Source organism: Perognathus longimembris, chromosome 7 (genome assembly GCF_023159225.1).
Source record: "Perognathus longimembris pacificus isolate PPM17 chromosome 7, ASM2315922v1, whole genome shotgun sequence".
Classification (NCBI taxonomy): Eukaryota; Metazoa; Chordata; class Mammalia; order Rodentia; family Heteromyidae; genus Perognathus; species Perognathus longimembris.
In genome coordinates this window covers 72,309,508-72,513,675 of record NC_063167.1, presented here as the reverse complement: position 1 = coordinate 72,513,675, position 204,168 = coordinate 72,309,508, and the positions used below count along the sequence as shown (strand labels likewise).

Sequence of the window (204,168 nt, the reverse complement as noted above, 5' to 3'; positions counted from 1 at the left end):
GGTGATGAGTACTGAACAAAGAAGACCTGTAATACAAGGCTTTAGACATACTCATTGGGGGCTGGAGGAAGTCCAGCCAAAGCCAGCACCAGTGCTCACCCAGTAATCAGAGACAAAAGGCTCCTTCTCTCTGCCTGGCCCGTCCAGTTCACGCGGCTGAGGTTGAAGAGAAACTATGATTTATGCTAAATAGCTTCATCTAATTAGGGTTGGTGAGATTGATTGGTTGGATGGATTCCTTGGCAAAGGTTGACAAAGCTGAGCACTGTGGCTCAGCTAGGATTCCCTCTGATCCTAGCTCCTCAAGAGGCTAGTTTGAAGCCTTCCCAAGGCAGAAAAGTCCATGAGACTCTAATCTCTGATTAATAAACAAAAAGTCCTAAGTGGAGCTGTGGGTCAAGTAGTAGAGTGCCTAGCCATGAGTGAAAAAGCTGAGGTAGATTGTGAAGTCCTGAGTTCAAATCCCAGCACCAAGAAAAAGAAAATAAAAGAAAAAAAGAGAACTTGCTAGATAGTAATCTTAGGGAAAAAAAGAACTGAGAAGCTTTCACATTTATCTTATTCTTCACTTGTATGAGTCGGTGTTAGGTTAAGAAAATAGCTGATTAAGGAAGTAAAAGGAAAACATAACAAGGAAAGAGGAATAGGATGTATTCATTCTTTTCTTCTTTTTGTCTTTAAGGTGATATGGGGATGAGTGTGGCTCTGTAGTAGAACACTTGCCTAGGATGTGCATGGTGCACACACACATAAACACACACACACACACACACACACACACACACACAAATGATATGTCAAATAACAGCCCCAGAGCTCTTCTTCATTCTCCTGCCTCTACTTAGTCCAAAGTCTATTTATAGGGGAAACAAATAAATAAACTAGCATGGCCTACGAGGCTTTAGTGGGTTAACAAAGAAAAAATATGTAATGACTTACAATCACATTTTTTAAATTCCTCAAAATCAACATGAGAAGTCAAAGTGTGGCGTGTGGATAGTGCTGACATTGAGGATAGGCATTAAGAAATTGTGAGGGCAAACTGAGCACGCGGTAACATCCAAGCCTGTCATCATTGGTCCCATTTTGAGCCACATATGGACCAATGGGGAATCACATAATGGACACATTAATCCTCACATGACTTGTGACCTGGTCATGTGAGGAACACACTTATACTACAAATTTGGAAAAGAAGTTTAAAACCCAAATAAAGCAGGGTGCCAGTGACACTCAGGAGGCTGAGATCTGAAGACCACAGTTCAAAGCCAGCCTGGGCTGAAAAGTCCCCTTGAGACTCTTAGCTCCAATTAGCCACCAAAAAACCTGGAAGTAGCACTGGCTCAAAGTGGTAGAACACTAGCCTTGTGCAAAAGAACTCAGGGACAGTGCCCAAACCCTGAGTTCAAGTCCTTGTGACCAAAAAAAGAAAAAAGAAAAAAAAAAAAGAAATAAAGATTGTAAACTCCACAGATAGTTTGAAAATTGCCACTTTGGATTCCATTTGTAAACTAAGACTTTGTGTATATGTGTGTGTACACCAGTACTGGACCTTGAACTTAGGGCCTCTTGCTCTTGCTTAAAAAGTTCAATACTTGGCATCATCTTTTTGGTGTTAGTTCTCATTTGTAGGACATCACTTAAGTTTTAGTAACTATTGAGTGTGTGTTTCATCAGCAGTGACATTATTTTGCTTTGATTGCTGTTCTAAAATTGCATTTTGATTTTGTATCACCTTCCTTCCTTCCTTCCTTCCTCCTTCTTTTCTTTTCTTTGTTTTTGTCTTTCTTCCTTTTTCTTTCATGTGCCAGTCATGGGGCTTGATCAGGGCCTGGGTGCTGTTCCTAAACTTTTGTACTCAAGGCTGGCTCTCTACCACTTGAGCCACAGCTCTACTTCCAGCTACTGTGGCGATTAGTAGGAGAAAAGAGTCTCATGGACTTTCCTGACTGGGCTGGCATGAATGATCAGTGCCTATCTGTGTGTGTGTGTGTGTGTGTGTGTGTGTGTGTGTGTGTGTGTGTGTTTGTGTATGTGTGTGTCCCAGAACTTGAATTCTAGGTCACCTAGCCACTCACAAAACTTGCTCTCTACCACTTGAGCACACTTCCAGTGTGACATTTTGTTAATTAATTGGAGATGAATTCTTGTAGACTTTCTGCCCAGGCTGGTGTTGAATCACAACTCTCCATGTTTCAGCCTTCTAAGTAGCTAGGATTATAGGTAAGCCACAGGTGCCCAGGACCTGTCTATCCTTAATGAACATTCCATGCTTGTTCCTCAAAATTTACATTATTATGTAAATTATTTTGGTGGCTCATGCCTGTAATCCTAGCCACTCAGGAAGCTGAGATCTGAGGAATGGAGGCTCAGAATTAGCCTGGGCAGACAAATCCAAGAGAGTCTCTCATTAACTCATAAAAAACCAGAAGTGGAGATGTGGCATAGCCTTGAGCAAGAAAGCCAAGTGAGGGCTGGGGATATAGCCTAGTGGCAAGAGTGCCTGCCTCGGATATACGAGGCCCTAGGTTCGATTCCCCAGCACCACATATACAGAAAACGGCCAGAAGCGGCGCTGTGGCTCAAGTGGCAGAGTGCTAGCCTTGAGCAAAAAGAAGCCAGGTACAGTGCTCAGGCCCTGAGTCCAAGGCCCAGGACTGGCCAAAAAAAAAAAAAAAAAGAAAGCCAAGTGAGAGCATGAGCTCCTGAGTGCAAGCCCAGGGTGGTGGCCCATTCTTAGGTTCTGTAGACTTGAAGATTTAGTTGGTGAGGGAAGCGACTGTGAGGCTTCTTCTGTGCCCCTTCCTCCACTCTCACCTACTTCCCCTCCAGGCACCTGGATTTTCTAGCCCTTCTTATACACCCTGCCTCTCATCTTCACCTCTCAATCTTCAGTGCTCCTCCTCCAAGCTTCTCTATTCATGGGTCTTTATCCATTGAAAAGCCCAGATCAAAACTTTTTCCTCAAGATAGAATGAATCACTTCCTCACTTGATTTTCTAAGTGGTCGCATACATATCTATGTCACATAACTTACATGGAGTTTTGCTTGATGATAAGCTGTACCTGTTCTGCCATAAGCATGTATAAGGACCATAGCTTGTTTATACCAGTCCTAAGCATATGGGAGCCAGAAATGTTTATTAAATTACATTGAACATGTGAACAGATGAGAATAGAAGGCAGTAGAAATAACCACAAGATGAAAGGATATCCTGATGTTAAGTCAGGGGGAAGGAAGAGACAGAAAAGATACTTGCAGAGAACATTCAGAAGACCAGAGCCAGTCCAGGTGGCTCAGGCATGTAATCCTATCTATTCAGGAGGCTGAGATTTGAAGATCACAGTTTGAATCCACCGTGGGCAGGAAAGTCTGTGAGATTCGTGTGTGTGTGTGTGTGTGTGTGTGTGTGTGTGTACACACACACAAGGTCTTGGGGCTTGAACTCAGAGGTTGAGCCTTGTCTTTGAGTATTTTTATTCTAGGCTAGCACTCTACCCTTTGAGACACAGCCCCACTTTCAGCTTTTTAGTGGTTAATTGCATGTAAGAGTCTCATGGACTTTCCTGCCCCGGTTGACTTTGAGCTGCAATTCTCAGGATTAGAGGTGTGAGCTACCAGCACCTGGCCACTTTTCTTTTAGTGTCAATTTACCTGTTTTCCTGATGAAATATCAGCAATCTTTCTCATGGAGACAGTAGCTCACCTTTCTCCAGATGGCCATATTTTATGCTAATTCCCCACTGGAGGTAACGCCTCTTTCATATTTTGCAACATAATACAATGAGAAACGGCAGCTCAGACTGTAGAAGCTCCTTTCAAGAGAGCCTTTCAATAACAGGTTGGGCAATTTAAAAGATGCAGTTGCAATCATGACTAACTCATTACAATGCTTGAGGGAACCTGGACATCCTTAACCTACTTTTGAAAAGGAGAGGCAAGAAAATTACAGCAGCAGGACGAATCCAAAGAAAACAATCTCAAGACTTTGAACACCAGACAGACTCCAGAACCTCCTTAGTTGAGCTTGAGATAGGCTAGGACAAGAAAACAGAACGTTGCTTCAGAGAAGCTCAGCCATCTTTTGTGTCTACTTAATTCCCCACCACGTGATCGCTTGTATTGACTTTTTCAAAATTCTCGTTTGCACTCATTAAGTGAGCTGGTGGCTTACTTGTGTATTCCTAACTACTCAGGAGGCTGAGAACTGAGGATCATGGTTGAAAATATCCACAAAAGTCTTATTTCCAATTAACCAACAAAAAGCCAGAAGTGGAAGTATAGCTCAAGTGGTAGAATACCAGCCTTGAGTGTAAAAGCCAAGCAAGGGTGCATCAGATCCCGAGTTCTGGCACAAAACAAAATAATAATGAAAAAAATAGAAATAATTTACCAGAGTCTTTGCAATTCATCTTAAATAAAGCATGAGTGCTATTTTATTCACACCCTGTAGCTGACTTTTTTTCTTTCCTGTGCGTGCATGAGTGTGTGTGTGTGTGTGTGTGTGTGTGTGTGTATGTATGTATGCTGGTATGAGAGCTTGAACTCAGGACCAGCACTGTCCCTTAGTTTTTTTGTTCAAGGCTGATGCTCTATTGCTTGAGCCACACTTCCAGTTCTTAGCTTTTTGCCAGTTAATGGGCAAAAAGAGCTTTGTGGATGTTTTCAAACCCTGATCCTCAGATCTCAGCCCCTCTAGTAGCTAGGATAACAGGGGTGAGCCACCAGTACCTGGCCTGTACTTGTCTCGTCCTTTTTGTCTCTCCTTTTCTTGTGACAAAGCAAGGATGATGTTGTTGGATTGGCACAAAGCAATGATGATGTTGTTGGATTGGCAAGCTAAAGGGGGAAGATGAATGAGCCAGAGTGGCCACTTTAGAATCTCCAGCTAGCACTTGGCAGCCTAGCCAGGGTAAAACTTGCTTGCTTTCAGATTCTTGTTTACTTGGTCACTCACTCTGTGTGCTTAACTCCATAATGGATATTCTTACCAGCTGTTTGTTCAAGATGCCAAGAGTATAAGTGGAATGAAGAAGAAGTCAGGAAAATGTACTTTTTTAGAGGTCATGTTGGCTAGAAAAACAACAAACAACCCACACATTTCTGTGTCAGGGAATCTAGAATTATTTTAGAAACAAGTAATCATTTACATCATTATCAAAATTATTGTCCAGGTGGGTGTTGGTGACTCATGCCTGTTAATCCTACCTACTTAGGGGGCTGAGATCTGAAGATCACAGTTCAAAGGCAGCCTGGACAGACAAACCTGTGAGATTCTTATCTCCAATTAATCAGCAAAAGGCCTGAAGTGAAGGCATGGCTCAATTAGTAAAGTATCAGCCTTGAGCAAAAAAGCCAAGTGGGAGCACAAGGTTCTGAATTTAAGCCCTCTGTACTCACACACACACACACACACACACACACACACACACACACACACACAGAATTTGTTCTTTTTATAGGCATTCCTTCTGCTATAGAGCTGGACAGCAGGCCAGTGGCTTGGTAAGCCAAACTTTCAAAGGCTTTCCTGCTTGTGTGTTGTTCCCTAGTGTTGGGTAAATTCCCCCACCCCTCTAACAAGGATTTTACCAAAGCAAAGAAAGGCAGCTGCATAACTTAACTGACCAGTCCACAGAGCTGACAAACCACTGTGTCATCAAAGAAAGGGAGTCATGTGAAATAGGAGGCTATGGCTCAAGCTCTCTGTCAGGGAGTCTGCTTTCTGGGAGGTGGCACAATGGGGCCTTGCCCATTAACAAAGTTTCTCTTTATGTCCTTTTCATCCTATTTGCCTACCTGCCCACTGCTGGGTTCCTCTGGCTAGGTGGAGAATGCCCCCAAATCATTATGTGTTGGGGATAAACTATGTTGGCAATAGTCATTCAGTATGTGTTTCTTTATGCTGTTACTGGTGCTTGAACTCAGGCCCTTGCTCTCTTGCTTGACTTTTTTTTTCTTTTGTGCTCAAAGCTGGCATTCTACAATTTGGGCCACAGCACCATGTCTGGCTTTTTGCTGGTTAATTGAAAAGTCTCACAGACTTTTCTGCTGGGCCTGGCTTTGAACTTCGATCCTCAAATTCCATCCTCCAGGGTAGCTAGGATTACAAGTGTGAGCCACCAGTGTCTGGCGCATGAGACATAGGTGTATTACATTAGGTGTATTACATTGTGTTAATTGGGTTTGCTACTTTGATAGCAGTCTGGTAGTTCTCTCAGTTAACTAAAACTTCTCAGGAATAGGAGCTGCCTTGTGCACATCATGAGGTAAGTACTCAATAAGTGTGGGAAGAGGAAGCTGTAGTGGGTTAAGAAAATAAGAACAGCAAGGAAAACTAGTTTAAGAGGTTTGGGAATAAAAGGAAAGAGAAATGCATCCTATTCAACCAAGAACATGAGAGAGAGAGAGAGAGAGAGAGAGAGAGAGAGAGAGAGAGAGAGAGAGAGAGAGAGAGATGAGAGAGAATGAGAGAGAGAAAGCAGACTAGAAGAAAATTTGTTGGTACAAAGCCTGGGCAGACAAATCTGAGAGACTCATCTCCAGTTAACCAGCAAAAATGCCAGCCTTGAGTAGGAAAAGCCAAGTGAGAGCTCAAGAGTTCAAGCCCCAACATTGGCACAAGATTAAAAAAAAAAAAAGAATAAAATGGAAAAGGAAAAGAATGATGAGGTGTGGGAAATGTTTTGCATGGGAGGCAGTAATTGAGCAAGGAGATATCGCTACTGAAGTAGGAAGTGAAGCCCATGCTGGAAGGGAAACGAGGAACAGAAAGAGGGAAAGAGGAGCATGGTAAAGGCTTTTCAACACTATGTGTGGGGGCAAGAAGTAAGGTTGCAGCATCCCCAGTGGGGATTCCCTTTCCCTAGCTGTGGTAAAGAAAGCCGCATCTGCCCATCCAGTGTATTTGGTAATGAAGGCAGTGGGCATTATCTTCAAAAACTCTTCTCTCTCTCTCTCTCTCTCTCTCTCTCTCTCTCTCTCTCTCTCTCTCTCTCTCTCTCTCTCCCTTTTATTTTTGTGTTAATATTGGGGCTTGAACACAGTACCTTGCAACTCTCATTTGGCTTTTTTGCTTAAGGCTAGCACATTCCCACTTGAGCCATACCTCTTCTTCCAGCTTTTTGCTGGTTTATTGGAGATAAGAGTCTCATGGACTTTCCTGCTCCTGATGCCTTAAACCAAGATCCTCAGACCTCAATCTTCTGAGTATGTGGGATTACAAGCCTGAGCCATCAATGCCTGGCCCTTTTAATTTTTAAATTGTTACTTTTATATTTGTTATTAAAGTTATGGCCATAGGTAGAATTGGTCCTTTCTCTACTAGTTTTGTCTTTTTGTTAGGAAAAGAACATTAGAACAGAATTTTAAAAAAATGTTGTGAGCCAGTTGCTGGTGTCTCATGCCTGTAACCCTAGCTACTCAAGAGTCTGAAATCTGAGGATCATGGTTCAAAGCCAGCCTGGGCAAGAAAAGTCCATGAGATTCTTATCTCCATTAAACTACTCAGAAAAGGCTGGAAGTGGTACAGTGGTTCAAGTGGTAAAGTGCTAGCCTTGAGCAAAAGAAGCTCAAGGACAGAGCCTAGGCCCTGAGTTCAAGCTCCAGGACTGAGACACACACACACACACACACACACACACACACACACCCTGCTGTAGTGTGGATCCCATATACAAGATTGTCTAACCTTTCTTGTAACACGTTGAGTAGGGAGAAGTCTAGGATTCGCCCAGGCTGGGAGGCTAGGTAGCAGAAGGCTGGACACCATGTGAGTGAACACAAAGAGCATGTGATCAAGCCCTTGTCTCACTGTGAACTTGAGAGACCAAGCTGACAACAATTAAACGCAATGTACTCAGGGCTCCAGTGGGTCTTCCGAATAAGGGACAGGATTGGCCACTGAGGCAGAGACTTGTGGGCAAGTTGTACCACACAGAGGTCAACTGTGTGTCACTGGGGAAGGCAGAGGAAGCCCAGTTTCGATCTCTGTGCCATGTAGAAGTTCTTGGGCAACTTCCTCTGGTTTTAATTTCTCTAGGAAGTAAGAATGATGCCCACTCATAAATTGGTGTGAGCATTCCAAACAATCTAGCAGATAAAATGTTTAAAACAGCATTGTAGGGCTGGGAATATGGTTTAGTGGTAGAGTACTTGCCTTGTATATATGAAGCCCGGGTGGGATTCCTCAGCACCACATCTATAGAAAAAGCCAGAAGTGTCGCTGTGGCTCAAGTGGTAGAGTGCTAGTCTTGAGCAAAAAGAAGCCAGAGACAGTGCTCAGGCCCTAAGTTCAAACCCCAGGACTGGAAAAACCAAAACAAACAAAAATCCCCCAGCACTGTAGAAATGCTGGCTACCAGTGTCATTGTCAGTGTTATTATTGCACTGCGTATAGTTATTCATGATAGGAGCCACACTGCTGCCACTTCTGGCTTTTGGGTGGTTTATTAGAAAGGAGAATCTCATGGACTTTTCTACCCAGGCTGGCTTTGAACTTGGATCCTCAGATCTCAGCTTCCTGAGTAGCTAGGATTACAGGTGTTCTGTGTTTATGGAATTCGGGGAGTTGCTGGTAACAGCTTTAGGGCTTTCTGCGGGAGATGTGTAGGAGGAAGTCTCCAATGCTTCTCCTTTTGGTTCTGTTCACACTACTTCCTACTTTCTAAACAGGTGCCTTTACTCCACTGTCACCCTTGCACTTTCCCATTCTTCCTTCTGTTTTTCTTCTCCTTAACTCTTCCTACTTCCTTTTTCACCTCAAAACCCCAACTGATGGATGACTAAGGAACTTTCTCGTGCAGGTTCTAAGTTTGTTGTTTTTGAAAGTTAAAGTTTGGTTCCTAGTTGCAGTACTTGGAGGGTGCATAGTAGTTCACACCAACATTCCTTCTTTTCTTTTAAAAGTGTGTGTTCCCAGCCAGTGCCTCATGCCTGTAGTAATACCACTTAGGAGCTGAGATCTGAGGAGCAATGTTTGAAGTCAATCCAGGCAGGATTAACCAGCAAAAAGCTAGAAGGAGAGGTGTGGCTCAAGTGGTAGGGCATTAGCCTTAAGAGAAAAAGCTAATTGATAGCACCCTGGACCTGAGTTCAAGCCCCAGTACTAGCACACACACACACACACACACACACACACACACACACACACACACACGAGAATCCTCTTGGATATTGACAAACAATCCAGTACCTTCATAGTAGATACCTGGTTCTATGCCCAGCAATTACCACCTCCATCTTTGCACACATTAGTCGTCATACAGACCATGATTTGTACTCTCCTATAAAATTACTCTTTCCCTTTTTAATTAGAGTGTTTTCAGAAGCCAACCCTGTCGTTAAGGTCCTGTACTCTTCCATTATAAGTACCTGTTGCCATCCATTAATTATCTGCTGATGAATTACCTACCTAGAAGGAGATTTTTTTCTTAATGCTTCCTTTTATCAATGGGATTTCCCTTCCTTACTTGCAATGCCCCACTCTCATCTGTAACCAGTCTGGAGTTCCACATAATGAAAAGGATTTCTTTTTCTTCTGCTTTAGTGGATTTACAGGGGCGCTGCATCCATATGGTATGACAGCTTTCAACAGTTTTCAGGTAAAAATCCTTTGTATGCTCTGACCTCACTAGTCAAGAATTTCTTGGCTAACTATGAAGACAAAATACAAGAATGTTGGGTGGAAACAATGGAGTCATCTCTGAGGGGAAAAAAAGTCATAACATTTCATAAATATCCCAGGTTGCATAACCATTTTAGTAATTGAAGCACTGAGATTCATCCAGTAATACTGTGTTTTGGTAATTATACAGTTGTGGATTTATGATGGTCTTGAATTGATGAAATGTCTTGGTGCATACAGGTTAGCCATTTTTTACATTATTATATATGAAAAGTATATACCCACTTAGGAAATGGAGCATAATACCTACCAGTATAAAATATGTCAGTTTTGTTTTTGGTCAGGTAGTGCCAAAGCTTACATTCCTATTTGACTTTCTCTCTCTCTCTCTCTTTCTCTCTCTCCCTCTCTCTCCCCCCTCCTCTCTCTTTGTGCCAGGACTGGGGCTTGAACTCAGAGCCTTATGGTCTCAGTTGGCTTTTGCTCTCAAATCTAGCATTCAACTTGAGCCACACTTTCACTTATAGCTTTTTGCAGATTCATTGGAGATGCCAGGGCTGGCTGTGAACTAAGCTCCTTAAATCTCAGCCTCCTAAATAGCTAGGATCACAAGTCTGACTGGTGTCTGGTTCTAATTTTCTTTCTTATCTCCTAAATAACAGAAGAATGTGGGACTCCTCATTAAGGGTTATAGTTATTATTTGTCCTATGGTTCAAGTAAGTACATGAGGAAGAGTTCATTATACAAAGACAGCCTTAAAATTTTTCCTCTCCTAACATCAGTTAATTTGAAGTTCCTTGTGAAAGAATTAAAATATGTCGAGAAGCCAGAATTACAACTATTTATATCACTTATACGCCATCAGAGTTGAGATAATTGGGTCTCTGTCCAATGGAAGGGTCCTAGTTCTCAGAACTAATTTGGGTCTGTGGCCATACTGCACTGAAAGAGCTCAATCTCGTCTAATCTCAAAACTAAGCAGGGACCAGCCTGGTTAGTGCTTGGATGGAAGAACTGATTTGAATATCAAGGTTGCCTCCTGTCTTCAAGAACTTGTTCTCTGCTTGGCTGAACTAAGTGGAACTGGTTTTTTTTTTTTTTTTTCTTTTTGGAGAGAGTCTGGTTATGTAGCTCAAGCTGGCCTTGAACTCATGGTTCTTCTGATTTAGCCTCCTAAGTGCTGAGATTACTGAATGTGGGTCATTTGTTTTATTCAAGGTAAAATACCAACCACTGTGGGGTTTACAAATGTGGCTAAGGGAGGCTTTTGTTTTCACATTGTCCCTAATGGGCTATGTTGGCTACCTTAGTTCATATCTACTGTCTGGAGACTTGACACCCTGAATTGGCCTTGAAATTATTCACAGTGCTCTTTGCTTTCCCAGGGCCCTTTGTTTTCACCTCTGTTGTAGTTATGCTATTTTTATGGAGTCTTCTCTCAATGCCTTACAGTCTTTAGAGAGCAGAATAGGGTCTGATTTACATTTGCGTTGCTACAATATAGTACACACTCGGTAGAGAGTAGGCTCTCAAAGTCCACTTTAAAGTCAGCATAACCAAGCTGGGTGTTGGTGGCTCATGCCTGTACTCCTAGTATTTAGGAGGCTGAGCTCTGAGGATCCAGTTTGAACCCAGCTAGGAGAGACAAATTCCAGAGACTTTTCTCTCCACTTAACCATAAGTGGAAGTGGAGGTGTAGCTCAAGCAGTGGGGCACCAGCCTGGGGCAAAAATGCCAAGCAAGGATTCAAGGCCTTGAATTCAAACTCCAGTACTGGTACACACAGACACACACAGACACTGGTCTCAGCTTTGTCACTAATTATTATTTAACCTTGGACCAAGCACTTTATCTCCGGTTCTTCATCTGTGAAATGGGGATATTAATGACTAGCCTGCCTATTTCCCACGATTGCTTTGAGGCTCAAATGAGATAATTGACATAAAAGAAGTTTTAGAAAGTCTAAATGACTAATGAAATGCAAGGATACATACATATATAGAGAGAGAGAGAGAGAGAAAGAGAGAGAGAGAGCGCGCGAGCATATTTCTTCTGAATTTCCCCTTCCTTAAACATCCCACTTCACCATCTTGGATGACTGGGTCACAGGGTAGGGAGACAGGTGGGTCAATTCATGCTTCAGACCCTGCCCACCCAGTCTCCCCTTCACTTTCTACACTGTCAAATGGAAGCTCCTGGGACTCTCCAGACACTGAGTCATTCTTCCAGTCTTGCTTCTTTCCTCCACTCACATGGACATAGATACTCCTTACTTGAAGGATGTTCTTTTGTTCTGTGTATGTACTGGTACTGGGGCTTGAACTCAGGGCAATATACTTATTAATTTTTTTGCCAGTCCTGGGCTTGGACTCAGGGCCTGGGCACTGTCCCTGGCTTCCTTTTGCTCCAGACTAGCACTCTACCACTTGAGCCACAGCACCACTCTCAGCCTTTTCTGTTTATGTGGTGCTGAGGCATTGAACACAGGGCTTCATGCATTCTAGGCAAGCACTCGACCATTAAGCAACATTCTCAGCCTAAGGTCTACATAGTCTTGTTTGGGTTGTTCATGTGGGGCATCTGGTTTATTAGTGGTTAACTGGAGATGAGTCTCTTGGACTTGGCTGCCTGTGCTGGCTATGAATCTCAGTCCTCAGGTCTCAGCCTCCTGAATAGCTAGGATTATAGGAATGAGCCACTGATGCCTGGCTCAAGTTTTAGATATTACCATCGAGTATGGCTTCTGATAAGGATCTAGAAAGAGGATGCATACAGTGGAATTTAGGCTAAGTCTGTAACTATAGTCTGTGAATTCATCAGGCCTCACCTAGATTTCCTTAAGGCAGATAACGGCCAGCTCTGTTCCTCTTGCAGCCATATTGATAGCTTGCTTACTTATCTTCTCTGCCAAACCTCCTTTTCCTTCTACTTTAAACCCTATATCTGGAAATAGCATCATTATGCTTCGAGGTATTTAGGTCCTGGCTGCTGTTTTGTTCTAGGCAGGTAGGTACTAGCTCAGGAGCCTGCTTCGTGCTCAAGGTAAGCACTCTACCACTTGCCACAATGCCACAGTGCCACTTCTGGCTTTTTCTGTTTATGTGGTGTTGAATTGAACCCAGGGCTTCATGTATGCTAGGCAAGCACTCTACCCCTAAGCCACATTCCCCGTTCCTGTCATAGTTGAGTTAAAAAAAAATCAGTCACTTAGAGTAACTGCACATCTATTTTAATAATGTCATCAAAGCTGGTCATTTCTGGAGCTGATCTTTGGAAATAAGTATCTTACCTTCTGAATATACTCTGTGTGTGTGTGAATGCACATGCACGTGCATCTTTACTGGGGCTTGAAATGACAGGCTCACCATTATTGCTTGGCTTTTTTGCTCAAGGCTAGCATGCTACCACTTGAGCCATAGCTCCACTTCTGGATTTTTTTCTGTTTACATGGAGATGAGAGTCTCTTGAATTTGTCTGCCTAGGTTAGCATCAATCTTTAGATCTCAGACTCCTGAGTATCTAGGATTACAGATGTGAGCCACCAGAACTAAAGCTGAATATACTTTAATAGTGACAAATCTGATCTTTACAGGCAAATTAAAACATTTCTATATAGCCAACTCAGTCTGAGCTATCTTTTTTTTTTTTTTTTTTTGGTCAGTCCTGGGCCTTGGACTCAGGGCCTGAGCACTGTCCCTGGCTTCTTCCCGCTCAAGGCTAGCACTCTGCCACTTGAGCCACAGCGCTGCTTCTGGCTGTTTTCTGTATATGTGGTGCTGGGGAATCGAACCTAGGGCCTCGTGTATCCGAGGCAGGCACTCTTGCCACTAGGCTATATCCCCAGCCCCGTGAGCTATCTTTAATGAGAAAAGATCAGACTGCTAACAGTCCAGCAACGACTTGGTGTCATTACTATTCTTTAAACATTTGCCCAAGAGAAATTCCAAAGTGATCTTGACTACATTATTTTTCTTAAACTTTCTACAGCATTCAGGATAGCACTTTAAGCAAGTGCTTTTCTAGCGTCCTTCTTAGATCATTGCCTTGTACTCATAGTAACTTGCATTGGTTGATCTTTTGCATTCTCCTTTAATGTCTATTGTGTGCTAGACACTAGGTGAAGAAGGCTATGATCCTTGCTCATAAATACTTTAACTAGTTGGGGAAGATACAAATACAAACAGTCTTGTGTGAAAAGTAGCATTAGTGTGAGATAAAGAAGCAGTACAGTGGAGGGACTATCTGTAGGGCTGAGAATTGGCTACAGTGTTGGCAAAGCTCCTTTAGGACTGAAGGATGCATCATGACTAGTTCTTCAAGAGGAGGGAAGGAGGGGACCCTAAGGTCATTCTATGCCCAGAGAACAGAAGGTACAGAGTCTGAAATGGAAGACTTTGTCTTCCAGTTTCTTTTACTATCCTCTTGTTTTCAAGATTTATCCCTATTGACATATACTTTCAGTGACTGCATTAAATTTCATTTTATTTAATTTGGTATTTTGTGCTGGTACTGGGACTTGAACTCAGGGTCTAGGAACTCTAACTTGGCTTTTTTTTTTTCCCCCCACCCAAGGCTGGTTTTCTACCACCTCAGCTACACCTCCACTTCCAGTTTAAAAAAATTTTTTTTAAACTGGTTAATTGGAGATAAGAGTTTCATAGGACTTTTCGGCCCTGGCTGTCTTTCAACTGAGATCCTCAGATCTCAGCCTCCTGAGTAGGGCAGGGTTACAGGCACCAGGCTCCAGCGCCTGGCACAGTTCATTTCACAAATATTTCATACATTATTCGTTATTTATGCAGTTCACTGAGGGCGGGCCCTCAGCTTGGAGCTGTGACATTGAATGCAATGGTCTCTTCGTCAGACACAGTTGCTCTCCCTGAATCCAGTAGCCTGCAGTCTTAAGTTCTTTAAAGTAGTTCGGGTAGGATTCCTCCGTCTCTTTCTACTAAGGGAACTGAGGAATGAATGAATGAATGAATGAATGGTGTCGTCCAACCCCGGTGACAGGGGTTTCAATGCACTCTGGCGCCTTTGCCCCCATTTCCTTCTCTGACAGCACGGGGTCTCCTCTCTGCATTCCTCCAGTTAGCCGGGGAGCGAGGGCCGGGGTGGGTGCGTGGGGCAGAGTCTGTCCTCGGTGCCGTGTCACCGTCGCGGTCGACCCTGGGACTTGAAGCCCGGAGCCCCTCACCCACCCGCCTCCGGGGTCTCCTCGCAGCCAGCGCTAGACTCGGCCCCCGCGCGTCGGGGAGGACGGAGGACCGCGGGCGGACCTCACAGTAAATCCCTCCGCGCGGAGCCCGGCCGGCGCTTCTTCCTGCGGGAAACCCCTGGGTGCCCCAGGCGCGCGGCAGGGCTGGGGCGGCCGGGGGGCGTGGCCCCGCGGCGGGAGGATGGCCGCGACAGGGGGCGTGGCCTCGAGTGGGCGGAGGCGGCCGGGGCGGAAGGACACACGAGGCTGGGTTGCTGCACCGAGAAGAAAGTTTCAGCCTAACTTCGGGCGGCGGCTGAGGCGGTGCCGGGGAGCGGCCGACTCGCGAGTTGGGGCGCAGCCGAGGCATTCAAACTCGAGCTTCGGAACGTAGCGCGGGGCCGTGAGCCGAAGCACGCAGCGGAGGAGAGGAGAGAGCGGGGGCCCCCTGGTCGGGACCCCCTCCTCATGTGGATCTGCTCCGGCGGCGGCTGCGCTGGAGGAGGCGACCGGGAAGATGCCCGCCCTGCGCCCCGCGCCGCTGTGGGCGCTGCTGGCGCTGTGGCTGTGCCGCGCGGCCCCCGCTCGTGGTGAGTGTCGGGCCGAGGGGCGCCGTCCCCTCGCTTCGCCCAGGTCCGCTCGCTTCGCCGCGGCCACCTGAGGCGACCGTTCCGCCGCCCGCGGTCCTCCCTCCGCGCGGCGAGGGCAGCGCCCCGCCGCCCGCTCCAAGAGGGGCTGTTCGGTGCCCGGCTTCGGACCCCGGGTTCGGACTCCGGGGGCCCGGGTCGTGGCGGGCCTCTCCGAGTCCCCACCGCCCTGCGCGCTCCGCCCCGGCCCCCGAGCGAGGCCGCGCCGCGCGCCTCTGGAGGTCGCCGCCTTGGGGGACGCGGGCGGCGGGGCCCGTGGTGGCGGGGGTTGGCGGGGAGCTCGGAGGGCTGAGGGCCGGCTGGGTGGAGAAGTGCCCGGCGCTGGCGTGGAGAGAGCGGGGGCCCGGGCTCCCGGCCAGCCGCGCTCGGCTGTGCCTGGGGAAGCTGGCCGTCCGGCTGGATGGGTTTGGTCGGGTAGGGGGCCGGGCTCTGACACACCAGCACCGTGGGCCGGGGTCCCGCGGAGTCAGTGGGTGTGTGAGGCTAGTCGGGCGTGGGGCCCGAGGCTTGGGGAGGTGGAGGCAGGAGCGGCGGGGGAACTGGTGTGGCCGCTTGCTGAGCCAGCCCCATGATTTAAAAATCTCAACTGCTGTTATTCTTTCCGAGGCGCGGAGCTGGGCTGCTGTTCCAGGCTGTGTCCAGACCCAGGAATGTGGTGTGACGATCACCAACTCCTCCAACCTGGCAGCCGCTTTTTTTTTTTTTTTTTTTTTTTGGCTGCTCTTTTGGCATGGTTGGGGGTGGGGCCGTGCAGTGCGAGGAAAAGTAGATGTGTGGATTCTGAAGTGTTTGCCATAACTCTATGGTTAGATAGCTTCCAGGTCTTTGTAACACGTTTGGGCCAAGTTAAGGACATCGAATCACGAATCATGTTTTACCCATCCCACTCACGCTTGTAGATTCTAGATTTTTTCCCCCTCTCTGAATGTTGAGTGGAAAGAGCTTGGGAGCTCTGTTCTGTAATCCTGGATTCAAATCTTGCTATATGAGCCCACCAATAAAATGGAAATAGAATTACCCAGCTAATTGTAGAATGTATATTAAGTCCGTGGCACTTTTCAAAAGGTGTTCAGAAAGTTCTTTCAGAGAAGAGGCAGTGTTTTATTCTTTCGGAACTCTGAGCTTCCACTGGAATTGTGTCTCATGCATGTTTGTTATATTGAAAGGTGCCCCTTCTTTGCCAGAGCTTATTTTGAAGGAAGATTTTACTTTTACAAAAACAAAAAAGAGAAAAAAAGAAAAAAAAACTAGTACATGAATCTCAGCTCCTTTCAAAGAAGATGAGCGTCAGAAAAATATGGCCTTTGTTCACTGTTAATAGGCAGCTGGCTTGACAATCACAGATGTTTAAACGAGAACACAGTTATTTATCACCTGAAAACAGTACTAATTTGTTCAGTACCAGCCAGATACTTCTTGGAAAGTTCATCTTTCATATACCGCTAGGTTCCTAACAGTTTCAGAATTGGGTCAGGAGGCTGTGTCCTAATGAAGCAAAATTGCCTTTTCTGAACTATTTAATAAAAACTGACATCATGGTGTTTTTGCCTTTTTTTTTTTTTTTTTTTTTGCCAGTCCTGGGCTTTGGACTCAGGGCCTGAGTGCTGTCCCGGGCTTCTTTTTGCTCAAGGCTAGCACTCTGCCACTTGAGCCACAGCGCCACTTCTGGCCATTTTCTGTATATGTGGTGCTGGGGAATCCAACCCAGGGCTTCAAGTATACAAGGCAAGCGCTCTTGCCACTAGGCCATATCCCCAGCCCCCCCCCCCCTTTTTTTTTTAAGTTTAACAAGTTAAGCTTTTTATTTATCAAATTAGTCTTCATGACCTGAAGTTTTCTCACTTAAGAAGTAGGACTAGAATCATAAACTATTTTAGACAGTTGTAGGAAATAATAAAAATGCTTGTAAGGTTATTTGCAGAAAATGTTAAGCCCAATGTCAGAAACAGGATGACTAGCAAAGAGTACTTCTCTCATTGTAATGCCCAATGCATGGAACGCCTTCACACTTAGGCTCTGCTGAGGGACTGCTATTGCTAATTAGCTTTCAAGGGATCAGACTGATTGGCAAAGGATAGAGGATTTACATATGTCCATTCTTAAACAGGTACTCTAACCTACTGTAATAGAAGAGATTAAAAAGCCTGTTTCTTGGTACAGATCTTATGTTTTCCCAGAGTCCAGAAGTGAATCCTCTTAATTTATTATGATTGTGTTTTGCCTAGGTACCAATTATAACACACCCTACCAAACTTTTGAATGTTACTGTGCTTGGCTTGTGGCCAACTGTTAATTTAAACATCACTGTGTTCCTAAGGCAAAGAGCTGTCACCCATCTGTCTGGTTTTATAAACAGGTATCCAGGACCACCCCTTGTGCCTTGTTTTCTTTTGCTTTGCAATGGGAAATTTCTTCCTATTTTGCTGTGCTCCAGATCATTTCTCTGCTGAATTCTATTTCTCTAAACACACACACACACACACACACACACACACACACACACACACACACACACACAGTTGTTTTTTAGGTGGAGATTAAAATTTACCATAAAACTATGGTCCCTTTTTCTTCCTTTTTTTTTAATTTTATTTTTTGCCAGTCCTGGGGCTTGGACTCAGAGCCTGAGCACTGTCCCTGGCTTCTTTTTGCTCAAGGCTAGCCCTCTGCCACTTGAGCTACAGCACCACTTTTGGCCATTTTCTTTATATGTGGTGCTGAGGAATCGAACCCAGGGATTCATGTATAGCCCTCCTTTTTCTTTCTATATTATTGCTTCTTTTTGGAGAGAATGAAGAATAATTTATTTGTAGTCTCCTTTTTTCCTTATTTTAAAAAAATTTAGTCATTTCTTGCTGGCATCTCTCTACCCTATTCCCAGTCTATGGTTTCTGAAGGTTTCTTAGGACAAAGAGGAGCAAGTTTTGGTTTGCCCAAATTGTCTTTGCTGACTTTCAGCACCTTTAAAGAATGTCTAAATTCACTGGATATGCTCTAATGCTTCAGAGAAACCTTATAATACATTTTAAAAGTATAACACCCACAGAAATTCTATTTTGCCCACAAAATTTGCATTGCTCTAGTTCCTGCTCTCAGCTGCCATTCCTAGTGATTCTGTTCCCTGGCCCCTCAGTGGTAGAACTAATGTGTTCTGACTATGTCAGAGTTATTGGAGCCACCCTGGGTACTCAGCACCTAGGGATTCTGATAGAGTGGTCCTGGGAATCTGTATTCTTTTTTATAACAATTTTTTATTGTCAAAATAATGTACAGAGGGGTTACAGTTACATACGTAAGACAGTGAGTACATTTTTTTTTTTACCACCTCCATTTTTTCTCGCACCTTTCCCCCTCCTCAGTTCCCTCCCTCACCTCCCCTGAGATGTACGGTTGGTTTACAGCATACTGTCTTGTAAGTATTGCTGTTGCACTGGTTCGCCTTTTACCCTTTGTCTCTCCATTTTGGTGTTTCCCTTCCCTAGTTACAGTAAATGTACATATAATACCTAGTGTATCAAAGTCAGTTACAGTGACAACAGGGGGAAAAGCATGGGGAAGAAAGACAAAAGAAAAAGGCATAATTTCATAGGGTACATTGGAAATGACTTAAAAAACAAACCACTTATTTCCAAATCTTGTAGTTCATTTCACTTAGGATCATCTTATATGAGCATGTGTACATTGCTATTGAGCTATTGTGCTCCTCTGCTTGGACTATCCTTGACAAGTACTAATTGTTTTCACGGAATGAAACCATGGAGTTTATGTTTCTTTGGGCCTGGCTCACTTCACTTAGTATGATTTTTTTTCCAAGTCTTTCCATTTCCTCATGAATGAGGCCAAGTCCTTCTTTCTAATAGATGCATAGAATGGGAATCTGTATTCTTTTTTTTTTTTTTTTGCCAGTCCTGGGGCTTGGACTCAGGGCCTGAGCACTGTCCCTGGCTTCTTTTTGCTCAAGGCTAGCACTCTGCCACTTGAGCCACAGCGCCACTTCTGGCCATTTTCTGTATGTGTGGTGCTGGGGAATCGAACCCAGGGCCTCATGTATATGAGGCAGGCACTCTTGCCACTAGGCCATATCCCCAGCCCTGGAATCTGTATTCTTAAGAAAGGTTTAAAAGTGATTTTCACACAGGAATCTCTTTGGAATTCCTGATTAATTCCATTTTATCTGCCTTCAGGTAATATATGGGACCTTTCCTAATAGATTTTAATAATTTCCACAATGAACCAGCCATTCTCATCTTTACTCTTCTCTCAAGTAATTTAGAAATGGCTAAAATAAAAGCAATAGAATATAATGTCATTTTGTTCATCTGCTCACAGTATGTCTCCATCATCTCTTTAGAAGGATTTCAGAATATTTAAATGATATACATGCTTTTTTCTCTGGTACTTCTTTTTCCTCAGGCATTATTTATATATCACTTTGGATTCTTTATTTGCCCAAAATGGTTTTGGAGGAAAAAGTTATAAGGCATGATATAAGTGACAATGTAGGGAGATTTTTTGTGTCATTATATCATGTTGAATTTATAGCTCATATTTAAGTGCTTCCTTTCTTGAATATCTTTTGATATTATCTATTTTCTATTTTTCCATCCTTTTCAAACTCTTCTGGCTTAATTTTCTCTGCAAACTACTTGAAACCAAAACATTTTCTTTCTTACTCTGCTTTTTTTTTCTTTGTCATTCTGCCATATGGGTAGTATTTTCGAAGACCAGAATTTTTCTCTAAGTCTGTTATTAATTGGCATGATTCCCATGTAGGATAGGTCCAGTTTCCGTCCTCCATTTTCTTATGTACTTTGGCTGTAGTCACAGCCCATTAGAGAGTTGAGATGAGAGTTTCTGTCTGGGATCCTCAGGTTCAGGGCCTTTTCTGGTCTCTACAGTGCTTCCATACAAATGAGCTTATGTACAAAAACCAGAACATCCTCAAGTACTTATTGTTAATGTGTACTTGAGGAAAAGAATTGTGTCTTTTCATTTATGTATTTGTTTAATACCCCTCTACCTGGCATAGTGCTTTGGCATCTGATAAGCACTCAATAAATATTTGTTATATTGAACTATTACTTTCAGTCATTTTCTTATTCTGAATACTGTGGTACTCCTGGACAGTTTTTAAATGGTAATTGCAATTCATTTCTTACCTTTTGTTTGGGGGAAAAACCATTTTTTCCCCTTCCCCAGATGTTTTATTTAAGCTTATCATTTTGACTTGTTGAGTTTTCATTTTCTCTTTCTTTCTTCCCTCCCTCCCTCCCTCCCTCCCTCCCTCCCTCCCTCCCTCCCTCCCTCTCCTTCCTTCCTCCTCTCACTTACTTCCTTCTGCTATTTTTAAAGGTCACTTTGACTTTGGAATCTGACTTCAAAGCACTGGTATCCACCCCCTGCCTCTCACTTTGCTACTGCTTCCTGTACCATAGGCCAACAATTTTATTTTTTTCAGTTACCATAGTAAAATTTAGCCATTTTGGGAAGAGTAGTTTCTTTTACCTCAATGGCAACTAGGTTTATATTTGTTTTGATGATCTTTTTGAAATTTCTTCTCTTAAAGCTAGATATTACAAACTTGACCTAGGCTGAGAGGAGGCTATGCACTTGAGATAGCCAGATGGTGTATGAGCTTTCTCTGCAACAAGATATTGTTCTTTGAGGGCAGAGACTGCCACACACAGCCCTTCTCTGTCCTGTGAAACTTGTATGGAAATGCAGAATGTGCAGTCACCTAAGCAGCCAGTCTTACTCTCAAGAGGTCATCTGACTGTTGGGATATTTTCTTTTGTAGAAGAGGCAGGTAGTTGGGCTCATCTCCTTTGAGAAGACAGTGTTAGATGGAAGCTGACCTACCTATAGTCTTCTGTAGCTCCCCATCACTCCCTCTTTTTTTTTTTTTTTTTTTTGCTGGTCCTGGGGCTTGAACTTGGGACCTGGGCACTGTCCCTTAGCCTCTTTTTGCTCAAGGCTAGCACTCTGTTACTTGTGCCACAGCACCACTTCCAGCTTTTTTGAATAGTTTATTGGAGAAAAGAGTCTCATGGGGACTTTTCTGCCCAGGCTGACTTTGAATCGTGATCCTCAGATTTCAGCCTCCTGAGTAGCTATGATTACAGGTGTGAGCCATGGACCCTGGCAAGATCTCCCTTTGTAACTGAGGCTGGCCTCAAGCACAGGATCCTCCTGCCTTAGCTGGGGTTACAGGCATCTGCCACCATGCCTGGCTTTATGCTGGTCCTTTTTATTACTTAATCAATCACTGCAAAGTTTTGCTTTGTTGTCTCATGGAATGACAAAAGCTTTTAAAATTCAGCAGGTCATGAGTGGCTATTCCAAGCTACTCAGAAGGCTGAGATCTTAGGATCAGAGTTTGAAGCCAGTCAGGACAGGAAAGTCTGTGAGACTCTTATTTCCAGTTAACCACCAAAAAGCCAGAAGTGGAGCTGTGGCTCAAGTGGTAGAGTGCCAGCATTGAGTTGAAAAACTAAGTGCCCAGGCCCTGGGTTCAAGCCCTAGTATCTGTGTGCACGTGTACACACACAGGACTAATGTTTGTGTAATGTTGGACTTTGGCAGAAGTCTTCTTTCTCCATAAGAGTACCACCTGATACCTATACACAATGGAATACTACATAGCGATTAGGAATGGTGAAATATTGTTATTCGCAGGGAAATGGTCAGAACTTGAACAAATAATGTTGAGCGAGACAAGCCTAGAACACAGAAAACAAAGGGGCATGATCTCCCTGATATATGACTGTTAAGAAAGGATGACGGAGAGACAGTAGAGACTAGGTCTGTGAAACCAAAAACTGCTTGTCAAATGGTATTTCCCACAGGATTGAGGCAGCGACCCAACAGTATGTAACTAAAACCAAACAACTACTCAACATATAAAGGTAAAAAATTGACCTCTCAGTGGAATACAATAGCCCAAAAGCTATGTATGTACATTCATATAAGACTACTGTTGACATATTGTCTAATATCGACATTACATTTAAAGCCCTAGGCGAATTTTCTTGGGCTTGGCCACGTGGATACTGTATATGTTCTTGATACATTGTGTATTGTATATATGTCTACCTGACCTAGGGAAGGGAAAGAAAAACAGGGTGTAAGATATCACAAGAAATGTACACACTGCCCTATGATGTAACTGTACACTTTTTGCACAACACCTTGTCAAAAAATTTGTGTTCAATTAATAAATTAAATTAAAAAAAAAAGAGTACCACCTGAGGTGCAAGGATGGCTAGAAGTTCTACAATCTTTTTAGTGACCAGTAAGGAAGAGGTCATCTAATTGTTCACTCAAGAATGCATACCTGATGGCATAGATGATCCTAGGAAGAGATATAAAGTCACTTATTTTGTCCAATCCTGACTTTAGGGGTGAATGGGTGATTCCAAAGTAAAAATGAAGATGGACTCTAATGCCTCTTAGAACAGAACAGAATTGTCTATTAGAACCCAGGACAGCTTCTTTTATAAACACACTTGATGTCATTGTCTTTGATGGGAAAAAGAAGGTGGCTTCAGATGTGAAAGTTATGCTCCTAGGCTTAGTCTCAGATAAACTACTCAGTATTCCCTGGTAGGAGGATGCTTGCTGTTAATCGGTTCTTGGGGGGAATAGTAGCTGTGTGGTTGAAAATACTTTGTACCCTTAAAAGAAAGGAGAAAAAAAAGCTCCACATGGTGGTGGCTTATGCCTATAATCCTAGCTGCTTGGGAGACTGAGATCTGAGGATCTCAAAGCTTGTCTAGGCAGACAAATCTAAGAGACTATTATCTCCTATTAAATCAGCAAAAGCCAGAAGTGGAGGTGTGGCTCAAGTGGTAGAGTACTAGTCTTGAGTGAAGAAGCTAAGCTCTCTTAGCTTTAGAGAGAGCACCAGGACCATGAGTTCAAGCTTTCTGCCCAAACACATACATACACATAAAAAATACAGGGCTGGGAATATGGCCTAGTGGCAAGAGCGCTTGCCTTGCATACATGAAGCCCTAGGTTCGATTCTTCAGCACCATATATATAGTAAAAGCCAGAAGTGGCCCTTTGGATCAAGTGGTAGAGTGCTAACCTTGAGCAAAAAGAAGCCAAAGACAGTGCTCAGATCCTGAGGTCAAGGACCAGGACTGGCAAAAAAAAAAAAAAAAAAAGGCTGGGAGCTGGTGGCTCATGCCTGCAATTCTAGCTACTCAGGAGGCTGAGATCTTAGGATATAGGTTCAAAGCCAGCCTGGGCAGGAAAAGTCCATGAGACTCTACTCTTATCTCTAACCATCAGAAAACTGGAAAAGGTGCTGTGGCTCAAAGTGGTAGATCACTAACCTTGAGAAAAAGAGCTCAGGACAGCACCCAGACCCCAAGTTAAAAAAAAATCCTGGGGCTGGGGATATGGCCTAGTGGCAAGAGTGCCTGCCTCGGATACACGAGGCCCTAGGTTCGATTCCCCAGCACCACATATACAGAAAAACGGCCAGAAGCGGCGCTGTGGCTCAAGTGGCAGAGTGCTAGCCTTGAGCGGGAAGAAGCCAGGGACAGTGCTCAGGCCCTGAGTCCAAGGCCCAAGACTGGCCAAAAAAAAAAAAAAAAAAAAAAATCCCAGGCCGGGAATGTGACTAAGTGGTAGAGTGCTTGTCTAGTATGCATGAATCCCTGGGTTCAATTCTTCAGTACCACATAGACAGAAAAAGCCGGAAGTGGTGCTGTGGCTCAAGTGGTAGAAGCTCAGGGACAGTGCCTAGGCCCTCAGTTCACAGACTGGCAAAAATAACTAACTAAATAACAATAAATTAAAAAAAAAACCCAAACCCAAACAAAACATATAAAAACGAGTGAAACTAAGAAAGCAAGTCCAAATGTTAAGAGTCATATGAGCAAAAAGATAAGCAATTACTGTATTGGTTTATATTGATTATGTAAATAAGTATATTTTTACGTAATTCTCTGATGGGATTCCTAACTATTGATTGTCAAATCATCCATCTTTGTTGCTTTGCTGTCTTCCTGGTGGACTAGTGGACAGGGGTTGTCGTGTGTTGGCACATTCAATGTGTGCTTCTCCTGGTATGTTGTAGGAAGGCAGGATATTCTGGTCTTGAGGTGTATGAGAGTCATTGGGCAAATTGAAGGTATGATTCTGCCCTCAAGAGCTGATGTCATTTTGGTGACAAGACAGATGGGCAGCACACAGGAATAGGGAGAAGTCACTTGTCACTTACCTTTACTCTTCAGAGCAATTTCCCACAGTCTAGGTGACTAGGAGCTATAGAATCTAGAGGAACAATGAACGCAAGGTCCTAATACCACCAGAGAACAGCAGCCCTAGCTCACCCTGTTAGGCTTGTCTGCTCTTATGCACTTTCAGCCATTTTCCTCTTTCTCTGTTGTAATTTAGAAGTAGCAAAACTTGACTTGGGATGGGGGGACAACAAAGACCTCTTTGTCCAGTAGAGGTATAAATATAAATTTGGCAATTGTTATGGTGTTTATTACTGGGTTGTGGCCATACAGAGAGCTGTGTCCTCAGTCCTGAAAGGCAGGCGGATCTGGGGCAAGTTAAGATGGAACTGTGTTCTTTGGAAGGCCCAGTTCTCAGTGTCAGGGCTGAGGAAACTCCACTTGCAGGAGGCAGCAACTGAAGTATAGGATAGACACACCCAGAGCAGTTGCCTGGTGGCCTTGATTAATCATACTTTTGTACTTGCCTTGGCAAAACCCTGTCCTACCAGCTTCTCAAAAGCTTGTGCATTATTAGATATGATCAACAAGCTCTTGGGTGTCCTCATATCATCCCTTGCCCTTGTTGAATGTCTGGCCAGTTACCATGGCTGCCACTGGTGGTGCCTCTGGTCTTTTAGCCAGGAAATGAGGGGCCTGGGTCTCTCCTCCTATGCAGCATACATTGGCAAGCCCTGGAGGTTTGCCTAGGGCAGTTTCTGGCCTCCAGGTTGGTTCCTTCTGCTACTTATTGGCAGACATGCAGTAACTCTGGGTTCTTCAGTTGATCAGCCAGATACCATGCCATGACAGACTCATTGCCACACAAAGACGGGTTGGGTCTTTGGTGTTGCAGAACCTGTTTCTGGGTTAAGAGTAGCTCTCCCACCCATATATGTGTTTATTCATATGAAGTCTTGTGAGGTAAGGAAGATATGGTGGTAGTATTTTGAGTGGAGTCAGATATTAATAATATGCCTTCATTTAACAAATAGCATCCCTTTAAAATACAACTTGGCCTGCTGAATAAGATGTTGAGCAAGAAGTTGTGGTTACCTACTAAAGTATACTGCCTTGTTTGAAGGCAGGTGTATTTTTTTTATTAGCTTTCATTAGTTATATGGGGGGGGATTCATTGTTACATTTTCAGACATGTTTACAGCATATACCAATTAGCCTCACCCCCTCACAGGTGCATTTAAAAATTTGTGGTGGTAGTACTTCCTCCTCTTCCAACCTCTTCCTCCTTTCCTTCCTCCCCCATCTTCCCTTTCTCCTCTTTTTTCTTCTTTCATCTTTCTTCTGCCAGTTCTGGAGCTTGAACTCAGGGCCTAGATGCTGTTCCTGAGTTTTTTGATCAAGGCAAGTGCTCTTCCACTTGAGCCATAGCTCCATTTCTGGCTTTTTTGGTGGTTAATTGTAGTTAAGAGTCACTGACTGTCCTGCCTGTGCTGGCTTTGAACCTTAATCTGCACATCTCACCTCCTGAGTAGCTACCCTCACCTGGCTACTTCTTGGCCTTTTTGGTGGTTAAAATTGGAGCTAAGAGTCTCATTGTCTTTCCTACCTATGTTTCAAACATGATTCTCAGATCTCAGCCTCCTGAGTAGCCCATATTACAGGTGTGAGCCAAGATGCCTGGAGTTAACTTTTTTTTTTCAGATGTATTTGTTTAGAAAGTTTCAGATCTGATTGAAGTTTGAAGAAATATATATTTTTATTATTAGTTTCTATGTGTTTTCCTTTGATGCAGATTTCTATTCATTTGCTAGCTCTGTTAATTGGATACATAAAGGATATTTACTTTATTACAACATTTAAAGCACTTTCCTAATCTTTAGGAGGATTTTTAGATAAAAGAGTATACTATGAGGTATGTGAGTCTTTGTCATTTTATTACTGTTTGAAGCTAGAAACAATTCAGTTAGAGTGACTCAGGTGCCTTATACTTTCCAAGATATTTGTGAAAATAGTTGTCACTAAAAGTAAACATTGTAACAGTTTAGGTAGGTTTATATAGAAACAGAATTATTCCTTGTGTTTATACATAATTAATTCTTCATGGCTTGCTGTCTTTCTCTGGCATCTTTACAAGATTTTTTAAATGTGTATGAGACTGAAAAAAGTGTTTGCAGAAATCTAGAAAAATGCATGAAAAATATAGTCATACCACTGTTAATATTTTGGAATATATGTAGGTTTTTACTACCCTAAGATTTAAAAAAGTCATTGATTCATGTAGTTTTCTTCTCATTATTTTTGAAGTTTGTAAATATTTTTTGTGCTTTAAGGTTTTTTCTCCAAAAATTGAAAGGTCAAATTATATATATGTGTGTGTCTATGTATGTGTGTGTGTTTGTGTATGTATATATGTGTGTGCATATGCGTATGTGTATATATATGTACATATATATATATATCCTATCCTGGGGCTTGAATTTAGGGCCTGGACTGTCCCTGAGCTTCTTTTGCTCAAGGCTAGTGCTCTACTGCTTGAGCCACAGTACTACTTCCAGCCTTTTCTGAGTAGTTTATTCATGTTGGCTTCAAGCTGTGATCCTCAGAACTCACCCTCCTGAGTAGCAAGGATTACAGGTTTGAGGCACCATTGAGCTGTGATTAAAATAACATTCTTTCTTTCTTTTTTGGCCAGTCCTGGGGCTTGGACTCAGGGCCTGAGCACTGTCCCTGGCTTCTTTTTTGCTCAAGGCTAACACTCTGCCACTTGAGCCACAGCGCCACATCTGGCCGCTTTCTGTATATGTGGTGCTGGGGAATTGAACCCAGGGCCTCATGTATACGAGGCAAGCACTCTTGCCACTAGGCCATATCCCCAGCCCGTAAAATAACATTCTAATTAATAGTTCTACCTTGATTTTGACCATTCTCCTTTGATTGCATATTTGGTTTTAGGTCCCTGTCTACCCATGTAAGTGTTTTTAATCTTCATACAGAAAGGAATTTCCCTTTTTAGGATTTTCCCAGTAAGCTAGGGTCTCACACTCACCCTTAGCTTTTCCCCCTCTTCAGTCCTGAGGCTTGAACTCAGGCTCGAATTTAGGGCCTGGGCACTGTCCCTGAGCTTCTTTTGCTCAAGGCTAGCACTCTATCATTTGAGCCATAGCGCTACTTCCAGCCTTTTCTGTTTATGTGGTCCTGAGGAATGAAATCCAGGGCTTCATCCATGTTGAGCAAGCACTCCCAGCCTTCCCTTAGCTTTTTTGTGCTCTACCACCTGAGCCACACCCCTATTTTCTAGATTTTTGTTGGTTAGTTGGTATTAGTCTCATAGATTTGTCTTCTCTCACTTCAGATCATGGTTCTCAGATCTCAGCCTGCTGAATAGCTAGGATTACAGCCATGAGCCACCATTGTCAAGATGATCAGTGTTTAAAATACTAGTATTTGTTCCCTTAAAAATTCTTATCTCACTGTATCATAAAGCAATATGCTATTTGTTATATGCACCCAGGAAATACATTTACTTTATCTATTTATTTTTGTTTTTTTTTTTTTTTCAAATTTTTATTACCAAACTGATGTACAGAACACATTTACTTTAATATTGAATAAAAAAGATGTTGGAAGAAAACTGTATTTTGGAGCCAAATTTGTGGGTTGGGTTGGATGAGGCGTAATCTGTGACTGTCCTTTTTCATGGATAGACAGTATTTTTGGTGTGTACCAGTTCTGGGGCTAGAACTTAGGGGCTGGATGTTGTCCCTGAGCTTTTGTGCTCAAGGCTAGTGCTTTACTACTTGAACCATAGAACAGCTTCTGCTTTTTTGGGGGGTTGGGGGGAGTTCATTGGAGGTAAGAGTCTTATGGACTTTCTTTCCTGAGCTGGCTTGAATCTTGTAATGGCATCCGAGGGGGAGGGGGATCCCCCATCCCTCCAAGAGTCCACCACTCAGAGACAGTTTCAAGTAAAAAGATGGATTTATTGGGGAAGTTCCAGATGTACCGGTCCCAGGTTTCAGAAAAACATATAACACAAAACAGGACAGCAGCACAGAGACTTATTTCCAGAGGATTTCCAAGCACCAACAAACCAATTCAGCACCAATGGAGAGCTGAATTGGGACGCCATGGGGACAACAGACACAAGACTCGAACATGTGGCATGGTGTAATGGCACCTGAGCTGGCCTGCCCCTAAATAGGGTCAGGTAAGGGGGCAGGGTCACAGGAAGCTCCTAGTTCCAAGCACTTGACAGACAGGTTCAGTAACCTATAGGCCATGTGTCCACCCCTGTCTCTTGGGGTTCTGGAACTCCCATTACCTGGGAATGGGGCTTCCCTTCCTGTAGGAACCCAGGCACGCCCATCAAGAATTGGTTTGCAGATGGGGGGGTGGGCACTATTGTTTACAAGGAGAGGGAATCTTCCCAGGCCTGAGCAGAGGGGCTGGGGAGATAGTGGAGATGGAGTCAGCTTCTGCCCTCTTTCGCTGGCCAGATCTGACCTCCATATTACAAATCTCAATCCTCAGATCTCAGTCTCCTGGGTAGCTAGGATTATAGGTGTGAGACACTGGCATCAAGACTTCTTTTTGAAGCATGTAACAAACAACCTTTTGCTGATACTAATTCTGTGTCCGGTATCACTGCTAATATTGGTACTTTGACCTAACTGATAAGCTTGGACCATGGTCTAGTCAGTCAGTTGAGTAGGACAGCAGGTTAACTACAATTCTCTCCCCCTTCCCTCATCAAATTGATTAGTTGTGGGGTCCAGCTGACTGACACAACCTGTTGTTTTGGCACCCCACTGACACCACCTGTTTCTTCCATTTCTCGCTCCAGCCTCCTCTGCCCTCATGCAGTGCTGTGTGCTGTGGGTAGAGATCAGTGTTGTTGCTGATGAATGAAGCAATAAAGAAAAATAGATTGCTTTTTTTCCCCCCAAGCTCTGTGTTCTTAAGGCTCCCCACTGATTTTGACATTGAGTGCTTGAGCTGAAGCCTTGCATGTCTCAAGTGTTTGGTTCAGAGTAATTTCAGGCAATATGAATGCTTTCTTAAGTACCACTGGAATTTGCTGTGCTGGTTGTTTGCCAGCTATTCCCATATTTAGCAAGAAGAGACCTGGGGAATGAGGACATTTCTGACCAGCTAAAGAAGGAAATCTCTCTGAAGGACTGCAAGTTTTTGTTTGTTTTTAAATGAAATAGCTAAGAGAAGACCAGTCAGATGAAGACTAGTTTGTGGTGAGTATGCCAGAGCTTGCACTCAGGGTCTGGGTGCAGTCTCATAGCTTTGTTCCCCGCAAGGCTGATGCTCTGCCACTTGAGACACACCTACAGCATGTGTTGGTTAATTGAATATAAGAGTCTAATGGAATTTTCTGTCTGGGGTGGCTTTGAACTGCCCTCCTCATATCTTAGCCTCCTGAGCAGCTAGGATTATAGGCATGAGCTAGCCCTGTTCTCCACAGTTGAATTTTGAATGGGAAAGAGATTTGATAGTGAATTTCTTACCCTAAAGTCTGGTACTGTTCCTGGGAGGAAGAGAATGCTTATTTTCCATTGTGCATTGAAATGTCTGAACTGTAGCTGAAGCTGCTGATTCAAAGGCCAGGCTGGTGAGGATTTAGTTTCAACTCTTTTCAAGTCTTGTTAGATTTTTGGCTTTGTCCTGGTCTGAATTTATTTTGGCTTAGCCTTGGTTTCCATCCTACGTCTGGAACCTTCAGCCTTCCTGTTGTGTTTAACATTTCTCTGCTTCAACTTTTCCATTTTAAAGATCCAGATAGTATTTGGAAGGACCTAATAAGTACAGTTAATATGAAAATTATTCTTTTTGTAAAATAAGACAACTATCATGAATGTAGCCTCTTGTAGTTTACAGAACAAAAACTTGATTGGAAAGGGAGTCTGAGAGGGAGATAGATGATTTGCATGCCACTGTCTATCCCTAGGTAATATATGCCAGAATTGAGACTTAAACTTGTGGCTGGACTTTTTTTTTTCCCTGTCACATTTTTTTCTTTTAAGAAAGTTGTTGAATTCTTACTACTTGACATTCTGCTAGGAGCTTACATGTATCATGTCCCTTCATTTAATTCACACAGCTATTGTTGGGTAGTAGACCTAGTACTTATCTGGGTTGCCCACAAGGAATTCAGAGTATAGGCTCATTGGCCTTTGGGTGTTGGAGAGTCATCCAGTTAGAGGGATGTAGTCCAAACCCTTACTCCCAACAAGCTCCTAGGCCTTAGATTCCATAGTGCTTTGTGTACAACAACCTTATGAGATAGGGAAATAGAGAAACTGAGGCTTGCATCATGCTCAGGATTATGCATTTAGTGACTTAGTTGAGATTCAGACCTGTCCCCATAATGCTTGTTTATTCTGCTTTGTTGCAGACATGTGCCTTTTGTAACATGAATAACTAAAAAGTTAATTTCTAAAAGTAACTTCTTGAAAAGCCAACCCGCTAGGAAACTTTTATATCTTCACATTAAGAAATGGTTGGATATTAGTTGATTGATGCACTGATGATCTTTGCCTTCTCACTGTTGATGTACTGGTCACCTGGACACTCAAACAGAATTTAGAGAAGTAGGAGCTCCCATTAAAGGTGAATATGTGTGTCAGAATTGGCTATAGAGATGAGCTTTTTTATTTTTGCCAGTCCTGGGCCTTGGACTCAGGGCTTGAGCACTGTCCCTGGCTTCTTTTTGCTCAAGGCTAGCACTCTGCCACTTGAGCCACAGTGCCACTTCTGGCCGTTTTCTGTATATGTAGTGCTGGGGAATCGAACCTAGGGCTTCGTATATTCGAGCCAAGCACTCTTGCTAGGCCATATCCCCAGCCCCAGAGATGAGCTTTTTTGAGGATTGCTGTTGGCACTGGCCTAGACCACCATAGGCTCTGCCTGGGGACATTCTTGTTTCTGTTTATAGAGACTTCTCTTTGAGAAGGAGTGTCAGCTTTTGGAAAAAGGTTAGGATACTTATTAGTTTTGATCTAAACTTGCTAGTCCTGTGTCTAAAGCTTTCTGGGCCTCAGTGTCATTATTCATAAAATGAGGGTAATGATGTAATTGTTGAGGCTGTTATGAAGATTAAAATAATAAGTGTTAGATTCATGGGGTAGTGTCTAGCACAGAGTAAGAGTATGTAAATACTTAGTGGTATCTTATATCACATTGTGGACCAACCTTCCTTTTCGTGTGTGTGTGTGGTGTGTGTGTGTGGGGGGGGTCTGCATGTGTATGCACATGTGTGTTATTTCTGGAGCTTGAACTCCCACTCAGCTTGTCCTGTTCATGGATGGTGTCATGACCACTTGACTCATGCCTCCAGTTCTAGCTTTGTACTGGTTAATTGAAGATAAAAGTCACACACATTTGTCTCCTCATGCTAGCTTCAAACCTTGATCCTTAGATCTCAGTATCCTGAGTAGCTAGGATTACAGGTGGGAGCCACTGGCTGATGACTTGGTCTTTTTTTCAATGGAAAGCACATGAGTAATGGAGGCCTTTGGTGAGGAAATAGGAGCTTCACCTTTTCAACCTGAAGACTGTAGTTACTAGTGTCCTGTGACTTGGAAAATATTGAAGACTGTATTTGAGTGTGTTCCCTTAATGGGATATACTTCCAAATTTGGAGCAATTTGTCTGTTCTACCAATGGCATAAACAGGTATTAAATAATGTCCCCATTTCCTGTTTTTTGGTGTTTTTTTTGATATTGTGTTTAGTGGTATCATGATTTTTCTGAGGTGCAGCTTTGAGAACAGTGTCAGGTCCAATACTTTTTGTTCTCAGATTTCCTGGGATGTGACAAGTGTCATCACATAGCATCCAGTGTCACATGAGAAATACTAGTGTAGGCCAAAGGACCTGATGTTTTAATTAGCGTAAGGTAGCCAATTAGTTATTTGTGTTTGACATTCCGAAATAATAAAGTTATCCCCTCATCCCTCATTACAACCCCAGGGGCTCCTGGAATTTGGGGATCTCAGACACGGGACCCTCTCCTCCCAACTAATCCATCCTTATTTTAAAATCAGGAAGCTAAGGCCCATAGAAGCAGTGATTGACCAAAGGTTCTGGAGCCAGGGTCAGGGGTCAGGGTCAGAAACTGTGCTTTTGAGTTTTGGTCAGTGATTTTTCTTCTGGACTCACTACTCAAATGATGTATCAGTATGTTGACCTCTGGCTTTTGAGGTCTGGAATGGGTTTGTATCAGTGCCAACAGCAGTGAAAGATTAGCAGGGTGTGGGGGAGGGCAGAGGTGTGGCCATATTGAAGAAGTCACTGAAGGCAGAGACAAAAGAGAATATTGCCTATGAGCTCCTGCCTGTCCCTTCAGACCTCTTGGTAGAAGTTAAGAAAACTTAGCAGGTTTCGTGTCATTAGTGATTCAGAAGGGGATTAACCAGGCCTGGTGGAGTTTCTTTCTCAGAAAAAAAGCTTTATATTTTCACATTTGTTTCCCATGACAGCTTGCTTATCTCAGGTTTTGGCAGCCTTGAACAAATGGTTGTCAGGTTTTGTGTTTTGTTTTGTTTTTAAGACAGAGTTCCAACTTCTATTTTTCAGATTTTGTAAGCTTTCTTCTACCACTCCTTCTGCTCCCTCTGTAATTATTTCTAAGGCTTTGTTTTTCCATTGTGGAAGCACAATGAAAGGTTTTCTTTTGGAGTCCAAGATATTTATAATTATATGTCAGTACACAGTTTACAGAAAACGTAAGTGGTACACGTTATCTCAAATACACCTAAAACACGTGAAATATTTTTCTTTTATTTGAACTTTACAAAAGAGCAGCTGAAGTTGCTTGCTGTAAAGGAGGACTATACACTGAGCATGGAGAATGTGAATTATAGATATGTGCGTGATACTGTAACTCTGTGTTAACAGAGTGAACCAAGCGATCAAAAATCTGTTCTCACAAAGCATCTGTGGGTACCAATAACGTCCACATACTGGGGTTTATTATGTGACACACATTTGAGAAGATGAGATTTTTAGCTTTTAGGGTGGCTGTTATTTCTGTTTACAGAAGAGTGAAGGAATGGTGATATAGGTCACCTCACTAGTCAGCCAACTAGGCACCAGCTTGAAACTAGAATCATTCTTGCCTAACTTCAAAGCTAACACACTCAGCCACAATAAAGAATGTATTTTCTGTCTGGTGGAATGCAGTAGTCCCACAGATAATATGATACTTATTTTATTTTATTTTAGTGCTGGTACTGGAGCTTGAACTCAGGAGGACCTTACACAAAAAGCTTTTTCACGCAAGGTTTGTGCTCTACTACTTGAGCCATATTTTCACTTCTGGCTTTCTAGTGGTTAGTTAAGTCATACTATGTTAGCTGACAAAATTGAAATTACTAGACAATGGTGCTTGTAACCTATAGTAAGAGTCTCTTGGACTTTTTGGACCCAGCTGGCTTCACACTGTGATCTTCAGATGTCAGTCTCCTGAGTGGCTAGAATTACAAGTGTAAGTTCACTAGTGCCCAGAGATAATGTGATTTGGGATTTTAATATTTTGTGTACTAAAATGGACTCATTTTCATTCTTCTAAGCAGTGTTTTAACTTTGAATGAACACCTCTTGGGAATTTAACTTTTAAACTTCCATTTTGAAAAGTCTAGTTCCTTCTAAATTTTGTAAAGCTAGGTAGAATAGACTTAGCATTGTTGCAATCCAAAGACAGTTGTCCTGTTACTTCATGACCCCAAAAGAAATTTTTCAGCAGATTAAGACCAAGAATGGTTGTGTAGCTTTGTGTGTGTGTGTGTGTGTGTGTGTTTGTGTGTAGCTTTATTAAGAAAAATTTGAGAAAGATTGAAAAGTGGCAGTCCAAAGTTTTATTTATGTGCAGAAATAGTTTATGGCAGTCTTTTTAGTTTCAAATAGCTTTCTGTGGACTATGCAGTTGTATTCTTATCGTACTATTCTGCAAAGGACATTGAGAGACCCTGTAAAATGATTGGAATGCTTCAGCTTCTGAGCAATGTACAGAGCCAATGACCAAAACTACCCAACACCAACTTCTCCTAGAATTAACTATGGGCAGCGTTTCTACACATATCATTACAGAACAAAAAGGGCACTTTTGCTCATTCCTTTTTTTCCATGAACTTTTTCCTCATCGCTGTCTTCTTTGTTACTGAAAACTGGTGGACATCTTTACTAATATGTAAGGTAACTATACTTGACAACAATAGATAGTCCTAGATGGTCTCTTCTGCTTTGAAATACAGTCCTTAATACAGTCTTTTCCCTGTACACTCAGATGTGTGGGTCCTTCTAGACATGCCTGTCTTTCTCTCTGGTGTCTAGTTGAATGGTAAAGGAGAGAATGACAGGAACAGTAAAGATAATAAAAGACAAATGAGTGTTGATATTTAATTTTACTCATCTTTCAGAATGCCTTTTAGATTTCCTTCCCTACTATATTTTTACTTTTTTTTAATGTCAATACTAGGGTTTGAACCTCAGGGTTTGGTGCTGTCCCTTAGCTGTTTTTTTTTTTTTTTTTTCTTCTTCCTCTCGATACTTTGATACTCTGATACTCTACAACTTGAGTCACCCCTCTACTTCTGAGTTTTTGCTGGTAAATTGGAGATAAGAGTCTCAGACTTTGCTGCTTGATCTGGCTTTGAAACATGTTCTTCAGATCTCAGTCTCCTGATTAGCTAGGGTTACAGGAGTGAGCCACCAGTGCCTGTCTACATTTTGACTTTTGCTTTGGCCTTGCTAGTGAGTTTTGGATCCAGATAAATTTGGCTCTGATTCTTGCAGCAGAGAGTATTGGACAAGCCACCAAACATCTCTAGGTCTCAGTTCAACTCATTTATGTAATGGGACAATAGTAATGTCTAAGTGATAAGATTGTTTGCAAAGGCTAGAAATAGTATATTTAATTGTGCTTGCATGATTGTAGGCACAAAATAGGTATACAGGTGTGAGGGCTTCAGACATTAAACTTCATTAATCTGATAGTCACTCCCCTTTGGAAGAACTAGTCTGGGAATGCTTGTCTTTGGGCCTCTTTGTTTTGGTTGTTTCAGTGACTGCCTTTAAGCTGTGCTCCGTTGCCAAGGCAAGATTATGGATTACCTAAGGAACAGATTACAAGCACCGTTGTCTAGTAATTTAAAGTTCATTGATTAACTTGGTGTGACTTAAAAGTTTTTCTAGCTTTTCTTGTCTGTTCATAGTTTGTACACCTTTAGTCTCATAAAGAGTTGATTTATAGAAAAATTACAAATAAAAGCTGAAGAACACTTACTTATTGTATTGTTATTACTTCCATCCTTCACCCCATAGTGTTCATGGAAATCAGATTTGAAATGATGGAAGCATTTGGTTTTTAGCATTGAGAGAGCTTATTTAATTAGGCATGTGAAATGGCCTATGTTGGATTTTTGAGCCAGAGAAGGGCAAGTAGGGGTGGTGTTGAGGAGATTATTGCCCTTGCTTATAATTCCTGAGTATAGCTGAGCATAGCTGAGAACAGTGAAAAAAAATTTTTTTTTAAGATTGCTGATGTTAGTTACACTAGCTTAATATACATTCAATTTCTGCATGAGCTGAGAAACAGGTCTTATAGTTTATGTGATCTAATTTGAAGCATGCACTTGTTTATCATCTGGATACTGGATGGTGAGGATGTTCATAGAATTTTGGACTAGGACATTTATAAAATAATTTATGTTAATGCCTTCCAGTTTATAATCATGATTAGAGACTTGATTTTGTTTGAATCTCAAATTGACTGCTAAAGGGGGAAGGTTAATTACTTAATTAAATTAATTAATTTTGTGCCAATCTTGGGGCTTGAACTCAGGGCTTGGCTGCTGTTCCTGAGTTATTTTGCTCAAGGCTAGCACTCTGCCACTTGAGCCATAGCCCTACTTCTAACCTTTTTAAAACATTTTTTTTCCTGATTGTTAATTGGAACTACAAGTTTCATGAACTTTCCTGCCTAAACTGGCTTTGAACCTCAATCCTCAAATCTCAGTGTTCTGAGTAGCTAGGATGGCAGGTATGAGCTACTGGTACCTGGCAAGTTATTTTATTTTTATAGTTGAGAATAATAATACTCAAATAGCTTAAAGGAATTCTTCTAGATTGCCTGCTTACTATTTGGCAAAGCTAGGCCTGTAATCTTGGCTCTTAGGTATAGGGTAGGTCTTGTTTAATTATATACACTGGCTCCACCATAATACCCCCAAATCTGTTCTCTGTGGTATTGAGAGATTCTCTGCTGTTTGTTTAGCTCTTTTGATTAGAGTCTGACAGTGTGAAGCAGAATTAAGGATTCTTTCCCCAGATAGGCCAGTTAGCTTTCTTGTTGGTGGTACTATGGTTTGAACTCAGGGTCTTGCACTTGCTAGGCAAGTGCTCTACCAATGCTCCTAGCCCTTTATACTTATGCTAATTTTGAATAGAATCTTTTTGTTGGGAGGGCCTACACCATTATTCTCATATTTACATAATCTGTGTAGCCAGGATGACAAGCATGTGCCACCACACCCAACCTTTTATTGGTTGAGATAAGGTTTGGCAAACTTTTTGCCAGGGCTGGCTTTGAACCTCATTCCTTTGGATATCAGCTTTCCAAAGGAGCTAAGATTATAGTGGTATCCATGCCTGGAGTCAGTTAACTTTTTATAAAGTTATTCTGTAGTTACATTGTTAACCTGTTGTCCCTGTTACCTGATCGAGATGTTGATTCAAAGTAAACCATGTAGGAGAATGTGGATGACTTAGCCTTTTTTTTTTTGCCCCCCAGTCATGGGGCTTGAACTTGGCCTAGGGATTGTTCCTGAGCTCCTTTTGCTAAAGGCTAGCTAGCACTTTACCATTGAGCTATAGCGCCACTTCTGGCCTTTTCTGTTTATGTGGTACTGAGGAACTGAACCCAGGACTTCATGCATGCTAGGCAAGAACTCTACCATTAAGCCACATACTTTGACCAATCATAACTTTCATATGTCTGACCAGTGGTAGTGACATGCTCATGTCCATTCATTTTGTATTCTCTAATAGCTAGTTTGTGATATTGTCCCTCAGCCATTCTTCCTTTTTTCTTTCTTTCCTTGTGTGTGTGCATGTGCATGTGTGCATGCTAGTACTGGAGCTTAAACTCAGGGCCTAGGCACTGTCCCTTAGTTTTTTTCTCTCAGGCTGGTGCTCTACCTACAGCTCTTCTTGACTTTTTCGTGGTTAATTGGAGATAAGAGTCTTAGAGACTTTCATTCCTGGGCTGGCTTTACACTGTGATCCTCAGATTTCAGCCTCCTGAGTAGCTGGGATTACAGATGTGAACTATTGGTGCCTGACTGCTTCTTAAAAGTTTCCTGCTTTCTCTAGAACTTATAGCAGGGGCCACCCCTTCATGTAATTTTAAGTCACCCCAAAGCCATTCAGCATTTTTCTCTTAAATACTTAAAACTTCGAACAGTACACTTGGCTTGTGTGGATGGGTGTGTCTATCCTTCATTGTCACTTAATGCAAGTGCACATGCAGTTTCTTCTTTTAATCAAAATGAGGAAATAGAAAATGTTTTGTTATGGTAGTTGTGCTCCTGCACCCACAAGGAAATGTGTATCCAGGCTTTGTGGGAACTGTAACTGATACATTTCAGGGAAGAAAATGTATAATGGCTTAAGTTTTAACCCTGACAAAGATTTAGGGGTAAAAAAAGAGAAATCAGCGAACTGCTGTTGCATTTCAGGTTAGCAGCTAACTTCAAGGCTAATGACTTCTATAAATCAGAATCCTCACCTGCTTTCCAGCCATTGCTACATGTAACTAAGCTTGAGCTTGCCTTTCCTCACCATGTACTTCATGGGTTGTGCCTTTTGTTCAGGGGAGCTTAGCAAATGTTCTTTCAGTTATCTTCTGTATGAGGAATTAGTTTGAAGCCTTGATGCCTACAATAACAATTTTGTGACTGTTGTGATTCCCACAACAGTCCATTTGGACATTTGGTCTTGCTGTGTAGCCAACACAGAAGTCTTTCTAGCAACATTGGGCTCTGTTTCTCTCTCACTAGGGAATTTGGCAGTGGTGTATGGTAAGAGCTGAAATTCCCCATTTTCTTTCATGCCTAGGAGAACTATGACCACAGAGCTGCTCCTGAGTACTCAAAATACATTTTTCCCCATAGAAAATTGGGAATATCCAGGCATGGTGGTATATGCCTGTAATCCCAGCAGTCAGGAAGCTAAGGTAGGAGAAGTACAAATTTGGAGACCAGCCTGGGATATATAGGAGACTCTGTTTAAAAATAAGTGGGGGAGGGGGGAATAAATTAGATAATTTTATTAGAGACAAGTTGATATTAATAGAGTTGTTACAGTCTTGGCAGTAAAATAATATTTATGGGTTAGGTGTAAGTTTAAAATTTTTAATTAGAAAGTTTGGGTATCTGAATTAAAAACTAAACAACTAAACAGAAAGTCACAGAGATTAAAAACAATGGACTTTGGAACAGTTTTCTTTCAAAATCTTTTTTTAAAATTTTATGATAGGACCTATTCTCAGTTGGCAGAGAATCACTGTCCAGAGTGCTGCACAGGTCTGAAGAGATTTAAGGAAGTTGTAACTAGCTTAATAACCATCTGTGGAGTGACATAGAATGACACACCCAATTACATAACACTGGAGTCTGAGAACTGTGGATGTGTGCTCATCCCATCCACATCTGCTCGTCATTATCAACAACAATAATGGCTCAGCTATTTCTTTGGGGCCACATGAAAAGATAATGCACCCCTATCAAAGGCCACGTCAGACCTGACACAAACATAGTGCTTCCCTAATCTCCTTGTTCCCATGATTCTCTTTAAACATACCCTTTTGTGAAGTTTTGAAAGAATTCATTCTACTTTGTGTTTTTCATTAATTGTCTTTTCTCTCTTTTTGTGTCTATGTGTATGTTTTTATGCTTGTATACCAGTAGTGGGGCTTGAACCCAGAGCCTCCCACTCTTGCTAGGCTTCCTTTCCTCAATGCTGGTGCTCTACCATTTGAGCCACACCTCCATTTCTGGTTTTTTAGTGGTTTATTGGAGATAAGAGTCTCATAGACTTTTCTGCCAAGGCTGCCTTCACATTATGATCTTCAGATCTCAACCTTCTGAGTAGTTATAATTGCAGGAGTGAGTCACTAGCACCTAACAGTTTTCTTCTTATAAATACCATGTCTTTCCAGCCCAATTTTTGCCCAAACAAGGAAGGGCCAGTGAACTGTGTGCTTTTTTCTTTTCTTCTAATTTTCTTGTCATTTGGGACTCTTCACTTGTATGATGTAGTATGAAAGCATCAGTGTCTTCTGTTTATACTTTCCCCACGCTGCTCTTAAGCCACTTGTGGGTACTTTTTAATTAATTCATTTAGGTTACCCAGTGGGAGGGAGAGGAGAGTCAACTCATAGGGGTAATTTGCATGCTGAGAAGATAACATAATACTGTGTAAAGCATTTACAGGGCCAGGTGCTTATTTGTAGAGGTTGAAGCACAGATCTCATGAGATCTTACATTGTTGCTCTACAAGTACAAGGGTGAGTTAGAATCAAAGCCAGGCTTTCTGTCTATACCTGTGTGTATAATCCATCACCACTTTATTGGCAGATATAATGGAATATTGTTTTTAGAAGATATCCTTGTTCCACAAAAAGTATGTTAGAATTTCTTTCCAAAGTGGAAATAACATATATTTTCCTGCTTCTTGCTAAAAAAACATTGTATTTTCTATAAATTTAGCTGCTTCTGATGATACTACAGGGCTTTTGACTAAGATGTCTATTGGAAAATTGGAGTTTTATAGAAATGACCAGTTTTATAGAAATTAATTTTCCATGACAGACTGTAAAAAATAGGCCCAATTTAGTGATGCAGATGTGTTCTTTCATTGAGCAAAATGTTGCCAACTTTAACTTTGAAGTTTTTACATTTGGCTACCTACTTTTTTCCCCCCTTTGTGTTTGTTTTTGCAGTTGTAGGGTTGGAATTGAGGGCCTCACATTTGGTAGGCAGGTGTTCTACCAAAATCCTAATCCTTTTTGCATTAGTTTGTTTTTTACATAGGGTCTAGCCTTTTCCTAGGGATTAGCCTCAGACTGGGATCCTCCTAGCTCTGCCTCCCACTTAGCTGAGATTACAGGTATATACCATGCTCAGCTTGACTTTTGAGTCAGCATCTTGCTAAACTTGAGAACTCCTGTTGAGTTGAAGAAGCTTGATGGCCTGCATTCTGGAAGTCCTGGTGTTGGATAGTGCAAGTTCAAGGAGTGCCCTTAGAAAATTCATTTAATGAGTAGATTGTACATTCCTTCTAGGAGTGTGCCCCTGGGCAGAATGTTAGAGTAGTTACCTAGTGTTTCTTCATAGTTTTCTCAAAGCATCGGTGAGCTTCCAGAGTACTCCACGTATTCAATATGTAAGTGCCCAATGAGTGATGGGCACTGTTAGAGTTAGAATATGTAGAAGAAAGCATTAGAAACAAAACAAAAAACCCTTTGTGGGACTTCAGTAAGTATATGCAAATATTAATCTTATTATCAGTCCTACTGGTTATTTTATTATTATTACTATTATTGTTATTATTTTTTGCCTCCTGGAATTTGGAGTGAGGGCCTGAGCACTGTCCCTGGCTTCTTTTTGATCCAGGCTAGCACTCTGCCACTTGAGCCACAGTGCCACTTCTGGCCGTTTTCTATATATGTGGTGCTTCATGTATACCAGGCAAGCACTTTTGCCACTAGGCCATATTTCCAGCCCTATTATTACTGTTATTATTTGTTCCAGTACAGGGGCTTGAACTCAGGGTCTGGGTGCTGTCCCTTTGCTTTTTGTTCAAGACTGGAGCTCTCCCACTTGAGCTACAGCTTCACTTGTGGGTTTTTTGGTGGCTAATTGAGGTCATAGACTTTTCTGCTTGAGCTGGTTTTGAATTATGATCCTCAGATCTCAGCCTCCGGTGAGCCTTTGGTACCTGGCTAGTCCTACTGGTCATTGAGCCTTTCAGGTAAACGTGTTCTTTTAGTCCCCTTCTATTACTTCATTTTCTCTTGGAATACTTGCCTTAGTAATAACGATGTTACTGGCTATTGCTATGGTTTGTGGTGTATGTGTATGTATATATATATGTGTGCACACATGCATGTACCAGTCCGTGGGCTTGAACTCAGGGCCTGGGTGCTGGCCCTGACCTTTTGTGGTCAAGACTAGTGCTCTACCACTTGTCACAACACAATGTCTGGCTTTTTGGTAGTTACTTGGAGATAAGAGTCTCATGGATTTTGTTGCCTGAGTTGGCTTCGAACCTAGGAAGCTGAGATCTGAGGCTATGGCAGGAAAAGTCTGTGAGACTTTGATTTCTAATTATCCAGTAGAAAACCAGAAGTGGATGTGTTGTTCAAGTGGTAGAAGGCTAGCTTTGAGGGGAAAAGCTAAGGGACAGAACCTAGGCCATGAGTTCAAGCCCCAGTACTGGTACACACACACAAAGAAGTATACTGTCATGTCTGGGAATTGAATCTTATCTTTCATGTGACAGGGAACTATGCTGTAAACCCTTTAGGGATGTTGACAGAACCTGAAAAGGGAAGCTGAACCTCAGCCTGCTCTGGATAGGTGAAAATTCTGCCAAGGACCGCCCCCCCCCCCCCCCCCCCCGCGCCCCGAATGTTTGCAGATAAAGGTAGAATGTTTCTCCAGGGAGTTATGGTGTACCTGATAGAATGAAGATGACCATGTTACCCATGCTGCAGCATGCATGTGCATTTCTTATTGTAACTCATGTGCTTTCTGACTGGGTGGAGTGGCCCTGGCTGGGAGATGAACAGAGGTATTTATCTGCCACCCCAGTTCCTCATTTTGCATCTGCCTAGCTATTTTCATTACAGCCTGGCTTACCTAGAGATGTCTCAGCCTCATATTTCTTTTTGTTGTTTTCATGCATGTTTATTAGATAAGTTGGTTCTTGTTACTTTTCTCAAGTTTGGAAGTTGCTGACTTGGATAATCTGGTTAACTAGATCAAATAATGATATGTGTTGTGTTGATTTCCATGAAGAATGCTTCCCCAGGCTCAGGCTCTTTATACAGAAGAGCTCACAGGAAAGGCACTGGTGGCTCCTACCTGTAATCCTACCTACTTGGGTGGCTGAGATCTGAAGATCATAGTTCAAAGTTAGCCCAGGAAGGAAAGTCCATAAGACTCTTACCTTCAATTAACCACCATAAAGCCAGAAGTGGACCTGTGGCTTAAGTGGTAGAATGCCAGCCTTGAGCAAAAAAGCCAAGGGACCTGAGTTCAAACCCCAATACTGGCATTAAAAAAAGAAAGAAAGAAAAATGCTCATAATATGTCCAGAAGTAATGAGAACACTGGAAATGTGGCACAATTACAAACCCTTCAGTAAGTATCCTTTAGCATCATACAACAGACCATGGATGCTAAGAGAATGGAAAGCCAAGGCCTTATCAGGGAGGGAGGCCGGGGATTGTGCTTGGTCAGGGGGAGTGACTGGTGTATTTTGGGGGAGAAAAGCAGTATGTGTTGGAGCTTGAAATAAGTAAGGATGGGGGAAAAATGACAAGAAGCAAACAAGCTGTGAGTCATATGATTGGAGATAGAACCTAAGAAGCCTGGAAGAGTGAAGTGATTAGCCCCTGGTTTGATAGCTTGGTAGAAGGCCAGGAATGGTACTGAAGCAAAGCTAGGTTTTGGAGTAAAAATATTTACACATTCTGAAATTTCTTTTAGTACACATGTAGATGGTCTTCCTACCTCTGGGACACATACATATGCCCATATACGCATACAGATATAGACACACAGAAACATATGTACCACCTCTCCCTCACTTTCTAGACCATTGATCCAGAATGTGCACTGACAAGTTTAATATGCTGGTTCTTTCATTAAATAAATTATTTTTCCTCTCAGTGTTTGTAATATTTCTTTGATTTAAAAATATTAATGCTGTGTTACTGGAGTAGAAAAGATAAGGACAGAATATAGATGTAAATTAACTTGAATCTCTGCTTGAGAAAGAATACTGTTTTTGATTTTGAATAAGGGAGAATTGGCCACCTTCCCCTTCCTTCGTGGCTTAGGTTGGTGCAAGTGAAGTGCTTGCCTGATGTCATTAAGCCTTTCAGTCCCAACATTATGGTGACTGAGTTTTGGTAAATGTTTACTGAGTGTGTGTGTGTGTGTGTGTGTGTGTGTGTGTGTGTGTGTGTGTGTGTGTGCCGGTACTGGGGTTTGAACTCAAAGCCTGAGTGCTAGCCCTTAGCTTTTTCACTCAAGGCTGGTGCTCTACTGCTTGAGCCACTCCTCCACTTCCAGCTTTTTGCTGATTAATTGCAGGTAAGAGTTTCATGTACTTTCCTTCCCTGGGCTGGCTTTGAACGGAGCTCCTCAGATCTTAGCCTCTTGAGATTAGGATTATAGGTGTGAGCCACCAGTGGCTGGCATTATGGTTCACTTCAGCTCAGAATTTGGAAGCTCAGGATTGTGCTCACTCAAAGTCACATTCAGCAAATTCAGTGAAAGGTTATTTGTTCTTTCTTAGAACAACTTCTATTTTTGTAAATAAATGAAAAGAACAACACGAGTCATCATTTGCAATGAGACTCCAGAGTGCAAATGATAAAGAGGAGTGAGATGCTGGCTACCAGGTATAATCAGACAAGCACGAGGAATGTGTACTACCTATATCAATATTTCCAAATGTGTTTTGAGTGTGGGAATGCAAATCTTTTCAGTAATAGAGTTGCTCACTTTTTACTGTTACTGGAGAAACAAGTTAAGCTAAGCTCAGCTAAGCACTTGTGCTAGAAGGTTGGTCAACAGTATCATTTTAACATAAGGAGGGGCACACTGAGTTATTCCGAGTCTTGTGGTTTTCCTCCAGCTGAGTAAAGACAGCTGTGGATTCAGAAGTGTGGCTTTGACACAGAAAAAGAAGTGGTCAGTTGCTTTCCTTGATTATGGCCATTTAGAAAAGCTTTGGTCTGAGACTATTAAAAAAAATCTTTGCTCCTTAGATTTCTGTTGTTGGCATTTCTTAAATTTTGATGGTATATTTATTTTCAGAGTGTTCTATTTATTATGGATCCGTTGTAGTGTAATTCATCTATAAACCCAAAGTCCAAGAATGCTCTTTGATCACATATTCCTTAAAGAATGTCTCAAAGAAAATAGAAAACAGATCTTACATATCATTTTCTACAGTTCTTAATAGTATGCACATGAAGTAAAGTGGCATTTTGTATGATAGTAATACCTCACTCCTGTTAAAGCTTATTGTTAACATTTATCTCTTGGAAGACAAGAACTTGGTGTTCTGGCCTAGTGGAAAGGTAGTGAAGTGTCTCAGGTTTCTTAACTTAGTATCTAACATCAGTCAGGATAGTTTATTTCTTGCTTTGGGAAGGTAGGTTTTGTCCTTTTTTCTGTCCGGTTGGTTCTTTTAATAGGAGAGAAGGAGACCAGACAAAGAAAATACTCTATCTCTCTCTCTTTTTTTTTCTGGATAATTACTTATTTATTGTCAAAGTAATGTACAGAGGGGTTACAGTTTCATACTTAAGGCAGTGGGTACATTTCTTGTACAATTTGTTACCTCCTTCCTCTTTTCCCCTCTGTCCCCCTGAAAATACTCTATCTCTTAGGACATTTTTGGTTTACCACATTAGTCATTCCCTGCCTTCATTCCCTGCCTTCTCTGAGTAGCAGGCCACACTCTTCCTGTTTAGTGGTTCCGTTTTCATTAACTTAACTGAAGTTTTTTTTAGGAATGTATTTCTAGACAATTAAATCATGGATATTTTGGCTAAATAATGATGGACTCCCTACTTTTAATAGGGTCACAATTTTTAAGAATAAAATCTTGTCAAGATAAAGGAGGCTTCTGTGATCTGCTTCTATCTCTAACCTGAAGTTTTCCTCTCACTTCTGTGATGCTGCTTTATTATGTGAACAAATGGTATCTAGTTACAATTCTTTTCATTTTTCTTCCCCCCCACCATGTTACAAGTTACAAAAACAAAAAGAACTCTTTACGATTTTAGCCATTCTTTTACCTTGTAGGATGGTTTGCTTTCCTGAGAAATGATACCCAACCATAAACTGAATCCTATAAGTGACAGATTTTCAAAGTGGCTTTTGTTTATTGTGGAAGTCAAGGTGACCCTAATGAATGGATGTCAGTCATTGTGGCATGTGTGTCAAGAGTGGCTCTAAAATGTAACATTGACAGCCCCTCTTGTCCTGGGTGTCCCATCCTGGTTTGATTTTGACAAGTATGTGGTTATTAGCTGGTTTTGGCATGAATATTTTCGGTATGCATGGCTGATACTTAGGTGATTATCTATTTGGGGCTGTTGTAGTCACAGATATGTATTATGGAAGCTTGCAGGTTATGGTGGATAGCATATTTTTCTTACTATATCTCTATAGATGTGAGTGAAAAGGAAAGCAGAACCAATAGATAAAAACTGTATTCTAGTCTTGGCTTAGATCCCTTGATTTGTATGACTTTGGGCATGTTTTCTCTTTCCTGCCCCTGCTTTTTTTTTTTTTTGCCAGTACTGCGGCTTGAACTCAGACCCTGGGCGCTATCTCCTGGCTTTTTCACTAAAGGCTGGCACTCTACCACTTGAGCCACATCTCTAGTTTTAAGGCTCTTATTTTTTTGAGTTGCAGTTTCCTTTTATGACAAATGGTGCTAATATACTAAGTAACATACCTTGTAGAGTTGTTACAGGGTTGTTGTTTGTACGAAAATGTCATGTAGACTGTGGAGGCATAGTATTGTCATGGCCAGTTGATCTGTGTATTGTCACCTTCTCAGGGCAACCATCACACGTCAACAATTGTGAACTGGTTTTCTGTTTTACTTGGCCATGGTGTTCATAGGAGCCATGCTCGTAGACTCGGGTGGAGGGACACAGAAGACAGTCAACTGAAAATTCCTGCCTTGCTGGGATATTAGTCGTAAATATATTTTATGGAGTGCTAACCTGTGGCCTTGCTTTTCTTCACAGTATCTGGTTAGCAACAACTCTGTCTCTGGGTACAAAGATACTGCTGCTCTCATTTCACTGGGAGGATACTAAGCAGCTGAGTGACTGCAGATATGTCCGACTAATTTCTGAAATTCTCATCCTCATCGAAATGGTTGCTTGTTGATTTGGAGTTAATTTTCTCTGGAAGTGGGTGGTTACTACAGAAACAACTGTGTTCAAACTTATAAATTTGCTTTACTTAACAGTACTAAAGCCAGATTATATTAGGTGTATGTGTAGCAGTGCATGTGTGGGGACTAGATACTTGATTAACTTGATTTAAAAAATATATAAAACTTAGCATTTGAGACTTTTTTGGTAATGTATATTCCAGCTCAGAGCCAAAATGATTACAGTGCCTTAGTTTTAATATTTTCATGAGGTAATGTGTGCTTTAGTAGGGAGGAGGAGAAATGTTATTTAATCACACTCATAACCACATTCACGGAGTCCTTTGTCTCTCTGTTTGAACGAAGGTTCCTTGCTTTAATTCTGGTTTTCCCAAGGACTTAATCCTGGTAATGCGATGAGGTGGTGGTGGGAAGGACATTCCCACTGGGCCTGGAGTGGTGTAACTGGTAAAACTCCCTTCTGTAAATCCTTCTCCTTCACCCTAAGTGTCACTTCCCTGTCCCAAAGTGCAATATTTTATTACAGAGAGAATTTTCAGAGTGATTGGGTCATTGTGTCCTTAAAAGGCTAGAATAAATGATCATTTTGCAGGTTTTCCTCTTGTCTTGTGGGAAATAAAGGACTTGTTTATCGGTCTTGGGGAAGGGAGAAAGGAAACTATGCGCTGCTTCTCCAACAGTTTTGCGTGGCAAACATTTTCCGGGCATTGACCCTGTGCCTGGCCTTATTGCTGGGTTTGGCGCTTGATGGCTCATTTTACCCAGAATCTGAAATCTTCTGGAACTCTTCATACCCAACTTGGGAGGAGTGAAAACAGGACAGGCACATCATTTTGAAATCCTGCAAGACATTTAGTGCACATTTATGAAAGGGTGGGAGAAATACTTAAGGACAATGCGTTTTTTTTTTGGACAATGTATTTTATAGGACTTACTCCTCAATTTAAATTTAATATGCTAGAGTATGAGTTGTTTCTTTTGATCTTTTAGAGAACTCTAATGATGCTGGAACAGAAGATACCTTTTGGTTTCTCTAGAACTAAGCAAACCTTTATCATAGGCAATGTAACTCTTTTGAGATTCCAAATCAGGTGTTGCTGAAAAAGGACAGACCTGGTGTTCCTTCCTACAGTTGAAGACATGTCATGGAAAGCTTGAATTCCAACATGGTGGCCTATCATATGTACAGTTGGAGGACTGAAGTTTTTAAGAGGAACTAATTGATTGCTGAAATGATCAGTTCTTTACTGATTTTTTTAATAGGTCATGGGGCTTGAACTCAGGGCCTGAGCATGCCCTTGAACTCTTGTGCTCAAGGCTAGCGCTCTACCACTTTGAGCCACAGTGCCACTTCCAGCTTTTGAGTGATTAAAGGAGATAAAGAGTCTCACAGGGACTTTTCTGCTTGGGCTGGCTTTGAACCCTGATTTTCAGATCAGTCTCCTGAGTAGCTAGGATTATAGGCCTGAGCCACTGGTGCCCAGCAATTTTTTTTTTTTAATTTAGAGCTTTGAGCTTATTAGACAGGAGTTGTACCACTTGAGTGACTCTCCTGACCCCTTTTGCTTTACTTACTTTTCAGGCAGGTTTTTGAATTTTTGTCTAGGCTAGCCTGGACTAGAGATCCTGCTACTTACACCTTTTACCTACCTTGGATATCAGACTTCACCATACCTGCTTATTGGCTGAAATAGAATCTCACATTTTGCACTGACTGGCTTTGCACCTTAATCTTCAAGGCTGGTGCTGTACCACTTGAGTCACACCTCCACTTCCACCTTTTTGGTGGTTAATTGGTGATAAGAATCTCATGGACTGTTCACCAAGATAACTTTGAACTGTGAGCTTTGACCTCAACCTCCTGAATAACTAGGATTCCAGCCATGAGCCCAGCTTAAATAATGGGACTTGGGCTTCTGCAAACTCTACTTCAGAACAGTCAGCTATAGGAGTAGTTGACAAGCTTCCCATAGTATTTATGGAATTTACTACCCACCTGCATGGGCCATGGATGAGGACATTTCACTGCCCCCGCCCCACCCCAGTTTTTGCAAATAACCTTTACTGCTACTACCTTAAAGGGTTTTGTCAAAAGCCTGGGGATGAATGCCCACAAGGAAATCTGAAACAGTTGTTTGGATTTTCCCTACTTGATTTTGGGAAATTGACATGACTTTATATAATAACATGTAACAGTCATAGTCATTGCTATTTCCTTTAAAACATAGTTTTATGTCTAGTTGTCCTTTGAAATTGTCTCCTCCATGTAAAAAGCATTCTAAACAGTTTAATCTATAAGGACACTTTGTTTCTTTTGGAGTTAGCAGGGAGAATACTATATAAATTTATTTTTTTGCAGCAAGCATGCTTAAAAGAATCTCTTTAAAATTAAAGACTTAAAAAAGATGAAGTTGTACTTAAAAATAGTATTTGAAAAGGAAAAAAGAATTTACTTAAAAGCACTGGAAGTTGATGACCTACAAAATTTGTCTTGATAAAAGAGTATAGATAGTAGAACTGAATAGACAGGTGTTAAGACCAGTTAAGACAATGGAATAGCTGGGGGCATTGCTCAAGTGGTGGAGTGCTTATCTACCTAGATGAGGTCCTGGTTTCATCCTAGTACTTCATACCAAACCAAAACAAGAGCAAGAGACATGGAATAATACCTTTGACCTTGTTCAAGCCAAAAACATCACACAATATTTAGTTTTTGTGGTTTTTTTATGCAGAAAATAATTGAAGTTATATACATATTTGGTAGATATTTCTCTGTTGAGATGCTTTTCTTTTTCTTCTTCTTTTTTTTGGTGCCTGGCTTTTTTGCTTAAGGTTAGTCCTCTACAATTTGAGCCACAGCTCCATTTCAGGATTTTGCTGGTTAGTTGAAGATAAGAGTTTCTTAGATTTGTATGCCAGGGTTGGCTTTGAGCCGAGATTCTCAGCTCTCACTCAGCCTCCTGAGTAACTAGGATTACAGGAATCAGCCACCAGTTCCTGACTTAAAATTTAGCTTTTTGAACAGATAGAATTTAACTCATAAGTTGAAGTTTAAATATTTTCTTTAGTCTTCACAAAAATGAAAACTAAAAGGGGGGGGAAGGGAACCCTTAGTGCATAGTAAATTTCTATATGGCATAGTTAATTGATAAGTTTAACTGATAATAGGTGTTTGCAGATTCTGTTTCGTTAAACCAAAGCATCTTTTTCGTTTTTGGCTGGGGGTCCTCTAGCCTAGGCCCTAACCTCTGGATCTGGTATTAATCATGTCTCCCTTATTGCAGCTCCCCCCACCCCCTTTTAATCAAGATTGTTTTTTCAGAGGAAGACAGATGTTTCTCCACTTTATTTTTATTTAAGAATATCACTTGGGATTTGAAGCTTCCGTACTTCTGTTTGTTTGGGTGGTTTTTTTCCCGGCTTCTTTTTCATGGCTTGATTAAAAAAAAAAAAAAACAGAATAAAAAATTTATAGTGAAAGCTTTGGTGTTTGAAATGGAAGGGTACTCTGAGAATTCTCCCAAATCCCTGGTGTCTCCCCCCGTCTGCCCTCAATTCTCCTATTTTTGGTAATAATGCAAGCAGTCATTTTAGAAAATTTCTTCGTGTTGATTTTACTATACCTCCTCCAGCGACTGTGTGCCAGAAGCAACAGCGGCAGCCCCCACCAAGTCCCAGTCTTCATCTCTCTCAGACTCTGCTACTTGAAATTTGCATAAATGTCGGAGGCAAAAAAGAGCCCTACATAATTCTTCCTTGCATGTTTTAGGAACCTTAGCCACTCAAGGCCTTAAAATGTCTTGAATGAGCAGTAGATATACGCACTTGAGACAAGGGTGCAATTTGAAGAGCCTACAAAGAAACAAGTAATGCCAATTTCAAACGATTACATGTCAGTGCAACAAGCTAAACACATTGAAGGCTGCTCAGATTACACTGTCTGGGGTAGCAGACTTAATTACTCATGTTAGAGATTCCTAAAACAAAGAGAGGCTTTTAAATCAGTGATGTGAAGCTGGCATGGTACTGAAAAGGTCTGGAAAACATAGGAAAAGCCTTAAGGAAATTTCAAGGTTACCTCCAGCCTATCCCTAAATGAGTAAATTCCTGTCAGCCTGGAACTGGGAAAAATCAACCACAGCTTGTTTTGTTGTTTGCAGTATTTGTAAGGAGTAGTGGCTGATAAGCTTGAATAAACACAGGAGCCTTGTGTGCCCTGAGCTACAGTAGTATGAAACAACAAGGGTTCCTGGCATGTTTCTTTGAGCTTCTTGGAGAGTTTCTGAGAGTAATGTTAATAGGATAAGTTAAAGGTTTCCAATGAAAGCAGTTTTATTTTGTTCACATTTTTCATATAGTCTTTTAGGTGGGTCACATCCTCTCTTTGCCTACCCCCACATTCCCTTCATAAACTGTGAAGACTATGGGTAGAGATAATCTTAATCATGTGTGGTTTTCATGCAATGTCTGCTATAGAGCTGTGCTCATCCAAGAAATATTAGTTTGCTCATATACCTTTAGTGAATCACATCTTGTTATTCTGTAGTTGTTAAAAAAGGACAGCAGTGAGCTCTCTCTTCTTGTTTTGTTTTTGTACTGATAATAGGGCTTGAACTCAGAGACTTGTACTCTTACTTGGCTTTTTCACACAGTGCTGGAGCTCCACCACTTAAACCATACCTCCACTTCCAGCTTTTTGTTGGTTAATTGAAGCTACGAGTCTCATGGATATTTCTGCTACAGCTGGCTTTGAATCACAGTCCTCAGATCTCAGCCTCTTAGGTAGTTAGGATTTAGGATCTGTTTGGTTTTGTATATAGTACTTAAATATGTCTTTTAGTGGTCGGCTAGTGATGGTGATTGTGAAGACTATATTCCATTTGTTGATACCACATTCTGATTTAAACTGTGTTATTTTTTCCCTTTTAAGTTTACTTAAAATAGTGCAGTAGTTTACCCTCCCCCTTAGAGAAGAAGCTGTGACCCTTATCGGGGCCTTTCATGACCTAACCCCTGTGGCTAGTTTCGTTCTTTAAGGCCAGACTTTACACTTGTTCCCTGCTGCTGCTCTTTCCTCTCTTTATGATCCTCTTCACTTTGGTCTTAGCTCATATAGTTTCTTCTCAGGCAGGCCTTTCCCATACTCTGAAGCATCTCTACACCCTAGCCTTCTGGACTGCTTGTATCTCATTGCCGTTTGTTTCTAAATGTTTCACTGTTTGAAGTGACTTTCTTTACTTATTCACTTGTTATCCATTTTGTTCTCTAAGAGAAATGAAGTTTGTGAAGACAGAAGCTATACTGTTAGCCACAGTGGCATCTGTGACCTTGGGGCCTGCTCTAGCCTATAGCAGGTGCTTTGTGAGTGTGTTCTGAGTATTAGAAAGCCAGTCTCCAAGCACACTGCACCGAAAACGTGTGAAAATTGGAAATAAGCTTCCAGATTTTGTGTCCTGTTGCCAAGTGATGAAGTGATGGGATTGGAATCCACTACTTCTCTTTGTTTCTGCTGTTTTTTTAGGGGGATGGACAGACATGCACAAACAGATACACAGACACAGTATGTAAGATTGATTTTACTTAGCCAATATTTATTGAGTGCTCACTGTGTGTGGTGTAAGAAGAAAATTTGGGAAAATGTCACTCTCTAACTAGTTTCTCAGTGTTTATTAAAGCCTTGGTTTAAGCACTAATCCTTTGTGATTTGATTTAGTATTTCACTTTGATTTTACAAATATGAAACTGTGTTCAATTTTATTATTCAGTGTTTTACTCTATTAAGAAAAGACAGTTAATTTTTTTTTCTTTTTCTAGTCTTGGGGCTTGAACTCAGGGCCTGAGCACTGTTCCTGGCTTCTTTTTCCTCAAGGCTAGTACTCTACCACTTGAGCTACAGCACCACTTCTGGCTTTTTCTGTATATCTGGTGGTGAGGAATTGAACTCAGGGCTTCATGTATATGAGGCAAGCACTCTACCACTAGGACATATTCCCAGCCCCAACAATTAAATTTTGAGATAAGATTTTTCTGAATATCGCCATTCTTTTGGGTTATCAAAGGCTGTGAGTGTGTGTATGCGCGCGCGCGCGCGCGCGTGTGTGTGTGTGTGTGTGTGTGTGTGTGTGTGTGTTTAGGGCTTGAATTTGGTCAGGGCTGTCTCTTAGCTTCTTCACTTAAAGCTGGTGCTCCACTTGAGCCATAGTTCTACTTCTGGCTTTTGGCTAGATGGAGGTAACAGACTCGTGGACTTCCCTGCCCAGGCTGGATCCTCAGATCTCAGCTGCCTGAGTAGCTAGGAATACAAGTGTACAGGTGTAGTCACTTATACTCAGCTGGGTTATTAAAAGTTTTAGCTTTTTTTGTGTGTGGCAAATAGAGTATCACTTAGCAATAGCCCTGCGGTGAAATTGAGTCTCAAATTTTATTTTTATTTATTTATTTATTAAAAAATTTTTTGACAAGGTGTTGTGCACAAGGGGTACAGTTACATAATAGGGCAGTGTGTACATTTCTTGTGATATCTTACACCCTGTTTTTCTTTCCCTTCCCTAGATCAGGTAGACATATATACATTACACAGTGTACCAAAAACATATACAGTAGCCACATGGCCTACGCCAAAGGAAATTCACCTAAGACTTTAAATGTAACGTCAACAATAGTTTGCTTATCCTTGTCTTATATACATAGTTTTTGAGCTATTGTGATCCACTGAGAGGTCTATTTTTGACCTTTATATGTTGAGTAGTTGTTTGGTTTTAGTTACATAATGTAGGGTCGCTGACCCAAACCTGTGGGAAATACTATTTGAAAAGAAGTTTTTGGTTTCGCAGACCTGGTCTCTACTGTCTCCCCCTCCCCCTATCTTAACAGTCATGTATTAAGAAGATCATGCCCCTTTGTTTTCTGTGTTCTAGGCTTGTCTCGCTCAACATTATTTGTTTAAGTTCTGATCATTTCCCTGCGAATACCAATATTTTTCCGTTTCTAATCGCTATGTAGTATTCCATTGTGTATAGGTACCATATTGTTTGGATCCCTTCGTCTGTGGAGGAGCATCTGGGTTGTTTCCATATTTTGGCTATTGTGAATTGTGCAGCGATAAACATGGAAGTGCATATGTCTTTTTTGATATCTTGGGACCTGTTATTCAGGATAGATGCCTAGGAGTGGTATGGCTGGGTCATAGGGTAGGTCTATGTTGAGCTTTTTGAGGAACCTCCATACTGTTCTCCAAAGTGGTTGTACTAATTTGCACTCCCACCAACAGTGGAGAAGGGTTCCTCTTTCCCCGCACCCCCTCCAGCATTTGTTGTTACCTGAGTTCAGAGTATAGGCCATTCTAACTGGAGTGAGGTGGTATCTCAGGGTTGTTTTTTCAAATTTTATTTTATTTTTTCTTTTGTTTATGCAGGCAGATTCATCCAAGACCTCGACTAGTGCATTGAGAGGTTATAGGAATTTTAAGTGAGCACTCATGTCAGGTATTAGTGCATTTGTTCTGAGTGTGGCTGCTCAGACCTGTGTGGTCAGTGTGACCTGGGAACTTGTTAGGGATACAGTCTCTCAGGCCCCTTCTAGCCCTACTCAAGCAGAAACTCCAGGGGCTAGATCTAGCACTGTTTTAACAAACCCTCCAGGTGATTCTGATGTGTACTCAAGTTTGAGAACTGTGGCTTAGTAAATGTTAAAGGTTTAAGGTAGCATGAGCTCACAAATCAGCCAAAAAACATTAATTATTAGCCTGGTAAGCCCACCTCCTTTTGGGTGACTGAATTGGATTGGTTCATTAAGGCTAAACTGTGAAGTCATTTGCTGGGTTGATTGCCACATATTGACTTTGGGTTGTTTGTATTTCTCTGAATCTGTCACTGTAATGATTTGCCAGGACACTTAATAGGAATGGGCTGTGATTTTCTGAGTCATGGATGGCTAGGTCCTTACACCCTCCTACATAGATTTCTCCAGGCAGACGCAAGCCATTGGCCTGTCTTATTGAGGAAAGTGTTACTGTTGGGTTCCAGGGAACTCCCAGGAGTTTAGTCTGCCCTCAGAATGGTTTCCAGGTAGGGAATTGAGCCCCTTGTCAGATTGTGTCTTGCCTGGAGTTGTCTAGCTAGGTAGTGGGAGAGGAAGCAGGACTTGGGTCTTGATCCCTTCAGGATCCCTATGCCTGCAGAACATTCCTTTCCTACTGAGAGATTTTCCCTTTTATTTAAGGGGGGAAAAAGCAAATAGAGAAAAGCCAGGAAGTTCTCATTGAAACTAATAAAAATGTCTAAAGAGGATGAAAAAATCAGTTCAAGTGCTTTGGTTTGGAGGAAATAACCTGACATTAACTGTTTTAATTATAGTTGTTGCATTGGGCTTATCAGTGTGGGAAGAGGGAGCACTTGAGCCTTACAGGGAAGTGGGATGTGGACAAGATGACCCTTTTCCTGAATCTTCTGGGGGACTGCTTTTTCATAGATGGGCTGGGCTTAGTGACAAAGCTAGGTCCAAGGCTCAGTACTGCCACCATTTAGAGATCTGATGCCCTCATGAGGGCGGTCCCTTACTTCCCTGGCCTTCACTTTCTGCTATATAAATGGGTGCAATGACACCTACCCTGTCCAGAAGAAGAAAGGTGTCAGGTAGTTAAGAGCACAGTCTAGATTCAGACTGGTGGGTCTGATTCTGGCTCATTAATGCAGTAGCCAGATCACTTACCCTAAGTGTTCACTCACTTGTGCAGTAAGTATGACAGTAACTGCTGCTTGGGTTGTTGTGAAGATTGAACTAGTATGTAAACTACTCAGGAGACAGTACCCAGAATTTAGGAAGTGCTCTTTGTTGGCTGCTATTGCTAGTTTTTGGTGGTACTGGCATTTTAACTCAGCCTCACGCTTGTTAGGCACTCTACCGCTGAGCCCCACCTCCAGCCCCTCTGATACTGCACAGTTTATGTATAGAATGATGTGACTAGGGCTGGGAATGTGGCTTAGTGGTAGAGCATGCACGAAGCCCTGGGTTCAGTTCATCAGCACCACATATACAGAAAAAGCCAGAAGTGGCCCTGTGGCTCAAGAGGTAGAGTGCTAGTCTTGAGCAAAAAGAAGCCAAGGACAGTGCTCAGGCCCTGAGTCAAGCCTCAGGACTGGCCAAAAAAAAGAAAAAAAAAAAAGAATAGAATGATGTAGCTACATGGGAACTACTCGGATTTCCTTTCAAGTATTTATACATGAACTATTCTAAAACATTTTAGTAGCCTCTAAGAAAGAGCTTATGAACTTCAACTTTTAACTAGCAGACTAGCTTTCTTTCTGATTTGGCTTTCCAGATGTCATTAAGAGTATTTTTTTTCTTTTTGTTTTAGTTTATTTTACTTATTATTATTATTTCACCTTTAGTTGTACAAAGACGTTGCCATTAAACAAAGCAGTTTATGGATATAATGCATCTTAATCAGTGTCACACCTTTCGACATTCTACTCATCCCTCCCAACTTACTCCTAGTCATTAGGGATTCTTTTTTTTTGGGGGGGGGGGGCTCAGTCATGGGGCTTGAACCCAGGCCCTGGACTCTGTCCCTAAGCTCTTTCACTCAAGGCTCGCACTCCACCACTTTGAGCCACAGCGCCACTTCTGGTTTTTGAGGGGTTAATTGAAGAAGATAAGAGTCTCACAGGGAGTGTTTGGCCCTGTCTGGCTTCAAACCAAGATCCTCAGATCTTAGGCTCCTGAGTAGCTAGAATTACAGGTGTGAGCCACTGACGCCCAGCTGTCAGAATTTTTGGAACTCATTTTCATAATGAAAATTTCAACCCCAGAAGCAAAATAAGTAAGCCACTGTAAGTATTTAACAAATATGTGGCAGACTTTGGGTAGACTTTCTCCTCTCCTGGCTGAAACTAAAGAAAAATTTCATTTGTGCAGCTTTTTTTCCCCTCCACTTAGTAGTCTGATTTTGGGAGAGACTAAGCATCTTTTTGTTGTCTCAGAGTGACCAGGAGAATTAAGAATTTTTACATTTTCTGCACATAGCATCTCATTATTTTCTTTTATTCCATTTCTCTACAGTTTCTATTCATGATCTATTCCATGTCTTTTTGATAGCCTTGACTCTCATTATGTTTCCTTCATTTATTCAAATTCTCCCTTTTTTTCTGGATCCTAATATAATGCACATTAGTTTTTCAACTTTAGTTTTTGGAATGAATATTGTTGATGTTTCTGCTTTCTTGCTGAAGTGGCCTGTTTTAAAACTTTACCTAAAGGCTGCAACTTCTTAATATGGCAAGCCAGTATTTATCCAGGTCTTCCTAAAACATTCATCGAACTCTTATATTGTCATTTGTAGTGTCAAAATCCCAAGGTGATTGTGCCATGGCATGGATGATATTGTCATTGGGAGAGAAGGTCACAGCCAGGGATATTGAAGCCCAGAGAACTAGGAACTTTCAAGTCCATGAAAGCAATTAATGTGAGAAGAGAGCCTGAGGATAACTCTAGAAGCCAAAAGATGAAGAGCTGATTGAAATTTTAAAGGGGAACCTAGATCAGATCAGATGTAGTATGGGAATGAATGAATTTGGATCACACTTTGGTTTCTATCCCCTTATTTCTAATGTATTTTTTAAATTTTATTTTAGCACTTCAGTGTCGAGATGACCAGGAGCCCTGTGTAAATAAAGGAATTTGTATTACCTACCACAATGGCACTGGATACTGCAAGTAAGTTTTTCTCTTTTCACAATGGCACACTGAACAAGATTTGATTCTCTCCTATTTTTAATATTGCTGGGAAGTGTTAGTGGTTCTCAAACTTCTGACACAGTTTTTGTGGGTAGTGAGGCTGGAAGGATGTGGCTGTCAAGATGGAGGGTTAGCAAGAGCTTTTTACTATTTTTCCATCATCGTTATGAATAGCTTTTCAGCACTGGCCTTTTGTATGCTGTCTTAAATTTTTCACTTTCAGACATAGCTTTTCAATCTCCCTCCCTTAACTTGTTGGCTATGTTAGCTATGGTTTTTAAATCAAACCGAATAGATGCTAACTTTAATTTTCCCCAGTATAAGTGAATAGTAGAGTCACAGACCATTTTTTTCCTAGTGTAAAAAACTCAATTCCAGAGGTGGGAGTGTGAAGGAGGAAAATATATGCATGCACAAAGGACAGGGTAGGGCAAGTTTGTGGGTATCATCATGGAGTGGTAGTCTGGATGAGGGCAGGACACAGGACTGAGAAACATGGTGTTGGTTTGTTTTTTTTTGCCAGTCCTGGCGCCTTGAACTCAGGGCCTGAACACTGTTCCTGGCTTCTTTTTGCTCAAGGCTAGCACTCTACCACTTGAGTTACAGCGCCACTTCTGGCTTTTTCTATATATGTGGTGCTGAGGAATCGAACCCAGGATTTCATGCATGCTAGGCAGGCACTCTACCACTAGGCCACATTCCCAACCCCTGATTTTATTTTATTTTACTTTGTTTTTGGTGCTAGTCTCTGGGTTTGAACTCAGCGCCTGAGTACTGACCCTTAACTTTTGGTGCTCGAGGCTAATGCTCCACCACTTGAGCTATACATACAGCTTGTTGTCAGTTACTTGGAGATAAGAGTCACATGGACTTTCCTGCCCAGGCTGGCTTCGAACCAGGATCCTTGATCTCAGCCTCCTGAGTAGGTAGGATTACAGGCATGAGCCACTGCCACTCAGCTCATGGGATAGTTCTTGACTCAAGAATATGTGGGTTTTTTTTTCTCCTCTAACTATATATTCTATCCAGACTTTTTGTTTGAGGAAGGCTGTAGGATAATTTCATAAATAATTTGGATTTTTTTCCCCTTGTGCTAGCACTAGGACTACCTCATGCTCACTTGTTTGTTTTTGCTCAAGGCTGGCACTCTACCTCTTGAGCCATTTCTATAAATCATATTTTTTCTTTTACTTCAGTTAAAAAGCTTTGATGCTAACATGTATCCTATGTGTTTAAACGAAAGTAAGATTTGGTAATATGAAGTCTGTCGTCTTTTTTTCTTTCTTTCTTTTTTTTTTTTTTTTAAATGATGGAGTAAATTTACTCTTTTTTTTTTTTTTTTTTTTTTTTTTGGCCAGTTCTGGGGCTGAACTGAGGGCCTGAGCACTATCCCTGGCTTCTTTTTGCTCAAGGCTAGCTCTTTGCCAACTTGAGTCACAGCGCCACTTCTGGCCTTTTCTATATATGTGGTGCTGAGGAATTGAACCTAGGATTCATGTATATGAGGCAAGCACTCTTGCCACTAGGCTATATTCCCAGCCCTGTCATCTTTTTTCTAAATATAATTATGACTTTTTTTTTCTAACCATGTCTGTCTATTCTGACACCAGGACTTAAGTTCTTTAATGCCTTAAATGAGATATTTTTTTTCCCAAGTCAGAAGTAATTTTCCTCAACAAAGTGAAAATATTTTAAGCTGTGATGACAGTAGGGCTTACCAATTGTTTGGATTGGAATAAAGATAACATTGGAGATGAAAGATTTTATGTAGCTGATTATGGGCTACTCCCTAGGTTTTTCTAGCTGGAAAAAAGCACATGTGTTGCATTCTCCCCTAAGAATGAAAATACAACTGGAGATAAGAAGGGAGGGAAATAAGTACTTTTGAGTTGGCCACTCCAATCTTATAATCCCGTTAAGGCTTCCGGAGCCAAGTTCCTTGCTGTATTCTCTTAGCTCTCTTGTGGTAGTTAGTCCATTACATTGTGATCACTTGCTGAGATTTATGTTTTCTTTATTTTAATTTTGTTGTTTTTGAAGTAGATTTTGAGGTCCTGGTCTTAGGCATTTTTGCAATACTATAGTATACGGTACATAGTTATTGCTCAGTAATGTGTATTTTATTTTATTTGTACTGGTGTTGGTTGAACTTGGGGCCTCATGCTCTCACTTGGCTTTTTTGGTAAAAGCTAGATGCTCTACCATTTGAGCCACAGTTCTACTTCTGGCTTTTGCTGGATAATTGGAAATAAAGATCTCTTGTATTTGTTTGTCCATGCTGGCTTTGAACCGAGATCCTTAAATCTCAGCCTCTTAAGTAGCTCAGATTACAAGTGTGAGCCACCAGTGCCTGGCTTCAGTAATGCATTTCTTGAACTTAAACATGTTCAATCTACATATCATAATTCACATACTTTTTTTCTATTTGTTTTAAATATGATATTGGCTCTCTCTTATGAGAATTTATTTTCCTCATGTGGTATCCAGGTTGGTATTACCATACAGAGTAACAAGTTAATTTGGACAGAATTCAACTTGGTGACTGGTGAAGTGAGAGTTTCACATAGGTTCTAAATGTTGGCCTATATATTTATGGTCTGGCATGGGGAGAGAAGGTTGCTAAGGGATGGTGATAGCTGAGTGCTGACTAGGAGAGGACACTATGGGTCACAGAGGATGAGAAGTACTTTTGTGAATTTCTACTCTCAAACTCTATAAGCAAGGTCAGGAAGGCAAGGTTGCCCTCAAGTTCTGGAAGAACTGGAAGCCACTACCCACTTTGTGGCCGCTAAATGGGAGCAGCAGAAATTCTGTTCTCAGCTACTAGTGAATTGTTGAAAGGATGGGTGCCTATGGGTGTCTCCCTTACACAAGGTCCAACTTGCTGTGTGTGAGGGAAACAAGCATCTTGAGAAGGGGAGAATAAGAAAACAGTTTGAGAAAGCCATCATTTTGGAAGGCCAGTCTGAACAACAGAACTTAGGAAAAGAGTGTTTCCTTCCATGAAGGTAATTTTAGCATATCAGGAGTGGCAGTGTCAACATGGATGAACATAGGAAAAGAAATAAGAACATTTCCAGAGAGGCCAAACCATTCCCAACTGCTGTACCAACTTCATAGAATCTTAAGCAAAGTTATAACTCAAAGCTGTGCACTGGTGCCTCACACCTGTAATCTTAGACTCAGGAGGCTGAGATCTGAGGATCATGGTTCAAAGCCAGCCCAAGTAGGAATGTCTGTGCTTATCTCCAATTAACCAGAAAAATGTTGGAATTGGAGATGTGGCACAAGCAGTAGAACATCAGCCTTGAGCAAAGAAATCAAGCAAGAGTTGAGGCCCCAGCAATGACACACATACACATGCACACACAAGCTGTGTGTGAGAGCAAAATTAATGTGCACTTGCTTACTTTTCTTTCTTTCTTTTTTTTTTTTTTGCCAGTCCTGGAGCTTGGACTTCTTTTTGCTCAAGGCTAGCACTCTGCCACTTGAGCCACAGCGCCACTTCTGGCCTTTTCTATATATGTGGTGCTGAGGAATCGAACCCAGGGCTTCATGTATACTAGACAAGCACTCTTGCCACTAGGCCATATTCCCAGCCCCTTGGCTTACTTTTCAACATCCCTTCAACCTGGCCCTTTTTCCTCTCTCAGGAAAGAAGATATTGTAGTTCGTTCAGCAAATATTTTTACATAATAGTAAGTACATATTATAATACTTAGCAGGTTTATGAAAATTACATCAAGCATGCAGGGCATGTGGATATCTTTTTGTTCATGAGATTGCTTAGTGGCTTAAGAAAAAATTGTTGAAGCCAAATCCTTTTTGGGGAATGGGTGGGACTATTTTAAAGTAGAAGGCATCTGACTATCTGCTAAAATGGCATTACTGATTCAGCTAAAATATAATGATTGTTTATAGATTCTAGAAACACTTGATAAGATCATTTTGACACAGGAGGATAAGTACTTTTAAATTAGTTTTGTACACAGCTCAGATGTTGTTTCTCACTGGTAGGATTGTAAGTAGCCTGTCAATCTGTGATCAGATCAGGATTCCAGACAGAAGGACCTGTGGGATATTGAATAAAACTCAGTTACTGCTGCTTAAAGCATTGCTGTCAGGTCTTAATAGAGCCTCTCTCCTTGTCCTTCTTTGAGGTATAAATAGTTAATTAAGTTTGGATGTAATTAATCAATTTAAAGTTATTTGTTCCAGGCTTTTAAATATAAACCATTCCAAATCCTATTTTGATTAAAGTCATGAGCTACAAGTTCACTGGGATATTAGAGGTAAGTGAGTTATGAGGCAGGTTGTGAGTTATACTGTCTATAAAATATGTATTTTGAGGATGTGTTTATCACTTAATATCCTTGTTGGTCGATTGTTAGTTAGCAGCTGTGTGTCAGTGGATATGTTTCTACCAACTGCTCTTTCTCTTGACTGTAGACTTAACTTTCCTTCACACGTTCAGTAGTTTTGAATTAGGTGACTGAACATTGTGGATGATGGATATTAAATTTTTTCTTTCACTGAAGTTATCTGACTCTTCTTGTCCTAGTAAATGGGATTATTCCTGGCAGTCCACCTTGACCTTGTGAAGGTTTGGGTTGAGGCTTCTGTATGCCCTTAGTCCAACAACATAAAGTTTAGTCTTGGGATAGGATCCTTAATTTCAAAACTGTGACCCTTGAGAGGATCAGTGGACTATGTAAGGGGTTTACCCAGCTCTTAATTTGACAGAACATGAATTCTAACCAGGAACTCTGGGCAGTCTTTTCAGCCTTCCAGCTCTCTCTCTCTCTGGGTCCCTGAATGGAAGCATTGTGCACATGAACTACTCCTTTAGTGGTTCTAGCCTTTCTAGAATTTCTTCTCACAAATTCTAGCTGCTGTAATAGCTCCAGATACTTTTGGCTCTTCATTCATCTAGGAACACCTGCTTGTTGCTTATACTTTCTTCCACTTGTGCTGATTGTATTGGAAAGGTGCTTCCACAGAGGAGGCAGTATAAATACAGGTTTCTCAATGATTTGCTTCCTTTACTCTCTCAAGGCTCATATTTCTTACTGTTTCTTCTGGCTTTTGATTACTCTGGTTCCTTTAATTATTTTGTCCAGAGTTTGTAATTGTTATGAGCAAGTAAGTTGGTCTGAAGTGACTTTGCCATTACTATTATTGTGTTTTTTTTTCCAGTCCTGGGGCTTGAACTCAGGGCCTGAGCACTATCTCTGGCTTCTTTTTGCTCAAGGCTAGCCATCTACCACTTGAGCCACAGAGCCACTTCTGGCTTTTTCCATATATGTGATGCTGAGGAATCAAACCTAGGGCTTCATGCATATGAGGCAAGCACTCTATCCCTAGGCTATATTCCCAGCCCTGCCATTATTGTTATCATCATCATTATTACTGTTATTACCTTATTTTTATATAGGTATACTGAGTCTTGAATTCAGGACTGGATACTGTCCTGTAGCTTTTTTGCTCAAGGCTGGTGCTCTACCACTCAAACCATAACTTCACTGGCTTTGTGGGGTGGTTAATTGGAGATTTTAGAGTCTCATAGACTTTCTGGCTTTGAACTGTAATCCTCAGATCTCAGCCTCATGAGTAGAATTATAGCCAGTACTCAGTTTTGCCATTATTTTTAGGGATGAATATTTCAACTATAAGGAGATATTTCAGCATTTCCTACATATCACATAGCAGGTATCTAGCAGAGTGCTGTGAAACAACAAGAGGCTCCTGTGGATGGGAGCTTGTTCTCAAGAATCTCTACTTTGTGTCTATAAAATGTTATAAAACACAAGTTTAGCCAAGCACCAGTGGCTCATGCCTTTAATCCTAGCTACTCAGGAGCCTGAGATCAGAGGATCATGGTTCAGAACGGACCAGGAAGATTCATCTCCAAAGCTGTGGCTCAACTGGTAGAGTGCCAACTTTGAGCAAAAATGCCAAGCAAAAGTGTAAGGTCTTGAGTTCAAGCCCCAAACAAACAAACAACAGTAACAAAACCCCTGCAATTTTATCTCACATTGCATCCAGGTCTTGCCTGCCAGCTATACTAAGTGTTTGACAATAACCATTAAGAATTTTTTGCCAGGCCTCCTAAGCCTCCTAAATTCATCCAAGAAAACTGGAGCAATTCTCTTCATTTTCCTTTTGACAAATTTAGACACTGTCTCAGAGAACAGAGACCCTACACTGCCTCAGGACCCAGCGTGGGGTGGAGAGCGCATGGCTGGTGCTTGTGCTGGGGCAGTGCTCACAGCTGACTCAACTTTTGCCACTTTCATCACCTTCTTGTTAATGGGCTCACTACTGTGCACAGGCAGTGCCAGATCAAAGACAGGCATGGGGAAAGAGATCTACTGTTAAAACACTTTCTTCTCTGCTGAAACTAGTTCTGCCAGCCTATCTCCTTCAAGTAGAGTGCCCTAGTTAGCAATGTATCATATATGTACAGTTTTTCTGCAGATGATATCAGGAGCTGGGCTATTTTACTTTAGTTCTTTAATCATTCCTATGGTATTTTTTCTTTATAGCTGTGTGTGTGTGTGTGTGTGTGTGTGTGTGTGTGTGTGTGTGTGTATTGGTACTGGTGCTGGAACTGGTATTTTTTCTTTGTAGGTGTGTGTATGTGTGTGTGTGTGCGCGCGTGTGCATGGTGGTACTGGTGCTTGAACTGAGGTCCTTAGCCTTTTCACTGAAAGCTAGAGGTCTACCACTGCAAACAGAACTTCACTTCCAGCTTTTTGCTGGTTAATTGGAGATAAGAGTCTCATGGGTTCTCCTGCCTAGTCTGGCTTTGAACCATGATCCTCAAGTCTCAGCTTCTTGAGTAGGTAGGATTGCAGGCATTAGTCACCAGTCTAGTTGCTGTTTCTGCTGCTGCTGCTTCTTCTGCAGTTTTTAGCATAAAATGAAGAACACTGTCATTGACTCATGAAATACCCTTTAGAGAGAAATCTTCTTTAAAATGTGATGCTTAAGGATGATTAATTAAGAAGTTATTGCATCCTGTCTATGTATTCCACATACAATGGGTAACGCAAGTTTGAAGTAGTTGAAATTAATTGATATTATATTACCTCATACTTCTTTGGGAACTCATAAGGACATTGCCAATTCATTAACTTCTTAAAGAGATCCAGGATACTAAAATAGCAACTGTGAAATAAATGACTATCATGTGGTCTTCTGTGGGGGAACCACCAGTGAGCAGCAGGGGAGAAGGGGGAAGTCATTTGCTCTGTTCAGATGTGAAATTTAGGGGCCTGCCAAAACACTGCACACATTATATTTTAATGTGTAAAACTATAATGTCATAGTTAAAAAACAAAAATAAATGCACAAATGGTGAAAAAATACCAAAATTCAAAATGAAGATTGATATTTCTTTTTTCAGATTGCTTTCCCCCTAAGGCTTCATATAGTTAGTTGGGTCTGGCCACTCACTTGGTGAGCGGATTAAAAAGGCATCTGGCAGAGTCCCAGCTGGTGTTAGACTTAGTCCTACTTCCTACTAGCAATCAGATCTTTCGCAGGCTAGTGACTATAATACTAACATTTATTGAGAATTTATGATATACCAGTCTCTGTATAATTTTCATCATCTGTGAGGTAATGTAAAATCCCTGTTTTACCAGTGGGTATAGATGGAAGCTCAGAGAAGTTAAATAATTTGCTCAGGATCTCATAAGTTACTGGGCACTGGTGGTTCACATCTATAATTCTGGCTGCTCAGTAGGCTGAGGTCTGAGGATCATGATTCATAGTCAGCCCAGACAGGAAAGTCTGTGAGACTCTTATCTCCAGTTAGGAAAAAAGCTGAAAGTGAAGTTCTGCTGTGGCTCAAGTATTCAAGCACCATTCTTGAGTGAAAAGCTAAGGGACAACACATAGGTCCTGAGTTCTAGGTCTAGTCCTGGTACTAAAAAAAAAAAAAAGAATTCCTATTGCTTTTCAACTCATTTTACTCTTCATATATTTATATACATTTTATATTTCAGTGTGTGGAAGAGAAGAACAAGAAGGGCTCTTAGGCTCTGCTTGGATTCTTTTGCCTGTTTGGATACCTGCCAATATTAAAACAATTAATTTTGGCCTGCAGGCCTGGCATTAATAGATAGGACCTTAGCTAAACTTCTTTCAACATAGTTCAAGATTAACTGTAATCCTGCGTGATTTTTTTTTCTATTTGTTCAATTGTGGCTTGTCAACACCATTAATTTCATGCAAGAATTCTCTGTTTTCCCTCCTCCTTTTCCCTGAAAAGTAGAACTATTTTTCAGGATCTAGGAGCTTAATTAAATTCTTCATTTTAATTTTGTCTATATATGCCCTTAATCACAGCTAGCAAAGGAATGGGAAATATCAGAATACAATGAGAACGTAATTATCTAAAAATTTCCATCCTTTATTTTCTAAACTAGCTTAAATGTGAGACGTGATGGAAGTTTTTCATTCAGCCTACTCCTGAATGCCCCGTAGCAGGAATTTTGTAGTTAGGAATGAAGTGTGCTTTCCAACTTACTATCATACGTGTGTAATATACTGTCATACATGCATGTGTGTGTATGCACATGTGAGTATGTTGTTTCCATGTATGTCTCATTTAAGTCTTACCATATATCCATCTTGATTAAAGGTAAATTAAATTTTTTCTTGGGTTTCCTGAAATTTTCTAGATCCTATAGTTTCTACTGTCAATACAGTAACCTAAATTCAGTCCTCTGTATCAAAAAATGCATAGTTGATTCTCATACTGATATTCTTAGCTTTTCCTTATTAATGTAATACCTGCCCCTTAAAATATTTCTCTCTGAAAGAGTGTACTTTATCTTTATGGAAAGAGCCTTAGGAAAGAAAAAGAAAACAAAGAATAAAGAAGACAGGTGATAACTCAGTGATATGTTGAACTGGAATATTCATGTTTTTTCTGTCAAGTATGAAAACTAGGCTAATGAGAAGAGAATCTAACTTAGAATCACCATACCCCTCTGATTTTCATTTTCTTCCCTCCACTAGTTGTCCCTTGTCGGATTCTCCCTGGTTCTCATGATCTGTGCCATTATGCCAGGCCATTGTAGACAGTTTTATTTTATACATGTATGTGTGCTTCATCTCCCCAATGCGATGGCAAGACTTCAGAGGGCTGCCATGTCTCATAGGAGAAACTTAGCATTCCTTAACAGATGTGGCTCAAGTGCATGTACCTAGAAACAAGTAAGTCACTCATAGCCTCTTGGGCTTTGTTGTTCGTAGACAGAAAAGCCCCCAACTTTTTTCTCTCTTAGTTGTTCTTTTCTTCTCTGCAGTCCAGTTTGTATAAGATTTTACTAAACCAGTATATGGATTAGTCTAGATTCACAGTGACAGCTAAGTGGTTTGTAAAGCCATTCCTTTGGTACATATTAGCTCCAGTATTTGGAGATAGAATGCCTAGAGCAAGGGGTGAGAAAATGGCCAGGGGAAAGAAAGAGAGGGCAGCTGAGAGTAATGATTTTATGCTGCTGATTCTATGTTGCTGCCAGACAGAATAGCCAGGTAGGCTGGTGGGCCATATTTTGCAAGGAGAATCAGAGTTCAAGAATCTCCAAGACAATGGAAAGAATGGGTTTGGGATAGAGGGATGGTAGGAAAATAGACATGAAGAAGAGAGTCAGTTTTCAGAGACTGTCCAGTTCTTTTCTCTTTGCTGAGAATTCAGGTGTCTCTTCTGTTCAGCATCTAATTGGTCAGTTTCTTTTCACTTTAAGGATCTAGATAAAGCAAGCAGACAGTTGTTAGCCAACTCTTTGGTTACTCCAAATCAGCTCATGTCCTTCACTGCTTGTTTCCTCTAATTGTGTAGTACATCTCAAAACCCTCAATTACCAGAATAACCTAGCGCTGCCTGTTCTATGTGGAAAATCTTTGGCAGTGGTTCTGACTCTTATGCTTAGACCTTAGTCATTTAACCTCCTGTCCCTTTAAGATTTTGAAACACTGGTTCTTGTGTAAGTCAGACACTTCTCCTTGAGGAATTATTTCACTGGGCACTTTGCCCCTTCTGAAACCTCAGTCATCCTTAAAAATACCTCAAGAACCTCCTTAACTTTAATTTTTTTGCCCTCATCCTAATTGTATAGAATGTTTGTGGTATATGATTCTGAAGTCTCATGTTGCTGAAACTCAGTGCCCTTGAATTTCTGGGTCACTCCTTAAAAATGGCCAAAACTTGATTACTAATGAAAGGTGACTCATTTCCTTTCAGGCAAAGACTGACACTTACTCTCAGAGTTCATGATGAGTTTCTACTGAAGCAAAAGCTGTCATTATGGAGCATCACCCATTCTTCCTGAAATTTTATAAGAATTAATGATGGCATCATGAGCTAGAGAAGTGAGTTAAGAGAGGTATTTATGCTGTGTTGCTGTGTTGAGATAACACATAAAACTGAGAGCTAGAGTGGATGTCAGTGGCTCACACCTATGATTCTAGTTACTTTAGAGTCTGAGATTTGAGGATCACTGTTTGAAGCCAGCCTAGGTTGGAGAGTCCATGAGACTTCTATCTCCAAGAAGCCAGTAATGAGACCTGGATTAATGTCTTATACAAGTTTATTAATTTTAGTTCTTCCTAGACCATTGCCTTGCTACTCAAGTCCTTTTTTAGTCTTGTGTAATTTGTTAGAAGATCTAATTCCATAAGTTCTGTAATGTCCTATTACCATTCTGGGTTGAAGAAGTAGGCTGCCATGTTGACCAGTTTTGGGGAAAGATAGTAGGGCCATTTTGCTCCTTTGCAGCACAGCATTCCCCCCAACCCTTTTTTTGTGCCAGTCTTGGCATTTGAACTCTGGGTATGGATGCTATCTCTGAGCTCCTTTGGCTCAGGGCTAGAGCTCTATCACTTGAGCCACAACTCCACTTCCGGCTTTTTCTGTGGTTAATTAGAGATAAGAGTCTCACGAACTTCCTGCCCAGGCTGGCTTTGAATGGCAATAGTTGGGTCTCAGCCACTTGAGAAGCTAGGATTACAGGTGTGAGCTGTTGGCACTCAGCTCGATTCCTTTCTTAGCCTATCTACCTCTTTCTTTGTGCTGGTTCCAGGGCTTGAGTTCAGGGCCTGGTGCTGTCCCTTAGCCTTATCTCTCAAGGTTGACACTCTACCACTTGAGCCAATCTCTCTTTCTGGATTTTTGGTAGTTTGTTAGAGGTAAGAGTTTCATGGACTTTTCTGCCTGGGCTGACTTTGAACTGGGATCCAGTTCAGATTCAGCCTCCTGAGTAGCAAGTATTACAGGTGTGAGCTACTGGTGCTGGGCTTGATTTTGTTTTTTAATATCCAAATAAAATTCTTGAAGCAAATGTTGCTGAAGTCAGAACAATGGATTGTATCTGATTTCTTTTTTGTCAGTTTTTGGTTGATGCCATTTTGTAGCTGACGTGGTCCATGCTGGACCAAGGCCAGGATGATTGCTGAGGTCCTGGTATAAATTAATCAAATAAGTGAATAGTATGTGCTTTTCTTTGACAAGCAACTGTTCTCATTGCCATAAAAGTAATAAGTGTGGTCAGCTGTAAATAAATGTCATGAAAGTCTGGAAAAGGCTTTTTGAGTGACTGTTGTGATGATTTTAATAATTATTCACTCTCAAAAAGCTTCAAATCTGGGCTGGGGATATAGCCTAGTGGCAAGAGTGCCTGCCTCGGATACACGAGGCCCTAGGTTCGATTCCCCAGCACCACATATACAGAAAACGGCCAGAAGTGGCGCTGTGGCTCAAGTGGCGAAGTGCTAGCCTTGAGCAGGAAGAAGCCAGGGACAGTGCTCAGGCCCTGAGCCCAAGGCCCAGGACTGGCCAAAAAAAAAAAAAAAAGCTTCGAATCTAGATGAAACTAGATCCAGTCTCAGAAATGTAGCTGGTGCTGCCTCCAGGCATAGCTCTGGCAGGTGGGGCCTCTCCATAAGCCATGCTAGCACCATCCATATAATGAGAGTTTGAGGGACTGCTATTATGTTTGTGGTAAGAGTGCAAGAGGATAGAAAATAATTATAGTATTACTTCAAAAATTAATTTGTAAGTTATCTAGATGTATAACAGCTAGGCTTTCTCCTTCAACTTCCCTCTGTAGCTTCTCAGTTTGTCCTATAGAGGCATAGGTTTTGATTTCATACAACACACCAAGAACAAGTAAAGGAACTTCCCAGGTAGGTAGGGATCCATAGTTTCAGGACACATCTGGTTTGGGATGTATAGTAATATGGTCAATTTGTATAGGAAATGTTTCTGTCCAGCTCAACCAGTATCTATGAATATTTGACTCTCAGGTCTAGGCTAAAATTTGATTTCTATATGCTGTTTAACTTTTTATCATCCTTTATCTAAAAGAGCTTTTCTAAACTTGTTTTCCCCTAATCATTCCTACTCCTCCATGCGGTTTTAATACTTATATACTGTACATCTTCATCTACTGTGGTTCTTTTGAAAGCCCAGAACTATTGTAGTGTCTGATTATATTTTTTCTCTCTACAATCAATGTTGTCTTTGTCCACAGTCCTCTGTCTTTTTTTCCCATATCAGTTGAAACAGGGAGTTTTATTTTAATAAGTCCATTTCTATATACAATACTTCTTGATGATAATCACCCTTTTACTATTCTTCCTCCTCCTTCCCCCTCCTTCCCAAACCAATCTAATCAAGTTGTCTCGTTCCGTTTTCACACATATCTATGAAGTGTTTTGCCCATATCCAGCCTCCCTCCCCACATTTGTCTGCCCCTCTCTCACTAATGCCTACACCCAGATAAGAAATGTTTCAGCTTCCTAATGCTTTTTTTTTTTTTGTAAATTAAAGTGCATACCAACTGCTTAAAAGGGTTTCATCAGGGTGTTTCACACATGCATATACCATACTTTAGTCAAATAGATCTTGCACATGCACATGTGTGTATTAGTGTGTGTGTGTGTGTGTGTATATTTTAAATCTGACATTCACAAATAAGTGTCCTTCTTGGCTTGGCTTGCTTCACTTAATCTGATGATTTCCAGGTCCATCCATTTTCCTGCAAATGACATTTGATTTTTTCTTATAGCTGAATAGTATTCCATTGTGTATATACATGGTCTTATCTTTTAAGGAAAATGTGGTTTTTGTTTTGTTTTGAACTAGACTTAGACACCATTTAAGAAAAAGCATTTGACTTTTGAAGGTCATTTAAATGAGATTTTTATAGTGTTTTAGGGAATTCTGAAATTGTGTTTTCCAAATACCAGTTGAGGGGCTGGGGATATAGCCTAGTGGCAAGAGTGCCTGCCTCGGATACACGAGGCCCTAGGTTCGATTCCCCAGCACCACATATACAGAAAACGGCCAGAAGTGGCGCTGTGGCTCAAGTGGCAGAGTGCTAGCCTTGAGCGGGAAGAAGCCAGGGACAGTGCTCAGGCCCTGAGTCCAAGGCCCAGGACTGGCCAAAAAAAAAAAAACCAAATACCAGTTGAAAAATTCTGTATTCTTATAGGAGTGATTATTTTTTTCTTTTGGAAAATCCACAAAGAAATGTTTAGTTTTTGAATCCTTTTAAAATATGAAGACAGGCTATTTTTAAAGTCTGTGTATATGTAGGTTTTGTCTGATATTGGACTGGGTACAATTACTTTTGAGCTAGGAATTTTTTCACCAAATGGAAATCCTTTGGAGATGTTCTTCTTGCAAACATTTTTTTCTGGACTTTAGAGCTTGGAAGGTATGGCCACTAGTCTACTCCTGTAAAGTGCTGGACCAGAAATCGAGCTCCTGCAATTTTCTACATAGGCAACTTCTGTGAGCTTCACTGCCAATCTCTAAAAAAATCTAATACACTACTAAAGACACTTGAATGTCACATGTTCCATTACTTAGGCTCCAAGTCCCTGGTGTTTTGTGTTGTCATTGTTTATGAAAGTGCAAGAGAGAGGATTGTGTGTGAGATGTGTGCACACATTGCCTTGGTGTGTGTGTGTGTGTCTGTGTGTGTGCACGTATTGGCTAGCTTCACATTTTTAAGGAAAATGTGATTAAAAAATAATCTGTTCCATATGGAGTTGGCCCACTTTAAATACTTGAGGGGTGAACAAAGGTTAAGAAGTACTCTGCACCTTAGGAATCTTAATTAGTTAAAAAAAAATCCTTTGGGTAAATAGCTCAGCACAGCAGTTCCCAAACTCCAAATGTCATTAAAGTATTTTTAAGGTGTAAAGATTCCATGGACCCTTTGACCACTGTTAGGAATATGAGTACTGAATAGTTGAATGGCTTCCATGTGCAATCACTGTGTTAGGCACTTCTTTTTGTTGTTGTTTTGTCAGTGGTGGGGCTTGAACTCTGGGCCTGGGCACTGTCCCTGAACTCTTCAGCTCAAAGCTAGCACTCTACCAGTTGAGCCACAGCACCACTCCATGTGTTAGGCACTTGTTAAATAATTCTAGTCTAATGGAGAAGCCACACAACACAGTAAAGATTTTGGAATGATATATGTCATATTTATAGGCTATTTCTTAAACCAGTTTTCTTTTTCTCCTCTCTTCCCTCCTTTCTCTCTCCTTCCTTCTTTCTTTTCCTTCATTCCTTTCTTTCTTCAGCAGATCCTTACCATGTAGCTCAGATCGCCCTAGAACTGGCAATCCCTTTGCCTTAGCTTCTTAAGTACTGTGATTACCTAGCAGAAAATAACATTTAAGCAGAGGCTTGAAGGAATTTTAGCTTTTTCACTCAAGGCTGATGCTCTGCCACTTGAGCCACAACTTCACTTCCAGCTTTTTGATGGTTTATTTGAGATAAGAATCTCATGGACTTCCTGCCTGGGTGGTCTTCAAATCTTGATCCACAGATCTCAGCCTCCCGAGTTAACTAGGATTACAGGTGTGAGTCCAGCTTACCTTTAGATTTTAATAATAATTTATGTTTTAATAATGCATTTACATACATTTAAGAATGAAACAGGGGCTGGGGATATGGCCTAGTGGCAAGAGAGCTTGCCTCCCATACATGAAGCCCTAGGTTGGATTCCCCAGCACCACGTATACAGAAAACGGCCAGAAGGGGCGCTGTGGCTCAAGTGGCAGAGTGCTAGCCTTGAGCAAAAAGAAGCCAGGGACAGTGCTCAGGCCGAGTCCAAGGCCCAGGACTGGCAAAAACAACAACAACAACAACAACAACAAAAGAATGAAACAGGGCTGGGAATCTGGTCTAGTGGTAGAGTGCTTGCCTCGCATACATGAAGCCCTGGGTTCAATTCCTCAGCACCACATATATGGAAAAAACCAGAAGTGGTACTGTGGCTCAAGTGGCTAGGATGCTATCCTTGAGCAAAAAGAAGCCAGGGACAGTGCTCAGGCCCTGAGTTCAAGCCCCAGGACTGGCAAAAGAAAATAAAAAAAGAAATGTACTCACTACTTTGTATACATCACTTTGACAATAAATAAATTTTAAAAAATGAAACAAACATTATTTAGAGAATGATTTATTGCAGATCCCTTGCAGTAATTCCTACAGTTTGGGAACTCATTCATTTTTGTTTTACTGTTTGTTACTTTGAAAGATATGTTTTATAAAATTGTATGACTAGAGTATGCCTCACCTGTAGATGTTTTCTGAAGATCCAAGGCAGTTAACTATGGAAAGGTATTTATTGTGTGCAAGAAGACAGAGGAAAAACCACCTTCAGTTGTAGCAGCAACACAAGTCTTTCAGCTCTGTTTGCATGCTCTCTGACAACAGCTCAACTTTGACACTGATAAATGAATTAAGACTGGAAACGGGAAGATAAGAGAGTTTGCAGAGTTCTTATGTAAATAAAGCATGGTTTCCCATTGTAGTGATCCCCTCCCCCCCTTTTTTTGGTGCCTGTCCAGAGGCTTGAACTGAGGGCCTGGGCTCTGTCCCTTAGTTTTTTCATGCAAGGCCTTTTGATAAGATTTTTTTTTTTTTTGCCAGTCCTGGGCCTTGGACTCAGGGCCTGAGCACCGTCCCTAGCTTCTTCCCGCTTAAGGCCAGCACTCTGCCACCTGAGCCACAGCGCCCCTTCTGGCCGTTTTCCGTATATGTGGTGCTGGGGAATCGAACCTAGAGCTTCATGTGTAGGAGGCAAGCACTCTTGCCACTAGGCCATATTCCCAGCCCCATGCAAGGCCTTTTGGTGGTTAATTAGGTAAGAGTCTCAAGGACTTTCCTGCCTCAGCTGCTTCTAATCAGGATCCTGAGATCTCAACTTCCCGAGTAGCTAGGAGTATAGGCTGAGCCACCCAGCACCCAGCTGGCAGTTGCTGATTTCAGCCTTCGGTGAAGAGGTGTAGTGCTTGTGAGTACACATCTTTCATGACTGTGTCACTTCAGCTTCCCTTTGATTTGGATTTATTAAAGTTGGTGTGTTCTTATTGCTTTATTCAGATAGAGAGTAGAAAAACCTGAGTGTGTTCCAGCCAAGTGAGGTGAGGCCCCAGAAGGCAGTTCCCAGCTTCATAGCCCGCCCCCTCCCCTCCCGTGCAGCTCTTTTTCCTGTGGGAAACTTTTAATTTGCAAGCGTTCAGCTTAATGTGGGAATCAAGATTAACATTTTCTGAACTACTTCTACAAGAAAGGCAGAAATGTGTGTCCAGGAAGCAAATTTACATGGAAAATGGGCAACCCTGCAGCATTTGGTAGTCATTGTGTGTCAGTTTTGATTTTAAAAAAGTATGTTTGTGTGTAAGAGAGAGACAGATAGAGAGGGACAGGGAGACAAAGACAGAAATAGAGAGACACAGGAAGGTATGGGGAAGGTTGATTGTGTACTTGTCCTTTACATTAAACTAGCAAGGCCCTAGCAAGTAGTTTTGCCACAAACAGCCCGTTCTGGGCCTCCTCTACTCACCAGTACTTTTTTCTCTCTTATTGCTGAGTAAGCTGTAATATGTCTTTCCCTCTTTGTGTCTTTTGGAGGAAGGGGTGAGGGGGAGTGGAGTAGGAAAGGCCAGAAATCAGCATGACTGAGCTGCTGCTTTTCTTCTCTTTACCAGGAAGCATTTGTTTTTAAAAAACAAAATCAGTAATTAGCATAACCTCGGTAGTTACTTTTGCCCAGAGTTACAGAATTAACAGGTTGACTGTCAGGTGAGATGTGGGACTGAAGATCCTGGGCAGAGAGGGATGGTTAAGTTGGCACTGTGGCTTGGATTTAGATTGGTTGTGTGAGCTCTGGGACACCCTGAAGAAGTATGTTGCTTGAGCTTTGAGAATTGAAAGTTACATAGGAACTTTCACTAGTAACAGCTAGCTTTGGCTGTTAGCAATTATTATTATTATTTTTAAATCTACTTTAACAGGACGGGGTGGGGGGAGAAGGGAGGGGACAGGAACTGTCCCCTGGCATTATGGTCACAGGAAAGAACAGACTGATTTGGGTTCATTCAAACTGAAGACCTTTGTAACTGACTGATGCTTAATTTGGTTTCTGGATTTTGTTAGTTTTTCCCCCTGCCCTTACCTCATTTACCTTAACGACAGTTTCCCCCCTCCAGAGCTTAGCCAGGGCAGGCTGCCACTGCAGATTGGGGGCCCCTGAGAGGCCCAGAGCAAGAAGAAAGTGGGTTGAAAGCAGAGATCTGTTAAAAGAATTTTCTGCTGGAAACTAGCCCAGAAGGAGTAAAGAGGAGCCTTAATGAGGAGCAGCTGCAGGCCGGCACAACCCACATGAGACATTTTTTCCTCTCCATTCCACATTCTGTATAGTTTTTTTTTCTAATTTAAAAAATCATGATTTTGAAATAACTGTTTTGTAAAGCATGCCTCTCTTTTTTCTTCTCATATGTGGTAGGGTTTTGCTTTTTTTTTTAATAGCCACGTCCTCCCTCCCCACCAGGAAAAGAGAAAAAGGGAAGGAGAGAGGGAGGGAGAGACAGGGAGGGAGGGGGAGAAAGAGAAAGGGAGAGGGGAGGGGTCAGCAAAATCCTGGATGTAAGCTGCTACAGAACATTTGGAGGTGAAAACAAGGAGAAAGAAGACTGGCTTTTATTTGGAAAACGGGCTTTTACTTCAGTCATCTTGGAGCTGGACACAAGCAGGCACACTGCTTGATGCTTTGCTGTAGATGAGTGGAAACTTGAATGAACATATTTCTCCATCCTGTATCACTAGGGAGACTGGTCCTCAGCCACAGCCCTGGCCAGAGAGATTGGACATGCAATTCATATCCCAGCTACATTGAAATCTGTCAAGTGGCTATGTGTAAACCAAACTAGGCTGCTGGTGGTGTGTGGGAGTTTGGGGTCTGGTGTTCATCAGTTTTAGTGAGGGGACTATATAGGTATTCTTTCAAGTGGAATGTTTTCTAGTTATATTAGTTTTTTCCACTTTCCTTCTCGATCTCTCCCCTTAACCCTATTCTAGCATGTAAGTGTGTAACTAGTAACAACGAGAAGTAGACCCCTTTATGTCACAAATGCTGGACTTCTAAAGAACAGGTTAGGAATATATCTGTATAAGACTGACAAATATTGAGATTGATTTATAGATTTTTTTTGTACCAGTGCTGACACTTGAACTCAGGGCCTTGCGCTCTTGCTTGGCTTTTTCACTCAAGGATGGTGTTCTACCACTTGAACTTTGTCTCCACTTTGGTCTTTTGCAGGTTAATTGGAGATAACTTTCTGCCCAGGCTGGCTTCAAGCCTCGATTCTCAGATCTCAGCTTCCTCAGTAGCTAGGATTATAGGCATGAGCCTGGCTTTAAATTTCTTTTGAGAGAGTGTCTTCCTGTATAGTTCAGGCTAGTCTCAAAGACACCCATCACCACGCCGCCCCCGCCCCCCCATGTTAGGCAGGTTTTGATGAGCCAGGTTCAGTGAGGGGAGACAGGGTAGCCCAGGACTGAAGTAATAGAGTCATGCCTAGGTTTAGAGCTTCCCTGAAACATCTGAAAGTTGTCTTTGTTAGTTTCATGTTGCGTTTATATAGATATTAGAATATAATATGCTGTTGCGTGAGATAATAGCAATCAGAGTAGAATATAATATGCTGTTGCATGAGATAATAACAATCAGAGCTATAAAATGCTTGCCAAGTGTAATAAACACTTATAAATGCTTAGAACATTATGGATTAGCATTACTGTTGTTATCTTTTTTTTTTTTTTTTTTTTTGCCAGTCCTGGGGCGTGGACTCAGGGCCTGAGCACTGTCCCTGGCTTCTGTTTTTTTGCTCAAGGCTAGCACTCTGCCACTTGAGCCACAGCGCCACTTCTGGCCATTTTCTATATATGTGGTGCTGGGGAATTGAACCCAGGGCCTCATGTATACGAGACAAGCACTCTTGCCACTAGGCCATATCCCCAGCCCTGTTGTTATCTTAAGTAGAGAAGAAACACTAAAAAAGTGAGGAGGGATATTCTGAGGAATATCCCACAGCTCTGAAAAAGGAAACAGAGGGTCTACATGTGCATGTGGACTCCAAAATTGCTACATGTGGGAGAATCAGAAGGCCTGTTCCTTGTTCTAGAGGACATGGATGGCCAGTGAGTACAGATTATTGAGAGGCAGAGTTTGTTCTTTTTAAAGTTAACATATAGCTTACATTTAAAAAATAAAAGACCCTTTAAAAAGGTATAATTCCTATAAGCCCTGTAATTCCTATAATTCCTGGTTTTAGTGTGTGCATAGTCATGGGACTACCACTGTTACCTAACCTGAAAGCATTTAATCACCTCAGAAAGAAACTGTCTACTCCTTAGCTGTCACTTTGCATCCCCCACCCCCTGGCAACACTAATCTTCTCCTTCTCTCTATGGATTTGCCTGTTTGGGATATTTCACATGAATGAAATCACACATTAGGTCTTTGTTTTGGTTTCTTTTTCACTTACCTTGATGTTTTCAAGGTTTATCCATCCTGTGACATGTATCAGAACATTATTCCTTTTTTTTTGTTGTTGGTGGTGGTCATTGGGCTTGAACTCTGGTCCTGGGCACTGTCCCTGAGCTAAGTGTCTCATAGACTTTCCTGCCCAGGCTGGCTTTGAACCGTGATCCTCAGATCTCAGCCTCCTGAGTAGCTAGGATTACAGGCATGAGCCGCTGGTGCCTGGCAGAACATCATTCCTTTTTATGACCAAATAGTATTCTACTGCATTGATATATCACATTTTATTTATCTATTCATCAGCAAATGGATATTTGGGTGATTTCTACTTTGGGACTGTTAAGAGCACTCTTGTTAGCATGTATATCTTCAGTTATTTTGAGCACATGCCAAAGAGAGGAGATAGCATTTTAAGATTTAAAAAAAGAAGCCAAACATGGATAGCTCATGCCTGTAATCCTAGCTGCTCATGAGGCTGAGATCTGAGGATGTAACGTCTATGAGACTCTTATCTCCAATTAACCACTAAGAAACTGAAAGTGGAGCTGTAACTCAAGTGGTAGAGCACTAGCCTTTAGCAAAAAGCTCAGGGACAGCACTCATGCCCAGAGTTAAGTCTCAGGACTGACATCAACAGGCATGTGCATCCAGCCTCTATCTACAGTTTCTGACAATAGACAGTTGAAACAAGGAGCTAGTAATTTTGCTTTACATAAGAAATAAGAGGGACTAGGAATATGGCTTATGGTAGAATGTTTGCCTAGCATGCATGAGGCCCTGGGTTTGATTCCTTAGTATCACATAAGCAAAATGAACAAAATTAAATGATAAAATATCATTTTAATAAAAGGAATAAATGGTGGACTGGAGACATGGCTCAAATGGTAGAGCACTTGCCTACTAAGTGAAAGGCTGTGAATTAAAAAAAAACAGAAAGAAATGGTGTATGCTAGGTGCTGGGTAGTATTCTAAGTGCTTTACAATGATTTTAAAACACTTAGGGTAGACACTATTATTATATCTGCTTTATAATAGGAAGGGTTAGTACTTTGTCCAAGATTGCACATGGAGTAAATGATGGAGTTGGGATGGAAATGCAGGTGGTCTGATTCTGGAGTCAACTCTTACTAAACAGAACTGTGATAACTTCAAGTACTTGTTAAATTCTCACTATCTGTCAGGCACTATGTTATATACTGCCATTCCAGCAGAGACTAGTTATCTTTTTTTCTGATTGTTTCAGAAATGATTTTTTTTTTTTTGTATGTGTGTGTGCTGGTACTGGAGCTTGAACTCAGCGACAGGGAGCTCATTATTAGCTTTTTTGCTCAAGGCTGGCACTTTACCACTTGAGCCACAGCTCTAAAGTTTCACCAACTTTCCTGCCTGGGCTGATTTCGAACTGGATTCCTCAGATCTCAGCCTCTGAAGTAAGATTACAGGAATGAGCCACTTGTGCCCAGCAGAAATAAATTTTTTATTGAGCAGAAATTACCTTAGGTGCTGTTAAGTTCTATAGTTGCTAGAAGACATGGAAGTGAGGGAACAGCCAACAACATGATGTCTAGCCTGAGGCTTTTTAGATGTTCAGAACTTGTATCAAAAAGGAAGCTAATGAATATGAACGATAAGCATTGTAGGAATTCAGCTAGCAAGACTTGTCAAAACATGGTAATAAATTACATATAACTTAAAGGGATTAACTAAAGGACTCCAAATTGCAAGTGGAATCCTTAGAAAATTGGAGGAATTAAAGTTGCATGGGAAAATGATCTTTTCCTCCAATGTTTAGTTTCAAAGCATTGGCAGGACAAACTAGGATCAGTGGTTGGCTTCTAAAACACATAACATGTTGGGCTGGATTGGTGTGTTTTGGGGTCAGCAAAACTTAGATAGTTGTTTAAAACCAAACGAATAACAAAACAGTACCCAGTGCATTGAAAGAGCAAGCAGTGCAGTCCAGGGTTGGAATTTAAGGCAACGACAGTTGATAAGGAAGAAGAAAAGGAGCCCGGGAACTAGAATTTAAGGGGAGGAAGGTTCAGGTGGTACACAGAGTGCTCAACAGTACCTCCCAGAGGACATAGAATCTCTTTAGGATAAAATCTTGGTTCAGACATCACTTAGTTTGACAAGGGGAACATGGTTTCTAGTTTGTAAGTAGATTTAAAGTTGTGTTACAAGGGGAGCAAAAAGGAAACTAGAAAAGAGAGAGAAGTATCTGTGAAATGGCTCATAGAAACTTGGTTATGAAGGCGGAAGGGTTTTGAAAGGTAAATGGGACCTAGTGAAAAAGGTGCCTAAAAGATCCTGTATATGTTTTAAGGTAAGAGGAAAGAAATAGGCTGATGGCTATCCCCAGCTGGAAGGTTTTAAATAGGAATTCAAGTTGTTATTATACCGACGAATAGGCTTACATCACATAAAGAAAAGATATGTGCTGGCTGTGATGGCTCATATCTCCAATCCTAGCTACAAGCACAGTAGAGATAGGATAGAGGTTTGGAACTCACCAGGGAAGTTAGTGAGACCCTATCTCAGCAAAAACACTGGGTGTGGTGGTTCTGTAATTTCAGCTATACTGGAAACAGAGGTTTTAGTCCAAAGCCAGCCCAGGGCAAAAGAGACTCTTTTAAAATAAAGCAAAAACGGCTGAGAGCCTGCCTCAAGTGGTAGAATGTCTGCCTAGTAAGCATAAGGCCCTGAGTCAGATCCTAGTGCTGAAAAAAGATGTACATGAATGTTAGGGCAGAAAGTCTGTTGTCTATCATATCCAAATTTTGTCTCAGAGGAAATCCCTAAACCTTTACAAGGGCCTAAAGGCCTCACCTATCCAAGTTCCAGCTTTTGTCTGTTTTTCTGTTCCTTTCTCTTTGTTCCTCAGTCATGGCAGCTGAGATGTACATGTCTCCTTGCATCTCTTAAACAGGCTGGTCTGCTCCCTAAGTTAGGACTGTGCCTTCGGGGTTCTCTCCTCCTTGAGCACTTTGCCGCAATCATTTAGATCCTCACTCAAATGTCTTTTCCTCACTGAGTCCATCTCTGATTTTCCTGCTTTAGACCCACTCCATGGTGCTGTCTCCAGCTACATCCCTTCTTGTTCTGTTTTACTCCATCTAACATAGTATAGCTTTTACTTAAATTCATTTTGTTTTTGTATCCACCACTGGAATTTAAATCCATGAGTGCAGTCGCTCCTCAGTACCCACAGGGCTTGGTTCCTGGACTACACACACATACTGGAATCAGTGGATGCTCAAGTCCTTTCTATAATGGTGCAGTGTTTACATATACCCTGCACATACCCTCTCATATACTTTATCTCTAGATTATTTACAATACCTAGTACAATGTTAATGCAGTGTAAATAGTTGTTATACAGTGTATTGAGGCAACAACAAAAAGTCTGAACATGCACAGTACAGACACATTCCCCCCCCACCCCGGATATTTTTGACCCATTGTTGGTTAAATCCATAGATGTGGGACCCATGGATACAGAGGGCTGACTACTATAAAAATATCTGGCACAGGATAATGTCTGGCACATTTACTAGATATTGTAAGTGTGTATGTGTTTGAGTGTTTAAACTCATGGCCTGGGGGAGATAGCACTAGATGAGCTACATCTACACCTCTGGCCTTTTAGAGGTTACTTGAAGGTAAAAGTCTTTTGAATTTTTCTTCCTGGGCTTGGCTTTGAACCCAGCTCTTTAGATCTCAGCTTCCTGAGTAGCTAGGATTACAGGCATGAGCCACCAGTGCCTGGCCTAATGAGTGAATATTATGCGTTTAGTACTCGTTGTAGAAACCAGTAGGAGAATATTCCTCATCATCATTAACATCATTACTAATAAGCATATTGAGTGCTATTAATAGACTCCATCTATATTCCCTGCCCAGGGATTGGCAAACATTTTCTTGGATTGGAAGAGTAAGCCTTCTTGTGTGCCATACGCTAAAGCAGCCACAGGCCATCTGAAATGACTTAAGAATGGCTGGGTTTCAATAAGACTATTTATGGACATGGATATTTAAATTTTATATAATTCTCAAATGCTACAAAATAGTATTCTTTTTATTTTTCTTTCAACCATTAAAAAATATGAAAACGTTCATAGTTTGCAGGTCATACAAAAATGGTCAGCAGGCCAAATTAGACCCACAAGCTGTACTTTCCCAGTCTCTACTTTTACTGGTTTCTTAAGCATGTTTTAGCTGAAAATTATTTTTCCATACTTGGAAGGGAGCAACAATGTGGATTAAACCCTAGAAACAGAACTTAGAAATCTTTCTGCTTAGTTCAAGAAGCTTTCATGTTGTTCCATTTGTTTTCCTGGGAACCTCATGTTTTGGTTCGGTTCTTGCTAACATTTAAATGAGTTTGCATTCTCAGAGCAGATGGGAGGGGTGCTATAGTTTTAGAGCAAAGCTGGGAAGAGCCCACCCAGGTTTAGGAGTTTGCCATCATTTCCAAGGTGAAGAATTCCATCTGGGAAAACTGAGTCTCAGCCACGCCTAGTACCCAAAGGACTCACTGTGGGTGAGAATTAGGTTGCAGATTTTAACATCATCCGTAACACATTTCTTGTATATGCTGCATATGTTTTTAATAACCCAGCCAAGGATTAATTTTTGCTGTGCCACATTGGTGCTCTTTGCTCTTTTACTTAAGAAAAAATAAGCAAGCAAACAAACAAAACCCTATATTCTATTATCAAATCAAGCTGTGATTTGGATATAGCATCATATTTTCCTCAGTAAGCACAAAGAAAAGAGGAAATATTTTTCATTTGTAAGACCTTGTAGCATACTTGATTTTGTTCAGTTCTCACAACAACCCCATGATGTAGGTAATCAGTCTTCTTAACTATTTCAGGAAGAGATGAGACAATTGGTTCAGGACTCCTGACAAGACTTCTGAGTGCAGGCTGCTCTTTGTTGCCTTTAGCAGTTGTTGCCTTCCATGCTGTGCATGCTCCATTCACTGCCTTCTTATCTTTAGCTTGGCCTATTTGTTTTTGTGCCAGTGTTGGGGCTTAAACTCAGGGCCTCATGCTCTGCCTTAGCTTTATCACCTAAGTCTGGCACTCCTCCACTTGAGCCAGGCCCCTACTTCTAAGTTTTTTTTTTTTTTTTTTTTTTTTTTTTTTTTTTTGGCCAGTCCTGGGCCTTGAACTCAGGGCCTGAGCACTGTCCCTGGCTTCTTCCCGCTCAAGGCTAGCACTCTGCCACTTGAGCCACAGCGCCGCTTCTGGCCGTTTTCTGTATATGTGGTGCTGGGGAATCGAACCTAGGGCCTCGTGTATCCGAGGCAGGCACTCTTGCCACTAGGCTATGTCCCCAGCCCCTACTTCTAAGTTTTTGCTGATTAATTAGAGATAAGAGTCCCTTGTACTTTTCTGCCTGAGCTGAGGTGGCAGGCCTTGACCTTTTCTTATACAAGGCAAGCACTCTTGCCACTAGGCCATATTTCCAGCCCCTTGACCTTTTCTTATAGAAGGTCAGAGACTTATCTGCCCCTTCCCTGCCACACTTCCCTTCAATAGCTCTGGGAAGTTGAGAGGAGGCTGTATCCAATCATGTCACTGCTGTTGTCATTGCTTACCAGCTTTGATTTTTTTTCCTCCAGCCTCTTTAGCTACTATGCAGTTCTTCTGAGCATGTTGGTTCCCTAGTTCCATAATACCTTTCTTTCTTTTCTCAAGACTTTTGACTCTTAAAGTCACTACCTAGCTAATCAATAGCTAACAGACTGCCTTGAATATGATGGGCAGAGACAAGAAGGAATCCAGCATGACCCCACTGCTTCAAATCCAAGCCATTAGGAGAACCATGACACCAATATTTGAGCATCAGAAAGACAGGACAGAAGCTGGTTTTGAGGGGGCAGAATTGAGTTTGGTTTTCAAGGTGTCTTTGAAGTAATGGTAGAACAGGTTTCCAGACTTACTTTTTTTTTTCTCCAATCCTTCCCCAAATAAGATGGACAAGTAGATTGAACCAAATATGTAGGACTCTAGCCAAATAGAGAGTCAGAGTTAAGAGCTGGGTACAGTGACTCATGACTGTAATCCTAGCTACTCAGGAGTTGAGATATGAGTATTCACAGTTCAAAGTTAGCCTGGACAGAAAAGTTTGTGAGACTATTACCTCAGCCAGTCAGTAAAAAGCCAGAAGTGGAGCTCTGGCTTAAGTAATCCAGTCTTGAGTGAAAAAAAACAAGCAAGAGCTTGAAGTCCAGAGTTCAAGTTTCAGTATTGGCACAAAGAAAGAAGGAAGGCTACTTAACTGTCAAATGCTCCTTTGAACCTATCCCAGTTGGTATACCTCCTTTCCTTTTCTCTGTTGTAGTCTTAGACACCTGAATGTAACCCAGAAAGCTATGTACACACCCATACAGTGTTTCAGGGGGAACATCTCTCCATAATGGACTGAGAAAAAGAACATGATATCTTGTGCATTTTAAATTAGAAGGATAAAGGGGGTCAAGTCCATGCATTATGATGTGAACATCTTAATCCTCTCAAATGATTTGTTCCAATGAGAAACTGAATGGATTTGGGCAAAGAATGAACAATGCTGCATGGAAAGGTACTGGTACTGTTGCATCATCCAGTCTTATAACTACAGGAACAAAGATACTGTGTAGTTTGTTTTTGACGAAGGGTCATGTTCATAGATGAGGAAGACCTACTAATCAGCTACTCCGTATTCTACCACCTGCCAAGAATGAGGACCTGGGAGTATGTGGTTGAGCATTCTTCCTAAAGTGAAGCATTTTTACAGGACCTGGTCGCTTGTCTCTTAGGGTTTTTTTTTTTGTTTGTTTGTTTGTTTTTGCTCAAGGCTAGTGCCACTTTAGTCATAGCTCAACTTCCAGTTTTTTGGTGGTTAATTGGAGATAAGAGTTTCACATACTTTCCTGACCAGTCTGGCTCCAAACCATGATCTTCAGATCTCAAGCCTCCTGAGTAGTTAGAATCACAGGTATGAGCTGCTGGTAGCTGGCTCAGTACCTTTGGGTCTTTTGACTTGACAGTTTCATGTTTTCTTGAATGGACTGTGACACTTTATTGTTAGTTTTTGGACTTATAAAAGGTGTTTTCATGGACTCTTTTTTTTGTTTCTTCTTCCAATTCAGATGTCCAGAAGGCTTCTTGGGAGAATATTGTCAACATCGAGACCCCTGTGAGACAAACCGATGCCAAAATGGTGGGACCTGTGTGGCCCAGGCCATGTTGGGGAAAGCCACCTGCCAATGTGCCCCAGGGTACACAGGGGAAGACTGCCAGTACTCAACCTCTCACCCCTGCTTTGTGTCTCGCCCCTGCCTGAATGGGGGCACCTGCCACATGCTCAGCCGGGATACCTATGAATGTACCTGCCAAGTGGGTTTTACAGGTAACAGGACTCCAGCCTCTGCTTTCCTTCTCTTGGCAGATACCATTATTTTGCATCCTTTGATCTTAGTATCTGGTTCAAAGTGTTCTCTAGTTCCAGTGCACATTTAACATTATGATCAGGAACTGGAACATTCTGGACAACTCTCCTCAACTCCTTTGAGAGTTTAAAAAGGTATAGAAAGAGAAAGAAAAATGGTTAAAAGATATAGAGACATTTGTCTGTTTACGGTATGTGTGTCAAGATTGATGATCATAGTTAATTCATTAAAGGAAATATATTTCTCAAAATCTCTATAAATATCAAGATACTGTCCTTTTTAGTTTTTTGAACTCTGATTCTCCTTTTTCTTCCACAATGCCTTGTCTGTACTCGAGTTGCTGTGCTCCTGGAACACTATTTTCAGCCATATTCCAGCTCTGCTGGTGCATCCCACTACCTTTAATTGCTTCAGCTGTGACTGCCCTCATACCTGCAGATGATTCTCAGTCAGCCCTTTGGCTCCACTCCTGCCTGGCCATTGAGGCTTATTTCCCATTACCTAGTGCATATCTCCTTAAAAATTCTACAAGTTTCAGAAGTTCAACTTGTTCATAATGTGTGTCCACTCCATAAATCCAGAGGTAGAAACTCTCTTCCTGTCTGTACCCCCTTAAAAGTCAGTGCATATCTCCTTAAAAATTCTACAAGTTTCAGAAGTTCAACTTGTTCATAATGTGTGTCCACTCCATAAATCCAGAGGTAGAAACTCTCTTCTTGTCTGTACCCCCTTAAAAGTCAGTCACTCAGCCAGACACTGGTGGCTCATGCCTGTCATCTTAGCTTCTCAAGAGGCTAGGATCTTAGGATTACAGTTTGAGGTCAGCCCAGGCTAACCTCCAGTTAACCACCAAAAAGCCAGAAGTGAAAAAGCTCAAGGACAGCATCCAGGCCCTGAATTGTTCAAACTCTACTACCAGCACAAAGGAATAAAAAGTTACTCATCTGCCTTTCTCCATTTTCTCTGCAACTGTGTACTTGAGAGTCACCGTATCTCTCACTTGGACTCCTCAAGTAGCTTCTTTTTTTTTTTTTTTTTTGGCCAGTCCTGGGCCTTGGACTCAGGGCCTGAGCACTGTCCCTGGCTTCTTCCCGCTCAAGGCTAGCACTCTGCCACTTGAGCCACAGCGCAGCTTCTGGCCGTTTTCTGTATATGTGGTGCTGGGGAATCGAACCTAGGGCCTCGTGTATCCGAGGCAGGCACTCTTGCCACTAGGCTATATCCCCAGCCCCTCAAGTAGCTTCTTAATGAATACCTTTTGTTTTCTCCATCTCTTCACCTGTCATCTTGTTATTGTCTTCAGTGAAAAATGCAAATGGTCTAGCAGGTTCACTGTCTTATAATGTCTCATGACTTTTTACCATCTACAGAATAAGCTGTAAACTCTTCTACTTGGCCTCCATGGTCTCTCACAGTCTAAAGCCTTGTATGTTTTCATACCCTTACATAACCACAAGCATCTAGGCCACGAAAATTCTCATCATTTCCTGAAAATGGCATACTTCCTATTGTTGCCATGAAGTTGCAAAAACCCTTCGTGTGGGATGGTCCTTTTGCAAATAGTGATTGGTTGGTGTTTTTAAAACCTTGTCTTAATGACCTTTTCATGTTTCCTTTAGGCGGTTGCTCACCACTTTTATTTTTCTTTATACTTATTTTATTCTATAAAGAATAAAGAATGAAAGTACAAACTAGGGTTTGAACTTAAGGCCTTACTCTTACTAATCTTTGCCTCTCAAGCCTTACCTCCACCCTTGCTTTTTATTGGAGATTTGGGGATGGAACTTAGTAAACTTTTTTTCCTGGACTGGCCTCAAGTCACAGTCCTTCAGATCTCAGTCCTCTGAGTACCTAGGATTACTTGTACCCAGCTAAGTTTTACTATTTTTTGTGTCACATTCTATTGTAATTAATTTGTGCAAATCTCTCACTTGAGTAACTTTTGAGTCCTATCACTTTGGGGATGATCCTGGGCCAGTTCATCCATTTGGTTTTTGTGAGACCCCTTTACTTGACCTAGTCAAATTTTGTTAGCTCATCTGATATCCACAGGCATGCACTCTGATGTCCACACTTAACAAAGTTAAGTTTTTCTATCACCCACCTCTCTCTCTCTCTCTCTCTCTGTGTCTGTCTCCCCAGCCAATCCTGGGCCTTGAACTCTGGGTCTGGGTGCTGTCCATAAGCTCCTTTTGCTCAATGGTAGCACTCTACCACTCTACACTTCCAGCTTTTTCTGAGTTGTTTATTGGAGATAAGAGTCTCATGGACTTTCCTGGCTTCAAACCATGATCCTCAGATCTCAGTCTCCTGAGTAGTTGGATTATAGGCCTGAGCCACCAGTGCCTGGCTTTCTATCACTTTTCTATGGTTAAGTACCTCTCAGAGGAATGAAGGGGGAAAAAAGGAACAAAAATGTCCTTTGTCTGTTACTTCTCTGCTCAGCACCCTGCTATAGGTACTGTGTTCAAATTTGTATTGAACTTTTCCCCATTGGATCTGACATCCCTCAGTAAGCAGAGAGCATTTTTTCTGTGCTTATGTGCCATATCTTTTCCCATTTAACCAAGATGTCTTGTCTCTTGTTTGTCTGTCTATGGGAATCAAAAGATATAGACCATGAGTTGGTGTATTAACAAATTCAGGAAGTTTTCATGTCTGGTTTACTTTTTAAAAAAAATTAAAGACTTAGGTTGGTGGCTGGGCATGGTGGTACACACCTGTAGTCCTGGCACTTGGGCAGTGAGGCAGAAGGCAAGCCTGGGCTGCATAGTAGTAGACCGTCTCATTAAAAAAAAAAGAAACAAAACAAAAGAGAGACAAATTAAAAAAAACAAACACCAAATGAATACGGAACTTACCAGAAGCATGAGCATACTTCTCCCTGTGTATGTGTCTTCCTCTCTTCTCCCTCAAAGACTCCGCTCTGCTTTCCATAGGTTGGGTTCACATGTTCCAGACCCTGTCCACCCAGGAGCCTCTGCTTCTTTTGTTGTGCAGAGAGTACCATCTGCACACATCAGATGATGTCTTCTAACAATAGCCATGACTAGCAAAGCTTTCCATGCAACATGTATATGTGTGTTCAGTTTTAAGAAGTAGAAGTAGTGCAGACTTGTTTCTGTTGTCTTAAAAAGTCTACTTAGTAACCACATTTTACAGAAAATATCAGTCTGTTTTGTTTACTCAACAGACATGTGTTGAAGCCTATCATGGGTAGTCAGACTACTCATATGGCAGCTAGTATAGTAGAAGTAAATGGCCTGCTTGAGTGGGTGTTGGGGATAGTAGGACAACTTTATAAAGTTGGGTGTTGGTGGCTTACTCCTATAATTCTAGCTACTCAGGAGACTGAGCTCTGAGGATCCCAATTAGAAGCAACTCAGACAGGAACGTCCGTCAGACTCTTATCTTAGCCAGCAAAAAGCCAGAAGTAGAGCTCTGGCTCCAGTAGTAGAGGGCCAGCATTGAGGGAAAAAACAAGGGAAAGAGAAGGCTAGAGTTTAAGTTCCAGTACTGACACCCCCACATCCCCCCCCCCCAAAAAAAAAGAAAAGAAAAGAAAAAGACTTCTGGAAGTTGTGGTTGCTGAGCGGAGTTGTTAGGGTAAAGGAGATTCCATTATTTAAACCAAAAGCCGCATTCCAAATGGGCAGCTTGTGCAATTGCCAACAGAGAGGTGTCAGAGAGCAGGTAGTCTGAGCCATATTGACTAATAGAAACCTGCTGGCTGGGCTTCATATGACCAACCTACAGTCCCCTCATGGACTCCATCCACCGACTCTTTGAGTCTCATCTATGACCTTAGATAGGCCGTGGAAAGTGTCTTGAGGAGCCTCTGACCTGTGCTTCTGTAAAATCAAAGAGCATTGGGAATCTCTGAGCAAGAGTTCCTGCTGTCCCCTGTGGGGAATGGGTTGCTTGTAGTTCTGTGATGGATTCTGAGTTCTGTTATCTTTTCTTTAGGGAAGCTGTGCCAGTGGACTGATGCCTGCCTGTCTCACCCGTGTGCAAACGGAAGTACCTGTACCACTGTGGCCAACCAGTTCTCCTGCAAGTGCCCTGCAGGCTTCACAGGGCAGAAGTGTGAGGCTGATGTCAATGAGTGTGACATCCCAGGACAGTGCCAGCATGGTGGCACCTGCCTCAACCTGCCTGGCTCTTACCAGTGCCAGTGTCCCCAGGGCTTCACTGGCCAGCACTGTGACAGCCCCTACATGCCCTGTGCACCCTCCCCTTGTGGCAATGGAGGCACCTGCCGGCAGACTGGTGACTTTACTTTTGAATGCAACTGCCTTCCAGGTAAGGAGCTCCCAGTGTCCTGGGATTGGGGGCCAAGCAGTCACAGGAAGAGGTGGCCAGTTGCCTGGTAACTCCTGCAGGAAGTGCCCTAAAGCAGGTAAAAGGGGAAGTGAGAATTTCCTGTGTGGTAGGCTGCTGGTGAGGGAGGGGTTTTATGGGCCTGCTGTGGTCCATAAACTGGCCAGGGGGTAATTTATAACATGTCAGAGTTGATAATGATGAGTGCCTAGGAAATTGTTTATTGTCCCTTTTGGAGAAATGGCTCTGGGAAAGAGGCAAACCTATAATGGAGAAGGACACAATGAGAATTAGACATTGGAAAATATGTGTACATGTCTGTGATTAATAAAGTGTGTTAAGATGGTGTGACACTAAGAGTGGGTGGGTGACCAGCTTTCCCATACGCTTTGCCCCCGATGGAGTAACTTATCATTTTCCTATCCACATAATGTGCACCCCTCCCCCCTCCCCCCTTCTTGATTTTTCCCTGGGCTTCTGGCCTAGTATCCTCTCCTGTATATATCCCCTCTCTGATTTTAGAGTGACTTTCCTTACCTAGAAGCTGGAGAATTTTGAAACTGGGAAAGGGAGTCCTCTGTTAGTCAATGAGTTTTTAAAAAAAATTATTATTTTCTTTTACTTATTATCTTTAAGTGGTTGTACAAAGGATTTCAGCTCAACAAATCAGTTTCAGTGAACACTTTTTTTTATGTGCCGATAGTGGGGCTTGAATTCAGCGTGGGTGCCATCTCTGAGCTCTTTTGCTCAAGGCTAGCACTCTACTACTGGAGCCACAGCTTTACTTCTGGCTTTTTGTAGTTAATTTGAAATAAGAGTCTCTCTGATTTCCTGTCAGAGCTGGCTTCCAATCTTAATCCTCAGATCTCAACCTCCTGAATTGCTAGGATTACAGGTGTGAACTACGCCGTGCCTCGCATCCATGGACACTTTCTGATGAGCTCTGATAGACAAGGTATTAGAAACTAAGAATAATTCTCAACTTTTCATATTTTTGGATAGCTCAGTCTTTTATCCTGCACACATATAACCGAACCTAGATGCAAACAGAGGGGCAGTGTCTGGAGCTCAGCTCAGCGCCTGGTGTTCTTCAGAAATGGGAAAGGAGCCAGCCTGGCCAGTTTACTTCTCTCCTTATAAAAGTGATGAGGAGGCTGAAAACCAAGAATTTTGATTGGGAACAGAGTACCAGCAGCTGGAGCAGATGAATTACTAAGCAACAAAGATCCTGTTTTTATACAAATATGCTTAGTACAAAAACAAAAGAAGGCAAACTGGGGGTGGAGGGCGTAATGTGCTAAATAAGCGTAATTGCCTCAAAAAGAAGTTATAGTTACTCTTTCAGAGTATGAATCTTAGACTCTGGGCTTGTGGATACGTTTCACATATAATGATTTGTTTGTATTATCTTTTGGGGAGTAAAGGCCATAGGTTGATGATACCTATAAAACTAAATGGCAATATATTTGTTTCCTTTGGTAAAAATTTATTGACCATCAGCTGGGTTCTAGGTACTATGTTACATTCCCAGGATCCAGCAATACTAAGTCACTATCCATAATCTAAATGAGAACTTTATATGGTTTTACTAAGTCCCTAAACATGCTGTTTAGTTATATTGCTTTTACTTTCTCTTTTCAATAAACATACATGATACCGTCTAGATGCCACATAAATATTTATTAACATCACTGTCATCCACATTATCTAGTAGGAGGAATAATTGAAAGATAGCTTTTTGCTTGTGTGTGTGTGTGTGTGTGTGTGTTTGCACTTGAAGGACAGAAATAGTAATATAAACAATTTAAAGTTTGTAAATATTTTAATATTATAAACATTCTTAATAGTCTAGTGCTGTAATGGTTCAAGTGGCTAGTAATTAAAGTTAGTGTGATTTATTGTTGAAGGCTATATGCCATTTCAGTTTTAAGGAAATTCCTTTTAGTAGTCTCCTAGAGCAGGAGATTTGATTTGGCAGCTAGATATTGACGGGAAGTTAGAGAAGTCAATAAAGGAAGTCTTTAGCTGGGAGAGAGTGATTATTCACTCCCATTGTCTGCATTGTTATCCTTTAGCCATATTAAGAGCCTCAGGGAATTCTGAATGTGTCCAGGAAAACATTTGTCAGAGGGGAATTTGTCTACTCCTTGAGAGAGGAAATAACCAGGAACTCCATGGCAAGAGGCAAGGAATAACCAGGGTGATGAGGGTGGAGTAAGGTGGATTGGGCTCTTATTCTTTGTTTATCATATAAAGTAAGGTGTTTATTCACAGATTATATGTGTGTGTGTTGTGTATTTTTGTTTAGGATTAAGATAGGGTGCAAACAGATGGTTTGGCAAAGAAAAAGTAACATTTGATGTCTTTTATGATTCAGTGCTATCACATCTGTTAGCTTAACCACACAGAAATCTTGAGGATAGATACTATTTTTCAAGTTTTCTCAGGTAATTGAAGTTTGGTAATGCCAAATAATTTACCCAAAGTTGCAGAAGTGAGACGTGATGTCAGTCCTTGAGAATCCAAGCAAGCAGGTTATTTCCAAAGCCCAGGCCTTTTGCACTTTACTGCATTACACTGTGTTTTTCATCCATAGGCTCTGCAAAGATTCTTTTCTTTCTCTCTTCCTTTCTTTCTCTATCTCTCTTCATTCTCTTTCTTCTCTCTTTTTCTTTGTCCTCCCTCCTTTCCTTCCCTTCCTCTCCCCTCCCTCCCCACCATCCTTCCTTTTCTTTTTTGTGCCCATACTGGGGGTTAGAGCTCAGGGCTTCATATCCACCTTTAGCTTTTTTGCTTGAGGCTGATGTTCTACCACTTGAGCCATAGTTCCACTTCCAGCTTTTGTTGGTTCATTGGAGATAAGAGTTTCATGGATTTGTGTGCTCCAACTAACTTTGAACTGAGATCCTCCTATCTCAGTTTCTTGAGTAACTAGGATTACAGGCATGAAGTATTGGCACTTAAAACTTTTTCTTAAATGTTTGAGCTATTTCTGTTTTTAAAAATATGTTCAGGGATGGAAATATGGCCTAGGTGTAGAGTGCTTGCCTTGTATACATGAAGCCCTGGGTTTGATTCCTCAGCACCACATATATAGAAAAAGCCGGAAGTGGCACTGTGGCTCAAGTGGTAGAGTGCTAGTAGCCTTGAGCAAAAAGAAGCCAGGGAGAGTGCTCAGTCCCTGAGTCTAAGCCCCAGGATTGGCAAAAAAAAAAAAGTTCACATTATAAGTAAAATGAGATACACTTAATTATAACCCAATAGGTTTGCTATAGACAACCTATGTAATTAGCATGGTTCAGATATTTAAACATAGTTAGATAGTTAGCTCTTGTTGGCAAGGGCCCATGATCTAAAGCAGATGACTTCAATTTGGACACATGTACAGAAGAAAATTCACAGAGAATTCCAGACAGTAGATGATGCAGCACCACTACAAATAAATGTGCATTTATACAGGTTGTAAGATTTTATTTTACTTTATTTTTTGCAGTTCTGAGGTTTGAACTCCGAGCTTTGTGCCTGATTTATGATATTAGGTCTTATAACCCAGATGAAGTTTGGGAAGGATTCTCTTGGTTTCCATATAGGGAAATGGTGATTGGGAATTACTGTCTTTGTTAAAAAAAAAAAAAACAAAAAACACACAAAAAAACCTTTCCAAAATATAGTAGGTTCTTCCCCCTCCTTCATTTATTCTCTGTCCCATTCAAGAGATTGAAAGCCTCTTAAAGTTTCAGTTACCATCTCCATGGGAGAATTATTAGTTCAGGTGTTGTAACAATGGGGAAACTAAGTCAGCAGGAAGCAAAAAGTAGCCTGTCAAGATATTTTGCAACTCCTAAATAGCTGCTTCCCACCACATTGCAAGTACTTCTAATTGAGGCATACCCTGACCACTCTATTTAAAATTGTAACCATATCCCCAACCCCTTTAATTACTGACCCTATTCTGCTTTCTGTTTTCTTTTTCTGTGACACTTACCTTCTCAGCATATAATTTGTCCTGTATAATTTACTTCATTATATCTATTGTTTATTGTCTGTCTTTTCCAATTTCTGCCGCCTCTTTCCCTCTCCAGAATGAAAGCTATAAGATCTTTTGTCTTTGTTCCACTGTTCACTGTCCCCAACATTTAAACACAGTGTATGGAAAGGCCCACAAACCTTCCTTGACTGGCCAGATCGTAGGAGTATGCCATCATGTCCTAGTTTGGAGAACTCAGCCTTGATCTTTTCATTGTCTTCCTGGAATCATGCATTTCACACCTGTCCATGCACACAGAAGAATTTCAGAATCCCTTTCAACTCTGAGAGTCAGTGTACAGCTCAGATTTTTGGTCCTATTTATTAACTGGCTAGTTATGGTGTAATTCTTTTCTGGCAGAGAGTACTACAGTTACTGTGGGTGGACTGTAGGACTCATAGGGAAAGAATTAAAACTGCAAAAATGACTCATCCTGCGTGATTAGAAAGAAATATTTCTCCATAGAGGGAGGAAATGGGATATTTGTCAAGAGGGAACTAATAGAATGGAATCGAGGAACCACATTCCATCTTCTCCTTTGATCAGTAGCTGCTAATAACCAAGTTGCTCCCTGAAAAGTCCTCAGCTGAAGCTTCAGCAAGAGCATCCTGCTGAATATATCGCAAAACACACTGTGAAAGCAAGTCATCTACTCCAGTATTTTGAGACCCAAGCCAACCAATGGGGAGAGAATGAACTAGGCTAGTTTTATGTTTGTGGATGTTTTAACAAGTAGCACAAGTAACCAGAAAACAGCACAAGTTTTTTTTTTAGCCTATTGCATACTCCTTCCTTCCTCTCTTCCTCCTTCCCTCCCATCCCTTTTTGTATCCTGGTACTGGGGGTTGAGCTCAGGGCCTGGCACTGTCACTTTGGCTTGCTCACACCTGACACTGTACCTCTTGAGAAATGTCTCTAGCCTGGCATTTTGCTGGTGAATTGGAGATGGTATATCATTGATTTTTTTTTTACCTGGACTGACTTCAAATATCATTCCTCAGATCTTAGCGTCCTGAGTAGCTGGGATTACAAGCGTGAGCCAGCAGTGCTCAGCTTCAATTTCTTTTAAACTTCATAAAAGCTGTCTGATGTGTCCTCTTCTGTCATTGAAAGTTTATCCTCTGGAAGGTACCCCACACCTCACAGTCTGGCTGTTTGTGCCGTCCTATACATTAAATAAAGCCTACACATCTGGTGTAGCTTTGGTGCCTGCTGTCTGTGTTTTACTGAGTTTAAGACCAGTTAGAAAGCAGTTCCTTTTGCATTTTCATACTCAGGAGCATGTGGCATTCTTTTGAGTATTATACTAATCAGATCACATCTTGGTAGGTTAGCTTTTGTGACAAACTTCTTTCTGGAGGTGGTGGCTGGGAGGAGGAAGATAGCCTCTCTTTTGCTTTTCTCCAGTTTCAGGTATGCTTGGCTTTCACCCCTCTCTTTTGTCTTTGTACATGGACGCTTTTCCCAAGAACTCTCAGCCTGGCTGGAGAGCATACTAGTTATGTCATTTCATTTCCCACAATCTTCTCCTCTTGCTGCTTTCCACCCTCAAGCCCCCCAGGGCCTTATGTTGCTCTCCTTGTAGGATGACAAGTTCAAGAGACTTTTTTGTCCTACCCTCACTAAGACCATCATTAATCACAGAAGTGGTCCACAGTTTTATAACAGCACAGTCTTAAAATGTTCCCTCTAAGTTTTAATTTCTCTCCTTTGGCCTTTTAAGGACTTCAGTTGGCTTTGAGTAGTAGACTCCTTTTAGCGTGGCTATGTGAGCCCTTCCATGACTCGGCCACACCCATCCCACCCACAGGTCTAGAGGCTTGTCTGCTTCCCTTTCCTCTACAAACTTAAAATATATTTTTAAAAAGTGGCTGTACTGTAACTTATTGCCTTTCCCCTGATCTTTGGAGAGACTGTTTTCCAAGAATTTGCTAGCTCTTTCCAAAAAAAGCTCAGAATCTCTCTCTCTCTCTCTCTCTCTCTCTCTCTCTCTCTCTCTCTCTCTCTCCCTCTCTCTCTCTCTCTCTCTTCTTTCTCTCTCTCTCAACATAAATCCTAACTTAGCTTTGGAGGAGAAATGATTAAGCTTACTACTATTTTTTTTGCCTCAGACATAGGAACTTTGAGCTAAGGTCAGGTTTTAGATTATTGAAAGTGAACACAGAAGTCCCAGGAAACATATTGAATAAAACTAGCTGAAGTTTCTGGTTCAGTTCATGACTGCCCATGCAATCAGTGGTAAGCCAGCAAAATGGCAGATAATCTCTGGTGGATGCTGCAATTCCATTGATACATAATATTAGCTAATATATGTTCAATAGTCTAACAGCTTTATTGAGATAGAATTTACATACATTTTGTAAATTGTACAATAAAATAGTTTTATTTATTTATTTTTTAAATGCATAGGTATGTGTAACTAGCCTGGTGCTGGTGGCTCAAGCCTACAGTAATTCTAGCTACTCAGGAAATAGATTGAAGATCACAATTTGAAGCCAGTTCCAGAAAAGTCAATGATACTCTTTATCTCCAATTAGCCAGCAAAAAGTGGAGAGTGGAAGGGGGACTTCAAGTAGTAGAGCATTCATTAGCCCTGAGCAAAAAAACCAGTGGAGAGCATGAAGCCCTGAGTTCAAGCCCCAGTATAGGAGGAATACACACACACACACACACACACACACACACACACACACACTCACACACACAGATGCGTATAACCAAAAAGAAATAAATGTGTATAATATTTATAATATTTTGGTACTTCAGAAGAAGCCATGTTCCCTTTATTAGTTGCTACCCATTCCTCCTCACTTTTCACCAACTTTCTCAATTTGTATGTGTTTAGTGAATCCAGTCAGTGGTAATATTGGCTAATATAAGTCAGGGCCCATTTCTATTTTTATAGATTAGCTACAAGGACAGTTGCCACTTCCCTGACACCCATTCAACTGTTTTTTGCTTTAGGCATTGGAGAGATAAGGAGAAGATGACCATTCATGATTCTAGAACACCACTAGACCACCCAGGCTCTGGAAGTGGCTGGCCAGAAGCCCCGCTCCTCCATCTAAAACCCTCACTTGAACTTTTCTAGAGTGTCTTTATTAAGAGCAGTTGACTGGGAACCCAGATCTTATTCTCGCCTAGCAGCTGCTGTGCAGTAGAACTGAAGCTTTGGCTTCATTTTATTGTAGTTAGAAGTGGGTTTAAACACTTCATCATTTTTTGTCTCCCTAGCCATTTGTAAGACTTTCATATGATTAGACAAATATGCACAATAAGATAAACTTTTGAAGCTCCAAGTGTTAGCTGGTTGCTGGTGGCTTATGTGTCTAATCCTAGCTCCTCAGGAGGCTGAGATCTGAGGATAGATCAAAGCCAACTCTGGGTAGCTGAATCTGACAGACTCTTTCAACCAGCAAAAAGCTAAAAGTAGAGTTATGGTTCAAGTGGTAGATTGTGAGCTTTAAGCAAAAAAGCCATGTGCAAGGCCTTGAGTTCAAGCCTCACTACTGGCACACCCATGTACACACAAATCCAAGTGTTATATTTCCACAGTCTGAGGCTTGCTTAGTGATTCAGCTGCTTGAATGGACTGAGTGCCAAATACCTGAAAAAGTGTGATTTTCCTGAATCAAGCTTGCAGATTCTATCTTCCATAAAGTGATTTCCTTTGATTGCTTTCTGGGTAATATTTTTGGCTACTTGGTTTAGATTTATTCTTCTGGCTGCCATGATATTTAGAGAAACCATCCCCATATTCTAGGATAGCAAAGTAGAGGTGGAATTTACAGTGGTTTATAGTAAGTAATGAGTAGAGCAAGTTTGGTCACTATCTGCCCTGTCATGGCTGTATGTGCTACAGAAGCAGGGACTCAGCCAGAGGCTGACTGTAAGACCCAAGAAATGTTTTAAGTGTGAGAGAACCTTTTTTGGTGCATACATGCCAGCAGTGGGGATTGAACTCAGGGTCTGGGCACACTGCCCCTTAGGTTTTTTGTTCACCATTCTACCACCTTCTCCAGAGCCCTACTTCCATGAGATAAGAACTTCAAGAGATATTTTAGGAAATGTATCTAGTCATACCGTATTGAACATTCTTTCGTCTTAAGGTCAGTAGTCTTCTGTATATCACTCCGGAGATTAAGTAGCAAGAGAAAAGAAAGAAGCCCAATGTATGAATTACAGAAGACCATCCTGCAATCAGTTAGAATGTGGTTTTGTGTTGTACTTTGGCCTTTCTGAAAAGGAAAACTATAGATGAAGGGAGCCACATTATAAATACTGCATTCATGTAGAGAGAAAAATGAAGAATTTGAAGTACTTGAAGTTTAATTAGTATCAATACCATCCCACTTTCTGAGGCTGTTAACAATGTAGTACTTCACTCATGATATGGCACTTATAACAATCCAGAAAAGCTGGTTGGGCAGGTGGAATCAGTCCCATTTTACAGACATAGAAGATGATTCAGAGTTTGTCACTTACTTTGTATTAAACAGCTGTAGGTGTAACCTGGAGACCTAACATGCCTTCATACTTTGACTTCAGCGTTTTTTCCCTTCCTTCTTTCCATCTGACCCCATATTTAGGGTCTCTGTCCTATCATCTAAAGGGCAAACAAAATAAGTTATACATTTAATTAAGTAATCTTTTATCTCTTTTTCCTTGTAGTCTCATATGGGGGAAATTAATTATCTTAGTTTTTGGAATCAATTAATATCTGTCTCAAACATTTGTCTTCCCAGGGATTTTTGTTTCATGGAAATGCTTTGGAATACTCATGAGGTAGTTATGAAAGGGTGTGGTATAATGGATCACTTCGACTGTCTAGATAGCTAAACAGTCCAGAGAAGCAGAGGATTAAGGAGTTTCTCTTCTCTTCTCTCTCTTTCTTTCTCTTTACATTTTTATTGTTATTATAAAAGTTACAGAGGAGTTACAGTTACATCAGTCAGTTCATTTTCAACAGTGTCTAATGAGTGCCACTGCTGCATTTGTTCACCCTTTGTCCCTCCATTTCTGTGCCCTCCCACCCTAACTGGGGGCGGGGTTTCTAATACCTGAGTCCTATATTGAGTACCTGTTAGAGGATGAACTAAAATCATGAAGCAGGTCTGTCAGACAACTGTGCCCTATGGGAGAGAGCAGAATGAATACCTTTGTACGAGGACTCATCTTTTTCTTTTGTTCTCTCACCAGGCTTTGAAGGCAGCACCTGTGAGCGGAACATTGACGACTGCCCTAACCACCGGTGTCAAAATGGAGGGGTTTGTGTGGATGGGGTCAACACTTACAACTGCCGCTGCCCCCCTCAGTGGACAGGTATGTACAGAGTACAGGTTGTAGATTGGTAGTTGATCAGATGGCTGATGAAGTAGGCTCTGTGGACAAATGATTTTAGGACTGCTTGAGAACAGTGTGTGAATGACCAGGAATCTCCATCTAGGCCATTGGGCATTGTGTAATCTCATGTGCTCACCTGTGCTCACTTGAGAAAACATGTTTCCACAGGTATTGGTGTTCGTGTTATGGCAAATGTGACAGGACCACATGACTGACCCCTTAGCTTATTATTCAGAAACCACAAGTCTGACACATACAACATACTTAATAAGTATTTGAGAAAAATGCCTGAATACACTAAGCCCTCTTAGTTGTGGGTTTATTACACATGGTTTTGAACAAGCATGGTCTATACTAGTAGTTGTTGTAGTAGTAAAATATTCAAAAGTCAAAATAAATTTCAAAAACAAAAATTTTAAGTATTCACACATTGTGAAGTTCAGTTATGTAGAGAAGCTCAGTCCTGTGTATTGCCAGTTGTGTTTACAGAAAGAGTTGGGCAGGCACTCTTGATGGCATCATTATTGCATACATCCTCCATTTCTGCTTTTCCTTTCTTGTTTTTCTTTTTCTTTTCATTTTTTTGGTTGTGGGACTTGAACTCAGGGCTTTGGCTCTGTTGCTGAGCCTCTTTGTGCTCAAAGCTAGCACTCTACTACTTGAGTCAAACTGCTACTTCCTCTTGTTTTTCTTTTTACAAGTAGGAAAAAGGTAGGGTTTTTTTCTGCCTGACAGCAGAAAAGTAGTCTTACTTAATTTTACAGCCTCTTGGCAGTTTTTCATATTGTCTTAGATGAGGCTTTTAATTATTTTTTAAAGGTGAGTGATTTTTATGCAGACATGTGGTTTTATTTCTTTCTTTGTTTTACTTCTTTTTTTTTTTTTTTTTTTTTTTTTGCCAGTCCTAGGGCTTGAATTTGGGGCCTGAGCAATGTTCCTGGCTTCTTTTTGCTCAAGGCTAGCACTCTACCTACTTGAGCCGCAGCAGCACTTCTGGCTTTTTCTATATATGTGGTGCTAAGGAATCGAACCCAGGGCTTCATCATGCTAGGCAAGCACTCTACCACTAGGCCACATTCCCAGCCAGTTTTACTTCTTTAATATAGACTTATTTTATCTACTGAAAGAAGAAACAGTTAAGAACTGATAAAGGGATGAAGCCTGAGCCTTTCTTTTTGAGAGAGAGTGAAGAGATATTGAGAGGGAGAGGGATTGAGTGAGTGAAAGTGAGAGAGAGAAAGAGAGACATAGATATGATTGGCTTAGCCTAAGGAATAAGTTAAGGTTAGAATAAGAAGCTACAGACTCAGTGATAGGCCATCTTCTGTGAAGAAGTCTAGGTGCCAGCTTATAGTCACTTCTACTGGATGTTCTTCAGGTCTCCCTTATCTTCAACATCTAATTATTTAGAATACTCCATGATATAGACAGACTATGCCTAGAAAAAGCTAGAAAGGATTTAAAACTTGAATAACCTGACTAGTCTGGAAGAGCCTGCATTTCTACTTCTAATGCCCAAGCTGTCCTTTCTATATCTACTTCACTGGCTTTTCCTAGAAACTCTCAGGACGTCCCGTCAAACTTCTAAACTTTCTGTCGTATTTGCTATAACTTCTGCCATTTCTGTCATAGATTTTTCAGAAGACTTTTTTTTTTCAAAGTGAACCTACTGCCAAGTTAATCACTTGAGAAATAATAACTAGAAAGATTTGAATTGTAAAAAATATTCAGAGTGGTATTGGGTAGGATGATATACTTGTGAAGAATCTGCCTCTTCTAATCTTACTTTGCCCTATGGAAGGGTAACTGGGTGGTACTAAGGCTCCTGATGCTGATGAAGATGAAATGGGGTTGTAATATAGTTGCTGGTCTTCCTTTTTCCCTCCCCCATCCTTCCTCCCTCTTCCCTCCCTCCCTCTCTCCTTCTCTCCCTCTCTCCTTCTCCTTTACATTTTTCCCCTCCTCCTCCTCTTCCTTTTTCCTTCTTTCTTCTTTTGTTTGTGCCAGTACTAGGTTTTGAACTCAGGACCTTGGAGCTCCAGATTCAGATTACTGTTTTATGATTCATATAAGTTCCAGAAATGATTGGGGCTGGAACATAAGTGCAACATACTAACCATTAGCGCTAATATAATCATTAGAGCTAGAATAATGTGTTAGTTGCAGTGTTTTATTTTTTATAGTATTTGTAAAAATTTGGAAATGAAATTTATTGAGTATCCTTTTTATAAATGATTATGCATATTTCAAAGGGGTTAAATATTTTGCTCAAGGCAAATAATGATTGAGTTAGTGATTGAGTTAGATTCAATAATGATTGAATAGAGGCTTCTTGGGTTCCAAATCTGAGCTCAAAACTAGTCTTTTTTCTATAACAAATTTCTTTTGTGAGCTTTTTAGCATTTTTTTGCTTTTTAAAGACTTTTGGTCTCTTTAGTAGGTCGAAAGTTCAGTTTATTATTAAAGGATTTTCTGATTTGCTTTTTAGGACTCTGGTTGGTTACTTTAAGGTTAGAAGTTCACATTATGGAATGTTTTCTATTCTGGTGCTTTCCCCCCATATCTAAAAAAACCTGATTGCAACTTTATTCATAACTCCCTTTGCAATTTTCAGCTGTAGAGTTGAAGTATGAACTGTTTGGTTTGGCTGTTGATAGAAAAGGAGGGGTTGTACTAGGCTAGTAAGGAAGGAAATGAAGCTTGTGGCCATCTGGAAAGGAATGGGTAAGATCATATGGCTGAGAAACCTAGACATTCAGTTCAAATGAGTGGACATTTGGGAATCTGCTGTATTTTAATTTTTGTGCCTGTACTCAGGGCCTGGTCACTATTCCTCAGTTTTTTTGTTTTTTTGTTTTACTCAAGGGTAGTGCTCTACCACTTGAGCCATACCTCTGTTTCCAGTTTCTTGGTAGTTAATTGAAGATAAGGGTCTCATAGACTTTCTTGCTTAGGCTGTCTTTAATCTAGTTTCCTCACATCTTAGCCTCTTGAGTAGCTAGGATTACAGGTGTGAGCCACTAGTGCTTGGCTGACATTAATATGTTTATTTTATTAAGATTTTACTGTAATAGATTTTTAAATCTTAAAAAAATTCACCGTTTTCAAATAAAAATGATTAGAAAGTTATTCAGCAAATAATTATACTAAACATCTTAGATCAGTACAATTCAACTTGGTGGCAGCTAGTCACCTTTTGCTATTGAGTATTCAAAATGAAACTGATCTGAATTCTAATGTTCTGTGACTAGTGTAAAATACCTGATTTTTGAACACTTATCATGAAAAAAGTATGCTATTTATGATATTTATTGATTAGATGCTAAAATTGTATTGTTATAGATATATTGAGCTAAATAGATTATAGTCATTAATTTGAGTAATTTAGTCATTAATTTAAGTCATCACTTTAAGTGGCTCCTGGAAAATTTAGAATCCTATCGCTCACATTTTTCTGGCACAATTCTACTCTGGATGCAGAGTTGTTCAATGCAGGTCACTATTGCTGCCACTATAGTAACATGGAGCACAAGGCTTAGTGAGCAGCTGTGGCTAGAGGAGACCTTGAGTTGGCCTTGTTCTGGTGTGGTTTCCCTATTACATATGAGCAGGACTGTATTGTAACCCAATTTAGAGCTGTTTTTTTTCACAGAAAAGTCAGAATTTAATTTTATTTCACATTGATAGAAACAGTGAAAAACATTTAAATATTCCCACATCACAGCACATTTCACTGGAATATCAATTTAGAGCTTTTTTTGTCTGCTGCAACTATCTAAATCATGTGTGCTTATGCTTTCGAAGGTGGCCAGTCTTCTGGACTAGCTTAAGCTCAGGTGGAAAAAACAAGTTGATGGTGGTCTTTGTGGGAAGATGGTTTGTTTCTTTATAGGAATATGCTTAAAGGAGGGAAGTCTGAATGCCTGCATGTTCTTTTTTGAAATTAAAGTACACCTACGGGTTGATGTTGTCTTTATTATAATACATTTGGCCTCAGGCCATCTTATCAGAGTAGTTCTGCTCTTGCAGCTATCCATTTAAGGAGAACAAAAATATTATAAAGGCTCCAAATTTATTAGAGCAATATAGATTAATGTTTTGTCTACATAGATTGTTATTTGAATTTTCTTTGTTAAAGGTTCATTTCCTTCAGAATTAAGGTTGACTCTAAGCTCAACTCACAAATTCCTCTCCATGGCTGCCTTTGGTTTGGGGTTCACTCCTGGGGCAGATGTGATTTATTTTCCTGGGCTTGTTATTAATCTAGAAATGTAATTGCAGCCTGGGCTCAGGATAGTGCTCTGGGACATTAAGCAGAAGTGAACAATGCAAGTTAGGTGGATATGACTCAGATTAAACTGAGCAAATTTTCTCTCAGCTCTCCTGTATAGTATTATGAGTCTGAGGAGTTGGTTATGATTCGTGTTGCTGTCAGTCACTCCAGGTTCAGTATGAACTTTTGGCCTGAGTTAGTGGGTGCCTGTGTCGGAGATGGTACGTGAGCTGCTTCAGTATGGAAATGAGTCTGCCTGGTGGGGTGCTGGTGTCACAGAAAGTGTCTCTGTGCCAGTCCATCCTCAAGTTGCTGACAAGTGTTTTTCTCACAACCACTCTCTGTATATAATAATCTTTGTCTTGTAGTGTGTTTATGTTTAGATATGTGCATATGCATGTACACACAGTGTGTTTTAAGATTACAGGGTTGGAGCTGGGCACTGGTGGCTCATGACTGGAATGCTAGCAACTCAGGAGGCTGAGATCTGAGTATCATGGAGGCTGAGACATCTGAGGATTGAGGTTCAAAGCCAGCCTGAGCAGGAAAGTCTGAGAGACTCTTATTTCTAATTAAGAATATTTTTAAAGAAAAAATTGGACTTCATCTTGCTAGTTTTCAGTGTCAGAAACAAAACTGAACTTATTAACTTCCTTCTTGATGATGAACTTTTACTTCTCTTACACTTCCTGTATTTGTAATATGGATTTTAAATACTCTTCATATGGTTTTGTTAATGGATTTTGAAATATTAATGCAGTTTGTATTTTTGCCACTTATAGTTCCATTGATAATATTAGGTGGACATTTTGTTCTGTGCTAATTAGAGTTACAGTTACTGTCATAATTATCATTCCTGAGCTCTTTATTTTTATTTTTTTCAGCTAAAAATACTTTTGCATAGTATATTACTTTTTAAGGGAAGTTATATGTTTGGTGTGTGTGTACCAGTACTGGAACTCAGGGCCTGCTCAAGACTGGTATTGTACCATCTGAGTCACACCTCCACTTTTAGCCTTTTGCTAGTTAATTGAAGATAAGAGTGCCTGCTAGGTGTTTCTTCATTCTTGCTAAGTGATGTTCATTGTCCTTGCTGTTTTTATTTGCCTTACTGTTTTCAGAACTGTCTGTTATTTTTACATTAGATTTTTTTTATTACTTATTCCCCAAAGCTAAGGTCATCTTTCATGAAATTCTAATTTGCTTGATATTTTGCTTTGCATTTTAAGAGCACTTACACAACTTTTCCTTTGTAGCACTGACCTATATTTTTCATCTTCAGTTTTGTTCTTGATAAGTTAGGATCCTGACTTATGGACTGCATTCTCTTGTGTAGGATGTGTACTCATCTTATGTCATCTGTTTCTTTTTTCTGTTGTTGTTGTTGTTGTTCTTTTCTTCTTCTTCTTCTTCTTCTTCTTCTTCTTCTTCTTCTTCTTCTTCTTCTTCTTCTTCTTCTTCTTCTTCCTCTTCCTCCTCCTCCTCCTCCTCCTCCTCCTCCTCCTCCTTCCTCCTCCTCCTCCTCCTCCTCCTCCTCCTCCTCCCCCTCCTCCTGCTCCTCCCCCTCCTGCTCCTACCCCTCCTCTTCCTCCCCCTCCTCATCCTCCCCCTCCTCCTCCTCCCCCTCCTCCTCCTCCCCCTCCCCCTTCTCCCCCTCCTCCTCCTCCTTCTCCTCCTCCTCCTTCCCCTTCTCCTTCTCCTTCTCCTTCTCCTTCTCCTTCTCCTTCTCCTTCTCCTTCTCCTTCTCCTTCTCCTTCTCCTTCTCCTTCTTCTTCTTGCTTTAACTCAGTGTCCGGGTGCTGTCCCTTCACTTTTTTGCTCAAGGCCAGCATCCTACCAGTTGAGCCAGAACTCCACTCCTGGCTTCTTGATGATCAATTGATAATCAGAGTCTCACAGACTTTCCTGCTTAGGCTAGTTTCAAACTTAGGTCCTCAGATCTCAGCTTGGATTACAGGCATGAGCTGCTTGTGCCTGGCTATTTTCTCATTTCTATTCTGCCTGCTTTCCAGTCCCTTTCATCTGTCTGTTATGTATTATTTTTCATTTCTACTTAAAATGTACCTTTCTCTCATTGTCTTGATTGCACAGGAGCAATTCTTCCCATAATAGTTCGTGCAAGTGAGGATTTTCACAGTTTTCTCTAACCTTAACTGGTACCGATCCTTGTTTTATATTGCAGGGCCTTTAATATTTCCCATGGTGGATTATTCTGCATGAAGTAACAACAGCTTGCCTATAAGTAGGGGAGGTTCATGTTCTTTGGATCTCCTTGCTCTCCACCTGGCTGCAGTTAGTTTTTCTTCCCTGTGAGGTGAGGGGCCCTTTACTGTAACTTGCTCAGCAGCCCCGGGCCTAAAGAAGTGGGGAGAGAGCCAAAGTGTGAGCCTCTTAGAGGAAAACAGAAAGTTGGCACATTTTCTCTTCTATGTCAGTGGTCAGCTTTCTGAATGTTCAACCTGGGCCCAACTCCACAGTTCTCTGTGAGTGGCTGAGCCTGGATGCTTTCTCCTGCATCTGGAATTGTCCCAGATGCACTGCAGGCTTTCTCCGTGCTGTAGTGGCCCCAGGAGCCCAGGACTCCCAGTGCTTTAAATTGCTGTCGACCTGGAGGGGTGAGATGGAGTTCAGATCATTCTCCCTACAGCAGAGCAGGCTTTCTGAAACAAAAATCAGATGGACTTGCTGCTTTGCTTAAAACACTTCAGCAACCCTCCCTTGTTTTGGGATAGAGTTCCAAGGTACTGCACGTAACCCTGTCCTGTTGTATCTCTCCACTCCCCCATGCCTGCCTTGTAATTCAACCACACATATTCTTTTTCATTGCTTTAAATGAGCCATGCTCCTCCTCCCACTCAAGCCTATATACATCACTCACTTCTGCTTGAACTACTCCCCACCCTGCCCACCTTCTCCCCACGCATATACTCTTACACAGCCTTCCTCCTCATACTGTCCTTACTGAAAAGCTGCTTTCTCTTGAGTCTTCTCTTTTCTTTCTTCTAAGGCCGCAGGTATCTATTAAAGTACTTGTCACCCTATATTTTCATTTTATTTGTTTGGCTACAAAACCACTATTTGCCTGTTAAGTTCTGAATGGTATAAAGCAGGCTAGTTTTATTCACCTTTATAACCCCAGTGTATGTATATCAGGGTGTGTGTGTGTGTGTGTAAAATGAATGAAGGGATGAGTAATTTGAACATTAGGTTTTCTGGTTGTTTTGGCCTCACTTCACTCCTCAAAATTATGATTGTTGGTAAGGATTTCTTTTTGCCTCACTCAGATCCTTTAGTACTTGTTCTGCTGTGGACTAGATTTTTACAATTTTTAAAAAATAAGGCAGGGTGCCAAGAATCAGTGGCTTAAGCCTGTAATCTTAGCTACTCAGGATGCTGAGGTCTGAGGATTGAGGTTCAAAACCAGCCTGAGCAGATAAATCTGAGAGATTTTTATCTTCAGTAAGCTACCAAGAAGTTTAGAGTGGAAGTGTGGCTCAAGTGGAAGAGTATCAACCTTGAGCAAAAAAGCTTAGAGAGACTTTGAGGTCCTGAGTTGAAGCCCCAGTACTGCCATTAAAAAAAATCATTATGACAGCTGTTCAGAAAATAACACTGGTCATAAATTGGGGAGCAAGGGCTTTGAGGAGTCCTGAAAAGATGATAGCATTAGGATTAGTGCAGGAATTCCCTGAGATTATTGGATTTACCTGCATGTGATCTCCATTTCCCACTACACTCTCCCCTCCACTGCTCCCACCCAGCCATTTCTATGTGTTTATGTGTGTATTCTCATTTGCTCTTTCTCTTAGGCACTAAACACTCCAGTTCTTACACAGAATATACCACCAGCTTTGGCCAGGAGTTTATTCAGCCATCTACCTTGTCCTTTGTCCTTTAACTTTTAACAGTAAAATCAGTAATTAGTGTGTAGAGTACAGATTTTGTAGAGCAGAGGTTGTAAGAATGCTCTATCTGACCTGAAACTCCAGAACTCAGACGTTCGGAAACCATATCAGAGACGGAATCATCTTGGCTTGACAGTAGAATAGAAGGTGGCAGGGTCAGGCCAAGGGCCAGACGAGCTCGTTTTTTATATGTTCCTGTGGGGGAATTGTTGTTGCAATACAGTTGACCCTTACCAGGACCACTGATGGGATAAAACGTTTTCCCACAGACTTCACAGTTGAGAGATGACTGGGAAGGGGAAGGGCTTCACAGAGTGCTCAGGCCAGCAGTCATTTCTTTTCTTTTTACTTTTGTTGTCCTCTTCCCTCTTCCTAGTCACTTGTAGCACCAGGTGAGATTGATTTGTTTGTGGGGTCTTGAGAGAGCACTGTACTGCCTGAAACCCTGCCAGCTACAGTTCACAAGTGGTGTCTCTTTAGTGGTCCGTGGCTTGCTTGTCTAGAGCATTAGGGTCACCCAACTCCTTCAAACTCATACTGGACACTCTTTTACTAATGGCAGGTTGGCCTTGTTCTATCTATATCATTGCTTAGCTGCCTTCTTCCCCTAAGCTTCTAAGTCCTGCCTTGTCCCTCAGCAGTCTGCTCAGACTCCCCTTCTACATGGAAAACTGTCTTCTTGGCCATAGAACTTAAGCAATAGAATACCAGCCTTGAGTGGGGGAAATATTTTATCTTCTGTAGCAATGCCACACTCCCAGTCTTTATCAGCACTTATTTCTAGTTTTGATTTGTTTCTTAATTTTCTCATTTAGGTGTGCACACCTGCGCAAGTCACTGTACCACTCTGGCCCTAGTTTCCTCAACTGTCAAATGGACACAGTTAGATTTGATGCTATGCAAGATCTGTGTCATCATTGGTCCCAAGTGTCTAGTACAGTGCCTGGCAGGTGTACCAAAGTGAATGGTGGGTGTGGTGCTTGCCTTTATGGAGTTTATAGGCTAATGGGAGAGGAGGCATGTGTAAAGAGTAAATAAGCACCAACTTACTCCTTTGTTGTTGTTGTTTTTATTCTGAGACCAGTACTTAAACTGGGTATCTGATGCTTTTGTGCATTCTCTGGCATTCTGCCACCTGACCATGTCTCCAGTGCCAAACCTACTCCTTTGAATAGGTCAGGATGAATTGAATGGAATAGAAGTAGTGATGAGGAGCAGTGCGGAGCTGGACATTTAGAGATCTCCTTCAGTTATGAGAAGTCTGAAAGATGAGAGATCACTAGCCATATGAATTAGAGTTGAAGGAGAAAGCAGAATTTGCAAAGGCACTGGAGGTAGGAAAGAATTAAATACTGGACAAACCAACAGGAAAGCACTGTGGCTTAAGACAAGCATGCTAAAGAAAAGTATGTGGAATTGAAGATATTTACAAGGAAAAGTAACAAGCCAGAAGATTGTGAGTAGCTGCAGGTGGTTCTTACTGTTTAAATCCCTTGTGGCATTGGAGAAGGTATTTTCTAGAAACAAAGCTTTTCCCCATAGGAAGTAGAGAGGGCCTAACTAGCATACTGCCTTGGTCCCATGTTAAATGGAAGTAGTTTGCAAGATCTGAGAAGGGCAGTTACTAAGAATAATTACTGTCCTCAGAAAGCTTACCTAATTGCGCTTTGTGCAACAGATTTTGGGAGTTCACCAGCGTGATTTGTGTTGACGCAGATGATGATGCATGTGGAGACTTGTCAGCCTTGAAGATTTAGTAGCTTGGTGGGACACAGCAACAACATGCCTCTCCCTTCTCACCAGGCACTTTTATTTGCTAGGTAGCTCATAACCTAGTGCACTCTCCTACTCTCCCTACTAACAGTCATCTGCCTGCCATCCCCTCTAGGTTACTGTGACTAATCTGTGTGTGTGTGCGTGCACACATGTGTGCATCAGTAGTGGGGCCTCAAGTTCTTACTTGGTCTTTTCACTAAAGGATGGTGCTCTGCCACTCGAGCCACACCTCCACTTTCAGGTTTTTTGCTGGTTAATTGGAGGTAAGAGTCTCATAGGCTTTTTTTGTCCAAGCTGGCTTCAAACCACAATACTTAGATCGCAGCCTCCTGAGTAGCTAGGATTACAGGCATGAGACATCAGCCTCTGACATCTGTGACTAATTTTTAAAGGCAGTGTTGATTGTGTCTCCCTCACTTTCCTTTGCCTGTTTTGTGTTTGTGTTACCAGGTGTGAGGCTTGAACTCAGCCTGGGCACTATCCCTGAGCTCTTCGTTATGAGTGAGTCAGCCTAGCTGAAATCTCAGCTTCTCTGTTCTCATTGCCTTAGATAGCAAGCTCTTTAGCTTTACCATATCCCCAAGCACAATCCCTGCTTCATAGTAGGCAATTTGTAGTCTTACTGCTCTTTCTCAAAAGTGCCAGCTTTTCCCTCCAAGGAAATATTTATTTTACCTAGAATATTCATGTATATGTGCATGTATTTGTTTATCTATTTACCTGGTTATCTTTCAACATTATTTTAGGTATTATAATACAATAAGGAATGTAAGCAAATCTTTTTTACAGTGTTATACTCCAATTTATCACAAAGCCTTAGTAAAGAAAAACATCATCTAATATGCTTGAATCCAGCAAGTCAGTATGGTTCAGGGCAGCATAGATACTTGAGTTAGCCTAAGTGTGCTAGAGAAGACTCAGCAAAAACCCCAGGTTACAGAAGCTCTTCACCTACTTCTTGGTCCTGTGTTTATTTCTCATCCATACCTGTATCCTAATAACATAGCTGTTATTCTTTGAAGTGGCATTTTTGCTAGCACTGTAAGTAAGCAAAGGTTTCTGTAATAAAAAAAAAAAATGACATCATCTCCCCCGGGAGAGAGGATTGCTATTGAGGTCACTAACTCCTTCAACTCTCTTCCTGCTTTCCCTCTCGCACTTCCTAGCTCCCTTCCTTCCTTCCTTCCTTCCTTCCTTCCTTCCTTCCTTCCTTCCTATCCCTCAATCAGCTCCTCCCTTCCTCTCAGCCTCTCTCTGCGGTTGGCAGAAGCTCATCAAAAATTAAGAAAGCCTATTAGACACCTGTAATCCTAACTACTAAGATCTGAGGACTGTGGTTCAAAGATAGCCCATTTAGGAAAGTATGTGAGACTCCTATCTCCAATTAACCAATGAAAACCCAGAAGTGGAGGTATGGCTCAAGTGGTAGAGCACCAGCCTTGAGCAAAAAAGCTAAGGGACAGTGCCTAGACCCAGAGTTCAAGCCTCAGTACCAGTAAAGAAAAAAAGAAAAAGAAGTAAAAAAGCCTAGTACAGCAGACATCTCTCAGGGTGGCCATGACACAGAGTGAGATCAAGGGGCTTTAAGAACAGCAGACTTTGGAACATGATCCTCAGATCTCAGCCTTTTGTAGCTAGGATTACAGGCATGAGCCATCAGTACCTGGTAAGATGTACTCTTATTCTTTGCTAAGGACCCTGTTCTATCACATCATGGCTGCACCCTTAGGAGTCTCGTGTTGATTATCCCTCAGTGTGCTTCTTTTCCCCACATTTTTATTAGCATATAATGTACCCTGTAGGGATTTCATTGCAGAATGTCCATACATGCATATACAGAGCAAAATAGTTCTTTCCTTATCTCCTAGATGTTCTATCTCAGGCTGAGCACATTTTACTCCACTCTCACTATGATTGGTCTTGCCTTTTACACCCATACTTCACCAGGTGTTTTCATTGTTTCTAATTTATCCTCTGTATATTTGCTTCCCTAAATTTTTAAGTATAGTCTTTATTTTGAGATAATTATAGTTTCATACATGGCACTGGCACTGGTGGCTCAGGTAATCCTATCTACTTAGGAGGATGAGATATGAGGATTGTAGTTTAAAACCAGCCCAGGCTGAAAAATCTGAGATCCTTATCTCCAATTGACCACCAAAAAGCCAGAAGTTGAGGTATGACACTTTGCAACTTGAGTTTTAGAGTATCGGCCTTGAGAGAGAAAACTGAAGGAAGAGCACAAGGCCCTTGAGGTCAAGCCCCAGGACTGGTGCGCATACACACACACAGACACTCTCTCTCTCTCTCTCTCTCTCTCACACACACACACACACACACACTTAATTTGAGAAAATCATCTTGCCGAAAGTTGTTATGCGGTATCAAAGCAAGCGCACTGACACTGGTACGGTCCAGATATAGAAGTTGCCCTAAACTTAGCTTGATACAGGAGCCTACATTTCTTTTCTTTTCTTTTTTTTTTTTTGTGGCCAGTCCTGGGGCTTGAACTCAAGGCCTGAGCACTGTCCCTGGCTTCTCTTTGCTCAAGGCTAGTACCTCTGCCACTTGAGCCACAGCACCACTTCTGGCCGTTTTCTGTATATGTGGTGCTGAGGAATCGAACCCAGGGCTTTGTGTATGCGAGGCAAGCACTCTTGCCACTAGGCCATATTCCCAGCCCAGGAGCCTACATTTCTTTGCATTATTTTTCCCTTTCTTCTCTAAGGTTCCTTTTTCCTTCATCTTCTTGCTTTTTGAGTCAATGACATATTGTTGCAGAGTCAAGCAACCCTGCAGGGCTTCTCTCCTGTTGGTTAGGCTGGCTAAAGTCTGATGTTGTGAGACTTCTTAAGCATCATGATCTCCATTTTTCTTGAAATGACTTGCCTAGAGTAAAGATAATTTACATGGTTGAAGGTAACCTTAAAATTCCCAAGAGAGCCTGAACTACTGTGAACTCTTCTTTCTTTCAGGCAAGTTATATGAAAACGAAGGATGTCAGAAGCTAGCATGGTACTCATCCTTTGCTGCCTACGAGCTCTAATCAAAGATTCTTTGCCTCCAATAGGGCAGTTCTGCACAGAGGATGTAGATGAGTGCCTACTGCAACCCAATGCCTGTCAGAATGGAGGAACCTGTACCAACAGCAATGGGGGCTATGGCTGTGTGTGTGTGAATGGCTGGAGTGGTGATGACTGCAGTGAGAACATTGATGACTGCGCCTTTGCCTCCTGCACGGCAGGCTCCACCTGCATCGACCGTGTAGCCTCCTTCTCTTGCATGTGCCCAGAAGGAAAGGCAGGTAAGTTGGCAGAGCTGAAGAAAAGGGAAGGGTTGAGCAGGCAGTGCGTGAGCATCCAGAGCCTCTGCCTTCTCTTCTATCTGGTAGCTCTGCTCTGATTCCATCTGTAGGAGCCTATCATCCAGGACTAATCTGGAAATGTTACCTGCTGGACAAAGGGCTATAGAGTTTCCTTCCTTAGGATGGTCATCTCAGCTTGGCAGTTTTTCTTTTCATTGCAGAAAAGGAAGGCTAATAACTGTGCTCTTTAGAGGCACATCTGCAAAATTCCTCATGACCTTAGACAGAAGAGCATGTTGGAAATTTAGACTAGATGACTAATAAGTGAACTTCTGAACTTCATTTTAAGAATAATCTATTTAATCCAAAGGAGTTGGGAAGAGAATGAGCATGTAAGTGCATTTCAACCTCAATACCTATAAAAATACCCAACAGCAGATTTCATCACTACAAAGGGAGCCTTGCCTCTCAGTGTAAGCATGCGGTTCTTGGGGGGAAAATGTCATGGAAGATCACAGCCCAGAGAGTTTCCAAAAGTCTAGCTGTTTTTGAAATGTTCTATTTCTGCCTTTCTAAGAGCCACTCTTGCATTTTTACAGAAGCATTAGCTAGTTGTAGACTGGAAAAGCCAGTTCTCAGTAGAAATCTGTAGAACAAGAAGCCTAGTTTCATCAGAGACCTGATGACAATTGATCCAGGAATGTTGAAGTGATTAAATGGCCAGTATTACAGAGGTGGACAGTGTTCAGTTGCTGATTGCTTCTGAGGCTTGGGGGATCCCATGAGCCCATGTCACTAGGTAGCATGATGATGGAGAAGGAGGATGCCAGATAAAACCCAGGATGCAGGGCTGGGAATATGGCCCAGTGGTAAAGTGCTCACCTTGTATACATGAAGCCCTGGGTTCGATTCCTTAGCACCATATATATAGAAAAAGTCAGAAGTGGCGCTGTGGCTCATGTGGTAGAGTGCTATCCTTGAGCAAAAAGAAGCCAGGGTCAGTGCTCAGGCCCTGAGTTCAAGCCCCAGGACTGGCAAAAAACAAAACAAAACAAAACCCAGGATGCAGGCAATATTTGACACATATTAATCTTTTATCAGAAATTGAAATTTAATAGATCTTAACTACTCAGAGGCTGTGATCTAAGGTTTGAAGTTCAAAGCCTGTATGGGCAGACAAATCTGTGAGACTCTTACCTTTAATTAACCATGACAAATCTTGGAGATGGAGTTGTTTAAGTAGTAGAGCACCAGTCTTGAGCAAAAAACTAAGGGATAGAGCCCTGAGTTCAAGTCCTAGTACCAGGGCCTATGAATGTACACACATGACACACACATTCCCCCTACAGCCCTGTACACACAACTTAATGGAGCATCCTCTACTTTCACTTGATCAATCTGGCACATTCTCTGGAGGACATCTCCACTTCCCATATTCTTCCTCTGATTGTCTAGTTTGTACATGTGTCTACCTTGGAGGAAAACCCTAGCTCAGACTAGAGCACTCATGTTGTCTGGAGCGACTACTTGCTTTGCTCATGGCTGCAGTGTGGCCCTGACTTTAGATCAGGCAAAGGGGAAGTTACCTCTAAATCTTCATGTTGGATTTTTAGGAAGCTGCTCATCATGTCTCCCTCCTTGCAGGCGGGAAAGCTCTTCTGCAAATGAAAGCTGTTTTCTTTTTCTGCCCTACCCTGTGACAGGTCTCCTGTGTCATCTGGATGATGCCTGCATCAGCAATCCTTGCCACAAGGGTGCGCTGTGTGACACCAACCCCCTGAATGGGCAGTACATCTGCACTTGCCCACAGGGCTACAAGGGGGCAGACTGCACAGAAGATGTGGACGAATGCGCCATGGGTGAGTGAGGTCACACAACCTTTCCCAGGCTTGAAAAGCATGTTGACCCAGCAAGTGTTTCCACAGAAGCACATTTCACTTTAGGGTGTTAACACCCAAACCTCAAATTTCTCTTGTTCCATGTACATGGTTTACAGCTACCTTCCTTTATACCCATGGATCCCATTCTGGGAACTAAATATATAGAAGGTCTACCTTTGATTGCCAGATGGTTTAAGCAAAGAATAACAGAAAGGCACAACAATGGCAGTTACCCCAGTTTTATCTCTGTATCTGTCTCTGTCTCTGTCTCTGTCTCTCTCTCTCCGCCACCCCCCCCCCCAACCCCTTTCCATTAAATAAGACAATAAAAATAGAGAATAAGCTTGGTAATGGCCTGGCTGTATTTTCATATGTAGTCCCTCTTTGTGGACTCTTGCTAATGCTTGGATCTCGATAACTGGTTCTCGTGTCTTACAGCCAACAGCAATCCTTGTGAGCATGCAGGAAAGTGTGTGAACACAGATGGAGCCTTCCACTGTGAGTGCCTCAAGGGCTATGCAGGGCCTCGCTGTGAGATGGACATCAATGAGTGTCGCTCGGACCCCTGTCAGAACGATGCCACCTGCCTGGATAAGATCGGGGGCTTCACTTGTCTGTGCATGCCAGGTAAATGGGCCCATCGGACCTGGAGTATGAGAGGTGGGCTGCATTCCACCTCCTCTAGCAGAGCATTCAAACACTGTCAGTTTTCTTTCTTGTGTATACCAGTGCTGTTGGAAATCAGGGCTCTTAGGCAAACCCCTTCATTCCAGAGTAAGGCAGTAGTAGAGTTGTGAAAGTAATGCACAGCAAATTCAACAAGCTCACTGTGTCAGAATCTAGATCCAGGTACTAGGAAATGTCAGAAGCTATTTGCCATTTAGGCTTCTTCCAATGGCTAGCTTTTCTGGTCCCTTGATAAAAAAAGATTATAAACACCACACCATTCCACCCACAGAGCAAGATTTTACTCATATTATGCAGTAACTTGCCCTCTAGACAGAGAAAAGCACCAACTTAGCAATGTTCTGGAGCTGTTCTATAACCAAGAATTCTCAGAGAATTCTTTGCGTTCTCTGAATATTCAAGAGAACCCAGCCAAATCCAGCCAGAAGTGACAGCAGAGGTAGGCTCCTGGCTGATGAAGGACCCCAGTTCCAGCTTAGGAAGACTCTTCTGAACTTAACCTGTACCCTAAGGACATCAGCAGCTCAGCCATTCTTCAGACACAAAAGAATGAGTCACCGGACCTAGCACTGTGAGAGGCATGAGGCTGAGGAAGTGGAGGGGTCTTTGTTTGCATGTCAGGGATCACCAAGTCTCACGTGGAGATGTAACTTTGTCCCTCTGCTGTAACAAGGATCTCGCAGTAACCCTTGTCCCACTGGTTATCAGGACCACAGTCTATCACGGCAAGATTCCTTTCCCTTAGCAGGAGTATTCATGCTCAGAGCCATTGTAGCCCTCTCTGCATATCTGTACTTTCTTAGTTGGGATATTTTTCTCTCCTTCTGAGCCACATGTGGGGTCCATATTGTACAGGCTTCAAAGGTGTGCATTGTGAACTGGAGATAAACGAATGCCAGAGCAACCCTTGTGTGAACAACGGGCAGTGTGTGGACAAAGTCAATCGCTTCCAGTGTCTGTGTCCCCCTGGTAAGTGCCACCCAACCCCCTGTGTTCCCATAAAGCACAAAGCCCACTGCGCCCAGGAAGAGAGGAGGAGAAATGTGTATGGGCTGTGCACACAGAAACCATTACAGTGAGGCTTGGTAAGAGCATGTATAGTGAGGGGGTTGTTTCAGCTAGTATGGCTTCCAAGTCACTTGTGGCCTCATGTCCAAGTTTACTTCTGAATGGCCTTTGATCCCCCTGTCAGGTACGTATTTAAGAGCATGCACACTTCATAGAAGCTTGAGTTACAGGCAATTTTGGATCTTATTTTTCTCTGGAGTCATATTGCTCAAGCCTCTCTGTTAAAGTATTTATTTTAGATATTTTACCCCTTGAGTCAAGCAAACAACACACATCATGTTTTTCTTTTTGTACCTCCATTTTTCTTTTTGTGCTAGCTAGCAATGGCGCTTGAACTCAGGGCTTATGCACTGTCTTTTTCTGGCACTCTACCACTTGAGCCCACAGCTCCACTTCTGGCTTTTTGATGGTTCATTGGAAATAAGAGTTTCACAGACTTTCCTGCTTGGTCTGGCTTCAAACTGCAATCCTTAGAACTCAGCCTCCTGAGTAGCTATGATTCCAGGAGTGAGCCATTGACTTTTGGCTTCTGTGTCTACTTTTGCCCTTGTGCTGCCATTGAAAGCGTGTCAGGCATCTCCTGTAGACAGTAGCTTTGCCAGCAAAATGCCTGTTGTGATCCAGGGACTCACCGAGGGCTCCGCCCACACATAGCATGTCTGTTCCTTGTCTATTCCTCCACTTCCTTCTGAGAGAATGCTGTGCTCTGAATGCACAGGGCTGTTGGCACCACTCCTGACATTCTCCAGGTATTCTAGTCACTTGCTGGGAGAACCTTTCTGTCTGGGGACTCAGTGACATGCTCCTACCAGTATGTAACCTACCCTCCATGGGCCTTGTCCATTCAGTGAGGAAAACAGAGCACTCTTTGACCTCTACCTGTCCCCTGTACCTCTTCAAGGTTTCACAGGCCCAGTGTGCCAGATTGACATTGATGATTGTTCCAGTACTCCATGCCTGAATGGGGCCAAGTGCATTGATCACCCGAATGGCTATGAGTGCCAGTGTGCCACAGGTAAGCACCCACTCACTTTGCTTCGAGGGAAGTGCTAACTGTGCTATTACAGAGAACACGAAGGGGCTGTGCCCAAACAGCAGGGGCTGCCTGTGCTAGAGAGAAAGGGTCAGGTTCTTGCTGAGCTACTTGTTTGAAAAAGAAGTTATGAATATGATGAAAGACATTGTTCTAGTTTAGAAAGTGGATTCTTTAAGAACTCTAGGTACATTTGGCTCACTATTTCTGTGTAATTACAGGAAAGCAGGCTTAGTCACAAATATCATGAAGAAAATAGCTGTTTGCATTATTAGACCTTCTTAAATGAGGTTGACTGTGCTGAACCTCTGAACTTCCTTTCATTGGAGAAGCTCTAGGCTTTGTCTTGCCCAACCAGCTTGTTCTCATGAAGCATAATCGTCACTAAAAAGAGACTAAAACCCTAGGAAGCACATGTAAGAGGGAGGCCCACAAGAGTCATGTAGGAAGAGGTGGAGGTGGATTTAGTTGTACTCTTATTTGTCTCTTTTTCTCTTAAACGTTCTGGGAGCATTAAAAACCTTTGGAAGAGATTGAGTGGAACAAAGTTCTATATCGAACAAAGTTCTATATCCCCCAAAGTCAGAATTGGAAAGATGAGCTGCATGAAATCACTAATGAGCACCTGTTGTCTTAGGTTCAGGAGGGAAGGTATTCAGACATAAGTTTTGAAGTTATCAATGTTGAGAGCTATTTGCCTCGAATCCCAAAGTTAAAACATCTTTTCAGTCAACCTGGTCGTCAGTCACAGGACATTTCAGTTCTGCAGATTTGATTGGGCTTTTTTATTTTGAGCACTGCTCTCTAGGCTCGTGTTCTCAATCAAAGCAGGCAGCCAGTTCTCAGTACTTGAGGGTATTAGTAATTTCTCCTAGACCTAAGCTATGCAGGGAAATGGATAAATGGGCACTTTGGGTTCAGGTATGCAATACCTGTCTTGGTTCTGAATCTTCTTGGTAAAATTCCTTCCCAAGGTTTTACTGGTATGTTGTGTGAGGAGAATGTTGACAACTGTGACCCTGACCCTTGCCACCATGGCCAGTGCCAGGATGGGATTGATTCATACACCTGCCTGTGTAACCCCGGATACATGGGGGCCATCTGTAGTGACCAGATCGACGAGTGTTACAGCAGCCCCTGCTTGAACGAAGGACGCTGCATCGATCTGGTGAATGGCTACCAGTGCAACTGCCAGCCGGGCACGTCAGGTAAGATGCTGTGGGTGAGTTTGATTGGGTGTTTCATGGATCTCCTTACAATTTACACAAACACCTCCCTTTTCCTATCATTAGTTCAGATGCCTCAACAATATTCCTGATTCAATCAGGTGCCCTTAGGTCACACTTGTATTTCTAGCTCCTCAGGAGACTGAGATCCAAGTTTCACTGTTTCTGCCTGGGTGGGAAAGTCTGAGACTCTTATCTCCAATTAACCAACAAGAAGCTCAAGTGTAGAATGCAACCTTGAGGACAAAAGCTAAGGGACATCACCCAGACCCTGAGTTCCAACCTTAGTACCAGTACACACAAAAAAATAATAATCCTGATTCTTAGAAGCATAGCTAAAGCCAGAAACATCAACATCTCTAAGCAGACAGCTCTAGCTAGTGGAGAGGTTAGACAGGAATCCCAGTCCGATCATTTTGTATTTTGCATTCATGAAATCACACCACTTTCAAAGTTATTTTGAAAAATTGAGCACCTTATCTTTGTGGACTTTATTGATTTTCCTTTTTTCTGCTAAACCTGTCTCTACCTAGCTGAATGAATTCAGTCTTTCTTCCTTTCCTCATTTCTCCCCTACCCCCCCAACTCCCTTCCAGCATTGTCTTTTCTGTTTTGTACCCACTGGCTTGCTCTTCACTGTAACACTGTGTCTGATGGGGCCTCTGGCACTTGGGATTTTAAGGGAGAGGAGACATTTGCCACCCACCATGGTGATTGTGAAGTAGATGTGAGCATCCATTGCCCCTTCCCAGAGTGCACTGCTGCTCCCTGATCCTAGTTGAAGGCCATTAGGTGAGGGCTTATTGCTTCCTTGGGGGAACATTTGAGATTGCTTTCTCAGGCAGCAGCCTTTCACAGAGTCACTGGATTCTGTTTTACATATTAGAGGAACACAACTATGAACACAACTGTGGCTCATGTCCCAGATCAAAGGAAAATGTATTAGTGGAAGATTAACCAATGTGTGCCTTAGCTGGCAGGGAACCTGCCAACCTGAGGGATGATTTATCCAGAACTCATCCTGGACTTCAGGAAAATGGCCTGTGTAGGTGGCCAGAGGTGGGGGAGGTGTTTAGCTGCCCTCCTTTTATTGTGTTATTTCCAAATCCATTTCTCCAAAGTTGTCAAAGGCCCTGGTCTTCTTCCAGGCCCTCACACATGCCAAGTTTGGAAACAAAGTCCTTTTTGAATTGCTCAAGCATACGAAAAACATCCCATGCCTTCAGAGCTGAGAGTGCCTCCCCCTCCCCACATTTAGATAACTCCCTCAAAGGGCTGAATAGATCTTTGTGAAACCTTCCAAAAGCAATTTGCTTCCGGCCAGTCCCCAGACATGAGAAATGCTGTATGAGAAGAAATGTGAGATTTACAAGCTGCTGAATGGATGCTGCTCGAATGCAGGGGCTGTTTCAAACTTTGCTGTCATTCCTATAATGACAGACAACCTGGAAGTGTGGGTAAGGATGGCTGGCCAAGCACTGTTTCCTCTGGGATTTTGTCATGGTGTGCCAGGCTAGATTGGGTATGTTTTGTAGACAAGTCACTGTAAGTAGCTGTCACTGGAAGGCAAGAAGTAAACAAGAGTGGGTTGCAGCAGGCAGCCTGGAGAGGAAGGCCCAGAATCTCTCAGAATCCTGCCAGACATGCTCCTGCAGCTGGCCGCTAGTGGTTCACACCCATAATCCTAGCTACTCTGGAGGCTGAGACCTGAGGATCAGTTTGAAGCCAGTCCTGGCAGGAAAATCTAAGATTCCTATCTCCAATTGAATCACAGGAAAAGCTGGAAGTGGCACTGTAGCTCAAGTGGAAGAGTGCTAGCCTTGAGTAAAAGGAGATCAGAGATATCACTTAAGCACAGAGTTCAAGATGCAGGACTGGCAAAAACAACAAGAATACATCCAGAAATGGAGCTGTGGTTCAAGTGTTAAAATACCAGCCCTGAATAGAAAAGATAAAAGACAGTCCTAATATTGGCATATACACAAAAAAATTAGTCACAGCTGCAGGCTATATACAGAAAAGTGGTGTGTATTAGGTGGTGAAAGAAGTGGCGTGTGCTAGGGATCTGGGTGGAAAGCCCATCACATGGGACCGTATGTCTGGAATTCGTTTATAGTATGGTCTAGCCTGTAGCTTGTTTGGGTGGGGGTATGGATGGAAGGGGCATGCAGTGGGGCTTGAGAGCTTACTTTTAGAACCTTCTCTCATTTGTGCTTTTTGGATGATAATTTGTTTAATTCTTCATAAAGACCAGAGCTAGCCTAAAGAATCAGTAAGAAGCCAAGAACCAAATCATTTAGTGAAGGCATACAGAAGCCTCTTAGAATTTCTAAGCAGGAATGGAATCCTAAGGCTTTGGGAAGAACTGCACAAAGCCAGGCAGTTAGTAGACCAGAGGTTACCCGGGTCAGATTTCTGCACAGAAGCTCATTGTCTCAGCTGCATCCAGGTGTCACTTCCTGCTCAAGGGAACCATGCCATGGGGCTGTGGCCACATTCAATTACTGGGGCTTCTTGAGCGAGGATTGAGGGGTAAGGAAAGTTGTCAGCCAGATTAGAGACAAATTTGCTAAAATGCACTAGTTTATGCAGAGGAGTAAGGAAATCCTTTTCTCATTTATGTCTACTGAGGGCAGGTTAGCCTTGTCAGCACAGGAAGGCAGCTTGGCAGGTAGGAAACAGCATAGAGCTATGGAAGCAGAGGACAGGACTCAGCCCCAACTGTCCTTCATCACCAGTGCTCTGTGGGTCACTTGTGCTGCCATAAAGTGGGTGTGACACAGCTGGCTCTGAAACTTGCTGAGAAGAATAGACAGAAATGGGAAGTGCAGGCAGAGTGCTTTGCTCATAATAATGTCTCAGTAAATTTGGAATGCCATTGATAATAAATAGGTAGGTGTGTGTGTGTGTGTGTGTGTGTGTGTGTGTGTGTGTGTGTGTACTAGGGCTTGAACTCAGAGCCTTGATCTCTTGCTTGGCTTTTTCTTTCTCCCTAGGCCGGCACTTGAGCCACAGCTCCACTTCTGTTTTTTGGGTTTCTTTTTTGTTTGTTTGTTTGTTTTGCTAGTTCGTTGGAGATAAGAGTCTCATGGCCTTTCCTGCCCAAGCTGGTTTTGAACCCTGATCCTCAGATCTCACCCTTTGAATTACAGGCATGAGCCACCAGCATCTGGCTTCCTGGGTACTCTTACTTGCTAGTGTGGAAGTGTTTCAGGTGTCCTTCCAAGTTTAGAACTATAGAAGTGACATTCAAGATTCCAGATCTAATAAAACTGTACCCTCTTCACCAAATGCCATTCTTAGGTGACACTGGCCCTATGGTCACATGTAGGTGGTTATACATGACAGCACAGGTTAGTGCCACTGTCCAGATTCCTCCCAAGGTATGGGGAGTCTTACCCTGATGGTCTTTGCCCCCTCAGCATGAATGACAGCACAGTGAAGAAAGTAGTGAAACCGTTTTGACCAAAAGACCCCTGCCACTTTTCTTCAGGGAGGCCTGGATTCTCTTTAGATATCTTAACATACCCCATGACAAATCAGAAGAGTATTTCTGTAGTAATGTGGAATGGTTTCTCTTTGCAGGGGTTAATTGTGAAATCAACTTTGATGACTGTGCTAGCAACCCTTGTGTTCAAGGCTCCTGTGTGGATGGCATCAATCGCTACAGTTGTGTCTGCTCACCAGGGTTCACAGGTAATGCTTCTGGTATCCATAGGCTTTACTTTAAGAGGAGAACGATACCCAAGAGAAAATGACTTTCCAGTGTCTTTTGTTTCTTGATCTCTCTGGGAGGTTAGAAATCTGCTTCCCTGCTTCCCTGCTTCCCTAGACTTGTCTGCCTATAGATCCTTCCTAAACTGAAACCTAACACTTTTCTTTAATTAGGGTTTACAGACCCTGTGTTTCTTGCTACCTGAGAATTCCTAGAAAGACTGTAAATTACCATCACTGTGATTGATTTAAATTGCCTCCAAAAGCCACCTTTGTTTTCCTCTAGGCAGTAGTCATGCCTTCTGTAAAACTCATGCCTGTAATCCTAGCTACTCAGGAGGCTGAGATCTGAGGATCAAAATTCAAAGCTAGGCCAGGCAGGAAAGTCCATGGGACTCTTAACTCCAATTAATGACTTAAAAGGAAAAAAAAAAAAGCTGGAAGTAGAGCTATGGCTCAAGTGGTAAGAGCAGCAATCCTAAGCAAAAAACTTGAGGACAGTGCTCAGGCCCTGAGTTCAAGCCCCAGGACCGGCACACCAAAAAAATGACTTTTACCCATCAATAAACATGTTGAATTGAATCCCCTTTGTACAGTTATTTAAAGATAATTTTAAAGAATTAAAAGAAATAAGTCCTGGGGATGCTGAGGAAAGCTGGGCCTGGTGAACCCTAAGAGGGTGGCTAACATGTACTAAGGGCTTAATTTTGTATGATGTCCTAAATTGGATGCCAGATCTTACTTAGTTGTCCTGGCCTCTGGGAACCAGAGTTTGACAAGGTTAAGCTGTATTTCTCCAGGCAGGCTGACCCAGGTTCATTCCCACTGCACTCCTCAGCCAGCCTCGCTGCCTTTGTGGTTTATTCTGGGTTTACATAAGAATCTACTGGACTTATTTATTTTTTGAAATGTCAGTGAATCATATTCTTTCTCTTTTTAACATTTAGCTACCCAGCAAGGTCAAGGACAGAGGACATAGGCCAAAAATATTCTAAAATAAACTTAAGGTGTAGCATGAAACTACATAACCAAGAAATGGAATGTTTTGGTTACTGGGTGGGACCCTGTTCTTGGAACTGTGTTCTGGGTCTGAGATTTTTTTGTTTGCTTGCTTGTTTTTTTTTTTGTTTTGTTTTGTTTTGTTTTTTTGCCAGTCCTGGGCCTTGGACTCAGGGCCTGAGCACTGTCCCTGGCTTCTTCCCGCTCAAGGCTAGCACTCTGCCACTTGAGCCACAGCGCCGCTTCTGGCCGTTTTCTGTATATGTGGTGCTGGGGAATCGAACCTAGGGCCTCGTATATCCGAGGCAGGCACTCTTGCCACTAGGCTATATCCCCAGCCCCTGCTTGCTTGTTTTTGTTGTAAAGCAGCTGCTGAAAATATCTAAGATGACAATGGTATATACTCATGAGCAGTAAATGTAAGGTGTTTTTTTTTCTCGTTTTAATGTTGCCTCCCAACTTTGAAAGATTTAAGGGAGACATTTTGGTTTTGTCTTTCTTTTAAGACTAAATTTTGTGTTCTTCTAGGACCTGTTAATACTTTTTAATTAAGTGGGGGGTGGGGAGCAAGGACCCATAGTACTCCACTAAACTCCTTTTCAGTTTTACAAAGCACCCCCAAGATGTGTTATTGTCCTGAATTCTCCCACCAGCCCATGGGAAAAGTTTTGTCATCCCTCTTTAACCAATGAAGCACCTGGAAAGAGGGATTTCATGTGGCCATGTCCTCAGCTAGCTGCCTGTACAGTGAGGTCTATGAATCCCCAGAGGACAGGGGTGTCCCTTAATCAGCCTTTCAGCACTGCCAAGCTAATGGAGGTACTTAGTGAATGTTGCTGTATGAATGAATGAATGAATGAGTGAGTGAGTGAGTGAGTGAGTGAATACATGAGTAAGACTCAAACACAGCAGTCCTACTACCCAGCCAGATTGAGAGTCTGGACTGTACTGCCATTGATGAAACACTAGTTCATTGACTACATACACGGGAGTGCGTAACATGGGATAACTTCTTCTCTTTTTTAATATAATTTTTGGCTATCTTTAAGTCATTGTACAGAGGGATTTCAGTTCAACATGTCAGTTTATGAATACAGTGCATCTTGATCAGAGTCACCCCTTCCTTTGTTCTTGGTAGGGTAACTTCTCTTTTCAGGAATTTCAGGGCCCCAGTGGGTATATAGCTTGCATTGGGCATTTGTAATACCCAGTAGACCCTGTGCAAGGTCTTGCCTTGGTGGGAAATACCTACCAATGCATGTTGTAGGCTACGCAAAGGGGCACCTGAAACTCATACAGATGGCTTAAAATTTGTTCCAGGAAAAGAGTTTCAAAGAAAATGAGAGAATGAGTGGTAGAACGTTTGCCTCACATGTACAAGGTCCCAAGTTTGAGCCCCAGCACCACACACATTAAAGGAAGCTGGACATTAAGTTTCACACTTGTAATCCCAGTCCTTAGGAGACATAGACAGGAGGATTGTGAGTTCCAGGTTAATCTGTCTCAAACAACAACAAACACCAGCAACAACAACAACAACAACAAAATTTTTTTAAAGGAGGAGGAGAAAGAGGAAGGAGAAGGGAAGAAAGAAAACTCAACAAACAAAAAGGGAAATGAAGAACTTGGGAGGAATGGTATCTGCAGAAGTAGTTCCACAAGAACCCAAAATGAAAAGGCCATTTCAGCTGGGCGCCTGTGGCTCATGCCTGTAATCCTAGCTACTCAGAAGGCTGAGATTTGAGGATTATGGTTTGAAGCCAGCCCAGACAGGAAACTGTGAGACTCTTCTCTCCTATAAACTACCCAGAAAAGCCAGAGTGGCTCTGTGACTCAAGTGGTAGAGTGCTTGCCTTGAGTAAGAAAAGCTCAGGAGCAGCACCCAAGCCCAAAATTAAAGCCATAGGACCCACCAAAAGAAAGGAAGAGAGAAAAAAAGAAAGAGGGAGGGAGGAAGCCAGCCAGCCGTTTCTCTCCCCTTCACTGGATTGCAGACCCAGGATGGCTTCGTAGGTAAAGAATTCTGGTTCAGGGCTGGGACTGTAGCCTAGTGGTAGAGTGCTTACCTAGCACGCAGGAAGCCCTGGGTTTTTCATTCCTTAGCACCACATATACAGAAAAGGCTGGAAGTGGTACTGTGGCTCAAGAGGTAGAGTGCTAGCCTTGAGCAAAAGGAAGCCAGGGACAGTGCTCAGGCCCTGAGTTCAAGCTCCAGGACTGGCAAAAAAAAAAAAAAGGAAGAATTCTGGTTCATTTCTTGGTTCCAGTGGTGAAAATCTCAATCACTGAGGCCAAAAAGAAATAGTATTTCAAACAAATTATTAATAAAACACATAGAGGAAAACAGCAACCACTTCCAGATTATGGGTCTTTACCACAAGAACCACCAATAACAGGTTAGAGAGCAATGGAGAGTGAAAAATGTTAATACCCATACTTTAAAGGGTGTACATCTATTTAATTTGGAATTTCCTGTTCTAAATGCAGGGTTGGTTTCTCTTAAGTTAAAAAATGTGTATTTTTATCTGAATCAGAACATTGTATTCTTTGAAACTCATGAATTCCTTCATAACAGTTGCTTAATTTCACTCATTATAGGAATTATAGGAAAATGTAAAATTATATCTCAGAATATATACTTAAAGAGTGTGTGTGTGTTTGTGCATGTGTGCATGTGCATGCGTGCGAGTGTGCGACAGTATTGTGGCTTAAATCCAGGTCCTGGTGCGCGTGCTTAGCTTTTTCACTCAAGGCTGATGCTCTACCACTTGAGCCACACGTATGTTACTGGCTTTTTGCCAGTTAATTGCAGACAAGTCTTTTCTGTGTTGGTTGGCTTTGAATCATGATCTCAGATCTGAGCCTCCTGAGTAGCTAGGATTGTAGGTATAAGACACTACACTATTTATTTGTTAAATAAATCTTATTTATAATCACTTTTGTGATTAGCCCACTTTTTATTTTATTCAGCCTAATACATTGAAGAGCAAGACCAAAGCAAACAGCTTTCCCAAGTTGTCTTAGGGAGTATCTTGGAAGAAGAACAGTCACTTACCTCACTTTCATTCCCTCCCAGCATCCATACTGTTAGGGAATGCAAAAACTACAATCTAGTGTTTGAACCCTGAGCATATTTTTAAATGCAGATGTTGGGCTCCACCCACAAAAAATCTATGGCAACCGGGCCTAAGCAACATGATTTAAAAGAACTTAAAGAGACTTGAACTCAGTGTCTCAGTGCTGTCCCCTAGCTTTTCATTCAAGGCTGACACTCTACTACTTGTGCCACACCTCCACTATAGTTTTATTTTACTGGATAATTGGAAATAAGAGTATCATGGGCTTTCCTCTCTGAACTGGCTTTGATCCTCAGGTCATAATTATTTTCTGTTTTGTTTGTTGTTGTTTTGTATCAGTCATGGGCTTGAACTCAAGGTCCAGGCACTGGTCCCTGAGCGTTTTCATTCAAGGCTAGCACTCTACCACTTTGAGCCACAGTGCCAGTTCCAGTTTTCTGATGGTTAATTGGTTAATGTAACTCTTCAAAATGAAAACACAGCTGGGACTGGACTGGTGTCTCATGCCTATAATCCTAGCAACTCAGGAGGCTGAGATCCTAGGATCGCTGTTTGAAGCCAGCCCAGGCAGAAAGCCCCTGACACCCTTATCACTAATTAACTATCGAGAAAAAAAAGACTGAAAGTAGAGCTGTGGCTTAAGTGGTAGAGCACTAGCTTTCAGCACAAAAGCTCAGGGATATCACACAGGTCCTGAGTTCAAGTCCCAGGGCTGGCACATACATACATACATACATACATACATACATACATACATACATACATACAGTGAAAACACAGTGGCATTTCTTTTTAAGGTAAGTTCATTGACTAACAAGTCTTCTAGTTAATTTAGCATTGCTTAATTAATGGGCAGAAGTGGTAGATCTTGACTAACTAAAACCAATGAATCTGGGGCCAGGTGCCAGTGGCTCATGCCTGAAATCTGAGCTACTCATGAGGCTGAGATCTGAGGATTGTGGTTCAAAGCAAGCCTAGGCAGACAAATCTAAGAGACTTTTATCTCCAATTAAACATGAAAAACCCAGAAATGGAGATATGGCTGGATGTGTCAGTTTTGAGCAGAGCAAAAAAGCCAAGCCAAGTTCATGAGGCCTTGAGTCTAAGACCAGCATGAAATGAATGAATGAGTGAATTAATGAATCTATCTGGAGTATACTGCAGAAAGCCAGTTTTTTATTTTGTTTTTGCTTTTGCTGGTCCTAGGGCTTGAACTCAGTGCTTGGGCACTGTCCCTAAGTCTCTTTGTGCTCAAGGCTCTACCACTTGAACCACAGCGCCATTTCTGGCAGGGCTTTTTTTTTTTTTTTTTTTTTTTTTTCAGTTTATTGGAGATAAGAGTCTAATGAAATTTCCTGCCTGGGCTGGCTTTCAACTCTGATCCTCATGTCTCAGCCTCCTAAGTAGCTAGGATTAGCTACTCAGCTAGTGAGCCACCAGTGCCCAGCATCAGAAAGCTTTTTAGAGTTCATCCACAACACTAGGAGCAGCAGCTTCCTCATTAGAACTTGACATTGTTATTAATGCCTTGTGAAAATTCCTATTTCCCAGGTGGAAGTAGAAATATACATCAGTTCAGCACAACACTGTCTAGTGTTCCATTAACTGTGATCAGTTGTTGGTGCTCTTTGCCCCTTATGTGCATGGTATGAAACATTTTGAAGTGTCTTATTCCTTAAATCTTGACATTTGGGGCAGAGGAAGATTGTCTGTTGACACATTTCCTGAGAATCGGGGATTTGAATGGCAGTACTCCCTTCTCTCCTCTCCAGGGCAAAGATGCAATATTGACATCGATGAGTGTGCCTCCAATCCCTGTCGCAAGGGTGCAACCTGCATCAATGATGTGAATGGTTTCCGCTGCATGTGTCCGGAGGGACCCCATCACCCCAGTTGCTACTCCCGGGTGAATGAGTGCTTGAGCAGCCCTTGTATCCATGGCAACTGCACTGGGGGCCTCAGTGGGTGAGTAGCTGCCAGAGGTTCTCAGTGCTGTGTCGACCTGGGTCAAACTTTGGATTGTTGGTCCTGATGATAATCTGAAAATGTCAGCTGGAAACCAGAGCTTGACTGAAGGTTTTACTAGTGGCCATAGAAGCCTTGCAGATGACCACTTTGTCCTACCTTTCCTGACTGAGGACCTAGGTGGGCAGATAACATTGTCTCCATTCTATATGTAATTAACAGGGATTTGATGGGAGGAGGCCAAGCTGTGTCACGCATCTTTGGCAATTGTGTGTTAGTACTTATTAAGGGATTGAGTTCTAAGGAATCTTGTGCCCTAATTCCCCCTCTGCACAGCTTTGATCCACCTGATCACCTCTGTGTATTCTGAAGTAGAACTGGTCCAGCCAACTTCAGACATAGCCCTGATGAAACCTTGGCCGATTGATTGCCTCTCATTAGAGTTCAGTGATGTGTTGGTAATTTTCAGAACCACAATGTGACCTTAGATCTCATATGCTCTTATGCTCTTGCTATACTTGTTATAAGACAGAGCTTTTTGCATTGCCCTTGGGCAAACTTTTGTCAGGTAAAAGAATGAAGAATGTGTATGGCAGCCCTCAACCTCTCCCGTCTTTTTCTGATCGTTCTCATAGGTGGCCATCATCTCGTGCTAAGTACTAATGTCATTCATCTTGGAGACTACATACACCTTTGTTTTCGTCTCTTTTCTTGCCCAATGTCCTGGGTTCTTTCTGAGGTAGTGTGTCAGGTAAAATAAAGCATGACTCAGATGTCCTTCTAGAATGATGCTTACCTAGCAGGAGAAATTTGGCAAAACCATTTCTTGTCACTGTTATTTTCACTATGTCACATACTATATCTTCTGTGAATTTTCTCTTGGAAACTCATGAAAGATAAATGGCTGACTAAATCACTTAAAGCTATTTTTTTTTAATATAAGTTGAGCATGCCTCTTCCAAAAATCCTAAGTGCTTGAAAATCTGAAACTTTATGAATTTTTCATGGCCAACATCTGATCCTTGGAGTTCTTCAGTGAATCAGAAAGTCTGTCTCTGACCTATTTCCTGCTGTCTATTTTGAACCAGGAACCAGGAACCCTAAAGTTTCTTTGATTTTTATTTTTTGGGGTCTGTGGAATGTAGGTTGTGGGGCTTGAACTCAAGACCTGGGCGCTGTCCCTGAGCTTTTTTGCTTAAGGCTAGTGCTCTATCACCTTGAGCCACAGGTCCACTTCACATGTTAGTTTTTTTTTTAAGTATATAGGAAAATAAACTGTGTAGATTCGTCCATATTAGTTATGTCCTTTGGATTGGCTCGGTATATTTGATTAAACCATTGTCTGCCTATGAAATTGTACTGTAATTAGTTTCACTGGCTTCTTAGTGATCCAGGAAAGCACCTTGTAGTCTCTTTACTGAACATACCAGATGAGCTCATGTGATTCTCATGTGAATGATGAATCCATTGTAGTTCATAAAAAGAAAAAAAAAGGGGATGAGTTCAATTATAGGCTTCTGTCCTCATATTTCTTTACCAATTCCTGTACATGGACTCTGACTCAATTGTACATTATTCCTCTTGTGGTAAAAACGCTTTATCTTCTCTCAGGTACAAGTGCCTCTGTGATGCAGGCTGGGTTGGCACCAACTGTGAAGTTGACAGAAATGAATGTCTCTCTAACCCATGCCAGAATGGGGGGACGTGTGACAATCTGGTGAATGGATACAGGTGTACTTGCAAAAAGGGCTTCAAAGGTGAAAACAGAAATGCATCTTACATCTGCTGTTGTTGTCTTGCTGCTCCATACTGCTCAGCTCACTTCTCCTTTTTTATTTCTACTTGTCATTCCTTCATACAGCAAACACACTGACTGGTAGTATTAATACTTGGGGAATAAAAACATAAATAAATATAATTTCTCCTTTCAGCATGCCAGAGAAGTGATCTGTTAAGAGAATAATATTTAAGATGCACAGTTAAGATTGCTTATATAGCTTTCTGTAGGTGGCTCATTGTGAACTTCTTGGCCTAGATGTGATTTTTATGCTAATTTCAATATATGGAAATAGAATGTGAGTACTGTGTTCGCTGTAATTCTGATGGCAGCACTAGCGATCAGTCATGTGTTTTGCCCATGCAAAGAACTCTCCCAGCAAACACTTTGACACAAGATATTCTTAGATGCAGGCTTTTTTTCCCACGGCCTTTTGGAATGATGCCTATCAGGAAATTTGACAAAACCATATTTTAACTTGTCACTATTTCACTATGTCACATTATTTCTTCTGTGAATTTTCTACTGTGACTTGAACCTGAGATTTTGCGATCTTGTCTGGCTTTTTCATTCAAGGCAAAAAAAAACCCTCCACTTCTGGCTTTTCGCTGGTGAGTTGGTGCTGAGGCTTTTACTTTTCTGCCCAGGCTTCAAACCTCAATCTATAGTCCTCATCCTCCTGAGTAGCTAGGATTACAGGCGTGAGCCACCACTGCCCATCAGTTCCTCTTTATAATACTAGAGTTTCTCTGCTTTGAAGTGCTGCATCGGGCTTTGCATCAGGCTTCATCTAAGATGCAGAAGTGTGTAATATTTAGATATCTTATTCCCATTAGTCCTTTATTACTCCCCTTCCATTTTTTAGTGAGAGTAAATAGGATGCCTTGAATCACAAGGGAACAGCTTTGTGATGTCAGGAACAGCACTGTGAGAAGGTGAAAATAAAGAGGGGTAAAGATCAGAAGCTTCAATATAACATTAAAAATATTGTTCCTTCTTCTGACTGAAAACTGGATATTAAAAGGGCCTATGTGTGGGTCTAGCAGCAAGCTTTCCAACCTTCTGATCTTCTTGGTCTCTTGTTGAGAAATTACTTGAAATTGGATGAGCAGGCTTTCAGGCTATTAGAATAGGCTGTTCTTCCTTTCATCTTTTTATTAACTAATGACCATTTACTGACTGAACATGAAGATCTTGAGACCAAAACGAATGAGGTGTTCTAACATCTTAAAGAAATGAGCACAGCTTCTAAGGCATGTAGTTTTACCACCCATAGATATAGGGCTGTGCACTGGTGGCTCACACTTATAATTCTAGCTACTCAGAAGGCTGAGATCTGAGAATATTGGTTCAAAGCCAGCCTTGGCAAACAAATCTGAGAGAATCTTTATTTCCAATTAACCATCAAAATGTGGGCAGTAGAGGTGTGGCTCAAGTGATAGAGCACCAACCTTGAGTGAAGAAGCAAAACACACACACACACACACACACACACACACACACACACACACACACAGAAACAGAGGAATGTCAGCAATTGAGGTCATGAAGGGATTCCAGAAAGTTTCATTGTGTCTGGTTTCCCCCTTTCTGCCTATAGGCTACAACTGCCAGGTGAATATTGATGAATGTGCCTCCAATCCCTGTCTCAACCAAGGAACCTGCTTTGATGACATCAGTGGCTATACTTGCCACTGTGTGCTGCCCTACACAGGTGGGTGCTGCAGGACCCTGAGGGCATGAACACTTGAGTGTCTGTGACTCCAGTGTGGGGGGTGGTATACAGAGCAATGCTGCTCTTCTGTGAGGACCATTCCCTGTTGTCCTTCCCAGCCTCACTGCCAGGCTTTCAGAAACATCACACAGCTGGAGACACATACGCTTCCTTTATACTTCAGGGTTCCATTTATTCAGTTTTTGGTGCTGGGGAAGGAACCTAGAAGGCTAGCAAGTGGTCTGCCACTGAGCTACCCAGCCCTGTGTTTAATGATTGAATTTGTGTGCATGTGTGCGCACGTGCGTGTGTGTGTGTGTGTGTGTGTGTGTGTGTGTGTGCGCGCACGCTAGGGCTTGAACTCGGGGCCTGGGCACTGTCCCTTAGCTTTTTTGCTCAAAGCTAGTACTCTACTCTTTGAGCCACAGCTCCACTTTGGATGTTTTTGTTGGTTAATTGAAGATAAGAGTCTCACCAATTTTCCTGACCAGGCTGGCTTTGAACTGCAGTCTAGATCTTAGCTTTCAAAATGGTTACAGGTGTGAGCTCTGACACCCAAACAATTTTTTTAGTAGTAATATCTGGCTAGAAGATGTTGAATAGCTGATGGTTTTATTCATCATTTGGATAGCCTAGTTGTTTTAGTTTCAATAATAAAACTACCATTTACTGGGTTTGTTTTTTGGGTTCTGGGGATTAAACCTAGGACTTTAAACTTGCTAGGTAAGTGCTGCACACTGTACCATACTCTGTGCTTTGTCCCAGTGCTCAGTACAAGGGAACCATGCAGCACTTCCCCTGGTCAGCCCTTAGAGGGATTTGGTAAAACTTTGTGCTATTTTCTTTCTGAATACAAAATTTTAGTATGAAATTTGAAGCTGTGTTAGTCATGACTTGACTTTAAAAACAACCGGATTATCATTTTAATACAAATATTTTTCTGAAATGTGTTTGCTGTACTGGTAGGCAGGTATCAGCATATCTGTGGACACCGCTTTGAGGAGACAGGGCCTTGGAGCTTCCAGTCCCTGGTTGCCTTGCCCTAACAGCTCTTTGAGATGCAGAAAGTTACTGTCTTTTGGGGGAAGGGCTATCTATGAGGCTGAGCTCATCTACCCTGTAGAGACACACAGACAGTCTCATCAGATCTATGCAGATGTCCAAATGCCTGAACCAGTTGTGATCATCACAGTAAAAGTGAGAACAGCCTAGCAGTAGCTGAGAGCTCATGCTATACATCAGGCCCTGTGCTTATTAAGCATAGGACTTGATGTGCGTTTTCTCGTTTAATCCTCAAAAATTATCACTGAGTACATGGTATCCTAATGTTCATTTTCTGTCTCTCTCCTTCCTTCCTCGCTGCTTTCCTTCCTCCCTTGCCTACCTTCCTCGAGCTCTTGATATATACTGGGCCTCAAGTTCTTGGTCCTTCTCCCTGAGCCTCCCTAGTGTTGAGTACAAGTGTGCACCAGCGTGCCTGGCTCCTCTTTGCTCATGGGGAAAACCCAAAGAAGATAAATAACCTGTTTAAGGTCAAAAGTAATGTCAGACCAAGACTGAAAAGATGGAATGTCTCTCAGAGTCTGAAACCTCTCAATCACTTCCTATTCTACTTGAATTCAGAGTATTTCCTGGGATTACATTTTGGGGAAATGTTCCTTTCCTTGACTGGTTCTCTATCACAAATGATGTCATTTACTCTTCAGGCAAGAACTGTCAGACTGTGTTGGCTCCCTGTTCTCCAAACCCTTGTGAGAATGCTGCCATTTGTAAAGAGGCACCAAATTTTGAGAGTTACACCTGCTTGTGTGCTCCTGGATGGCGAGGTAAGAACATGGGGAGAAGGATAAGCACATAGGTTTTACACTGCTGCACAGTGGTCAGGTCAGCAGACGAAGGACTTGAGCTTCCAAGGCCTGCACTACCTGCAAGAACTTGGTCTCTACCTGGGAGCTGTTGACTGGAAAGGATCAGAAGACCTTCCTGTTGTATGTGTCTCTGGGGCCCTCTAGTGGCTGGAAGACTCCAACCCCAGATTCTAAAGCCATGCTTTGCTTTCTACGGAGCCCCTTGCAGCAACTCCCCAGGCCATATAGATGCCTTCCTTGGGGCTTCCTGAGGCAGGAGACCAACCAGGTGTCCTAGGAGTCTTCTGTACTCACCTCAGTTCAGGCACAGCTGGACATCTGTGAGAACCAGCTTTCTTCTTCCTAGGTCAGAGGTGTACCATTGACATTGACGAATGTGTGTCCAAGCCCTGCATGAATCAAGGCCTCTGCCACAACACCCAGGGCAGCTACATGTGTGAGTGTCCGCCAGGCTTCAGTGGGATGGACTGTGAGGAGGACATCGATGACTGCCTGGCCAGTGAGTATGCCTGCCAGCATCTAAGCCCCTGAGGAAAGGCAAGCTCATAGCTAGAGAGGACTGAACAGTGGAGGCTGCTGCTCATGCTGACATTGGCAGAGCAGTCATATGGAGCATTTCTAACACTAGTGATTTTGTGTATGTGTGTGTGCAGACTCCAGGCCCTGAATCTAGAGCATACACACTATTCCTTAGTTTTTTCACTCAAGGTTAGTGAGCCATACCTCCACTTCAGCTGTGTTTTTTTTTTGTTTGTTTGTTTGTTTTTGCAGATTAATTGGTAACAAGAGTCTGAGCATCTGATAGACTTTTCTGCTTGGGCTGGCTTCAAATCTCCATCCTCAGATCTCAGCCCTCTGAGTAGCTAGATTACAAACATGAGCCACTGGTTCTCAGCACACTAGTGTGTTGTTTTGTTTTTGTTTTTTGGTGCCAGCCTTGGGGCTTGAACTTGGAGCCTGGGCACTGTCCCTGAGCAATTTTGCTCACAGCTAGCATTCTACCATTTGAGCCACTGATTTACTTCTGGCTTTTTGGTGGTTAATTGTGGAGATAAGATTCTCATGGAGTTTATTACTGCCCAGACTGGCTCAAACCATGATCCTTGGATCTCAGCCTCACAGGTAGCTAGGATTACAGGTGTTAGCTCCTGGTACCTGCTCCACACTAGTAATTTTAAATCTTCCTTTTGAACCTGTTTTCTTTAAGCATCAGGCAGTGTAGTACAATAAGCATTACTTGGTGACATTTTGAACATGACCATGAGGGCAATGTTCTATAGCTTTTCTTTGACATATTTCTGAAAAGATCTGCAGGTGTCTTAAGTGTATAATTCAGAGTATGATGTTATAGCCAAAATCATCACCTTGTTTGTGTGTGTGTGTGTGTGTGTGTGTGTGTAGTATCACTAAACTCTCATTTGTAATGTCTTTGCTTTATTTTGTTTTGCTTTATTTGTCTTTGTGCTGATACTAAGGCTTGAACTCAAAGCCTCAGTACTTTCTCTCTGTGCTGGCACTCTACCTCATGAGCCATTCCTTCACTTCTGGCTTTTTTATTGTAAATTGGAGAATAAGCATTTCATAGACTTTCCTGTCCTGGCTGGCTTCAAAAATCAGATCTTAGCCTCTTGAGTAGCTAGATTACAGGCATGAGCCACCAGTGCCCCACAGGTCACTCACTTGGATGAGTTTAAGATTAAAATCAGTACTGCTGTTTTGAGCTCTACTCCTTTCTCCTGGCTTAGATCCTTGCCAGAATGGAGGCTCCTGTGTTGATGGAGTGAACACCTTCTCCTGCCTCTGCCTTCCTGGGTTCACGGGGGAAAAGTGCCAGGCAGATATGAATGAGTGTCTGAGCGAACCCTGCAAGAATGGTGGTACCTGCTCTGACTATGTCAACAGCTACACCTGCAAGTGCCAGACAGGGTTTGATGGTGTGCACTGTGAGAACAACATCGACGAGTGCACAGAAAGGTGAGGAGCCCCTGCACCTCAGACAACTGTCTCGGGCGGGAAGGAGAGTGTAGGAAGTGTCACAGTAAATGCTAAGACTGGGGCAGAGATGAGTTCTCCTGGAGTCCTGCCACACAGCCCTACTTGTTGTTCAGCTTCTCATAAACATGATTAGAAGACTGCAGGTTGGAGGCAGGAAAGTTTTCTGGGATGAATCATCATTTACTTCATGCTTATGGAACAGAAGTGCCACAATTCTGTTCTCTCCTTACTTTCTTGTTCACTTTAGTTGAGAATTGACCTTAAAAATATTATTTCTTTACAGATTTGTTAGCACTCCTTGAATAATTTCTGGGCAGTTTCAGTTGTTTTCTTTGTTATTTTGTGTATCATTATTGATTATTGAACTCAGCCTAGATGATGTCTCTTAGTTCTTTTCTCAAGACTGGAACTCTACCACTTGAGCCATAGCTCCACTTCTGGCTTTTTGGTAGTTAATTGGAGGGAAAAGTCTCATGGACTTTCTCAGCCTCTGAGTAACTAGGATTATAGATGTGAGCTACCAGGACCTAACTTAATTTTTTTAAACTCCATTTCTGTTTTATAAATCTACAGTGAATGACTATTTAACATTTTATATAAAGTAAGTTGGCTTTAAAATACAGTATGTGGAAAACCAGAGGACAGAGTAAAGACTGGAAAACTTCCTGTAGGAAAATAGGATACATTCTGCCCCTCCCCCTCTTTTGTGCCAGTCCTGGTGCTTAAACTTGGGGCTGGCATACTGTCATAGAGCTTTTTTGTTTAAAGCTAGTGCTCTACCATTTGACCCATAGCTCTATTACCAGCTTTTTTGTTGGTTAATTGGAGAGAATACTCTCACAAACTTTCCTGCCCTTTGAACAACAGTCTTCAGATCTCAGCTTTTGAGTAAGTAGGATTACAGGCAGGAGCCACTGGTACCTGGAAGTTTCTGCCTTCTAAATACTCCTAAGCTTTTGGTTACAGAAAGGAAATTGGCTTTCAGGCCTTCTGATACCAGTCTATGGGGCAGGGGTGAGGGGTGGGGAGGGACTTCCTGAACATAAGAGTTTGGAGGCTCAGGGATATTTGCCTCTGTACTATCTAGAGTTTTGAGAGCTTACCATGCAGTTGTTGGTCACAGAACCAGATCACAAGATGATAGTGCTTGTCTATTTTCCTTGTCAGCTCCTGTTTCAATGGTGGCACATGTATAGATGGAATCAACTCCTTTTCCTGCTTGTGCCCCGTGGGTTTCACGGGTCCCTTCTGCCTCCATGAGATCAATGAGTGCAACTCTCATCCATGCCTGAATGAGGGAACCTGTGTTGATGGCCTGGGTACCTACCGTTGTACCTGCCCCTTGGGCTACACTGGAAAAAATTGTCAGGTAATTAATTCTCTTCTCACCCATTCACTCAGTTCCCCAGAGTAGCTTAGTATTATACTAATTCTCTTTCCAGGCAGGCGGAATGAGCCCCTTCCCATAGAGAAATTGGTGGATCTCAGGCTGTGCCTGAGATAAACCTGAGTCTCTTTCTTAACAGCTAGTAGATCCCAAACTGATGATCCCAGCAGAATATGGTGTGTACGTACAAACATCAGATGGTTTTAAGAAATTTAGAGAAAAAACATGCTTGGTACATAAGCACATAGATCCCTTCCACATTGGAAAACACAAAAAGGGAGAGGTGTTTGTCAACTTCTTGTTGCTCTGAGATAAGCAGCTTAAAAGGAGGAAGGATTTATTTGGCTGGTGGCTTCAGAGGTTTCAGTCACAGTAGGTTGGTTTCATGGTGAGGCTGAGCATCACAGTGGGCATGTGTGGAGGAGAAGCTGCTCACCTCATGGTGGCCAGGAAGCAGCAAAGCGGGACGGGAGCAAAGGGCAAGATAGAGCCCACTTCCTTCAGCTAAGCCTACCCCCCTAAAGTTTCTAGAATCTTCGGAAAAGTGCCACACACACCACACACACACATACACACACACACACACACACACACACACACACACACACACACACACACACACACACAGCCCAGAAGTCCCTAGCAATGGAGAAAATACTTTTGAGGCTGTGTCCTGTGTCCTCTTTCTATCCAGTCACTGATGAATCAATAATTTTAACAGTTCTCTCAAACAACTAAAGTGTTGCTTCAAGCCAGATGCTGGTGGCTCACACATGTCATCCTAGCTACTCTGGAGGCTGAGATCTTAGGGATGGGATTTGAAGCCAGCCCAGGCAGGAAAGTCTGTGAGACTCACCTTTATCTTCACAACCTACCTTTCAGTTCTCTGTACATGCCTGCAGTTTTTTGAACCTAGAGGTCAGCATATACAATGTTTTCACTGCTGTCCATGCATACCGCTCAAATCATTGGGGCCCTCATCACATAGGAAAGGATGCATATTTTAAAAGATGAAGGTTCTACATGGAGGAGGTTTGCAGAAGCACACAGATTCTTGCCCCCACCCCTTTTTTTAAGATGGAAAGAGACTAGGTAAACACCAGTGAGCTTGGGCAAAGAATGTGATAATTCTGGAGAAATGTACAGGGCTAGGTGGCCTCACCTGTTTTGGTGGTCTATTCCAGTAATAGTCTAATATTTCTTTTCCTTTTCTGCTTCCTCCTGGCAGTGTGTTCCAGGCTATCAGGGTGTGAACTGCGAGTATGAAGTTGATGAGTGCCAGAACCAGCCATGCCAGAATGGAGGCACCTGTGTTGACCTTGTGAACCATTTCAAGTGCTCCTGCCCACCAGGCACTCGGGGTAGGAAATTAGCCATGCTCACCTTCCACTTTCCTAAAGTGTAAATCCTTCCTTAATACTGAGGTGATTTTGAAAAATGAGCAATGATAAAACTGGCTCCATGACAGGCTCTGTACCTCTCTGAGTTTTAATCCATACCTCCTGACTTGCATTTGTTCTGGCCATTGGGTATTTATCATTATTCTCCTGAGCTTTGGATCTTGGGTACACCTGCAGCCCCAGTTCTAGAGGTACTTTTGCCCATCTCTGCTGTTTTGTTTCAAGCTGAGGATCTGTTCATTCCAGATGACTCCAGTCTGATGGCAGGCTAGGCATTTATGCTTGTGTTATTCATAGTCCTGAAATAGCAGATACCTGGTGAGCCTGGGAATACATACTGCTGTTTTCTTTTTTCTTTTTTCTTTTTTGCCAGTCCTGGGGCTTAAACTCAGGACCTGAGCGCTGTCCCTGAGCTGAGCGTTTTGCTCAAGGCTAGCACTCTAACACGAGCCACAGCTCCACTTTTGGCTTTTTTAGTACTTAATTGGAGCTAAGAGTCTCACAGACTTTCCTTCAAGCCACAATCTTCAGATCTTAGCCTCCTGAGTAGCTAGGATTACAAGTGTGAGCCACCAGCATCTGGCTTTCTTTTGATTTTCTTTCCTTTTTTTTTTTTGTTGTTGTTTGTTTTTTTTTTTGGCCAGTCCTGGGCCTTGGACTCAGGGCCTGAGCACTGTCCCTGGCTTCTTCCCGCTCAAGGCTAGCACTCTGCCACTTGAGCCACAGCGCCGCTTCTGGCCGTTTTTCTGTATATGTGGTGCTGGGGAATCGAACCTAGGGCCTCATGTATCCGAGGCAGGCACTCTTGCCACTAGGCTATATCCCCAGCCCTGTTGTTTGTTTTTAAACACATATTTTATTTTTAATCACATCAGTCTGTTTTAGTCAATGCTTTTGGCATTTGAGTCCCAGATATAGCAATATCTAGCAATATCTGCCATACACTTAGGTTTATAAATGATTTCTCGCATATTTTCTTCAAGTATTTGGAATACTGAGCACTTTTTCCTTTTGATTATGGACTCATCGTAGCATACTTTATTGAATGTGTGGCCTTTTTCACAATGATTTGAGATAATATTTTTATCAAATTCTAGATCCTCACATGTGTTTGAGCTTTTCTTTGGGTCTTTTTTGTTGTCCTGTTCTATTTACTATATGTGTGTGTATGTATGTATGTATGTATGTATATACGTGTGTGTATATATGTAGAGAGAGTGTGTATGTGCGTGCATGCATGTCTCATCAAAGAACATTGTTTTTTTCTAGAAAGCAGTATTCAAAAGACGTATATAAATCTGTATCTCCTTTCTCCTTCAGGCCTACTTTGTGAAGAGAACATTGATGACTGTGCTGGGGGTCCCCATTGCCTTAATGGGGGTCAGTGTGTGGACAGGATTGGGGGCTACAGTTGTCTCTGCCTGCCTGGCTTTGCTGGGGAGCGGTGTGAGGGGGACATCAACGAGTGCCTCTCCAGCCCCTGCAACTCTGAGGGCAGCCTGGACTGCATACAGCTTACCAATGACTACCAGTGTGTCTGCCGAAGTGCCTTCACTGGTGAGAGCCTCCCCAACCCATGCCACTTGGTCCTGGAAAAGCATTAAAGAGTGAGCCAGCCCTGAATGACTTGACCAGACCCTGTATAGAGCAAATATCTTGCTATATAGGAAGACTAGACAAGTGCCCATTTCTTTTGTAGGTCTGTGATCCATGGCTATTATCAGTTTCTTTTTTTTTTTATTCAAATTATTATCAGTTTCTACCTTTTACTCTTCCTGAGACATTCTCTTTTGTTTTGTATTGATGATATCACATAATATATATACACACACACGACACATATATGTATATATGAGCAAAATAACACTTTTAATTGGGTAAAATACACAGAACATTAAGCCTACTGTTTTCATTATGTTAATCATACACTGTGCATTAAGCTCGTTCATGCTGTAGTGTTTCAATCCTTACAGTATATCCACAGATTTCTTCTCATCTGAGTATACTAGCATTTTGTTTTCAAGAATCTTACATCTAACTCTGGTCATATCACTCTGCCACCTCTGATGTGTAATGACCTGAGATACTTGGAAGTTCCTGTCACTGTCATCTTTCTAACTCTGGGACTCAAGGCAAAGCCACTGTAGTAGTCACAAGTGCCCTCTACATGGCAAAGACTTGGCCTTGCCCCTTAGTCTTGTCCTCGATGCAGGGCATAATGAAGACCAGAATAGGGACTTTATCACTCACACTTAGTAATCACTTTTGGAGACGAATTGTGTGATAACTTCTGGCAACTAAAGTAAGTTACTTATATCTAGATGTGGCAGGGTCATCAGTTCCTCAGACTTGAAATCTGTCTGGAGTCTGTAGCTGTGGTTCTTATACTGAACGTGTTACCATACTCTGATAATTGGACTTCTTGTTTGGTACTGTATATATACATCAGCATCCTAAAGCTATCTCTAGTCTGAATTCCTCCTTTCCTTGCTTTACTCCTTCTCTTCCTTTCCAATATTAAACATTTTCTACCTTAAGAATCTCGGGGAGCTGGGAATATGGCCTAGTGGCAAGAGTGCTTGCCTCTTACACATGAAGCTCTCAGTTCGATTCCCCAGCACCACATATATGGAAAACGGCCAGAAGGGGCGCTGTGGCTCAGGTGGCAGAGTGCTAGCCTTGAGCGGGAAGAAGCCAGGGAAGGTGCTCAAGCCCTGAGTCCAAGGCCCAGGACTGACCAAAAAAAAAAAAAAAAAGAATCTCGGGAGTTCTGGGTGCCCAGTGTCTCATTCTGTAATCGTAGTTATTTAGGAAGCTGAGATCTCAGGATTACAGTTCAGATCCCAGACTCTTATCTACAATTAACCACCAAATAGCTGGAAACAGAGCTGTGGCTCAAGTGGTAGAACAACAACAGCCTTGAACAGAAAAGCCAAGCAAGAGTACAAGGCACTGAGTTCAAAGCCCCAGTAGTAGCAGTAGCAGCACGCGTGCTCTCCCCTTCCCCCCCCAAGGAATTTTGGAATTTTTACAAAAAAAAAGAAAGAAGGGCTGGGGATATGGCCTAGTGGCAAGAGTGCTTGCCTCGTATACATGAGGCCCTGGGTTCACTTCCCCAGCACCACATATACAGAAAATGGCCAGAAGTGGCGCACAGCTCAAGTGGCAGAGTGCTAGCCTTGAGCAAAAAGAAGCCAGGGACAGTGCTCAGGCCCTGAGTCCAAGCCCCATGACTGGCCAAAAAAAAAAAAAAAAAAAAAACACAAAAAAAAAAAAAGAAAGAAAAAGAAGGAAACTGTTCAATGTGGAAGGTGCCTGGATGCAGTAATACTGAGAAAGCATAATGAGCCACTGGCACCTGAAACACCCCTCTCTATTTTTTCAAAATAGAGGGGCTGGGAATATGGCCTAGTGGTAAAGTGCTCGCCTCATATACATGAAGCCCTGGGTTCGATTCCTCAGCACTACATATATAGAAAAGGCCAGAAGTGGTGCTGTGGCTCAAGTGGTAGAGTGCTAGCCTTGAGCAAAAAGGGACAGTGCTCAGGCCCTGAGTTCAAACCCCAGGACTGGCAAAAACAAAACAAATATTAGAGTTTTTTCATCCTTTTTGTGAGTATATTGTGTTATTGGCATAGCTAGACAAACAAGAATGGTTCAAGCCAGGTATGAGCCACCATGTCACTGAAGTCCATTGAGTTCATCTTTGCCTTATCACATTCCTGAAGCTTAGACCCAAATTCTTTCACAGCCCTGCTCCATCTGTGTCTGGTTCCCCTCCCAGTGGGGTTGGGGTTGGTAATGTGAAGTTGCTATTTCTGCCCTTTAAAACAACTGTTTGTTTTCTGCCTCAAGGCCGTCAATGTGAAACCTTCATGGATGTGTGTCCCCAGATGCCTTGCCTGAATGGAGGGACATGCGCTGTGGCCAGAAACATGCCTGATGGCTTCATTTGTCTTTGTCCCCCAGTAAGTGGCCTGTTGCCAATTGGGGACACATGGTCTTCGTGTGATCTGTCCCAAAGCTGAGTTCACTCACACTGGGGTGTTTCAAGTCTCCTGATGGGTAGACTTCTCCATGTTTGCTCCTTTAGAAGAAAGTGATTTGGTTTTTTTCCTGTGAAGGTTTTAGGCCTGGCCAGAACCTGCCAGCTTCCGTGTCTGTGATTACCAGTTTACAGAGCACTTGGTAAAAACCACAGGTACTGGACTGTCCCCTGAAATAGGGCCATTGGCATGGCTTTCTGGTCCCATGCTGGAGTTCATTCTCCCTGCCCAGAACATATGGTCTTCAACAGGAACCATTTGAGATCAAGTTCCTTTCTTCAACTAAGAAAGAAACATATTTTTGCACTTATTCCTTGCCAAATGCTGACAGTTCCCTAAGACAGTTAATCGTTATGTATGGTATGATACTGAGAGAAATTTGTCCAGTAAACTTGGCTGGCACCAAGCAGAAAAGCACAAGGAAGAAGTAGAATGTGAAAAAAACTTTTAATCTGGAGAATACAAATTCCTCATAGGATGCTTTTCCCTCCTGCTGAAAGCCACAAAGACAGTGATCTAATGATGATTAGAGAGGTGCCTATAGAGAAGGTCCCCTAACTTTTGTCCCATCATGATGTGTGGACTTCATTTCTAGTGTAAGAACTCCATACTCCAGCCAGGCACAAGTGACTACTGTAATCCTAGCGATGCAGACTGAGATCTGCAGATTGCAGTTCTAAGCCACCCTAGCCAGGAAAATCTATGAGACTCATCTCCAGCAAAAAGCCAGCAAAAAAAAGCTGGAAGTGGAAGTGTGGCTAAAGTGGCAGATCATTAGCCTTGAGTGAACAAGGTGAAGAATAGCAGCCAGACCCTGAGGTCAAACCCTAATACCAACACAAAAACAAAAAACAACATGCTCACCTGTAAGTCCTTTAGCCCTTACCTTTTACTACCTGTAAAGGTCATTTCTGAGAACATTGGTGGTCAGGGATGCTACATGGGGGCATTTTGACCAAACATCTAGTCTCTTGAGAGCATTGTGGAGTAGGGGTGGGAAGGAAGGTGGGGCAGGCCCTCTTGTCTGCCTGCCATGCTCACATCTTTCCTGTTTCCACAGGGATTCTCCGGGGCAAAATGCCAGAGCAGCTGTGGACAGGTAAAGTGCAAGAGAGGAGAACACTGTGTTCATACTGCCTCGGGACCCCGCTGCTTCTGCCCCAACCCTCAGAACTGCGAGTCAGGTTGTGCCAGCAACCCCTGCCAGCATGGGGGAAGCTGCCACCCTCAGCGCCACTCACCTTACTACTCGTGCCACTGCCCTCCGCCCTTCCGGGGCAGCCAGTGTGAGCTGTACACCATCCCCACCAGCACCCCTGCTGCCACCTGTCTGAGTCAGTACTGCGTTGACAAAGCTCGGGATGGGGTCTGCGATGAGGCCTGCAACAGCCATGCCTGCCAGTGGGATGGGGGCGACTGCTCCCTTACCATGGAGAACCCCTGGGCCAACTGCACTGCGCCCATTCCCTGCTGGGATTACATCAACAACCAGTGTGATGAACTGTGCAACACCGCCGAGTGCCTGTTTGACAACTTCGAATGTCAGGTCAACAGCAAGACGTGCAAGTAAGGGATCCAGGCTCTCCAGAAGGTGGAGCGAGACTGTCACTAACACGCCTTTGGCTTCTCGTTCTTGCTCTTAACCACTCCAGTGCTTCAGCCCAAGCTGCCTCTGCTTTTCAGATGATGCCAGCCTTGTCCCATCACACGCTGCCCTGTGCCCTCCCTAGCTGACTGAGTGCCAGCCATGCTCGCTGCGTAACCACTCCCCCTCCCTGCCTCTCTCTGCCTTCTCACTTGCTGCTCGCCTCACCTCCTGGGGGAAATAACTCTTGGAAGTGGCGTTGCCCACTCAGGCAGCGGCTCAGACCACCTGCCTGCAGGATGGATAGACAGGTACTCCCACCCCTCACCTGTTCTTTCCTTGAGACTGCTTTCTCTGTCTACATTTATCTGGAAGCATAAGCTAGGTTATGCTTCTAAATAACCCATCTGGTCTTCACCATTACAACCTCAGGGTGTTTTATAGACTCTATAGTAACTTTACTACTAGCCATTTCATGTCATTTTGCTCTAGTTAATTCTCAACAGACCGTGGGACATGGCTATTGTTCCTTCAAAGGTGAAGGACATGAGACCTACAAATAAAGAATGTGCCAAGCTGGGTGCTGGTGGTTGAGATCTGAGAATCATGGTTCAAAGCTAGCCTGGGTAGGGAAGTCCGTGAGACTCTTTACTTCCAATTAACCACCAGAAAACTGGAAGGCACCAGCCTTGAGCAAATAAGGCCAAGTAAGAACATAAGACCCTGACTTGGAGCCCCAGAACTAGCACAAAAAGAAAAAAGATTTTAAAAATAGGCTTAATTGATAAGTTTCTCTGTACAGCATCTCCCAGTGATGCCGGGTCTGGAGCCCCCTTTGGCTCCCTTTACTTCCTAAGGCTCATTGCTATCTTACTGGGAGCCCCCTTTGGCTCCCTTTACTTCCTAAGGCTCATTTCTACCTTAATGGGAACAGTGGGCGAAACAACAGGAAGTATGATGCAGTTGACTATGGTTTCAAACTACACAACTTTGTGGAAATTCTCACAGACTTGGCTGTGCAGGAGCCCTCAGCACATACAGTGCATCAGACAGCATTCCTCCTCTCCCAGGTAGCACTCGGTGATGAGTAACTTAGACTCGGTGTACTCCATGATGTCAGGGACAGACTCAAGGCAGCACAGGGCCTTTTGAACCCAATATAGGCCACAAAAGATGGGTAGGAAAGCCTCAGTAGTTCCAACTGGGAAGCCCACTTGGAGCCCCAGGCTAGTCCAAGCAAGCCTCCTTTCTCTGCTTTTTTCTCCTCTGCTAGGTATGACAAGTACTGTGCAGACCACTTCAAAGACAACCACTGTGACCAGGGCTGCAACAGCGAGGAGTGTGGCTGGGACGGGCTGGACTGTGCTGCTGACCGGCCCGAGAACCTGGCAGAGGGCACTCTTGTCATTGTGGTGCTGCTTCCCCCTGAGCAGCTACTCCAGGACTCTCGCAGCTTCCTGCGGGCCCTAGGCACCCTGCTCCACACCAACCTTCGCATTAAGCGGGACTCACAGGGGGGCCTCATGGTGTACCCGTATTACGGTGAGAAGCCAGCTGCTATGAAGAAGCAGAAGATGGCACGAAGGTCTCTTCCTGATGAACAAGATCAGGAAGTAGCTGGGTAGGTTCTGGTTACTGAACTATTTAAAGGTTAATTGTGTAAAGCTGAGTTTTTGTTGGTAGTGGTGGTGATCATGGGGCATGAACTTGGGGCCTGGGTGCTGTCCCTGAGCTCTTGCTCAAGGCTAGCACTGTAACACTTTGAGCCTCTGTGCCACTCCCAGTGTTCTGGTGGTTAATTGAAGATAAGAGTCTCGTGGACCTTTCTCTCCAAGCTAGCTTTGAACTGTGATCCTCAGATCTCAGTCTCCTCAGTAGCTAGGATTATAGGAGTGAGCCACTAGCACATGACAGGCTAAGCATTTTTGATAACTCAGCCTATGGAAATGCAAAGCTTAGACAAATGGTATGGCCCACCACTTATGATAGACCTCTTGCCCCAGTACTGATGTTTAGGGAAAAAGCGGTAAGGTACTGTTTAGCAAACACAAAGCCCTGAATTCATGCTTCAGCATCACCGGGGGGAAAAAAAGAAGAAATAAATAAACCTCCATTTCTTTAATAGCTGGGATCAGTGGCACATACCTGTTCTGCAAGAACATACCTGTTCTACAAGAAGCTAAGATCTAGAAGACCTTTGTTTCGGGGCAGAAAAGTTCATGAAACCTCACTTCAACAGAAACTGTTGGGCATGGTGGCATTTGCTTGGCATCCTAGCTATAGCAGGAAGAATAGGATTGTGGTCTAGGCCAGCCTGGTCAAAAGTGAGATCTTGCCTCAAAAATAACCAAAGCAAAAAGGACTAGAGGTGTGACTCAAGCTATAGGATGCCTGACTAGCAAGTCCTGAGTTCAAATCCTAGTGTTCGTTACCACTAACAAAAAGATTTGCCTTGATGGTGGGATCCTGAAAAGTGAGCTAGAGCAAGCGAGAGGGTATTAGAAACAGTTTCTCAAGTGCTGGGGTATGAACAATTTGCTGGAGTTGCCTCAAAACCCTCTTTTGCATTAATCATTGTTTTTTTTTTTTTCAAGACCCTTTGATCATTAAGTGTCCCTTTGACAAGGGCAATGTTGTCCAGTTGCATTGCTCACACACTGTTTGTCAGTGTATACCATGAGCTTCACCTTCTTGCTCACTGGGAATACAGACACAAGAGAATAAGGGCCCAGCATAGGTCTGGTAGATTTCAGCACAGCACAGCACTGAATGCCACTGAGTAAGGAGAAAGGGGAGGGAACTTAGACCTGTGAGAGAAGGTGGCCAGCCACTTCATTCTGCATTGTCTCAGTCAGAGGCTTCCTCAGCCCCCGAGGAAGTTCAGTGGTGGCCTAGGTGGGTGTCACTGTCTAGAATCTGAAGGGATATACCACACCACCAAGAAAATAAATGCATTAACCTAGAATCCCAAGTGGCAGTGTCCTCATCTCTTGAGTTCTTACTGGAAGCAATGTCCTAGAGGTATGCTCAGCCTGCTAGATCTGCACCCTTTTATTCTACCCACTATGTCCCTTCTTTTCCCTTAGCTCTAAGGTGTTTCTGGAAATTGACAACCGCCAGTGTGTCCAAGATTCAGACCAATGCTTCAAGAACACGGATGCTGCAGCAGCTCTGCTGGCTTCTCACGCAATCCAGGGGACTCTGTCATACCCTCTGGTGTCTGTTGTCAGTAAGTTCCCTTGGTGTTACAGAGGAAGTTGGTGGGGAAAGACATGATGTGGGGAGAGCACTGTTCAGTGAGTCAGCCCTCTAAGTCTGCACTTGCCCTCCCTGTCTGGACTTTCAGGTGAATCCATACCTCCACATCGCACCCAGCTTCTCTATCTACTTGCTGTTGCTATTGTGATCATCTTGTTTATTATCCTGCTGGGGGTCATCATGGCAAAACGGAAGCGGAAACATGGCTTCCTCTGGCTACCAGAAGGTTTCACCCTTCGTCGAGACTCCAGCAATCACAAGCGTCGCGAGCCAGTGGGACAAGATGCCGTGGGGCTTAAGTAAGAGAGTCCTGCCAATGAGCCATCATTCATAGCAATAAGCAAGAATGAGATTTGAAAGTGTGTCTTATTGCCCACTTGGAGCTCTGCTCATTAATTACCTAATCTTGACCCTGATTCTAAATGGCTTGAGTGACTGAGGCTCCACAGTCAATTCTGAATGTTTGTCTTTTCTGTACATATATGTTATTGGAGTCAAGCTCAGCTTCAGAGATGGGGCACATTTTCATTGTAAGCTCTTGTTTAGTGGGAAAAGAGAAAATAAATTCTCATAACTGTCACATCAAATACTGCCCATCCTCTTGGGGCAGCTTTGGGAGTTGGGTGGTAGTAGAAGTGTTGGAAGCCATTGTATTTGTTTATATCATGACCTCTGCTCTTGTTTTTCCCCTCTCTACAATCACATCAGAAATCTCAAAGTACAAGTCTCAGAGGCCAATTTAATTGGTTCTGGAACAAGCGAACATTGGGTAGATGATGAAGGACCCCAGCCAAAGAAAGCGAAGGTAAGATGGCCTTGGAAAAACCATATGGGCAGCCAGCCTTCCTTTGGCCACATTTCAACCATCCTGAATGGGAGGAAGGTGGCCAGCCCCGATGCTCATGGACCATAGGAACCTGGAGACACTGAGCACTGGCTTGCTCTGTGCTGGGTGCCCGGTGAAGTACAGGGGGGCAGCCTTAACTAGGCTCCTCCCTTCTTAAGAACTTCATGGTCCATTGGTAGAGACTGCCATACAGCCACTTAGTAAAGATGGGCAAAGTTACTGTTTAGGACCAAAAAGGGGAATTCAAGTCCAATTTCTACCTGAAAGGTAAGCAGGAGTTAGTCAGACAAAGAACTGGAGGATACCTTTATAGGCAGGCAAGACCCAGGCAGAGGTCAGTACAGAATTAAGTGTTTGAGAGTGTAGAATAGAATATAAGGCCAGGTACTGGTGGCTAATGCCTGTAATCCTAACTACTCAGAAGGCTAAGATCTGAGAATTGCAGTTCAAAGCCAGCCTGGGCAGGAAAGTCCATAAAAGTATTGAACTACAGAAAAGTTGGAAACGGTTCTGTGGCTCATAGTAGAGCACTAGCCTTGAGCACCAAAGCTTAGGGACAGCTCCCAGGCCCTGAGTTCAAGCCCAGGAACAACAACACCAAAAGCAAAGTAGTCTATGAGGGCTAAAGCCTGGGGTATGGGATGAAGAGATGGAAAGAACTGCCCAGATGATGCAGGAGATGTTAAGGGGAACCACAGGTAAGAGCAGGAGGAAGTCAGTGGTGCTCGTCATGGGGAAGATTAGAGCTGGGAAAGACAACTGGATGGAGGTTAAAGGTGGGAGGTGGGAGGCTTGTCAGCAGCTTCGGTGAAGGTCTGATGGCTCAGGAGCATTGTTTTCTCTCCCAGCCTGAAGATGAGGCTTTGCTCTCAGAAGAAGATGATCCCATTGATCGACGCCCATGGACACAGCAACACCTGGAAGCTGCTGACATCCGTCGGACCCCATCACTGGCTCTTACTCCTCCGCAGGCAGAGCGGGAGGTGGATGTGTTGGACGTGAATGTCCGGGGCCCAGGTCAGCACTGCTGGGCTTGCCTCCTCTGCACTAGGCAGAATGTCCCTGTCAGCTCCACAGCCCTTAAATCAGCTCGAGGAAACCAACATGATGCAGAAATAATGGACTCAGAAGCAAGCAGAGAACTTCATGTAGTTTCATAGACAGCATATTGAGAATAAATAGTAGGCAAAATTAGTTTGATTTCAGTAGGACAGAAAAATAGTATCCTAAAGCAGAGGATAGAGAATTAGTTTAGTTTACATATTATGCATATAGTTCTCTCAATAATACTGGGTAGTCTAAGATATTGTCTAGTTTAAAATACCATAGCACTTAAGCTGGGCACTGGTGGCTCATACCTGTTCAGGAGGCTGAGATCTGAAGATGGATGTTCGAAGCCAGCCCACTCAGTAAAGTCTTATCTCTAGTTAACCACCAAAAAGCCAGAAGTAGATCCATGGCTCAAATGGTAGAGTGCAAGCCTTGAGCAGAGAAACCCAAGAAACAGTGCCCAGGCCCCAAGTTCAAACCCCAGTATGGGTGTACACATGCATGCATGCACACAATTTCTTTTAATGGCATGGAAAAGCTTGTTTAATGGAGAGCAGAGCCCCCAGCAACTCAGTTTCCCATTCTGTTTACACAAATGACATCAGAGGACAAGTAGGTGGCAGATCCAAAACTTACCACAGTTCCTGCAAGAAGCCCAGAGAATCTGTTTCCAGTGGGCTCCTCCAGTAATCACACGTCTTGGGGTTTCCTTCCCACAGATGGGTGCACCCCGCTGATGCTGGCTTCTCTCCGGGGAGGCAGCTCAGATATGAGTGATGAAGATGAAGATGCAGAGGACTCCTCTGCCAACATCATTACCGACTTGGTCTACCAGGGTGCCAGCCTCCAGGCCCAGACAGACCGGACCGGTGAGATGGCCCTGCACCTTGCAGCCCGCTACTCGAGAGCTGATGCAGCTAAGCGCCTCCTGGATGCAGGAGCTGATGCCAATGCCCAGGACAATATGGGCCGCTGCCCCCTCCATGCTGCAGTGGCTGCAGATGCCCAGGGAGTCTTCCAGGTGAGGAGCATGAGAATGCAGGGATTTCAGTGATAGTTCAGAGATAGTTAATATCCCATCGAAATTCACTCAGTAATTGGTTGTGTGTCTGCGCCAGTACTGGATGCCTGGGCACTCCCTTTTTGCTCAAGGCTGGTACTCTACTACTTGACCACACCTCCACTTCTGGCTTTTTGCTGGTTAATTAGAGATAGATCACTCAGATATGTCTGCTGGCTTTGGACGGAGATCCTCAAGTCTCAGCCTCCTAAGTAGCTAGGTTTATAGACCTGAGCCATGAGCATCCAACTTAAGTAATTCTGGGAGATTAGTCATGATTGCTCTGGGAAAGAAGAGGAGAGGCAAGCTGAACAACCTCCCTGCAGACAGTGAGAGGTGGCAGCAAAGGCTAGTCTTAGTTGTATTTTCCTTTCAGAGGCCTCTCCGTGCGATGTGAGGAAAGCCACACCTGGCCGGAAGCCTCAGAGACTTAACTGCCCCTGTAGTCTGCTGGGCTGTGTAGGCTTCTGGAGGCCCAGCAGCCATTTTCCTGACCTGACACGATTGTACAACATTACCTCTTTTGAATTCACCCTTACAAGGAATTGAGAACATTCTTAATTGCCTTGGGCTTTCACTGTGGTTGAAGTTGAGATGCTTTCCAAAATTCATCTGCTTACCTTACACAATAGTACATTCCTTTATGTGGGCCAGTACATCATGATCACCCGTTGTTGATTCATTCATTCAAAAACATTGATTGTGATCAATTCTTGGGCTCAAAGAGAGTAAGACTTCATTGCTCTCTGGGAGCCTATAGTATAGCCTGAGTTTCAATTCCATTGTTTCTTCTTCTCTTAGTTTCATTATTTCTCTTTACCAAAGCCACTCTTTTCTCTACTCCACTTCTAGATTCTAATCCGCAATCGAGTCACTGATCTAGATGCCAGAATGAACGATGGCACTACACCCCTGATCCTGGCTGCCCGACTGGCTGTGGAGGGAATGGTGGCAGAGCTCATCAACTGCCAAGCAGATGTGAATGCTGTGGATGACCACGGTAGGGGACAGGTCTTCCCCGCAGCGTGCTCTCGTGGGGGAGCTGTTGCATGGTTCTTATTACATCATATAACACAACCCTTGGAGAGTCCCTGCTTCTTTCATTCATGCATTCACTCATTCTCTTCAACATGTTGAGGTCACAGAACTAGCCAGTGTGTGTTTCCAGATAAGGATGAGAAAGGATTTTGTGTGTGAGGGTTTTTGGCTGGCCTGTGTGGGTTCCTAGAACCCCACTCTGCACACAGGAATGTATGAGTGCAGACAACTCGGGAGCGTGATTGATACATTATTGTCCTCAGTAGGAAAGAGAGCTGCTGCCACGGAATGGACATGACCGTGACCTGATGGTCTCAGAAGTCTGGACAGCCTGCTCAGAAGTGTCCCTAGAATGCAGGGGGAGGAGACTTTCACTGTGGTGCTACAGGTTCCCCCAACAACTGGCATGGTCTCTGGGGAGTTGAAGGTTTCCCTGCCAGGTCCTGGTGCCTGGAACGGGAGTGCTCTGCTCTCTGCTCATGAAGAAACAAATGTCTTCCCACAGGAAAGTCTGCTCTTCACTGGGCTGCTGCTGTCAATAACGTGGAGGCGACTCTTCTGCTGTTGAAAAATGGGGCCAACCGAGACATGCAGGACAACAAGGTAAAGACAAGAGCTCCACGCACTCGCCACCTGGCCCTCCTCTGTGTACCTGGCTTGTGATAGGCATAGATGAAGTAGATGGAGAGCAAGCAGACCCGGTCCAAGCTCCATGAAGGTCCAGCGGTGTGGAGCACCAGCCCTTTGCCTGTTCAGAAGTTTCCCAGCCTTTTCCCTCTGTATGTTTCCTTCTCTGCCCCACTTCTGTTTCCTGTTTTCTCTTGCTGTCTTTATTTTCCACTTTGCTGTTGTTTTCTGTCCCTGGATACCATGCTGTGTTTCTGTTCGAGTTTTCTCTGAGCTTTCTGCCTCACTTCCCTTTCTTCATATTTCTCTTGCTTACTTCCTCTTTTTCATTGTTTTAGTTCTTCCTGCACACCCCTGCTTGCTTTTCTCTTTCACCAGTCCCTCTACTTTTCCTCCTTCTCTGCATTCTTTAGTTTATTCTCTCCCTATCTTTCTTACTTGTATTTTCTTTTTGTCTTAGGAACTGATATGAATAAGCTCAGTACTCTTTTATGTGAGTGTCCGCTTAGGAGCTTGCTTCATTTCACAAATTCCCAGCTGAGATGTGGCCTGAGGGGGACAAAATGGGTTCTTTAGGGAAGTGAGTTAGCTTATTCTTTCTGTATGTAAATTTCAGATACATGGTCATTGTGAACATATATATGTGTAAGTAAATATACAGCATATTTGTGGTACAGTAAAACTTAATAGGGAAAGCCAGGCACCCATGGCTCACGCCCTAGTACTTAAGAGGCTTGAGATGTGAGGATTCAAGTTTGAAGCCAGCCTGGGCAGGAAAGTCTGTTGGACTCTCGCCTCCAATGAACCACCAGAAAACAGGAAGTGGAGCTGTTGCTGAAGTGGTAGAGCACTAGCCTTCAGCAAAAGGGCTCAGGGACAGTGCCCAGGCCCAGAGTTCAAGCCCCACTGCAACCAAAAAATGAAAAATAAAAATTTCATAGGGAAGCACTTAGAGGGGGGGAAAATGAAAGCAATTAATTATTAAAAATTGAGAAATGTTGCTGTGCTCTTGAGGCAGGTTGTTTTGTTTGTGCCAGTACTAGGACTTTGAATCAGGCAGGGTCAGGGTGCTACAGCTTAGCTTTTGGCTCAAGGCTGACACTATACAATTTGAGCCACAGCTCTACTTGAGGTTTTTTGGTAGTTAGATATAAGAATCTATTGATTTTTTTTTTGCCAGTCCTAGGGCTCAAACTCAGGCCCTGAGCACTGGTCCCTGGCTTCTTTTTGCTCAAGGCTAGCACTCTACCTCTTGAGCCACAGCGCCACTTCTGGCTTTTTCTATATATGTGGTGCTGAGGAATTGAACCAAGGGCTTTATGCATACTAGGCAAGCACTCTACAACTAGGCCACATTACCAGCCTCATGGACTTTCTTGTCGAGGCTGGCTTCAAACCACCATTCTCAGAGTAGTTAGGATTACAGATGTGAGCCACTGCACCTGGATCAAGAATGTCATTAAAACGTGTTCTCTGGATCTTTCGTACAGGAAGAGACACCACTGTTTCTTGCTGCCCGAGAGGGGAGCTATGAAGCAGCCAAGATCCTGCTAGACCATTTTGCCAACCGTGACATCACAGACCACATGGACCGCCTCCCCAGGGATGTTGCTCGCGACCGCATGCACCATGACATCGTGCGCCTCCTGGATGAGTACAACGTGACCCCCAGCCCCCCGGGGGCGGTGCTGACTTCTGCCCTCTCCCCTGTCATCTGTGGGCCCAATAGGGCCTTCCTCAGTCTGAAGCATACCCCCATGGGCAAGAAGCCCAGACGGCCCAACACCAAAAGCGCCGTGCCCACCAGCCTCCCCAACCTGGCCAAGGAGACCAAAGGTGCCAAGGGGAATAGGCGCAAGAAGTCTCTGAGTGAGAAGGTGCAGCTGTCCGAGAGCTCGGTGACATTATCCCCAGTGGACTCCTTGGAGTCTCCTCATACCTATGTGTCCGACACCACCTCCTCTCCCATGCTTACATCCCCAGGGCTCCTGCAGGCCTCCCCCAACCCGCTGCTGGCCCCGCCGGCTGCCCCAGCCCGTACTCAGCATGCGCTCTCCTTCTCTAACCTCCATGACATGCAGCCCATGGCCACTGGGGCCGGCACCGTGCTTCCCTCGGTCAGCCAGCTGCTGGCCCACCACCACATCGTCCCCCCCGGAAGTGGCAGTGCGGGCGGCCTGGGCCGGCTGCATTCAGTCGCCGTCCCGGCGGACTGGATGAACCGCATGGAGACGAGTGAGACCCAGTACAATGAGATGTTTGGCATGGTCTTGGCTCCAGGTGAGGGCAGCCATCCTGGCATTGTGCCCCAGAGCAGGCCACCGGAAGGCAAGCCCGGCCCCCCACGGGAGACCTTGCCCCCCATTGTGACTTTCCAGCTCATTCCCAAAGGCAGCCTTGCCCAGCCAGCTGGGGTTCCTCCACCCCCGACTACCTGCCCTCCATCTGTGCCAGGGCCCTTGCCTGCCATGTACCAGATCCCAGAGATGGCCCGGTTGCCCAGTGTGGCCTTCCCCACCACCATGATGCCCCAGCAGGACGGGCAGGTAGCTCAAACCATTCTCCCTGCCTACCATCCTTTCCCAGCCTCTGTGGGCAAGTACCCCACGCCCCCTTCCCAGCACAGCTACGCCTCCTCCAGTGCTGCTGAGCGAACCCCCAGCCACAGCGGCCCCCTGCAGGGGGAGCACCCCTACCTGACCCCATCCCCAGAGTCTCCTGACCAGTGGTCAAGCTCATCACCCCACTCTGCCTCCGACTGGTCAGACGTGACCACCAGCCCTACCCCCAGTGGAGCTGCAGGCGTGCAGCGTGGAACTGGGGCACACATGGCGGAGCCACCACACAGCAAGATGCAGGTGTACGCGTGAAGAGAAAGCCTCCAGCACAGTCAAAAGTGCTTCTCGTCAATGCTGCTGAGGAACAAATGAAGGTCATTGGAAAGAAAATGAAGAAATCTCAGTAACCAGCTTTGGGAGGCAAGAGAGGGAAGATGCTCATGGCTTGCGGTCTCCGCTTGGCTGAGTCTTGGCAGGGCTGGTGGGCAGGACCTAGCTCCTCAGGCCCTGGACATGCAGTGAGCACGAGCGTGGGCCATGTTACTCTCTTGTCCTAGAACAAGATGGATGCCTTTTGAAGCTCTGATGTGCTTGCAGCTTGAACTGCATTTCAAACCCTGGGGACTTCTGGGCTTCTGCTCTACATAAGAAGATTCTACACTAGAGTCTGATTGGAAATTGCTTCCTGGAATTGTGCTGAGTTGACCTGGTTCATCTCCTCAACCTTAGAAATCCTTTCTGTTTCACCTGGTGTTTCCCTCTGAGCACCAGTGGATGATTGGATGAGCGATCGAGCCATCCTTGTGCTTTTGGTCATTCCTGCCCCTCCTCCTGGGAAGCCCTCCTCCCATGGGCTTTCCTTCCCTTAGAGTTCTCAACACAGGCCTTGCAGGTATGTTTCTGTAGAAGACATGTCCACACATCACTCCTAGAGGGAGAAGGAGAACAACATTTTTCTTCAGCCCAATTTGGTGGCAGGAGAGCCCTTTAAGAGAATGCATTCTCTTTCCAAGTCAGCTATGTGCTTGTGGGTTTTGTCAGTATAAAGTGTTATCCCTAGCTGTCTAGTTAACTATGATCTTACCCCCTTTGTTAAAAACAAACAAAAAAAAAACAGCAAAAGGAGTAGAATGTTGGAGTGGCCAGGAGATAAGCTAACTCAGGCTAGAAGCAGTAGCTCCACTTCCATTCTAGCATTCCATTGCCTGTCAGTATGAAGGACACCACCCCAGTCCTAGGATTCTAGCCATGCTTCCCGTTCTTCCAGCAGATGGCGCAGTCCTCACTTTCTAATCTCCCATATGTCTCCACAGAAGACAATGTCTCCCACCACTCCTCTGATTTTAGCACCACAGTGGCTTGGGCTCAAGGATCCACTGATCGTCACTTTCCTTTCCATCAGTCTCTATTTCCTAATTTTTTATTTTATTTTATTTTTGTGAGGAGGGCAATACTGGGATTGGAACTCAGCACCTTGTTTGTGCTTGCTAGGCAAGCACTCCACTACTTGGAGACCCCTAGCCCTCTTTGCTGATGATCTTTTAGATCAGAAGCCTTTATGCTCATTTCTCTCCACACTGTGAGCTGAGTTCCACTGCACCCAGGTGCTCACTGAAATGGCAGGAAATGGGCAGTTGGCGTGGTTTTCTAGGGTGCACTGTGAAGTGGCCTTTGCTGGGTCCTCCTTCCATCCCTTCTCTCTAGAGCAGTATGCTGTTCCAACTATTGGGCTAAGTCCAAGGCCTACCAAGGCTTTTCCTAGAGTTGTCATCTCCATGATGGGTGCTTACCAGCTGGGCCTACCACTATCAGTGCAGGGCCTATGACACCCTGACTCCCCCCAGAGCAGCAGCATTTAGTCACCTGTAAGAGCAGTGGTTTCCTTGCGCTCCCCCTTGCTGCCTTAGTGGTTCTGGAGCCACACTACTGCCTGGTACCGTTGTGCCCAGAGCACCCGGGACATGTTGTGTGTATCACAGGAATGGGTTGTTCTGTTCTGGTTTGATGATAATTGTCTTTCCTGCCATGGTTGGGGTGTTAACCGAGCTCCCTGCTTGCCTCACCTGTCTGTCTGTCTGTCCTATGGAAGGCCTGGGGATTTGTTGGTACAGCCATCGGTTAGCAGGGTTGCTGGAGCAACCCTGGAAATGCTGGAGCATTTCTTCTTGTCTCATCCAAGTTCGTGGGATAATTTGTTCTGGCCTGATTATGGTAGATTAAGCTTGTTCTTAATTTTTATTCCCTCCTGTGTTACCATCCTGCCAGCTCATGTGTGTGTGTCTGTGTGTGTCTGTGTGTGTGTGTGTGTGTGTGTGTGTCTGTGTGTGTTTCTAAATGGTGCTTCTCCACCTTTGGACCCCCTTAATTCCTGATGGGGAAGTGTGGAGCACACCACTTCTTCCCTCTCTGCCCCTGCTCCTCCACTGCCCAGCATGTCAGCCTCCCGCCCCCCTTCCCTGCGCACACTCAGTGTGGGGCCCATTTCCCATTGGCTGTTTCTCCGTCCTAGGACACTTTAATTTGGATCTTTTGGGTTTGGGGAAGGGAATGTGAAGGTCGTCAGTGCCAGTATGCACAGCAGATCCTGGTGACAAAGGGCGACACTGCCTTTCATTTTACCAATTTTGTAGACTTAAAGTAATAACTAGTAATCATGTTCTCATTTGGGTTCTGAATCGGAGGCTAGTTTGCTTTTTTCAATAGGATACATCTTTTGTCATGCATAGATATTCCCATTTTTTGTTTATTTTTATATATATAAATTCTTTAATGTCCTGGGATTTTGTTACTTTTTTTATTCTTCCATTTTGTTTCAAGCATCATTTTCTGACTTACATGACAGTGGGGAGGGGGAGTCTGAGAGAATGAGGGACCGAGCGTTAAAGGTTTCAGTGAAAGCCGTCATTTTATCTTCTGATTGAATCTTCCGGCGCAGAAGTCTTGCATGAAAGAACCAAAGGTGTAGTGTTGCGCTGGCCCATGGCCAGGGTGCTGAGCCTCGGCGGTTGCATTGAATGTACATTGACTTCTGGAGGAAGTCCTCGGGTCCCCACCAGCAACTGTTTGGTACTATGGCAACTTTTTGTGTATATTTTTCGTAAAAGTGATATTATATCTGTTTGTATGAGAAACCAGTAACCAGTAAGATGACCGCATATTCCTGACTAGACATAGTAAGGAAAGTGCACACTTTGTTTTTACTTTTCAGTTTCGTTCTAAAAGTAGTTAAGATAAAATTTATATGAAAACATTTTTATCACAAAATAAAAAAGATTACAAGTCAGACTTGGTGGTATTGTATTTTTCCCCCCAATTCTGTAGCCCAGACTATAGGAGCAAGGAGACTAAGACAGTAGTAGTCACTCAACAAAGACAAGCCCAGGACCAAATGGATTCACTGTGGAGTCCTGCCGAGTCGTGCCAGGCCTTCAAAGTGAATTACTACCAGCTGGGCAGTGGCACTTGCCTGTGATACGAGCTACTCAGGAGGCTGAGATCTGCAGGTGGTGGTTGGAAGGAAAGGCTCTTTATCTCCAATTAACAACAAAAAGCCATTAAGTAGAGCTGTGGCACCAGCCTTGAGTGAAAAAGCCAAGCAAGGGCACAAAGCCTTGAGTTCAAGTCTAGTCCTAGTGTGCACACGTGCACACACACACCAATGCTCCTCAAACTATTTAATAGTTGACTTTCCCACCCTGAGGATGATCTTTTTATGTCCGTCCTGTCCTCCTTGTCCTCCCTCCTCTTCCTCTCTTCCTCCTTCCCTTTCTTCCTTCCCCCTCCCTTTACTTCCTTTCCCCCTTCCTTCATCCCTCCCTCCCTCCTTTCCTTCTTCCTTTTTTCCTCTCTTCCCTTCCCCTTACCTCCCTCCCTTGGTCCTTCCTCCTTCCCTCCCTCATTTTTGTATGTGTGCTGATACCAGATCTCAAACTCCTGCTTGACTTTTTCTACTCAAGGCTGGCGCTCTACCACTTGAGCCACACCTCTGCTTTTGGATTTTTGGTGCTTCTTTGGAGATAAGAGTCTCTGGAATGATCTGCTCAAACTGGCCTAGGACCCGGATCCTCATTTATCTCAGCCTCCTGAACAGCTAGGATTTCCAGCTTGAGCCACCGAGTGCCTCTGCTGGGGTTTTCCTTTCTATCCAGTTCTAGATTCTTCCACCACACTGCACTGGGACACACATGGCGTGGATGCCCGGTGTCCCCAGGAGAGTAGGATGAGCGGGTGGCCACACAAGCAGCTTATGACACTTGGAGGCTGAGCACGGGGGCTGCAGGAGGCAGGGCGGGAAGCCGTGGGTTTACTGCTTCCTCCTTTGCTGCCAGGGACCCCCCAGCAGTGAGGAGAACACCTGCACCTGCAAAACCCCGGTTCCAGTTTGGATCTGAAGGAGCAGAGGCGACGAGGAAGGGGCACTCCCAGGTTGGGGGGGGGCGCGGGTGGCCCCCTCTTCGTGCCTCGTGCCAGCCCGCCTGCTCCTCCTCCTCTGTGCCCGCCGCCCGCGCGAGCTCAACGTCTGAGCGTTGCTGGGGTGGGGGGGACGGCGTGCCCCTCAGACGTCGCTGACCCTGGTGCCATGGGAGCCCCCAAACCCCGCAGCCTGAGCCCCCAGCCGCCGCCCATGGAAGCCTGACGCTGGAGCCAGAGTCGCCCCTGCGCCCAGGACCCCCGGCCCGAGGAGGGGCGGCGATGGGCCCGGATCCGGGCGGCTGGCCGGCCATGCTGGGCCTGGCGCTGCTCCTCCCGGCCGCGCTCGGGGAGGAGGTGCTGTTACGGCCCGAGTGGGGCTTCGAGTCCTACGAGATCACCGTCCCGAAGGAGCTGCAGGGCCGGGGCGGCGGTGGGCCGGGTTGGCCGGGCGTGTCCTACCTGCTGCGGCTGGGCGGCCGGCCGCGCGTCCTCCGCCTGTGGCCCAAGCGCGCCCTGCTGCCGCACCAGCTGCCCGTGGTCTCCTTCTCGGCGCGCGGGGAGCCCCTGGAGGACCTCGCCCACTTCCCCCGGGACTGCCACTTCGCGGGCTCCGTGGACGGCGCCGAGGGCTCGGGGGCCACGCTCAGTATGTGCGCGGGTGGGCTCCGCGGCGTGATCCGCGTGGACGCCGAGGACTACCAGATCCAGCCGCTGGCCGCCTCGTCCCGCTTCGAGCACATCGTGTACCTGCTGAAGCCGGAGCCCGCGGACGCGCAGGCCTGCGGGTGGAGGGCCGAGGAGTGGGGCGCGTCCCCGAACCCCGCGCCCCGCATGCGGGACTACGTGACGGCCTACAAGCACCAGCGCTACCTGGAGCTGGTGCTGGTCTTCGACCAGGGGCGCTTCTCGGCCTCCAAGGGCAACCTGTCCCGCGTGGTCGTGGACGCGACTCTGCTGACGGCCATCATGGACACCTACTTCCAGGACATGCAGCTGCGGATCTTCCTGGCGGGCCTCGAGGTGTGGCCCGGGAAGAACAAGATCAACCTGGAGCACAGCACCTTGGACACGGTGCTGGAGCAGTTCGTGTACTACCGCGCGTACACGCTGCAGAGGCAGATCCCGGGCGACTGGGCACACCTGTATGTGAGCAAGACCTACACGGACGCAGGCGCCTGGTCCCGGGGCAGGGTGTGCGACGTGTTCCGCACCGGCTCCGTGAGCTCCTTCCCCGACGTCAACGTCCTGACGGCCGCCACGTGGTCGGCCCACGAGCTGGGCCACTCCCTGGGCATGGCGCACGACCAGGCCTACTGCCAGTGCCGCAAGAGGACCAGCTGCATCATGGGCACCGGGCGGACCGGCTTCAGCAACTGCAGCTACATAGACTACTTTAAGTTCGTCTCTCAAGGGGCCTCGTGCCTCACCAACATCCCCAAACCGCCGGTTCCCTATAAGAAGTGTGGCAACAAAGTTGTGGAGAAGTGGGAGCAGTGTGACTGTGGCTCCCTGGAGGAGTGTCAGAAAGACCCCTGCTGCGAAGCCGATTGCAAGCTCGCGCCCGGCGCCAACTGCAGCTTCGGGCTCTGCTGCCAGCGATGCAAGTTCCTCCCGTCGGGACACATGTGCCGGGAGGAGGAAAACGAGTGCGACCTGCCGGAGTACTGCAACGGGGTGTCCCACCTCTGCCCAAAGGACACTTACAAGCAGGACGGGACCCCCTGTAAGTATGAAGGCCAGTGCTTCAGCAAGGGATGTCGATCCAGGTACATGCAATGCCAAAGCATTTTTGGCCCCGATGCCAGGGAGGGTCCTAGGCGATGTTATGAGGCGGTTAACCTAGTTGGCGATCAGTACGGTAATTGTGAGATCAAGGACGTCACCAGTTACGTGAAGTGCTCTGTGAAGAATGTTCTGTGCGGCAGGCTGCAGTGTATAAATGTCAAAGAGATCCCGGACCTGCCGGAGCACAGTCTGATCATTTCTACCTACCTGAAAGAGGAAAATCTGATGTGCTGGGGCACTGGCTACCACCTGTCCATGCAACCCATGGGAATACCAGACCCAGGGGCCATCAGCGATGGCACTTATTGCGGCGATAAACAGATATGTGTGAAAAGAACTTGTGTCAATTACACAACCCTGCTATTTGACTGCTTGTCCAAGAAGTGTAATGGCCGAGGCGTGTGCAACATGCAAAGGAACTGCCACTGTCTGTATGGCTGGGCCCCGCCATTCTGTGAGGAGACAGGGTTTGGGGGGAGCATTGACAGTGGGCCCCCAGGACCCATTCGGGAGTTGGTGCCCTCTTCCATTCAGATTGTGCTCCTTATGCTGTTGCGTCTGATTTTATTTGCCATCACCGTGGTGATTGTGCTTTTCAGGCAAGCAATAATAAAGTGTTTCACACCATGAATAAAACACCAGAAAAGAATGCAGAGAAAAGAGAGGAAAAAAATGTAACCTGGCAATCCTTAGCCATTCGATCCTGTGGGCTCAGTTGTTGAATGAGCTTATCATCTGTCCAAATGACTCTCCATTCTTCTCACCAGTTTTTTATATAAATGTCCCACACATTCAGATCAGCAAATAAATAGTGTTCTCATTTTGGAAAAAAAAAATACATTCATTTTCCCTAGTATTTCTTTGCACTTTGGTGCGGTGAGCAAGTTTGTTGTGCCCCATTGGTGTCTCAGAACACAGAAACTCTCTGCTTTCTAGAACAAGTGTGGTTTTCCCCAGGACAGCCCTGTCTTAGAATCCGGTGCAAACAAGGATGGCCTCGCCTGTCTGCCTCGGGGAGTCCAGTGCTCATAATACTCCTGCACCTGTGCTGACAATCCATCAGCCTGGGAGCACAAATGGCAAGCATTCATTTGGAGAACTGGCCTCGCTCCCCAGGGTCACTGCAGGGCTGGCCTCACTCCCCGGGGTCACTATGGCTCTGTAGGTGCAGGGCCTAACTCAGTACTTGGCTGGGCCTCCACTGAGCCCATCACTACACTGACCTTTCAAGGTCTGCATTGTTCCACCCTTCCTAAGTCCTTAGTAGAGTCTGGTGCAAGACAACAACAAAATCCTGTTTGGATCTCACAGCCACCTGGCGGCTGGGTCCTTGGTGAGGGACACCTAGATCCAGAAAGAAAGGAAGATTCTAGTTACTATGGCTGCTAGGAAAACTTAACAGTAACAAAAACTACTAAGCCCTGGAAAAGCACAAATGACTACAAATACTGGGGAGACAAGATGCATGCAAACAACTCACAGAAAGGGACAGGGATTGGTCTCAGCTACTTAACCCTAAAGCACCTCATTCAGACAGACACAACACACTGGAGAAACACACACTCCTTTACACAAGCTATATAGTGATGCTGCTGTCTGTAAGCACAAAGGCCTAGCTCTCGGGAAACCACCTGACCACTTAGGGTGCTTCCCCCGCCAGGTAAGTGGAATTGCATTCCATCCAGCCCATGTAAACCTTACACACTTTGCACTGCACACACATGGTCACCAGCCTTCGCCCCATTCCCGGGCTCTCCCAGCCCTTCCACAGAGCTGTCACCCTCCGATCCCAGCCACGCTCTCCCATCACAATGACAATCCACAAGTCTGCCCCCCCACCCCCCCACCCCCTTGGCCCATCTCATCTGCATAGGACACGCCCTGTCCATGATGTCATGGGAGGTGCCCTTCCCTCCAGCCAAAGCACCCCCCACCCCCGTCAGCTGTGTTCTCTGCCCACCTGCGCGCCCTTTGGGGGGTCCAGGATGTGACCACCCACCCTCCCTCTTACCTCTCCCCCCTCCGATGGGTTCAGTGGAGGGTCTCAGCATCATCCCAGGGTAGACCCAGCAGCATGAATCCTGGGATTGGCCCTGCGCTCCTTGGCCTCTGGACCTGTCTTCCTACAATGGAGTTTAATGGATAGAACGTTTAGGCTTAGAAAAGATGCTGCTGGCCAGGTGCGGTGGCTCACGACTGTAATCCTAGTGACTCAGGAAGCTGTGATCTGAGGATCCAGGTTCAAAGCCAGCCCAGGCAGGGAAATCTGTGAGACTTTTTATCTCCAATTAACAAGCACAAAGCCAGAAATGGAGCTGTGACTCAAGTGTTCAAGCACCAGCCTTGTATGAAGAAGCTAAGGGTTACTGGCCCATACACACATGCTCTCCTCTCTCTCTCTCTCTCTCTCTCTCTCTCTCTCTCTCACTCTCACACACACACACACACACACACACACACACACAGAGCCAATAAATTTATGGTTACAATGAAGACAAGCAAAATGAGTCCTGTGTTCTTGTGAAGCAAATTAATGAAACCTGTGGGTTGGTAGGAGGTCAGAGGCACAGGTGACAGCCCTGAAATGGGGGGCAGCTCCTGGGACTACCCTTGGTTTGTGGGAACCAGTGTCAGAATTGAATGGAAACAAACTGAATTGGAGGAGAACTGCTGCTGGAGAATTGATTGGCTGTGTCAGGAAGAAATCCTGACTCAGATTTCGATGACCAGAGATACTGTTATGTGTTGACTGACACAACATTTGAATGCTGTGTGTGTGTGTGTGTGTGTGTGTGTGTGTGTACTGAAGTTTGAACTCAGCTTGGCTTTACCACTCCATCCACACCTCCACTTCCAGCCTTTTGCTGATTAACTGGAAATGAAGAGTCTCATGGGGACTTTCTTGCCTAAGTTGGCATCAAATCTTGATCCTTGGATCTCAGCCTCCTGAGTAGCTAAGGTTACAGGCGTGACCAACCAGCACCCGGCTTGGGTTCCTTTTTGACCACTTTACTTTCAGAGTACCTGTCTTAAAGAAGTCAGTTGAGCAACCTGTGTCTAGCATATCTGTTCCTGGGGCTCTGCAAGGGAAGAGGATCTTGGGGTGCTATACTCACCCACATTGAGTCAACCCCAAGACCATCTGTTTTCTGGCCAAATGTTTGCTCATTTGGTACGTACATACAATAGCAAACTTGCATATTATAAAGTAATATAAAAGAGGACATCTTACAAAGGTCACAAGGCAAGACGGGACTGCAATAAGATGCATTCATCTTAACACTAACCCAATGAAGGATGCCCATAAAAGTCTTATCTCAAAAGTCTTTCCAAGCTGGGCATTTTAGTGCACATTTGTAGTTCTAGTAACTCAGGAAGCTGGCACAGGAGATGTCCTCAGGTCAACAGGTCAAGACTAGCCTAGGCAGTGTAATGAGATCCTTTTTAAAAAAGAAGAATCAGGGGCTGGTGGCCCACCCTGTAATCCTAGTTACTCAGGAGGCTGAGATCTGAGGATCATCATTTCAAACAAGCTCAGGCAGCAAAGCCCAAGAGACGCTTATCTTCAATTAACTAGCAAAAATCTGGAATTGTAGATGTGGCTCAAGACGAAGAGTGCCAGCCTTGAGCAAAAAACCAAACACACATGCACACACACACACACACACACACACACTCATGTCCTTCCTAGCAATATAAAAGAGTAAACTACTATATTAATATAAGCAATAATTTAACTACTATATTGATGACTATATTAATATTGCTATTAATATAAGCAATAAAAATGTTAACATAAGCAATATAAGTTATTACATTTACAGCATAACCACATGGAGTGAATAGACGTAAGAGCACATAATACATGATTTCATGTCTATAAAATTTAAAAAAAAACTAACTTGTGGCAATAGCCATATGAAAGTTGTCATCTTCGTGCTGTACTGACTGAGAAGCTATGAGGGGACTCCGGAATGACACAAACAGCCTGCATCCTCTCTGTGTCATCATCATACACGTGTGTTGCTTGTGTCAAAACCCCTTGAGTTTAGTACTCCAGATGTATACGTTTTACCTACAAAACCCCTTGAGTTTAGTATTTCAGATGTATGCATTTTACCTACGAAAGTAATGTCATCATGAAAGTATAATTTTTCTCCATTACTGAGATTTGAACTCAGGTCCTCACTCTTGCTTAGCTTTTTCCCCTCAAGGCTGGTGCTCTACCACTTGAGCCACAGCTCCCCTTCTGGCTTTTTGCTGATTCATTGGAGATGAGACTCCTGGACTTGCCTGCTGGGGCTGGTCTCAACGTGGTCCACGGATCTCAGCTTCCTGAGTAGCGGGGAGGCCAGGCTTGGGCCCCCAGTGCCCTGCTATTGAAATCTTTCAAACGTGAAAGAAAATAGAAGTAAGCAAGACCATGTGGCCAGCACATCTTCACCTAGTTATTCTGAGGAGTGGCGTGGCAGACCCGACAGGCCAGAAGCAGAAGCTGTGTACCACGGAGAGGAGATGGGCTATAGGAGCGGTGGAGAGGACCATTGTGAATCCATTTGGATCCAAAGTAAAATGAGTGTGTGTGTGTGTGTGTGTGCGTGTGTTTGAGAGAGAGAGAGAGAGAGAAAGAGAGAGACAGTGACAGAGACAGAGACTGGCTAAAGATTATGTTCTCACATAATCCTGGTAATTAAAGCTGTTTGCAGACATGGAATCCAGCCTTACGGCAACTGTATGAAGTCAGCACCCAGAAGGACATGCAGTACAGGCAGGGCTGGGAGCAGCCCTCCTTGATCCTAGACTAAATAACACCAGATTACCCAGGAAGCCCAGGGCAGCTGGCCAGGCAGGCTTTGAAGGACATGCTACAGATCAGGAGGCAGCAGGAAGACATTCTGAGAGCTGGGGGACTGAAAACCAGGGGACAGAGAGAAATCATGGAGAATCTGAGCCTAGCAGTATTGCATATGTGTGTGTGTTTGTACATGTACACACATGCACACATATACTGGTACTGGGGCTTGAGCTCAGGACCTCATTCTCTCACTTGACTTTTCTGCTCAAGGCTAGTTACCACATCTCTACTTCCAGATTTTTTTCTGGTTCATTGGAGATAAAGAGAATTTTCTGCCCAAACTGGCTTTGAACTGCAATCTTCAGATCTCAGCCTCCTGAGTAGCTAGGATGACAGTCGTGAGCCACCAGCACCACCAGCCGGTACTGTGTAGCAGGCACAGCTTTTCATGCACAGATAAAAGTCAGGAAGGGCCATGTTCTGTGTCACTTGTTCTACATCTGAGATGAAAGAGTAGGGACAAATTCTGGTGATAACAGAACGAAGAAAAAAACGAATGAACAGCTTCTCCTGACTCATTACCTCTCTCCATCCTATTGAGGAGATGGGGAGGTTGACGATCCTGTTTGCGCCGGACCTCAGGGTCACTCTCTCAAACAGGAAAGGACAAGGTCCAAGGCCATTAAGATTTGTACCCTATGGAGGCAGGAAAGAACTCAATCATTTAAAATAATAACAAGTCAGGCATTGGTGGCTCATCCTTGTAACCCTCAGGAAGCTAAGATCTGAGGATTGCAGTTTGAAGCCAACCTGGGCAAGAAAGTCTGTGAGATCAGCACACACACACACACACACACACACACACACACACACACACACACACACACACCAGAGAGAGAGAGAGAGAGAGAGAGAGAGAGAGAGAGAGAGTATGTGTTTTTGTTGTTGGAAATCACTCCATCAATGTAAAGTTTTGTCTTCCTTTCCCTGTATTACAGGAAGGAACCACAGCTTCGTCTCACACAAGGACCATGAGTCACTATTACAGTGCTTCAGGAAGGCTGCAAGTCAGACTAGAAGAATCACAACCTGCATCTGATGCTGACAGCAAACCCCGTGACGGGGACAGGAGCAGGATGCGGCGCCGTCAGTGGTGGCAGGTGGTTGTGGGGGGGGGGGAGTGGATTCTGCAGAAAGCAGAGAGGAGCAACAAAGGCACAAAGAGATATGAAGTTTGGTTTGGCTTTTAAGGTGAAGTTGGGGGATCAGAAGGCGGGTCCTTAGGGGATTAGAGGATCCGGTCGACTTTGATGACGTGGACAGAAAGGAGAGATTCTGTTTGAACACAGGGAGAGGTTCTGGACTCTTCAAAGCACAACTTGTGTCCATTTTCAAGCCATCATTCACAGGGATTTTTTTTTACTGCAGATAAGGATTATTATTGCTAAATTACATTATTGCTCCATGATTTAAACAAAGGTTATTAAATCCTGAGATGAGAGGATATAAGTGTTCCAGAAACATTGCCTGGGATCACACAAGCCCCAAAGGAGACAGAGTTCACAGAGCCTCGGTCAGACCAGGTAATCCTCTCCCCCACCCAGCCACAGGCAATAGGGGCTAAGGGCTTTCTAGAAGCATCTGTTGTCCTCTGCCAGCTATGAACTAAGCACAACTTACAAGTCACAGCCTTACTGATGACACTGATGCTTTCTGTTGGGATGTTGTTTGAAGTGTTTGTTTTCTCTCTTTCTTCCTGGTGAAGAGTTCAAGTGTGCTGGGTTCAATCATGGCCCTCTGGTAGAATCAGGAGGAGATTTACTCCCCTCGCAGTCAGCTTGGTTATCTGTTAAACAAGTTAATGGCGTTGGGTAGCCTAGTTGGTGGGCTGAAATTTGATGGCATGGTTACTCACTTAGGCTCATCAAAAGGATGCTTTAGCCTGGCACCAGTAGCTCAGGCCTGAAATATTAACTACTCAGGAGACTGAGATCTGAGGATCACAGTTCAAAGTCAGCCAGGGCAGGAAAGTCTGTGAGACTTATCCTCAAATACCCAGCAAAAAGCTGGAAATGGAGCTGTGGCTTAAGCTGTAAAGCACTAATTTTTGAGCCAAAAAGCTTAAGAACAATACCCAAGCCCTGAGTTCAAGTCCCAGGATCAGTACATACTCAAAAAAGTTTCCATATCTCCATTCCCCCAGCCATCCAGATAAATACTAACCATTTGTATTTTAGAAGGTACAGAAATGGAAAACAACCCACTATTTGGGGGAGAGGAAGTTCAGGAAAGGAATGTAGGACTTCTGGAATGAATCTGTGTGTGTGTGTGTGTGTGTGTGTGTGTGTGTGTGTGTGTGTGTGTGTAAACTGGAGCTTGTGATCAGGGCCTTATGCTCTCACTTGGTCTTTTCACTTAAGACTGGTGCTTAACCCTTGAGTCACATCTGTACTTCTGGCTTTTTGCTGGTTAATTGGAGATAGAGTCTCTCTGGTTTGTCTTCCTGGGCTGGCTTCAAACTGTCAGGCTCAGATCTCAGCCTCCTGAGTAGCTAGGAATACAGGTATGGGCAGCACCTAGCATGCATTTTTTAATAACTCCCGGGAAAGTTTAAGATTTTTTTTAAAAAAATCTGTTTTTTCATCAATATGTTTTGAGGCAACATCTACCTGTGTACCTTCCAAATGTTTCAGTTGCCCAAATGGGATTACAGGTATGGCCTGGCTTAAGGTTTCTTTTTTCCAAATTAAATTTCACCAGTCTAGAACAGCTGGTGACAATGAGCATGCCACTTAATACCAATAAGCCTTAGGATTTTCTTATCTGTAAAATGCACTGGGACATAAAGGGTGTCATTGATCGCCTTGATTGTACTCATAGTCTGACCTGTTGAATTCAAACCCTTTGAACAACTACGTAAAGCTCACTAATGTTGTCGAGACATATTTTTCACCCTGAACTCAGCATTTGGAGGATCACTTGGTTTGGATCCATTTACTTTGATTTTTCTTGACTTTGGAGAAAGCCCATCATGTCCTGCATGTCTGTGAGAAAGCCCATCTTGCTCGCCCTCTGCTGGCCTTTCTGAAAATAGCAAGGGCAGACTCCCCCGCCCCGCCCAATGCAACTGGTCTCCAGTAAGGTTTCGAAGGCCTGGCAGGTAAAAAGAAAATTTTCATACATTTATTTATGTATATATATATATATTTATTTATTTGTGCAAGTGTTGGGGCTTGAACTCAAGGCCTTGGCTCTGCCCCTTAGCTTTGTTTCCCCACTCAAAGAGGGTGTTCTACCACTTGAGCCACATCTCCCTTTTTGGCTTTTTGTTGGAACTTGGACTTTCTTGCCTTGGCTGGCTTTGAATCATGATACTCAGCCTCTTGAGTATATAAGAGTACGAGTCTGAGCTACAAGTGCCTGGGCCACCTCATAAATTATACTTCTTAATCTCTACATTTAATTTGGGATTTCCTTGCATTGTAAAATCTGAATTTTGTTAGAAAATATTCTTTTCCTTCATATGTGATTTGGTGATTGAGTTTCTGTATCCTTCTCCTTGGTGTGAATGTGTTTGGCTTGTAGATCTAGAAGAGCCCAGAGATTTCCAAGAAAACTACCAAGGGCTCTGAGATCCTTGGAGTCTTAGTGTCTGGAGTCGGGCCTCCAGGGAAGATGGCGTATGCGCGCATCCGGCTGCTCTTCCTGCTGAGCTGTGTCACCAGCCCAGAAGTCCTAGGTGGTGAGTAGCAGTCACCCAGTGCGGTGGATGCCCCAAGCAGCCATGTCATGTGCACACAACAGGACCTTCCACTCACCCCCATGAAACCACTGAGGCTGGCACTGGCTCTCCCCCAAGACCCACCCTGCTTCTCATCTGTGGTCTCCCTTGTTCCTCTTCCTCCTCCTCCTCCTCCTCCTCCTCCTCCTCCTCCTCCTCCTCCTCCTCCTCCTCCTCTCCTCTCTCCTCCCCTCCTCCCCTCTCCTCCTCTTCTCCTCTTCTCCTCCTCCCTCCTCCTCTTCGTCCTCCTCCTCCTCTTTACTGTGGCTTGAACTTAGGGCCTTGAGCTCTTGCTTGACTTTTTTGTTCAAGGCTGGTGCTCTACCACTTGAACCACAGCTCCACCTCTGGTTAATTGGCTTTGTCTGCCCAGTCTGCCTTGCAACGGTGATCCTCAGATCTCAGCCTCCTGAGCAGCTAGGATTACAGGTGTGAGTCCCTGGTGCCTGGCAACAGTAGAACTTTCAGCCATACTTCAGAGTTCTTCTGGAGGTGTTCTTTTATCCTTCCTGTGGGAGGCTGGGGGTCTGTAGGCCGGCTCAAGCCTGGGCACCTGTCCTTCTGCTCTCTTGAGCTGTAACCATCTTCTGCTCATTCACAGATATCCTCAGACCCAGCTGTGCTTCCGGATGGTTTTACTTCAAGTCCAGCTGCTATGGATACTTCCGGAAGCTGAGGAACTGGTCTGATGCTGAGGTAAGAGATCTGAGCTGGCCAGGCACTGATGGCTCACGCCTGTAATCCTGGCTGCTCAGGAAGCTGAGCGGTGAGGACTGTAGTTTGAAGCATCCAGGGAAGACGAACCCAGGAAATGCTTATCTCTTGTTAACCATCAGAAAACCACAAGTAACACAGTGGCTTGAGTGGAAGAGCACAGATTTGAGTGAAAATGTCCAATTACAGCAGAAGACCCTGAGTTCATGTCCTAATACTTGCGCGCGCGCGCGCACACACACACACACACACACACACACACACACACACACACGACTCTAACTAGTTGGCTTCTCTAGAGCAAGGCTGACAGATGCCCGGGTCTCATTTGATTCCGAGTTAGATGTCATCCCCCACCCCCTTCAGGAGAAGCCACCTGGCTGCAGAAATGAAGAGAGGAGGGCTGTAGGTTCAGTGGAGTCAACTTTGTAAACTGTGTTGACCAGACACTGAATGAGCTGGAGGATGTAAGAGTCAGTAACACCCCATGCCTCAGAAGGCTAGAAATGTGGACCTGGAAGGTGACAGGAGAGGAGGGAAGCATAATGGGATTCTTCTGTGAGATTCACAGAAAGAGAGTGATGGGCAGCGAGGCCTCAGGGACCCCAGGCAATGTATGAAGTGCTCAGACTGGGTGCTGTGGCTCATGCCTATAATCCCAGGCATAATCCTGAGAGCTGAGGATCATGGCTCAAAGCCAGCCTGGACAGGAAAGCCCACAAGACTCTCATCTCCAATTAACAACACCAAAAGCCATTAAATGGAGGTGTGGCTCAAGTGATAAGGTGCCAGCCTTGAGCAAAAATGCTAAAGGACAGCATCCAGCCTCTGAGTTTAAGACCCAGGAGTGGTCCCTGGAAACTATGAAGCAATCCAGGTGGGAAGTTCCATTGTTCACCACGCCCCACCACCACATGGGCTTTGCTTCATGGAGGCTTTGTCTGAGAATCATCAGTAGCCAGACACTAAGGCCGGGGGTGGGGGTTGGCATTGCTGATTGTGAACCCTGGTACATAGCCCCACAAAGAAGAAACAGATAAACAAGATGGAGCACCTGTCCTATGGACACTCTGATTCAAAAGTTCTTTAGCTAAAAGAGTATGAGGCTGGGTACAGTGGCTCATGCCTGTAATCCTAGCTACTCAGGAGGCTGAGGTCTGAAGATCTCAGTTCAAAACCAGCCCTGGAAGAAAAGAGTGTGAGCCTCTCATCTCCATGAACCACTAAGAAACACAGAAGTGGAGTGGTAAAATGCCAGTTTGAATAAAATAAGAGAGAGAGAAAGAGAGAGAGAGAGAGAGAGAGAGAGAGAGAGAGAGAGAGAGAGAGAGAGAGAGAGAGAGAGCATAAGGGGCTGGAGAAATGGCCCAAGTGGTATATAACACTTGCATAGCAAGTTCAGGGCCTTGAGTTCAATCCCCAGGATGGCAAAACAAACAAACAAAACCATATAGCTGGGTACTGGTGGCTCACACCTGTAATCCTAGCTACTCAAGAGGCTGAGATCTGAGGATAGAGGTTCAAAGCCAGCCCAGGCAGGAAAGTTCATGGTAATCTTATCTCCAGTTAACCACCAGAAAACCACAAGTGGCGCTGTGGCTCAAGTGGTAGAGTGCTAGCCTTGCGCTGAAGAGTTCAGGGACAAAACCCAGGACCAGAGTTCAAGACCCACAACTGACCAAAACAAAGAAAAACATATAGGTGAGGTGCAGAATTGTGACATTTATTTAGAAAATTCAATTCAGTGTGAGCTAAATGACTTTTATAAAATTAGATTATATCAAGAGTAGCAAATAGAGAAAACCTAGGGAAATCATTGCTAGTGTAACCCCTTTCTGACTGACTGTTGAATTAGGAGAGAAAGACAGAGACAGAGACTGAGAGGAAGAAGAAGCAGAGAAGGAGGAGGGGGCCTAGGATGAAGAGGAGGAGAGGGCTGGGGCGGGGAGGGAACAGGATAGGTGGGGGAGGCCCAAGGAGTCCCCAGATCCCCTGGCGTGAGCTTGCGCTGTCCCTTCTGCTGAGCAAACATGGTAGCTTGTCTCCTCCTTGGGCACCATCCCCTTGGGCTCTGGAAGGGGGCTGTGGGTCCATTCTCCACCGCGCAGCAGGGCTGTCTCTCTGCCCCAAGCTGGAGTGCCAGTCCTACGGGAACACCAGCCACCTGGCATCAGTGCTGAGCGTGCAGGAGGCCCGAGTGGCAGCAAAGTACATAGCCGGCTACCAGAGGACCCAGCCCGTGTGGATCGGCCTGCACAACCCCCATGAGGTACCTCCCACCCTGCCCCAACACCCAAGGACAGAACCTCAGCCCTCAGGGTCAGGGCCCAGACCTGGCCATCAATGGTGATGACCCCCACGACACCGTGTTCCACAGCTTCTCATTGAGATCCTTCCCAACTGTGCCACACACAGAACAGCCACATTGCCGGAGTTTCCAAAAAACTGTGCTGTGTGTGTGTGTGTGTGTGTGTGTGTGTGTGTGTGTGTGTGAAATCCACATTAGATCTTGAATGAAAACAAGGCGGGCGCTCCACCATTTGAGCCACAGCACCACTTCTGGCTTTTCCGCGGTTAATTGGAGATAAAGAGTCTTCAAGGACTTTCCTACTCAGGCTGGCTCCCAGCCGTGATCCTCAGATTGCAGCCTCTTGGGCAGCTACGAAGAGAGACGTCAGCCCTCAATGCCTGGCTTACATCTGTTTTTATCAGCTTTTTAGAAATTGTAGCTTAGTTTATTTTTACATTTATGACTGAGCAAAAGAGTGACAAATGAATCTTTGAAAATTCTGCAGTGTTTTCAGTCAACAAAAAAATGCACACTAGAATGATAGTTTGAGATTACCAGGCCTTTTCTTTGCTTTAATGAGCAGTGTTATAAGCACAAGTAAGATTTTCCTTGTTTGCAGGTGAGGAAGTAGATGAAGCACTCCAGCAGTGTACGCTGATAAGCTCAGAATATTCACATGTCTTTGCCACATAATTTAGTTCTAGAGTTCTATTACAAGGGAACATTTTTTTTTTTTTTTTTTGCCAGTCCTTGGGCTTGAACTCAGGGCCTGGGCACTGTCCCTGGCTTCTTTTTGCTCAAGGCTAGCACTGTGCCACTTGAGCCACAGCGCCACTTCTGGCCGTCTTCTGTATATGTGGTCCTGGGGGATTGAACCCAGGGCTTCATGTATACGAAGCAAGCACTCTTGCCACTAGGCCATATCCCCAGCCCACAGGGGAACAATTTTAAGTACCCTAATGTATGTTTGAACAAAATTGTTTGCACTAAAAAAAAAAAAAAAAAAAACTAAGCAAGAGCATGAGGCCCTGAATTCAAGCTCCAGCACACACACACACACACACACACACACACACACACACACACACACACACCTGGGGCTAGTTGGACAAAAATGCAAGACCCAACCTGAAAAGTAAAGCAAAAAACAAACAAACAACAACAACCAAAAAAAAACCTAAGGCAGGTTTGAGGAGTAAATCAAATGGTAGATTTTGCTTAGCAAGCAGGAGGTCCTGAGACAAATCCCAGTACTGAAAAAAGCCAAGTGCTGGTAGCTTATACCTATAATCCTATCTATTCAGAAGGCTGAGATCTGGAGGCTCTTGGTTGGAAGCCAGATCTATCTCCAAAATAACCAACAAAAAGCCAGCCTGGCGGCATGACTCAAGTGGTAGAGTGCCACATGAGCAAGCAAGCCAAGCAAGCATGAGGCCCTAAGTCTGAACACTGGCACTGGCGGGGCTGTGTGGCTGAGGCCGCGGGCCCTGAGTGCCTCCCCTCTCCTGTCCTGGCAGAAGCAGCAGTGGCAGTGGACAGACGGGGCCACCTACGCGTACAGTGCTTGGACCAACAGGACTGCCAGCGGGGGGCAGCAATGCGCGGAGACCGGCCCCCGGGGCAGTAAGTCCCTGACACCCCCACCACCAGGCTGCAGCTCGCCCAGGACCTCCTGGCCGCTCCACACCCTTGCCTCAGCCTCTTTAGAGATGTTTATTTTAAACTCCTGCCACCTGCCACGTGGGCACCGGTTCCCTCTGGAGAAAACCAGGCCATAGGGAGTGGATGGATGGAGAGCATGAAAGCCAGAGGAGCTCGCCAGACTGCTGTCCCATCAGGGTCCCCCGAGCCCTCGAAAGCCAGTCTTCACCCTGGTCCTCTGCTCCTGTTTGTTTTCCTAAGTGCTGTCCCTGAAGGGCAGTGGCCAGAGACAGCACATAGGCCCCCCGTTTCCCTGTCCTGTTTTGCTCCTTCCTTTCCTTTCCTTTCCTTTCTTTTCTTTCCTTTCCTTTCCTTTCCTTTCCTTTCCTTTCCTTTCCTTTCCTTTCTTTTCCTTTCCTTTCCTTTCCTTTCCTTTCCTTTCCTTTCCTTTCCTTTCCTTTCCTTCCCTCCTTTCTTCCTTTCCCTTTTTCATTTCTGTGCAGGCTCTGGGACTTGAACTCAGAACCTTGTGCTTTCCTGTAGCTTTTTGGCTCAAGGCTGCTGCTCTACCACTTGACCCACAGCTTCACTTTCAGCTTTTTGCTGATTCATTGGAGATAAGAGTCTCATAGACTTCTCTGTCTAGGTTGACTTTGACCCTTGATTGTCACATCTCAGCTGGGTAGCTAGGATGACAGGTGTGAGGCTCCCGGCTCGTCTGTCCTTTGTTCTAATAAGGTCAGGTTTGCAGCATTGGTACTAACACCACCCTGGGCTGACTCTTGAGTCTTTGTTGTATGGCTCTCCTGTGTATTGTCTAGAGTTTGCTAGCAACCCTGGTCTCCACAAATTAGATTCTAGGAGCATCTAGAATGTTCCAGGATGTGACAACCCAAAGAACTATCTCCAGTTATTGGCAAATGTCTCCAGTGGCATCAGATTCAGGGGCCATTGAGGCCTGTTGGAAGAATTCATTGCAAAGCAAGAGCACAGAATATGAAAAGTTGGCCCTGGTGGCTCACACCTGTAATCCTAGCTACTCAGGAGGATTGAAGTTCAAAGCCAGCCAGGCAGGAAACTTAAAGACAGAAGATGGTAGCCAGGAGAGGCTCCAGCAGAGCAGCAGAAGGGAGAATGACTCCACAAGAAGCATGGAGGGTAGGACTCATCAACATGTACAGGCTGACCCAGCAGAGACAGGGGAACCAATCACAAGACTCCCCACAGTTTATGTCCAGACCTCCACTAATTAGATCAAGAGCATGCCCCAAGAGGAGGAGCCAAGGGACCCTATATATATGAGGCCCTGGGAAAGCGGGTGCAAGTCTGGCTCCAGGACCCCTCCTTGTACCAGCTTCTCATTTTGTTGTTGCTGCTGCTGTTTCTTTGCTTTCGAATACACTTGATCTGTCTGCTTTGAACACTTTCCTGCTGTGTAATTATTCTTCTTTTTCTGGTCCTGGGGCTTGAATTTCCAGGCCTGGGCACTACCCCTGAGCTTCTTTTTGCACAAGGATAGCAGGTCCACTTCTGGTTTTGTGGTGGTTAATCAGAGATGAGTCTCATGGACTTTCCAGCCTAGCTGGCTTTGAACCGTGATCCTCAGATCTTAGCCTCCTGAGTAGCTAGGATCACAGGTGTGAGCCACCAGTGTCTGGCTTAGACAAACTGCTTAAGCAAAATTCCTTTCCCTGTCAGCTCATGAACAGAGTCATAAAGCTCTGCAGTAATGTTGCCATGTTGCCTGTTTTCAAAATCCTTTTTTAAAACTAGTACCAGGATTTGAACTAAAGGCCTTACCTTTGCTTTACTGAGGCTCTACCACTTGAGCTTCCAGCCTGACCTTTTCTTGTTTTGGAGATGTTTATTTCATGGCCTTTCCTGCCTGGGCTGGCTTTGGATGGCAATCCTCTGGCTCTCGGCCCCCTGAGCAGCTGGGATGATAGACGCGAGTTACCAGTGTCTGGCCTGTGCATATTCTCTTGGCTCCACAGGATGGCAGTGCCCAGCAAGCCTGTGGTCTCCATTTTACCTTCTGCTCCATCTCTGAGATGTGGACAGCCGCCCCACCCTCCGCAGGGTGTCTCGCCCCTTCTCCCCAGACTCCTGCTGGCAGTGGGGCCCATGCAGATACCCCAGCATGACAAGTGATTCTGAGGAGCTTGTTTTGATTGACAGAGCTGGGCCTCTCTTTCCTGCACTCAGTCCTTCTAACGTCCACCAGCTCCTGGCTCCACCCTTCTGGGTAAATGCCCACAGGACCGGAAGCTTCCTGTCACTTAGAAAAGATTTCCCCGAGGATCTTCCCAGTTTCCGGAGCTCAAATCCTCCTTTCTGGTGTGCTCAGATCAAGTTCTGCCACGCAAAGAGGAGCTTGTGCAGTCCGCAGCTGGGTGGGCTTCCAGATGACTTTTGAAAAAAGTGTTGGTACTGGGGCTTGAACTCAGGACCTTGCCCCCTCACTTGGCCTTTTTAGTGTAGAGAGGGTCACACCTCTGCTTCCTAAATGGCTTTATTTCTGTTAGGAAAGGGAGGATCTATAGTGGTTGGAGATCTGGAGGTTGTAGGGTGCACATAGACAAGATGGAAATTTATTCCGTGGCTTTGGCTCATGCAGTTGTAGGGCTCTGGCACATCTGAAACTTCCAGGACAGCCTGGAACTTTCTGTGGGTTGACGGGACAGATGCTTTGAGAAAGCTCAGTCTTTTAATGCCTTCAACTTGTTAGATGTGGCCGACCCTCATTATGGAGAGTAATCTATATTCAAAGTCTAGTGATTTGAATGTCAGTAATATCTAAAACAAACAAAGCCCCCAAAGCTAGCTGCCCCCTAGCTGCCAAACAGTTTAACATCAAGACTGAACATTGAGCCTTGTATGCTAGTCACGTGACAAACACACGGGTAAAGCTGGCAAGCGCAGTGCTGATCCGGATGTCCGTTTGCTTTCTTACAGATTTTCTAACTTGGAACCCAAACCTATGCAGCAAACGGCACCACTTCCTGTGCAAGTACCGTCCATAGAGAGCCCGGCCGCCCGCATGCGCCCTCCTCTGCTTCCTCTTCCTGCTGGCCAAGTGCCCCATGCTCGCCCCTCTCCTACAGAGTAAACTTAGCAGCTCAGAGCCCCCAGGCCTCCAGTGCACTGACTTCAGACGCCTGAGGCCACCGGGGGGCAGGGGGAGGCAGAATGGCTTCTCACCGGGGTTCACCACCCTCCTGCTGCACACCACTACCACCCTCCTGCGGCACACCACTGCCCTTCGCCCCCGCGCCACCCCCCCCAACCGTCGCTGACATCCAGGAGTGTGGTCCCAGGGGGATGAAAGAAACATCTGGAGCTTTGGCCATAGGGAAAAAGGTTTGAAGGCCAGGAGCAAGCGTCTACCTCCTCCACCTCCTTAGCATTGCCCACAGCCTCCCCTGGGCTTGGGTTGTGCTCACCTGTAGAGTCCCAGGCTAAGTGGCTCCATGAGTTCTTCTATTAAAATAAGGAGGAGGTTTCTGCATTCCAGTCGCACAGTGGTGGGAGTGGGAAGATGGAATAAGATACGCAAATAGGGTGTTAATGTAGCTCATGCCTGTAATCCTAGCTACTTGGGAGGCTGAGAACAGGAGGATTGTGGTTTGAGGCCAGGCTGGGCAGAAAAAAGTTCACAAGACTCCTTTGCAACCCATTGCTGTGTGTAGTTGTCTACACCTGTCATGCCAGCCAGAAGTGGCAAGTTTAAACTAGAAACAGATGGACTGCAGCTCAGGCATGTGCCCAGATGGGAAGCAAGATCCTCTCCTATGCATAGCCAGTGAAAAACAGGGCTGGATGCGTGGCTCAACAGTTTTACACCAGCCCAGCAGGAAGGAAGCCCTGAGCTCAATCCTTTCCCCCAAATGACTCAGAGGTACACGGGTGTGTGTGTGTAACACCCTCCACCTCTCGACCCTCCAGCAGGGGCCCTGGCTCGCAGGGGGGAGGCGGGGACTGACATCTGGCAGATGCAAAGCAGGGTTGGGAGGCTGGTGGAGACTGATGACGTTTAATTTCAGGTCTTCTCCACCCTGTGAGGGGGATGGCATCACAGCTGGGGTGGTGGGCCAGCCTGGAGGCCTCAGGAATCTCCTCCCCACCCCACCCCATGTGGCCTTGCTTAATTCTCCCCACCGTGGGGCTTAGGCTGCCTTGCTGAGTGTCTGCTCTAATACGGAGAAAGCAAGTCCTGCCTACAGGCACAAATCTGCATGGTGGTAGAAGAAAGGATAAGGGCCCCACGCTTGGAGGCGGGGTGGCTTGGACACAACCACAGGTGTGCCTTTCTCTCTCTCTCTCTCTCTCTCTCTCTCTCTCTCTCTTCTGTGCTTTTCCTGCAGCTTGAACTCAGAGCTTCCTTCTCTTGCCTGGCTTTTTCTACTCAAGGCTGAGTCTCTCCACTTAGGGTATTTTGCTGTTTCATTGGAGACAAGAGTCTCTGGGATTAGGCTCTTTGGGCTGGCTTTGAACCATGATCCTCAGATCTCAGCCTCCAGGGTAGCCAGGATGACAGGGGTGAGCTGCTGGTGCACAGCTACAATAGCATTCTTAGTGGGGAAGCTACAGGAGGCAGCAATCAGGGCTCAGTGGGCCGGTAGCCGGCCACTTCTTCCACCCCTGTGCCACGGCCGGCCGTAAGCGCAGTCCTCCCCGTGATCTGAGGACCTTCCTGACCACGGGAGCAGCCGAGGCCAGCCGCGGCATTCTGGCTTAAAAAGAGCTGGAAGAAGAAGGTGAGGGCGGGCTGGGGTGCCATTGTTTTGGTGGTTAAAGAGGGAAATCCTAGAAATGACATATTGTTCCTGGTACATGTGGATTGGGTCCTTTGTTCCTATGATCTGAAAGAAGGACACACGAGGAGATGTAAACCAGACAGATCCACTGAAGGGAAGCTGAGCAGAGCTCCTCCAGTCAGGACGGTCCTGAGGGAGAGCACCGTCTGAGGTGTGTGGCACAGGGTTCATGGGGGTCTCCAGGAGAGAGCCGCTGGAGTCCAAAACCCCTGGGCAGCCCATGGTCTTGTCAGCCCCAGCCCCAGTGCAGGCCACAGGCAGGCGGCACAGCTCTCCACGCAGCCTGTAGAGTGGGCGTCCATTCCTGCACACCTCTGGGGTCCACACAGTCTGCTGTTCACATGCGGGTTTTTCCAGGGGTGATGGCTAGGACATGATGTCCAGGGCCACACATGGGATTTCCAGGGCCTGGTGATGTGGTGTGGGGTCTGCACGCGGGACACCCGGGGCCTGGTGACGTGGTGCAAGACTCCCAGGGCCTGGTGGCATGGGATGGAGTCTGCAGACGGGACACTCAGGGCTGAGGTGAGGGAAGAGGAACCCCTCTGGGAGGTCTGTGCCCCATCACCCACCCAGGCTCTCTGTTCTCCCTCTGTTCTCCTGGAGACTACTAAAGAGGACGGTCACCCCAGAAGACAAAGCGGTGACACTTTCCACAAAGAGCAGCAGGTGGTGGTGGTGGAAGTCCACGGCAGTGGCACAGTGTCCCTGGCCAGGTCACGCAGAGATCATGGACCAAGCTTCAGGTTTGGTGGAGATGGAAGATGGACGAGAACACCGGACAGATGGCCCAGGAAGGGCCCTGAGGAGTGGGTGCCGGCCGCAGGGCTCCTGCACAGTTTAGGGAAAGGGCACCAGCACATTCCAGAGGGCTGGAGTGATGGGCATTCTGAGCGAGGCACAGTGGGCACAAGCGGAGCCCACCTGCTTCTCGTTCACACTGGCCTTCCCGGCCAAGCTTCCCACACAGCCCGTCAGCAATACAAATCAGGTGTCCCAACACATCATCAAATTTAAAATCTAGCCACCATCAATCTATAGAGATAGGAAACATTAAGGAATTTTCACATGTTTTAAAATAGTTACCCTTGAGTGGAGTGCTAGCAGCTCACACCTAGAATCCTAGCCTCTCAGGTTTGAGGCCAGCCATGGCAGAATAGACCTCTAGACTCCATCTCAAAATCCACTAGCAAAAAGCTGAACCTAGAGACCTGAGTTAAGTGGTAGAGTGAACCAGCCAGGTAGCAGTGTTTGGCCTAGTATAGGCAACAACCAACAACAAAAAAGTAAAAGAACTTCTCTTGAAAGTGATTGCCTCCTTAGGACAATCTGAGTGATATAATCATCTGTATGTGAAGCCACAAACAAACAGATACACACAAGAACAAACAATAGAAACAGGGCTGGGAATATGGCCTAGTGGCAAGAGTGCTTGCCTCAGATACATGAGGCCCTGGGTTCAATTCCCCAGCACCACATATACAGAAAATGGCCAGAAGTGGCACTGTGGCTCAAATGGCAGAGTGCTAGCCTTGAGCGGGAAGAAGCCAGGGACAGTGCTCAGGCCCTGAGTCCAAGGCCCAGGACTGGCCAAAAAAAACAAAAAACAAACAAACAAAAAACACAATAGAAACACAAGAAGAAGAAAAATAGGAGGTAAGGCTTCCGCTGGGGACGGGGCTTCGTGCACATTCCCCAAGTGTTTTAACTATTTAAATATCTGTGATCTCAGTGTCTGTCTGTCTTCCAAACCTCAGTTTCTGGATCTAACAGGGCTGGAACTGTTTTCCTGCCAAGGACTATTTGGGTATTTATAACATCATAATGAGCCATATAAATGATCAATACAGCAGACACGCTTTGGATAAGAGGCACACATACATGCCTGTCTGTTGGGGTTCAGCTGTGGCTTTGAGGGGGAAGGGCAAAGGAGAGCGCTCCCTAGACGTTGCCCTTTTCCCAGCCCTGGGGGAATGCGGAAGCAGGCCACAATTCTCTGGGTCCGGAACCAGAAGAACTGGCTTTGCAACCAGCCCCCCAACTTTCTCGCCAGCCCATGTGCTCCCCGTTCGCGGGCTTTTCGCCCCTGGGGTGGCGCTATCCAAGTGACATTAGCTCATGAGGGGGTCCTATGACAAGCTCTCCAGCCTATCGCCAGCTCTCTGATTGATGACCCCTTCTCTCGTCGCCCTCTACTATATCAGCTGCTAGCCCCTCCCTTATTAAATCAGATTTGCTGTTGAAGTGTCTCCGAGATCCGAGTACGCCTGGCTTTCTTCACGGGTAAGGAGGGAGGTAAAGCGATCTCGTATGGCCACGTGCACCTGAGGTCTTTCCTGAGCCCCCCCACTCCACTCTGGCCTTACCTGCGGGTTGGGTGACCAGGGGAGAGGGTGAAAAAGGGAGCGATTGGAGTAGAGAAGAGCCTAAACCCCCGCGCCAGGGGAGGCGACCCGAGCCGGCACCTGTCCGATCATGTTCCAAATGATTTCAGGGGGCTCACAGGGCCAGTTGGCTGGATGATCCCCTGCTCTGAAAGCACTTACAGGGTCCAGTTAGAAGTGTCTAGTGGCTTAGTGGTAGAGTGCTTGCCTAGCATACATGAATCCTTGGGTTCGATTCCTCACTACCACATAATAGAAAAAGCCAAAAGTGACCCTGCAGCTCAAGTGGTAGGGTGCTAGCCTTGAGTGAAAAAAGAAGCTCAGGGATAGCGCCCAGGCCCTGAGTTCAAGGTCAGGATTGGCAAAAAAAGGAGGAGGAGGAGGAGGAGGAGGAGGAGGAGGAGGAGGAGGAGGAGGAGGAGGAGGAGGAGGAGGAGGAGGAGGAGGAGGAGGAGGAGGAGGAGGAGGAGGAGGAGGAGGAGGAGGAGGAGGAGGAGGAGGAGGAGGAGGAGGAGGAGGAGGAGGAGGAGGAGGAGGAGGAGAAGGAGAAGGAGAAGGAGAAGGAGAAGGAGAAGAAGAAGAAGAAGAAGAAGAAGAAGAAGAAGAAGAAGAAGAAGAAGAAGAAGAAGAAGCAGCAGCGGTGGCTAAGAGAAGAGGTCCCCTGCAAAGTAAATGGACTTGAAACTGGCCTTCAAATGAATCTCCTTCCACTATGTGTGTGGACCTTTGCCCCTGAGGGCTAAATTAGTAGGTTTGGATTGAGAAATCTGCCCCTGTTCCCACGTTGTTTTGCTCAGTTTGTGCTGAGTGACCTGATAACACAGGTCCCCTAAGCAGGATCAGTGTCTGGAGTCACTAGGAATGTTAAGTAACAGGGAACACACATAAACCCTGCATGCGACAGGCACTAGAGGCTCACCTCTGTAATCCCTGCTGCTTGCAGCTCACCTCTGTCATCCTCACTGCTTGGGGCTCACCTCTGTCATTCCCGCTACTTGGGAGGCTGAAATCTGAGGATCACAGTATGAAACCAGCCCAGGCAGGAAAGTCTGTGAGCCACTTAGCTCCAAATTCTTTCAGAATTCTGCCAGATCCCTTTCTAGTTTTGCTTTGAACTATTTTGGGGACTAGGATATGAAGTAGATGCCATATTATCTATAATCTATTTTAATAAAAACAACCCTGGGTTACACAGGTGCTGGGTGGAGAGTCCTAGGAAGGGCATGAGGTCCTGCATTGTAAACACAGGGAGGGGGAGGGCTATGTGCAGCTTTGCAAGGAGAGAAGGGGAGGGGGCCATTTTCCCAGGGGGGGCCTAAGAGTACTGACCAAGCATTAGGTACATGTTCTTTCCTGCTTTTGTTTAGCTTTTTTGTGTCAGTACTGGGTCTTTAACTTATAGCCTGGGGGTTATCCCTCAGCATTTTTCATCAAGGCTGGTGCTGTACCACATCCATTTCTGGAGTTTTGCTAATTAACTGGGCTGACTTTGAACAGTGATCCTTAGATCTCAGTCTCTTGAGTAGCTGGGGTTGCAGCCTTTGGTCCTTGATGCTTACTGGGCTTATAAAGAAAAATAAAAAGGACATACTGAAGTGGGAGTAAACTCCTCTCCTAGTTAACGTTAGACTCCTAGAGGTCTGACTGCATGGGCAAATGTGGCTTTGCTGCCTCTCATCTCAGCTTCAGGAAGCAGGCTGGCAGGTGCGGTCTTGATGCTGGTTCTCTGGGAGTTCCCAGCTGCTCTGCACTCTGGTCAGACACCACTTTACCCTTCTGCATCCCCTCCCCACCCCTTAGGCCTTCATTCTCCCCCAGTCCTGTACCGCGCTCTGCACTCTGCTCTGCCCTGCCCAACGCCCTCCACCCTAGGAGTCAAAAGTTGGCTTGGGCTGTCTCCTCCATTGCGTCATTCAAGCAGGTAAAGCTTTCACTGCCCATGAACTTCATCACACATTCAAAAAGGCAGCAGGAAAATCTCAGGCATTATGAAGGAAGCAATCAAGCATGTTATCCAGAAAATTCTTCCCTTTTTTCACAAATAATTAGAAAATTTAAAATACACCTAATTCGGATGCCAGTGGCGCATGCCCATGATGATAACTACTCAAGAGGCTGAGGTCTGAAGAAATTGGTTCTAAGCCAGCCTGGGCAGAAAAATCTGAGACTCTTATCTTCATAACCAGAAGAAAAGTGGAAGTGGAGGTATGGCTCAAGTGATAGAGCTCCAGCCAAGTGAGATCATGAGACCTTGAGTTCAAGCCCCCCTACCAACACGCGTGCCCGTATGTGTGTGTGTGCGCGCGCACACACACACACACACACACACACACACACACAGATTCCATCTTCATCTGAACTTCACAGAAGGCCAACCTCTTTCTTGGGATATGAATGAGCACAGCAGTGGCCTGGGTTAGAAAACACAATCTGGGGCCATGAGCAGAGAGGAGGACTGGCATGAGACCACCGGGGAATGCACTCTTGTGCTGGGAAGAAATACTTAGATGGTGGGGCATGCCCTCCATGACGTCCCTTTCCCCAGGAAGACATCCTAGCCCTTGCTGGACGAAGTGCTGAAATGTTAGATAAAGCAGGTAGCAAAGGGGTCAACACTTGGAAGCCCATAAAGCAACACATTGGTGGCCCTCAACCAGCGAACCATGCTGTTAAAGTGTTAACTTACTCCCAGTAGAGCAGCCTCGGCCTTGGAGGATTGCCCAAGTTCAAGTCCACTCCCTGCCACGTGAGCTGGGGAGGAAGAAACTTCATATGTTGTTTCAACCCAGCAGACTTTTGAAAGGAGCCAGGAACAAGGGCCTCACAGGACCTTGGAAAGGTCAGGCTCTGCTGGAGGGAATGTCTAGAAGATTGTTTATCCAAAAAACTGCGGAGAATCATCAAACCCACCTAATACACAATGATTCAATCCACAAGAAAGGCTGCACTTAGATGGCAAAATTAAAAAACGTAGAGTGAACCAGAGCCACTTTGGGGCCGACAGAATCTGGCAGTGGGGTTTTGGAGAGCCGGGAGAGCCTTCCCTACCGGAGGGAGACAGGATCTGCAGAACACATTTACGCTCTGTTACTGGGGAATAAGTTCAATTGACGCGGGCCTAACATGTCCACACAACAGCAACTCATTATCTCTGAATTTCTGTGGGCCCAAAGGATCTTGAAAAATCAGGCTCTGCTGGAGGAATTTCTAGAAGGTCCTCTCTCTGGGGTCCCAGAGGTGGCACTCGTGGTGTCAGAGGATATGTGGTCTCTGATGTAGAGAGGTCAGGGCCACTGCCCAGGGCTACCTGCTATGCTGTCATGTGACACCTGCTCTGCTGTCATGTGACTTCGTGGCCATCTTAAACATGGCACCCAGCTTCATCCTGAAGGATGGGCTGCCTTTCTCTCTTCATCTGCTATAGTGGCCCAGAGTCACACTCATCCCTCCCACTTGTCACACTCTGCCCCTTAGAAGAAAGTCATGTGTTCCAGCCACACACAGGGGAAGGATTATTAAAGCACAGGGGAAGGATTACTGTCACCTAGGGCATGCCCTCCACACACTAATATATACTCTTGAGCATACATGACACTTGTACCTGGGTTTGTTTTGTTTCTGTGTATGAGGGCATGTGTGGGTGTGCCATTACTAGGGTTTGAACTCAAGGCCTCACACTCTCACTTATCTATTTTTATTTATTTATTTATTGCCAGTCCTGGAGCCTGGACTCAGGACCTGAGCACTGTCCCTGACTTCTTTTTCCTTAAGGCTAGCACTCTACCACTTGAGCCTCAGAGCCACTTCTGGCTTTTTCTGTTTATGTGGTGCTGAGGAATTGAACCCAGGGCTTCATAAATGCTAGGCAAGCACTCTACCACTAAGCCACACTCCCAGCCATTCACTTATCTTTTTATCAAGACAAGTGCATCACCACGTGAGCCACACCTCCACCTCTGACTTTTTGCTGGTTCATTGGCAATAAGAGTCTCATAAACTTTCCTGCCTTTGAGCTGCCTTTGAACTATGATCCTCAGATCTCAGCTTCCTGAGTAGCCAGGATTACAAGTGCGAGTCACCAGCACCTGGCTTCTGCTCAGTTTTTGTCTTCTTCTCCACGATTCTTCCTCAGTGTACACAGTGGGTCCTGGCTCTGCCCATGGTTCACAGCTGGCTCCCACGTTTCTATGACTCAACTGGATCAACTCTTCTCAACTTTATGTCCCTATTGATAGCCTGTGATTAACGGTGACTGGAGTGCTTATGCCATAGAGATCAGCAGAGGCTGAGCATCCGATTGTTAAGTGATTATCAGCACACTAGGGCAGTGCTGTTCTGAGTCCTTTGGTGTGGAAATTACTCCTACTAACTCTGGGATGGGCAAAGCCCCTTCCCTTCCCCTTCTCCCTGCCCAGGTTGGCCACTGCTCCAGAATTGGAGTGCCCGCTCCCTGGTGCTCTCCCTGGCAGAGCATCTGTGTGGGGCAGGGAGCCTACCACGCCACCGGCTTTGTCCTCCCTGCTGCTTCGCAGGCTCTTTATCATTACTCGTGTTTTCGAACATAAGAGGAGTACACTATCACTTCATTTTATTACAAATGTTTCTAAGATTTTTATTTCTATTGTTTTAAATACAGAAGTTCAGGGATTCCAAAGGTAGACCCTTACAATCTTCCCAGAATCGATGAGCTGGAAGACTTTGTAAGTTCATGTAGTTCTAAAATTATCTGGGTCCAAATCACTGGAGGCTATTCATAAAGCAGGGAATTGGACCTTGAGCTCTCGGTGGCCTCCTAGGAGGCCTCTGAAGGTCCCCTGGGAGTCAGGGCTGGGGTTCGGCTGAGGGGTTACAGGAAAGGCCTTCCATGGGTGTTTCAGGAAAAGTCTTCCATGATGCGGAGAGGGGGCGCCCTGCAGGCCTCTCCTTAGCTGGCTGAACTTTTGCCTACCCCATGCAGGCTTTCACATGTCCACCTTGTTACTATTTAACTCAGTAGATCCCAGAGTAATAACAATAAAAATTTAAAAACAGGGAGTGAAACTTTACCTCTAAATGACAGTCACTATTCTGGAACTGGCACTCCAGAAAATGACCTCTTACATCTCGTGGTTTCAAGATTTTCCTCTCAGAATTCATGCCAGTTCCTCACTTTGCAAATAAAATCATTTTCCTTCCCTTCCTTCCTTCCTTCCTTCCTTCCTTCCTTCCTTCCTTCCTTCCTTCCTTCCTTCCTTCCTTCCTTCCTTCCTTCTCCTTCCTTGAGCTCTCACACTCTCTCTCTCTGTTTTTTGCCAGTCCTGGGACTAGCACTCAGGGCCTGAGCACTGTCCCTGGCTTCTTTTTGCTCAAGGCTAGCACTCTGCCTCTTGAGCCACAGCACCACTTCTGGCTTTTTCTATATATGTGGTGCTGAGGAATCGAACCCAGGGCTTCATGTGTGCAAGGCGAGCATTCTTGCAGCCCCTCTTTCTCTCTTTATTCTTTCTTCTCTCTTCTTCTTCTTCTTCTTCTTCTTCTTCTTCTTCTTCTTCTTCTTCTTCTTCCTCTTCTTTTCTTTCTTTCTCTCTTTCTTTCTCTCTTTCTTTCTTTCTTTCTTTCTTTCTTCTTTCTTTCTTTCTTTCTTTCTTTCTTTCTTTCTTTCTTTCTTTCTTTCTTTCTTTCTTTCTTTCTTTCTTTCTTTCTTTCTTTCTTTCTTTCTTTCTTTCTTTCTTTCCTTCTGTAGGGCTGTAGGGCTTCAACCCAGAGCCTGAGCACTATCCCTGAGCTTCTCTCTCTCTCTCTTTCTTCTTTCTTTCTTTTTGTAGGGCTTGAACCCAGAGCCTGAGCACTATCTCTGAGCTTTTTTTTTCCCTCAAGGCTAGATCACTTTGAGCCATGGTGACACTTCAAGTTTTCTGGTTGATAATTGCAGATAAGTATCTCACAGACTGTCCTGCCTGAATTGGTTTTGAGCCTCAATCCTCAGATCTCAGCCTTCTGAGTAGCTAGGATTACAGGCATGAGCCACCAAATATACAAAATATGACTTTAAATGACAATGTGAAACGCTGTATTTGTTGGGGTTTTGTAGATAAATAGGAAGAATAATAAGGGGTGTATGTGTGTGTTGATTGTAAAAGGTCAATTTAGTTACCACCCAGGGCCCTTGGAAGCACTTTGGCCTACCAAGTGCAAAAACCAATGCAAAAAAGATATGAGACATTGTTTCAGAACGCTTTGCCTCTGCTTCTCCTTAGACACCTCTAGTTTCTATAACCTTCCCGTGGCCCTGGGGAGAGGGCTGGCAGAAAGGACTTGATTAAGTTGGGCACCGGTGGCTCACACCTGTAATCCTAGTTACTTGGGAGGCTGAGATCTGAGGACCATGGTTCAAAGACAGCCTGGGCAGAAGTCCCATGAAACCCTTATCTCCAATTAACCACTCAAAAACCAGAAGTGATACTGTGGCTCAAGTGCTTCAGCAATAGCCTTGAGCACAAAGAGGCTCAGGGCTGGCACCCCGGCCCTAAATTCAAGCCCCACAACTGACAAAATAAACAAGAACAAAAACAAAAAAACAGAAAGGACTTGATTAGGAATTAACAACCACTCAGAATGTCATAGGACTGGACCAATAAGGTGTTACCTTCCAAAGCGCCTAATATAAGAGGGGCAACCAATCAGAGTACAGCCACCAGATACTACAAATCCTTAGATTAATGCAATCTGGGGAAAATGAGACCGAGGTACCCCAGAGAAGATGTGAGAACACAAGGCCTTGGGGTCATTGTCCTGGACTTCACTTGTGAAATCTCTGGAGAAGAACCTGAAGAGGCACAATCTGCAACACTGGCAGGCACTGTCTGCTGCTGAGCTGCCACACTAAGTCAGTGCTGCCTGCTTCAGAGCTCCAACCCTAGTGGTCTTCACTGGCTATGGAGACACAAGAGCTGTGTAGGCTCTTACCACTGTGAGCAATAGGGGGAAAATTCCCTATAGATTATACTGATCTACAATTATGAAGGCTGACAAATCCCCAATCTTCAAGTGACAAACTAGAGACCCAAGGGAGTCATGGTACAAGTTCTAGTCCAAATCTGAAGGCCTGGACAGTAACAGCGTATCTCTAGTTCAAAGGCTGGCAGGCTTGAGAGCCAGGAAAGCCACATTCAAAGGCAGGATAAAAACCATGCTTGAGGGTAGCGAGGCAGGAAGTATATGGTACATTTTCCTCATGGAAGAATCAGCCTTATCGTTCTTCTGGGTCTTTTCCTGATTGAATGAGGTCCCACAAGAGGGAGAGCAATCTGCTGTACTGAGTATATTTCATTTAAAGGTTAAACACATCTAAAAATGCTCTCACATAGCAACACCCAGAATAATGTTTGGCTATATACATGGGTTCCTCATAGCCCTGTCAAATGGACATAGAAAATTAACTATTATATGTACTAACATTTATTGCATTTCAAATATGTATTACTTTTACAATTACTCATTGAAAATAGGTGCGTAGTGCAAGCCTGCAATCCCAGTACTCTAGAGACTGAGGAAGAAGGACTACAAGTTTGAGGCCAGCTTGGGCTATACATTGAGATCATATCTAAAAAAATGAAAACAAAATAAAACAAATAACAATAACAAAAGAGATAAAAAAACAACATCGAAAATTATCTGTTAAACTTTAAAAATGAGCTTTAAATATTTTAAATTATTATTTCAATTTTAACCAGGTGAGAATTACAAGTTGAAAGGGTAAATGAATTAGCTGAGAGTCAGTATCTCACACCTGTAGTCCTAGCTACTCAGGCAGCTGAGATCAGATGATGATGGTTAAAAGTTAGCTCTACCCCCCAAAATTAGAAAGACTCCAGCACACACACACACACACACACACACACACACACACACACACACACACACACCAACAAAATCCTGGGCTAGAGGTGTGGTTGTTGTAATCAAGCAAGTAGGGTTAGAGTTCAAGGCCCTGAGTTCAAGCCCAAGTACTGCATACACAGGCAAAAAAACAAAAACAAAAACAAAACAAAACATGAGGAGAAATAGCATAAATGAAAATCCAGGATTTTTTTTAATCCTTCTGTTTCCTTTATCCCATTCATTTTTTTTTCTTCTTCCATTCTCTTTTTCTCCTTCTCAACTTTGTTTCTTATTTCTTTGTTTTCTTTCCTTTTTCCACAACAAACCCTTGCTGGAAGAAATCAGCAGATCTTTCTTTGTGTTTTGATGGCCGCACTGCAGATGTTGCAGTCACCTCTGTGGATTCCACGGAGAAAGAGGGAACATTTCAGGATGGTAGGAGGTAGAAGTGTTTTCCGTCCTCCTCTCGCCCTGTGCTGAGAGCAGGAGAGATGGCGCAGGGTCGAGAGGCTGGCACTGTGTGAAGCGTTGCCCTGTGGATCTTGAAGCAGAGAAAGGGATCAGGGGCCACTCTGGAAAATGGTGGCCCCCACAACAATCAATTCTGGAAAGTCAGAGGGGCGAGAGCTGTGTGAGCTGTGGTGAGGGGTGTGGGATGTGTCCAGTGGGCCGAGCTGGTCTCAGCGAGAGTGACCGTGGACTGACAGGGAATTCTCCATGAACGACTGTGTGTATAAACAGAGAGTGAAGGAAACATCTGCTTTTAAATTAGGATAGGAAAAAGCTGTGAACTGAAGGAAGGGACATCTGGGGTAAATTCAAAAGTCTGCTATCCTTTGTAGGGGAGCTCCCTGAATCAATATAAAGTTTTTTTTTTTAAAAAGGTTTCATCTATCTATTCAGAAACCATTTCTACAAGTACAGCTGTGACAGAATCACAATATGTTTGCTTGTCTGCATTTTTCCAAAGTGAGTTTTGGTGTTATATTAGGAGCAATGAAGGAAACTCTCTCGGGAAAAACTTAAGTTTGCTGTTCAGATGTGTTTGTTAGGAAGTCTAGGTACTTAAATAATTAATTTTCAGGAACCTGAGTTGTTTCAGAAGCAGACAGTCCAAAGTCCTGGGCCCTGTCATTGAGCCACAGGGAACATGCGAGAAAGGTGGTTTTTTTTTTTTTTTTCAGGGCTGTGTACTCTGTTCAAAGGCTCTACTGACTTTTCATCTAGATCTTGTATAAACATGAGCAAACACAGACTTATTCCAAAGGGGGAAGAAGAGAAACATGTACTTGCATTTTCACTTTAAAAAAAAAATAGCCATCTAGTGTCATCTTGGTTAAACTGATTTCTAGACATGGTTTTGTTGGTCTTATTAGTTCATACATCATTGTATTTGAAAATGTAGTTGGTTAATGCCAAGGGAGTAAAGTGTTATTGATTTTATAAGGTGATGTGATCTTTAGCAACTTCACTGAGTCAACAAGTGCAGAAACACTGGGTTTTCTGTTCTGAGTCCTACTGTGGATGTTTCTCTTTACAGCTATCTCTTCTTCTGTCTCCATTGTGGGCCTTTAAATACTGGAGAAGGTATTTGTGTGTGAGAGAAACAAAGGTTTAGTGTTTAAACTACCCAGGCTGCAGTGTTCTGTGAGAGCAGCCTCTGTAGACAAGGACAGGGCGTCAATGCTAGGATCTGGGTGTTATGGCAAATCATAGTCCTTTTCTGAAGTTGAGACATGTTCAGCTGCTGTTTATCCACCCATTTGTTGACAGAGGTTTGAATTCTTTCTAGTTTGGGGAGGGCTGTTACAAGTAAAGATGCTATGAATGCTAAAGAACAAGATGCTAAAAGATGCTAAAGAACATTTTTTTTATCTCCTATACTTGCCTGATAATCTGGTATGACATTATTTCTCCTCCTTCTTCTTCTTCTCCTTCTCCTTCTCCTTCTCCTTCTCCTTCTCCTTCTCCTTCTCTTCTTCTTCTTCTTCTTCTTCTTCTTCTTCTTCTTCTTCTTCTTCTTCTTCTTCTTCTTCTTCTTCTTCTTCTTCTTCTTCTTCTCCTTCTCCTTCTCCTTCTCCCTCTCCCTCTCCTTCTCCCTCTCCCTTTCCCTCTCCCTCTCCCTCTCCCTCCTCCTCCTCCTCCTCCTCCTCTTCTTTGTCTTTTTCTCCTCCTCCTCTTTTGTTTCTTCTTCATCTTCTTCTTTCCTCTTCTTCTTCTTCCTCCTCCTTCTTTCTGTGCCCATACTGGGCTTGCTCTCAGGGCCCCAGAGCCTCAAGTTCTTGCATTGCCTTTTCCCCCACTCATTGCTTACACTCTGTCCCTGGAGCCACACATGCACTGGTAGCTCTTTGCTGATTCACTGGGGATAGGTGTCCCTTGATTTGTCTTCTGGGTTGGCTCCAAACCTAGACTCTCAGATCTCAGTTTCCTGAATACCCAGTTCTACTTTCCTTTCTTTTTCTCCTTCCTTCCTTCCTTCCTTCCTTCCTTCCTTCCTTCCTTCCTTCCTTCCTTCCTCCCTCCCTCCCTCCCTCCCTTCCTTCCTTCCTTCCTTCCTTCCTCCCTCCCTCCCTCCCTCCCTCCCTTCCTTCCTTCCTTCCTTCCTTCCTTCCTTCCTTCCTTCCTTCCTTCCTCCCTCCCTTCCTCTCTTTCTCTCTCTGTCTCTCTTTTTGTCTTTGTTAAGCATGGCCTCACTATAAAGCCCTGGCTGGCCTAAAGCTCACAGTCCTGTCAGAGACTTTCCAAGTTCTAGTATTACAGGCAGAAACTACCATGTCTACCAAAACAAAAGTGTTTTGTCTTCTCTTTCTCCTCTTCCTCCTCCTTCTTTATCTTCTCTCTGTAAGTGATGAAATGAAGTCTTGCTCTGGCAAGGCAAGCTCTTTACCACTTAGCCATACCCCTAGCCCTCCTTAGTTCTTTAAATGACAGTTCAATATCTAATTGTGCTGTTGATGGATGGTACAATTCTACAGACTTTTGTTCCTTTTAAGATAATGTTTCTAGAAACTTTTAGGTTGTCTTCTTTGCCAATATATGATTTAAGTTAATTTCCCTATTAATTGCCTTAATGGGTCCTTGATGAGGGGTTGGTTTGTTTGTTTGGTCAATAGTGGAGCTTGAACTCTGGACCTGGGTGTTGTCCCGAGCTCTTCAGCTTAAAGCTAATGCTCTACCACTTAGAGCCACAGGGCCACTTCCGGTTTTCTGGTGGTTAATTGGATAAGAGTCTCACAGACTCTCCTGCCCAGGCTGGCCTTGAACTGCAATCCTCAGATCTCAGCCTCCTAAGTAGCTAGGATTGAAGGCATGAGCCACCGGTGCCAGCAGTATTGGCCTTTTATTGTGAATTATCAATCAAACATTCCTATGTACAATATTTTTCACTAGTTTATTTCAACTCTGTATCTAATACGTTACAGGTATAATTCTTATTCATATAATTCTTAGCCTTATGATGTGTGTGACAGTTCTAATTTATTTTGGATGTTTCAGAAGTTCTATTTTTTTTTCTGTCTTTTTCCCTTCCAACCATGGTTCATAGTCAGCACAGACAGAAAGGTGTTAAGAGGCTCTTATGCCCAACTAACCAGCAAAACTAGACTGGAAGAGTGGTTCAAGTTGTAGAGCACCAGCCAAGCAAGAATACAAGGCCCTGAGTTCAAGCCCCAGTACTGGCACCAAAACCAAGTTCTGTTTTAGTCCATTGCCCAAGCTCTACTCCTTCCTCCCCCATCATTCCATGCCACTCTTCAGACTCCTCCAGGATTTTTTTTTTACTTATTAAAAAAATAATACTCTCCAGGCACCAGTGGCTCATAATAATTACACTGCTTGTAATCCTAGCTACTCAGGAGGCTGAGATATAAGGATCATGGTTCAAAGCCAGCCCAGACAGAAAACGTTCATGAGACTCTTATCTCCAATTAACCACCAGAAAACCATAAATGGAGCTATGGTAGCTCCATAGTGGTAGGGTGCTAGCCTTAAGCAAAAGAACTCAGGGACAGTGCCCAGGCCCTGAGTTCAAGCCCCATGAGACAAAACAAAACCCAAAAATCTTGCTCTTCAAATCCACACTTTCCTTTTTCCCTAGTGCTTTGTGGTTGGATCTGGGGAGAAGCCTGCAGCCTATAGCAGCCTGCCACATGAAAATGCTTTGACATGATCAAATGCTATGCAAATACAAAAAGAATGAATGATAATTAGAACACATACTTGATCATTACTAACCAAATTTCAAGAGCCCCTCCCCCCAAAAGAAACCTTCCTTGTGTAAAATGAACGTTTGTGACATATTTTCTAGGATATAAAAATGACTGAGAGACCAGGCTTTTCTTGTTTTGTTTGTTATTTTGGGGGGCTGGTACTGTCATGTGCTCAGAGCCTGGGTGTTGTCCCTTTACTGTTAGATTTGAGGCTAGCACTTGAGCCACAGCTCCACTTCTGGCTTTTCACTGCTTAATTGGAGTTAAGAATCTCTTGGCAGGGGAGGAAGATGGTGCCACCACAGTAGGGGGCACCCCAACTCGCTCCAACTGAATAGTGAGCTGGGAACTCCAGCACCCAACACCCCATGAAGAACCCAGCAAACCTAACAACCAGAAGCAACAGAGGAACTCAGGAAACAAAAAAGAACAAAAAAAGAAGAGCCTGTAGCCTGCATGGAGTAGGAAAATCTCCGGGGTACCCCTCCCTCACCCGCCAACCGTGGCCCGAACAGGGTCAGGCTGGGAAAGGGGACCCGGAGCCAGCAAACCACCTGCTGAAAAGTCACGCCAGGAGCGCAGAGTCCAGAGAGCAGGAGCTCCACGCACCCCAGAACTGAGTGCAGACCGACAGAGACACTGGAGCTGTGGGACTGAATGGCGGGGATGAGACGTAAGCAGCAGGGGAACCAGGCAGTGCAGACGGGGAGAGCCGGGGCCACCATCACCAAACGACCGATCGCTGCACCCCAGAACCACAGCCCTGAAAAGCCCACGGCGGCACGGGACCCTCACACAACCCAGGACCGGTAAGTTCCCCATTACCCCCCCCCCCTCCCATGGGAGACCAGATCTAGCAGAGACCCAAAACCTACAAAGAAGCTAGAGCTCCCTCCCTCCCCCTCCCTACCCTGAGGGAACAAAGGAGCCAGCCACAAATCAGGCGGCAAAAGGTCCCTACAGACTCTGGGAGGACACAGGAGCTAGCAGGGACGGAGCAGGGCCAAGGCAGCAGAGGAGCCTGAGCCGGGCTGCACCGGCCCTGCCCCTCCCCAACAGAGGCCCAGGGAACGGTGGGCATTGGAAGCCCCACCTGAGGCGCCTGGTCCTCGCGGACTTTTTGAACAGCAGTCACAGGCTCACTGGGCCCGAACACACGCCCCACTTGCAGCTGAGGCACAGAGTCTGTGGGCACCAACCCGTGCCCGGACATTTGGCCCAGCTGGGGCTCATGCATACCGCCCTCCACAGCAAACTCACGAGAGGGCACAAAGCACCCTCCAACAGCTCGGGACAGCACACCCCCAGAGGAAGCACTAGAGTGCACACGCATGCGCCCCCCTTCAAGGGCCAGCATGGGCCAGTGTGCTAGCCCTCCAGAAAGAGGACCTCCTGCACAAACCTCTGCAGGAGCTTTGCACAGGTGGGCAGGGCCCCGAGCGGCGGCACCCGCTCTGCTAGGCCCATCTCGCACAGGTGGGTGGGCCGCCCCTCAACAACACCGGCCCCTGAGCAACCGACACAGGTGGGCGAACCGCCTTTCAGCGGCAAATCTTAATCTGAGTGGTGAGCTCCTCTGACCAAGGTACCAAGTGGAAAAAAGAACCAAAGAAGAGAAAAGCCTCCATGCCACACTGAATCAGCCACCTGCAAACCCCCACCAGGGGCACGCTAGGGTCAGCACAACACAGCGGCAGGTCACTATCCCACAGAGAAAGACACAGAACCTACCCACCCCAAGTGCAGTGAGGGTGACCACCCCAGCAACAACCGAGACAGTCACGCTCACCCACTGGGCAGTAAGGTTCAACAACCAAACTCAAACCCAGAGCCAGAACACAAACAAGTCTCCCACTGACGGACCAGCGTGAACCAGCACAAAGCCAACCCAAGGAAACCACCTACAGATCCCCAGATGCGCAAATCACAAAGAACTATTGCAAACTACATGAAAGGGCAAGCCAACTCGCCAGCTCCAAAAAGCAGTATGATCAAAGAGGAGATGGAGAATAAAAAAGCAACCGAGGCTATGATAGCAGAAATGATGGAAAGCCTCAGGAACAAAATTACAAAACAATTACAGGAGTTTAGAATGAAGTCTTGAAGGACCTTCAGGAAACCAAGAAAGAAATGGAAGCAAAAATGGAAACAGTGCAAACCTCCATTAAAGAAGACCTTAACATCCTGAGAAGCAAAATGCACAAAAAAAAAAAATAGATTTAAAATAAAACTCTTTAAAGGAAGAAATTTCCATGATCAGAGCTGATCTGGCAACCATAAATAGCTCCCTGACATCCATAAACTCCACACTTGAATCCACAGCACAAAGAATTGACCATATTGAAGCCAGAATCTCTCTCTTGGACTATGATGCAGCTGACAAGGTCCAGAAAATTACCACACTCCAAGAAAGGGTAAAGCTCCAGGGCAGACTAATCCAGGAGCTAGTGGACAAAAACAAGAGATATAATCTGCGCATAATTGGAATAGAAGAAGGAGCCGAATACCAGAGCAGGGCGCTTCAACATATTTTTAATAAAGTGATTGCAGAAAACTTCCCCAATCTCACAAGGGACCTCAACCAGGTAACTGAAGCCTATAGGACGCCTGGCAAACCAGACCTTAGAAAATCCTCGCCCAGGCATATAATAATCAAGACTTCAGATCTCAAGAATAAAGAGCAAATTTTGAATGCAGCCAAAGTGAAGAAGGAAATTTATTACAATGGGAAGAGGATCTGAATAACAGCAGACCTCTCCACACAAACCTACCACGTGCGAAGAGAATGGAAGAACACCATTCAAGTCCTACAGGCCAACAACGGCCAACCCAGAATAAACTATCCAGTGAAGCTAGAGTTCATATTCGAGGGAAAAACCAGATTTCCATAGCAAAGAGGATCTAAAGGAGTATGTGAATAAAAAAACCAGCCCTACAGCGAATTCTAAGAGGGACTCCCACCCAACAGAAATCGTACAGGACACACAGACAGAAGCAGAAAGAAACTACAATAGCTGGAACCCAACAGAAAGAACAGCTCACTAAAGAAAACAGAAAAAAAGTAGAGGAAAAACAGCCTAACAGGAAAATGGAAGGGAAAAAAACACTCTTATCCTTGATCTCTTTGAATATAAACGGTATAAACTCTCCGATAAAGAGGAGCAGACTGGCAGAGTGGATCCGCAAACAAAAAGTGGCCATCTGTTGTCTACAAGAGACCCATCTCACAGCAAGGGATAAAAACAGGCTCCGAATGAAAGGATGGAGCAAGATCTTCCAAGCAAACACACCTACAAAAATGGCAGGAGTAGCCATCCTGATCTCAGACAAGCTGGGCTTCTCATTAAAATCAACTCAAAAAGACAAAGAAGGACACTACATTTTAATACAAGGAAAAAATCCAGAACCAAGACATCACGGTGATAAATGTATACTCACCTAACAAAAGAGGCCCTACATATGTCAAGCAAATTCTCACAGAACTACAGAACAAGATAGACCCAAAGACAACCATAGTGGGTGACTTTAATACCCCACTCTCTCCAAGAGACAGATCCAACACCCAGAGGATTAGCAAGGGAGCTGAGGACCTATGTAACACCATATCCCAAATGGATCTGACAGATCTATACAGAATCTTCCACCCTACAGAAACCCAATACACCTTCTTCTCAGCAGCCCTTGGATCATACTCCAAAATAGACCATGTCATAGCCCACACAAAGAACCTCAGCAAATACAAAAGTATCGACGTCATCCCATGTATTATATCTGATCACAGTGGATTAAAGGTAACCCTCAATAACAACAGTTACCACAGAGGCTATACACATTCTTGGAGGCTAAACCCCTCACTGTTATCTAACACTTGGGCCACAGACCAAATTAAAGATGAAATGAAAAAATTCATAGGCCACAATGACAATGAAAATACATCACAAAAGAACCTATGGGATACAGCTAAAGCAGTACTGAGGGGCAAGATCATTGTCCTCAGCACTCACATTAAAAGAATGGAAGCAGAGCAGGTAAATAACCTCACAATGAAACTAAAACAACTGAAGAAACAAGAAATGACAGAATCTAAAACGACTAGGAGGGGAGAGATCACAAAGATTAAAGAAGAGATAAATCTGATTGAAAATAGAAAGACCATTCAACAAATAAATAAGACTAAAAACTGGTTCTTTGGGAAAATAAATAAAATCGACAGACCCCTCACAAGACTTACAACAAAAAGAAGAGAAGAGACTCATATACGTAAAATCAGGGACTCCACCGGAAAAATTACAACAAATACACACGATATTCAAACAATCATAAGGAATATTTCCAGAACCTCTACTCACTAAAAAACAATAATTTTACAGAAATGGATCAATTCTTAGAGAAGTATAAACTGCCCAAACTGAACCAAGAAGAAATAAATCAACTAAATAAACCAACAACTTACAGCAAAATACAGGGGATTATCAAGAGCCTCCCAACAAAGAAAAGCCCAGGCCCAGATGGATTCACCAACGAATTCTATAAAACCTTTAGTGAGGAGCTAATATCCATACTCCTCAAACTCTTCCACGAAATAAAAACAGAGGGAAAAATCCCAAACTCATTTTATGAAGCTAATATCATACTCATTCCCAAACCAGGCAAAGACCCAACAAAAAGAGAACTACAGACCTATATCACTAATGAAGACAGACGCAAAGCTCCTCAATAAAATATTAGCTAACAGGATCCAGAAACTGATCAAGAAAATTATACATCATGACCGAGTAGGCTTCATCCCACAGTCACAAGGATGGTTCAACATCCGTAAATCAATCAAAGTAATTCACCACATCAACAGAACTAAAATCAAGAATCACATTGTTATCTCAGTTGATGCCCAAAAAGCCTTTGACAAAATACAACATCCATACTTATTAAAAGCTTTGGAGAGAACAGGAATAGATGGAACATTCCTCAAAACAATAAAAGCCATATATAACAGACCAATTGCTAACATCATATTAAATGGAGAGAAACTTAAATCATTCCCCCTAAACTCAGGAACAAGACAAGGATGCCCACTCTCCCCACTTCTTTTCAACATAGTACTGGAATCCCTAGCCATAGCAATAAGACAAGAGGAGGACATCAAAGGGATCAACATCGGCAAGGAAGAAATCAAGCTATCCCTATTCGCAGATGACATGATCTTATATCTGAAGGACCCAAACACTCAGTCCCCAAACTCCTACACCTAATAAACCATTTTGGCAAAGTAGCAGAATACAAAATCAATCCACAAAAGTCAGCAGCTTTTCTGTACACCAGCAATATACAAGCAGAAAAGGAAATTATGGAAATAATTCCTTTTACAGTAGCCAAAAAAAGAATAAAGTACCTAGGGATCAACCTAACCAAAGACGTGACGGACCTATTTAATGAGTACTATAAAAATCTAATAAAGGAAATCAAAGAAGACACAAGGAGATGGAAAGACCTCCCATGCTCATGGGTAGGCAGAATCAATATAGTGAAAAGGGCCATATTTGCCAAATTGTTATACAAATTCAATGCAATCCCCATCAAAATCCCAGTCACATTCTTCACTGAAATAGATAAAGCAACCCATAAATTCATATAGAACAGCAAAAGACCTAGAATAGCCAAAGCAATTCTAGGCAAAAAAAGCAGTGCAGGAGGTATCACAATACCAGACTTCAAGCTCTACTATAAAGCCATCATAACAAAACACACCTGAAGACCAGTGGAATAGAATTGAAGACCCAGAAATAAAACCGCACTCTTACAGTCAGCTGATATTCAACAAAGGAGCTAAAGACATACAATGGAATAAACATAGCCTCTTCAACTACTGGTGCTGGGAAAACTGGGCAGCCATATGTAGAAAACTCAAAGTAGACCCAAGCCTATCACTATACACCAAGATCAACTCAAAATGGGTCAAGGACCTCAACATCAGACCTGAATCCTTGAAACTACTGAAGGATAGATTAGGAAAGATGCTAGAACTTATAGGTACAGGAAGAAACTTCCTGACTAGAGTCCCAGGGGCACAACAAATAGGAGAGAGACTCGACAAATGGGACTACTACAAATTAAAAAGTTTCTGCACAGCTAAGGACATAGCCACCAAACTAGAAAGACAGCCAACCATATGGGAAAGGATCTTTACCAGCACAGCAACAAAGGCCTAATATTTGTCATCTACAGAGAACTCAAAAAACTAAGCCCCTCCAAGCCCAATAAACCAACTAAGAAATGGGCAAAGGAGCTAAAGAGAGACTTCACAAGAGAAGAGATAAAAATGGCAAAGAAACATATGACGAAATGTTCAACGTCCCTGGCAGTAAAGGAAATGCAAATAAAAACAACCCTGAGAGACCACCTCACTCCAGTTAGAATGGCCCATACTCTGAACTCAGGCAACAACAAATGCTGGAGGGGGTGCAGGGAAAGAGGAACCCTTCTCCATTGTTGGTGGGAGTGCAAATTAGTACAACCACTTTGGAGAACAGTATGGAGGTTTCTCAAAAAGCTCAACATAGACCTACCCTATGACCCAGCCATACCACTCCTAGGCATCTATCCTGAACAACAGGTCCCAAGATATCAAAAAGACGTCTGCATGTCCATGTTTATTGCTGCACAATTCACAATAGCCAAAATATGGAAACAACCCAGATGCTCCTCCACAGATGAAGGGATCCAAAAAATATGGTACTTATACACAATGGAATACTACATAGCGATTAGAAATGGTGAAATATTGGCATTCGCAGGGAAGTGGTCAGAACTTGAACAAATAATGTTGAGTGAGACAAGCCTAGAACACAGAAAATAAAGGGGCATGATCTCCTTGATATATGACTGTTAAGGTGGGGGAGGGGGAGACAGTAGAAACCAGGTCTGCGAAACCAAAAACTTCTTGTCAGATGGTATTTCCCACAGGTTTGGGTCAGCGACTCTACACTATGTAACTAAAACCAAACAACTACTCAACATATAAAGGTCAAAAATTGACCTCTCAGTGTATCACAATAGCTCAAAAGCTATGTATGTACGTTCATATAAGACTATTGTCGACATATTGTCTATTGTAGACATTACATTTAAAGCCTCAGGCGAATTTTCTTCGGCGTAGGCCACGTGGCTATTGTATATGTTCTTGGTACATTGTATATTGTATATATGTCTACCGACCTAGGGAAGGGAAAGAAAAACAGAGTGTAAGATATCACAAGTAATGTACACACTGCTCTACTATGTAACTGTACCCTTTTTGCACAACACCTTGTCAAAAAAATTTTTCTTTAATTAATAAATAAATTACAAAAAATAAATAAAGGGGGCTAGGAATATGGCCTAGTGGCAAGAGTGCTTGCCTTCTATACATGAGGCCCTGGGTTCGATTCCCCAGCACCACATATACAGAAAATGGCCAGAAGTGGCGCTGTGGCTCAAATGGCAGAGTGCTAGCCTTGAGCAAAAAAAGAAGCCAGGGACAGTGCTCAGGCCCTGAGTCCAAGCCCCAGGACTGGCCAAAAATAAAATAAAAAATAAATAAAGTGAAGTCTAACCCATCCAAAAAAAAAAAAAAAGAGAGAGAGAATCTCATGGAATTTTCTTCCCAGGCTGGCTTTGAACCTCAATCTTCAGATCTCAGCCTCTTGAGTAGCTAGTATTACAGGCGTAAGCTACCAGTGCCCACCAGTGCCTGGCTCTGTGTGTGTGTGTGTGTGTGTGTGTGTGTGTGTGTGTGTGTGTGTGTGTGGTTTTGTTTTGCAAAGATGGAGACTTTGTGAGGGATCCTAGAGAAAGGGGAGCATGAATGGGTGACACAAATGTGGGCAGCTGTACCTTCTCTAGCTGGGGCCAGCACTCAGTCCATTGCACTTGATTCTCGGGTGTCTTCTTGCTAATCTCTGGAGACTGCACGGTGCCAGAGGACACGCCCTAAATAGGAGCACACACCACAGTACCTGTGCTGAGTGTTTTTATTCTGAGAACCTTCTCCGCCAGGGTGCCCTTTCCCCTACTTTCCCAGGAACCCCGCCTTGAGCAGATAGGAATCTGAGCACAGTCTCCGCAAGGCTTGTGTGCTCTCTTACCAAACCCTGCCAGCTCTGGAATCAAAGTTCTGTATTTCACCCTCAGGCAACCACAAAAGGCAGGCCCTGACAACCAAGAGATCAGGCTCATAAAATCAGCAACAAAAAACATCCATGGCCGGCTTTTTCTTTCCTACCACAGAGTCCACATGGGGGTGAAATAAAAAAGCCCTGGGTTTGGAGTTATGACAATGATATTCATTGCCAGACACTCATTAGTCACAAAAACAGAAACAACAACAAAAACCTACGGGGACAGGAGGGGGAGTGAGTGCTCAGTCTCTCTGTGTGCCTCAATGTCCCTATCTCCTGAACTGCACTGAGAATTCAACTTCTTATAGCTGTTGTAAGCACAGGCAGGGAGCAGTGGGAATCTCCCAGAGCTCCCATGGCTTCCCTCCATCCATATTATTATGAACTACACAGTTCATTTTCCGAAGTATGAAGACTTTCCCCCATGGCTACAATTGCCATAGAGATCATTTTCTCATAACTTTCTGATTCCTAGAATTTTGTTTTTTTGTTTTTGTTTTGTTTTTGGTACCAGTACAAGGGCTTCAATCCAGGGCACCATGCTCTTGTTTGACTTTTTCTGTCCAAGATGGGCATTCTACCACTTGAGCCATAGCTTCACTTCCAGCCATTTGCTGATTAATTGGAGAAAAAAGTTTCAGAGACTTTTTCTGTCTAGGTTGCCTTTGAACCTTGAACTCAGATCTCAGCCTTTTGAGTAGCTTGGATGTCAGGCGTAAGCCACAGGGGCTGTGATTCCTAGCAATTGAGATGCATGTTTTCCTGTTGGTGAAAGTGTTAAGTGTCAGTTTGCGAGGAAGGAGATCGCTTTGCCTTGCCAGCCATGGGAACAGTGCTTTTCCGAGCATTTGTGTAAAGGCTTGTGGCTTTCTGAGATAGAAGAAGGGGGTGCATGAAATCTTGTTTATAATTGCATACGCCTAAACCAGCTCTGGCCATGGAGTTGCTGAAAACCAAACAATGCTTTTGCAAGACCTTGCTTCCCCAGCCTGACTGAACTTTCAAATTCCTAACAATCAATTTCTCTGACATTTAATGTTTAACCTTATCACACATTTTAAAAATGAATCCTAACTTCCCCCAACACTGGGTAAGTGTGGAAGCCAAAGTAACGTCTGTTTTCCTTTAAGAAGGAGCAAGAAGAAACTTAAAAAAAATCTGAAAGAAGAGTGGGAAAGGAAGAGGGGTGCCCAGCAAACATGGGGAGGAGAGGGGAGCATAGAAAGGTGCAGGGGAGGCTGGGGATATGGCCTAGTGTCAAGAGTGCTTGCCTCATATACAAGAGGCCCTGGGTTCTATTCCCCAGCACCACATATACAGAAAATGGCCAGAAGTGGCGCTGTGGCTCAAGTGGCAGAGTGCTAGCCTTGAGCAAAAAGAAGCCAGGGACAGTGCTCAGGCCCTGAGTCCAAGCCCCAGGACTGGCAAAAAACAACAACAACAACAACAACAACAACCAAACAGGGGAGTGGAAGGAGGGAGGAGTGCAGGAAGGAGAAGGGGAGAAGAGGAGGGGGAAGGGACTTGGGAAGGGGTCAGTGTGGGAGAGGGCAAGGTGGAGGTGATTATGCATGTATAGAAGTGCCACAGTGAAGCTCACTAATCTGTACAATTATTGTGCATTATTAGGATTTTTAAAAATCAAACAGGGGGGCTGGGAATATGGCCTAGGGGTAGAGTACTTGCCTCACATACATGAAGCCTGGTCTCTTTTCTAAGAAACTTCTGACTTCTATTATCTTTACAAATATAAGATGAGAAAATAATTTTTTCAATATTTTTATTAATCTTTTTTATAAAATGAAAAGAAACTCCTATGGTGGGTTAAGGAAGGTGGTTATGGCTGGGTGGTTTGTAGGATTGTGTGGTTTGTTTTTGTTTTTTCTTTTTAACCTTTAGCTTTAAATTGAAACATTCTCAGATGTTTGGGAGGAAACATCCTCTTAAAATGGGTCCTTGTGCTTGCCTTCTGGGGAGGCGGTCCTGAGCCTGTGAATTGTTCAGCATTTGTTATAGACAGACTGCACCCTCCTACTTCCCCCAACCTCTGCTCTTGGGTTGTGCTACTTTCCCCTTACTTTGCTACATTTCTATAGTTAAATTGGTTTTACTTGGATAATTCATACTTAGGGGAAAAAGAAAAACACCTTTAAGATTTGTTTCAACTCCTCCTGCAAATAAAAATAATTAAAGAAAAAAATCAAACAGGGGCCTGGGAATGTGGCCTAGTGGTAGAGTACTTGCCTCACATACATGAAGCCCTGGGTTTGATTTCCTCAGCACCATATATATATAAAAAAAGCCAGAAGTGGCACTGTGGCTCATGTGGTAGAGTGGTAGCCTTGAGCAAAAGAAACTCAGGAACAGTGCCCAGGCCCTAAGTTGAAGCCCCAGGACTGGCAAAAGAGAAAAAGAAGGAGAAGCAGCAGCAGCAGCAGCAAAGTTGGGTTTATTTAAATATTGGGGTTGGGTCTTGTGTAGAGAAGTGCTGTGGGGTCCATTCTGGGACAGTTACCAGGCACACTGGTCACTTGGTTGTACCTGACTACAATCACCTGGCCACACCACCTAGTGCCTTTCACAGAAAAAATGACCACTTGATGGGGTTGGGCTATTTCTTTTCTCAGTTTGAACTTTACATAAGATAGTTCAGAAACTTCCTCTGTCTATAATGATGTAGGCTTTTCCATAAATAGCCATGTAAGATTATTCACAGAATGGAGCCACATGATAAAACTGAAGACTGCAACTCTCCGGTCTCATAAAATGTTACCGCTCAGCAAATGGAGCAGAGTTGGTGCTGTGGCAGCGGCTGGCTTGAACTCAAGGCCTCGTGCTCACGACTGATGGTGAGAGGGAGTCTGAGTCTTTCTGAGTGACTGGAGAGGCCTGTAAGACCACAGGCCCCGGTGACACACTAGGGGTTTTTAAGACGGATGGACAGTGAAACGATACTTTGAAGTCTATCAAGAGCAAAGAGGAGATGTGGGCAGACTACACTGGGTGAGTGAAGGACAAAGATGGCACTCGTCATTTGGAAGAGCTGCAGGCTGACGTAGTCAGGAAGCAGCAGGTAGCTCAAGGATGGGATAGCACATGAAGGTTCTTGTTGGATCGTTTCTTTTGGGAGCAGGATGGGGGATTGAACTCAGAGCCTTCTGCTTGCTGAGCAAGCCCTCTACCATTTTGGCCAGTCCCCTAATCCTTTTGCTTTTAGTGTGTTTTGTAGACAGTTTCTTGCCAATTTTTGTTTGGGCCAGGTTTGAACTGCGATCCTCCTACCTTGAACTCCAAAGTAGCTGGGATTCCAGGCATGCACCACCACAAGTGGCTAGGAAAGGAAGGATTTTTTTTTTAATTTTAGAACTTTGCAGAAGGCTCAATGGAAAGGCACTAGTGATAGAGCTAGGTGAAAGAATGGATATGAATATCAATGTACCAAGAAACATGGAGACAAGAATCTAATGATAGAAGACCCAAGAGTTCTGAATTGGGGGGAGTATCTCTGGGTTCTCTGTCTTCAGGAAAATAAAATCAACTCCTTCCCCCTTAATTCAGGAATCACTCTGTTGCCTTCCCAGAGTCATGGAGAGCAGAGGGG

The 204,168-nt window shown here is 43.8% G+C and overlaps 3 protein-coding genes across 3 annotated transcripts; all 3 read left to right on the top strand.

Moving 5' to 3' along the window:
- Positions 1 to 15,083: 15,083 nt before the first annotated feature.
- Notch2 (notch receptor 2) lies at positions 15,084 to 157,006 on the top strand. The gene is made up of 32 exons (XM_048351886.1): positions 15,084 to 15,411; positions 57,514 to 57,595; positions 84,617 to 84,876; positions 88,883 to 89,218; positions 98,463 to 98,585; positions 111,631 to 111,864; positions 113,568 to 113,723; positions 114,183 to 114,371; positions 115,287 to 115,400; positions 116,401 to 116,514; positions 117,507 to 117,740; positions 121,344 to 121,454; positions 127,321 to 127,513; positions 129,125 to 129,270; positions 130,891 to 131,004; positions 132,711 to 132,830; positions 133,219 to 133,371; positions 134,618 to 134,846; positions 136,035 to 136,236; positions 137,483 to 137,615; positions 138,975 to 139,211; positions 141,510 to 141,622; positions 142,761 to 143,266; positions 144,559 to 144,906; positions 146,372 to 146,514; positions 146,632 to 146,842; positions 147,252 to 147,348; positions 148,239 to 148,407; positions 149,160 to 149,461; positions 150,353 to 150,500; positions 151,044 to 151,141; positions 152,656 to 157,006. The coding sequence occupies exons 1-32, from the start codon at positions 15,339 to 15,341 to the stop codon at positions 154,033 to 154,035; spliced, it is 7,068 nt and encodes a 2,355-aa protein (XP_048207843.1). The 5' UTR covers positions 15,084 to 15,338; the 3' UTR covers positions 154,036 to 157,006.
- Positions 157,007 to 158,415: 1,409 nt separating this feature from the next.
- Adam30 (ADAM metallopeptidase domain 30) lies at positions 158,416 to 160,703 on the top strand. Its single transcript, XM_048352150.1, has one exon. The coding sequence runs from the start codon at positions 158,416 to 158,418 to the stop codon at positions 160,549 to 160,551; it is 2,136 nt and encodes a 711-aa protein (XP_048208107.1). The 3' UTR covers positions 160,552 to 160,703.
- Positions 160,704 to 168,391: 7,688 nt separating this feature from the next.
- On the top strand, positions 168,392 to 176,165 carry Reg4 (regenerating family member 4). The gene is made up of 5 exons (XM_048351887.1): positions 168,392 to 168,458; positions 169,099 to 169,193; positions 171,343 to 171,480; positions 173,019 to 173,124; positions 176,098 to 176,165. Exons 1-5 carry the CDS (start codon positions 168,392 to 168,394, stop codon positions 176,163 to 176,165), a joined length of 474 nt encoding a protein of 157 aa, XP_048207844.1.
- The last annotated feature ends 28,003 nt before the right edge of the window (positions 176,166 to 204,168 follow it).

Excerpts from the sequence above, each read along its gene's own strand:
- Reg4 (XM_048351887.1), top strand. The coding sequence starts at position 168,392 with ATGGCGTATGCGCGCATCCGGCTGCTCTTCCTGCTGAGCTGTGTCACC. Across the intron at positions 168,459-169,098 it reads CAGCCCAGAAGTCCTAGGTG|ATATCCTCAGACCCAGCTGT; the intron begins GTGAGTAGCAGT and ends GCTCATTCACAG. Across the intron at positions 173,125-176,097 it reads GGAGACCGGCCCCCGGGGCA|ATTTTCTAACTTGGAACCCA; the intron begins GTAAGTCCCTGA and ends GCTTTCTTACAG.
- Adam30 (XM_048352150.1), top strand. The coding sequence starts at position 158,416 with ATGGGCCCGGATCCGGGCGGCTGGCCGGCCATGCTGGGCCTGGCGCTG.
- Notch2 (XM_048351886.1), top strand. The coding sequence starts at position 15,339 with ATGCCCGCCCTGCGCCCCGCGCCGCTGTGGGCGCTGCTGGCGCTGTGG. Across the intron at positions 117,741-121,343 it reads CTGCCAGCCGGGCACGTCAG|GGGTTAATTGTGAAATCAAC; the intron begins GTAAGATGCTGT and ends TTCTCTTTGCAG. Across the intron at positions 144,907-146,371 it reads CAAGATCAGGAAGTAGCTGG|CTCTAAGGTGTTTCTGGAAA; the intron begins GTAGGTTCTGGT and ends CTTTTCCCTTAG.